Here is a 228,468-nt window from a genome sequence, read left to right on the forward strand (position 1 = left end):
GGTCTGCACTGGCCCCTACCTTCTGACAGACACAAAGCAGAGCTGGTTGTAAAAACTTAATTAAATGAAATATTTTAACAAGAAATTCCTAGAACAGAATGCCCTGCTCGTAAGCAAGCCATCACAGAAATAAAAGCTGACAGAAAGCGTGTGTTCTGTCCAGGAAGAGAAAGTTTCTGCAAGAAACAAGATAGTGCAGAGAGCTGGCCTGTGCTGGACCAGTGGCTGAGCAAGCTTGTTCCTGGAGTCAAAGCCAGGCAGACTCGGGACACAGCCCTGGGGCTGTGACTACTTGGCTCAGGAATGCGTGAACTCCAGACCATAATTCAGGCATTCCACACACTTTTCCTGAGCACCTACTGTGTGCTGGGCAGTGTGCCGGGCTCTGGGTATACAATGCCTTCGGCGTTCACCAGGTGCTCCTGTGAGAGGGCTATTTTGCAAGATGAAGAAATGGGGGCTTAGGGAAGTGATGCAACAGGGTACCACTGAGGCAGAGCTGGGACTGGAACTCAGGTCTGCGAATCTTCAAGTCCAAGCTCTTTACCACCTCACCTACTCTTTACACAACAGCTCAGTTAGCAAAGGTGCTGAAGAGGAAACTCGACTGCATTTGCAGGCTGCTAAATTGTGGCTGGCCCCATGCAAGGCCACCTCTGGGGCTGGAGTGTGCCATTGTACCTTCCTGGGGGAATGCAACCAAATCCTGTCCTCACACTGGAGTGAGAGTGGACAGAGACACTCATTCCCATACTGAGGAAAGGGCCCGCAGATCAGAGTGTGTAGCTTGCATAGTGGACTTCCTGGAGGAGGTGGCACTTGAGAGGACCTTGAATGTTTCTGTAGAGAGTCAGGGGAGGATGTGCCCCTACATAGGAGGGGAAAGGGAGTAAGCCACACCTGAGAGTGGGCAGCAGAGCATGGAGTGATGCGAAGTGGCAGGAGGAGCCTGCACTGGAGGCGAGAGTGGAGCCTGGCTCAGGGACTGACTCTCCAGGGAAATGTTGCCCTCTGCATGTGTCAGTAAGGATGAGGTGACAGAAACATCTCTTGCTCCCTTGCCCATCTCGGGTGAGTGTGAGAGAAATGCATTGCATGCACAAGCCAAGGAACTGCCTTGATTTCTCCTGATTGATTATTTCCCAGGCTAGAAGGGTTTTGGGAACAGCAGAGTCAAATCCTTCCTGCCACCCGGTGCCTTTGTTCCACACCATCTTCCAGTGGCCTCAGTAGGACTTGGCTCAGGGCCAACCTGATTTAAGAAAATTCCATCAAAAAATCCTGACATGCAAAGAAGACTCATTTTAGGTAAAATGGTTCACAGGGTAAGAGGAAACTTTGTTTTACAGGAATATTCTCCATCAGGTTATCTTATATTGTAAATTTCAAATATTCTTTGATTTATTCAAGGAAATGCCCAAACTTTACAGGATATGGTGAGCGCGTAAAGTGAGACAGGGCTGTGTTTTGTTCAGAAATTAGCTTACAAGTGCCTCTTTTTTGCAGCAGAGAAATTATCTTTAAACTCTATCCCCTACACTCCCCCAAGGACTCAGCCCCCTACTGCCCCAGGGAGTCTGGAGAAGGAAAGGGGAGTCTAGGGGCGGGCTAGTCCTATGTTTGGATGACTCTCTGCCTCTGGTATTATTGGGGAGTTGAGGTTGTATGTGCACTCCGTCCCAGCATCATGGCTTTGCCCCATTCACAGAGCTGAGGGGGAGACCCTGCATCCACGGCTTATCTCTGTACCTGTCATAGGAAAGAGTCAGCCCTGCATGGGCAGCCAGACCTGTGAGTGGGGAGGCAGGGTGCCCGGGACGGGGAGGCAGAGGTGGAGGCTAAACCCACTCAATAGAGCATGACAGCAAGCCCTCAGTCAGCCTCATGAAACTGCAGCCCCTTCCATCTCCCATCCAAACCTTTTTCTGAGAGAACAAGCCTAGAAATGCCACTTTAGTGTGTGTGCTTAGCCAGTCAGAGGACGGCAGCACACACCAGTGCTGAGTGAGTTGTCTCAGAGGCATCCATGCAAGGGAATGATTGTTTTCAGCAAACTCAGGGAATCCCCAAGAGGAGGCCCTTCAATTACCCAGCCACTAGGTGAGACATGGAGGAAAACTGACGAGACCTCAGGGGAAGCCCCTTGGAAGGGCCTGGTTGATTTCAGTTTGGCCTGGGGAGTGACACAGGCGAGGACAACTAGATCAAGGCAAGCACGTGGCCTGGGTGTGCTTCAGCAGGGATCGGGGGGTCTTCAAGGACTAAGAGACATTCTTTGCTGGGCCTTGGAGGATTTTTGTATAGAGAATAAAAAGAAACGGTCACAGAGGCGAAAAGCTTAGATGGTATAGAAGGACCCGGGCTCATTCAGTTCATCTGGAGCATGTTATTGTTCTCTGAGTTCCCATTTTACAGATGAAGTAACTGATGAACAGAGAGGTGAAGTGACTGTCCCAGGACCCCATGGCTGGCGAGTGGCACACTTGGAACTCACACCCACGTCTGTCTCCCAAGTGTGCTCTGTGACCTCCTGCCTCTTCTGTCTCCGTGATCCCAGAATCCCTATAAGTCCTCCTCATTTGGGCCCCTCCCAGATTGAACACCATGTCCAGCCTCCTACATCAGTGCCTTGTTTATTTCTCTGCCCTGAATGCTTAGGAGAATGCCTGGCCTAGAGAAGGGGCTTAACAAATAGCTACTGAAGCAATAATTTTGCCTTGAGAAGGAAGATTTCATCTGTCCAAAAATCTCAGGTGAAGAGGAGAAGGAAGCACGAAATCATTTAAGTGCTTCATAAAAGCCATGCACTTAAAGGCTTTACCTTTTTCTCCTTTGTTTTAATTCATTAAATACATAATATAACTAAGTCAATTAGTAGTGCCATAAGCACCTACAAACTCACCCTCCAGCATGAGAATGAGGGCATGAGGGTCACCCACGTTGACCCATGAGTCCTCACCCTCCCTTCCCTGCCTCTCCCCACCAGATCGTAACCTATCCGGAATGTTGAGTTTAGCATTCCCTGGCTTCAAAACTATAATCCTAGAAAACAAAGCATTTTGTTCTTGATTTTAACTATATTAAAAGAGTCTGGCAGCCGGGCTCAGTGGCTCATGCCTGTAATCCCAGCACTTTGGGAGGCTGAGGTGGATGGATCATGAGGTCAGGAGATCAAGACCATCCTGGCCAATGTGGTGAAACCCCATCTCTACTAAAATACAAAAAATTAGCCGGGCGTGGTGGCACATGCCAGTAATCCCAGCTACTCTGGAGGCTGAGGTAGGGGAATCGCTTGAACCTGGGAGGCGGAGGTTGCAGTGAGCCAAGATGGCGCCACTGCACTCCAACCTGGTAACAGAGCAAGACTCCGTCTCAAACAAATAAACAAACAAACAAAAACAAAAATAAAAACAAACACAAACCAAAAAACCCAAAAGAGTCTGGCACTGCATTTCATCTTCCAGGACTTGCATTCTTATTCCCTATTATGTTGTGGTCAGATTCCTCTAAGTAGTTGAGTATAATTGTAATTGTACGTCATTTATTTTGACTTCTGTCAATAGAAAACCATCGATGCATTCATTCGCTGTTTGCCAGGCTCCATGTATGTTAACCTCATTTAATCTTTGTAACAACTCTGTAACATAAGATGGGGCCACTTTCTCCTCCTGCTCAGAGTTGCTTAACCTATTTTTCTCATTGATCTCCATTTTAATGATGAAAACTGAAGGTTAGGAAACTCAAGTGACTTTTCTGAAGTTAAATAACTCATGAATGATGAAGCTTGAATTTGAGAGCGGGGACTTCTTTTGAGAGGAGGGAAGTATTGACTGCCTTGGTTCCCAGCCTCAGCTCAACAGAGCTATGGGGCAGCAGTCGGCCCTCTCTATTGTTCTTTCCAGGATCATCCAACATCCCATGTGATTATAGAAATGTTCTAATGACTCTAGCTCTGATCCCACTTCAAAGGCTTTAGGTCTCCTGGAGCTATACTGAGCTCCATTACTCCAGAAAGACCTTGGCACCAGCCTGGATGAGCCCCACCTGATGAAAAAGCAGAGGAATGGAGAGAGAATTGGTGGAGCTGGGCTATTGGTCCAGCTGTGCTTTCCTTAGGCACTGTTTCTGGGTTAGAATCTAAACTCTGGATGCCTCTGCTCACTGTGGTTTGGTGTTCATGCTGCACAGCTGACAGCCCAAGCCACAGTTTAAAAACAAGGGTGGGGACACAGGTCTTCAGTTCATGAACCAGTCCACCTTCAAGGCCTGAGTCATCCCTCTCACCCCAAGAATGGGCTTTGGTGGTGTCAGTCCAGGGAGTAAAATGGACACAAGTGTCAGTGTTAGCGCCTAGTGCCCTGGCATTGTTGACTTGAAGCACTGCTCAGATCTGGGGAAGGCATGAGCCAGTCTATGTAGCAGAATAAAGGCAGGGCCCTCTCCTTGTGGAAACATGTGCACCTACTCCACCAACTTTTATGAGGCCCTGGAATGTTATTTGTTGGTGACCACCCAACCATCCCACCAACAAATGGAGCACTCTGAAGGGAGTTACAGCTGACCTCTTAATGTGAAACAGCATACAAGGAGATGAGCTAAGAGGTAGGGTCTGTTTCTGCACATTTATCTCTGGTTATTAGACACTTTTAGAGGGAACATCTGTTTGTCCACTCTGGCTCCCATATTGCAGGCCCCATTTGAGGGCCAGCTTGGCCCCTTCTCTGACTGAATTGGGACTAAGTCATAAATTAGATTCAGAAGGGGACCTAGAATAGGGAGTTAGAGGGGGCTTTGCTCAACTCACCAAAAAAGGGGAATTGAGCTATTCAACTGACCGGGCTTCAAGTAAAAAGCAGAAGAAAATGGAGGTAGCTCTGAAGACATCTGGTGGTGCTGAGTCCCATTGGACCCATTTCTTATCAGGTTTATCCTGAGGACAGCACCACTACTCTAGGCGGGACCTGGGAGTCAAACCAAAGCACACAGCTTGATCATGCTTCTGAAGCCCCAGGGACTTGGGCTGGGCTCCATTATTTGATTTCTCCTTTGGTTGAAAACTTTAGATATTTGTTTAATGGGAGGAATATCTGTATTTATAGCAGGACTTTCCACGTCACCTCACAGTATGTTCTTAGCAGATGTACCTGTTGACTTACTCCCAGGACAATAGGGCAATTAACTGTACAAAAGGAAAAACTCTTTGTTTTCTTGTTAAGTTTCTAAAGATACTTATACAAACATAAAATTAATGCAATTATTGGTTAAAATCCTCATTTTTCCCTACTCCTTTGGATATTGTTTCTCTAGCCCACATTTCCAACTGGCCTGCTAGATATCTCTGCTTAGACACATGATTGCAAATGGAAACTCACTATGTGATCCAGTAGTCCCATTCCAGCTGTGATAGTCAATGAGTCCATGTCTTATACTAATAATCTCCCACTCAACACATTCCTCCCATTTCTACTGAGGCTCCATAGTCCTTCAAGTTACACAGGTTCGGAATTTCCTAACTCTGAAGTCTGCTTTACCTATTCTTCCTTGTTCCTATGTTCCTCTCTCTCTCTCCTGCAACCCCTCCAGTTCCCGGCTTCAGTGACTTACCAAGGCAACTCCATTTCTAAGAGCTTTTGCACCCATCCTTTGTGTTTTACTCAATCAGCCACCTGATTCTGTCAATTCTGCCTTCCCAATCTTCTTCTATCCTACCCTCCTCACCATTCCCAACCCTAGGACTTGACTGAGGTGCTCCTCATCTGTTACTTGGACCCTGGCACAACCTCATAGATGTGGTTTGGGTCTGTGTCCCCACCCAAATCTCACGTCAAATTGTAATCCACAATGATGGAGGTGGGGCCTGGTGGGAGGTGACTGGATCATGGGGGCGGATTTCTCCTTTGGTGATGTTCTCGTGATAGTGAGTGAGTTATCATGAGATCTGGTTGTTTAAAAGTGTGTAGCACCTCCCCACACTTCCTCCTGTTCCAGCCATGTAGGTTGTGCCTACTTCCCCTTTAACTTCTGCCATGATTATAACTTTCCTGAGGCCTCCCCAGTCATGCTTTCTGTACTGCCTGAGGAACCATAAGCTGATTAAACCTCTTTTCTTTTTAAATTACCCAGTCTCAGTATTTCTTTATAGCAATGCCAGAACGGACTAATACACTCATATCCAGATTCACCCCATTACAATTCATTATCTATAGGTTGTCATGTTGGTTTTCCGAAATCACAATGCATGTCACCCTTCTGCTCAAAAACTTTTACTGGATGTCCTTCAGCAAAGAGAGTGTCATCTTTTTACTCTGACATTCGAGCCCTCTGCAGTACTATAGATCTGCCTTTCCAGTCCTCTCTCCTTACCTTTCCTGTGCTTTGGCTAAACTAGATAATCCAGTGTCCTTACAACACACCCAACTATCATTCTTTACTCGTCTTCTTCCTAGACCACCCTCTCTCTCATCTGTTTATTAAAGTCAATGTATATTCGAGATCCATTTCAATCTTTTCTATAAAAATCCCCTGATTCACAACTTTCCTCTTTTAAATCCCTCATAGTACTTTGGTTATATCCACCATGAGAAAACACGTTTCACCTTTGACAGATAAATGGGCAGACAGACCTCCAGGAACTGCATCTTATTGATCTCTGTCTCCTCTATAGAGCCACTGCACAGTGCCTTACACATAGAGGTGTTTTATCAATGCACACTGAACCAGACACGTAGCCCTGCCTCCATTCTTTCTTCTTGCCATAACGTCATTTTAATAATCATCTAATGATAATGGCAGCTTTTCTCTACAGGACATTAAAGGTTGCAGAACTCTCATATATGTTATTTCAACTGATTTTCATGAAAAGTCCTGCAAGGCAGGCAGGATAGATATTATCTCCATTTCATAGGTAAGAGAACTGAGGCTTGCAGAGGTGAAATAAGTTGCACTGAGTACAAGCAAATAAAAAATGTAGCTATTAATTGAACCAGAGAAGTATCCAGATATGCAGTAGAAGACCTAAGAAGGGAGCAGGCAAAGTCCAAGTCCCCACAAGGATCCCTTGTTCTTCAAACTTTATTCAGTACAACAAAGACATTCTGAGCTCATCAGGGGCCCTTTGTATGAGGGACACTGGTCAAGGAACTGGGCAGTGGGTACCATGTGACTGCACAATCATTTTGGATTTGTGGCTATTTTTTTTTCTTTTCAGCACTAGATAGATATCAACAAATAAGCACTGGGAATCTTGGACTCCCTCTTTCCCTCCAAATTAAGCCACAATTCCAGGCCTCCTTTCAGTTTGAACACTCACTAAATTTTTGCTGCTTATAGCTCATCAGGGAAACTCTTGCAGAACTATTCCTGGAACTATTCCATGTGGTGCCTTGGGATTTGAGTCTAATTTCCATGTTTCTCTCACTCTCAAAACTGACCCCTCATTTATCCACTCATTTATTCGCTCACCCACCCATCCATCCATCCATCCATCCATCCATTATCCAACAGACTTTCCTTGAGTACCAGATTCATACACTACCGTATTATAGCTCCATAGACTCTTTCTCACTCTTCAGTTCAGTACAGAAGAATATTGTTAAGGCTATGTGTTTCCTTTTCCAGGTAACGCCTGTGCATTTTAACAGTGGGCTTCACCAAGAGAATGTGAAGCTTTATGAAAGAATGGTGGAGGTTGAAGGATTTTTGAATTAAAAAAGGAGGTCTTTTCCAAATAGACCTCATGTAGGATTTGGGAGGTGGTGACCTCCAATTTCTTATTGCCCCCAAGTTACACTCTTCTTTGCTCTTCAGTGTCATGGAAAAGAATGCGCTGTTTTATATCTACCCTTGTCAGTAATATGAGTGCAAGTTTTGTTGCACAGGTTTTTTGCAGCTTTCTCTTTCTAGAGCTCAGCTTGGAGGCTCTGACTGGATATTGCCAGTGTTTAAAATCAGAGTTTGAAGTGAGTGGATGTGGCAGGAGAAACCCTTGGGTTTTTACTACACTTGGGATTGTTGGATATTATATTTGGAAAAATAAGGATGCTTAAGAGCCTAAAGAGCATACATGTATGCTGGGTCACAGAATTGTTAGGAATCTACATCTCCACCCCTCCTCTCCCAATCATACTTTCTTGGCCTTGAATGGATCCTGGCAGAGCTCCAGGGAGACATCTGGGGTCCGTATTGCCATGAAGCCCCTGGGGCTAGGACTCCCTAGCCATTCCTTCTCCACTCCTGGCAGGCTGAGTGAAATAAAGGACTTGTTATTTCATCTCGAGGCCTACCGGAGAGCCTTGCCTTGCAAAGGCAGACAGTCAGTGAGGAAGACTATGTGGCACATGAAGACACCAGAGGTGTTCCTCAGGATCAAAGTATGTACAAGCCTTTGTGAATATTTTTTCCTTCTCACTTGGCAAATACAATTCCTGAGATCAATAACCTCGTCTTTTTAATTTTTTCCTCGTCTTTTTAACTATTTATAAAATATTGAATTATAAAATATGTAATTATAAATACTTTAATTATAAAATATGTAATTATAAATACTTTAATTATAAAATATGTAATTATAAATACTTTATAAAATATGTAATTATAAAATATGTAATTATAAACATTTTAATTATAAAATATGTAATTATAAACATTTTAATTATAAAATATGTAATTATAAACATTTTAATTATAAAATATGTAATTATAAACATTTTAATTATAAAATATGTAATTATAAACATTTTAATTATAAAATATTTAATTATAAACATTTTAATTATAAAATATTTAATTATAAATATTTTAATTATAAAATATTTAATTATAAATATTTTAATTATAAAATATTTAATTATAAATATTTTAATTATAAAATATTTAATTATAAATACTTTAATTATAAAATATTTAATTATAAATATTTTAATTATAAAATATTTAATTATAAATATTTTAATTATAAATATTTTAATTATAAAATATTTAATTATAAAAACACAATTACCTCATCTTTTTAAATATTTTTGCAAAATATTTCCCTCCATAATTTCTCCGTTTCCATTTTTATTCTGTTACTTAAATCACACTATGTGTTCTAGAGGTTTTGCTGTGCCAGAACATTTTATCAATGCCCTCGTTTCACTGTCTTTCAATACAAATGAGCCACATTCAGTGGTATGATACACAATAAAGACTCCATTTATTTGTTCCTCCTCCCCCAAGTTTAGCAAAATAACTCAGATCCTGATTTTCTTTAACTTGCAAAAAATGCCATCCTTCTGAGTTCAGAGACCTTCCGAGCCCTGGTGCCAGCTTTGGTGCAGGTCCAGTTCATATGTGCTTCTGCTTATAGTCTACTGCCTACTGCAAGGCTGGCTCACTGTATGGTTTTATCAATATAGGCAGTTTGAATTTTTTCTGTGCTATGTGAAAGTTCAATTGGAAAAGAAGAATAAATGAAGATTTCTTTTAAAAAATTAGAGGATGATAGTAAGTTCTCCTGGAGCAAGCTTCATGTAGGGGTTCATGACTGTGGTTGATTGCAGCTTTTTCAGTAACTCCGTGATGTATATCAGAAATGTGTGGTAGTTTTGAATGGACAGGTCAATCAATCTTTTGGATTCAGCAATAAATTTTTCATAGTAATCAGAGAGTTGGTCTGAAAAATCTTGCAGTTTATATCTAAACTGCTGGTGGTAATCAGAAATTATTTTCTTCGTCGCAATGGCCTGGCTTTTAATTATTTCCTGAGCAGTGGCAGAAAGCTCTGCAATCTTCTCTTTCCCTTTTCCATCTGGATCGGTAAGGATGCTAAGATATTCCTGAATATTTCTGTGCAGAAATTGCTCAACTTGACTTGAGAGTTGGGAAGTAAAGTTAGAGGCACTGACAATATATTCAGAATGGAAGTCCTTAAGAGCAACTAACAGGTTCTTGATCAGACTGACTATCTTTTCTTCAAGTTCATAATATTTCACTGTCCAGCCAACTATACTTGGATCAAAATATTCTTCACGAAGGGCCATAATGTATTGATGGATCTGCTGTAACTCTTGAGAAGCTTCCTGAAGCTCGTTTTGAATAAATTCATTGAACTTATGAAGATTAAGGCATAGGTTTTCTTTCAACAATTTAAAAACATATGGGATATAATCACTGAAGATTGTGTTGATCTCATCTTGGATATAATTAATAAGATAAGTAAATTTCATCTCTTTCAGCTGTTTAATGTTATCTTCTATTAGTTGGAAAATGAATTGTAAAAGGTCCTGAAGATTACGTAGCACCTCTGTGGTCTTGAGAGACTGAATGGCTTTAAATACCTCTTGGGCTTCTTTTGATAAATCTTTCAACAGTTCCCTATACATCGAGATTACATCTATTAGTTTATGTTTCCTTAACTCGAAAGGAAGTGTAATCACTAGGTCTTGGAAATAGGAAAACAGTATTTCTGAACCATTATGGACTTTCGAATATACCTGGGACAGTACCGTCCCTACCTCCCTTATGAACATAGTGCAAAGTTCCTCCCTAGTGTATATCCCAGGTTTCCCCGGAAACTGGAATCTGGGGAAGTTCAGAAAATCAATGAGTGAGTCAATCAGATGCTTGACTTTCATATGGAATTCTTGAGTAACTCGTACCAAGCCATCAAACACGTTATCCTTGAGTCCCTGGAAACTGGCTTGGCCTTCCTGAGTCAACAGTTCCTGGTACAGATTCTGGGCCTTGTCCTTCCACTCTTGGTAGGTCCCAGTGGTGCCACTGGCTGCTTTCTGGAACCTCACGTCGATATCATCAATTTGCCTAATGGCCCCTTGATAAACCCACTCAGCATTGTTCTGCAGATTTCTTCTCAGCTTTGAAGACACTTCTCTCAGGGTGAGCCCTGTGTGTTCCCAGTGGTACTTGTTGACATAATCATAAAGGACCCCTGTGGCCTTGGGCACGTTGTCTTTCAGAGAGGTTAGCAAGCCAGAAGCTGCCTCTTCTTCCCAATTAACTTTGATCTGAGTTTCCTCATCAGATTCCCGGACCCTCAACTCAGTTTTGAATATGGTGAGTTTTTTATCTGGAGAGGACTAAACAGAGAGAAAAAAAAAAATAACATGTTTTCAATTACTCCAATTACACAATATAGTACACTAAAACTTCATTAGCAGTTAAAAATAAAGATCAGAGAATCTTTCATATACTGAAAGGGATTTATCTTTCATATGTCAGTTCATGTGTTTGTTTTATGGTTAAATAAGTCTACTGTTGTTAATTTCTCTTTATCACATGCCCCAGAAAGGATTTAACAAAAACGCTTGCTGTTTGTCATTTACATTGTGACACTTAAAATTAAAGCCTTCCTAGGACTGAAAACTGGAAGAGGAGTGGGGGGAAGAGAAAGAAGAGGAGAGAGAAGAAGAGTCAGGAAATGACAGATAGGAAAAGAAGAAATAGCAAAAAAGGCAAGTTGGAGCCCACCCTGCAGAGACCCAGAATCCCAACATCAGTACGCATTCTCCAAGCCCATGACAAACTTTTAGTAACAGTCATAGAACCATGTTTGGTCTTCTCCTCTGGTAATGTCACCCTTGATTTGGCCCTGGCAGAGCTTGTAAATGACATGAGAGGAATTTGATGTATCTCATCTAGCAATTCTATTGTGGGGAAGAATTTTAAAGTTTTAAATACTACAGAAACCAGTCCTCTCTGAAAAATATACCCTGCCTATGGCTGAGCTTGCCTATGATTTAGATGATGAGGTATAACCCTCATCTTCCTGGATTTGCCCAGAATTAATAAATAATAGTGCTGATGGGATGTCATGTGTGCATCTAAACATTAAAATCAATCAAGGACTCATTGTAATACTTTCTAGAGAATATTTCCTCAGAGAAGAAGTTGCTTACCGCCTGTCTTTCACCTAGTTTGGGGAATCTCTGAATATTTGGTCCTGAATTAAATGTATCTGCCCCAATTCTCCACTCGCTCTTGGGGGCGTGTCACTCATTAGGTGGTATTTACCTGAGGGCTGTAGTAGAAGTTCCATTTAGAAAAGTCGTCATCTTCATCCATATCCATGCCCACGGTGCCTACGGCTGGGGAGGCTGCTGAGGTGGAGATGCCTTTCTTGTCTTTCTGGTAGCGCAGATGGAGATCGGTGAACGCTGGGCTTTTGATATTGAGGTGCGCTTTTCCTTCCCATTCCCTGAAAGCAGAAAAACAGATGAGCTATCACGAAAGGGGTATGGAGATGAAGAAAATCACAATGAGTTTTCAAAAGGTATAAGGTTTCAATTCAATAAAAGCTCCATACTGAAGTCCTTCATATTTGCCATCTTCTTCATATTCTGCACTGAAGTCACGGTGTGCAAATGTTCCTTTAGTCTTAGAGGCTAACGTACCATCTTCGATTTTGTGTGTTCCCAAAACTGTATAGGAGAGATTTTGTATTTTATTAGATTCATAACAGTAGGACGTTGATGTTTTCATTGTGAAAACTGGGAGAATTCTATCCTAACCAGATATTTCACTTGTGTTTAAAATATGCAATGTACAGCTCACACTTATTTTAAAATAAATAGTTAAAAGACATTGTTAGTCCTAAAATAATTACAGAAAAATCCATTTTCTTTAAAGCTGTTTGTCTTGAATGACACTAGATTTTCTACAGTTTGGTTTTTACGTGTAGGGTATACATGTATCTCTTTTCTTACTTAAAATTTTGTGACATTGAGTAATTGTACATCTACTCACAACTAAATACATAATTATTTACTCATAACTCTCATTGAAAATATACAGTATCTAGGAGAGGAGGCAGGATATTTCTTACCATTTAGTTCATATTCTAGGAACTGTACGGTTGAGCTGCATGTGGAATCCAGGACTGTTTCAACATAATCTGCTTTGTTTTTCAAACTGGCACTCCAAGTGGCATTATACACGGGAGAGTCTACCTCAAAGCGTGCAGTCAGTGCTTGAAAGGAAGGAATGACAATTCCAGCAGGTACAGAGAACTTAATGGAGGGAATCTCAATGGTCTGCTCAGGCACGATGATGGTGGGCAACTCAAAGTCTGCGATCTTGTTGGCTACTGCATTTAGATCCAAAGCAGCAATGCCATCTGAAACACTTTTTGGAAGCGTGAACTGGGACACAGTTAACTGAGATTCAGGCACGGTTATCTCAAAAAAGGGAATCAAGGAGTCTTCTGGTTGAGAATATTTTGTTAACACATCAACTTCAGGGAATTTTACCTCGGGGAGTGTTGGTAGGTTGAGGGCAAATGATGAAGTTCTCAGCTTCTTATAGATTTGTATTTCTCTGAAGTCAAGTTTGCACGATGGAACCTGAAGATCTGTAAATGGGACATGGAACGTAGGCATGACAAGAACTGAATTTAGATCATTTAGTTTCAGCCCAGGAATAATGAATTTATCAGCCAAAACTTTTACAGGGATGGAGAATGAATAGCCATTGGGGTTTTTGGTGTACACAAAGGCAGTTGAAACACGAAGATGCTGTCTCCTACCAATGCTGGTGGTTACATCCAGCTTTAGGAAATCCCATAAGCTCTTGTCATAGACTGGTAGGATGATATTTTTGAGGAACCTTAGGTGTCCTTCTAAGGATCCTGCAATGTCAAGGTGTGCCTTTTCTTGGTCATTGGAAAGCTCGACCTGGCTCTGGAAAGACCCAGAATGAATCCGGACTTCATTTTTCCATCTGATCTTCTGGTTCTTAGTGTTAGCATTCAGGGCCACTTCCTGGCCAAGGTCAGGGAAATCATGGAAGGAACTGGGCTGACTTGCATGGACCTGAACAAGAGCTGACATTTGCCATGGAGAGAGTTCCAGGGTGGCTTTGCTTGTATGTTCTCCGTTGGTGAAAAAGAGGCCCTCTAGCTGTAAGTGGTTTTTCGTACTGTGCTCCCAGAGGGAATATATGCGTTGGAGTGTGGCTTCTCCAGCAAAATTTTCTTTTACTTCAAGGTTCCAGATATCATCAATTTTGGAAGTGCCCTGCAGCTTCACTGAAGACCGTGTGCTCTTGGAATTCAAGTAAGTGTTGGCCTCACTAGCAATAGTTCCTGAATATTCCCGAGAAAGAACCGAACCCTTGACATCTCCTTTGGTAGATGACTCAATGGAAAAGTAAGAGGTGAGGCTTTCCAAGCTAAGCTTGTGGTCAACTGCTCCTTTAGCGGTAGAGTACAGCATTGAAGAATTGAAATCATACTTAAATTCCATGGAGGAAGAGACAGTAGGTTTTGACTTGGTATTTCCATTAAGTTCTTGCTTGAAATTCATTCTCAAAATTGGAATTTGGGCTTTTGTGGTTGTTGCCACTGACACTTCCATATTTTTCGTGGTTAAGCTCACAGTACTGTTATGACTACCCTCCACAAATTTGTTGCTCAGAGACAGAGCTGTGGCTAACTTCAATCCCCTTTTTCTTGTCAATCTTGTGGTGCCCTCTAATTTGTACTGCAGTGCATCAATGACAGATGAAGATGAAGAAAGGAGATGAGCAACAATATCTGACTGGTTAAAAAGTTCAGCATTGGTATTCAGTGTGATGACACTTGATTTAAAGGAGAAATCATAGGTAATATTGCCCATGGCAGGAATAAAAATATGGCTTATGGTACACAATTCCTTGAAATCTGGAAGAGAAAGCTTGAGATTTCTAGGGACATGAAGGACTGGCAGCTCTAATGATGGCAGGATTAATGTGTATGAAGGCACACGGACGTCAGAACCTAGGATGGAGAAACTAGGCATGCTGACTGCTTTTGGGAACACATAGCCGAATGCCGACATCTCTATGGTGAATGGAGACACTTCAACATTGACAACTGGAACAGTGTATCCAGGAATTTGAAAGGTCCTGGGGAGCTCGTCGTGAGATTTTTCAGCTTTGTACTTATCAAACTTAATTTTTGTTTCATTATAGGATTTGGTGACAAAATCTAATGCATTGTTTCTGTTTTTTTCAAAATGCCTGTCAAAGGATTTGATGCTCTGACTGATAAACTCACAAAGCACAGCCAAAGGATTTGTGATGGAATGCCTGTGTTTGTTTTTCTTATACTGAGCTTTTACACTTAAATCAAATGATTGCTTTGTCGTTTTCAAGAATTCCTTCAAGCCTGTTTTTTCCCATAGAGAGAAATCTTTCAGTGGAGGAGTTGTGATTATTGTGTAAGGTAGACGCATTTCAGGAATTGTTAAAGGAATGTTTAAGAAATCCAGATTTGCTTCTCCATTTATTCCTACATGGGCCTCCATAATGTTCTCGTTGTTTCCAGCAGAGAAATTTTGGTTGTACTTATACTGATTGAACCTAGCACTTACTTGCCAACTTGCTTGCTGGGCACTGGGACTCAGAAACAGTGCATAGTTATTCAGGAAGTCTATCTTCCCTGTTAACCTTAATGGAAAACGAACTTTCAAATTCCCTTCATTGTTTGTGGATGCCGTGATCTCAAATGGCTGGGCTGAAAAGAAAAGAGAATTTTTCAAAGTTCCAATAACCTTTCCATTTAAATGAGCATCATGCCTCCCAGTAAACTCTGCCTTCCCTTCTCCAAACAGTGCCATGCCTTTAGCAGTTAGAACACTGTGGCCCACATGCTGGGAATCGACTTGTGATTGAATTTCAAGTTTAGAAAAGTTGAGGGAGCCAGATTCATAAACCAAGTTTTGGTTTACTCTTAGGTGTTTGCTATTGATCTTATTGGACAGTCCAAAGGAAGTGAGGGGTCCTTCTATGGTGAAACTAATTTGTGATTCATGTGTTCCCTCATCTGAGAATCTGGGGCAGGCCCATTTCCATGACCCTTTTCCAGAAGAAGTCCATGCTATGTGGCCAGCTTTCAACAGTGTCTTGATCTCGTTGCGCAGGTCAGCCTGACTAGAGAAGTCCAGTTTGGGGATGTTCAATTTGTGGAAGTATTTAGTGTTGCTATCCAGGGTAAGCTGATTGTTTATCTTGACAATCACTCCATTACTAAGCTCCAGTGTATTTTTTTCTGTGTGTAAACTTGCCACTGTGTTTGATTTTCCCTCAATAGCATTTCCAAAAAACAGCATTTCACTCCCATGCTCCGTTCTCAGGTACTTGCTGGAGAACTTCACTGACTCCTTCAGAGCCAGCGGATTAATCTTAGGGTTTGAGAGTTGTGCATTTGCTTGAAAATCAAAATTGAGAACTTCTAATTTGGACTCTCCTTTGGCAGTGATGGAAGCTGCGATACCTGCTTCGTTTGCTGAGGTGGTTCCATTCCCTATGTCAGCATTTGCATCTAATGTGAAAAGAGGAGATTGGATTTTCAGAATACTGTATAGCTTGCCAAAAGTAGGTACTTCAATTGTGTGTGAGATGTGGGGAAGCTGGAATTCTGGTATGTGAAGGTCAGGAACTTGAAAATCATTAAGGTTGAGAGTTGGGATTATGAATTCTGGAATTGCGATTTCTGGTAAACGGAAGTCTGGCAGGGTGATTCTCGCTAGAGGAATGTCCTCCACCTTCAGATCCCTGAGATATATATCTGGAACGGGCCACTGCAGCTCACTGTTCAGCATCTGGTCAATGGTTCTGATGATCTTTACTTTCATTTCTACAAAGTCAATTGTAAAGGAAGGAATGTGGAAGGTGTTAAGGATGGTAAATTCTGGTGTGGAAAACCTGGATGGGATTTTTATATTTTTTAAGTCTTTGAAGTTTATCTGAACTGATGGAATCCTCAAATCTGTTAGGGGGACTATAAAATCAGGTGTCTGGAAGGTAGCTTTCTGAAGAGCCTGAAGACTGACTTCAAAGGCAGGCATGGTCCCAAGGATGGTCTTGATTTCAGGAACAGTGAACCCTTGCTCTACCAATGCTTTCATACGTTTAGCCCAATCTTGGATAGAATATTGCTCTGCAAAGTCAGTAAGGTTCTTAGCAGCAAGAGTCCACCAATCAGAAATGTAGGTGACAAGTGTGCTATAAACCTGGCCTACCAGAGACAGGTATCGTTGAAGTTCCTGCTGAATGTCCATTTGATACATTCGGTCTCGTGTATCTTCTAGGGTCTCTCGGAATTTGGCCTTCATGTGAGCCAAAGATGCTGAACTTAAAGCCTCCTGTAACCAATTGATGATTAAGGTTATTTTGGTGTCCTGTAGGCTTTCCAGATACACTGCAACTGTGGCCTTGGTTTCCTCTAAAAACAGTTTTAATGCTTCAGCTTTTTGTGGTAGTTCCAGAGCCTGAATTTCACCATTGAGTCTCTGAGTCACCTCACGGATTTTGTCATTGGTTTCATCTACAAACTGGTGGTAATCAAATGACTTTAATTTCTTTATCAACATGTCAAGGAATTTGTTAACATCTTCAATGAATGTTTTAAAAGATAATTCATTAAGCTTCTTGACAGCATCATCAATAAATCCAACCAATTTCTCAAAGTAATCTTTTATCTTAACTTGTTGTAGGACATTGCTTAGCTTCTGAATAGTCTCCTTCAACTTGTATTGGTGGGCCAACTCTACTAATTTATCCATTAAAACCTGGATTTGTTGGTCTACTTCATACCTCTCGATTAACTCATGGACTTTGGCTCTGAAGGCATTGATTTTCTCAGCTACTTCAAAATCCCCAATAAGATTTATAACAAAGTGTTTGACATGCTCAAGAATGTCATTTATTCTTTCAAATGAAATTGTAGTTCCCAATTGATCTAAAAGCACTCTAACATCAATAGCCTCAATGTGTTGTTTTAACTTTCCAGCTAGGTGCTGGATGTCTATATTCTGTATGTGTCTCTTAAGCTGCTGCAGTTTTTCTTGTATCTGGATTCTGATTTGGTACTTAGTATCCACATTTTGAATCCAGGATGCAGTACTACTTCCACTTTTGTTAAAATCAATATTTTCAATAAACAAATGTAGATCATGGATTGTTTTTACTAAATTTACACGGATATGATAGTGCTCATCAAGACTTTTTAATTTTTCAATGATTTCATCAATAATATTAGCAATAGCTATTTTCAAATCATGTAAATCATAACTATCTTTAATATACTGATCAAATTGTATCATATATGTCTGCAGTTGAGATAGTTTTTCATTAAAGTTGATTTTGGCATCATCTAATGCAATTTGTATATCATTTTCTGTAATTCTATACTTTTTTGTGAGAGCAGTCAGTTTCTCCTTGGCATGTGAAACTTGTCTCTCCCAATTGAATGAATTCAGATAATCATTAGCTTGCTGTGGGAGTTTTCCCAGGGCTGCTCTGTATTTTCTTACAAATTGATCAATATTGATGTGCTTCAGGTTTCTCTGTACGTTTTCCAGTACAACTATAATGGTTTGTCGATTCCTCTCAAAATATTCTTGCAAGGTCTCAAAAAATGGGAGGTTAATGGAGTGAACATCTTGGTTTTTATCATACTTTACAAAAGCAACAATTGTAAATTCTTGGGGCTTCTCAACGGCATCTCTCATCTCTAAAGCATCAATGATATTGATGGGCTCACTGAGTAAAAGTGGCACTTTAATTGGGGAGTCTAGTAGAGTTAGGTCAGCCAGAGTTCGTCCAGTAAGCTCCACGCCAATTTTATCTTTAGTGTTGTAAGCATCCAAGTCCTGGCTGTATTCATTGTTGTTAAATTGGGTCTTGAGTTTCCAGGTGCCTGTCTGCTCAGCTGGAGTAAGCAGGGCACTGACTTTGTGTTCAAGAGCTGCACTGATGCTTTTCCTAGACACGAGATGATGACTTGTGGAGCCTTTGTAATCATGAGAGAAAGTAAATGCCAGAGGTTCTGCTTTCAACAGGAATTTGCTATACAGCTGCCCAGTATGTTCTCCCCAGAGAGCGAGTTTCCCATTGCCATTTGTATGTGCATCGATGGTCATGGTAAACGGGGCCATTACAGAACGGAAGACATTGCTGAAATGCAGTGAGTCTGAATTATAGTTTGTGCTCATGTCAATGGCTGAAGCCAGCCCAGCGATGTCTGTGTTGAGCCGATGGCTAAACTCCACACCCTGAACCTTAGCAACAGTGTCTGCTTTATAGCTTGCTGATAAGGCAGCAGAAGAGATGGCATAGATGTGTTTTATTTCATTATTTTGGTAGGCTCCTTTTAGGTTACCAGCCACATGCAGCTTCAGGGGTTCTAGCCGTAGTTTCCCATTGTTGGTGAGATCCAGAGCATTGTATTTCAGGTCACTGTTTAAAGTAGTTACCAGAGAATAGGGCTGTAGCTGTAAATTAACAGTTTGCTTATAAAACTTGTCAGAGCTGTAAATGTTGTCAAGTTTTGAAGAGAAGTCCAGTGATAAGCCTGCAATGTTCAGACTGTTTGTGTGGTCAAATTTCATTTCAGCATATGAGCCCATCATGTCATTTGAGAGCTTAAGTCCTTCTTGACTGACCTTGAAGTTGAAAATGTTTTTGCTGTCGACACCCAGAATCATGGCCTGATAAGCACTTCCCAGTGATAGCTCTGTGAGGGCGGCTTTCCCATCCAGACTGAATTTTGCATTGTGTTCCCTGAAGCGGCCATTTGTTGTTAATTTCATAGATGCCCCAGAGAGGCCAAGCTCTGCATTCAGCTCATTCTCCAGCACCAGGAGACTACACTTCAAGTTGGTCGTTGCACTGGTAGATATTCCATCTTGGCCAATCCTTAGTGTCGCCTTGTGAGCACCACTATTAATTTTGTCAGTGCCTAAGATGTCAGCATTTAACTCAAGACCATGGGAATTTAGTGATCCAGAAAGCAGGCTGAAGAACCTCAATGACTCGTAATCAGCCTGATATTCAGAACGCAGCAGTGCATTTTGCTTAGAGAAGGTCATATCCATCTTGTTAGAAGTGGCAAAGTTCTTATACTTCCCATTGGTGTCAGATTTTAAAGTCAGCTCGTAGTTCTCATACTTTAGGGAAGCAGTATTTTTAATGATGCCACTTTGCAGATCAGAGGTGGAGGTGAGGGAGAGGGTTCCATCTTCATATCTTCCTGTTATCTGGTTGGTGCCTTGGAGGTAGGAGGAGTTAAACCTCAGGTTGGACTCTCCATTGAGCCGGCCAGTGTTAGGATCCCTCTGACAAGACAGGCCATATGTGCCTTTAGCATAGAACGAAGAGACTCTGAACTGCCCATCAATCTTGACTTCTTTGACAAACAAATGCTGTTTCTTTTTGGAGTCCAAATGAACTGAAGCAGACATCTGTGGTCCCCAGGAACTAGATGCATCGAATATTAGTAAACCTTTTGAGACTGGGTTGTTTCCAAGTTTTTCTACATGACTGAATTTGATATTCGAATCTAGAAATTTGTGGCGTAGAGACCCATCACATGATAGTGTGAACGTATTCTTGTGGTCATATGTTGTTTCTCCAGATCCTAACATAAAAATGAAAAGACATTGGTTAAATTAAGCAGTACATTTCCAGAGCAATCTCTATGTTGAAAGTCTTTCAATAATAAAGCCCCATTTTTCTGGGCCAATTGTGCAATAGACTCCTCCATCTGTAATGCAAAGATAAAATCTGATAGCAAAAGGCATTCCTCCAGGAAGCCTTGCCTGACCACCACAGGCTTTGTTTAGGTTCCCTTGTTGAGTGCTTCCACTCTACCTTATACTTATATACTACACTTTATCATAGCACCTCTCACACTGAATTATAATTGCTGGCTTATCTGTCTACTTTCTGTTACTGCCTACTAGAATATTTAATACACGTGATATGTTTAATAAATATTTCTATTTGTTGAATAAAATAAAAGACTTCCAAGTAGCAAGGAAGATTATCTGCTAGAAAGCCAAAGTCCTTTCCTCCCTGGAGGAGGCTCTCCTCTTAGAGCCTGCCATGAACTAGCCCGGTGCACCCTTTACCTGAGCATAGCTCACCTTGCACATTGTAGGAAAGCAGGTCAACCACAGAGTCAGCCTTCATGTGGTAACGAGCCCGAAGGCTGAAATGGTCTGTGCTGGTGTTGCCACCACTGTAGGAGGCGGACCAGTTGTACAAGTTGCTGTAGACATTCGTGGAGAGGTCTAGAACACCCAGGAGAGGCACTTGCAGTTGATACAACTTGGGAATGGTAAAAGTAGGGACTTGGAACTCTCGAGATGGCAGATGGAATCCCACAGACTTGAAGTGGAGGGCTGGTGTCCTAACAGTCTCTAACATCTTTAGATCTCTGGAGGATTTGCCACCAAAAGGCAAAGGAATCTCAATTTTCAAACTGTTCTTGTTCAAGGTATATTTGACCCGGCCATCGCTGAAATGAACAACAAAGATAACATCCCCACAGTCAGACATCAGTCATTCAAAGTTCTCTGCCTCTGACCTTCACAACAATATTGTACTTGCCCCATTCCCAAAGCCACTCTGCACTTTTCTTTGTGCTACTCCTATGCCTGGACCCCTTTGCTTTTACCTCCACCTGTCAAACACTCAAATCCTGACAAAGCTCTTCTAAGGGCCACTCCTTATCATTACCATCCCACCTAAGTCATAGCCAATTTGTCTCATTCTTACAGTTACATAGTCCCTTGCACCTTTCTCAAAGAGCATGTCATAATTTTGCTTATATAATTAATTATTTCTCATTTGTTGATGTCTCCATGGTATCTTCTTGAAAGAAAAGGCTATACCTTACCCAGTTTCTATCTTCTCACTGTACCTAGTCTAGCATTTTGCACATAGGGGATACTTGATACAAATTTGCTAAACTGAATTGAGACAACTTGATTTGTGGAAAGAACATAGGTATGGAAGTCAGTAAGCCTGGGTTAAAGTATTTTCTCAGAATGCTGCCTCCATTTAGTGCTCAATGGCTGTTCTGACTCTCTCTAGCTTAACAGCAAGCCTGTAGTCAATAACGCCTCTAGCCATTCTGAATTCTTCACAGTCAGAGGGAGAATTTGCTTATAACAGGTTGTACTGAATAAAATATCTTAGGGTGAAAGTACCAGAATCCTCTAATGACTTTCTTAGATTCTTCCTGACAGGGTTGGTGTTCTCATGTTTACTAATGCAAAGATGCCACAGTGTTTGTGCTATAGTTATTAATCTCCTTAAAATGCTTAAATTATTTCCTTTAAAAATTTAAAAAAATGTCTAAATCATGCTATGTAAAATCTTTCATTTACTTTGCATGGTTCAAGAAGCCTTGCTGCTTTCTTCTTTTACCTTTTTAAGAAGAGGTTTTCTGGGATGTGGAAGTCTGGCAATCCCATGTTCTGGAGGTTGAACTCCTTCAGGCTATTGAGGTGGTCTTGCAAAGTCTGGGTATAAGGAAGACTCCCAGATGCCTTCTGAAGCCATGAGCTCATTGCCTACAAAATGACAGGAGATTTTTAAGGTAATGGGCTTGGATGAGCCTCAAAGAGCAATGAACATTAGGCAAAAATACCGATTTGACAAGTTAATTATTAAGCTGGACAATGCACTGAAAGTTAAAAATAAATAACAGAAAATTATGAATCTTCGTTGCCAGTCACTGATCACTGTCCATATTTATAAAAGGAATGTCTAACATAGTCAGCCTCCTAGCTGGTGTCCTGAAGCTTCCTTTGATACCACTAGGCAAAGAACTGTTCTACTTAGTAGCATCTCTTTGATATGTATCACATTCAGCTTTGTGTAACTGGGTAACTACACACTTGTGAAAGTTTTTTTTTCTCCCCAAGAATTCCCTGGGGGGAAGGAAGCATGCCTTATACATCTTTGGAAACCTTCCTGCACCTAGCTCAGAGTTGAGGATGTAATTAGCACTTATATCCATGTATTTATTGACTGGCAGACTCATACTTACAACTATTAATTTGGAACCCACGTGCCGGAAAGTCATGTCTGTTTGAGGGACTCTGTGATCCAGGAGTCTATTAGCATACATATGCAAGCTCTTAGGATAATCGGAGAGATCCACAGGGAAATTGGAAGTCATTTTTTTGGTATCTACATTGGTGCCTGTGTTCCATTCAAATTCAATCTTCTCTTCATCTGAAAATACGTAGGAAATAGTTGTGAATGGTACTAGTTCAGCCTGTAACCACAGGTCTCAACACCTGCATTACTTTGGAAGTGCTCACACAGGGGAAGAGACACATACCATAATGCCATGCCACCCTCTTGGAAACTGTGGAGCCATAAGCTGTAGCAGATGAGTCCATTTGGAGAAGCAGTTTGGCAGGCGACCAGTGGGCGAGGATCTCACTTCTGGCTTCTGCTTGCAAACGGGGTATGGAAATAACACCCTTGATTTTTCTTTCTTCCTTTGTGTCACAACTATGGTAAAGAAAATCAGTTGGCACCAATGATTTTGTCCTTTCAATGGAGATATGCAGGATTAAACAGAAGTTCCATTTGTGGTGATCAAAACCAGATACAAGGATGGTTCAGAGAAACAGCCACAGATCAAACTCATCAACTTCTAAAGCCAACATTCAGCACAAATTAAGGACTTTGCAAACAGGTTTAGGAGAAAGAGAAGTTTTTTGAAAACTGTTTGAATCCTGCTCTGCTATTTACTAGCTCTGTGATTTTGACCAAATGATTTAACCCCTCTGAGCTACCATTTCCTTATCCATGAAACAGGAAAACTCACAGTGACCTCGCAGTTTATTGTGAGGACCGAGATAATTTCTTTAAAGCACCCAGCACTGTGCTTGATACATGAATAGTAAGTGCCTGATAAATGGTAGGAAAATCCAACTGGACATGCGCAGAGGGTTAAAATGTTGAGAGCTTGGCCGGGTGCAGTGGCTTACACCTGTAATCCCAGCACTTTGGGAGGCCAAGGCAGGTGGATCACGAGGTCAGGAGATCGAGACCATCCTGGTCAATATGGTGAAACCCTGTCTCTACTAAAAATATAAAAATTAGCTGGGTGTGGTGGCATGCACCTATAGTTCCAGCTCCTTGGGAGGCTTAAGCAGGAGAATCACTTGAACTCGGGAGGCGGAGGTTGCAGTGAGCCGAGATTGTGCCACTGCACTCCAGCCTGGTGACAGAGTGAGACTCCATCTCAAAAAAAAAAAAAATTGTTGAGGGCTCTCTCTGCCACTCTGATTGTAGACTAGGGGAGAACATGGCTTGGTCAGGTATGAAGTGGAAGAGGAATAATGAAAAGAACCACCCAGGCCTGCAGTGCAGGTCAGATGACCCTCGGCCTTCTTTACCTTAGGTGGCCCATGAGGGCGACCTCAGTAATTTTCTTGTTCTGAATGTCCAGGGTGAGTCTGTAAGACGTTTTGCCCTCAGTAGATTCATCATTAACTCTGAGGATTGTTCCGAGGTCAACATCAAAATCCGGAATTTGGACTTCACTGGACAAGGTCATACTCTGCCGATTATATTTGAATGTCATGGTAGCCTCAGTCTGCTTCGCACCTGGACGAGTGTATAAGAGAATCAAGAGATGTGTGGTAAGAAGCTATGTTTTGGGCCGGGTGCGGTGGCTCACACCTGTAATCCCAGCACTTTGGGAGGCCAAGGCGGGCAGATCATGAGGTCAGGAGATCAAGACCATTCTGGCTAACATGGTGAAACCCCGTCTCTACTAAAAATACAAAAAATTAGCCGGGCGCGTTGGTGGGTGCCTGTAGTCCCAGCTACTCAGGAGGCTGAGGCAGGAGAATGGCATGAACCCGGGAGGCGGGGCTTGCAGTGAGCCGAGATGGCACCACTGCACTGCAGCCTGGGCAAAAGAGCGAGACTCCATCTCAAAAAATAAATAAATAAATAAATAAATAAATAAACAAACAAATAAATAAATAAATAAATAAAGAAGCTATGTTTTGGAAGGAAAGAGAGGAAAAGGTAGAGAAACTCCAAGGAATCAATGTGCTTAAACAAAAACACAGTTCAGGATTTTACTGAATTTTTTTTTTCTCATTAAAATTTTTTAATGGGTCTCATTTACTGATAATTTTAAACTCAGTTGTGTTCATGTATGCAAGTCTTTATGGATTGCCTGTTATGAGCCTATTGTGTGCTGGGCACTGCTCTTGGTACTGGGGAATCCTTGCTTTCATGGGGCTTACCTTCTAGTGGGGGAGGTGTACAGGCAATAAACAAGTAACTTGCTCATGTCAGATGGTAATGAATGTTATGAAGAAGAGTAAAACTGGATACAAGGATAAAAGAAAGGGATAGAAGAAGTGTTATTTCATACTTGGTGGTCAGAGAAATTCTCTCTGATAAGGGCACATGTGGGCAGAGACCAGAATGAAAAGAGGTTGGAGCCACGCTGAGTTCTGGGAGGAGCACATTCCAGGCAGAAGGTCAGGAATGCAAAGGCCCTGAAATGGGGAGCACTTAGCTTGTTTGTGGAACAGCAAAGGCTCGCAGCCCTTCTGGGCCAGGAAGACACGACATCTCTATATTACTTTCTACCCAAGATGCCTGTCCTGGTTCCTTGCTGCCCTTGCCCTGGGCTCCATCTCCCCAACTCCCCCTTTCTTTGTAACAAGATTCCCGGGCGTCCTTCAATCCATAGGCTGGTCCATTTTATATCCTTCGTAAAACAATGTTTACCAAACACTATTTCCCCAGCGTGCCCTGCTCCTCCAGTGCTTTCTATCATGGGATTTTCTTCCTAGTTTAATTCTGTGATATGCTATCCCTATATAAAAATTTTTCCAAAGTGAACACCTAAATGTGCCCCATTCCCTAAAACCTGCTCCTCGCTATCCCTATATAATTTTTTTTCCAAAGTGAACACCTAAATTTCTCCCATTCCCTAAAACCTGCTCCTCCAGTAGCCCTTTCCATCTCAATAAATGGAAGTTCCATTTTTCAGTTGCCCGGGCCAAAAACCTTAGGTTTGTCTTCATTCCCCTTTTCCTCTTACACTCAACATCCACTGTATCAGCAAATCTTGTCAGCCTAATCTTCAAAATATGGCCAGAATCCATCCCCTTCTCATATCTCTTCTGCCATTGCCCTGATCCAAAACAACACTGATTCCTGCCTGGATTATTGTGATAACCTACATATTAGTTTCTCTGCCCTTGTCTGCCCATAGTCTTTTCTCAACATAAACATAAATCAAATCATGAGGACTCCCCAATGGCTTTCGTTTAATTCATAGAAAAAGCCAAAGTTCTTACCATGGCCTATGAGATTATCCTTCCTTCACCTCTCCATATCTCTCTGTCCTCATCTTCTACCTCTTTTCTCCCTGGTCTTTCTGCTCCAGCCATACTGTCTTCCTTCCTTTCCTTGAAACATGGTAGTAGTGTGTCAGCCTCAGGGCCTTTGCACTTGCTGGTCCCTCTGCCTGTTAACAGTCTTACCACACGGCTTCTCCTCTTATTTCTGATAGGTCTCCTTATGCTCACTTTACCAGGGAGACTTTCCCTTATTATTCCAAATGCACTGCTTTCCCTGCCCTTCTTCCTCCCTCCTACTCCTAGCCCTCCATAGACCAGTCTACGCTCTGTTTTCCTCCTCAGTACTTATCTGATATTCCAAATATTAACTTGTTTGGTTGTTCACTGTAACTTCCATGAAGGCAGAGACTCCATTGTTCACTGTTCTAGCCCCAGGTCTTAGAATAGGCCTGCCGCTTATTGGGTACTCAGTTAACCCAGGTCTTAGAATAGGCCTGCCGCTTAGTGGGTACTCAGTTAACCTATTTGTTAAATAGGTTAAATTACATGTCTTCTCCTCATGAATTCTGAACCTGAGACTGCGAGCAGAGATGAGGCAGCTGTGTTTTGAATACTCACCTTCTGCTTGAGTTACAAACTTCAGGGTATCCACCAAGGCTCTGTCCTCTCTCTGGAGCTCATAGGTTGCGCTGACAGAATACTGCTCAATCTCTCCTGTAGGCCTCAGTTCCAGCTCTAATCTAAAGACATTACAATGAAGACAGTGCATAATGTTAGAGCTTTCAAGGATGGTGATTATGTTCCCAAAACAATTCAGCCTCAAATGCAACAAAAATATGGTCCTTATTTTAACATTGTCTCTTGCCCTTAACTAAGATGATCTTTTTGATCCCTCAGTCCTACAAGAACCCAAGGCAAGGGCAGACACCAGGATTCCCAAGACTTTGGACAAGCAGAGCAGGAGTTGGCTGGTTGTTTCAGCAAAGCTGAGAACAAGCACTGGAACTTGGGGGCTGAAGACAGGGAGCCACCTAAGTACGGTGAAGGCTTCAAGCACATTGGTGGGCTCCAGGAAGCTCATAGCGATGGGTCTGGAGGCTCAGAAACATGGACACTGAATTAGGAGCAAATTGGGATCTGTGCTGTGATCCCATCCCATGCACAAGGAAGCAAAAGGTGACACCCAATGTGTTGGCCAGAGGACCCTGCTTTAAATACCCAAAGATGGTGCAAACCCAGAAGGCTAGTGACAGGGTCTTACAACACAGAGTATTTTTTCCTGTGCCATGCTAGGTGGCCATGATGTGGAAGGTGAGAAAATGCTGGGTCAGGCACTGAGCATCTCTAACCTGGTGTCCCCGGTCAGCGGATAGTAGGAGGCGGAGTCTGTGGAGCTGGCGTTGGAGTAAGCGCCTGAGGTGCAGTAATTCAGGCCAGGAAAGACTTGCTTGCAAACTGACCAGGACTGCCTGTTCTCAATGAGAGGTGGGATCACCTCCGTTTTGGTGGTAGAGACCAAATGTAATGTGTTGCTGGTGAAGAACAAAAATACCTGAGTTATTGCCAAGTCATGAATCAAAATGGACATCACAAATTCTCAGGGTGCAAATACCCCCTTATCCTCCTGTCTTCCCTCAGTCCACACCTATCTCTAACTATTTAATTTACTGAGAAACAAATAATATTAGAAAGAACATCAACATGACAAGCCATGAGAGTGACTCTGAAGCTTCTGGCTGAGTTCTTTCCATCTGTTACCTGTAATCCCCACAACAGTAGGCTTATGGTTCTCATTTTACAGAAGCAGAGGCTCAGAGATGTTAAATAGCTGATCACTGGGGCTGAACTTCAGTGTGCCCCTTCCTTCCTACAATGCAGGGCAAGAGAAACTGTCTCTTTCATATGAAATCTCCTACTCTCTACCTGCTTCCTTCCACCTGCATTAAGCACGCTCAAGTCTCTTCCCCTGTGCCCCTCCCCTATGCTCCTTTCTTTCTTTTCTTGCTTTCTCATCTTCCTCACCATCAAGAGTTGTCTGCCTTTGCAGTCTCTACTTCCTCCCAATGTGCTCTGACTGCTCACTCCATCTCCTGAAAATGCTTTCATCAATGTCTCTAATGCCCTCCTTGCTCCTACATCCAATGGGCATATTTAGGTTTCATCTTCCTTGACCTCCCAGAAGCCTTCCATAGAGTTGCGCACTCATGACCAGACTAAGACGCTGGAGCCTCTCACATCTGAAGAGATGATGGCACCTTCCTTCCAAGTGTGTACTTAAAAACTTAGTACATGTAAGAAAGTTCAACATTGGCCTGGTTTTTTCTAAGGATGCTTTCTTTGAAATAGCACATTTTCCTCCAAGTATTGTTTCTCCAAGTTGGGGGTGCCACAAGACCAAGCTTTGCTGATGTGCTGGAGTCCTAATGCCAGCTTTCGCCTACCCATGGGGTGATCTCCCCTGTGGCTGCTCTTTGGCTTCTGTGACCTTTTATGGCTTTGGTTCTCCTTCTGCTTCTCTGGTCACTTCTTCTAACTCATTGCTGGTTATTCCCCTTCTTCCTTTATATGTTTGTCTTCTCCATATTTCTGTCCTCATCTCTCATGTCTCACTCTATACCAGTTGCTGTTTAACCACAACAACCTCTGTATACTAATGATTCCCAAATCCATATGTGGAGCCCAAGCCTCTTTACTGGGCTCAGATCCATAGGTCTATTTGACAGCTAGATTTCTAAACTGGTTGTTTCATAGGAGGACATCAAATACAGCACATCCAAAACTGAATTTGTCACTTTCCTTGAAACCAGAAGCTCTCCCACTGTAGTTCTTATTAAAATGAAGGGCGCCTCCTTCCTCTTTTCTTCTTTCTTTTGCCTTGTCCCCATACCCAGTTAATCACCCAGTACTTATGATTCTGCCTCTTAGAAAGTTGTAGAATCTGCTCACTCCTTTCTATACCTGGCTTTTCTCCACTGCAGGCCATTATCAGCTCTTAGCCACATAGGATCGTAAGAGATGTCCAATGGTCTCTTCGTGTCCAGCTGTGCCTCCTTCTCACCCATCTTCCACACTAGAGTCAGAGTATTTCTTCTAAAACATCACCCCTATCTTATTTCTGCTCCCCTTTTCAACTCCTGTGCCTTCAAAAGAGTCCAAACTCCTTAGGATGGCTTTCGCAGCTGGGCATGCTCTCTCCCCTGCCTACCTCTCCCCATCATCTCTGAGCCCCTTACCATTCTGCACTTCTTCCAGTTCCTTGAACCATATTCCTTTACCTTCAGGCCATTACATGCTTTTCCTTTTGCCTGGAACACTCACTCCTTTCTCCTTTGCCTAAATGACTCTGACACAGTCCTCAGTTATCAGGTCAAGTACACTTGCTTCAGAATGCATTCCCTGACTAGCACAGGCTACATGATATAAAATTTCATGGTACTCTAATACTTTCTATAACTTAGCCCTTACTCTATGATTACTGCTTGCTTAATTGTGTGTCTCCCTTATAAAATGTAAGCGTTCAAAGGTCAGGGACCTTGTGTGTCTCACTCAACATACGTGGTATATATTAGGCAATTAAATATACTATTTTTTGTTTTTTGTGAGACAGGATCTTGCTCTGTCTCCCAGGCTGGAGTGCAGTGGTGCAAGCATGGTTCACTGAAGGCTTGAACTCTTGGGCTCAGTTGATCCTCCCATCTCAGCCTTCTGAGTAGCTGGAGCTACAGGCATGTGCCACCACGACTGGCTAATTTTGTTATTTATTTAATTTTTTTTGTAGAGATGGGGTTTTGCCATGTTGCCCAGGCTGGTATCCAAACACCAGGGCTCAAGCGATCCATCCACCTGGGGCTCCCAAAGTGCTAGGATTACAGGCATGAACCACCGTGGCTGGCCAATTAAATATTATTTTTGAATGAACACATGAATGTGTCTAAAATATGAAAACTAAGGCAAATCAATGGTTGAGGGTGCCACTTAAAATGGAACTCTCCAAAAGAGGCTGTATTCCATTATCACGAGGTTAGGAGTTTCATGCTTTACCTACCTAGCTACCTCAAATCAATATGTTCTTAGGTATTTTTTGGGGGGGAAAATATTAATTTTCCAAAGATGATCTCTCCAGAGCTATTGTTTCTTCATTCTCAAAACAAATAGATAACAAAAAATCACAACTTAATAAAAACTAATTAAGCAGTAGGTCTTAATAAGTCTCAAAGCAGAAAGATAAAGGACAGTTTAGTAAAATGTGAAAAGTAGAAGAAAGGTAATTATGTAGTTATGTAGTAAGTCTAGGCTAGAATTAAAATAGGTAACCCGGAATCTTTCCTTTCTACTCCTCTCCTGCTTCCTCAGGACCTGAATGATCTCAATCAACTGTTTAGCCTGGCAAAATTCTGCAGGTACATTCTCTGTTCTCTCTTTCAAACTGGCTAGGCAGACTTGGCTGAAAGAATTACCCTCCACTGAGCAGCTTGACTGGTCTCTTTGGGGAAGGAATGATAAACTTCAGCTTCCCAGCTTTTAGGGCAACATGAGCCTCCAGACCCGACTCGTGGAAGAAGTTGGTGTTCATCTGGACCCCACTCCTAGCGAAGTCCGGAATGATGATGCCCATATTTGTCACAAACTCCACAGACACGGAGGGTTTTGCCACCAGTTCAGCCTGCATCTATAAGTCAGAAAACAACCTATTCAGATTCATTAAATACTTCAGTCCCCTGTCAGTCAGATCAACCACCCTTTCTCACCTCCGGGCAAAGATTTCCTGGATAACTCAGACCTTTGGAAACATTACTGGGATTTGTTTGGAAGAAGGAAAGCGAGTTCTCAGTTCTCTAGAGTTGGAGTATACTACCCAGAACTAGAAAGCACCTGAGTTAACGTGAGGCAAAACCAGATTAAAAAGATGATAGGAATACTCATTTGTTGAGAGAACTGAGTTCTTGTCTTATGGCCATACCACTACTGGAGCTAGTGAGGTAGTGCATTCTGGTGGAAGCTTGAAGTTTTTCATAAAAAAATAATGAGGTGATTACAATGATGAAGCATTTTGTCTTGAAGTGGAAACACATTTTTAAATATGTTTTAACAAGAAATGCACCCTGGAAGAAAGTAATAACCTAAGAAATCAAAAGGCAAACAGAATCTTACGTTGGCTACTTCCAGTTTTACTCCAGCCTTGGCTCCGGGAGCAATGACTCCAGATGAAGATATTTGCAACTGTAATCCAGCTCCAGTGGGGAGTTCAAAGGCATTCTCCATGAAGATGTAGTGAAGAAAAAAGTCATTCTTTGAGCCCTTCCTGATGACCTCTCCAATCTGTAGACCCAACAAGGGAGAGCAAATAAAAGTAAGTCTTTTTAAAGTCGGTTTTGTTAATTACAACCTCCCATACATTGGAGAGTAATTCCTCTTTATCTGGAAAGGAAGGACTAGCATATTTTGATGAGCTGAATAGTTTGATAAATAAAGATCAAACTGATGTTTTTACCGTTTTCAGTGAATCAGGATATAAGAAATTTCACTAGATAGATATCATGTCATTTTCAAGTGGACTCAGAAGGCTCTTAAGAATATTGCTGGGCCTCAGAGCTTTATGGACTTTAAGTATCATATATGCCATGGCTTAATTCTGGTGTTCTGGAGTCTGACTGTAAGTGAAGGTGTACTTGAAATGTATTATATTATGATAAAATCAATTTTTTGAAACCAAAGGCCTATTGAGATGATGTACATATCAATTTGCATTGGGTTTTATTTTTTAAATAATATTTCAATAAAATAGCTTGAGACCTGTTTTCTTAAAGTCAACATTTTTTTAATCAAGCCATAGGAGTACATTTATATATTTCCTTTTATGAATTAATAATAAAAATTATAGCATATTTAGATAGTGAATTATAGTTTGCCAAATACTTTCTTTTATAATCATTGTATCATTTCAATCTTAAAAGGACCTTCAGGTCAGGTGCAGTGGCTCACACCTGTTATTCCAGCACTGTGGGAGGCCCAGGCTGGAGGATCACTTGAGGTCAGGAGTTCGAAACCAGCCTGACATGGTTGTCAACAGGCTTGTCTCTACTAAAGATACACAAATTAGCCGGGCATGCTGGTGCACGTCCACAGTCCCAGCTACTTGGGAGGCTGAGGCAGGAGAATTGCTTGAACCCGGAAGGCAGAGTTGCAGTGAGCCGAGATTGTATCACTGCACTCCAGCCTGGGAGCAAGACTCCATCTCAAAAAATTAAAAAAATAAAAATAAAAATAAAAGGACCTTCAGCAAAGGTAGAGGAAGGTATACCGAACATTGTTTTCCAGATGAATAAATTAATGCTCTTAAAAATACAGCTAACATTATGAATAGCTTAATTTCTAAATGTTAACATTTCCATGTGATCCAAGAGTCATCTTCAGTGAAATTCAAGGCAAACCTCCATCTCTGAAGAAAGTACAAGCATCTTTTCGGGCTTGTGCAGCTGGGATCGTAAGGGAGTCTGGGCGATCTAAAAAAAAACCAACGTCTGGTCTCATGGGCCCCCAGTGGGGCCTGCTGACTTACCATCTGGGGGATCCCCTGCAGAGTGCGGGCACCCATCAGAAGCAGCTTTCCCAGGAGCTGGAGGTCATGGAGACTGGCAAAACCAAGCTCCTCTCCCAAGATGCGGAGGTAGGCTCTGGCTTCCGGGACTTCTTTGGATTTCAAATCTTTAATCAGCTTCTCAACACTGAGCATTATTCCATTTACCATATCCTGAGAGTTTAGTAATAAAATGGCCAGTGAGATGTCAGCAATGTCAAACACCTTTCAGTTCCCAATGTGGGACCTGTCTGATGCAGCCAGGATGGGCCTAAAAAATGCTCCAGGTGAGGAACAGGGAGACACTGAAGTCCAGGCTAATTCCTCTAAGCAGAGATTAAAGAACTAAGGTCTTGTCAGGGATAGTGGCACTCCTAAAGCTATTCTTAATTAAAAAATCTGTAGACATAGTAAGATGTGGTGGGATGAGAGGAGGGGTCCCTATTCTCCAGTATGCCAGGATCCTCAAGATTAGAAGATCCTCTATCCCCCACCCGTTCCCTGCTTAGCCTTCTCTTCTTTGACCAGTGAAGACTACAAGGTGTTTCTTAAGAAAATGTAGCTGTTATATAAATTCACCAGAAGTTTGAAAAACACTTGATCCTAGACAAGTTCTTCTCAGAGAGAAGAAGAATCTCAGAGATGGATGCCCAGGCATTGGGAAAAAAAAAATGTGAAACTGACAGACTCAAAGCAGATCAAAGATCCTCGGCCTCAAGTGGGGGTCAGGAAATTAGAAGATGGAGCTCGTGCTCAACAGTGAGCCTGGAGGGGTAAATTACTGCCTTGCTCTGCAAAGTTGAATGTGCATACAAGTCACATGAGGTCTTGCTAAAATGCGCTTCTGATTCAGTAGATTGTGGGTGAAGCATGAGAAGCTGTATTTCTGACCAGACCACACTTTGGGTAGCAAAAAATTCAAGAATAAGCTCCAGATCATACAACCTATTTCCCTCCTTAAATGGGGGCTCATTGCTAGCTTCAAAGTGGAAGTTTGGTCTCATTTGCTAGTGCACTGATGGGAGTGAGAGCCAAAGACAGCAGTTAATAATAATGAAAATATTAATTTAGAACTCGTAATAGTGTCTGCTTATTGAACAACCAATGCCAGCATCAGGCACTGTGCTTGGCATTTTAGATGCCTTATTTCATTGTCTTTAAATAACCTTGTGAGGTTTGGACTGTTATTAGTAGTCTGGGATACAGACAGAAACAGATACACATAATATCAACCAACTTCCCCAAGTGCGCACAGCTTCAAGACAGGGAAGTTAGAATTAAATCTATGCCCAGAGTTCATACTTTTTTTTTTTTTAAGATACAGTCTCACACTGTCACCCGGGCTGGAGTGTAACGGCGTGATCTCGGCTCACTGCAACCTCCACCTCCCGGGTTCAAGCAATTCTCCTGTCTCAGCCTCCCGAGTAGCTAGGATTACAGGCACCCACTACCATGCCCAGCTAGTTTTTTTGTATTTTTAGTAGAGACGGGGTTTCAGTATGTTGGCCAGGCTGGTCTCAAATTCCTGACCTTGTGATCTGCCCACCTTGGCCTCCCAAAGTGCTGGGATTACAGGCATGAACCACCACACCCAGCCCAGAGTTCATACTCTTGTTATCCTAGAGTACTTATTGTGAGTCTGGTTTCTGGGCACACTGAATTCAGGAGATCTTTAACTGCAGAGGATACTGGCCCTTACCCCAGCAGGTCTGGTTGATAAAAACCATAGTTATCCCTTCAGTTAGATAGTATTTTGAGGACTTCCATGCTTAGAAAAGAATTGTTTTTGCATTGAGACCCAAAGCTTTCCTTAAGAAGATACTTCACAAATACACACCTGCTCATGTTTATCATCTTTGGTATAGCCAAAGTGGTCCACTAAGACCTTAGAGACACCATCAGGAACTTGACCATTAACCCAGTACAAAGCTTTGTTGACACTGTCTGGGAAAAATCCTTGCTTCCCAAAAAGAGCTTCCAATGTTGGCTCAAAGCCTTTTCCTTCCAAGCCAATCTGAGAAAGAAAATCAGACAAGAAAATGGCATCAGGTTTCTTTGTTGTATGCCAGCCTAGTAGTCCCCACTCTTGATGTCCATTTATCTAAACAAGTATTTGAATACCACAGGCCAGGAGCTGACCTTAGCATTTCACAGGAGCTGCTTTATTAAAATCTCACTAGAATCTTGACCTTATTACTTGCTTTTTTCTAGAAGAGGCAGCTAAGGTTCAGATAGGACAAATAATTCAACAAAGGATTCAGAGTTGGGAGTGATTTGAGATTTGAAGCAGATCTGACTAGGCAGCACATATGCTTCCTTGGCTTTGGGACTTAAAGACGAGACATTTGCATTTCAATTTTTTTTTTTTTTTTTTTTTTTGAGATGGAGTCTTGCTCTGTCGCCCAGGCTGGAGCGCAGTGGCGCAATCTCTCGGCTCACTGCAAGCTCAGCCTCCTGGGTTCACGCCATTCTCCTGCCTCATCCTCCCAAGTAGCTGGGACTACAGGTGCCTGCCACCACGCCCGGCTAATTTTTTGTATTTTTAGTAGAGATGGGCTTTCACCGTGTTAGCCAGGATGGTGTCGATATCCTGACCTCATGATCCACCCGCCTCGGCCTCCCAAAGTGCTGGGATTACAGGAGTGAGCCACCTCGCCAGGCCTGCATTTCTATTAATGTTAAGAAGTCATGCTTCAGGTGACCCCTAGCGGGGAGAGAGGAAGGCGGGGAAGGAGGGAAAGAAGAAAGCCTCAGAATCATGGTAGGAAGTGCCTGGTGGTTCTTAGTTTTCCTCTGGGTAGCTCCTGGCTCCCAGGGACTCTCTGTTTATGATGCTGTACAAAATGGGCTAGAGAACCTCAAACTCTTCACACTTACCTCGATGAGGTCAGCTGAAGCAAATCCAAAGGCAGTGAGGGTAGTTTTCAGCATGCTTTCTTTAGGAAGGTAGTTATTTGGATCAAATATAAGATTCCCTTCTATTTTGGCTGAGGCTGGGTCAAGTGATGGAAGAGAAACAGATTTGTAGAGTTGATAGTTCCGAGAGAATTTTCTGAAGTCCATGACAGTTGGAAGTTGAGATTCTTTCAGAGCTTCTTTCACTAACTTTTTCAGACTAGATAAGAAGAAGTATATTTTGAGCTGACACACCATGTTATTATCCTTTGACTCTTGCACCCCAAGTAAATATGGATTTCCAATCACTACCAAAATGTCTTGATTTCATTGACCCTAAGTCTTTGGGTCTAGATCTGCTACACATTTGCACAAGTGTTTGTTTCAGAAGCAAGGGCAGACAGTGGCTATGCCAAAACCTAGGGTTGGAATTCCAGCTCAGGGCCCTCAGTGGTATATGGGGTGAATAGCTCTTACTTACTCTTGGATATCCAATTCTTCTGAGTTCAAGATATTGGCAATATGGGAAGCCACAAAGTTCTTCACTTGCTCATTCTGTTCCCATGGTAGAATTTGGACAATTTTGTTAATATCTGCCTGTGAAGGACTCCTCATCAACATAAGATAGGCAGCCAGTCGCTTATCTCCCGGAGAAGCATCATCAAGGAAAGTCTGAAGAAGAACCTCCTGGTCCTGCAGTCAAAAGAGGAGATGGTTATCACTGTCCTGTGGTCAGAACACAGAACATGCCTGGCAAACACTGGCATTGTCTGCTAGCTCTTTCTTAAGCACAGGTCTAATTTCTCTGTAATCGTTCTTCAAATGCTGGTATTGAATCTTCTTGCCAGTGTTTCCTAGAGCACTATCAAGTAAGGGTTCCCAGAAAAAGCCTGTGGAATGCCTGTTGAATTCAATTCCATTAAAACACATAAATTATGGCCAAGTTGTGATTTGTTTGGAGATCCACCACTAAGTGAAAATCAAGTTGTTTTAACGTAAGTTATTTTAATGTGAGGATAAAGATGAGAAGGGGTAGTAAGAGTTTGGGGCTAATAAATAGGGTAGTTTCCAAAGTTCTGGAGTCTTTGCACCTAAGAGGGGGCCAAGTTGGCTATCCTAGCCTAAGCTTATTGGGGGAAAATTAAGCATGTTTTTCCATGATGAGAGGGATGGTCAATCTGGTAGGTGGACGGTAGGAAGCAAAAACATCTCACGTTCTGCATGTTGACATAGCAGCAAAGTCAAGTATTTCTCTCACGTCACATACTGCTAGGCAGTCAAGTCAATAGGCTTGTTGAAATTTGCAATTAGAAAACAGTAGAGGCCAGGTGCAGTGGCTCACGCCTGTAATCCCAGCACTTTGCAAGGCTGAGGCAGGCGGATCACCTGAGGTCAGGAGCTCAAGACCAGCCTGGCCAACATGGCAAAACTCCATCTCTACTAAAAAATACAAAAATTAGCTGGGTGTAATGGCACATGCCTGTAATCCCAGTTACTCAGGAGGCTGAGGCAGAGAGAATTGCTTGAACCCAGGAGGCAGAAGTTGCAGTGAGCCGAGATCATGCCACTGCACTCCAGCCTGGGCAATAGAGTGAGATTCCATCTCGAAAGAAGGAAGGAAGGAAGGAAAGAAGAAAGGGAGGGAGGGAGGAAGGAAGGAAGGAAGGAAGGAAGGAAAGGAAAGAAACAGCAGAATAAAGTCAGTAGATGAAATCTAGAGTCTCATTCCCCTAGTACCTTCCAAATCCTTGTTAATAAACTTTCACTTTCAGACCTCTTCTTGTGGACTTTACCTTGTCTTTAGGCTCCATTTTCCGCAGAGCCTGGATGGCAGCTTTCTGGATCATCAGTGATGGCTTTGTACTTTGGACACATTTCAGGATTGAAGACTTGAGTTCTGGAGTTAACTGCTCCATGGTTTGGCCCATATTTCCAATGACCTGCATTGAAGAAAAGAAACAAGAACCCATCAGGGTGCAGGAGAGGGAAGTAAAAGGTGTCCAGGAAAAGTGCTTCTGAAATGATGTATGTCATATAAAAGACTGAGATTACCCGCAGAATCAAATAGGTGTAATCTTCATCCCCAGTGCAGTCATCTTGAATCTGTTCCATCAGGTAATTAGCAATGTCCAGCAGCTCCTGGGTCCCTGTAGGGTTTGTCTTATGATAGCTACAGAATAAGAGAAGAGAGTCAGGACTTGGTAACCCCAGTTAGGTTTGTCTTAAAACCCAAACTTGTGAATTAGAAAAAATAATTATAAAATTCATATGGAATCCAAAAAGAGCCTGAATAGCTGAAGCAATTTTAAGCAAAAAGAACATAGCTGGAGGCATCACATTACCTGACTTCAGATTATACAACAAGGCTATAGTAATCTAAACAGCATGGTACTGGCATAAAAATAGACACATAGATCAATGGAACAGAATACTGAACCCAGAAATAAAGTCACATACTTACAGTCAACGGATCTTTGACAAAATTGACAAAAACATACACTAGGGAAAGGACACCCTTTTCAATAAGTGGTGCTGGGAAAGATGGATTGCCATATGCAGAAGAATAAAACTGGACTCCTATCTGTCACCATATAAAAAAATCAACTCAAGATGGATCAAAGACTTAAATATAAGACCTGAGACTATAAAAATGCAAGAAGAAAACCTAGGGAAAACTTCTCTGGACATTGGCCTAGACAAAGAATTCGTGAATAAGACCTCAAAGGCAAAGACAACAAAAACAAAAAATAGACAAATAGAACTTAATTAAAGTAAAAAGTTTCTGCACAGTAAAACAAATAATCAACAGGGTGGTAACCTGCAGAATGGGAGAAAATATTTGCAAACTATTCATCCAATGGGGTACTAATATCCGGAATGTACAAGCAATTCAAACAACTCAACAAAAAAATCCCCCAAATAATCCCATTAAAAAGTAGGCAAAGGACATGAATAGACATTTTTTTCAAAAGAAGACATACAAATGGCAATAGGCATATGAAAAAATGCATAACATTACTAATCATTAGAGAAATGTAAATTAAAACCACAATGAGATAACATCTTACAAGAGTCAGGAGGGCCATTATTCAAAAGACAAAAAATAACAGTTGTTGGTGAGGATACAGAGAAAAGGAAACAGTTAATCACTGTTGATGGGATTGTAAATAAGTACAACCACTATGGAAAACAATACAGAGATTTCTCAAAGAACTAAAAATAGAACTACCAATAAATCCAACAATCCCATTACTGGGTATATACCTAAAGGAAAAGAAATCATTATATCCAAAGGAAACCTGCACCCATATGTTTATCACAGCACTATTCACAATAGCAAAGACATGGAATCAACCTAAGTGTCTATCAATGGACGATTGGATTAAAAATGTGAAATGTATAGGCAATAAAATACTATTCGGCCATAAAAAGAATAAAATCATGTCATTTGCAGCAACATGGATGGAACTGGAGGTCATTGTCTTAAGTGAAACAGGACAGTCACAGAAAGACAAATATTGCGTGTTGTCATTTATAAGTGGGAGTGAAATAATGTGCACACAAGGACATAGTGTGTGGAATGATAGACAATTGAGACTCAGAAGGTGTGGAAGTGGAGGGAGATGGATGGTGAGAAATTACTTAGTGGGTACACTATATGTTGTCTGGGTGATGGATACCCTGAAAGCCCTGACTTAACTACTGCACAATCTATTCATGTAACAAAATTACACTTGTTCCACATAAATTTATATAAAAATGTAAAAAAGAAAAAGCCAAAAAATTTCATCAAAGGAAAAACCTGCTAGCCTGAGCAACATGGTGAAACCCTGTATCTACCAAGAATACAAAAATTAGCCAGGGCATGGTAGCATGCACCTGTGGTCCCAGCTACTCAGGAGGCTGAGGTGGGAGGATCACTTCAGCCCAGGAATTTGAGGCTTCAGTGAGCCGTGACTGCATCACTGCACTCCAGCCTGGGTGACACAGTGAGACCATCTCAAAAAAACAACAACAACAAAAAAAAACAAAACAAACAAACAAAAAAATTCAGAGGAAAAAACTGCTAACTAATATTGAACTGAAGTTAATAATATGCAAGCTGTAATACTTAGGGGAAAGTGTGTTGATGTTTGCAATTTACTTTGAAATGCTTCAGAAAATAAGATGAATTAATGGATGGATGTATATGTGATAAAGCAAATATAATAACACTTAAATAGTAGGAGATAGCTGGTTTTCTAGGGGTTTTCCCTGTGAAATTCTGTCAACTTTGCTATGTTCAAAAACTTTTATAATATAATGTAGAGAAAATATTTTTAAAAATTCAATTTGTGTTTGCTGATTTCTTATTTCAAGTCATTACCCCAAAAATGATCAAGAAAAAACACAAGAGTAAGGAGCAGAGTTTGAAAGTGGAAGGAGGGGTTCAGTTTTAATACAGAGATGCACAGAGGTGCAAGATGTTCCTCTGCTCCTAGGAGGAGAAATACAGTGTGGAAACTCACTTGTTGACCGCGTGGCTCAGCGCATACAAGGTGGCTCGGCTGCGCTGATCCCTCGCCATGTTGAAGATCTCTCGCAGCTGCTGTGCTGAGGGCTCGGGGATCAGGGCCACCAGGTAGGTGACCACATCTATCAGAAGGGGGTTGGCATGCACACGTTTCAGCCACTGGAGGATGTGAGTGGAGCACTGAGGCTGTCCACACTGAACCAAGGCTTGTAAAGTGATGGGGCTGAGAAGAAAGACATGGATAAAGTTATACAGACCACCTTCAGGGCACATAAAATATTGCTCATGGTGTGTCCTCTGCCAGGAGAGCCCTTAATCACCTCATTCACTATTCAAATCTAACTTCAAAACCCAACTTGGAGCTCAGAACCATGATGCTTTCCTTAGGAATATTACCCACAGAAGAAGCCCAATCGAGAAAAGTTCCAAGAGGGGACTGTGGATCTGTAGCAACAAGAAGACTGTTATCACAGTCCTTTGGCCAGCACACAGAATATGCCTGGCCAACATTAGCTGGGTCTCATTCCTGGCCTCAGTCCCTTCTCTCACCTTCATAGCACTTAAAGCCAGTGCCTTGAAGGGTAGAGAAATCATATTATATTTTTCGTCTGAGTTCTCTCTCCACCAGCCTATAAGCTTCTGGAGAGCACCTGCAATAGACCTAGGAATTAAAAGTTACCCATCAAAATGTGGGAACTATTCTCCTTCTGTTTTAACACACAAATACATAGCTGCCTTGAACACAGTATGCGCGTGTGTGTTTCATGGAACTCAGCGCAGCAGCTGATAGTTCTCTATCCAGCAATCATGAACTGATTGACTAATTGATTAACTGGATTGATATCCAAATGGTCCCTGAGATTCTCCATTTGGCCAAGGTTTGAAAGTTCAGTCAGTTACCATCAGTTTTATAAAAAGTTGAGCTGTAACCATTAGATACCTGGACACCTCAATCAGCTGTGGCAAGAGAGATGTGACTGCTTCATCACTGAGGCCTCTCAGCTCAGTAACCAGCTTATTGAAGAGATTAGCTCTCTGGATATTTTGCTCAGAGATGGTTAGTTTTTTCAGTTCCTGGAGAGTCTTCAAAACAGCTTCGGCCTGCTTTGGAGGTGATGTGGATTTGGTGCTCTCAAATGCGAGGCCCATCTTCTTAGTACCTGGAAGATGGAAAGTGTCAAAGGAACTCTAGCTTTCTTCATCTCAACCATATCTTTGTCTACTGGAAGCTGGAAATTGTGGAGTATCAGCACAGGGGAAAAGGGAAAGAAACTATCCTGTATTCAATGCCTGCTAGATCTGGCTCTGCCATAGGTGATTGACTTGTTTTCACTGACTCATCATCCTATCCCTGTGGGGTGGCATTATTGTTCAATTTAATGATAAATTCAGCCCTGCTTCTGAGACCCACAGAGTTTTTGGGCCATGTAAATTGCTCATCCCTGGATCTCAGCTCTGAGTCCCAGAGATGAGACAAAGAGATGAGACCCAGAGATGAGGAAGTGTGACCCAGAGATGAGCAACTTAGGTTTCCCAAGAGCTCTCAGGGTCTAAGAGGTAGAGCTAAAGTGGAATCCAGACTTGTCTGAGTCTATCATCAGGTTACCCTTAGCTTGAAATAATTGGTGAGGAGGTGCTACTGTTGACATGGTTACAACTGGGACCAGGCACATGGGTGCTTATCACCATTTCTTCTAATTGGGTCTACCAGCAGCTTGTGGGGAGGGGAGACACTTTTGTATCCTCTCCACCACCTACTGTGACCTATGCCAGGAAGAGAGGTAAAAGTCATCATGGAAATGTGGTGTAATGAGAATAGTCCTGGCTTAGATTACAACCTGGCACTTATTTTCCCCCCTCTAATATTCTGCGGCCTTGACTACATCAAACTCTAAGCCTCTCTGTGTCACTGTCTCCTCTGTAGAATAGGTATAAAATCACATCTCTACCACCTGACATCACAGGTTGCTATGAGCAAAAAGGACAATGAGGTAATGTACAAGAAGGAATTTGGACAGATATAAATACAATACAATACTGGGTAAGGGTTGGACTTGAGATTGTTAGAGTTCCTTCTACCTCTAAAGACTGACTCCTGAGGTTACTATCTGGCCAGACTCTGAAGGTTCTCTCCCACTTGGTCCACCTCGTCTGGGACAGCTCTGGATCTTATCACAGGATGGGTGATGTCAGTTCTATCAAATATGTCATGTTAAACTTAGGATTCCAGTTTTCTATTTACAAATGCCTAAGTAGCTTTGGGAACTTCTTTTCCTTTATGCCATTGCAACTTGACATCATGAAATGAGTTTGCTTTCTCACTAGAGGTAGCCAGAACACCAGTGTCTGTATCACTTGTTAGTCAGCAGACATTTAACAGGGCTCAGCAAGTGGCTAAGCCATGATAGGCACATCTTGAGTAGATTTTCCAGCAACTATGTGGACAGAAACTCTTACCTTCACCAAAGAAGCGGCTGTTGATCTTTGGTGTGTCTTCAAGTTTCAAAGTCTGTGTCACTTGTGCTACCATCCCATACTTATTCCTGGTAACCAAGGAAGCACACCATGTCACGGATGGCCAGAACATACTATTCTTTCCATGTTGAAGGTTTTCCCTGTCTCTGCATCTACCCAAGTCCTGCCCATCTTTCAAAGCATGGGTAAATCCAGCCATTGTTGGCCCTGAATGAATAACATCCACCTCTTCCTGGTCACGCTAGTTATCCTCCCATCAAAAAGACATGCGTGCCTTATACTCTCCACTAGTCTGGAGTGGCCAGAGGTAGGAACTAGTGCAATGTCTCAAAATTCTTTCGTATCTTCCACAACATAGAGCCAAGAATATGGCAGTTACTCAATATATATTCATTGATTATCAGTTTTCAAAGTGGATTTGGATACACAAGTTTCCAGTCAGTATCCCAAATCTTCCATGAAACCTTTTCTAACCAGGGTACCCTGCAGTGATCCTCAGGTTTTCTGGATCTACAGCCCTTAAAGAATGGGTCTTAGATATCTTTTGTTGGTCTTGGATTGTTTTGCATGCCTAGGACTTTTCTGCCAAATGGCCTGTTCGCTTAAAAAGGGGGACAGGGAGGGGCGGCATTTTATCCCTCTCCATTCCTCCCTCCCAGGCACAGGTTTGCCTGGAACAGAGCACTTGAGAAGTGTTCAGTTCACACTGACCCATTAAATGACAAATCAGGGGTGCATCACATGACCTACTTGTAGGAGAAAGGCAGGAAGAGGTGTTGCTCCTTGCAGATGGCTTCTGCCACATGCTTCCTCTTAGCGTCCAGTGTGTACTGACAGGACTGGCTGCTGCTGATCAGAGTTGACAAGGGGCGGGTCTATGAAAGAGATTGGAGACGAGCATTTTGATCAGTCCCTGTATCTTCTGTTAAAAGCATTTACCTTCAAGGTAGAAGGGAGCAGGAGTCCTGTACCACTAGATAAACTCAGAGAAAGAAGATAACTGGGTACTTGACATTTAGACCAGGGGGTGCAACAAGTCGGCATCCCCAAAGCTGAGTCAAGCTGTAGACTCCTCTTTTTCCACCCTCACTGGACAATGTCTAAACTTTGTATCCTCCACATGCCCATCCCACCACATAGCCCCTCACACACCTGCTCAGTAACTTTTCTTTGCCCAAAAGCCCATTCTTACATGTCTCTTTCATTTACATATTCTTTGCATTTTTTGGGTTCCTGCTCCACATCTTCCATGAAATGTTGCCCGCTGAGCTACATGAATAATTCTTTCTCCTTCCTGGTCAGGCCCAGGACTTCTTGTCTGCACTGTTCAGCTTATCACCTTATTGAGTATACCACGTATACTTTATTGACCTGGCTCCTGCATTAGACTGGAAGCATCCTGAGGGGAAGGTCCATGGTTCATCTGCCACTGTCCCTTCCTTGGTGCTGCCCAGAGTGGGGTTGAGCAAACAGCAGATGCTCAGAAAAGACCCCTAAGCCAGTGCATTATCCTCTTCTGACTGTGGCACTCATGGTCATCAGACTCCCTGTTTTCAACCCTAAGGACAATGACCAGGAACAGCGCCCAGCATGACAGTGATTGCCCAAGTTATTCATGTTCACTGAGACAGGCTGGGGCTCATATCAGGGAAGATGTTGCAGGGGTCAGGCAGGCTCAGGTAATATGGTGCTCCATGGCCCCAGTTAACAGAGAGGAGAGGGTGCTCCAGGCCGGTGGCAGTGGGGCCATGTTTGGTCAGGGTGGTACTGGGGGTGGAAGGACAAGAAGCTGGAGCACTCTAAGTCACTCCACTTCATGGGATGAGGGAGAGGGGGAGAACACAGGTCTTGGGACTTCTTCAAAGGCCAGAGGCTTGGAGCTGGCACAAGGAGTCCTTGTGCAGAAAAGAACAGAAGGTGGTTTTGCTGCCCTACATCCATCCCCGGAACCTTCTCAGAGGTGAGTAGTCATTACTCTCAAGTGATGAGATTAGAGGCAGTTTGGTGCCAGTGACAGAAGGACAGGAGGAAAGACAGAGCTCTGGGCTGGGAGGGAGGAGCCTGACTCAAGCCTTGGCTCAACTGATCCCAGGCCGTGAAGCCTGGGCAGACCTTCCCGTGCCTGCTCAGGGTCCTATCTCTAGTCTGTATAAAAAACAGCCAGGGCAGGCTGTCCTCAAAGGTGCCCACTAGCTCAAAAGTTCTGGAATTGTATTAATAAGAGGATGCTCCTTGCTGTGCACGACAGTGCTGACATGGGACTTACCATGCCTTTGATGAGAGCAAGTGGGCTGATGCCTGTGCGGATGGGCTTGAAGCGATCACACTGCCCCAGGTCTCTTTCAGTGGATATTTCTGTTGCCACATTGCCCTTCCTCGTCTTGACGGTAAAGTGAGTGGAGCAGTTTCCATACACGGTATCCTATGGAGGAAGAAGATGCAACCACATGTATTCAACACGGGCAACATCCTTGGGTACTTGGGAGGGATGGGGTGGGGATCGTGAAAGAAAAAGCAGAAGGAATCTAGCTTTGGGAGGGACTTTCTTTTTCTTCCTATGCAGAGTGTGGTCTTGCTAGTGCCTGGCCAGCCCAAGTTGGGAGAGAGAAAACCAGTTAAAGGTGGGTCTGCAGAAAGGCCTCCGCAGGTTGCATCGGTGTCTTCTCCCATTATGGTGTCGTAGAGAAATTAGAACACACAAAAGTGCTCATGGGACTGAGGTGAAATGAATTCTGTCTCACAGTGAAACCTGAAATTCGTAAAAGAGACCAGCAACAGATCCCATTATTTTTGGTGTTTAAAATACACACAGGATTTACTGTGTACACCATAACCCAGCAAACACAGGTGAAGCATCAAACAAAAGCAGGGGTGGGGTGGCCAGGACTCCTCAATGACTGTTTTAAAATTAGACCCAACCTGATAAGCCTGCTTGGGATGATCTGTCAGTGAGCCTAAGGGGCAGGAGGAACCTCGGGCACCAGTATTTCACGCCAATCCAGGGCTTCCTATGTAACTAGTCATGGAGCTGACTCAGTGATCTGCTTTGTATATGGTAGGACTGGTCTCTAACACATGAAGATGAGTTTCAAGGGCCACTGCTATCAGCTTTCTAAATCCTCACCAGAAACAACACTTGCTTGGCTTCTTCTGTCTCTGGGGGAACCAGGAGGGCAGAAATGATGCCCCTCTTGATGTTCAGGATGTAAGTAGGTTCATCTTTCTCCGGGTAAAGGAAAACCTGCTTCCCTTCTGGAATGGCCAGCTTGAGCTCATACCTGTCCCAGAGAGAGGATGGTCACGGAAATGTCCTTCTCCATTACAACTTGCTGGAAGTAAGCTGGGTGGCACTGAAGTTTCTTTTCTCATATTTTTTTAACCAATTGTTCTTCTGACATCATTTATTTGTAAATATAGAATATAGCTACACATAGACATACATTTTCAAAAAAGTATGCACATATACATAAGTTTTGGTGATTCTTTTTTTTTCTTTTTTTCTTTTTTCTTTTTCTTTTTTTGAAATGGAGTCTCGCTCGGTCGCCCGGGCTGGAGTGCAATGGCGCAACCTCAGCTCACTGCAACCTCCACCTCCTGGGATCAAGTGATTCTCCTGCCTCAGCCTCCGGAGTAGCTAGGACTACTGGCATGTGCCATCACACCCAGCTAATTTTTGTATTTTTAGTAGAGACAGTTTTCACCATGTTGGCCAGGCTGGTCTCAAACTCCTGACCTCAGGTGATTCTCCCTCCTCGGCCTCCCAAAGTGCTGGGACTACAGGCATGAGCCACCAGGTCCAGCTGTGTTTTAACTTTTTTTGCTTGGCTCATCCAGCCCTGCTCTGTTCTCCACCCATATCAGTCTCTTTGCCCATCCTCCCCATACGGACACCCGAGTGGTTGTTCCATTTGTTTCTGCACACTCATACAATCCTCTGTAAACATGGGTGAGTGCAAACAGAGTCATACAAAGATTTTGCCATTGTTTGTTTTATACAAGTGGCATTGTATTATGCATACTTTTATCTTGTTTTTCTCACTTAATTATACTTCACAAAAATCCTTCTGAGTCACTTGGTACAGCTCTAACAGATTTTTTTAAAAGCTGCATGCAGAACATTCCATTCCATGGCTAAATATAATTTATTCACACATTGCCCCATTTGATGGCATTTGCCCTCTCTCTTTCTGGATTTTTTTTAAACCACACAAACAATACCAAAACAAACATCCTTATGTGCCTATCTTCACACATTACTGCTTTTATTTTCATGGGCTAGAGTCCCAAAGACTAAAATATCTGTGTCAAAGGGTATTAAGTATTTTAAATTACAGTAGATATTGCCTGATGGCTCTCGTTTCCACCAGCAGCTCAGGACAGCACACTTTTCCTCACTGGCCTGCCAGCAACAGGTGCTATCACTGTTTTCCAGTTTTGCAGTATGATGGGTAAAAGCAGATAAATATCTTGTTGTTACATTAATTCGCATTTCTTGACTACCAGTGAATTGGAGCTTATTTTCATACACTTGTTGGACAGTCATTCTTTTGTATGGTGTCAGGCCATGGCTGAAGCCCATGCTGACTTTGGTCTTAGGGATTTCCCACTGGGTACTCTCTGAGTTTCTGAGGACCTGGCTGCAGCCACTCTGGTTACATCAGGAGGAAAAGGTGACGGACTTATCTCCCACAGCCTACACTCTCTCAGAAAGTTCCCAACACGAAGAAATGATAAATGTTTGAGATGATGGGTATGCTAATTACTCTGATCTGATCACCATACATTACATGTATCAAAATATCACTATGTTCTCAATAAATATGTATAATTATTGTATGTCAATTTTTAAAAAAGACAGTTAAAGTCATGAAGATGCAAACATGGAAAGCCCTCCTTTTCAAGAACAGGAGTCTCTTCTGTATTTGGAGAAGACCAAGGACCAAAAAATAAACCACTCTTTCCTCCTGCCACCATACCCCTCTCCCTCATATACAGTTAAGTCTTGGAGAAAATAAAGCATAGGAAAGAAAGAAGCCTCACAGCCTATTTTGGCAAGAAAGGACTGGCATCTGAATCTAATGTTTAGCAAAACTGAAAAATGGGCAAGGATGGTGATATGGTTTGGCTCTGCGTCCCCACCCAAATTTCGTCTCGTAGCTCTCATAATTCCCACGTGTTGTGGGAGGGACCCGGGGGGAGGTGATTGAATCATGGGGGCAGGTCTTTCCCGTGCTGTTCTCGTGATTGCAGATGGGTGTCGGGAGATCTGATGGTTCTAAAAACAGGAGTTTCTCTGCACAAGCTCTCTTTGCCAGCCACCATCTACATAAGATGTGACTTGCTGTCCCTCACCTTCCGCCATGATTGTGAGACCTCCCCAGCCACGTGGAACTGTGAGTCCAATAAACCTTTCTTTTGTAAATTGCCCAGTCTCAGGTATGTCTTTATCAGCAGCATGAAAACAGACTAATACAGACAGAGTTTTCTGATGCTACCAAGTTAACAACTCTATCCTGCCTGTATTCATACACACCTAGGACCCTACAAACTGTGATTGAGGATGAGGCAGGGGTGATGTTGAAAATATTTACAATGGGTGCGACATGGGCCCTGACCAGTCAGCAGAGATGCAGCTGCAGTGGCCGATCAGCGTGCAGTGGCTGAATGCCAGCCTAGGAGGGGGAGCCACCGAAGCCTTGGTGCTCCTCTGCCCTGCGGTGAACAGACCCTGCCCCGCCATGTGCCGGCCACAGCAGCCAGTGCCTCTGGGACCCCACACCAAAGACCACCAAGCACTAGTCTTGACTAGTTCTTTAAATAAGAATTCACTTGTTTAAACAAAGCATCTCAGTTTTATAATCTCAAGAAGTTTAAAGCATGAGATTTTTAGAAACACATGAAAATGATAATTAAAGGAACCTAACTAGGGAAGGTTAACTAATGCTTCTCTCTTTTTGATGATTGTGAAAACTCAGTAATTCCCTGATCCACGATGGATACGGAATACAAATACTTACAGTCACATCCGTGCCTGGTGCAAACACACAAGTTCATACCTCAGCGGACACACACACATGCGTGTGCTCATGTACAACATGACTTACCTGGACATGGCTGCAGCAAACTCCTCAGAGTTCTTGGTTTTCTTCAGCAAGGCTTTGCCCTCAGGGTTGAAGCCATACACCTCTTTCAGGGTGCACTGGCTGGTCTTCAGGATGAAGCTGCAGAGCTGGGGAACCTCCAGCTCAACCTGAGAATTCAGGGTAGCAGAGCATTGAGGTTGTCTATCAAGAATGAGAGGTGGCCCCTGAAGCCCAGGGCTTAATCTCTAATCAGAGCACCAAAGGGAATGGTGCTGGGAACACCACTGCCTGCGCCTCAACACCACATGCCTTATCAACATGCCTCCTGGGTTCTCTGTGCACCAACCTAGACTTAGTCCTATTGCTGACGTTTTCCCCCTCCCGGGTAACACATTTCTTAAGTTTGCCCCTAGGCATGGGAAGGAGGATGTCCTTTTATTGGTTCTAAAGTTACTCACTTTAATTATAAAGAGCTGTGGTTAAATAGAAGCGCTGCAGACTAGGAGTGAAAGTGAAGAAGAAAAACAGAAAGCAGGAAGAGGGCCATCCTTCGTTTCCACAGCAAATGTCTCCTTAATGTCACCCAAAAAACTGGTTATATCTATTAGGGCCTATTTAGAGCTTTGCATATAGCTGGAGTTTCAACGGATTCCTACTTATTATCCAGCACTATTCAAATAACTTTATAGAAATGTTGTACATGTGTGCTGTTCAATATGGGAGCCAGTAGCCAGGGTGGCTGTTGAGCAGTTGAAATGCAGCTAATGTGACAACGAATATGAATTTTTAATTTCATTCCATTTAAATAGCCCAATGTGGCTCATGTCTACCATATTGGACAGCACATACAAGAGCTACGGTACTCTCTAAAAAAAGGTGACTGCTCAGCTTGACTTCTCTTCCCCACCCAAACCCCAATAGCAGCCTGTAGATCTGCTCCACATGTATGTAACATGAGTACAACCAGTCTCAATAATAAGCAAAGTTTTATTTTAGAACAAACTGTATGTTTATATTTTTTTCTTCTTTCCATTCATTTTTCAGCAACAGATTCTGTTTGACTTAAATTATAAAAACTGCATTTCACAGTGCGATTCCGAGTTGCCTGCCTCCCATAGCTCACCTACTGGGCCTCTCTCACGCTGAAATCTACAGACCCACACTGCTGCTAATCTAGATCATGGATTCCTATTGCATCTGGGAAGTTAACGGGAAAATACTTCTGACTTGCGAAATTTGGTGGGGGCAGACCACATCTCAGCAATGTGGCTGACTTACAAACAGAGGCAAAGTCCCAGTGCTTTGATCAGATTACAACAGTTCTGGGATGTTCTGCGTTTGCTCAGTACACACCCTCCGGGAAGGTCGCGTGTTGGGCGCCCGCTGGAACAGGGCTGGGGGAAAGCTGTGGGCTCTAGGTCCCTCCTGCCTGCATCCTCCATACCTTGCAGTTGATCCTGGTGGCACTTCTTGAATCAGCAGTCCCAGGGACTCCACTGGAACTCTCAGCCTCATAGTTGTATGTGTACTTCCGGAGGTGCTTGAATCGGGTCGCATCTTCTAACGTGGGGAGAAATACGTCAGCCACATAGCAGAAATAGCTCTCCCAAGGACAGCCAATTCTGGGCAGAGAGGGGCAGTGGCATAGAGAATTAAAAATGGTAATTCAACTCAAATTATTTTTTAATTGACTTTATACTTAATTTTCCTTTATAGATTTGACTTCTCCATTATGTTTTTGCTGAGGCTAATGTTTAAATTGGCTGGCATGTCTTGAATATCTCATCTGAGGCACAGGGAAGGGAGTGACAAGTGTCAAGTAATGGGGCTCAGAAAATCTGCATGAGAGACCCTCTGGCAAATTAAGAGATGACAACATTACGCAAATAGTACTATCTCTAATGCTTTTTTAGCTTGAACACGCCGTAATTCCGTGACTCTAAGACTACCAAATACTTAAGGCAAAGTTCATTAAGCATTAAGCGTAACTAACTTAACAAACTCCTAGAAAAGAATTTCTGGAGGTTTCCACTGTAGTTGAGAGGAATTTTCTGAACAATTGAAGAAAAAGAACATCTGGGTCCTGAGTCCAGCTGCAGTGATGACAGACGGCCACTAGATGGCGGTGCTGCCCCATCAGAAGTCCGCCCCGCGGCTCCAGCACACAGGGTCGCGCTTGGAGGCCAGTTCCTTTAACCCCCAGGGGTCAGGTAAATAGGAAGGGGGTGGAGGTTCGATTTCTTCACAAAGGTTAAAGTCAGTATTTCCTCACCCTCACATGCTTCGAATCAATGACTAGTCACTGATAAACAGGACAGTGATGTTTCTTCAAAGTGTGCACAGGCCAGCGGAGAGACAATCCCTTCCCTCCCCCGCCCCCAGGCTGAACTTTTGGGACAGAACAGAAGGCCAGGTAGAAGAGAGTTGGCATCCCTTGGGTGTGGGCAGAGGCTCAGGGAACTTGCTTCCTGGGGTCAGAGCAAGGCACACCACGATGCCATCTCAGCCCTGTAGAGTGGGAGGCCCTCAGGGACCCGGGTGTAGGAGAGTGCACGGGGCTGGGCGCCCTTCCACGCCCCATGCGCAGATGCCTTACTTGGACAGACCAGGCTGACATTTTCCAGCATTTCCTCTTCTGTAAGACAGGAGAAAGAAATCTGTGAGCTTCCCACGTCTTCCCAGCGGGTGCTAGGGCCCGACAGGGGGACCACCGGCACAGGTTTCACCTTTCAGGAGGGAGGCAGGCTCCGGAGACCCCCTCCTCAGCCCCTCCATCCCGCGCCCCCCATCCTGAGCCTGCAGGGGCCGCCAGCTGGTCCAATCCCCCCACTCGCCCTGGACCCTGTGGCTGCCCTCCCTCTGGCCTAGGCCCAGGCTGCCCCGGCCAACCTCGTGCCGCCGGCTCCCTCCCGCTCCCTCTGCGCCCGCAGAGCGGCCGCGCACTCACCGGCCCTGGCGCCCGCCAGCAGCAGCAGCAGCAGCGCAGGCAGCGCCAGCAGCGCCAGCAGCGCGGGCCTCGGCGGGTCCATCGCCAGCTGCGGTGGGGCGGCTCCTGGGCTGCGGCCTGGCCTCGGCCTCGCGGCCCTGGCTGGCTGGGCGGGCTCCTCAGCGGCAGCAACCGAGAAGGGCACTCAGCCCCGCAGGTCCCGGTGGGAATGCGCGGCCGGCGCCCGCACCCCATTTATAGGAAGCCCAGGCTGCAAGAGCGCCAGGATTGCAAAAGGTCCAAAGGGCGCCTCCCGGGCCTGACCTGTTTGCTTTTCTACACTGGCTTCTCTTTGAGCCTTGAAGAGCCTCGGGGAGGGGGCCCACCTGGGATGCAGCCGCAGCCACCAGGGGCTGGGTCCCAGGTGGGTTCCCTTCCCCAAGCGTCTTCAGTGCTCTGGCGCGGCCCTTCCTGTGTCTCAGTGGGGCCATGGCCAGCGCCTCAGGGTCTGAGAAGCCTGCCCTGACCAGGGGTGCCTTCTTCAGATGACCCACCATGGGGACAAAATCTCTGCTTCTCCTGGACTGAATTGGGAGCCACGAGGAGAACCAGTCCTGAGCGCTGTCTTGGTGGAGACGTGTTCCCATCGGTTACTTCTTTTCCATTTTGGTGGACCTTGGATTTGCACCCACACCCTAATCCTGATCAGAATCTGTGGCTGCGGGGTTCAGCCCGTGCTGGGGGAGGAGAGAGAAGGGGGATGCAGGGAGGTCTGGTGAGTGACCAGTCACTGCCCCTGAGGATGGGTGGCCTGCCTGGTCCCAGCAGGAGTCCAAGTATCTGTCTTCAAGAAACCCCAGCGAGGAGAGGCCTCTGGGGAAGAGCAACCTCCGAGGGCGCACCCCTCTTGTGCAAAGTGTTCTTGGGTTGTTGAGAGGAGGATTTCCTGCACCAGCTTCTAGGTTTCCTCCAGTGGTGGGGAGGCGGACGAGGAAAAGCAGAGTAGTGGACAGGACACGTCATGTTCCTCATAGACATCTGGAACCTTCTCATGCATCGTTTCCTTCTCTTCTAGGCACTGCCCATTTCCCACCGGAAGCTTCAGCCAGCGCTCGCTGCCTCTGCCCAGCTGGAGGGAATCAGCGGTAGTGGAATTTCAGGGACACTCGGTTTACTAACCCAGGATCACTCAGAAGGGGTTATTGATGGGATGGCACTATGATGAGCTGAGTGAATGTCTGAGCCTGGCTGTGTCCCCAAGGCACCTCCACTCTGGTTAGGGAGACAAGCTGTGTACGCAGGAAACCGCTAGTGAGCAATTGTGGTAGGATAGAGGGGGCGACAACCAGGTAGGTATAACTGCTGGGGGACCACCCAGGAAGGCGAGTGGGAGGCGGCCAGGAGCAAGCCGGTAGAGTGCGGATGGGAAGTGGACAGCGCCTGTTGCAGAAGTCAGTGTGTGCTCATTGTTACAACTTGTCAGCTTTGTTTGAATTATGAGATAACCCCAGATGTAACAAGCTACTGGTGAAGACTGATGATTCCAGAAGGATCAATTCTGAAACAGTAACTATGTATAAAGACCCAGTTCCCTCAGAGGAGACTCACAGAAAGACCTTCGCCTGCTTCCTGCACCTGGGCTCCACACCTGTCCTTATTCAGATATTGTCATTAGCCATGAACTCCTATGGGCAGCTAAACTCCCTCCAGTGATCAGTTGCTCATCCACAGCATATTAATGTTATTAAAGATGGATATTACAGAGGTCTCAACTCAAGGCTGGTCATACCTACACCACTGATTTGTGAAAGGTCTGGAAAAAGTAATTGCTCTGAAACCCCATTTCTCTGAACACTTTATTTGAATTATTCTATGTGGACTGACTTTCCACAGGGTTCGCTGCTGCTAGTGTTTGAGGAAATGGTCCTGCTTCCATGCATATTCACATTAAGGAGAGTGAGTAAGAATATTCAGGTATAGAGAAGCCAAAAGGAGGTGTCGAGCTTTAATTTACAAGCACAAGTCCAAGCTTACTCTGTTACGTGCAGATGAAACCAGGGTCCAATGGTCAGCATCCATAGAGAATATATACATATATATATATATTTTTTTTTTTAATTTATTTATTTGAGATGGAGTCTCCCTCTGTCACCCAGGCTGGAGTGTAGTGGTACAATCTCGGCTCACTGCAACCTCTGCCTCCCGGGTTTAAGCGATTCTCCTGCCTTAGCCTCCCAAGTAACTGAGATAACAGGTGAGTGCCACTATGCCCAGCTAATTTTTGTATTTTTAGTAGAGACGGTGTTTCACCATGTTGATCAGGCTGGTCTTGAACTCCTGACCTCATGATCTGCCCGCCTTGGCCTCCCAAAGTGCTGGGAGAATGTAATTTTTATGAAGTAGGAATCAAAAATGAATTTGATGACTTGGAGGCAGGGAAACATTGTGAGATGCTTGGAGGTGGTGAGAGGACTGTCACCATCTCTAAAGGAAGAAACCTAAGACTCAGCTTCCCTCTTTTCCTGATGGTCTTTGGCAAGTCTTCCCTGAACTGGGCCCCAGCCAGCAGTAGTTATCCCCTGACAGGGTCTAGCACAACCCCACAGAGCAAATGTTGAATTGTTGAGCTGACTTGCGTACACTCACGGAAATGCTGTAAAGATTAGTGCATAGATTTTTCTTCAATTACAAAATCCACTTAGATCCTTTGTCAAAGACTACATGGAAATACATTACTTGTGACCAAAGATATCACCCTTCATCCCTTTTCCTTTAGATAGAGACACATTCTGGTGTCACACAGATTAATCTCAGCTAGTGACTGTGACTTATCAGCTCATAAATGCAAAGTCCTGTTGGGTGCACCATCAATCTGGGTAGTCATAGGGCTCTGGGTACCCATTAGAAAGCCACCTGACTAGAGGAATTTCAAGGCGATAGATAATGCTGAATGTCCCAGTTACATTATCTAGAAGCAAAACTATCCATTGTGCCTATCTGCAGCCGACCAGAAGGGTCTTGGCCAAGTTCAGGGAATCATGGAAGCTAATAAAGGACCCCAGCAGACCAATATTCTGAGTTTAGTGCTGTTCACATACTGAAGTAGGTGCTTAGAACATAATTTGCTGAATATGAATGAATGAATCTGCACCATTCAGCTATACCCCATTTTCCAGGATATTTATGCATAGCGACCGTGATGCTTAAATAAATATTTCCAGTGACATAAAGCAAGGAAATACAGTCTATACCAATTATTCCCAGCCATGCTGCTCCAAAATCTCATCTGGCAAATAGGGATCAGTATTGACAACGATTAATTAGCCTATCTCGTTTCTGCCTATGACAGCATTATAATTGCAAATGATGCCCAGAAGCTGGAAAGTAAACTTCAAACATTGTAGATGGAACTGTGCCCAGGGTGGCCTGTTTACCCAGTGACAGCATGCATGTGTGAGCACGTGCACACACACACACACACACACACACACACAAATGAGAACTATCAGGAAAGAAATGGCACATTTAGGTGAATGGTTCAGGAGGAAGATGATAGGGTGAGCCATTGTCAACCAAATGTAGGCATTCCAGATGGATGATTAACCCCTGCGAGAAGCAAAAAGAAACTTTCCTTCTCCATCATTCTGCTACCCAAGAGATAAGGTCAGAATGTTGAGTCGCAGTTCCTCCCGGGAGAGAAGCCAGAAGTCAGCAGGGTTCAATGTGCAGTGAGGAGCTGCGTAAGTGAATTATCACCCTCTTGCCTATGTGGATGTCATCCTTCCACCCACCCAGGGCTGGCTGCAGCCCCACCTACTGCACTGAATCTTTCTCTGGGAACAGCCCAGTTAGACTTCATAGCTTGTGACTCTGATTCCCTGTCATTCAGTTTCTAGGTAGGACAACGATGATGAAAGGCCTTCATACAAACCTGTTGTTGTCCTGAATACATTTTTCTCTTATAGCATTATTTGATTTTTCATGTGTTTACCTGTTGCCTTGCCAATGGGAGAGAGAAGCTGGGAGAGCAAGAACCATGTGTAGTTCACAGATTGGTACCCCTTGTCCTCTCTTCCTCACTGACACCCTTGCTAGGCCAGGCAGATGGTAGTCAAGCAGTAAACACTGTGATTATAATGTAATATGGTCCATGTGAATAGGTTTCTTTCATATGCACACTTCATTTTTACTCTTGAGTGTTGCTGCTTATGTTTACATCTTCATTTAGAATGCACAGTGAACTTGGAGCTGTAGGAGAGAGGAAGGGTCTGGGAACTGGGGCCATGGGACAGTTTCTACGGCTCTGGGTGGCAGTCCCTCATCTGTGTGATGAGAAGACAGGAATGGACGGTCTCTTAGCCCCATTCAGCTCTGACTACTTTGATTCTATGGAAATTTTGGGGCTGAAAAAACAAACACATAAATTATTTTGGGCTCAAACCTCATGGCTATTAGGAGCTGTGGCTGAGGATCCAGAACCATCAAGCAGGAAGGATTTTATGGGAGGCCATCGACCTCTCCAAAGACCTGTGCCCACACTGCCCAAGAAATAGAACCCTTCACTCATTTTACACAGATTTCTAAATCAGATGTGGGCATGCCCTCCTGAGGATGCTGGGGCACAGGGAATTGCAACTCTCCGGAAGTTCTTCCCCACGTCTAGCTTTAGGTTTCATATTTGCCTGACCTTGGGTAAACTTTCTTAGATATAACTTAGCATTTCTTTTGAAAGGCTTTTGGTCAGCTTTTGTCAGCCACTTTTTACTACTTTTAAAAAAAGTTTTCTTTATGTTCTCTCAAGACTAAGGCTCAGAACGTGTTACCTCAGAAAGCTGAGACCAGTGCTGGTGCCGGATAGCTGGATGGATAAACACACCTCACTATTCCCACACCAGCACTACTTCTCTTCATGTATTATGGAGCACCTCCGAGAGCTTCCAGACCAGGAGAAGGGCATAATCAGACGTCACAGCCAATAATGAGCGTACGCAATGTGCCCAGTGTGGGGTCTACACCACAGTTAGACTATAGTGGTACGATGGGGGTCTCGGGGGTCCTGGATGGGTGAGATTGAACTGGCTCTGGAATGGTGGGCAGGATTTGGGTAACTGAAGAGGGAGGCACACTGAAAGTGCAGTGGCAGGAAGCTGGGAACATGTTGGATATGTCTGGCCCCTGTGATGACGCCAGGCTACTGGAGTCTCTGGGGAGAAGGGAGACAGGGGGATGGTCAGTGGGGGATACAGTTTGCCATGCCCAGGCCAGGGACAGAGCTTTCAGGCTAATGAAGCCTTTGACTTAATTTGACACTAAATGTAGTACATATGGCACTGAAACTCTGGATTGTGTAGAAGGCCATGAGAATTGGGCTGAATTCTCCTTGTTCAGAGCTATGAAGGGAAATGTAGCAACAGGTATCTGTAGTCTCAAACATAGACAGGATCTTAGAAACCAAATCGTGACTAATATTCTCATCTTATAGAGAAACTGGGGTCTAGACAGGCTAAGAAGTTTTGTTTTGTTTTGTTTTGTTTTCATGACAAGAGCAGAGGTAAGGCGAGAACTTGGATCTTTAGTTTATAATCTAGGTTATTCATTCTACTCTAATTGCACTAAATCTACATTGGCTACATAAAATTGCTTGGAGATTGCTCTTTGGGCCAGGCATGGTGCCTCGTGCCTGTAATTCCAGCACTTTGGAAGGCCGAGGCGGGTGTGGATAACCTGAGGTCAGGAGTTCAAGACCAGCCTGGCCAACATGGTGAAAACCCATCTCTGCTAAAAATACAAAAATTAGCCAGGCATGGTGGCCTGCACCTGTAATCCCAGCTACTCGGGACATTGAAGCAGGAGAATCGCTTGAACCCAGGAGACGGAGGTTGCAGTGAGCCGAGATTGTGCCATTGCACTCCAGCCTAGGTGACAGAGCCAGACTCCACCTAAAAAAAAAAAAAAAAAAGAAGAATCTTTGAAATCAGTGTATTCTCTTGTGTATTAGTCTGTTTTCACACTGCTGTGAAGAAATACCCGAGACTGGGTAATCTATAAAGGAAAGAGGTTTAATTGATTTACAGTTCCACATGGCTGGGGGAGGCCTCAGGAAACTTGCAATCATGGCATAAGGTTAAGGAGAAGCAAAGACCTGCTTTACATGGCAGCAGGAGAGAGACGAGTGAGGAGCGAAGGGGAAAGAGCCCCTTATAAAACCATCAGATCTCGTGAGAACTCACTCACTGTCACAAGAATAGCATGGGGGAAACCACCCCCATGATCCAATCTCCTCCCACCAGGTCCCTCCCTAAACATGTGGGGATTATGGGGATTACAATTCAAGATGAGATCTGGGAGGGGACACAGCCAAACCATATCATCTTGTAATCTATTCCTTATTGAAAGTGAAAAATTTCATTGATTTTTTTGTGGGTTTGTATTTAGAATAAATATGATTATGTAACTCATTACATAGGATCATAGAGGTTCAGGGCCTAGAAGGGCCATAAGGTTATTGAATCCAACTCTTCTCCATCAATCTGAGAATCCCTGGGCACCCATTAACAGGCTGCCTAACTGGTGGAATTTTATGAAATTAGATCATGTTCTAGGCAGCATGCAGTGAAGAGTTTCTAGAAGGGAAACCTCTCCAGCCTGTCTATCTACAGATGGCCAGATGGAGCCTGCACATGTGGATCAGTGCTTTGTGGTCATATCTCAGGTCTCTGCTATTTCTGTCCCCAATCCGGGGCATAGACTGTCCATCACAGGGAAAGCCAGGAATGGTCAGTACTGAGGTGGAAGTTTTTCTGACACCATCTTTATCTAGATTCTGAAGTAAATACCAAATAACTACCAGAATGGCCTGACACTGTTTTCATCTGTATGTTGTTCCCTCTCTGATAGCATGGAGAGGCCTCAGGCCATTGCCAGAGCCCAGACTGCTTAGGTTACTTGGTCTCCAAAGAAGAAAGTGGGTGGAAATGGGCCATTTAGTATCAGGAATTTCTTGGTTTTCTCTTTTTAGTGGTGCACTTAACTTCTAATAGAGTCATTTAAAAAAAATAATGGCCACCTTTAGGTGTTCTAAGGCCCACCCTGCAGAGGCCACAGATAAGTATATTCACTTATCTGCGAATATGCTAATGGATTCACAACAATCAATTTTAGAATATTTTAATCACCCCCCAAAGAACTCTGGTACCAATCAGCCATCACCCCTTAAGTTCCCTACCTGTCCAGCCCTAGGCAACCACTAAGTTACTTTCTCTCTCTACAGATTTGCCTGTTTTGGACATTTCATATACATGGGGTCAAACAATATGTGGTCTTTTGCAACTGGCATTTTTCACTTCCCATAATATTTTCAAGGTTCATACATGTTGCAGCCTTTTATTCTTTTTTATTACTGACTAATATTCCATTGTATAGATATGCCACATTTTATTTATTCATCAATTGATAGACATTTGTTTTGTTTCTACTTAACAGCTATCAGGAATAATGCTGCTATGAATATCTGCATTCAAGTTTTTATGTACACACATGCTTTCATTTCTCTTAGATGTATATCTAGGAGTGAAATTTCTGGGTAACATGGTAATTCTATGTTTAATCATATGAGGAACTGACAGATTGTTTTCCAAAGTGGCTACACCATTTTACATTCACACCAGCAATATATGAAGGTTCCAATCTCTCCACATCCTTGTCAACACTTGTTATTATCTGTTTTTGTTTTTATTATACCCATCCTAGTGGATGTGAAGTGGTATCTTATTGTGGCTTTTATTGCATTTCTATGATGGCTATTGATGTTGAGCATCTTTTTGTGTTCTTACTGGGAATTTGTATATCTCTTTTGGAGAAATGTCTACTCAAATTCTTTGGATTTTGAATTTTTAAATTGGAGTGCTTGGACTTTTTATTATTAAGTTGTAAGAGTTGTTTTTGCCTTCTGGATTCAGGTTTCTTATCCGACATAGCATTTGCAAATATTTTCTCTTATTCTGTGGGTTGTCTTTCTACTTTTCTTTAAAATGCAAAAGTTTTTAATTTGGATGAATTAATGTTTTTCCTTTGTTGCTTTTCCTTTTGGTGTCATATGCAAGAAACTATTGCCTAAAACATGGTCAAGGAATTTTACTCCTGTGTTTTCTTCTAAGAGGTTTATAGTTTTAGGTCTTATGTCTAAGGCTATGATCCCTTTTGAGTTAATTTTTCATGTATAAAGGAATCCTTTTGCCCCTTGCTGTTAGAAATTTTCAGGTTCTGTGAGCCTGTAAGTGGCCCTGAGTTACCTCTTCTGCCTCCTTGCTAATAGGGCGTGACCTGTTCCCAATGCGGGTGACATCAGCCCTATTGCTCAATGAGCAGAATCAGTCCTTATTAGGGACTGTTCCTCCCTGGGGCTTTTCAAAGAAGTGACCAGAGCTCCAGTCACTGAGAGGACAGGCCCCGAACCCTTGCCTTTTCAGAGAAAAAAATAGAGATATTCTTGGTCTCCGAAGCTGAAATCCCAAGCTTCTTTTAGAGTCTGTAATGTCCTGATAAGCTTTCTTCCCTTTTCATTCAGAAAGAAAGTATTCAGTGGCTAGAGACATAAGGCTTCCTCTGTATCCAAAACAGCTTAACATGTTTTATAAGGAAACATACAAAACTAGCAACAAATACAAGTTTAAAAAAGTGACATCAAGCACCTTGGAATGATTGCTTTTGGTGTGAATGAGAAGAATAAGAGTTGGGAGTGGGGATGCGGAGTAAGGATGGGGAACTAGAAACAAGCCAACAAAATGAGATAGCACCCTTCACAGACCAACAATTACAGTGTGCAGATGTTGAAGATGGTGAATACTTCATCTCTGCTCCTCAGTGGCAGCAGGAAATTGGCCTATCATTGTAAATATATATATTTGTAAACCCTAGTATTTCTCAAGCACCAAAAAACGGACCCATCATTGTGATAGTTAACTTTCATAAATTATCTCATTTTACATTCCAAAAAATCTGCAAAATAGATTTTTTAACCAGCCATCTTACAAATGAGGGAGCCAGGGCTAAGTTTTACATAACTAACCAAATTCTATTGTCTTCATTATATAAGTACAGGTACCTAGAAGAGGCAGTTATGAATATGTAAGATCAAATGACCAACATAAGATTGAGTCTCAGTGACTTTGGTGTAAGCACATGAGTTGCCCTCTATCTGGAGAAATAAGCTACTGTCTTATTAGCAAGATCTGCAGTCACACAACGCTTTATGATTTGTAAAGGGCTTTGGTTTCCATTATTTCTTTTAATCCTGGTAGCTGTGAGTTTTACGTTACACATCACAGGTGAGGCACCTGAACCTCCCTGGGGTTAAAAGACTTTCCAGGATCACCTGGCATATAAATAGCTGAGCTAGAACTCAAACTCAGGTGTTTTGACTTTATATCCCATGCAGCTCATACTACACCGTCCTGAATCTCAATGAGAGGATTAGGAAACCTGAGATTCTTTATGGCATTTGTTAGAGAAATAAGGCAGGAGGGGGTTCTGAGCCTCGGTGGGCTCCCAGGGAGGAGAGGCAACACGAAAATATCACAGCGATTCACTGCCAGAGAAGGAGATGGGAATTAGAGGCATTTCCTAGGGGCTGCCTTTGATAGTATCCAGATTTCTGAAGAAATGCGCTTAGGGAAAAGCATAAACATACGGAAATACCTGTGCTTGCTGCTGTTTGGATGTGTTCTTAATGTAAATGCTGTTTATTACAATTTTTCCCTTCTAAATGTCTTCGTGCATTTTCCCCAAGTAGGTAAACAAGAAGCTGGGCTCAGCCATCTCAGTTGTTTTTTAATACTTATCCTGCACATGTCCAAATTGTGGCTTTACATGGCTGATCCTACCAGATTAACAATCTGGAATGTGAGATCCTGCATCACACTCAGAAAATACCTCTGAAAATGAGTTGGTATGAAATGATGTGTCTGTCGCTCATTTGGAACAGGCCCTGGCACTGGAGTCCCTTGGGGAACACTGGCCAATGGCCTTCTCCACCACTGCTGACCCCTGGGCAAAGCTGGAGGCCAGCTCAGTCATTTAATTTGAACAAATCCAATAGAAAATGGTAAATTGAGGCAATTAATTAAAATCATTCTTTTCCTCTTGACTCTTGCACCTTTTCAGCCTGGACAATTTAGTTGAAAGTGGTGATGGATGCCTGAATTATCCAGATAATTACTTCTTTCTCACTTCATTAATAACATCGCCGTGTCTCCTTGTGAGAAGTCAGATGAGCTATTTGCTCCCTTACTGGTCAGAAAAGTAAGAGCCTTCCTGAAAGGAGGGAGGCGGAAAGGTGGGAGAGTCAGGTGGCACAGGCAGCTTCTGAGCCTGCCTCACTGAGGACCGGCCCCATCCTCAGGGCAGGTCAGCTCTGGTCTTGAGCCTGATTCCCCTCCTGACAACGCTTCCTTCTCACCCCCATCTCTCACTCCCTTTCTCCTCTCTTTCTCTCTCCACAGCTCTCTCTCTCTCTCTCTCTCTCTCTTTCTCTCGCCCCACCACCAAATCTCAGCTGCAATCTCCACCCTCACTAGGAAGGTGGTCTGTCCTATTCTTCCTCCTCTTTCTCACCCTTGCCATCTGTTGTCCCAATACCTCTGAATTCGTTGGTTTTTTGAGTTATTTTATGAACGGGGATGATGGCAGATGTGGAATTCACTACTTTGCTGCCTTAACAAAGTACCACAGACTGGGCGGCATAAACAATAGACATTGATTTCCTCACAGCTCCGGATTCTGGAAGTTCAAGATTAAGGTACTGGCAGAGTTGGTTTCTTTTTTCCCCCTCATTGCTGGATTCGGTTGTTTGTTGTTGTTGTTGTTGTTGTTTTTGTTTTGTTTTGAGACGGTGTCTCACTCACCCAGGCTGGAGTGCAGTGGTGCAATCTCAGCTCACTGCAACCTTTGCCTCCCAGCTTCAAGCAATTCTCCTGCGTCAGCCTCCTGAGTAGCTGGGATTACAGGCAACCGCCATCACACCCAACTAATTTTTGTATTTTTAGTAGAGATGGGGTTTCACCATGTTGGCCACGCTGGTCTCGAACTCCTGAGCTGAGGTGATCCACCCACCTCAGTCTCCCAAAGTGCTGGGATTACAGGCGTGAGCCACCATGCCTGGCCTGGATTCGGGTTTTTAATATTTAAGGTTTTTTGGTATACACATATTCATAAGTTAAACGGGACTATATTTTTTCTATCCTTTTAATTTTACTCTATGTGTTTATAACTCTGATAAGCAGCTTATAGATAAATACTGTTTTAAAATTTAAAATTTTACTTTTTAAATTGACAGAATAATTATGCATATTCATGGAGTACATTTACATGGGATACATATAATGTAATCAGATTAGGGTAATTAGCATATTCATCATCTCAAACATTGATCATTTCCTTGTGTTGGGAACAGTCAATATTCTCCTTCTAGCTATTTGAAGCTATGTAACGTATTATTGTTACCTGTAGTCATCCTAAGGTGCTATAGAACACTTGAACTAAAATCTATCCTGCTGTAATTTTGTATCCTTTAACAAATCTCTCCCTATCCTTCCCGTTCCCCATCATTCCCAGCCTCTAGTATCCTCTGTTCTACTTTTAACTTCTATGAGATTAAAGCTGGTTTCATTTGAGGCCTCTCTCCTTAGCTTATAGATGGCCATCTTCTCCCTGCATCTATACGTGGTCTTCCCTCTGTGCATGTCTGTGTCCTAAGCTCTCCTTATAAGGACAACAGTCATATTAGATTAGGGCTCATCCTAACAACCTCCTCTAATCTCGTTACCTCTCTGAAGATCCTATCTGCAAATATAGTCACATTCTGAGGCATTTGGGGTTAGGGTTTCAACACATGCCTTACTTTGCTCGGGCTGCCTTAACAAAATAGCTTCAACAACAGAAATGTATTTTCTCACAGTTCTGAAGGCTAGAAGGCTGAGATCAGAAGGAGGGCTGTCTCCTTTGCTTTCAGACAGCTGCCTTTTCACTGCATCTTCACATGGAAGGAGGATGAGTGGGGAGAGAGCTCTCTGGCATCTTTTATAAGGGCATTAATTCAATCATGAGGGTCCTACCTTCATAAACTCATCTAAACCTAATCACCTCCCACAGGCCCCATCTCTTCATACCATCACACGGGGGATTAGGGCTTCAATATATGGATTTTGGGGGGCAGAACTGAGCCCCTAATAGCTGAACGGGAACCGCAAACAAAAATAGGTCTACACTTCTGGTATTTCCTGAGAAAGGCTTTTAAAATCTTTGATAAGATTCTGTCAACTGACTAGCTGACCAGGCACAGTAGTCCTAATGGTCTTGAGAGTGCCTCGAATGTGGCCTGCCCAGTGTCTGAGTGCTTCCTGAGATGGGCTTTGGTCATGGTGTGTGCGGCAGTGGAGAAAGGTTGGAGGTTGCCTCTAGGGCACAACACTGGCAGATTTGGTACTGTACTCTGGTGACCACACAACCATGAAATCCTGTGGCATTCATTCCAGGAGTAGGACAAATCCAGAAAACTACTGCCCTAGGACACTCATAAAGCCTTTCAGCAGCAGCAGAATAACCCAGGAAGAAGAACGATAAAGCTTGTTGACTTTTGCTCTTTGGAGGCTATCTTTCTCCTAGCAGAGTAAACGCATCTCTAGGGGATTAAAGGCAGGCTCCAGAGAGCTATCGACTCCCACGCACCTTCAAGCCAGCAATCCTTTTAGCTCAAGAGATAACATAGCCGCTAACCTTGGCCTTCTCAGGAAGGGCAGGTCAGGGCTTTGATGCTGTGAGTGATTTTGTTGGGAAACAAGAGATATAAGGGTGTCCCTTGCAAGAAAGAAACACACTATAAAAAAAACTATAAATTAGAAAAAGATTTATTTACATGAGATATTAGGCTTCTTCAGGAAAGTACTGGAAGAAATATTTTTGGCTATTCATTTATGAGATTTTTAAAGTGACATCATTGACATCAACCAGCCTAAAAAGAAAGACACAATAATAGCATATTTGGGAAAAAATGATATTAAACTAAGACAAAAAAATTATATTGGTGGTCTGAGGAGTGTGATGAACTCAACAGCAGTTTGGCTCCATTATGGTCAGAGCATTTACTGTCTGATTTCAATCTTTTAAATTTGTTGAGGCTTGTTTATGGCACAGAAGATGGTCTGTATTGGTGAACATTCCATGGGCACTTGAGAAAAAGCACGTATTCTGCTGAGTTTGGTGTAGTTTTCTACAAATGGCAATTAGATCTTGTTGGTTGAGGGTGTTGTTGAGTTCCTTTACATCCTTGCTGATTTTGTCTGCTGGTTCCATTAATTGCTGAGAATAGGGTATTGACGTCAGCACCTATAAATGAAGCTGGGGCTCAAAAGCCAAAACCAAACACACTGTGGCCTCCAGCTCTCAATCAATCAATAAATCAGTGACAAAGCATGTATTGGTTAATTTCAGCATCCTTGGCCGTATCCTGGATGGTGAAGGAAAGAGGAGATATGGGCTTAGTTAAGAAAACTTGGTATTTACATCATGTATGAAATAGATATGTATAGGTTCATGCTGATGTGCTGAAACATTTGTAACTTCCCTTTCTAAAGATTTTTTTTTTTTTGAGATGGAGTTTCACTCTTGTTGCCCAGGCTGGAATGCAATGGTGCAATCTTGGCTCACTGCAACCTCTGCCTCCCGGGTTCAAGCGATTCTCCTGCCTCAGCCTTCCGAGTAGCTGGGGTTCCACCACACCTGGCTAATTTTTGTATTTTTAGTAGAGATTGGGTTTCTCCATGTTGATCAGACTGGTCTCAATCTCCTGAGCTCAGGCAATCCACCTGTCTTCGCCTCCCAAAGTGTTGGGATTACAGGCGTGAGCCACCACGCTTGGCCTTTAAAGATTTTTATGTGTTCAGTCAATTCATCCTGTTAGCCAGACTTGGTTCTAGGTAACCATATAGAGCAATAAGAAGAAAGGCAGGCCTTCCACATGCTGGGTGATCTATGGAGCAGCTTACTCTTGTTATAGAACAAGTGGATCCTACACAGACCCAGAAGATACCCACCATTTATGCAGGGCTAGGTACTGATGCTTCCTTTGTTCATGCATCTCTTCTTTTTAAGGATGTGGACTACCAGCGTGGCTAGGAACTCAAGCTCTGAAGCCAGGGGCCTTTTCAGTTCTGCCACTCACTAGCTGTGTCATTTGGGGCATGGTATTTAATTCCTTGGGCTTCTGTTTCCCTATCTGTAAAAAGGAGATCACAATAAATGATACCTACCTGACAGGGTTTTGTATTTATTAAATAAGTTAATACAGATAAGGCACTTGGCACAGTGCTGGTACTTGGTTAATAGTCCATAAGTATTAGTTATTATCATTTGTCTACCAATATATCCTTTCACGTTCAGTTCCCTTTCTTCTATGGGTATGGGTCATTCCAGTGTGCAAACATAACATCCACTTCAGACTCTTCCCCAAGGATACCAAGATGAGTACAAAATGTTTTTCTTTTAGTTTACTTCTAGCAAGACCTATATAAATAGTCAAACTATAAGACCAAATATCACCTTAAGAGAGATAAAGTGGCTGCTGGAGTCATGGGTGGTGGCCAAGTAAGATGAACTGTTTTTACAAAAGACCCCAAACCTCTGAGAGATTTTGCAAATCATTCCTTTGGATGCTTGCAGAATGGTCAATGGACATTTTTGTGCTATTTGTGTTTTACTAAAGATGTCCATGTTATATCTTTTTTTACTAGGTGGAATTTCACATTTTTAGTGGAAATGCCAACTTCTTATTTTATACAAAATTTGCTTTTACTTCTTATTTTGTATCTTTATATCTTCAATGCAGTTTCTGCAGAAACTTTGAAGCTTTCAAATTATTTTTTCAGGTAGGCTATCCTTTCATCTCTTTAACATCTATGTAAAACAAGTAATAATCTTCTCAGTTAATTTATAAAAAATCATCCAAAGCATAACTATGGGATAGCATTTGCAATCCAATCAAAAAAATCCATGCTTTGGCTGAAAGTTGAGTTGCCTTTGAACTTCCTGAATGGTGTAGGGGATGAGCAGGGCTGCCCCGGCCACCAGTATCCAGGACCCCAGCCCCCAGTCAGGGATGGAAAGTAAACCCTCACAATAAAGTCTGTTAGAGAGTTTCTTATGTTAAGGAATTCAGAGCTGGAATTCATCATTTTGTGATTTTTTTATGGTAGGGAAATACTTTCAACGTTTTAGTTTCATTGAAGATGAATACTACATGACAAAATGCCCCTCCCATTCACTAATCCAATCAGTTGTTCCAAACCTTCTCAAGGCTGTGACTCTCCCAGATCTAGCTGTGGCACCCTCACAAGGGAGAAAGGACTTTCAGCCCTTGGGGAAGTCTCTTAGTGTCCTATAATCTTCTTTACCTCATCCCCCAAGTATAGGGGTTTAATTAAGTAGGCCAAGATTCTTTAATTTTTATTCTCCCTCCTCTCACCCTCTGAATTCTACATTAATTATTTTCTGACCATCACAACTCTTTTAAAACCATACTATCATACCATTCAAAAGATGTCCATTACAGGGTCTGATTTCAACTTATACACACGTTCTCAATATATATTTATGGACTGTCAAGGTTTTTGTATGCCAGGTTAAGGATTCTAGATTCCCCATAAAAAGGAAGATTCAGTGAGGAATTTTATATATGGAGAGATGAATCCTGCAGAAACAAAAACACTTAGATGTAGGACAGGGAAAACAGGAACACAGAAAAGAGAGTCCCAAGAAGTAAGAAAAGATACAGAAGAGAGTGGTGGTGCCCATCTTGCCTGCCCCAACCCTCTCTAGGTGGAGATGGCCATTGAAGGCTCAAGTCTAGGCTCTGCCCACCTGGGCTCTGAGCCCATGAGACCAAGGCCCACAGGATCTGCCCATGAGACACCTCTTCCTCACTAATCAGTCAAGCCAGTAGCGGGTCTTCCTGTCCTAAACCTGGTTCCACTGTGCACAGAGAGCCCCTGAGTCCCATGTCCTAAAACATGTGAAGGTTGATTAGACAAATTGGGTCATTCTTGTCATACTGAACCAAATAAGACTCCAGGGGCCAAGGGGAAAAAGCACTTGGGGCACAAAGCACCTGCTCCAAGAATTAAATTTTCTCCAAGCCCGGCTGCTAAAACAGCCTGGTGTAACCCTAAGACCAGTTTTGCCTAGTAGCTGCTAAAACAACCTGCCTCTAAGACTAATTTTACCTACCACTGTCACTCACCAGTCAGAGCTTGCCAGCTCCCAAAAGCTTCTTTAGTGCCAAAGAGTTTTCTTTCAAAACAGTATGTGATATTTCTCTTTCTGATAAAACTCCCAATCCTCTTTTTGTTCTTCAGACCTAGGGAAGACCAGGGAGTCTGCGTGTTTGCCTTGAATTGGAATTCTTGCTTCCCAAATAAAAGGTTTTAAATTTGGAGATTTGTCTCTGTATATTATTTGACTTCAGCAGCTGCAGTCTCTGTGAAAGCAGTGGTGCAGCACAATGGTTCAGAACTGTGGCATCTGAAACTAGCTGGCCTGGGCTTGAGCCCTACTTAGGCACTTATTAGTCATGTGATTTTGAGCAAGTCACTTGACTTTCTTATGCATTAGTTTCCTCACTCTAAAGATGGGAATAAGCGCAGCCCTGCCTTATAAAGTTACTCTTGTGATAATAATTAAATGAATTAACATGGCTTAACAGCATCTGGCAAAAGTAGGTAAGGACTTATACAAACATTAGCTGTGTACATTGTTGTTATTGTTACATTGTAACGTGTGCACAAATCATGGTTTGCAGGACATCTCCACTTACTGGAGCTCCCATGGCTGATGCGCTGCCAAACCCTTGCTAGCTCCTCTTCTGTTGCCCTCTGCTTCAAGCAGGGTGGACTTTCTCTGGAAGTAAAATGCCAGCACCTGTCTATTAGTTTGAACCATATATGACATTGCCATTTTTTGTAGGTCACAAATTATTGAACATTGACAATTTTCTATGGTTTAATCTAAAATAAGTAATGCTCTTGGCATAAACCTGCAAACAAACAACTGCACTTCACACTCTGAATTATGACCTTGACCTCCGTTTTGAGAACCAGCTTTAGTGTCAATTCTTTGAGTCCTAGACTTGCCCATTTTGGGCTTGCTACCTCCTCTGTTAACCCTAGGGCTGAGGAATGATAATAATGATGATAATAATAGGGGATCCTCTATAGCTAAAGGGTATATATGATAGTTGCAAGGGGAACAGAAATCACTCTAACTTAGAATAGTGTGGCTGGTATATTTACCCTCAGATTAGAGTAGTTATAACATAAGGCATAGATGGCCAGATGGTATCCTTTCACCCCATCTGCCTCATAAGGATCCCTAACTTCAAAAGTCTAATGTTAATTAGTAAGTGATAGTTGTCAACTTCTAGTTTAACCTTAGAATATTTATATATCATGGGACAACTTCCTAGGCACACAGTACTGTCACAAAAAGCTGTTATTTCCATACCAACAGAAACGTGGGCGAAGCATATAAACAGACAGTTCCCGGTAAGGGACAGAATTCTTAAATTAGGTGCAGTGGCTCATGCTTATAAACCCAACACCTTGGGAGGCCAAGGCAGGAAGAGTGCTTGAGCCCAGGATTTCAAGACCAACCTGGGTGATAAAAAGTTACAAAAAAAAAAGGGTTTGTTTTGTTTCGTTTTTTTAAAAAAACTGGGCATCGTGGCATGCACCTGTGAGTCCCAGCTCCTGGGGAGACTGAGGGGCTTGAGCCGGGGATGTTGAGGCTGCAATGAGTCATAATCATGCCACTGTACTCCAGCCTGGGTGATAGAACAAGACCCTGCCTCAAAAACAAACAAACAAACAAACGAACAAAAAATCCAGCCATAATTACACTGAGTTACACATGATAAACTTCCTACGAGTTGGAGAGTGATACATCCCTCCAGTGAGATGTGAGGGAAGAGGGGACTGATACTCCTATTGACTCACTTCTCTGGACCCACTTCCTATTGTTTCTCCAGACTTAGTTTCAGGTTTGAAGATAAAGCTTCTTTAAGAGGTCAGTTAGAAAATGCAAGATCATCTTGTGTTTATGTGCCATATGCTCTTTTCATGACTCTCATTCGTCTCATCTCATCTCATCTCATCTCATCTCATCTCATCTCATCTCATCTCTTCTCTTCTCTTCTCTTCTCTTCTCTTCTCTTCTCTTCTCTTCTCTTCTCTTCTCTTCTCATCCCATCCCATCCCATCCCATCCCATCCCATGCCATCCCATCCCATCCCATCCCATCTCATCTCATCTCATCTCATTGGTCCTGTCCTGAGTCCTGTTGAGTCCTCGGTGCTGTGCTAGCCACACAGGAAAGACATACATGACACTATCCTTGCCCTCCAAAAAAGTCAGAAAGGCAAACAGTAAGTAGAAGAAAATGTTAGAATCCTGATGCATCTTCTTTGCTCCTGATTCAGGATTCAGGAGCTTATTTTCCCCCAGTATTTGGGTAAACAGCCAAACAATTGAATCTCACATTCTAGGGTGGAGTGGAGAGACATCACCTTGCCATAATACATCGGCTTTCCTGGGAGTAAAGTCAAGTTGGAATGCTGTCTGTCAGCGGCAGTTCCACTGGATATATCAAACCCTGCATCTCTCCTCTCCTTTTTTTTTTTTTTTTTTGTGGTGAGGATGATGGAGTAAATATCTCCTTGGTACTCTGAGAGCCTGCAGAGAGAGGTGTTTGCATGAGGAGGCAGGAACCTATTCTATTTGGATTGAGAACTTTTTGCAGTCACAAGTGATGAGTGACAGCAAAAAAAAGTTATGAATTATAGTTTATTATTTCCATTACTCTTCCCACCTCTCCCTGGGCTGGGAACTTCTTTCCTGGGCAGAGACAGATACCTTTTACCTGTCTGGCTCTGCTTGTGGTGTTTTAAGAGGGCAGCAAGTTGGCCTCCAAGGGTTTCTTTCCATCCTGTGATTTGTATATTCCTGGATTTGCTGACGTGTTTCAGACAACAGACTAATTGCTCTGCCTGTGTTGTTCTCCCTCCTGCTTTTGAAGGATCTTATTTCACGTGTTGTGCCCTCTCTCTCCTATTTCCAGATTCTGCTTGTTGGCAACATGGTCATTCCAAGCATTGGAATTAGGCTTGGGTGTACATTCTGTTTCAGGTCTCAGTGATTGGGGTGGCAATAGGCGCAAATTGTTTAATTTCTTAGAATCCGTTTTCTCATCTTTAAAAGGTCAATAAGAACCATCTTGTTACTGCACAGATTTTGAAACCAGATCTTTGGTTCCATTTTGGCTGTTTTTGGTTCCATTTTGCTGTTACTTGGCTGTAAGCCCTTGAGATCAGCTTTACTTCTCTGCTCCTCAGTTTTCTCACCTGCAAAGTGGGGGTGATGATACCACTAACTTCATAAGGCTTGTGAGGATTAAGTGAAGAAATAAATGTAAAGTGCTTATAACAATGTCTGTCATACATTAAGTACCCAATAGATATTAAATATCATTATTATCTGTCAGTGTCATTCTGAGGATTAACTAGGAAAACATGCATAAAGTGATTAGAACAGTGCATATAAAGCATGCTATGTTGTTTCCGTATGAATCTTGTCAAATCCCTACTACCTTAAAAATATTTTTTTCATCCTGAATCACTAGCTACTCCTCTCTTTATTCCTCCTGAATTTTCCCACAATGTACTTCTCCAAAATGTAGATCACACACGTTGTCTCCATTTTTCTCACTTCCATTCACTTCTCAGCTCAATGCAATCCAGTATAGGCCCTCTCCATCACTCAAAAACGTGGAAACTGTCCTATTAATGTTGCCAGAGCTCATTGAACAAACCCAGGGGCAGCATCTGAATCTTTATCCTGCTTGACCTGCCTACAGCTTTTGACACTGATGTGCATTGCATACTTCTCGAAGCCCTTCTCTCCACTGGGTTTCATGTCATCACTTTCTGCTAGTCCTCCTGCCGTCTTGCATGCAGGACCTTTGCAGCTTGCTTTACAACTGTTGCTCTCCCTCTTCTTTAAACATCAGTCTTCTCCCGGGCTCTGTCCTTGTTACTCTTTATTTCACCTATTCTGTGGCTTCAACTTCTACCTCTATGCTGAGAGCTCCACATTTATAGCTTCAGCTCAGTTTCCTTCTCTGAGCTCCTCACCTAACAAATATAATGGACAAACCCAACCAATTTGATGTCTTGGAGGCATCTTAAACACAAAGTGTTTAAAACTGAATACATCATCTCACCTACCCTTGACTCTTAATAAGTCTCTTCCCTGTGTTCCTTCCTTGTATTAGTAAATGGTACTGCTGTCCTTCATATGTCCAAGCCGGAAACCTAAGAGTCATCATAGTCTTTTCCCCTTTTTTTTTTTTTTACTACTGCATCCCATCAATCATTAAGGCTAAGAAGTATGCTTTTTAAATATCTCCTCCAACCCTTCTCTACTGCCTCAGATGTGAACATGGCTCTCCTGTGTTATTATAATAGTCTCCTTGCGCTCCAGTTGCAGCTACACAAATCATTGTGTGGTCCCCTGAATATTTCACGCTCGCTCACGGCTCTGAGTCCAGGATGATGCCTATGTCTGCCTGGAATGGTTCCTTCCCATTAGTTTGAAAAACAGAATTAAAATCTTCTCTAGCCTTCCCTGATGTCCCTGGCACATTTAGTTGCTGCTCCGAATGCTACCCATGGGCTTTGAATGTATTTCCAGTGTGGTAATATCTAATTTTACTATAACTGTTCACTTGGCCGTCCATCTATCCGTTACTATGAACATCTTAAAACTGAAGGCAACGCCTTTTCATTTTTGTCATCTTAGTGCCAGGCACACCAAAACCTTTCCACCTGGATGCCCCACAAACATCTCAAATATGACATGCTTGCTGAATGACTGAATGAATGAATTTGTTGAACAAATCTTTTCTATCTTCTGTGTCTTGAGTGTGGGACACAACTATCTTCCTCACTTTCGGTGACAAATATTTCATCACCTCTTGGTTGACAGAGATGTTAACTAACACTAAAACATGTCAGTTCTCATTGGCCATTTATAACTTGTCTTTTTCTCAAGCCCCAGCTACCTATAAGAAGTGATAAATGAAACTTATCCAAGGTAAGTCTGTTGTTCCATAGAAAGAGCATCCTTTGAATTAAAGCACAGCATTGATAGGAGTGCTTCCTGGGTGCACAGTTGGATTTGAACAGGATGTTGATATTTCAGAGTATAGTTTTTACCTGGCATGTATTTTAAAGGATTAATAAAAACAAGTTGGAGAATTATTTGCAGGTCACTTTTTTAAAGTTCTGTATACAAACACAAATACACACACACATATTTCATTTGCAAATCTAAAAACATTTACTGAGCTACAGTACAACCCATCAATCCTACTTCTGGGTATTCATCCAGAAGAACTAAAATCAGGATCTCAAGGAGATATCTGCATTTCTGTGTTCATTGCAGCATTTTCCCCAATACCCAAGATGTAGAAACAGCCTAAATGTTCATTGTCTTGACAGATGAATGCAGGTAAAGAAAATGTGATGTATGCAAACCATGGAATACTATTCAGCTTTAAAAAAAGAACATTTTACAATAGGTGACAACATGGATGAACTTTGAGGACATTAAAACAAGACATGGAAAGATAAATCCAACATGATTCTACTTTTAATGAGGGATATAAAATAGTCAAATTCATAGATTCAGGGTAGGGATGGTGGTTGCCAGGGGCTTGGGGAAAGGAAAAATGGGGAGTTATTAATCAACAGGCACAAAGTCTCAGTAAGGCAAGATGAATCATCTCTAGATATATGCTGTACAACATCATGCCTATCATCAGCAATAATGCATTACACACTTACAATTTGTAAGAAAATAGATTTCATGTTAAGTGTTCTTGCTACAATAAAGTAAAACAAAATACTTACTAAATAACAAAGGAAAAAATTTCACATCTTAGTGCAGTAGATGGTTTTTAGCAATTTCTACTATCTGTTGGGTCACACTTAACATAGAGAATGCTTTTGCATTGTGTCTTGTGAAATTTGTTCTAGCTCTACACTTTATAAAACTTTGTTATACTCTGAGAAAAGGCAGAGAGTCCACTTTTTAATTCTTTTTTATGACTCAGTAATGAGATACAATTTTTATTTTAACGAAATTCTTTGCGATTTAGAAAAATGAAGTAGTTTCAAATTGGAAATCTAAACTCTCTGGTACATGGACCACCAGCTCACTTCTTAAGCAAAAGAACCAATCAGTTAATAACAATGAAACATAAAGCTATGAAGGGTAGAATATATTTATCATTTCTCAGCTATGTGAAAAATGCCACCATGCCAGCTTTCATCATCTTTCCCCTTATCATCTAAATGTATATTTGAAATACAGCATCATAAACTAAATGGATGTTTTTAAGTTGTCATGTTAGACTTTCGCTGGTCATAAAGCTGGCTGATATTATTTTCTATTATCTGAGCAGCCAATCAAGGCTTTTTAAATACAAATCTTATACAACTCTCCAAAATCAATGTTACATAACTAAATGCACCTGGTGTGCTTAACTGTTAATTTTTCCTATCCTTTATTACTCAATGAGTAATGAATCAATTATGATAGAGACAGTTATCAATTTCGAATATTAAAAAGAATAAATAGAGGACAACATACTTTTTCTAAAGCCCAACTTTTTCACTTGTTGTCAGATCACTGAATTTAGTGAATGAATTAATTTTGCTAATGTTAATTATCTGTAAGAAATGTATTACCCTAAATAATCAGGATTAAAACAAGCCCATGGTGTGGCTTTCTTTTTTTTTTAAGTTGAGGTATTATTACACAAAGAAAAAGAAGCAATTCTAAATTATGTATGGAATTAATCTTGGTTGGACTTGGGTAAGCCACAATGGGAAATTAGGCGACAGTTAATCTTCTGATAAATACATCTGGATTTAGACTACACAATTGTTTAGAAGTTATTTGGGAACTTAGAGGACAATTCCTCTAGGTAAATTGTTTCCCCTAAGTTCCCAGCAATGGGGTGATTCTGAGGCTAAAACAAATAAAACCCCCCAAGCCCCCCAAAACTGTCTTACCCACAACAAAAGAGAAGCACAACAGCCCAATAATTTTAAAGAATAAAGCTAGATCTGCTTAGATGCAAATTTTTAAAAATCAGATTGTATAGACACAATATGATCAAATATACAATTAGCAAAGATAAGCCTCTGAACTGCAATAAGCCAACTCAAAAAAAAAAAAAAAAAATACACGACGGCCCAGCCGGAGATAAGAGAGTCAGCCCAGTATTTTCTCTCCATGTTTTTAAGAGCAGCAGTTATGGTGACAGAATCTACCACAGGGTGATCTATGCTCTCCACACCGATGACAGAAGTGACATTCACTGCATTGCACAACAAATTGTTTTCAACTTACTTGTTTTTGGACATGCTGCTGCAGTCGGAGGGAAATTGGAAATCTTGTACACACCTTATAAGGAGTAACATATGACACTGCATTTTTCAGGAAATCAGTTGGACCTCAGATTTGGTCAAAGTACTTCTAGATCCCATTGAAGTGGTGATACTGTGATGCTGAGAATCTGCTCTGAGCACTTGTTTAGTTGATATTGGGGCAGTAAACCATATGGAAGGTAGATTCTGTCACTCTAAAGATTTTCTCCTCCTTTTCATCCAGGGTTATATGACTATTCTTCTTACTACAAGAATGGCAAAATTACAGTGGAGGAAACTAATCATTAAATTTTTTTTTTTTTTTCTTTTTTTTTTTTTTTTTTTTTTTTTTTTTTTTTACCACAGAGCTCTTTGATCATCTGGTAAGAGCTAACGACCTCTTATAGAAATCTACAAATGCCCAGAAAATTTTGCACAGAACTTCAAGAGGTTACTCAGCTACTGAAATCCATCCCTGGACCCCCCGAAACTCCTTAATTAAGATGTTTACTGTGACAACTGGAGGATCAGGTTCATACCTTACTCTTCTCTGTCTGTGACATGACTTTTACCCCTGACCCAGACAGAGCCTTCAATATTGCCCCAGAGACCCACCTTGCCTTACAGTGTCTTGATAGTGGAGCCACACCAAGCTACTCAGGCAAGATGTGTCACTGATAACTCCTCAGTGCAGATATCAAGTTTCTGTAAGAATGTCCTAGTGGCAAAAGTTCACACTAAGCACAGTACATCAAGAATACAAATACAGCAAGTCTGGGGTGACAGATTTTCTACATTGTTCTACTTTCTGCCTCTCCCTCTTCCCTGGTCTATAGTTACCGTGCATAGTGACAGGCCAGACAGACAGACCACACTCCCCACTTGGCTCAGACTCTGTCCTGTACTCTGGCTCTTTCTCTTTTGTTTCTCCATGAGCCAAATTCTTTAGGAATTGCTCTGAATGAACCTCCTGGAAATCTCTAGGATCCCAGCTGTATCTCCCCTTTGTGATGTCTTTGTTACTGAGGAGTAATTAATTGTTACCTGGTGTGACATTTAAATATTCTTAGTATTCTGTCATTGTTTCTGACCATCCTCCTTCTGTAGCTAGGTCCTTGAGAGCAAGATGTCTATGGATATTACCCCTTGGAGCTAAGAAATGGATCAATTGAGATACGTTTCAATACTGGATTGAACTATTAAAGCATTAGGCAGGTAGCAAGGCTGAATCAAAATAGTCTTAGGAACATTGGAATAGGAAGGGCATGCTGTCTCCTCTGCGTTTTTCAAACTTTTTGAAAGTGATGCATTGTAATAAATCTTTTCCCCATTACGATAGAGTATACAAAATATGTGTAATAGAGACAAAAATTATCTGAAACAAAATTTACCCATATTACATGTGCTGCACTCTATTTTCTATTCTGTTCAATTTTATATTAAAAAAACAATAAGAAACACTGTTCACTGCCCATTACATGGATTTCATGACCCACTAATAGGTGGCGACTTGTTTGCAAAACACTGGCTTATCCCATGGGATTGGATTAAACTTGACAAGGAATTCTGCTCTGCCTTGCATTCTTCTCTAAAATCCATAAAAAGGTTTTTTTTTCTATTTATTAATTTACATAATATTCAAAGAGAATCCTTATAACAGTTCTGAACTGGGTTTTATATTAGGTTTCACAGATAACAAGTGGCAAAACTCATCGCCATAACCAGTCTTGGCATTTCAAATCGACGGCTATTTCCATCTTATCATGCTGCAATCTATCATCTGATTTTTCCCTGCCTAGACTCCCCACCTTGGCTGGAAGTACCCAAAAAGCTAGGAATGTACCTTAGCCATGCTAGGTACCCAGGAGGCACTTAATGAATATATGATAAACAGAATGGAATAACACTCTTGGTCAAAAGCCATGTCTTGGCTTGGCATGTTTTGGGACATCTTTGTTCCAAAACCTTATATAATTCTCTCTCTCTCTTTTTTATTATACTTTAAGTTCTAGGGTACATGTGCACAACATGCAGGTTTGTTACATATGTATACATGTACCATGTTGGCTTGCTGCACCCACCAACTCGTCATTTACATTAGGTATTTCTCCCAATGCTATCCCTCCCCCCACCCCCCTACCCCATGGCAGGCCCCGGTTTGTGATGTTCCCCGCCCTGTGTCCATGTGTTCTCATTGTTCAACTCCCACCTATGAGTGAGAACATGTGGCGTTTGGTTTTCTGTCCTTGTGATACTTTGCTTAGAATGATGAAAACCTTATGTAATTCTTAATAATCATACTTTCTTCATACTCTATGCGCCATTCATTAATGGGTTGGCACTGGAAACATTTCCCAAGCTTATAGGGAATTCTTCAATGAACATAGAGGAGCTACTGAGAGCTAAACACTCTTTGGTTCCTGCCTGTGATTGAGTTTTTCCCAGAACTCAAAGAGAGAATTTCAGAAAGGCCAATAAAAGCCCCCAACAGGAGAGTTTTTGTTTTTGCTAGTTTTCCCAAACAGCTGGCTTCCCTAAGGCTGTAATTTGTAAGCCTGGTTTCTACCAGACTCTAAATCCATAATCAATGATAAGCTATCAAGCATATGCCCTAATTTATATTACTTTGGGCCTTTTCTAGCCAAAACCAACATCCCTGGGGAAATACCAAAATACATCTGTCCTAAGGTAGATACCTTATGTCTGGGGAGGTAGGGGGTGGACAGCTAAGACTTGGTATTGAACAGGACTGAGTAATCGTCTAATGAATGAATGAGTGTATGGATAATCAAAGTGCAAATGCCTGCTATACATATGTAGGTATTCAGAATATTTTATATGCATTTATATGAGGCTCTTTTCCCTGATGACCTAGGAAGGGAAAAGACGGCAATAACATAGTCTTGTGGGTACTTGGGGAAGAAAAGTCAGGTGGAGAGAGAGAAACTGAGGGGAGCAAACAGAAGGTAAGGAGAGAAGAATAAAAGAATGAGAGGGAAACATCTGGCCGGAAAAGCAGGAAGGCCAGCAGCTCTGAATGCAGATCACAATCTTTGTTAGTCATCTTTATCTTACTGGTTACTTTGCTACTCAAAGTACACATTTCCTATGGTGGAAACTCCCTTGTTTACTTATTCTTCCTGACCCAGGTTTAAAAGGCCTGCCTAACCATCTCAGTAGGCTTTTCCTAGCTGATATCCTTCTGAGCTGTGGTAGAGAAAGGGGAAGCAGTGCCCTCATGGCTCCTGGATTTACAGTTCCTGAGGAAGAACTGACAAATAGAGGAAGACTTCCCTAATATCAAATGAAGCAGAACCTTCTGGGCAGAAGGAAAACAGGTGATGTTGCAATGACAGGGCTCACCTTTCCACCTCGTGTTTGATGAGGGTTTGAGAAAAGAGCCACATTCTTTCCAAAAGTCAGGTCAGAAGCCTTTCCACACTTTGGTTTCCCAATTCAGCACCCGTAATGTCAAATAAAACGAAGGCCCTTGCCCCAAGTGAAGTCATCAGCAAATATCTCTTTGCTTTCCGGGGGACTGTGTTCTCTCACAACATCTTTTGGAATTATCACTTCATACTGAAACAAGGGTTTGATCTTTTCATGAGATGTATGGTGATGAAATTAAGGCCAGGGGCTCTGGGGACAGAAGAGAAGGCTGGCGCCACTCGTATGCCCTGGAGAAACAGTGAGATGAAGAGCACAGCCTCTAGAGCCAGAGTGTCTGGATCTAAAATTGGCTCTGCCAACAAGCATGTAAGTCACATAGCTTTTATATGTTTCATATGAAAATGGAATAAAAGTCTTATCTATAGGAATAAATAAGTCAATAGAAGTGACGCACTTAAAACAGTGTCTGCGTATAGTAGGCATTCAGTGAGGTGCTGGCTATTACTGGGGTGTGAGAACAGAAACAGTCATTTGCTCAATCCCAAGTTTATTTTGGTACTTTGTTTCTTTCTTGTAATAAGGACCAGTAGTTTCAAGAATCCTAGAACGTTAGAACTGAAAGGAACGTTCATTTTATGGCTATGTAAGGCTCAGAGAGAGTGGAGCCCTCCAAGGTCACGCAGCTACCTGGTGGCAGTTTCAAGACCAAACACCAGGCTTCCCATTTTCTGGACCACTCTCCACTCTACCACCCTCCTTCCTTGGAGGACGATGTCCAGGACCAAGATAATGCTGTTAGGGCAATGATAACAACTGGAACTGTAGTAGCCCCTCCAACGGCTCCCTTGTCACTACAAAGACAATCTTAAGCGGGTTCATTCATTCATTCATTCACTCAGCACTGCTTTTTAAGCTATTCTCAAACAGTACAGAAAAGCGAAACACAGTTCTCATTCTTAAAGAGCTTCTATTGAAATTAGAGCAATAAGATATGAAGATAAAATTATACAATAGTACAATCACTTACATTATACAATATTTATATAATTATATTTTATAAATATAAATATATTTTATATTTATAAATTATACAATAATACAATCATTTATGTTAAGTGTCTAAGTATTAGACAGCTTACATATATTCTATCTAATCAGTTGCTAGTAAAAGAGTTTACATTAAGGTTAATAACATTATGAATTCCTAAAATAAATGAAACCAAGCAAGCAAGGAAAAAGATGTGCAAAGCAGTTTGGAGGTTTAATAAGACAAAAAAAGACACCTGGCTAGAAGGATCAGGAAAGTCTTCATGCAGTAAGAGTAAGTGGCATTAGATGTGGGCCCTGAAACATGAATAGGTAACAGAATTAGAATGTGACCTTTTCCTCTCTCCTCCATGAATAATTACTTTCTAAATATAAATATACGCAAATGTATACATATACTCGTACAAAGAAATGAAATACAATTCTACATAAATTTTCTATGGAATTTCAAAGACAAGTAAAACATAAATGAATCCAAAAGGCAAGAACTTCCAGCACTTCCACCCTATTCTGTGCAAGGCAATTGAAGAATAAGAGGGCTTGTTTTAAGAATTATCATCACATATGAACTTCTAGTTCATCTGTAACAGTGGTTCCCAACCTTTTTGACACCAGGGACTGGTTTTGTGGAAGACAGTTTTTCCACGGATGGGGATCGGGAGTGAGATGGGACTGGGGTGTGGGGGTGATAGTTTCAAGATGAAACTGTTCCACCTTAGATCATCAGGCATTAGATTCTCATAAGGAGTGCACAACCTAGACCCCTAGCATGAACAGTTCACAACAGGGTTCATGCTCCTATGAGAATGTAATCCGCTGCTGGTCTGGCAGGGGGCAGAGTTCAGGCCATAATGCTGGCTTGCCTGCCACTTACCTCCTGCTATGTGGCCTGGAACCTAACAGACCAGAGAGTGGTACTCGTCTGTGGCCTGGGCTTGGGGACCCCTGATCTATAGGATACAAGACAAGTCACTCCTCACAAGGAAGAAGGATGGTCATGATCAGATTTGGAGAGACAAGCTGATAGACTGGATTTCTACTGCCACCATGCCTGTGTATCAGTGGAGGTCTTAAGTAAATTATTGGATAATACTGCAGGAGGACAGTCAGAGCCACTGCAGGACTCCAGGCTAGATAGGGAAGTGGGGGTAAAAATACAGAGAAGGACATTTGTTCTATAATGCAGACTGTTTTCCAAAGCAGCTACACTATCTTACATTCCCATCAGCAATGAAGCAGGGTTCCAGCTTCTCCACATCCACATTATCTGTCTTTTCAATTACGGTCATTCCAGTGAATATGAATTAATATCTCATTGTGGTTTCAATTTGTATTTTCCTGATGGTTAATGATGTCAAGCATCTTTTTGAGTGCTTATAGGCAATTTGTAAATCTTCTTTGAGAAATATCTGTTCGTGTCCTTTGTCCAGTTTTAAACTGGGTTGTCATTTCATCCTTGAGTTGTAATAATTTTTTATTACGGCTACAAGTCCTTTACCAGATATATGATTTGCAAATATTTTCTTCCATCCTTTGGTTTGTCCTCTTACTTTCTTTATCTTATGTTTTGAAGCACAAATGTTTTATAATTTTGATGAAGTCCTATTTATGTCGTTTTTCCTTTTGTCACTTATGCTTTTATTGTCATTTTTAGGAAACCACTAAGAAACCAAGGTTACACAGATTTACTTCTATATTTTTTTCTAAAAGCTTTATAGTTTTAACTTTTACATGAAGGTCTATGATCCATTTTGAGTATTTTTTTTTGGCATGGTGTGAGAAAGTGGTCCAACTTTACTTTAAAAAAATAAACTTTACTTTTTAGAAATTTTAGATTTACAGAAAAAATTGAGAAGATAGTACAAAGATTTCCCATATATGCTACGTTTCCCCTATTAGTGTGGTATATTTGTTACAACTAATGAACCAACAGTGATAAATTATTATTAACTGAAGTCCATAATTTATTCAGATTTTTCTAAGTTTTATATAATCTGCTTTTTTTTTTTTGTTCTGGGATCTCATCATGGATACCACACTACATTTGGTCATCATGTCTCCCTAGGCTTCTTTGGCTGTGACAGTTTCTCTGGCTTTTCTTGCTTTTAATGACCTCAACAGTATTGAGGAGTAGTGGTAGGACATCATAAAGTGTCCTTCTGTTGGGATTTAACTGATGTTTTTATTATGATTAGAGTAGGGATATATGCCTTTAGACTGGGCTAGGGATATGTGTTTTGCAAATATTGTTTCCCAGTCTGTGAATGGTTCTTCATCCTCTTAAAAGGTCTTTTGCAAAGAAGAAACTTTTAATTTTAATGAAGTTCAACCTATCATTTTCTTCTATATTTTCTTTTGGAAGTTTCATAGTTTTGTGTTTTACATTTATGTCTAATCCATATTGAGTTAATTTTTTAAAAATGTTTAAGGTTTATGTCTTGTTTTATTTTATTTTTTTAAGATGAATTCTCTTTCTGCTGCCCAGGCTGGAGTGCAGTGGCATGATCTTGGCTCACTGCAACCTCCATCTCTTGGGTTCAAGAGATTCTCCTGCCTCAGCCTCCCAAGTAGCTGGGATTATAGGCACTCACCACCACCCCTAGCTAATTTTTGTATTTTTAGTAGAGACAGGGTTTCACCATGTTGGCCAGGCTGGTCTTGAACTCCTGATCTCAAGTGATCTGCCCACCTCAGCCTCCCAAACTGCTGAGGTTACAGCATGAGCCACTGCTCGCAGCCTATGTCTTGTTTTACATTTTTACATGTAGACTTCCAATTGTTCCTGCACATTTGTTGAAAGGATGATTCTTTCTCCATGGAATTGCCTTTGCTTCTTTGTCACAGAAGACTTGACTATTTGTGTGGGTTTATTTCTAGGCTCTGTATGCCATTCCAGTGATTTATGTGTCTATTCTTTCTCGAGTACCACACTGTTTTAATTGCTGTAGCATCATAGTAAGTCTTGAAGCTGGGAAATTTCAGTCCTTTGACTTTATTCTTCTTTAATATTGTGTTTGGTATTCAGGGTCTTTTGCTTTTTCGTATAAACTTTAGAGTCAGTTTGTTGGTACCCATAATGTAGCTTGCTGTGATTTTTATTGGGTTAATATTGAATCTATAAATCAATTTATGAAAAACTGACAATATTAAGTCTGCCAATCCATAATTATGGACTATGTCTGCATTCATTTAGATCCTTGATTTTTTTTAATCAGAATGTTGAAGTTTTTTGCATGGTGACCCTATACGTATTTTGTTAGATTTATTTCATTTTTCAGTGTTATTATAAATAGCATTTTATCAGTATATAAAAAAAGCATCAACTTTTGTATATCAGTCATGTAATCTGCAAACTTGATATAATCACTTTTTAGTTCCAGGAAATTGTTTTGGTGATTATTTGGGATCTTCTACATGGATAATCATATCATCTGTGCATGCAGATAGGTTTTTTAGCTAGGACTTCCAGTACAACATTGAGTAGGAATAGTGAGAGACATTCTTGCTGTGTATACAATTTTATGGGAAAAAAATTCAGTTTTTCAGTATGATGTTAACATTTTTTTTTCTTTCTTTTGGTAGCTGTTCTTTTTCAAGTTGAGAAAGTTCATCTTTATTTTTATTTTGTTGAGAGTTTTTATCAAGAATTGCTTTTGGAGTTTGTTAAGTGCTTTTTCTGCATTAATTGGTATCATCATGTTTTTTCTTCCTTAGCTAGCTGAGGTGTTAGGTTATATTCAGTGTTGTGATGGGTTATATTGATTTAATGTTGAATTGGATTTGAATACCTGGAATAAATCCCACTTGGTCATGATTTGTAATTCTTTTTTATACATCATTGAATTTGATTTGTTAATATTTTTAAAGGATTTTTGCTTCTATGTTCATGAGAGATATTGGTCTGTAATTTTCCATTTTGAATATCTTTATATTAGAGCCCTATTGATGGGCTGGTAAAGTCAGGGAGGGAAAACAGTCTACAATTTTATGGTTAAATATCAATGTTTTAGTGTGCCTGGGTCCCTGGCACGAGAACTTCACAAGTGTTTCATAGCTCCCTTCACTTTGATAAGACAGGAAGTGTATAGGGGGCTGGAGGCAGGAAAATATACTTTCCCCAGGTGGGGTAAGGCTCTGGTAAAATCTTTTCCCTGCAAAGTAGGCCTTGGTTATGGTGCATGTTCTAGAGTTATTTCAAAATGGGAACTTTTTCTACCACCTGCTAGAGCCATGAGAGTTTTCTTAGCTCTCACTGTGAAAACCTGGTGGGGTTCCTAGAGGTAAAGCCCATGAACGTGTAGTGCTGCCTTGTATGACTGAGGCCTCCATGGGTTTCTCACTCTCAGGCTAGTCCACACTTAGCGTCCAGCAATTTGTCAAAGTTACCATTTTAATTTTCCTATCAATTTATGGCAATAGTGATTCCTTCTCCAGGTAAGCAGATCTGAGTGACTCTCTGGGTTCGACTACCTGTCCAGATTTTGGAATGACTGCCCTGAAACCTCAGTTCCCTGATGGATCTGAGCAAAGTGATTGACTTTTAGTTTATTCTTTTTTTTCCTCTTATTGTAAGATCGGGAGTGATGACTTCCAAGCTCTTAACATGCAGGGCTGAAACTTAAAGTTCCAACTTCATTCTTTGCATTCGAATATGCAATTGTACCAGCATCGCTTGTTGAAAAGACTCTTCTTTCCCCATTGAATCTTGTGACACTCTTGTCAAAAAATCACTTAACCATAAATGTGAGGGTTTATCTCTGGACTCTCATTTTATCCTGCTGATCTATGTGTCTACTCTTATGCCAATACCACACTGTCTTGATTATGATAGCTTTGTAGTAAGTTTTGAAATCAGGCAGTGTGAGTCCTCCAACTCCATTGTTCTTTTTCAAGATTGACTATTCCGGTTTCTTTGCATTTCTATATGATTTTTAAGATCAGCTTTTAAATTCCTGCAAATAAGCAAATAAAATTTTAAAGTAGATTCCCTGGAATCTCCAGATCAGTTTGGAAAGTTTGGCTATCTTAACAGTATTAAGTCTTAACTCATTCCATTTATTTAGGCTTCTTTAATTTCTTTCAAATATGCTTCAGAGTTTTCAATATACAAATATTATACTCCTTTTGGTAAATTTATTTCTACATATTTTATCCTTTAGTGCTATTAAAAATAACATTTTTTTAATTTCATTTTTAGATTGCTCATTGTTAGTGTCTAGAAATAAAATTGATTTTTATGTATTGACCTCCTATCCTGCAATCCTGCAATCCTGCAAAACGTACTTATTTGGTTTTTAAATTTTTTTTCAGGTTTTTTTTTATGGTTTTGAGTATTTCTTTTAGGGTGATTGCTTAAAGCTTCTCTGGTTCAATAAAAGTGAATTTAAAAATGCCCGCAAGAGTTATCAATTGGATTGATTATTATACTAAAAAAATACTCTAGGTAAAGTTTGGTGATAAGATGAACAGTAGCTAGAATGAGTTATGGAGTTGAGAGGGGATATTTTTGTCATGGGCCCAACTTGAGGGTGTTTATAGGCTGAAGAGAAGAAGCCAGTGGGAAGAAAGAGTTTGATATTAGAGAAAAGAAGGAGACGGTGGATGAAGAAGTGGCAAAGGAGTCAGAAGGGAGTGGGTTAGGTGTAGCTACTGGTTCTGAAATACCTTAAGGTTTACCTTGTCTTCCTAGATATTGGGGAATGAGTCCAGGGTATAGATATGAATGAACATGTGGACTGGAATGTACAATAAAAAAGCTGACAGGAAGCAAGATGCTGGTGGAGAGTATGCTTGATAACTTCAATTTCTCCATGACATAGGAGTCCAGGGGATTTGCTGAAGGGAGAGGTTTTGAGGAGAGTAGTGAGGTTCGGAATAACTATTTAGAAAACAATTTGGAATTTGAGAATTAAAGCCATCTTTTAAATAGAAAGTCTTTCTAATTAAAAATCTCTAAAGGCTTTTAATAGAATTATATTTTTAAAGGATAGAAAATTCTCTAAAGTCTTTTTAATAGAAAGAATTCTATCAAGAAGAATAGAAAATTCTCTAAAGTCTTTTTAATAAAATATTCTCCATATTACTACGGCAACTGAAATCAGACCAGAATGAAGGTGGATGTCTATAAGATCCCTGCTGTGTTTCCATCTTCTGGATGGTTTGCCAAAAAAGTCTAAGAGAAATTTTAGCTAAGCATTATGTAAACTATCCTGTGACCAAGACCCACTTGGCTTTGATCCCCATTACCCCAACCCCTTTCCTGAATTCTTTATTGTCTCTGAAATAGATCAATGAGGAAATGGTTTCTTTCCAAACCTCTGTTGGGGATAATAAACCTGCTACATGCCTGGTAGGATGATCATGCTTCTGCCTTAAGGCTTATATCCTGGAATATATCCTGGAATATATATATATATATATCTCCTGGAATATATCCTCTGATGTAAAAATTAAATCCCAGTTTAAACATAAAATCCTGGAATCTATCCCTTAACATCTGCTCCAACAGAAACTGAAGTCTGAGCTAGTGTTTTTTTCTTCCCCAGAGTTGTGCTTATGCATGTAGAGGTGTTATGGACTGAATGTTTGTGTCTCCCCCAGAAGTCATATATTGAAGACTTAACCCCCCAGTGTGATGATATTTGGATATGGGCCTTTGGGTGGTAAAGTTAGGTGGGGCCATGAGGGTGGGGTGCTCGTGATGGGATTAGTGCCCTTATAAAAAGAGATGTGAGAGAGCTTGTTCTTTCTCCTTCCATGCTTGCAAAAGAGGTCATGTGAACACATAATAAGAAGGTAGCCATCTGCAAGCCAGGAAGAGAGCCCTCACTAGAACTTGACCCTGCCAGCATCTTGATCTTGGACTTTCAGCCTCCAGATTGTGAGAAAATAAATGTCTGTTGTTTGAACCACACAACTCATAATTTTTTACGGCAGCCTGAGCAGATTAAGACATATTTTGGTACTGAGAAGCAGGGTGCTACTGTAACCATAACTAAACATGTGGAAGCAGCTTTGAAACTGGGCAATGGGTAATGGGTAGAGGCCAGAAAAGTTTTTTTTTGTTGTTTGTTTGTTTGATTATTTTTATTTTTGTAGACACAGGGTTTTGCTATGTTGCCCAAGCTAATCTTGAACTCCTGTTCTCAAGCGATCTTCTAGCCTCAGCCTCCTAAAGTGCTGGAATCGCAAGTGTAAGTGATCAAAGCGGCCAAAATACCCCCCTTTTTTATTATACTTTAAGTTCTGGGATACATGTGCAAAACATGCAGATTTGTGACATAGGTATACACGTGCCATGGTGGTTTGCTGCACCCATCAACCCATTATCTACAGTAGGTATTTCCCTAATGCTATCCCTCCCTTATCCCCCAACCCCCTGACAGGCCCAGGTGTGTGATGTTCACCTCCCTGTGTCCGTGTGTTCTCATTGTTCACCTCCCACTTATGAGTGAGAATATGCGGTGTTTGGTTTTCTGTTCCTGTGCTAGTTTGCTAAGAATGATTGTTTCCAGCTTCATCCATGTCCCTGCAAAGGACATGAACTCATCCTTTTTTATGGCTGCATAGTATTCCATGGTGTATATGTGCCACATTTTCTTCATCCAGTCTATCACTGATGGACATTTGGGTTGGTTTCAAGTCTTTGCTATTGTGAACAGTGCTGCAATAAACATACATGTCTTTATAGTAGAATGATTTATAATCCTTTGGGTATATACCCAGCAATGGAATTGCTGGGTCAAAAGGTATTTCTGGTTCTAGATCCTTGAGGAATCGCCACACTGTCATTCATGGCCATACTGCCCAATGTAATTTATAGATTCAATGCTATCCCCATCAAGCTACCATTGATTTTCTTCACAGAATTAGAAAAAACTACTTTAAATTTCATATGGAATCAAAAAAGAGCCAGTATAGCCAAGACAATCCTAAGCAAAAAGAACAAAGCTGGAGGTATCTTGCTACCTGACTTCAAACTATACTGTAGGGCTACAGTAACCAAAACAGCATGGTACTGGTACCAAAACAGATATATAGACCTATGGAAGAGAACAGAGGCCTCAGAAATAATGTCACACATCTACAACCATCTGGTCTTTGACAAACCTGACAAAAACAGGCAATGGGGAAAGGATTCCCTATTTAATAAATGGTGTTGGGAAAACTGGCTATCCATATGCAGAAAACTGAAACTGGACCCCTTCCTTACATCTTAGACAAAAATTAACTCAAGATGGATTAAAGACTTAAATGTAAGACCTAAAGCCATAAAAATTCTACAAGAAAACCTGGGCAATACCATTCAGGACATAGGCATGGGCAAAGACTTCTTGACTAAAACACCAAAAGCAATGGCAACAAAAGCCAAAATTGACAAATGGAATCTAATTAAACTAAAGAGCTTCTGACAGCAAAAGAAACTATCATCAGAATGAACAGGCAACCTACAGAATGGGAGAAAATTTTTGCAATCTATCCATCTGACAAAGGGCTAATATCCAGAATCTACAAAGAGCTTAAACAAATTTACAAGAAAAAAAAAACAACCCCATCAACAAGTGGGTGAAGGATATGAACAGACACTTCTCAAAAAAAGACATTTATGTGGCCAATAAACATGAAAAAAAGCTCATCATCGCTGGTCATTAGAGAAATGCAAATCAAAACCACAATGAGATACCATCTCACACCAATTAGAATGGTGATCATTAAAAAGTCAGGCAACAACAGATGCTGGAGAGGATGTGGAGAAACAGGAATGCTTTTACCCTGTTGGTGGGAGTGTAGATGAGGCCAGAAGAGTTTTGAGTTGCATGCTAGAAATATAAACATTAAGGGTGGTTCTGGCATGGAAATAGGGAACATGTTATTGGAAACTGGAAGAAACGCAATTCTTGTTATAAAGTGGCAAAGTACTTGGCTGAACTACGTTCTGGTGTTTTGTGTGAGGTAAAACTTGTAAGCAATGAAACTGGATATTTAGCTGAGGAGATTGCTAAGCAAAGTGTTTGAAGGAGAAGCCTAGTTTATTCTGACTGCTTATAATAAAATGCAAAAAGAGAAACATGAATTGAAGAATGAATTTTTAAGCAAAACATTTTGGAAAATTCTCAACCTAACATTATTGCAAAGAAGAAGAAAGCTTGTTCTGAAGAGAACACTAAGGGTGTGGCTAAACAACCATTTGAAAAAGATCATGGGTGCAACTCATGGACTTAATCAGCCATCTCAACAGAGGCTGGGAATACAGATTGGATTATGCCATCAGAGATACTGCCAGTTTGAAGTAAAGGAGACAGAAAAGGTAGTAGAGAATGGAGGAAGGCTGTCAGACTTTTTGGATTTTACAGGATGAAACCATAGAGTATTTCGCTTTGAACGTGTGCTACCTTTCAAGAACAGAGAAGGAACCCAAGGATGATTCAGAAGTCCTTAGGACTGCCACTCTCACCATGGTCCGGGCCCAGTGGGACAGGCTGCCTCCACCTCAGTTTCAAAGGGTAGTGCTGTGCCCAGCAGATCATGGATGGGGACTTTCTGAGAATTCAATGGATGGAGCTTCCCCCTACCCTCAGCTGAGGTAATAAGGCTACCCCCACAGAACTGAAGGGGTTGGGCCACCCACAGAGCTGGGGGGTGACAATGCCACTCCAATGCACCTCGAAAGGGCAGAACATCAAAGCAAAGCGGATAATTCTTGAACTTTAAGACCTAATGGAATTTGTCTTGCTAAGTTTGGACTTGCTATCACCCTTTCTTCTTTTGTATTCTCCCTTTTGGAATGGGAATGCCTATCCTATGCCTGCCCCACCATTGTAATTTGGAAGCATGTAATGTGTCTGGTTTCACAGGCTCATCACTAGAAAGGATTTTTTTTTTTGCTTCAGGATGAATTATACCTCAAGTGTTACCCATATTTGATTTAGATACTATTTAGATGAGACTTCAGACTTAAGAACTGATGCTACAATGAGTTAAGACTTTAGGGCTATTGGAATGGAGCGAGTATATATTTTGCATATGAGAAGAAAATGAATTTTTGGAGTCCAGGGGTGGAATGTTACAGGTTCAATGTTTATGCCTCAACCCCTCTGCCATTTATATATTGAGGCCCTAACTCCCAACGTGATGGAATTTGGAAAATGGGGCCTTTGGAAGGTAATTAGGATTAGATGAGGTTGTGTGGGTGGAGCCCTGTAAGAAGAGACATCAGGGAGCTTGCTTGCTGTCTCTCTCTTCCTGCACATATGTATACAAAGAAGAAGTCATGTGAGCACATGGTGTGATGGCGGCCACCTACAAGCCACAAGAGGAGAACTCAGAATGAAACCTACCTTACCAGCACCTTAATCTTGGAGTTCACCCGACTCCATAACTGTGAGAAATAAACTTCTTTCTTTTAAGCCATCTAGTCTATGGTATTTTGTTATGGCATTCTGAGCTAAGACAGGAGTTAATATTTATTAAATACCAACTATGTGCTAGGCACTGTGCCTCATTTAATTTTAAAACAAAACTAGGAAGTAGGTTTTAGTATTTCCAATTTGCCTGTGAAGAAAATAAAGCTCAGCATCACAAAACTAGTAAGTGATGGCAGATATTATCACATTGCCTTCCACTCCAAAGAAGCTGAACTGATTTATTCTCTCACCAACAATCCCCTCCCCACACACTTACCAACCTTGATAACTAACCCCCAATACATAGATATGTTTTATTGTTAGGGTTTGATTTCATTTCTCCCTTTTTCAAGCTAATGATTAAAAATGACTGACAACTTCTGAACTTGGTACAAAATATTGTCTTTGATATAATATGAGCAGGTATACATCTACGTTACTTTTTGAATGGCTATATTTTATATTATTGCATATATGTAAAATCTTGTTGTGACTATTTATTCAACAAACCCCTATGCCCCATAAAACACTTTTAAGTTGTATCAAGTCCTTCTCTGTTAAAGAAAAGCAACAACAATTTTTAAAAGATGCTTCAATAAACAGCCAGTATACCTATCTTTGTGGTTATGTGTAAGTCGATTGGTAGGATATAGTCCCAGGAGTAGAAGTGATGTTCAGAAGACATACAAATTTTTTATCTTACGTAGTCTTCTCTACTAAAAAAATTTATTCTGTGTTTTCTTCTAGTTCTTCTATGATTTCATTTTTTTACATTTATTTCTTGGATTCATCTGAAGTTTATTTTGGCATCAATAGTAGTGAAAGTTTGAACCTTAGTAATTTTTACTAATGCCATTTATTGACAAATCAATTTTCAACATTGATTTGAAATGCTGCTTTTATTGCATAAAAAATCCTTATATATACTGATCATCTTCTGGACTATCAATTCTATTTTGTTGATCTAGTTTTCTAATTTCAAATTATTTAATATCCCCATAGCAGCATGCTAAAATGCAAAGGCCCTAGAATGAGGGTGACTGAGGTCAAATCCTAACTCTCCCATTTATGAAATATGTGACTTTAGCCTAGCCCCTAAAGTGTATTTGTTCTTCAGCTTCCTCATCTCTAAAAAGATAAAATGTCAAACTAGTATTGCCTAATGACTCCTTCCCTAAGCCAAAATCTTGAGATGGACAGAAGAGAGGAAGGGGTTGAAGGAACTCCCCTTAAGAAACCATACTCAGAAAGTCACACATACACACACAAACCCATGAGGATTCATGGGGAAGCAGAAGAGTGCTGGGGACTTATATAGGTAGGAAGTGGTGAATTGGAAAGGGAAGGCATCAGGGGGAACTTTTAGGAAATAACTTGAGAAAAGGAGGTTCTAGTTTTACCCTGTTATTGCCCACATTGTTCTGGGGGAGTTGAGCTCAGAGGTGAGATTAGGGAAACTGAAACTGGTTTGGAACTGAGTGATGTGTTCCTAGTACACTGTAAAATTTGGCTGAAGCTTGCCTTTTGGGTGAATATCAGAGGATACTCAGAGCCCCACAAAATAGCGGTCTCAAAACCCAAAACAAATAATAATGCAACTGAAGGAATATACACTAATGATGAAGCTAGGACTCCCAGGTTCACCCTTTCCCTACTGTTCTCCCAAGGAGGAAGGTAGTAGTACCAGCTTGAGCCTCAGGATAACATCACACACCACAGTACTGAAGGCTGTCATGGACGACAGCCTCCACTAAGACAGGTGAAATATCAAGGTTAGCTGGCAAGTGGCTGAGTTGGTATTTGAACATGGTCTCTGATTACAAAACCCATGTTCTTCCTACGAAGTAATTTTTCTCCATTGGGGGAATTCTTCAATAATGACAACAATGACAATTTTCCTCTTGTCATTCAATATAGAACACTATTGGATCCTAAATTTCTTTTAGTATAATGATTATAATAATAACAATAAAAAACTAAACAGGAGAATCGCTTGAACCTGGGAGGTGGAGGTTGCAGTGAGCCAAGATCTCTCCATTGCACTCCAGCCTGGGCAACAAGAGCAAAACTCCGTCTCAATATAAACGAATAAATAAATAAATACATAAATAAAAATAAAAGTGTTTTTTCAAAGGTACAGAATGTTAAGAGAGGGATATTTAGTTGCTTGACATTTTCTCGTCTTGGCTTTTATTCCTAGAATCTGACAGATTACAAGAGACTTTGAACTGGCTTCAAGGATCTCCTTAGCCTTACTGATCCTAAACTCACCACAAGAGATGTGATTATGACTGTGTCATTCTTTTAATTCAATTCAGAATCCCCAGTGGTTACCCGCTGACTATAGGCCAGATTCCTCATTATGAATGCTATTTTGTGCTCATTATCCAGGAAGGGGTTATAAGATATTAGAAGGATTCTTGAGGCATTGTTCCTTTTAGTGTAAGGTTAAGGGGTTAATTGAACATCGGATAATCTCTGAGGTCCGACTCAAACTAAAGTTTTCAAGTCCCTATACCAATAGGCTTCAAATTATCTCCTAAGCCTCGTCTTCTCTAACTCCTTGATATAAACCTATCTTTATTTTTTATGTACTTATAATTTTTTCCATTAGAAATGGAATCAGTTCAGAATGCATAAAGCTTGATATTTAAGAGCTCAAGATCAATGAAGCCTTTTCCTTCTGCTTCAGTGAATTTATTAATTCAGCTCTTCATGTTCCATAAATTGTCACTGATTTAGTAATTTGATGAAAACATTTATATACAAATATTCCATAAAATATAAAGCCTATAGATACCAAGAAGTTTACTCAGCCATAGATAGAGTCTTAGAATAAAACACTCTGAATACACACAAATGAATAAGATATAAGAATATAATAGAAAAGCACTTATACTGGAGGAGTTTGATGATATATGTCCCTGGAGACAAAATTGTATTAGAATCACCTTCTCTCCATCCTGTTTTATTTCAAAGACCTTTCATATAGTACATTGCTTTTATGTTTAGAGTTTATGCCTAAATTTAACTCCATTATTCTTTTAGTTACTTTACTATTTATTTGTTTAAAAAAAGATTTGAAATGCTGGCGTACAATAAACTATTGCAAAGCTTCACAAAGTTCTAAACTCTCCTGGACTCTTTAGTAACTGAGTTATCCTAGATAGTTGCTTTCTATGTAGCTATTCTTTTTAAGAAGAGCATTTTAAAATAATTTTTGTCATTCCAAAAGAAATTTTTCCATAATGAGGGCATCCTCATCAGAGGATAATGAACATAGTATTTTAGTTATGATTAAGATCATCGCTAATCTTTTCCCTTTCTTCAGCAGCATTTATTGAGCAGATATTGGGTGAAGTTGACTATACAGAGTCTGTATAGGACAGGAGTGCTTTCATTTTCATTCATTCCAAAATAATTTGAAACTTCAATTTTGTTATTTCCTTATCCAATGAATTATTTAGAAGTGACATAAAATATCTAGCTGTCTGGGTTCTTTTTTAAAAAAATTTCTAATTTTAACATATTGTGCTTAGTTAAGTAGTTTATATATACATATTTAAAATTTTGCTGTAATTTCCTTAGTGGCTTCTATAAGAGCATTTTTTTTTGGTACATGTTATCAAGTAAACTGTGTATTCTCAGTTAGGTGTAAGTTCTATGTATATCTATTAGGATAACCTTGTTAATTTTATATTTAAATACTCTATATTTTTATTCATAGTATATCATAGTAGCAGACTGTAACAGACCACTATGATGTGATGTGTATTTGTTAATTTTCTTTTGTGATTTTACTAACTTTTTAGGTATTTCAAAATGATATTGAGGCATTTTAGGTTCATGATCATTATATCTTGCTGGTAAATTATTTGACAATATGAAATGTCCTGTTTTGATACTTTTAATGCTTTGACTTTCAATTCTATTTTGTCTGATACTGATGTTGCTGTTCCCATCCTACTGTTAGTACCTGCCAGGTGTAGGCTTTCAAACTTGGAATCATCATGGTTTTGGCTCTCTCCAGTAAGCAGCACTTAGCCGGAGTCTTAAAAATCCAACCTGATATTTTACCTTTTATGAAACAAATTTACCCCATTCATATTTATTTATTTATTTATTTTGTGAGACAGAGTCTCTCTCTGTTGCCCAGGCTGGAGTGCAGTGGCACGATCTCGGCGCACTGCAGCTTCTGCCTCCTGGGTTCAAGCCATATTTATGGTTATTAAAAATATATATTTAAACCTACTCCTGCCATCTTATTTTGTGTTTTCATTTTAACCTTCCTTTCTTTCTTGTTTTCTTGTTTCCCCTTCCCAGCCTTTTCAGGGATTAATGAAATTTTCTTTGTTCCACTTTTCATGTACTGTTTTGAAAACTATATTCTATCTTTATTCTTCCAGTGGTTATATTAACTTTTTAGTCACAAGTGGTTGAATTTGTATTTTCTAATAGTATCTATAATCACTGTCCATTGTCCCCTTTTGATGAACCTTAGAATGCTTTTTTCCCTAAATTCTTCATCAGCACCTACACTTCTATTTTCCACAACCCATGTTGAAATAACCTGGAATTTTTGGCACAGAGTATTTATTAAATATAGTTTTGCAATTATATTTCATAGAAAAATAGATTTTTGGCTTTCTTTGCTAACCACTGCAGCTCCTCGTGAGGTCCTGGATTCATTTTCTTTGTGTATTCTCTAGTAGTAGTTTCAGCTTTCAGAGAGATTCTGCTGTGTTATTAAAACTCTGAATTGGGGCCCGGCGCGGTGGCTCATGCCTATAATCCCAGCACTCTGGGAGGCCGAGGTGGGTGGATCACGAGGTCAGGAGATCGAGATCATCCTGGCTAACATGGCGAAACCCCGTTTCTACTAAAAATACAAAAAAATTAGCCAGGCGTGGTGGTGGGCGCCTGTAGTCCCAGCTACTGGGGAGGCTGAGGCAGGAGAATGGCGTGAACCCGGGAGGCAGAGCTTGCAGTGAGCCGAGATCGCGCCACTGCACTCCAGCCTGGGCAACTGAGCAAGACTCCATCTCAAAAAAAATAAATAAATAAAAATAAAAAATAAAAAAAAATAAAACTCTGAATCCCTGGATGTTTGAAAAACATCTTATTTCTTCCTCACATATTAATGATATTTTGGCTGACAATAGAAATTTGGATTTGAACTTCTTCTTATTCAGCAAACTGAAGGTATTGCTCCAATGTCTTTTCTTCATCCAATATTATCTATGAAAAATCTATGCCAAATTTGATTAGAATTACTATAAACAATCTTTTTTTCACTCTCTCTGAAATCTTCAATAGTTACTCTTTATACTTATAGCTTTTAACATATTGACTATATCCTTAATGCTCTGAATTCTCATTACATTTGTACAGATGTGGGGCCTTTTGTTTTTGTGATGTGTTTGTTTGTTTAAATCCTGCTCTGTGGTTGGTGAACTGTTTCCATTTGAGGGCTTATATTTTTCTTCACTTATAAGAAATTCCATCCTATTATTTCTTCAGATTTTACTTCCCTTCTATTTTCTTTATTAGCTATTAGCTAGAAGTTATGACTTAACAGAACTCTCTTCCATGTCTTTTAAGTTTTCAACTTTTTTTATCACCTTGTGCTACATTCCTACGTTCTGTCTTCTATATATCAAATTCCCTTTTCAGCTGTTCTCATTTTTCTATTTGCATCTACTGAATTTTTTATTTTAATAATTACATTTTTTAAAATTTCCAGGGTTTGACTTTGGTTTGTTTTATCACAGATAGCTCCTTATTCGTTATTTTGATGCCATACTATATTTGAAGACACTAATTAAGCTTCTTAAGAAAAGTCCTTTTCTTATCATCTATTAAATTTTTCAAAGTTGTAATTCTGTTGGGCTGTTATATATATTTTTTTATGGAGGCTGCATGCTAAATATTGTTGATTCTTGACTGTAGGCTCATCTTGGTGATTTGAATTCCCCGCTAGACTCCTTATGCTTTCACTCCCACAGCCAGCCTTAGGGGAGGTATAGAAACAGCTTTTGAGGTTTGTGCTCCTCACTGTTTTCAGTGAGAATGAGGGAAAGTTGAGATGGGTATTGCTGACCCTGCCCCTCATTCTTAGGCTGGCTCCTATGCAGAGACAGACTTGAACTGGTAGAGAGGTAAAGAGTGGGATGTACATGGCATGACCAGAGTGGATGCCTCAACTCATTTTCTTATGATTTGCCTTAGCTTCCACCTCCTGTCTAGTCCTACCTTCTACCATGTCTAAGCATGGGCACCCTTGGTGATGCTCCCGTCTTCTGTGGCAGGACTTTCTAAAAGTTTCCAGTACAAACTCCAGACTACAATTACTCTCTGCAAACAGCCTGTGTACTTTTAGACTTTCTGGGATTTCTCATCATTTTGATTAGCCAAAAATCTCTTTGAATTTAGAAAACAAGCTATACATTCATATACTTAAAAAATAACTTAAGGCTTAGAGTGGAAGGACAGAAGCTGAGAAAGGAGAGGATATCATCGTGCAATTAGTGTTCCATCTTGAAAGTGAAAGCCTCCATTTATATTTTGTGTTGTTTCCCTTTTGTATTGATATTAGGGATACTAAGCAATTGTCACCTACTTTGCAAATACTTGTTACATGTGCCTTTAAATTTCATTTCAGGTATCTTCAGAGACACAGATGTTTTACATTTTAATGAGGACAAATCTGTTCATTTTTCACTTTAAGATTTCTGGTTGTTGTGTCATGCTCATGAGGCCTTTTTACTCCACAATTTTAAAAGTTTCCTGTATTACCTTCTGAAATTTCATGGTTCACTCTTTCATATTTAGATATTTCATGTTCAGATATAGATCTATGAGGACTTTAGTTTTCGGTTTGAGGTGAGGTTTCGTGTGTTTTCCATTCTCCCTTTTCTATATAGGAGTTTTTATTGCAGCTGTTCTACTGCTCCACTAATTTGTTTTGGGTGGGTAGATGTAGAAGAGCATTTAACATGTTTACTTGATAGTTCATCAAATCATAACAAACCACATCCATATTTGATGTACGGGAATGTGCAGCCCTGAGTTCTTGACTTTTGAGATGAGTTCAGTAACTGCCTGGGGTTTGGGGTCATCTCCCTTTGGGGAAAGATGAGTGTGAAGAAGAGTATGTGAAGATATATAGTAGCCAGAGAAGCTGACTGTGGCAGAGAGCACAAAGTGTCCACCAAAACAATCTTCCAGTTCTCCCTTCGGGCACACAGCTAGAGTCCATCTCCCTGTCTCCTTCAGTTAGGTAGAGCCAGGCGACTAAGTTCTTTTTGGTGCAGTGTCAACAGCCATGCTTGCCACGCCCATAGAAGCCTTCGTATGTACTTCATCCTTTTTGAAGGCTGGATGTAGTTGAAAAGTTTCTAAGAGACGGGGCCAGGAGATGCCAGGGTTCTTAAAGACATGAAAGACTGCATGGGGGACTTGAAAGTTGCCTGCTGAATGTTTTGCCTTGAACTTACACTCAAGTGAGAAATAAGCTTCTGAAAGTATCAGTTTGCTTTAGTTTTTTTTTTTTTTTTTTTTTTTTTTGAGATAGAATCTCGCTCTGTCTCCCAGGCTGGAGTGCAGTGGTGCGATCTGGGCTCACTGCAAGCTCCGCCTCCAGGGTTCACGCCATTCTCCTGCCTCAGCCTCCCGAGGAGCGGGGACTACAGGCGCCCGCCACCAAGCGCGGCTAACTTTTTGTATTTTTGGTATAGACGGGGTTTCACCGTGTTAGCCAGGATAGTCTCGATCTCCTGACCTCGTGATCCGCCCGCCTCGGCCTCCCAAAGTGGTGGGATTACAGGCGTCAGCCACCGCGCCCGGCCCGAGATATGCTTTTTGAGTTAAGAAGATTCCTTTTATTTCTAACTTACCCAGTGGCTTTGTTGTTGTTTTAATCAGAAATGAGTGTTAAATTTTATTGAAGATTTTCACACCTGTTAACTATATCATATAGCTGTTCCCCTTAAATCTTCCTATGTAATAAATTCCAATTATTACATTAATAGAGTCCTTAAAGTAGAACTATATTTAAATATGACCGTAAGATGGTATTCTTTTAATGCAATGCTGGACTTCATTTTGTTTATAATTTTTGTGTATGTTCAAGTGTTTCATTGATTTATAGTTTTCTTTTTTATCCTATCTTTGTCCAGTTTTGTCACTGAGTTTATGCTAGATGCAAACTGAGAAGTTTATCAGCTTTTTCTTTAATCTTTAACAATTTATATATCATGAGTTATCAGGGCCTCATGCCCTTTGAAGGACATGTATATATATATATATATATTTACTATGGTTCTAATTTCCTCTAGTGTTATGGATCTATTCATTCTTTTCATTAAAATTTGTAATATTTGTTATGTCCCCTCTTCTAATTTAATTTTTGTTAAATTTTATTAAATTTTCAGTGGTTATATCAGTTTTTAAATTCCTGCCATGCACTGCTCTTATTGATTACAGTTTCTGAGGGCTCATGTATTGTCAAAGAATGTGAGTTTTGATTTCACAATTTTACCATTTTCTAACTTATTTATTTTTGCTTTTATTTTTATTTCTTTCTTCTGCTTTCCTTGATTTTATTTTGTTTTTCCCTTTCTAATACTTCGAGGGTTGTTAATTTTTTTGTTTAATTAGAAGGCATTTGGGGCTATAAAGTTTTCTATATTTCACAAGTTTTGATTAATAATATCTTGTTCTAATGTTTCCTAAGTAGTCCGTTAATTCATAAAATTCTTCATCAAATGGCTTGTACAATAAGAAACTAAAATAGCATGCTTCATGTCAGTCTCTTACAAGTAGAATATCTTTCCATTTCTCCATGGATTTTTGAAGTATTCCAGGCTATATTTTACTTTCAGTAACTCATATCAGGTGAAAGAGGAAGGAACTGAGCCAACACCACATTCCTCTGGAGTATGTTTGGTATTCTTCAGGTACAATTTTACTCATGAAAGTCTTTTTTAGAATTATAGTCTTACTGCAAACAAAAAGGAACCTGAATCTTTATAGGTGATCTATTTCTTTTTCATTACTAATTGGGAAAATGTACATACTTAACTATGTGTTTATCAATATTAAAACTTTTGAATTCTAAAATTACCAAAAATATGAGAGCTTTAAGTAATAAAAATTGGTACATTTCATCTTTAAATATTTTAATTGCCTTATGTATGAAATAAAGTATCATATTAATTTGACATGGCAATTTCTATTTCATTGTCTTTATTTATTTATAGTGCTGTATAGAAACTTAATATGACCACAGAAAGCCTTTCTATTATCTGCCATAGGGATTTAAAGATATTTTCTTTTGTCTTCTCCAATCATCTCATTTATTAAAACTAAAGTTTCATGTTTTTAGTAGAGTCCTTGAAGTAGAAATATATTTAAATAAGACCATGAAATGGTATCCTTTTAATGCAATGCTGGACTTTGCTTATAATTTTTGTAAGTGTATTAAAATGTTTTATTGGTTTATAGTTTTCTTTTACATCTTATTTTTGTCCAATTTTTGCATTGTGTTTATGCTAGATGCAAACTAGGAAGTTTTCAGCTTTTTCTTTGGTCTTTAACAATTTATATATCATGATTTATTGGGGCCTGGTGCCTTTTTGAGGGATGTATTTTTACTATGGTTCTAATTTCCTCTAATGAATTCATTCCTAAGGAGCCTATTAAATTTTCTCTCTGCTCTACATCACTGCACCAGCAACAATAATTATTAGCTTTGTGAACTTTGGCAAATATCTTAACCTCTCTGTGCTTCAATTTCTTCAAATGTAAAGTAGGGATAACCGCAGTTTCTATCTCACAGGATCTTTCCAAAGTTAAGAGTCTATAACATAAAGTATTTACAATAGTCCTGGGGATAATGTTAGTGCTATATACATTAGCGCTATTATAATATTTTTATCATAATATAGAAGTAATCATAGCTGCCTCCATTGAAAACCTTATGGCTATTTTTTTTCTCATTATTAAATTGTCCTTTATGTGTGAAGGACATTATATAAATTGTCATCATCTTGTCCCAAACCCAGTGATGTGGGTGTTATTACTCTCCATATGAGAAGCTAAGAGATGTGAAACAACTGTCAAATTCACAAGGTAGCAAGTGATAGAAGTGACATTTGAATCCACATTTGTCTGTCACATAAGTCTGTGCTCTTCTCATTATATTACCCAGCCTGATGTCACCCTGTCTACAAAAACCTACTTTCATAACCTCTTTCTGCCATCAGCAAAGCAGAGGTTCATCTTTTTTGGCACACTGAAAAGACTGTGCTTAGAGCAGCAACGTTGTACCACTGTGCCGCAGGATTGAACTGCAGGTCTTTAGTGACATTAATGATTTACTGTTGCTTATCTCAGCTTACCCCAGGTAATTTGTCAATCAATACCTGGCCTTTGGATTTTCTCTATGTCATTTCTCCCTGTTCCCAATTTTAAACATGTATTTAAGATTGTCTAGCTAGAATTTCTCTAGCTCTCTGGGCAGTCCCTTGGCATGAAGGGGTTATGCAATATAAAATGCTCATGAATCAATATTTCACAGGATCCCTGGAGTTCAAGTTGGTACTGGAGGAAAATGGCGATTTTCCAGGGTGAAGCCCAAAGTACTAGTTGCTAGAAAAATGCTTCTGAGGCCTGAAAATAATCAAGGATTTTTGTTGTTGTTTTTGTTTTATTTTTTGTGCCTATCAAAGACCTGTGTATAACCCAGGTCTGCATGTCCATGAAGCAAGCCTTCTTTTTTCACTCCAATCCAGCATGCTCACTACCCCACCTTTCCCCTCTTACAGCAGCCTTGAATCACAAAGTAGTTGTCTATCAGTCTTGATTGTTTTATGTATTTATCCAGTATCCCTAACAAAATGGTAACTCCTGTATCTTTTCTTTTGTATTGGTATCCCGCAGTCCTCTGCCAAGAAAGGACTATGCAGTGACCATTGCTTCCTTTTAAAATTGTGGCAAAATATACATAACATAAAATTTACCCTTTAACTATTTTAAACTATCTAGTTAAGTGGCATTAAGTACATTTACATTATTGTACAGCTACCACCCATCTCTAGAACTTTTCATCCAAACTGAAACTCTCTACTCATTAAACAATTTCTCCCCAGCCCCTGGGAAAACCACCATTCTACTTTCTGTCTCTATGAGTTCAACTACTCTAGGTACCTTATATAGGTGGAATCACACAATCTTTGTCCTTTTGTGTCTGACTTATTTCACTTAGCATAATGTCCTCAAGGTTCATCCATGTTTTAACGTATGTCAGAACTTCATTATTTTTATAGGCTGAAGAATATTCCATTGTGTGTGTGTGTGTGTGTGTGTGTGTGTAAGTGTATATGACTTTTTGCTTATCTGTTTAGTCATTAATGGATATTTGGATCATTTCCACCTGTTGGCTATTGTGAATAATGTTGCTATGAGCACTGGTGTACAAATATCTGTTTGAGTCACCTCTTATTGGGTGTATATCCAGGAGTGGAATCACTGGCGATGTTTAATAACTTTGAGGAACTGCAATACTGCTTTCATAGCTGCTGTCCCATTTTACATTCCCACCAGCAATGCCCGAGTTCCAGTTTCTCCACACTTTCTCAACAATTGTTATTTCACCATGATTCTTCTGACTTAATCCTCATGACAAATTGATAATTATTACTATACCTAGTATTGGTATTGTGCTTCACAATTGACCATTTTGCATATATTATGCTTTTGAATATTTATAATAATCTTTGGTTTAAGTATTACAGCTACATTACAAAAGAATACATTGATATTTAGAGATGCTACATCACTTGTCCAAGAGCACAGAGCTAGTAGGTGGAAAAGTCAAAACCATAACTTTACCAGATTTCCTTTATTATTTGAGAATTAAACAATTCATGTTTTTGAGATTCTCCCTCGAATGTTTCACTCACTCTGCATTATAATAAGGGCAGTTCACGCATTGAGAAAGATTCCTGAAAAGGAGACCTGCTGCTGTCCCATGTCTCCCAAGGTATCAAAGAAAATAAATGACTTAAATAAGTAACAGGAAGGGTTTAGGTTAGATATTAATTGGGTGGTTGGTGTTGGTCAGACATTGGAAAGGATTACCAAAGGACTTTTTGAAATAATGCAAGTCCTGAAGAACGCCATAGAGTTCATCCTAGTACATGTCTGAAGGCAAGGAAGTAATTCAGTGCAACCTTGTTAGTTATTTGAAAGTAGGGGATAAACTGGATGACTTCACATCATTTCTTCAAGTTACCTGATTCTATAACACAGATTCTACCAAATGGCTTTGTACTAGTGAGGTAAATTGTTTTTTGGGGTTAGGGGATGAAGCTTGTTTTCTCAACTCCTTCATCATCGATCTCTGGAGAATGCAGTCCCCAACTCTCAATTCCATTTCATACCCTCAGAGTTCACGAGGTCTTCAGGGGAGGGGACAGAGATGACCTAATTCACCTGGGGGTTCTGAGTTAACCTCACCAGTTAACTTTCTTAAATATTGTTGAGTTGTTTTTCTTCTGCTCTTCTGGGAGATTTGAAGGATTTGCAATTTTGGCCTGAAATTAAATGGGATAATTTCTTTTATTTTTTTTATTTTTTTTGAGATGGAGTCTCACTCTGTCGCCCAGGCTGGAGTGCAGTGGTGCAATCTCAGCTCACCGCAACCTCCACCTCCCGGGTTCAAGCGATTATCCTGCCTCAGCCTCCTGAGTAGCTGGGATTACAGGCGGCGTGCCACCACACCTGGCTAATTTTTGTATTTTTAGTAGAGACGGGGTTTCATCACGTTGGTCAGGCTGGTCTTGAACTCCTGACCTCGTGATCCACCCCCCCCCCCCCCTCCGGCCTCCCAAGGTGCTGGGATTACAAGCGTGAGCCACTGTGCCAGCCTAAACGGGACAATTTCAATGTCCAAATGTTACATGTTGTCAGTGGTGGGTCATAAAGTGGGGACAAGGGAGTTGACTTAACACAAAAAGGGTAGAAGGAAGATATCTGGTGAAGAAATAAAATTCTCTGGGTATTTATGTAGATGCTGCCACCAATGAGCTATCTGCCTTAGAGCAATCTGTAGGGAAATTAGATATCCATGTGACTCTATTCATGCTGGGCAGTCCCTCCTCTCTCCTTCAGAACTGTAATTGTACACCATTCAGTGACCTTGAATGCAAGACCAATTCTGCTGTCTAGAGCTGTTCAATATCCATGCATGTCACTTTCCTCACGACTCAAAAGAAGGAATTAGAGCTTTCCACCTCACAGTTGTTAGAGATTAAAATAACAAAACTTTTTGAAAATTAGTGTGCATTCCAAGCACTCTAAAGACCTTGTCAGGAGAATGTTGAAATTAAGACAAAACTATTCTAGAAATCATTTAAGAAATTGCTAGCTGAGAAACGAAGGCAGTAAACAAAAGTGGCAATCAGTTCATAAGTGATGTGCATCTGAAACTCAAAAAGATAAAAATAAGAAGCAAATTGTTGAAAACACAAAAAAGCAAAAGTATTGCCTCTCACCCACATCTGCTTTATTTTGTTCTCCTTTCTTTGAAGTCCCCTTGTCATAGGCCCTAGCCTCTTACACAGTAAATGACAAGTGAAGAACTGGATTTTGTGGGGCAATCACTGAAGGACTGAAGCGTCACTTTAGTAAATATCCCAGCTTTTCCAACAGGTCAGCAGTGGTGACCTGGAGTAGTGATCACACTGTTCCTGCCTGATGCAGGACATTTAGTCTTTAGAATGATGGAGCACAGAATGCAGAGCTGGGGAGACTACTCAGAGATAATCCCGTCCAACCCGTCATTGTACAGATGATGAAACTGAAGCCAGCAGAGTGCTATTTTTTTTTTCTTTTAAATTTCAGAATTGAAAATTAAGAATGCCATGTAAAGCAAGGTGAAAAAGGCAGGGGTGTACACATCAATCCCAGATCCAGGGAGCCAACATCTTTAAGTAGACTTCTTCAGATGGCCTGTGGGGTACCACAGAGCTTACAGAACAACTTAAGATCACTCCAAACCAGGTAACATTTCAATAAATACATGGATTTAAGGCCAATAGAAGCTGGCTTAGCACCTTGCTGATCCTCATTCTTACCAGAACTCCCGTCTAACCCCAGGTAACTTCACAAGTTGTTAGAAACCATCCTTCAAAGATCTGCCTCTTTCCTTCTGCGTGGCAGCTGGAGACTCCTGCTTGGTCCTAATCAGTGCAGGATCAACAACAGAAATCCGCAAATGTCAGTCATTTTTCTGTTTTCACTACCCAGTTGTTTTCTCTTGAGTTTAACTGCCTGAATTTTAGTGTCTGTGATAAGCACTCAGGGGTAATATCATACACCTCTGGAAGCCCTCTACTGATTGTGGGCTATGATCTGCAAGTGATGAAAGCAGGATTTGGCCAATTAGGAGTACAAGAATTTCTTGGCACTGCCAGAGCTTCACAGAAGATGTGTGCTGTGCACATTCCCATGGAGCTGGCTTGATTTCACAATCTTTCACAGCCTATTGTAATATACCACCCATCTCAAACAAGGTCCCTGTCCAAGTGTGCTTTAATGTTTTATGAAATCAGCTGCAAATGTCAGGATTTAAAAATCCAAAGTTGAAACCCACATTTTATTCTTTTTTATTCTGTAAGATTTAGCATGTCAATTACATCTTTAATCATAAAAGAGCATGACAAACAAAATGTGTTGTGATGGGAGTATGAAAATTTTTTTCTAATACTTTTATATTAGTATTTTATATTTTATATTTATATTAAATGCCCTATGATGAAAGTATATTTGTGAACCAAAAAATATGTATGTATATTAAAGAATCTTGCCAAATATAGTGGGAATTTTTGGGGCTTTGTGATGTTGATGTTGGATCTTCGTCACTCACTCAGCTCAACAATGAAATAAAGCACCAGGGTGTTGGTTGGCTACTTCGATGTTTTATGCGTCTATGAAAAGTCTAAACTTATCATCATTAAAAGTGGACTTGTGGAGTCTGGGGGATGATTTTGATACTAGTTTTATTGTTCAAAACCCCAGAGTTGGAGCTAGAACTCTCAGAGAAGCTTCTCCTTGAGAAGGTAAAAGGGAAGGCAGGGTGCTCTTCCAGTGCAGGTGGGGTGGCCTCAACACTCCCAGGCTTTCTGCTTCTTCAGTGTTTTCCTCAGCGTGACTAACGAAAATGCTCTTTGTTCTTTATTCCAGAGTCAAAGACATCCCTGCCACGCAGCACATAGATTTATAACTCTGGTCAAAGGTTTCGACAAATACAGATTTCTTCAATCCGAAGTCCATCTGTGTGTGTTCCCAGAAATAAAGAACAGTGCATGTCTATCTCCCTCTCTCTAATCCGTAGAGGTAGCAAGGGCAGGAGAATTGAATTCCCAAAAGGACTTCTTATAGCTCTGGTGACAATTACCATCTCAAACAGGCTGGTGCTACCTTGGGGACACATGTGGACTTTATTTTTTGCTCTCTTTTTTCAAACTGAGGTAGTGTCAGCACTGACACAGACAGTCCAGAGAAAAGAAACTGTGTCTGCTGTCATGTTTATTTAGTTGGTATAAGTGGAAAGATCATAACCTGAAGTTTTGATGAAAACACACTTCTTGCTCAGATAATCCATTATGTCATTGATTAGTTCTGCTAAGAGAAAGCGAATGGGTTAAAGAAACAAAAAAGACAACAAGATGTGGGATTAGGTCTGGGGATGTGGAGCATGTAGGGAACATCATAAAATTTCTGATTTCATATCTGGGACCTGGGTACATGATCTGAGACATAAATTTGAATGTTCAACAGCCAAATTATCCTGCCCCCTAGACATAACCTCCCATGATGCAAAGCAACAGGGAAGGTGCATGAATTCTTTCAGGCTCTATGAATGTCCCTGAGCAATCTGTTTCTTTAGCATCTTACATAAACATGGCTGGAATGACAAAAGCTCACCAGGGTGCCTATGGGGAAGGGGTGCAGTTCCAATGCCTGAAGTCTCTGTGACAACACCAAGGGAAAAACATTGGAATGGAAGCCAATATAATGATATTGAACCCGCTCAAGTGAGCAGTTTTGTGGAAGGCATCCATTTTGGAGCTGAGCTCAAATACTACTGGAGCTCAGTATTGTAGAACAGCCTGATTCACCACCAGGTCTGCAGTAGAGTCCAGGTATGGCATTACCCTTTGATTTACCTAATCTGGGAAGAAGCCAATTGGCCTATGGAACACCTGAAAGTAAAACACTGCCCACCAGAGATGAGAAACTTTGCCTGCCTATAAACTCTGATAAGATGCCCTTGATAACTGAAAACCACAGGAATGCCAACAATAAGTCTCAGTTATTGAGAAGTTTGCTGTCCAGTGGGAAAGGCAGGTAATAACAATCCTCAAAAATAATACATTAAGTGCTATACTAAGGGTATATCCAGGGTGCTGTCAGAATGCAGAAGAGGCAGTACCTAATCCAGCCTGACAGTGAGGGTCAGGGAAGGCTGCCACTATATCTAGATTTAAGAAATTCAGAGCACAGTTGACATAGCTTGTCTTAAGGATGACACTTGGCCTTCTAAATAAATCAAACTTTTCCCAGAACCATTTCAAAGGACTTAGCTCTGTGTATCCATCTGCATTCCCAGTGAATGGAAGAAAGGTCAGAAATGAGTTAATGCTCATACACTGGCCTGTGCCACTGTTTTAAATCTATTGTCACTGCTTTGTCTGCTGAATTAGTATTCCTCCCTACCTGATTTTCTTTAACAAGCCAGTTCTTTGTGTCTTCCAATATCCTTCTCTTCATATAATTTCAAAACAGATCTCCGTCTAACCACTTAAATTGTTTAGCTTCATGTGACATGTCTTCTGGAGGCTAACAGCATAATTGCTTTAGATAATTTTTTTTTGTTTACATTATGTAAGATTTTACTTCACTTGACATTTGCTATTTTCCCTTCCCTACCTTCTGTATACTTCAAGGAATTCTGAACTGTCAGTGCTCACACAGCATAAGCCTGGCACTTATTTTCAGTATGATATGTCACTTCATAACAAAAAACCTAGAAACATATTCATTTCCTGTAAAATTATCTGAGTTGAGTGAGTTTAAAGTTGGAGAATGGGCTCTACCTGGGGCTACAGAGAGAGCTCAAGCCCCTAAAAGTGAATGTCATCCTCTCATGCCCTGATGAAGCTGTTTATTTTCCATGACGTAGCACTTTCCATCCAGGACAAGGTCTGACCAGCCTGGCTCACGACAAAATTAGACTGGATATTGGCATCCTCTTATCTTTTTGTCTTTTCTCATTGGTATTGTTCACGTGTCCATTATTCCTCTGGTCTGGAGAGGCTGAAAGAACTCAGGAATTACAAGGATGGACCTTTCAGTTGCAGGCTGTGGACCTATAGTAGGTCCTTTAGAGTGGGATGATTTGTTGTTGAGTAAGGGCCTTGCTCAAGCATTGTCAGCCCAAGCTTGGACACAATGCAGGGTCACTTCGGTTCTCCTGGAAATGAGAATAGTGGTAGCCAGTGGAGAGACTATTTTTGGAATAACATTTCCAAAGGCCATTTCCACTTCAAAAATAAATATTATGCACGAACTGGTATGATTATGTAGATTTTCATGTTGGATCTGTTAATATGATAGATTATACTGACAGATTTTTAAACTGCTTTATTGAGATATAATCCACGTACCCTACAATTCACACAATTAAAGGATACAATTCAGTGGTTTTTAGTACAATCACAGAGTTGTGCAACTGTCACCACAACTTAATTTTAGAACATTTTCATCACCTTCAAAAGAAATGCCATACCCAATAGCCATTACCACCACATCTCCCATTTACGCAAGCCCTAGGCAATCAATAATCTACTTTCTGTCTCTATAGATTTTTCCTCATTCTGGACATTTCACATAAATGGAATTATATAGTATGTAGTGGCTTGTTACTGGCTTCTTTCACTCAGCATACCGTTTTTAAGGTTTGTCTGTGTTGTAGCATGTAAGAGAGGTAGTTCACTGTTTTTTATTGCCAAAAAATTTCCATTGTATAGATATATCACATTTTGTTTATCCATTCATCAGTTGATGGGCATTTGGGTTATTTCCTCTTTTTGGCTATTATGAACATTGATGTACAAGTGTTTTTGTGAACATATATTTTTATGTGTCTTGAATCTATACCTAGGAGTGAAATTGCGGGTCATATGGTAATTGTATATTTAACCAGTTAAGAATTGAGAGAAAACAGGCAACAGTGAGAACTTTTCAGAAGAAAATGTTAAGGACAGTAAAAGGAGATCGTGTTTGGGACTGAAAGGGGCTAACCCTAGCCAGTCTGCATAATCTGGATATCAATGGTGGTAACAAAAAACATTTCCTAGGTAGCCCTTAGAAAACAAAACTGCAAGTAAACTTTCTTTTAGTTATAATGTCCTAAGATATTTTTCTTATCCATACAGGGGGTTAGGTAGATTTTCTATTCTTGTAAATTATTTGTACATGGCAGGTCTCAGAAGCACTTAGGAGGAAATTGTATCAATTTCATTGCCTACAGTCATATCTGAATCTTGTAAAGCTGTGCTGTCCAACATTATGGCCACCAATCATGTGCTGCTTTTAAAATTAAAATAAAATAAAATTTAAAATTCAATTCCAAATCACACTAGCCATACTTCTTTTTTTCTTACTTTTTTTTTCTTTTTTTTTTTGTTTTTTTGAGAGACGGTCTCACTCTGTCATTCAGGCTGGAGTGCAGTGGTGTGATCATGGCTCACTGCAGCCTTGACCTTCAAGTCTCAAGCAATCCTCTGGCCTCAGCCTCCCTAGTAGCTGGGACTACAGGCACACACCACCACGCCCAGAAAAGTGAAAAAAAAATTTTTTTTTGTGACATGGGTTCTCACTACTTTTCCCAGGCTAAACTTGAACCCCTGGATTTAAACAATTCTTCTGTCTTGGCCTTCCAAAGCCTTGGGATTATAGGTGTGAGCCACCATGCCCAGCATTAGCCACATTTCAAGGGCTCAATCACCAGATTTTGTTTATGGCTTTGGTATCAGACAGTACAGACAGAGACTGCTCCCCTTATTGCAGCAAGTTCTATCAGACAGTGTTGTGCTATAGCATGAAAGCAGAGGTTCTCAACTGGTGGTGATTTTTACCTCCCAAAAGAATCTGGCCATGTCTTGAGACATTTTGATTTTTATAACCTAGTATGTCCGGAATTGGTGGGTTCTTGGTCTCGCTGACTTCAAGAGTGAAGCCGCGGAGCCTCGCGGTGAGTGTTACAGTTCTTAAAGGCGGCGTGTCCGGAGTTTGTTCCTTCTGATGTTCAGATGTGTCCAGAGTTTCTTCCTTCCGGTGGGTTCGTGGTCTCACTGACTTCAGGAGTGAAGCTGCAGACCTTCGCGGTGAGTGTTACAGCTCTTAAAAGCGGCGCGTCTGGAGTTGTTCTTTCCTTCCGGTGGGTTCGTGGTCTCACTGGCCTCAGGAGTGAAGCTGCAGACCTTCATGGTGAGTGTTAACAGTTCATAAAGTTGGCGCGTCCGGAGTTGTTCGTTCTTCCCGTCGGGAGTTGTTTGTCCCTCTCTGTGGGTTTGTGGTCTCGCTGGCTTCAGGAGTGAAGCTGCAGACCTTTGCGGTGAGTGTTACAGTTCATAAAGTTGGCGCGTCCGGAGTTGTTCGTTCCTCCCGTTGGGAGTTGTTTGTCCCTCTCTGTGGGTTTGTGGTCTCACTGGCTTCAGGAGTGAAGCTGCAGACCTTCACAGTGAGTGTTACAGCTCATAAAGGCGGCGCGGACCCAAAGGCGAGTAACAGCAAGATGGCTGCCACGGGACCTAGAAAGGGGAGAAGCCATGTTGCCCAACTCCAGAGGTTGGTATAAGAGTTTGAAAGGTATTGTCTGATTTCAGAAGCCTTTTCCTGTAAATGCCAGGTGGCATCTCATACTATCCCTGACTGGTTAGTGTAAAAACGACTTCCCCTAAGAAGGTGCAGAGTCCTCCTTTCTCAGCAGTGAAGAGGTCTAGGCCTTGGTGGTTCTAGGGGAGGGAGGTAACCACTGGGCGGAGGCCAGAGATGTTCCTAAACATTCTGCGAGGCACAGGGCAGCCTCCACCATGATTAGCCATCCAAATCGTCAATAGTGCTGAGATGGGAGAGTTCCCTTGACACCTTTGTAGAACTTGCGACAGGTGTGTGGCTCGTTTACTCCTCCGCCACGCTCAAACCCCTTGCTGGAGGGGGAGCACAAATGTGAGCAGGTGCAGGAGCTGGGGTGAGTGCCTTTGGGTGTCCGCAGGAATGAACCGTGTACTGGCCCGCGGCAGCATCCTCTAAAACCCCGGAGGGGATGTACTACAAACAATGGTCTTTTAGCTTTGCCATCCACGGATGGCTTAAGTGTTAAAACAGCTCAGTGAAGTGTCAGTCTTTTTGGATTCCCACACCCGGTGTATCCCAAATTCTTGTCTGGTGTCCAAGAAGTATCAGGTCACATGAGCAGATTGAAGGGTGGTATATGCACAGGATTTCATTGAGCAATGGGAGTTGCTCTCAGTGTCATGGGGAGCTGGAAATGGGATAGAGTGGAAATATAATCTTCCCCTGGAGTTCAGCATGGGATGGCCAAACTCCTCTCCAACCATAGTCTCTGACGTGCAGACGTTCAGACGCTTCTCTTCTCTCCTCTGCTGCACTGCTCTGCTCCTCTGCCAATGGAGCTTGGGCTTTTTATGGGTACAGGGTTGGGGGTGTGGTGGGCCAGGGTGGTTTTTGAAAAGGCAGAATTCAGGCGTGAAAACAGGGAGTGAAGTTCTCGTTTGGGGCTGCAGGCCCAGGTTTGAGGGCGGAACACTTGCTAGGGACCCCACCCTTTTCTACCTAGTATTTCCCTGCCTCCTGTTTGTATCAGTGCCAAGGTTGAGAAACCCTCTTCTAAAGCAATGATGTCTACATTGAGCCTGATTTTTATCAAAAAATCTAAAGAATCACCTGGCCAGCTTTTAAAAATCCATATGCTTGAGCCCTACCCCGAAGATTTTGATTAAGAAAGAAGAGGATCTCAGGACTTGTGTTGTTCAAAAGCTTTCCAGGTGATTCTTAGGATTGGCCAGATTCAAGAACTATTGTATTAAAGTACACTGAATCTCAACTTTCAGTTTAGAAGAAAACCACCTGGTAAGCATTAGCAGTACTCTCAGAATAGGTTAATGACTCTAAGGCCATTACCTCTTCTGTTTAATTTCTCCAATTACCTCTTTCTCAATTAATGGGGTCATTAAGCACTTAAGACTTGCATTAATTTCCCTCCTCTCTTTTGTAATTCTTTCATTCTGCATAAATCTAGTTTGCAAATGATTACAGCTTGTTAAATATTGTACACTTTCTGTTTACAAACAGAACAAATGACCTAGAAAATGTTTGGCAGCTGTCTTTGTTCATTAGGGTTTAACAGGAAATAGCTGAGTAAACAAGCAGTCTAGCCCTGTAGGTGGCATGGCATGACATATTATAGTCCATTTCTTTGCTACTAAATAACTTAATTCATGCAAGTGAAATTCACTTTAAATGATTTGAAGTTGCTTACTTTAAGGTCAATATAATTCCACTGAACTTAGAAAAGTTTAAATGAATTAATTTTAGGTTTAAGATATTCGTCTGCTTTCCACTTTCCATCATTCTGTAATAAATTACACAAAGGAAATACTCCCTGCTCTCAAGAAACTTGAAAGGTAATACGATGTAGTTGTGGAAATGATGCATAAATACAAGTAACTACAAGAAACATGTCAAACATTCTAAGAAGAGTTATACATTTGAGAGGAAGAGATCTTTTCAGATGAAGATCTAGGAAATTGTTATGGAAGTAGCAGCATCTTACCTCCCCCTACACCCATTCAAAAAATGTTTGCTAGTGCCTACTCCATGCGAGGTCCACTGTATTAGGAGCTAGGGATAAACAGACACAATCCCTCTACTCATGGAACTTACTTTCCTAGAGAGTAGTTAGCCAGTTAATTATTTATTGTGTGCCTACTGTGTGCCAAGCATACAGACAGACAGGCAATTATGATTCAAAGTGATAAGTGCTAAGATACAGGAAGGACATGATAAAATTAATTCTTGGCTGGATTTTTATCACATTGATTCTTTTCTAAGCACAGACATTTCTCTGACCTTATTTGCAAGGACAGGATCATAGGGCATTCATTCACCCTTAGCAACAATTAATCATGATATGGACTTTGATATCTGCCATTTAGTGACATATTGAAATTATCTAGTGGATACTAGTGTTAACTCTGGCCTTCTTCAGGAATCTGTAAAGAATTATAACTAAGAATCTACCAATATAATTCTCAATTTGTTAATACTTCTGATAAAGTTTACTGATAAAACTAAAATGTATTGGCTCTTGTCTATAAATCCAGTACCTATGTCAATTGTGAGATTATTCACATATATGATCACTATACAGAAGTTTATAGTAATGGCTGGCTTTAGTCAACCCTCAAATTATTTCAAATTATGAAACATTTAAAATATACAAAAAGCACAGAAATTTAATATAACAGACACCTACTCACCATAATTCCTAAAAGATAATAATATTTTGCTTTTTTTTGCCTTCAGCTGTGTCTCTGTCTTTTTGCCAGTTTCTTCATAACACAAATGAAATAAAACAATAAAGATACAGCCAAAGTTCCCTTTTGTATCCCTGTCTCCTATTCCTTCAAGTTTTCTTCCTTCCAGAGGAAACCAGTATCTTGAAGTTGGTAAATTGGCATTCTAAATCTCCCATATTAAATTTTTTTCTATACATGTATGAGTATGCATGCATAAATAATATATACTATTGTTTGTTTAACATCTACGCAAATCAATACAATTGTGTGTATCCTTTTGCAACTTGTTATTTTATTTTAAAGCTATGTTTCCCTGATTTTTAGATACACATAGATTCAGTTCATTCATTTTAACCGCAGAACAGCAGGCCATCATATGACTGAGCCACATGACCCTACTGAGAGGGCTTTTCCTCTTTTGTGTTCATAGCATTCACTCAACCTTATCTGTAGTTCAGGTCTCTTTTCCTCATAATATTTTTTGTTTGTCTTTCCTTTTCTTGGTAAGTCTTGCTAGAGATTTGTCCACTTTATTAGTTTTATCAAAGATAAAACTTTCTTTTATTTTTCTATTTCATGAATTCCTGTTGTACTTTTCAATGTTTATTGCTTCCGTCTTTATTTTTTGTCAATTTTATGGAAATATAATTTATATACAATAAAATTCACCAATTTTAAGTGTATAATTCAATGACTTTTGGCAAATGTATACAGTAGTATGATCACCGATACCATCAAGATACAGAACATTTCTAGCAGCTCAGAAAGTTCGCTTATGCCTTTTTGCAGTTAATTCCCTCCTTTCTCTCCCTGAGCCCTGGCAACTACAAATCTGCTTTCTGTTATTATAGCTTTGCTTTTTCTGAGACTTCATATAAACATAAATGAACAGTATTTTGTCTTTTGTGTATGGTTGCTTCAATTAGGATAATGCTTTTGAGTTATATCCATGTTGTTACATGTATCTGTAGTTTGGGTTTTTTTTTTTTTTTAAGTGCTAAGTAGTATTCCATTGTCAAAGTTGACTATTCTGTTCCATGAATCTATTTGTCTCTACATAAATCACTATGTTGATTGTGTGGCTTTTGAGGATGTCTTGAAATATGGTAGGGCAAATCTGAACAATTTCGTTCTTTAAAAAAGGCCGATTGTAGCCGGGCGTGGTGGCTCATGCCTGTAATCCCAGCACTTTGGGAAGCCGAGGGGGATGGATCACGAGGTCAGAAGTTCTAAGACCAGCTTGGCCAAGATGGTGAAACCCTGTCTCTGCTAAAAACTACAAAAATTAGCTGGTGCAGTGGCAGGCACCTGTCATCCCAGCTACTCGGGAGTCGGAGGCAGAAGAATCGCTTGAACCCGGGCAGCCGAGGTTGCAGTGAGAGATCACGCCACTGCACTCCAGCCTGGGTGACAGAGTGAGACTCAGTCTCAAAAAAAAAAGAAAAAAAAAAGTGCCGATTGTGATTTTGATTGGGATTGTGTTAATTCTGCAGATCAATTTTGGGAGAACTGACATCTTAACAGCATTAAGCTATCAGATCCATAGCACTGACTATGTCATCATCTATTTAGGTCTTTAAACATTTCCCTTAGAAACATTTTATAATTTTCAGTGTACAGGTATTGTATATATTTTCTCTAAGTATTTCATTTTTTTTTCTTTCTTTCTTTTCTTGAGATGGAGTCTTGCTCTGTCACCCAGGTTGGAGTGCAGTGGCATGATCTCGGCTCACTGCAACCTCCTCTCCTCAGTTCAAGACATTCTCCTGCCTCAGCCTCCTGAGTAGCTGGGTGAGTGCCACCACGCCAGTTAATTTTTGTATTTTTAGCAGAGATAGGATTTCATCATGTTGGCCAGGCTGGTCTCAAACTCCTGACCACAAACGATCTGACCACCTTGGCCTCCCAAAGTGCTGGAATTACAGGCGTGAGGCACCACGCCTGGCCTGTATTTATGATGATATTATAGATAATTTTTAAAATTTGTGTTTCCAGTTGTTCAATGCTAACATGTATTGTTTGTCCAGTTGTTCGATGCTAACATGTAGAACTGATTTTTAAAATGTTGATTTTGTATCTTATTACCTGCTAAACTTGCTTAAAAATTCTAATAGTTCTGTGAATTCCTTAGGATTTTCTACATACAGGACCAAGTCATCTGTGAATAAAGGCAGCAGTACTTTTCCAATCTAGATGCATTTATTTGTTTTCCTTGATCTATTACACTGGTTAGAACCTTCAGTACAGTGATGAATAAAAGTGGTAAGAGTGAATATTTCTGCCTTGTTTTCTGATCTTATGAGGAAAACATTCAGGCTTTTAAGTGTGATATTAGCTATAGGAGTTTTTAAGTCAAGGTGAAATTCCCTTCTAGGTAGTTCCTAGGTAGTTTGGAGTTTACATCATGAAAGGAAGATGAAGACTGTCAAATGGAGTTTCTGCCTTTATTAAGATGATTATATAACTTTCCTGTTCTTATTTCCTAAATTGATGACATATATTGACAGATTTTTAAATGTTAAGCCAACCTGCATTCCTAAATGTCACATGACATTTTCTTTCTATATTTCTGGACTTGCTAATATTCTGTTAAGGAATTTTATGTTCATGTTTGTGAAGGGTACTGGTTTGTAAGTTTCCTTTCCTTTTACGGCTTTGCCTAGTTTTGGTATCAGGGTAAGGTTTGCCTCATAAAACAAGTTGTGAAGATCTTTCTTTTCTATTTTTTGAAAGATTTTGCAAAGGATTGGTATGATTTCTTACTTAAATGTTTGGTATCATCCACCAGTGCAAACATCCGGGCTTAGAATGTCCTTTGTCCTTCACTCATGTCAGGTGAATGAGTAAGGAACAAAGCCAACCCCACAGTATATAAGTATTCCTTTTTCTCCACAACCTTGCCAGTATCTGTTATTTTTTGACTTTTTAATAATAGCTATTCTGACTGATATGAGATGGTATCTCATTATGGTTTTGATTTGCATTTCTCTAATGATCAATGATGTTAAGCATTTTTCTCACGTGCTTGTTGGCCACATTGTTGTCTTTTTTTTTTTTTTTTGACGGTGTCTCGCTCTGTCGCCCAGGCTGGAGTGCAGTGGTGTGATCTCAGCTCACTGCAAGCTCTGCCTTCCAGTTTCATGCCATTCTCCTGCCTCAGCTGGGACTGCAGGTGCCCGCCACCACGCCTGGCTAATTTTTTGTATTTTTAGTAGAGGCGGGGTTTCACCGTGTTAGCCAGGATGGTTTCGATCTGACCTCGTGATCCGCCTGCCTTGGCCTCCCAAAGTGCTGGGATTACAGGCGTGAGTCACCGCGCCTGGTGGGCCACATGTATGTCTTCTTTTGACAAGCATCTGTTCATGTCCTTTGCCTACTTTTAATGGGGTTGCTTTTTTTTTTTAAATTTGTTTAAGTCCCTTGTAGATGCTAAATATTAGACCTTTGTTGGATGCATAGTTTGCAAAAATTTTCTCCCATTCTGTTGGTTGTCTGTTTACTCAGTTGATGGTTTCTTTGGCTGTGCAGAAGTTCTTTAGTTTAATTAGATCCTATTTGTCAATTTTTGCTTTTGTTGCAATTGCTTTTGGCATCTTTGTCATGAAATCTTTGCCCATGCCTATGTCCTGAATGGTATTGCCTAAGTTGTCTTGCAGGGTTTTTTCAATAAGCCAGATTTTGGGTTCTTTTATTTTTCACTATTGTTTCTTTTCTATTTTATTTATTTTTTGCTTTGATTTTTATTATTTTTCTTTATTCTTATCAATGTTTAATTTACTCTCAAAGTGTTTTAATGTAAAAGTTTATAACATTATTATGAGAGCACTTAATAATATAAATTTCCCTCAAAGCACTACTTTCTATATATTGCATGAATTTTTATACACTGCCTTTTAATTTCCATTTAGTTCAATATATTTTCTATTTCCCTTGTGATTTCTTCTTTTACCCTTAGTTATTTAGAAGTGTATGTTTAATTTTCAAATACTTTGAGTTTCTCTAGATATCTGTTTGTTACTGATTTCTAATTTAACTATTGTGTTCATAGCACATACTTTGTATGACTTGAATTCTTTTACATCTATATGGACTGGTTTTATGGTTAAGAATATGATTTATTTTGGCACATGTTTTGTGTGCAATTATAAAGATTGTTAGGTGGGATTTTTATTAAATGTCGATTTCAAGTTAATTGAAAATATTGGTCAAGTCTTTATACCTTTACTGATTTTCTTTTTACTTGGTCTACATTTAAAATCTTTAACTATAATTGTGAAATTTTCCATTTCTCTTTTCAGTTTTAACACTTTTTTGCTTCAGATGTTTAGGATCTGTTATTATTTGCATATACATAGAAGACTATTATGTCTTCTTAATGAATGAAACTTATATCATTATATATTTACATTGTTTCACTCTGGTAATATTCCTTGCACTGAAATCTGGTTCATTTGATATTACTATGACCACTGAAAGTTTCTTTGGATTGTATGGGCATGGAATTTATTTTTCTCTCATTTTATTTCTAACCTGTCTATGTATTTATATTTAAAGTGGGTTTCTTTTGGACAACATACAATAGATTCTTGCTTTTTAATCCAATCTGACAAACTGTGTCTTTAACTGGACTATTTATACCACTTATATTTAATGTGATTAATATTATTAATATGGTTAGGTTTTTATCTACCATCTGCTATTTGTTTCTTATGTTCTACATCTTTTCCCTCTTCCCCATTTTCTTGCCTTCTTTTGGTTAAGCTGATTTTTTTTATAATTTCATTTTTATCTCCAGTCTTGGATATATATTAGATTTTTCTCTAGGGTTTACAATTACATTATGAACAATTTACAGTTGGACACTTAATCAAAATGTACCACTTTCCATAGAGTGTAAGAATTTTAAAGCAGTATACTTTCATTTTCCTCTTCTATCCTTTGGCTCTTGCTATTGTAAAACTTACCGCTAATACAGTATACATTCAACAAACTTTTGGTTTGGTTTTAAACAATTACTTCTTAAAGGTTTTTTTAATGAGAAAAATATTTAATGGTTATTTTACATATTAATAATTTTCAAATGTCTTCTTTCTTTGTGTATATCCACATTTCCATTTGGCGTCATTTAATTTCTGCCTGAAGAACTACCCTTAGTATTTCTTGTAGTGGGAAAAAATTAAAATTCTTTCTGGATGATGAATTTTCTCAGCATTTGTCTGTCTATGAAAGTCTTTATTTAGCTATCATTTTTGAAAGACAGATATTTTTTGCTTTGTATGGAACTCTTGGTTGCCAGTTTTTTCTTTCAGTGTTTTAAAGATGTCACAGCATTGTCTTAAAGTCTGTCTGGTTTCTGATGAGAAGTTGCTTTCATTCTTTCCTTTGTTCCGCTGTACATGTAACACTCCACCCCCGATTCTGGCTTCTTTTAAGGTTTTATCTTTATCATTGTTTTTCACCAATTTGATTGTGATGTGTCTTGGTGTAATTTTCTTCATGTGTCCTGCTTAGATTTCAATGAGATTTCCGGATCTGAAGTTTTATAGTTTTCATCAAGTTTTTAAAGTTTCAGACATTATTTCTTCAAATGCTTTTGTTTCCTTCATCTTTGACATTGTCCTGCAGCTCACCAATATTCCTTCCTGTTTGTTTTCCCATTGTTTTCACTCTTTCATTTTGGATAGTTTTTCTTGCTATGCCCTCAAAGTAAATTAATCTTTGGTTCTGCAGTGTCTAATATGCTAATTATTTTTAGAATATTTTTCATTTCATATCCTGTATTTTCACTCCTAAAATTCAAGTTGAGTCTTACTTATATCTTCCTTGTGTTCATGTTTTTCTCTGTCTTCTTAAAGTGTGGAGTTGATTTTGCTGTTCTAACATTCTTATTTGTTAAATTTATAATCTCTGCCATTTCTGGGATTGGTTGATTGATTTTTGCCCCCTCTGGCTGTGGGTTGTATTTTCCTGCCTGCTTACCTAACTGGTGATTTGCCATTGGATTCTGGTCACTGATGGTTGCTGGATTTTATCTCTTTAGATATTTTTGGGCTTTATTCTGAGATTCAGTTAAGTTAGTTGAAATGAATTAAATAGTTTTTAAGGCTTGTTTTTAAGTGTTAGGTAAATCCAAAGCAGATTTAGTCTAGGGTTAATTTGCTCCCATTACTGGGGAAATACCTTTTTGAGGATTCTGTTTGATGCTCCCAGTATTAGGAAGTCTTTCTTTCTTGTTGGTTTGAGCATGGACTACGCCTAATGAGAAGTGAGCTGTGAGCATTGTTGCACCTGTTCCTTTCTAATGGTTCTTTCTTTGGTGTTAGGTAACTTCCTTGCATGCTTGTATAGATCTGCACTCATGCAAAGACATAGAGGGGAACCCTACTGCAGATCTCTGGTGCTGTCTGTGTGTATCTCCTGACCTCCTAAAACTTTGAATTCTGTCTTCTCAAGTCAGGAAGGCTGCTGGACTCTGTTTTGTTTTCTCCCTTGCACTGTAGTCTGGAAATTCTCTTCAGGCAGTGACCTGGGGCAATCATAAGGCTTACCTTATTTGTTTCCCTTCTCTTTGGGATTACTGTCCAGCACTGCCTGTTTTTTGATGTCTAAAAACCATTGTTTCATATTTTATCTGCTTTTCAAGTTATTTAAGATGTTAGGATAAATCCCATTCCTATTTGTCTATCACGGTTGAAAGTGAAATTCTCCCTACAATTTTTTTTTTTTTTTCAGTTTTCCTTGTTCTTTATCTGGCTTCTTGAGTTGAAAACTTAACTCATTTAATATAAATGTATGCATTTTTTTAAAAAAGTGTAATTAAAAGCATGTTAAATGTTACGAAGGCTAGGAATTAAGCACTGCATTCACTGTTCCACAATTCTACATGTGTTGGTATGTTGCACTTTCAATTCAGTTTGAAATCGTTTAAAGTTTCCATTGTGACTTCGTTTCATGAGTTACGTTCCATGAGTTACTTAGGGATGTAGTTTTAGTTTCAAAATACTTTAAAAAATCCCTTTTATTATTTCTAATTTGGTAAGTTCAGATAATGTGCTGTGTGAAACTATTTTTTTTCAAATTGTTGAAACTTTCATGAGCAAGTATTTCATTGCTTTTTATATTGTCCCATATATATTTGAAAAGAATGCATATTCTATGTTAGGTGCAGTATTCCATTTATATATCTAATGGACCACATTTTGTCAAACTTACTACAACCATACCAATTATTTTACCATTTAGATGTATCAATTTCTTTTATTTATTTATTTATTTATTTATTTTGAGATGGAGTTTTGCTTTCTGCCCAGGCTGGAATGCAGTGGCACAATCTCAGCTCACTGCGACCTCTGCCTCCCAGGTTCAAGTGATTCTCGTGCCTCAGCCTCCTGAGTAGCTATAATTACAGGCACCCGCCACCACGCCTGGGTAATTTTTGTATTTTTAGTAGAGACAGAGTTTTGTCATGTTGCCCAGGTTGGTTTGAACTCCTGACCTCAGGTGATCTGCCCACCTCGGCCTCCCAAAGTGCTGGGATTATAGGCATGAGTCACCATGCCTGGCCTTTTGGATGTATCAATTTCTGATAAAGGTATGTTAAATTTTTTTTACCATGATCTGATTTGTCAATTTCTTTATGTAGTTTTCAGATTTTGCTTTCTGCTTAGAAGTTTTATTATTATGTTTTTGTGCTATATTAAGTTTCTGGTGCAATATGAGATAATAAACAACTCCAGAATCTCAGTGGCTTCCAAAAAGCATTTATTTCTTGCTGAAAGCTCTGTAGGTCAGCTGGGGTGGCTGTGCTTCAGGCTGCTGGGTAGGGTTAGGTTTATTCCATATTCTGTTAACTCCAGGACCAGTGACTGCTCAGGGCCTTTTCTTCTTAAGAGGGGAATTTATTAGAGAGGAAGCCACACCACAAAAGCATGTTTAAAGCTTCTGGTATATGTTACTTCTGTTTACACTCCATTGGCTGAGATAAATCACATGGTTAAGCTCAACATCATTAGGGCTGGCAAATTAACCCTGTCCCAAGGGTGGCACTGCAAAGTTATATGGTAAAGGGGATGAATATATAATTCTCTTACATGGGGAGAGTAAAGAATTGGAAGCAATAATCTAATAAGCCACCAAAATTATATATTAATAATTTTGATATCTTCTTGGTGTATTAATTTATTCAACAAATATTTTCAGGATAACTACCACGTATAAGGCACTGCCCCAGGTAGATAGGAAATACTAGTGAACAAAAAAGCCAAAGATCCTCCCCTAGGGGAGCTTATATTTTTCCAGGCAAAACACATACTAAAAAAATAAACACAATAAGTAAATTATAATATTATAGGTGCTATGGAACAAAGAAAATGCAAAACAGATGAAGGGTGCTTGGGAACTGCAGGAGCAGAAGACAGGTTGTGGTTTTAATATGGTGGTCAGAGAAAGGACTGTTCCATTATCATCTGTTTTTTTTTTTTTTTCCGGCTGATATTAACATGGCTAAACCCACTTTACCTCCATTAGAATTTGCATGGTGTAGAAGATTAACTTTAAAAACATCTCTAATTCTTTATTCTTCCCTGTATCTACACATTTTGCAAATCACCTGCAGATTTTTACCATTAAGTATAGGAGTTTGTTTCCCTGTTCCTTGAATCTGGGCTGGTCTTGTGATAGAATAGAATTTTCTGGAATGATGATGTGCCAGTTCTGAGCCTGTCCCTCAAAAGGACTGTGTACTTACTCCTGCTGTCTCTTGGAACCTGGCTACTGCCATATGTACAAGCCCACGCTAGCCTGCTGTATGATGAGAGAAATGTGAGGAAGAGCTGAACCAGCTAGCCACACCCCCAAATACATGAGAGAGCAAAGCTAATCCATTGATAACCCATCAGATGACCCCATCTAACCTATAGATTTGGGAATCACATAAATGCTTACTTTTTATGTGGTTGTTTGTTATACAGGATTATTGTGGTAATAGATAATGGATACATATGGTATATACTTTTTATCCCTTCATTTTCAATCTTTGCATATGGTGCTTTCTCAGTGTATATTTTGCAAGTCACATATAGCTGAATTTTAATTTTTTTTTGCCTACAGGGTTTGTAACTTTACATTTTAAATAAACTTAATTATACTTGTCTTTTTTTATAATGCCCAGAGTTAATAATACATAGCTTCATCACATCAAATAAGATAATTCTTGTAAGAGACTTTAACTTCATGCTTATCTGTGCTCCTGTTCCTCTAAAGTATGTTGACATCACCAAGAGTTTTAGTTCTAGATAATGATTCAATTTGTTTAAATAGTGTTCCAGTTTTCTGAGGAATACACAATTATATGTTATTTCACAGATGTGTCACCAGCAATTATTTAAAATTATGCCAATTGCTTAATTCTAAAAGACTCTTTTCCTTCACATTTTAACACTTCTGATATCAGGAGGCATCTCAAAATTAGTGGGTACACTATATAGTTAACCCCATGCTAAATTTATATAGTATTTCTCCTTGATTTATATCATTTTCACATTCCTCTATGTCCTTTGTCTCTGCCTGGTCAAGTCCTCATCCTTAAAGGCTTAATTCATTGTTTCCTCCTCCAGAAAGCTATCCCTAACCTTCTGGTTCCCATCTCTGTGCCTTTAATATCAATCATGTTTTGTTACAAAATCTGTTTGAGCGTCTGCATTCCTCACCAGGGAGAACTTCTTAAGGGAGGTTCCAACTATTGTCCACTTTATATTCCCCTTGGATCTTACGTATTTCTAGAGGCATACATGATTAATATATGTGTGTTAAAAGTATAAATTAAACAACGAATTGAAAGGTAGCTTACAAGAACTGTGAGGGGTCTGAGATTTTACTCTGCTGCAAGCTAACAAGTCAGCTTGCCACAATGTCAGGGATGCTGACAGAAGATAGAAGACCTCCTGAGTTAGAGTCAAAAACGATTACTCACAGCAAAAGCAGTAGCCGGAGTGCAAACTTGGTTGCATTGGTTTCTGGAGCACCAGTTCTGCAGGGCAGCTTAGGTGGTCCTAGACCTATGCTTGCACAAACATGGGTTGTGTCATGGGAGACGAATGTGGAACCTAGAAAATGTACCACTGACAGCAGCTGTGGTCTGAAAGGAGAGCTTACAGCATCTCTCAACATTGCTCACTGGAAATAGCCATGAGAAACGTTCTAGATAAAGAGTGGTCAGGGCCTTCCATCCTTGGCATAACCCACCAAGACATCTAGGCATTTAAGAGGCCCATGGAGTAGTGTTTCTCAATAGTAAAGAAAGCAGTTAGATGCAGATGGTGTTTTTTACTGTTATGATAACAAAACAATAAAAAACAGACATAAGAACATTTGTTACTTCCTCAGGCCACTGAGCATGGGGTTAACAGTTCCTTCCTTGGCCTCCATTGTACCATAATGGAAACTCACAATGAAGACCTTGAACTATCCAGTAAAAGTTAAAACATTTTTTTTTTTGAGACGGAGTCTTGCTCTGTTGCCCAGGCTGGAGTGCAGTGGAGCGATCTCAGCTCACTGCAACCTCCGCCTCCCGGGTTCAAGTTATTCTCCTGCCTCAGCCTCCCGAGTAGCTGGGACTACAGGCATGCACCACCATGCCAAGCTAATTTTTGTACTTTTAGTACAGACGGGGTTTCACCATGTTGGCCAGGATGGTCTTGATCTCTTGACCTCGTGATCTGCCCGTCTCGGCCTCCCAAAATGCTGGGATTACAGGTGTGAGCATTTAAGAAGACAGGATGTGTATAAAATATAATCAGTTTCACAGAAATTCTAGCTGAAATGCTTAAAATAAAAGTTTGGTTTTTAAAGAAGTAAGGTTCAGAAATATAGAATGTTAAGGTATATAGACCTAGTCAATCTTTGATAATGGTAGATAAAAATATTCAAAATTCTTCTTGTGAGATTTAAGGTAATGATACGTGGCCAAAGTTGATGTGTATTCATATTACTAAAAACTTTTTTTTTCACACTGTTGTCAGATGCTTATGTATATCTTTTTGGCTACTCATTGTTATATTTCAAATACATAAAATGTAGATTTTATTCAATTTACATTGATACTTTTAGAAGACTTTGAGAATAGGATGTAAGGGACTTGCTTTTCTGTTTCATCATTAATAATGTGACCCATGACTGGATGACATTAATAAATGATGTTCCATACTAAAGGCAATTCTTGATAAGAGACATTATATTGCTCTAGTACACATGAACCATGAACCAATAATTTCCAATTTCCAAAAGAATTCTTCTCCACAAAGACCACAATGAATTTCAAGTGAGATTTAGGATCTGATTTAAATGAACTTAGAAAAACATTTACTTGTATTTTGTCTTATTTCTCGTTTCCCAACTACTCTCTAAATCATAGAATTCATAGGAAATATTAACTGCTTTTTAATTTCTCCTTGGGAAATTCACCAATTTTATACGTTCTGAACTAGGAATTTAACTAGCTCCTATACATTTACAGAAAGAAATTGACTGCCACATATTTGTGACTATTGTTAGAAAAAGGTGAACACTTTATCCTCGCTACTGAGTTGGGAATATATCTAGATGACATTTATGATTGTTTCCTAAATCAAACAAGATATTTGGGGAAGCTCTACTTGCAAAACATATTAAATGGCAAAGAAGCTTTGGTTAGAAGTGAGGAGGAGGGCTATAAGGAAGAAACAGATAGGAGTAGAAAATAAAAGGGCCAGAATAAATAAAAGAAGTCTATTTTGTAGGCTTGGGGAAGGGAGTGCTGAAGCTAAGGGTGGAGCAATGGCATGCAGAAGAAACTGGGGACTTCCAGGGACAAAGGGGAGGCTGGAGGAGAGGAGTGAGGAGGGGCCGGCGAGGTGGCTCCCGCCTGTAATCCCAACACTTTGGGAGGCTGAGGCAGGAGGATCACCTGAAATCAGGAGTTTGAGACCAGCCTGACCAATATGGTGAAACCTTGTCTCTACTAAAAATACAAAAATTAGCCAGGTGTGGTGGCAGGCACCTGTAATACCAGCTATTGAGAAGGCTGAAACACGAGAGTCTCTTGGACCCGGGAGGCGGAGGTTGTAGTCAGCCTAGATCGCTACACTGCAGTCCAGCCTGGGCAACAAAGAGCAAAACTCTGTCTCAAAAAAAAAAAAAGAAAAAAAAGCAATCAGGACAGGTTTTCTCTAAGAGATATGGCAAGCACATCATAGGACAAGAAGGTAGACAGGAGCTTAGGGGAAGGGGCAGAGCTGGGGGTTTCAGGAAATATTAAGAAAAGGAGCTTGAAGGCAATGAGGGTGGAGCTGGCTGGCTGCTCGACCACCTGGAGGGCTGTGCTGGGGAACCAGAAAGAGCTGTGTGGGAAGGAAAGGGATTGGAGGTTAGGCACAGTGGCTCATCCCTGTAATCCCTGCGCTTTGGGAGGTGGAGGCAGGAGGATCTCTTGAGCCCAGGAGTTTGAAACCAGCCTGGGCAACATAGCTAGATCCCACCTCTAAAAAAATATTAAAAATCAACCAGGTGTGGTGGCATGTGACTGTAGTCCTTGCTACTTGGGAGGCTGAGGTGGGAGGATCACTTGAGCCCGAGGTGGGAGGATCACTTGAGCCCAGGAGGTCAAAGCTACAGTGAGCCATGATCACACACCACTGCACTCCAGCTGACAGAGTGAGCCCCTGTCTGAGAAAAGAAAAAGCTTATCAAAATGTGCAAAACCTTTATAATAAAATCTCCAAAATATTGCTGAGAAATCTAACAAATAAATAAATGACTATTTGGATTTGTTGTTGTCTTCAGATGGAGATGACATTCTTTTACAGCTTTCTTTATTAAAACATAAATAAATAAATAAATAAATAAATAAATAAATAAAGGGAGTGGGATGAAACCTGGGCCTTGGAGAGGGAATAGGATAAGGAAGTCCTAGAGGAGGTTGGGGAAGAGAAGAGCCTGGGTGTGTATGGGAAGCCATAGCCTTCTGCCTGTCTAGGAGGAAGGCCACAAGGCCAGGACACTGTTTCTGGGAGCAGATAAGAGATACAGTGAAAAGGAAGCATGCTTCCTTTTCATGTCCCACTTACAATGGTCTTGTGGACCAGATCTGGTGATATGTATACCACATTTTCAGAAAAATTTCAATAATATCATTTTTATCAGCCTCAGAGCTATCTATTATATGACCAGAATGTGTTCTTGTTGGACATTTATATTGTTTCTAGTTGATGTTTGTATGAGCATGCTGTACTGAATGTCCCTGTAGCTAAGTCTTTGCTCACGATGGCAATAATTCCATAAAGAGAAATTGCTGGGAATGGGAGAGTGAGTGTGGGGAAGGGGAATGCCAGAGCAAAGGACATAAACAATTTTAAGGTTTCAGATAAGTAATTTTCAAATTGCTCCAATTAACATTCTAACACAAGCATATGATGATCTCTGTTTCCCCATGTCCCATTATCACCAAGTATTATTTTAAAAAAAGGTGAGATTTAATTACATCTTAAATAGAAAAGACATCTTTCTTTAAAAAGTGACAGGATGACTGCAGATGTACAGGCATCAAGAGAGATTATCAGTAGGCAAGTTCATGCTGCCTCCCGGTGGCCACATAAAAAACTGACAAGATAGAAAACCAAGTCCAACCAGATAGGGACTATCTAAGCAAGTCATCAATGTTAATTTATTTAGAGCTAAAGTTTTAGAAAGTGAGTGGAAGAAACACAGAATAAATGGACTTGATCTTAGCATATTAGAGGATATGGGAGCAAGAAGAAAAACATTCTTACCACTGACTAGAACATGTGACATGATAGTGCGTGATGCACTCAGAGATGATTTATTAAACTGAGTGATAACAAAAAAAATTAACTTTTCGATGTCAGGCTCTGAGGAAAGATCACTTGCAACTTCCTTGAAGGGGCTATGGGACTATCTATATCTTGAGTATTTCACATCTGTTTCTTCTACAAGACAGTGAAGACAACAAGGTGCAGTCTTCTAAGGTAACTATTGCCCTGAAAAGAATACTCCTAAGAGTAATTATGTATTCTGTGTCTTAGACTATGTTTAGGGAAGAAAGTTTATTTTAACATTGAAATTGTTTCTGTGTGCAAAACACTGTGCTCTCTAGGGACAAAGCAGGAAAGGAAAAGGGAAAAGTTGCGAAGACAAATGACGGTTTTTATACTAAAAGGAGTTATCTTCTGCTGTTTTCCAGAGTTCCATCCTCTTCTCTGTTTATCTGTTTCTGCATGATCTCATCTACTCCCAGGACTGCAAATAGCACTTGCACAGTAATCCACTTGCTTACTGAATCTTTGACTTAGATTCACTGTGGATAAACAATATGCTTAGTATTATTTCCATGAGACTTGATGTTGGAGAAACACACATCAAATAATCATATCAATAGGCATGTATTTATAGATTATGATAAGTAAGGGAAAAAGTTCAGGTTACCATGAGAATGTATAACTTAGTGGTTCTTAAATATTTTTCTCTCATACCCCTAATGCTCTCATACCTGTAATGATTGATAATTAATTTACTGATAATTGGGTACTTGCCTAGATTCTTCAATCTTTTTTTAAAAAATAAAGTACTAAAATTAGAGACTACCTGACTTGAAAAATGATTTTCTACCTAGCCATTAGAATGGTCTACAATCTTAATTCCTGGGAAGCTTAACAAAAGGACTTAAAAAAATTATATGTGTTATTATTTCACCTAGATATGCCTTATTTAACACATATGCTCAGAAAACATACTGTTAATTTTAAGATACTTTTTCAAAACTTTTTTCAATGAGGTATAACATATATATATATAAAGTGCACTCATCTTCAGTGTACAGGTCAATGAAGTGTTTTTGTTTGTTGTTGTTGTTGTTGTTGTTTTTGTGTGTGTGTCTCACAGAAATTTGAATAATATGGAAAAAGACACAATGGCCCTACAAAGGCAGGCTTCACAATGCTACTATTTTAAACAGCTGCTTATTTGTTCAGTGTTTCAGGGGAATTTACACTTCAGGGTAACAGACAGTAATAAATATAGGCGATGAAGACCTTTTTTTTTTTTTTTTGAGATGGAATCTCGCTCTGTCACCCAGGCTGGAGTGCAATGGCGTGATCTCGGCTCACTACAAACTCCACCTCCTGGGTTCAAGCGATTCTTCTGCCTCACCCTCCTGAGTAGCTGGGATTACAAGCGTGTGCCATCACACCCAGCTAATTTTTGTATTTTTGGTAGAGACAGGGTTTCACCACTTTAGCGAGGCTGGTCTTGAACTCCTGACCTCAGGTGATCCGCCCACCTTGGCCTCCCAAAGTGCTGGGATTACAGGCGTAAGCTACCGCACCTGGCTAGGAGACATCTTTATTTATAAATTGGAAACTGGGCAACAGTGAAAGGGAAGGAGAAAAGGGGAACCAACTAGCTGATTCTGACTCGCAGGTGGTTTGGTTCTTAGGCAGCTCAGCCTCAGAAAAAAACACATTTAAAAGATGAGGGTCTGAAAATTGATTCCTTTGGGACTGTTATGCCTGTATACCCCCTTGGGAAGCTTTTGGGCATTTCTAAGTATATAGTACAGTATTCCAGTCATGACTACTCACCCAGACTTAGAAGTCTTCTCAGAGGAAGCAGCCTGTAAGCTGAGAACTGAAGGATGAGTATAAGTTAACTGATGTATAGGTAATGTAAGACCTATATGTTCATGGAGACTTCTTCCAGCAGATTTCAAGTTAAAAAGCATGTAAGTTAGAAAGCAGTATGTGTAGCTTGTCTTTTCACTTTGTTAATGGTTTCCTTTTTGGTGAAGAAGCTTTTTAGCTTTTAGCTTGATGTAATCCAATTTGTAATCCAATTTGCCTATTTTGCTGTGTTTTTGAGGTCTTACCCAAAAAATCTTTGCCCAGATCAGTGTCCTGTAGCATTTCCTCAACATTTTATTCTAGTAGTTCCATAGTTTCCAGTCTTAAATTTAAGTCTTTAATCCATTTTGAGTTGATTTTTGTGTATGGTGAAAGATGGGGATCTAGTTTCATTCTTTTGCATATGGAGATCTAGTTCTCCCAGCACCATTTATTAAAGAGAGTGTCCTTTCCCAGTGTATGTTCTTGGTGACTTTGTCAAAAATGGGATAGCTCTAAGTGTGGAATTTATCTAGGAGGAAATATCTGCAAATCATCCCTCCCACAAGGGATTAACAACCAGAATCTATCAGGAACTAAATAACGAAATGCCAAAAAAAAAAACCCCAAATAATCCAATTAAAGGATGGGCAAAAGACCTGCATAGACATTTTTCAAAAGAAGACATACAAATGGTCAACAGGTATATGAAAAAAAATGTTCAACATCACTAATCATCAGGGAAATGCAATCAAAACAGCCATGAGATATCATCTCACCCCAACTAGAATGACTATTATCCAAAAGACAAAAAATAACAAATCCTGTTGAGGATGCAAAGAAAGGGAACATCAGTACACTCTTGGTGGGAATATAAATTAGAACAGCCACCATGGTAAACAGTATGAAAGTGTCTCAAAAAAACAAAAATAGATCTGATGGATATCTCAATTAACCTGAGAGAATTGTTACACATTGCATACATATATCAAAATATCGTATGTATTCCAAAAATATGTACAACAATGATATATCAATAAAAAATACAAAAAAGAGAAAGGTGTGTGTGTGTGTGTGTTAAAGTGTCCCAAGGTCCCTTGTATTGTTTAAAAAGAGGGTAAAAAGTTAACTTTAGAATTTGCTCCATTAAGTAAGTGTTAAAAATTGTTGAGTGGCCACCAACAATTAGATAGTACCAGAAAAGATAGTACCCGAAGATAGTAGATAGTACCAGTACATAGTACCAGAAAGAATTACCCAAGTGGTAAAGCAGAAAATGGCAGGTGGGGGTAGGGAGTAGGAAGGAGAAATGTATGTAAAGAATAAAATTAAATCAGTTCAAGAGAAAGCATTCCTGGAGAAACCTAGAAAAAGTAGGAAGACAATGCATAAAATAAAATGGTAGAAATCACAAAATATCAGAAATCATAATCAATGTCAATGGACCAAAGGTAAATGCAAGCTTCTAAGACTGACTAAACAAAGAGTAAACAAACAACATTGAGCTACATGTTCTTTATAAAGAGCCACACTAAATCATAAGGACAAGAAAGAAGGTTAGTAAATAAAAGGATATAAAAAGATACACCATGGCAAATACCAACTCAATGAATGTATTTAGCCATGTTAAATAAATGTCAGGTAAAATACCTTAAGGCAAAAAATCTCTTGACATGGAGAAAGTTATTACAAATTGATAAAACGGTCAATTCATCAGAAATAAATTTTAAATCTTTATGTACTTTAAAAAATATATTCAAAGTATAGAAAAGACAAATAGGCAGACTTACAATAAGCTGATAAAAATCACTTTCTGTAACTGATAAAGCTGACAAGCACATCAGTAACGATATAGAACACTTGAACACAATTAACAAACTTGATCTAATGGACATAAATTTTATTATTTTTTTAATTTTATTTTTTTCTCTTTTTTTTTGGACATAAATTTTAAAAATGACTAGGTACTAGGGAAGAAGCAAGTATCAAGAAATTTTAAGTAACTGGTATCATTACAGACCACATTTTCTGGCTACAATGCAATTAATGCAAGTAAGCTACAAATGAGCATCAAAAAGCTAATAACACATTTCCACATATTTGGAAATTAAGAAAAATTATCTTTTACCCAGATGGCAAAAGAAATCTCAATAGGAATTAGGACAATTTTAAACTGAAAGATAAAGAAATTATACCATTAAAAACTTAAGGGATACAACTAAAGTAGTACTTGAAGGGAAATTCATAGCTTAAATATATTTTTCAGAAAATGAGAAAGGTTAAAAATAGAGACAGTAAACATTAAGCTGAAGAAAATGAAGTAATAAAGTCAGAAAAACTAGAAGGAAAGAATACAGATAAAGAAAAAATAAAATGGAGAATAATTACAAGAAAAAACAATACAGATGATAAGACTTGTCAAGAGAAAAAGATATGAATAATTAACATACACAATAAAGGAGGAAATAGTCAAAAGAAAAAGAAAACTGGACTCCATCTGTGAGCATGAAACAACTGATGTGCAAGGCAAGATTTTGCCTCACCTAAAATACCTACCCAGATGACTTAATATAGTTGAGTTTCTAATTTTTCAAAGGACAGTTACTTTCTGTCCTTGTTATATAATGTCATTTAATTGCTGCAGAACACAAAAAAATAGAGTTGTGTGGCTCATTTTATGAGACTAGTAATTTTTCAAATAAAGTGTTTCTTTTAAAATAATTACAAATTTACAGAACAGTTGCAAGAAGAGTAGAAAGAACATGTCCCCTCCCCATTTGAAAGTAAACTGCTGGCATTATGCCCAATAACCCCCGCTACTTTGTCTATTTCCCATAAACAAGGACTTTTCCCTACATAACCCTAACATACCCACTGAGATCAGGAAATTAACATTGTATACATTAATACCATCTAATTCACGGACCCAGTTCAAGATTCTCCAAAATAGAGAAATAGAATTAAATGCAATAACTTAAATATCTGATTAACTGGTGCTCAATAAATAGACATTTCTTTCACTAATTCACTGGGGACTCCTGAGTTTCTATCCTGGTAGTTGCAAGATAGATCTGTCTGCATGAACTCCAACCCTTGCACAGCCAGGAAGTGGGGTGATACCACCCCAATGTGTCACACCCATATGACAAGCTACATCCTCTCCACCACATTAGCCCGTCCAGAGTCTCTCCATGGCCTGGCCCTGAGAGACAAGGCTGTGAGGCTGCCCACCTGGAGCCTAATGCCAGCTTCAAGAACTCCCAGTGGGCACCACCCTTACCAGGCCGCACACAGCTTCCGCCCTCAGGAAGCCAGGGACAGCGCCAGGCGGGACGCTTTGCGCAGCTGCAGGCCTCCCCCGCCGCATTCGGCCTTCAAGCCCGCACATGCTCCCTGGGGCCCCTGCGGGATTACGAGGGGGTGGGAACAGGGCCCGAGTCTCCCGCCATCTTGGGCCCTAGCGGTATTTTTCCAGCTCTGGGAAGAGCGGCCTGACCCGCAGCAGAGATTCTTGGTAAACCCCAGCTCCGTTTATGTATGGTTAGCCTGCTCTAGGTACTATTGGTTTCCATGGTACTTCCCCACTTTTCTCCTCCGACCTACAGGGGCTTTGGCCTCCCAGGGGCGGGCTGCGATCTGAAGTCTGTTGTGGGATCTTCAGCTGCTTCTGTTCTCCCTACCTCTAATGGCGGCGGCGGCTCAGATTCAGCCCTCCCACCCGGGAGCAGCAGCCCTTCCTCGAAAAATGCAGTTATCAGAGATGGGAGCACCCAGCACATGGGGTCAATGATGGCTGATCCTAATGCCAGGCTGTGTGTGAGTGTGAGAGAGACCCTAATGCCAGGGTGTGTATGACACAGTGATCCTAATGCCAGGGTGTGTGAGTGTGAGAGAAACCCTAATGTCAGGGTGTGTGTGTGTGACAGAGTGATCCTAATGCCAGGGTGTGTGTGTGTGTGTGTGTGACAGAGTGATCCTAATGCCAGGGTGTGTGTGTGTGAGAGAAACCCTAATGTCAGGTTGTGTGTGTGTGACAGAGTGATCCTAATGCCAGGGTGTGTGTGTGTGAGAGAAACCCTAATGTCAGGGTGTGTGTGTGTGACAGAGTGATCCTAATGCCAGGGTGTGTGTATGTGTGACAGAGTGATCCTAATGCCAGGGTGCGTGTGTGTGTGTGTGACAGAGTGATCCTAATGCCAGGGTGTGTGTGCGTGTGTGTGTGTGTGACAGGGTGATCCTAATGCCAGGGTATGTGTGTGTGTGACAGAGTGATCCTAATGCCAGGGTGTGTGTGTGTGTGTGTGTGTGACAGAGTGATCCTAATGCCAGAGTGTGTGTGTATGTGAGAAACCCTAATGTCAGGGTGTGTGAGTGTGAGAGAGACCCTGTCAGGTTGTGTGTGAGAGAGACCCTAATGCCAGGGTGTGTGAGCATGACTGAGAGATCCTAATATTGTGTGTGAGTGTGAGAGAAATCCTAATGTCAGGGTGTGTGTGTGAGAGAGACCCTAATGTCAGGGTGTGTGAGTGTGAGAGAGACCCTAATGTCAGGGTGTGTGAGTGTGAGACCCTAATGCCAGGGTGTGTGTTAGAGAAATCCTAATGTCAGGGTGTGTGTGTGAGAGAGAAATCCTAATGTCAGGGTGTGTGTGAATGTGAGAGAAATCTTAATTTTAGGATGTGTGTGTGAGGGAGAGATCCCAATGCCAGGTTGTGTGTGAGAGAAATCCTAGTTCTAGCGTCTGTGTGTGAGAGAGAGCGATCCTAATGCCAGGGTATGTGTGAGAAAGAGATTGTAATGCCATGGTGTGTGTTTGAATTAGATTCTAAGCTAGGGTGTGTGTGAGTGTGCGAGATATAATGCTAGGGTTGTGTTAGGAAGAGATCCGAATGCCAGGGTGTGTGTGTGTGTGTGTGTGAGTGTGAGAGATCCTAATGCCAAGTTGTGTGTGAGTTGTTGCGTGTGTGTGTGTGCGTGAGAGAGAGAGTGAGTTAGTGTAGACCAAAAGACATAAAGAGAGTTAGGGTGTGGAGGTGTTTTTCCGAAGAAATTTATTTTTGATGAGTCACTTAATTGTTGTACCACTTTGGTATACATTCAATTTTTCTAACCTTTTGAAATTAACAAGAAGTATAAGCTCTTTACAGCATGTCAGCTAAAGCAGAGGGTAAAGTGAATTACCTTTTACCCTCTGGAACTCTTTTTCCAGTTCCATCTCCTAATTTATTTGTTTGATACATACCCGTCACACTTTCCTCTATTTGTATATGAACACATATTCATGTATACACGTAAGATATCATTTTAGTACCTTTTTTATATTACTCTGACCTCCTCCCAAATTGTACAGGATTCTTAAGACCTATTCATCAGAGCCAATAGAAATTTTTTATTAGTAATTACAAATATTAAAATAAGTCCTCTGTGAATTATTCTGTTCCTCCATTAATGAACATTCAGGTTGTGCATGTGTGTGTGTATGTGTGTGTGTGTGTGTCTGTGTGTCTTACAGCTTTAGTGAAGTATATCTGAGATATAACAAACTACACATATTTGAAGTGTACAATTTGACATTTGACACATGTATACTCTATGAAACCACTATAAACGACATCGTAAGCATATCCATCACCTTCAAAGGTTTCCTTTGGTCCCACTCGAACCTGCGCTCCCCTTATCCAAGTCAATCACTGATCTTTCTGTTACTATAGATTAAATGGCATTTTCTAGGATGTTATACAAATGGACTCATAAAATGTGTATTCTGCCTCTTTGTGTTTCAGCATAATTACTTTGAGAATCATCCATGTTTTTATGAGTATCAGTGTTTCATTCTTTTTTTTTTTTCTTTGAGACGGAGTTTCCCTCTTGTTGCCCAGGCTGTAGTGCAATAGTGGGACCTCGTCTCGCCGCAATCTCTGCCTCCCGGGTTCAAGCGATTCTCCTTCCTCAGGCTCCCGAGTAGCTGGCATTACAGGCATGCGTCACCACGTCCGGCTAATTTTGTATTTTTAGTAGAGACGGGGTTTCTCTGTGTTGGTCAGGCTGATCTTGAACTCCCGACCTCAGGTGATCCGCCTGCCTTGGCCTCCCAAAGTGCTGGGGTTACAGCATTCCTTTTTATTGTTGGATAGTTTCCATTTTATGCGTTACGACTATTGTATTGTTCCATTGTTTATTGTGTTGACAAACATTTGGGTTGTTTTGTTTTTGGCTCTTACAAGTAAACTTGCTGTGAACAGTCTCCTACAAGTTTTTGTATGGACATATACTTTCATTTATCTTGAGTAAATACTCGGAAGTGGAATGACTGGGTCATGTGGAAGGCATATGGTATATATTTAACTTTTAAAGAAGCTTCCAAACTGTTCTCCAAGTGTTTCTATCGTTTTACAGTTCTTTCTGAAGTCTGTGACCTTTGCAGTTATTCTATACCCTCACCAGTGTTTGGTACGGTTGCCCTTTAATTTCAGCCATTCTAGTGGATGTGAAGTATTATCTTAGTGCGATTTAATTTGCATTTTCTTGATAACAATGATATTAAGCATCTTTTTCAAATGCGAATTTTCCATCAATAAATCTTCTTTGGTAAAGTGGCTGCTAAATCTTTTACCTATTTTTAAATTGGATTTTTTTTTTATTATTGAGTTGTAAAAGTTCTTTATATATTTTAGAGACAGGTTCTAGGCTATATGTTTTGTAAGTATTTTCTCACTCTCTCAGGCTTGCCTTTAGTCTTTTTATTGTGTCTTTGGAGGAGCAAAATATTTTAATTTTGATAAACTTTGATGTATTGATTTTGTCCCTCTTTAGCAGTTTGAATTTTTTGTGTCCTATTTAAGATGTCTTTGCCACGTCAAGGTACCTATGATTTTCTGTTTTTTTCTGAGAAGTTTTATACATTTAGTTCTTATATGTGGGTTTATATTCCATTTAGAATAAATTTTTGCATATGGTCAGTTTTTTTCCCTCTTTTAAGCGTATGGCTATCCAGCTGTTACAGCATCATTTGTCGAATTGCTGGCACCTTGGTTGAAAATCATTTTATCTTTTATTGACTTTATCTAGGTCTTATTTCTGCATTCTGATCTGTTCCAGTGAATTATATTTCCACACCAGTACTACACCAGTACCACAGTGTCTTGAGTGCTGTAACTTTATAATTAGTCTTAAACTCAGGTAAGCATAAGTTCTCAAATTTTAATCTTTTTCAGTTTATTTTTTTATAACCTATTTAGACCGTTCTGTTCCTTTGCATTTCCATAAAAGGTTTAGAATCGCGTTTGAATTTCTACCAAAATGCATCCCAGGATTTTGATTGGGATTATGTCAGTTCTGTAGGTGACTTTGGGGAGAATTGATACCTTAAAATTAATTTACATCATCTTTAATTTCTCTTAGCAGTGTTTTATAGTTTTAATTTTGTAAGTGTTTCAACAAACATCTTTCAGTATGTATTCTTATATTCATAAGGATAGATTACCAAGAGTAATCTTGGTATCAAAAGATGTGAGGACTTCAAGATTAATGGTACTATAAGTTTACATGACAAAAATATTATAAGAATTTATTCTCTTACCTGGAACCTATGAACTTTCATTCTCCACGTATTTGTTTGTTCTGGATATAATCATTCATTTATGTTTTTCCTAATACAGTACATGGAAGAGGAATTTTCATTCTTCTTTCCCCCATACTAGTGATATGGAACATATTTTTATGTTAAGGATGCTTTTTATCTATATTCCATGTTATGGTTTTTTTTTTAAATCTGTCATTTGTCTATTCATATAATTTTTTTTTTTTTTGAGATGGAGTCTCACTCTGTCGCCCAGGCTGGAGTGCAGTGGCGTGATCTCAGCTCACTGCAAACTCTGCCTCCCGGGTTCACGCCATTCTCCTGCCTCAGCCTCCCGAGTAGCTGGTACTACAGGCGCCCGCCACCACGCCTGGCTAATTTTTTGTATTTTTAGTAGAGACAGGGTTTCACCGTGTTAGCCAGGATGGTCTCGATCTCCTGACCTCGCAATCCACCCACCTCAGCCTCCCAAATTGCTGGGATTACAGGCATGAGCCACCATGCCCGGCCTGTATTCTTTTCTGTATAGCAATTTTAGCATATATGTACTTAACTGTGTTCTTCATTCCTTTTATGGTTTTTGGGTTTCTATCTTTCTTAAGATTGTCCACCTTATCCTAAAATATTTCAAATGTTTTTCTAAATTTTCTTCTAACTTTATGGCATTTTGAAAAGAATTTTGTTTCTTTTTTTTTTTTTCTTCACTGTCAGAGAAGAAATGTATGGCCATTTATAGAGAAATTCGAAGTGGAAAAATCAGAAGGAAAAATCACTGTCACTTAATATAATCCATGGGAAAACAAGTGTTTTCTTTAAAAAATGTTATTGTTATTTATTTTTTTTTTGACAGAGTCTTGCTCTGTCTACCAGGCTGGAGTGCAGTGGCAGGATCTTGGCTCACTGCAATCTCTGTTCCCCAGGGTCGAGCCATCCTCCCACCTTAGCCTCCTAAGTAGCTGGGACCAGAGGTGCACGTTACCATGCCCCACTAATTTTTGTATTTATGGCATTGTGTTTCTCTTTCAACAGTTGATGAAATTTGGGTAGTTTTCACTTTTAGTTGTTAGGAATAATGCTACTAAGAATGGTCCTGTCCAAATTTTTGTGTGGATGTGTTTTCAGTTTTCTTTGGTCTATATCTAGTAATGGAATTGCTGTTTTAACTTTCTGAGGAATCACCAAACTTTTTGAAAATGGCTGTACCGTTTTACAGGTGCAGATTGCAGGAGGGTTCTAATTTGTCTACATTCTTGCTAACGCTTGTAATTGTTTGGTTTTTAAAATACAGTCATCCTAGTGTGTCTGAAGTGGCATTTCATTGCAGTTTGTTTTCCTAGTGACTAATGATGTTGACTATCTTTTTATATGCTTATTGGCCTTTTATGTATCTTTTCTGAAGAAATATGTAGTCAAATCCATTGCCTGTTTTTAGATTGCATTGTCTTTCCATTGTTAAGTTTGGGATCTTTACATATATTGTGCATTAAGCCCCTTATCAGATAGGTGATTTGCAGATATTTTCTGCCATTTTCAGGGTTGACTTTTCACTTTTCTGATGGGTCCTTTGGAGTACAAGTTTTTTTTAAACTTTGATGGTCCAATTGATCTGTTTTTTTTATCTTTTGTTACTTGTGCTTTTGGAACCATATTTAAGAAGCCATTGCCTAACACATCTTGATATGTTTTCTGTTCCTTATAGCAATACCTGAAACTGGGTAATATATAAAGAAAAGGAATTTATTTCTTACAGTTATGGAGACTGAGAAGTCCAGGGTCAAGGGGCCACCTCTGGTGAGAGCCACCTTGCTAGTGGGGACTCTGCAGGTCCTGAGGTGGTACAGGGCATCACGTGGACAGGGGGTGAGCATGCTAGTTCAAGTCCTTCCTCTTCTTATAAAACCACCAATCCTACTCCCTGATAACCCGATAACCCATGAATGGATTAATTAATTCATAAGGACAGTACCCTCCTGACCTATTCACCCCTATTAAATGTCCCACATCTCAATGATTAAGTTGCAATGTGAGTTTTGGAGGGGACAAACATTTAAACCATAGTAGTCATGAAGATTTATTTCAAAATTTTTAAGGAATTGACAGCTTTAGTTCTTACCCATAGGTTTTTTATCCATTTTCAGTTGCTTTTTGTGCAGATGCTTCTCAACTTACAATGAGATTAAATCTTGATAAACTCATTGTAAATTGAAAATACTGTAAGCTGAAGATGCATTTAATGCTGGCAACAAAAGAGATGGTCCCTGACTTACCATGATTCAACTTAGGATTTTCAATTTTACAGTAGTGCGGAAGCAATACACATTCACTAGAAACTGTACCTCCTTTTTAAGTTGTGAGGAGCTTTTAGATTTCTATGGGGTTATATCCCCCAAAATTCCTTGTAAAGCTGAAAAATCTGAAGTCGAACCATCGTAAGTCTGAGAACATCTTGTGTATATTGTGTGAGGTCGGGGTCTGACTTCATTCTTTTGCATGTGGGTATCCATTTTTTTTTCAGGACCATTTATTGAAAATATTATTTCCCCGTGAATAAACTTGGCATCTTGTCAATGTTTACCTTTTTCAGTGTGTTAATGTTGACACTGATGGTGCAAAAGCAATGGTGGATAAAACTGCTGGCACCTCGCTGTGAATCAAGGCAATGGCACCAAACTATTGGTAGTCATTGTATTATTTACTACCAAACACTTGCAATAAAAAAGGTGGCAGTTTCACTTTAAAATGTCCTTGATCTAGCAGTAAAAATGAATGATATTAAAGCATGATCCTTGAAAATATGTCTTTTTAATATTCCATGTGGTGAAATGGGAGGTACTCATAAAATCACTTCTGTTGATACTGAACTGTGCAGATCGACTCTAGGAAAAGCATTTGATGTAACTAGTTGAGTTGCAAACCAGTGTAGCAAACTGAGTCAGATTTGGGTACTTTGCACATTGAAGCAAGCTCCTCACTTTAAGGAAAACAACTGACAGTATCTGTCAATGATAAAATCCAAGTTTTAAAGCAAAAATTAGAAAAGTCAGGAAAGTTATGTCTGCCATTTTGAGTTTGATGGTATCCCCAAATTTGATGACTTTTCTGATGAGATTGCTGGTGATACCAATCAGTTTTGTTTGGGGATGTTAGGTAATGTAATATGTCGACATATGGAAGATCTGTACATCTAACCAATATTTTCAAATTAATCCATGTGATATCTTATAAAATCATGCATATTTAAAAATTTCAAAGTACAAGATAGGTAGGCCAGTGGATTTTAAGATAATACAAAAAGTTCCCTTATGATTTTATATTCCACATTGTAAACTAACTTCGAAGAAACTACTACTCATTGAGTTGTTGTGCATATCAAAGAACGTCTTCAGTTATATGAAAAAGCTTTTAACGTTCTCCTTCCTTCTCCAACTACGTATCTGTGTATAGCTAGCTTTTCTTCACATCCTTCACCCAGAATAGCCTATTGCAACACATTGAATGTAGAAGCAGATATGAGAATCCAGCTTAATTTCTATTAAGCAGACATTGAAGAGATTTGTAAAAATTACAAAACCATGTCACTTTTCACTAATTTTTTGGTTTTAAGAAATATAACCATCTCTCATGAAAATATCTGTGTTTTTAGTGGGTTTAGTATTTTTAAATGAATTAAATATATTTTAAATTTCTATTTTTATTTCTAAAATGATAAACGTTGGTAGATATAAGTTACATAAATGAAAACTCTTTGAGATCTTCAGTGATTTATAGGACTATAAATGTGTCCTGAGAACAAAGGTTTGAGAACCACTAGTTTAATATAACTTTTTTGTTGCTTTTGGTAGAGAGGGTAGGGAGGGGCTAGGGACTATTAAGTTTGTGGGAGGTTACAGTTTTAATTAGAGTAGTCAGGGAATGCGTCACCTAGAAGGGGATCTTCTGACCAAAACTTGGAGGAAGTGACGAAGCAAGCTGTGCTCTGACAGCAGTTAAGCCCAAAGCCCAGAGGTGAAAAGATTCACGCAATGTCAAGGGAGGAATTGCAGCTTCAGTGTAATAAGTGATGGGAGTGTAATAGGAAATAAGGTAATAGAAAACACGGGAGGTTTTGGTGGTGGTGGTGGTGGTGATGGTTAGCTCTGTCGGACTTCATAAAGCCATTTTTGATGGCTTTAGTTTTCACTCAGTGAAATTAGAAGCCACTGATTTTTTTTTTCTCTCTTAGCATATTGTATCTTATATTTTAAAAAGATCACTCTGGTTACAATGCTAAGAATATTCACAGGTTGGGATGGGGTGGAGTTAAGGCTAAAAGACTAGTGAGGAAGGTAGTATTACAGATGACAGGGGAAGATAGTTTAGGCCAGGATTGTGGCAGCAGAATTGCAAGTGTCAGATTTTTATATGCTCTGGAGATGAACCCAGTAGAATTTCCTGGTGGATTGTGAGTGGAATGATAGTGGGGTCATGGATGATGAAGATATTTGGCTTGAGAAAATCCTTCATGCAGTAAATTAAATTGATTTTAATGTTGTTTATAGCTTCATTTTTTGCCTATAGTTAACAAAATTAATATATTAAAAAAATTTTATGACCTCTGGGTTTTGTCTTCTAAAAGATGTCTCCCTTAGTAAGATTAGAAAAATATTCTTGTATTTTCTTCTAATTCTTTTAGATAGTTTTAATAAATTAGTTCTTTTATCTACCTGGTATTTATTTTTGCTCTCACTAAAGCAGAGTTTCTCAGATTCAGAACTGTTGACATATTGGGCTGAATAATTCTTTGTTTGTGGAAGAATGTGCTCTGCTGTGCATTATAGGATATTCAGCGGCATCCCTGGCTTCTACCCACTAGATATTGGTAGCACTCACTTCCTACCTCAGTTAAGACAACTAAATGTATTTCCAGATGCCCCCAGATGTTCCCTTGGGGAAAAAATTGCTCCTAGTTGTGAACTTCAGTAAAGAATGTTAAAAAAAATGAAGCCCTGATTCTGAAATATGCATACTCAAATAGTATATCCAGTTTTATTTTCATCACATCAGTGTCATTAACAAGGTGAATCTAGAGACTATTCTGAATATGTGGAAAAGATGGGAGGAGGAAAACCAAAGCACAGATGCTTCAACTTGCAGTCTTTTGGAACATAGTGACCTTGCCAGAATACTGGCCAAAGTTTGAGCAGAATGACCTTAAATTTTGAAAAAGGAAGAATTATTAAGCAGATTCTGTCCCAGAATGGTGCTTTGCTTGTTTGTTTTTGTGGGTTTTTTTCTTTTGTATTTGCATCTTTCATTTTTATTTTGGCTCTTGTCCATGATTATGTACTTTAGTTGAAACAACAGTGTAAAGCAGTGGAAATGAAATAATGTACATAGTGAACTGGACTGATAATCAGAAAACCTAATCAGAAACCTAAATCTCTTTTTAGATTTCAATTTTGATCAATTTCGGTTTCAGTTGATCTTCAGTTCTGTGGTCCGAAAAATGAAGGATCTTATTGTGAAGATCAGTTAAACTAGTGTACTAAAACCTTTAAAAAATTTAAAGCATTATAAGGAGTTATTAATACAAGGAACTATTATTTTACCTGCTTTAAGATTTTTGACAAAATTTATATTTAAAACTTAAAATTGTATCATAGTTCTAGACCTGTACATTGAAATACTGTAGTCACTAACCACATATAGCTATTGAGCATTTGAAATATGGTTAGTCCAAATTGAGATGTATGCTAAGTGTAAAATGTACACCATAGTTTGAAGACTTAGTATTAAAAAGAAATCAAATATCATAATATTATGTTGATTACATGTTGAAATGATAATAGTTTGGATGTATTGAGTTAAAGTAGATTATGAAAGTTAATTTCATTTGTCTCTTTAATTACTTTTAAATGGTGTTACTGGATTACTTTATATATATGGCTCAATTGTGTTTCTAGTGGACTTTACTGGTCTGGACTTGTTTGATGTTAATTTATAGAAGATAAACTCCAATGAGTGCCATTATCTATAATATATATTCTATAGAATCAGGGAATTTTAGTATAGAAAGGGTTTTCTCTATCAATTTTAATAGTATTTGTAGATTATATTTTCCTCAAACCTCAGGGGAACTGTGATGCTGTGTATTTTTTATTTAGATTTAATTCAGGTGTTTGGGAACTTTGGATTTAAATTTGATTTTTTAAAATATAATTTTTATATAAAACATTCAAATATTATATACTAAATTTAAAAGCAGAAAAGAGCACTAGTTAGTGCCATTAGATTAACTCATTGATTATTTAAGTTGTGGCTATCCCATATTTTTGTTTGACTCTGTGTTGGATCATGTATGATTTTGGAAGCAGGTAGACTGTTCCATATTTGTGAGCCTGATTTTCCCGATACTGTGCTATCAAACATCATAATAAGTCAAATTATATGATAAGGCTGCTATCGGCTTGTTTTTAATAGAATAACTTTATTAGTCTCATTTACTGACTTCAAAATTTTATAAATGTATGAAATTGTTAGAACACTAATGAATCCATTTTATAGGTATTTTGATTTTTGCAAAAAAATCTTTTGCATTTTACATTTTAAGATTTCTGCTGCAGAAAAATAGTTTGAAAAATCCTAATTTAATTAAACTTTTCATTTTACAGATTTAGAGTCTGATTCTAAGGAAAAATAGTTTCCCAAATTTCACACAATTAATTGAGTACTGATATCTGAATCCTGTGTATACAGTGTAAGTACTTTCTGTGATATAATAGTCTTCTAAGGATTATCATATTTGAATAAGGGTTGGATCTAGAACATCTTGATTTAAATTATGTCTTTAAAGTAATACATTTGTTCATTGTGTAAAATAATTAGTTTAGTTTTAAATTTTATATATAAATTGTATTTATATATAAATTGTGTATAATTATATTTATACACAATTTATATATATAAATAATTATATTTATATATAAACAATTAGTTTAGTTCTAAATTTTATATATAATATAAAATATATTATGTATTAAATATTATATATTTATATAATATATTTTATATATAAGATATAATAAAAAGATATATACATATTTTTATATATATAAATATCTATAATAAAAAAGATGTGTATATATACACCTGAATTTTCTTTGAATTATTTTCATTTGGTCTTTAGATGCCCAAGGGTAGGAGCTTTGTCCATGACACTGGGAACTTTCTTCATGACCCTATTTAGTAAGCATTGTAGAGGCAGGTGAAAGAGTTTGACTGACATCCACAGGATAGGTTATGTTGTCTACCTGATGAAGAATTTTTTTTCATTGTGGGGCCCTCTGGTGAGTATCACATGGGACCTAAAATTTTCCTATGTGCCAATTTATAGAGGCTCATTCACATACCTCTTCTTCAGACGTTTTTGTAATAAGTCTTCCAGTCTTGTTCCTTCAGCATTCCTAATCATCTTGCAGAAACTATTAGCCATTGCATATTAATATGCATAGGTTATTAACTCAAGCAATTTCTTCTTTAGGCAAAGTAGATGTAATGGTAGGTCTTTCTACTGTGAAGATTTTCTTTCATTTCTTAGTCTGCCACCCTACCCCCATTCCCACCCCCACACCCGGGTTGGGGTGTAATGCCTCAGCAGTCTATTTCTGGATGTTACTGGCATTAAGTGAGAGCCATGTATAAACCAGATGTTTACCCCTTCTGATGTGGAATTCCCCAGGAGTCCATCTGTATTGTTTGAGGGAGAGATAGTGACGTGGAGGAGTAGGTTTTTGATAGTTTGAGTAACCTATTTAAAAAGTTCCTTGTGCCTTTGGGCTTGGTTGTCTTCTATGTACTGTATATACCACCTCTGTTTAATGAAGGAGATCTTCTGGGTACCTCTACTTTTTATACATGAAAAAGGGTGGCATGGTTCCTGAAAGATGTATGTAAATTTTTTCTTTCCCATATGCCCATGTGAATGATCACAGGGCCCTTCAGGTGAATGCCAGGAAGACAGTTTTGGTATAATCCAGTACAGGATTCTTTGAGAGTACCTGGTTGTTTCTTCATGTAAGGAATTAATGGGGCTATAAACTGAGTAAAGTGTGGGAATTGGGTGAAGGCCTGTGACTAAATAATGAAAACATTTAGACTTTGGTGAGACTTTATATTCTGTCCCTACATACTCCTCTTTCATCTTTTTATCTTTTTCCTCTGAGCTTTGGGGTATTTAGTCAAAATTTTCTTCTAATTTATTTTTATTTTAGGTTTTATTTTCCCATTATACTTTGAAATCTATCATGTGTGTATAGTTCATCCTAATATCAGTTGTTATGTTTTCACCTTTTGACCTTTTTGAGAACAGGACTTTGCTATTTCTTTCAGTACATCTATTTCTATGGAGTAGCATTTCCTTGGTTTCTTTTAAGAGGTTCCCTCATTTTGAGGGGGAAGGCATCCAATGTTTTTCTCTTACTCATCCTCATAGAAATAAATTAATGCCTGTCAACTGTTAACTCAGAGTCAAGGAAGAGTTTAGCTGTATTCTGTCACAGTAGATGATGGTTCTTGCCTGAAATTGGGGATTATTTGTATTTCTTGAATATTTGCCTTATTTTTAGAATCCTAAAAATCCACAGATTAGCTATGGTAGAAAATTTTGCCTTGATGCTATAGATTCCTTCCCTTTTCCACTTATTGTGGCCAGTCATGCCAGTGATAAGGTCTGGATATACCTAACCTACTTCAGTGTCTTTCTATGCTTAGCTTCCCTTAGTGGTGTCCAGGTCTCAGCTGATTTCCCTCAATCAAAGATGAATCCCGGGATTGTATAATGATGCCGATAGAGTCCAAATATTGCGAGTTCCGCACAGAGTGGGGAGTGAAAACAGTGTGCCCCTTTTTGGTTCACCATCTGCCCTTCTAGCACTCAACTCTTTGAGTTATAGGTTGTTGGAAAGAGTTTGCATGAAGGAAAGTGGTTGTCTCACAGGAGGAGAAGGAGGTCCCCAGTGAGGCTAATTTAGCTCCTTTCATTACACCACATCTGTCCAATATCCAGCTGGAATTTGTTAAAGTTTCTGGAAAATAAAGGTTGCTCCTCTCTGTTTTCCAGTGATGGTATTCTTCCTATTTAAAAAAAGTTTTTGTAATTATTTCAATGAAAAATTTTAAAAGTATAGAAAGCAGTGAATGTTAGATTTTGTTTATTTCACCAGCGTCTCATTCGATATGTATAATTTTTATCAACATGTTTAAATTTGATAAAATACAGGCATATAATTATTTTTAGTTTTATATTTATATGCCAAACATAAGGCTAATTGCAGTTAACTTTGATAGCTAATGAGTAATTATTATTTGCTTTTTAGAAAATGGATTCTACATCTTTCTTACCAACATTTTTAGATGTGGATCTGACAATATCACATATTAAATGTCTTCCCAAGGATATTCTGGTGAAATTTCAAGGCATAAAGAGTAATGAATGTGAGTTTGACTACCATGTATTGCAGAGAGAAATACAACATACTCCAAAAGTGAAAAATAATGTGGAAATTGATGAATTTTGTTTGGTGGAAGAAAGAGTATCTGGAGAATGGCAGAGAGGAAGAGTCATGGAAAAGAAAAATGAACTCTATACAGTGCTCCTCATAGATCGCGGAGAAGAACTAAGAGTTGCTGGTCCACAGATTGCTTCAGCCTGTGGCAATTTATTTGAGCTACCGCCACGGGTAGTATTTGGTATTTTTGCGAATATACTACCAGTTGGGGAAAAATGGTCCCCTAAAGCTTTGAATTATTTCAAGTCATTAGTAGGAATACAAGTGAAAGGTTATGTGCAAGCTATTTTACCTCTGCAAATGTTTCTTTTTGAAGTGCCAAAAATTATATCTCAGGCTCTCGAGTTACAATTAGGAAGACTTGTTGATGGAGATTCATTTCGTCTTATTGTGGAAATGTTAGAAGAATTCCCTCAACAAATGCCAGATTTATTACAACATAAAAGGCCTGAATTGTCATTAGGTAATAAAGATACTTCACTTGATATTCAGCATGTTCTGGATAAGTTGCAGCCATCTTTGTCAGTAGGAAGTACTGAAAGTGTAAAGGTATCATCTGCATTGAGCCCAAGTAAATTTTATTGTCAGTTAATTAAATGGACTCCAGAGCTAGAAAACTTGACAGCACATATGACTTTGCATTATGATACCGTCTGTCAAGAAACTAGTCCCACGTGTGATAATTTTGGACTGCTTTGTGTTGCCAGAAGGCGAAATGGACAGTGGCATAGAGGAATTCTTCAGCAGCTCTTGCCCCCAAATCAAGTAAAAATTTGGTTTATGGATTATGGCAGTAGCGAGGCTATACCCTCAATTTATGTAAAGAAACTTAAACAGGATTTTATTTTAGTACCATTATTTTCATTTCCATGTTCTCTGACATGTTTGCACAGTCCAGATAGAGATGCAAGAATATTTCAACTGAGTATATTTAAACAGGCCTTATTAGGACAAGTGGTATATGCACACATTGATTGGTTCAATAAGGATGAGTGTTTGTATTATGTGACATTACAAACTCAAGAGTCTACAGTTAATTCTAAGTGTCTACTGAAGACTGTAGGCACACAAGTACTTTGTCCGATGTCTGATTCAAAAATCTCCAATATCTTGAGTGAGACAAGTGTGTCTGATGTAAACAGCTTTGCAGTTGAGAGTTTTATGGGAAATATTGAATGGTCAATAGACTCTCTAAATAAAAAAGGCATTTTAAAAGTAGGTTTTCCCATTAAAACAGTACAAATGGAGATAGAGGCTGCCTACATAGCTTTTATAGCATATGTATTAAACCCATCAAATTTCTGGGTACGCACTAATGACCATCGGAATGAATTTCAAGAAATAATGAAAAACATAAACAAATTTTATGATTTGTGTGAAAACGATGAAATGATTCTAAGAAAACCTGAACCTGGATTATTTTGTTGTGCTAGATATAGCAAGGACAGACGTTTTTACAGAGCTGTCATCACTGAAATTAATGGTTATAAGATTAATGTTTATTTTTTGGATTATGGTAATACTGATTCCATACCATTTTTTGATGTAAAAATTTTGCTTCCAGAATTTTGTGAGTTGCCTGCCTTAGCGATGTGCTGTTCACTTGCACATATATTTCCTGTTGAAGATTTATGGACTAAGGCTGCAATTGATTATTTTAAAAAATTAGTTTTGAACAAAGCAATTTTGCTTCAGGTTATAGCAAAAAAAGATGACAAGTACACTGTAAATATTCAAAGTGTTGAAGCCTCAGAAAATATTGATGTTATCTCTCTTATGTTACAAGCTGGATATGCAGAATATTTTCAAGTAGAACTAGAATATTTTCCAAAATCTGTAAGTGAATATTCAATGCTAAATTCAGAATCTAAAAACAAAGTTAATATTAAAAAAGTCATATCTGCCCTTCTTGAAGGACCTAAATCTAAAAAGTACCATTCAAATAACCTGGTGGAAAATAACTTGTCTTTGCCAAAGTCCCTAGCTGTTAATATCTCAGAATTTAAAAATCCTTTCACCTTGTCTGTGGGACCTGAGTCATCCTGGCCTTATAAAGAATATATTTTTAGACCAGGAACAGTTCTTGAAGTTAAATGTTCCTGTTATTATGGCCCAGGTGACTTTTCATGCCAGCTCCAATGTAAGTCAGAAGACCTAAAATTACTAATGGAGCAAATTCAGAATTACTATAGTATTCATTCTGATCCTTATGAGATTGGGCAGACTGCTTGTGTTGCTAAGTATTCTGGGAAGTGGTGTAGAGCTGCTGTTTTGACTCAAGTATCAAAAGAAGTTGACATAGTGTTTGTTGATTATGGTTACCAAAAAAGGGTTTTAATTGAAGATCTTTGTGCAATTAACCCACGTTTTCTCTTGTTAGAAAGCCAAGCCTTCAGATGTTGTCTTAACCATTTTATTGAGCCTGTTAGTTGTAAATTATTCAGTTGGACAAGAAAAGCATTCAGAGACTTGTGGAATTTTATCTCTTCATCTAGAGGGTTATTGACTTGTATCATCTATGCCTTAGTTATTATACATCCAAACCATTTATATAACTTAGTGGATTTACAGTCCTCATTTACTAGTGCAAAAGAATTTCTTATGAATCGTGGCTCTGCTCAGTATATCACATTATCAGAGACATTCCCATCTTTATTTAGTCTTTACAGTTACTGTTATTCTTCCTTTAATATACAAATTGGAAGTGAAGAAGAAGTATATATATCTCACATATATAGTCCCCAAAAGTTTTATTGCCAGCTTGGCAGAAATAATAAAGATCTAGAGATGATAGAAACAAAAATCACAGAGAGTGTTAACCTCCAAAATTTTCCAAAATATGATTCTAATAAAATGAGAGTGTGCATATCTAAGTATGTAGAGGATGGTCTCTCATACAGAGCTTTAGCAATACCAACAGATTCATCATCTGAGTTTCAAGTCTATTTTGTAGACTTTGGAAATAAGCAATTAGTAGGAGAAAATATGTTGAGGGCCATTTCAGCTCAGTTTCCAGAGTTGTTGTTTACACCTATGCAAGCTATTAAGTGTTTTTTGTCAGATCTTAGGGATGTAGATATTCCAGCAGAAATCAGTAGTTGGTTTAAAGACAATTTCTTGGGAAGATCATTAAAGGCGATAATATTGTCCCAGGAGTCAGATGGACAGCTTGGTATAGAATTGTATGATGGATCTCAATATATAAATGAGAAAATTAAAGTGTTGCTTCATGCTTATGGAAAAAGACATTGTGACCAAGCATGCTGCATGGAAAAGAGTAATAAAATAAATGAGAATAAGAGATTTACTACTTCTTTGAAAGGCAAAACAGGAAACAACTATCGCCATAATGTGATAAATAAACCTAGTCCAGTAACATATTCCGAAAGAAAAATAGACCAATTGATGCATCCCAAAAATATACATGCCAGGTTTTTGAAGCCATCAGTTTGTTATAAAATGGAACCTGTGTCAAAAAACAAAATGAAGACTTCTTTGAATGATGGGCTTAAAGGTATAAAAATTGTCCCTGGAGCTGCACATATTCTTGAGAACAGGCGTGTGGGCCAAAAATCAGTAAAGGTTGTATCACAGTCTTTTATCAGAGCATTAAATCAAACAACCTCACAAAACCCATATGACCTTATTAGGCCACAGATCAAAGACCTTCCTCAACCGCAAATTTATTTGAATGCCAAAGTTAAAGGGTATGTATCTAATATCAGTAATCCAGCGAATTTCCATATTCAGCTTGCTGAGAATGAAAGTGTAATTATCAGACTTGCTGATGCTCTAAATGCAACAGCAAGGAGATTGAGAGAGAGAAAATCAGTTAAACCTCTAGTGGGAGATCTTGTAGTTGCAGAATATTCTGGTGACAATGCCATTTACAGGGCAGTTATTAAGAAAATTTTGCCAGGAAATTCTTTTGAAGTAGAATTTATTGACTATGGTAACTCTGCAATAGTAAACACATCTAAAATTTACGAACTTCAGAGGGAATTTTTAACTGTTCCTCAGCTAGGAATCCATGCTTTTCTTAGTGGAGTAAAATGGAATGAGCCTGATGAAATATGGGATGACAAAACTGTGGATTATTTTACTTCGAAAGTACATAACAAAACAGTTTATTGTGAATTTTTGAAAAAGCATGATCAGAAATGGGAAGTAAATATGATTTGTGATGAAAAATGTGTCATTAATGAACTACTGAAATGGAAAGCATGTTCAAAACTGCAGAAGTCAGCATTGCAGATGCCTCAGGTTCTCTCTCAAAAGGTGAGGCCAGGTGATAATGAAATGAAGAAAGGAAAATCAAATGAGTCTGAAGGTTCTATGAATTCAAACCAACAGCTGTTTAAAATTCCTTTGGAAGAATTCAAACTTGGACAACTTGAAAAAGCTGAAATGCTTAATGTTTCAAAAAGTGGAAGATTTTATGTGAAGTTATCCAAAAATAAAAAAATTTTATCAGATTTAATAGTATTAATTACGAAAGAAGAAAAAAAATCCCCTTTTTTATCAATGGAAAGTATTGAAAAAGGTTTAGAATGCTTGGCAAAATCTAAAAATACCTTGAAATGGCATCGATCAAAAGTAGAAGAAAAGTATGTTGATGATAAAGTACTTGTTTTTTTAGTAGATTGTGGTATCTATGAAATAGTACCTGTATGTAATACCAAGCTGCTTAGTAATGAAATAAGAAACATTCCTAGACAAGCTGTACCTTGTAAATGGATTTGGTTTGAAAATTCTAAGAACATATCATTTGAGTGCTTATTTGCTGATTTGGAAATAAATATTCTTTTCCTGAAATATTTAGATGCTGTTTGGGAAGTAGAAATTTTGGTAGATGACCTGTTACTTTTGGAATACTTAAATTTGAATACAGTTCCTGTTGAAGAAAACAAACTTAGACTTGCAGAAATTGTTTACAACATTGAATCTAAGACTCCTGTATCATCATGCACAATAAAATCATTTACTTGGGTTCAATTCCAAAATGATAGGCAGTATTCTGGTATTGCAACTGCTGTTTCTGATCCATCAGACTTCAGTATTCAGTTAGAAGATTTCTTTGACATAATGAAATACCTTTTTATGTTGCTTTCTGATCTACCAGAGACCTTACAAACATTGCCTCAGGAGTTCATAATTCCCGGTTCTAGTTGTTTGTTCAAATATAAATCGGAAGATCAGTGGAATAGAGTAGAAATTTCTGAAGTCTCACCTCAGTCTTTATGTCTTGTGTTGGTTGACTATGGATTTTCTTTTTATATACGTTATTCAGAAATTATAAATCTTAAAGTTGTTCCTGAGGAACTTTTGAATTTGCCAAGGCTGAGTTATCCATGTATTTTATATGGTATCTTACCTGCTAAAGGAAAACATTGGAGTGAAGAAGCCAAAATCTTTTTTCGAGATTTCCTAAGTAAACCAGACTTAGTTTTTCAGTTTAGGGAATATCATTCTGAAACAAAACTGAAAGTAGATGTCATTCATGAGAAAAACAATTTGGCAGATATATTAGTTGCATCTGGTCTCGCAACTTATTCTAAAGATTCACCTCATCTTGATGCAATTACTGCTACTGAATCTGCTAAAAATCCAATATAAATTACAAAGTAAGCCTATTTTCCCATTGTTAGATCAAAATTGTTACAAAAAACAAAATATAAATTTTACATACACTGAGAAACAAAAGTGTAAACAAATCTACAAAGAGGAAAGATGTCTGTAAGAACCTCTTAAGGAAAATTCGTATTAGTAAAAGATCACATTCTAGAAATTTAACAGTGAGAAAGAAAGTTGGTAGTGGAAAACATTTCCAGAGTACCATTTTGTTTGATACATGTACAACAGCTTCATTTTGGGAACTGCCTGATGGTTTGAAGAACAGCAGTCACGTTGAAGACATTTTTGAAAAACTACCAACTGAAGGAATACAGGAAAATAAGACAATGAACTTGAGAACAGCAGTAAAAACATTGCATGATAATAAAAAAAAACACAGAACACTTAAAAGGTAAACAGACATTTTTATAAAGTAGATTATTTTCTGTAGATTCTTTTTATTTGATTCTTTAAAAGTTTTTCATGTACTAACATCCAAATTGAAAATATGTTGCAGGAAAACTTACTAGAAAATCTGGATAAACGGATGAACTGGAAGTGGCCACTACGATTTTAAAACGTTGCTTCACTATCTTTACATTTTTTGAATGGTGAAGTTTTTAGAATGTAGTGAAAGATTTTAACCACACATGCATGCACACACGCATGACGTTTCACAAATAATTTCAAGGGTTTCATAAAACTCCTAAATGTCTGTAGATCTCATGTTAATAAATCTTGCTATTATTAGTGAGCTTCCTGCGCTTATTTTGAAGAATCATTTTTCTGTTATATATAGTTTTATATCATATGAAATGTCTTTAGGTTTTTTGAGTGTGCTTCTAGCATATTTCTGAACCAGATAAATTTATAAATAAACTGACTAGCATATTTTCTCTTAAGTCTTTTAAATGTCAAACTGATACTAAAATATTGTTAAAATTTTAATATTTTATGCACTACAGTATTGTCTGATTTTGTTTATCCACATTACATTCATTTTCTGTATGGATTAGTTACTGAGGATTTTGTAGGCTGTAAAGAATGTTCCCCGGCAAATGTTTGTTTTGACTTTATAAATAAAATGTATATTATTCCACATTCTGTATTATAACTAATGTCATAACAGGCTATACTCTTTCAGTGAGTGGAAATGTCTTGTTTTTATTGATGTAATGTTAGAAGGTGTTTTATTTGAATTTTACCTAGATGTTTTATAGTGAATTGATAAATGCTTTACAATTGGCCCCCTTTTCTATCTAATTTTTGAATCTTTCCTGATAGCAGTAGTGGTTATGGTAGCGATAGAAACAGCTACCATATTTTGAGTGCTTATTATGCTTCAGGCACTGTCCCAAGAGTCTTATATGTATTATCTCATTTAATGCTCATTACAACTCTACAAAGTATGTTGATATAAAGGTTTAGGAACCTAATAACTAGTATTCCACTTCAAGTTTTAAACCACTTTCAAATAAACCTATTCAGAAGGAGAAAGATAATTCTTAAGCAAAATGTCGCACTTAAACAAAATAAATAAAACCAAAAACAATATTGAAGACTGACTTATATTCATGGAAAAATTGGCTTACCAATAATGAAATAAGGAATTATTTAGACTTACACAGACGGTTATAGGCACAGACAAGAGAATCTTCTTGGGAGGGTACCCATGTAAAACAGCCTGAGGCAGTTCTCCCAAAAAAGAAAAGGAGGAGGAAGAGGCTAATCTAACATATGTCTTTCTCCTTCCAAATGGACCAGTGAGATTGACCTTACTTCTGGAAGGCATAAGTCAGAAGAGCAAAGAGGCTAGGAGTATTATGCTAGGAGAGTGCCCCACCCATGAACCTCCACATGGAAGGAAACATCAGGAGTGGGAAAGAAGCAGTCTCCTCCAAGCTATTATCACCACTTTATGGATGAGTCTCAGGGAAATTAAATATCTTGCCCATGAATTTAAAGTTGCTAAGTAAGGAACTGAGATATTCAACTCAGATTTCTCTGACTGATTTTGTTTGTTATTTATACTGCCTTTTGAAAAGAGTTAGCTTACTTGGGGAAGAGTTTCCTGTAAACTATTGGCACCAAACCATACATTTTGGCTCTTAGGTCCTTTACTATTCCCATACCTGTGTATATGTCTACCTTCTTTTATGTTTTTTTTGGCCATCAAATTCTTTAAGAACCCACTTTGGGTCCCTGCTTCTATCTTATAGCACTCCTAACACACAGTGAATCACTAAGTGAGTTAAAGTAGCTGTTGTAAAAGCAGTTAGAAAACCAAACATTAAATTATACTTCAGAACGTAAATTTGAAGTCATATGTAAGGAAAAAAATCAAGACTTTGTTATGACAAATATAAGAAATATGGTTTCACGGATTAGTAATAAATTTCCATACTTGCTATAATCATAGCCTTAAAACAAAACAAGAAAACGACATTAAAAATAACTGGTTTTTATTGCCTTTACTATCTCAGCTCCTACCACCTCTATTACTCTTCCACTATTATTGCCTGCAGGTACTCTGGGTCTAGAGCAAAGTGATTTTAGTAGTTCCTCTTGGTCTAAGACATCAATATTTGAAAGGGTCTTACGTACTAAAAAAGCATAAAAAAGGGACTCTATTACAGTGGTTCTCAACCTTGGCTTTGCATTGGAATTAACAAAGGAAGCTTTCAAAAAACTCTGACGCCTGGGTCCCTATTAAAAATTAAATATTCTGTTTTAATTGGTCAAGAACTGTGGCTTTACTAATGGGTGTTTAAAGCTCTCCTGGTGATTCTAATGCACAGCTAAGGTTGATAATCACTACTCTAGAGAGGACTGTGGATAACTTCCTGAATTATTTTGTGAGAAAAAATAATTTTAGGCTTTCTGTGTAAAAACTCTTAGAATCTATTCTTCCTGTATTTGAAGTCCAGACTATACCTGATGAGTCACAGTAATTTTGAGCTAAACTTAATTCAGAGTAAATAGTAAAAATATTATCATGTTAGAAATGGCCTAGATGTATATTACGTTTACTTTATCTTGCCCAGGTATTGTTCTAAATGCAGAAGTTGCCACCCTTTACATTTAGAAAATTGGCTTAACTTTCCCATAGTTTCAGCCTATTTTAACATCAGTGTTTAGATATTCAAGGTAATTGTTTTTATCTGTAGACTATTTTCTCCAGAACAAACTTGTTAGTCTTTTTCCAGGGTGTTTTCTCATTTGTTTTTGTTTTTTAAAATCATGTTTGCTTGCCCACATGCTTGTTTTTGCCTGACAGTCCTTGTATAGATTATGAGAACTAGAGAATGTAATAACCCATTCAAAAAAGCACAAGAAATATCTGTTCATTCTTTGCTAATGAGGCAGTGCTTAATGGTAATATGTGCCTATTCTTCTACAGTTGCTTATTTAACTGGAAGTCATCTTTGAAAGAAATCTAGAATGACAGCCCATTTTTAAAGAGGAGTTTTTAATATTTTAAATATGAAGTAACATCTAGACATCCAGAGGAGAATGGCTGATAGACATGTGAAATGTCAGACTGCGTCTTGAGAACACAACACTATTGAGTCATACAGATTTATGACTCGCTTGCATTGGATGGTTATTAAAAATATGGGCACTGAGGCTAACTCCCTGAGTGTGAATATTTGCTTTGTCCCTTATTAGTGATAAAACCATGGGTAAGCTTTTAAACTCTTCTGTGCCTCAGTTTCTTCTTGTGTAAAATGGAGATCATAATAGTAACTACCCCTTTGGGTGGTTGTGAAGATAAATTAAAACATGTAAAGCATTTCAGTGTTGCCTGGTACATAATAAATGCTCACTAACTGTTAGAAATATAATCATCCTGATAAAACTATATTTGTTTTGAAAGTATTTTTGTGAAATCATAAGTTAAAATAATTTTTGGTGCTGCTAAGCAAGAAACTGAACTATATTTAAGGTGAATACACACAGATGTATTTAGTATTAGTATAATGGTTACATTCATCATTAAATTTCTATTCTGAAGATAGGATTTATGAGTAAGAGACGATTTATGAGTAAGAGACAATTATAGTTCCAGATAAAGAATAGAATAGGTTATATATATTTTTTCCATTGTGGACATATATTGCTAAATGAACAAGATGTTTTTAGTTGTCACATAGAATTATATATATATAACATGTTATATAATTATAGTATATGTTATACATATACTATATGTTATATATACTATATGTTATACATATACTATATGTTATACATACTGTATGTATATGTATAACATATATACATATGATGTATAACATAGTATATATATAACTTGTTTACTCTCAGTATTTTTCCTTGTTTACCTTTTATACTGTGACTTAGAAATTGTTAAGTAAAATGAATTGTTAAGTAAAAGTTTATAGTTTATAATAATTTTTAAATGAATAAGTCTTGAGTAACTCTTAATGAGACCCATAATGCTTTGAAGATTATATTACAATATACTCATGATTTTTTGTTTTTCAGTAGAAGAAAATGGAAGCACAGATCACTTATGCATTAGTTTGGTAACAAATGATATATAGGATACCCAGTAATTACTATCTTGGTTTAGACACTGTAGAGCTGGAGTAAAGGTGTTAAGCATAGTACGACAACTTCCAATGTTAAATCATGTTAAATGAATCTAGATTTTTCAGATTTTTTTCCCCAGGAGACCATGTTAGATTGTTAGATTGCTGTAGAAATTTTCTGTGACCTAGGACATGATGCGTTGATTTTAAAAAGATTATTACTTAGTAAATGTGGTTCACCAGTGTGAGATGGCTTGAAAATATTTTATTTGATGAACTCTTCTTCTTTGTATGTGGTTTCAAAGGCAATAAATACCATTTTACCTTCTGATACTTTTCACATGTCTTCCCTGTCCTTTGTTTCAGTTCCTACTTTGTTGAGTTATAATTGCAACTGTGGTTAGTATATAGAGAGTTAGTGCTACCATTTCCCTGGAAAATAGAAGTGCTTGTAAGAGTGGCATTTATTAAAAGGAAATAGAGGAAAAATCAGACATAATCTCTTCTTTCCTTGTGTTTAGCTCATAATATGATAATTTTCTATCATTTTATTTTTAGCAATATTTAATTTTAGTTGGGTTTTATATTTTTGGTTATTAGGTTATTAGCTACTTGGAGATATTTGTGATATTCAAGAACAGTACGTCCAGCAGGGAAGGGGAATCAATATTTTGTCATGCATTTACTATTGAATTGGAATTTATTTTGCAAGTAAATATTAATTGAGCAAGTTCAGGGTATTATTTTGATGCAAAGATAGAACCATAAAATTATACAAGTGCACTGAAGAGTTAGAGTAAGCCAAACAATTCTGAAGAACTTGATATGGGGTGGTTTAAAGAATATTTGCAAAAATTTAGAAAATTCCTAAGCAAGCTAGGGACAATCAAGTGTGTTAATATCTGTATGTCTGTATTGAGCATGTTGATATTGTCATTTCTTTGATGTTGGGAAATAATTTCCAGAAACACTGTAAGTTTGAATTTGGTATCCTGAAAGTTAAAGTTTACTTAAGAGTTGGAAACTTTATGTATGTATTTTTTCAAACAAGTTCATCTCTAGTTTGTGGTTATTTGAGAACAAACAATGTAACATTTACTTTTTGTAACCTAAACTCTCTGAACACTTTTGTGTCATTCCCTCTCCCCTAAGCCCTGCCAGATCTTGAAGATTATTTCCACAATTATGAAGAATATCTCCTTTGGAAAAGAATTCATTTTACACAACAACTTCTTCTTTTTTTTTTTTTGACAAAGTCTTGCTCTGTCACCCAGGCTGGAGTGTAATGGTGCTTGGCTAATTTTGTATTTTTAGGAGAGACGGGGTTTCACCGTGTTGGTCAGGCTGGTCTTGAACTCCTGACCTAAGGTGATTCACCCACCTCGGCCTCCCAAAGTGCTGGGATTACAGGCATGAGCCACTGGGCCGGGGCTCCACATTTTACAGAACTTCTATAGCTGTTGTATCACCGGGGTGCTTTTGTTGTTTAGTCACCATAAAATATGGCAAAGTTAATGATTTTGGTTTATTAAAAAGAAAATTAGTTTGAATGTCAAAGAAAAGGCATTATGATGCCTTTTTTTTTTTGGAGGGGGGCACCAATTTAATCAGGAAGGACCAATCATTTGCCTTTAGTTTTCAGAGTTCCCTTAACTTCAGTTATGTCTTAATGTATAATATTTTATATTTGGAAATGATAAAAATATACAAACTAGAAAATTTATTTGCAGCATTTAAATTATTAAATCCTGCAGAAAAAGATATTTTGACAAGTCTACATTTCAGTTAAAATGTTTTTTTTTTTTTTTGAGATGGTGTCTCACTCTGTCGCCCAGGCTGGAGTGCAGTGGCGTGATCTCGGCTCACTGCAACCTCCTCCTCCTGGTTTCAAGATATTCTCCTGCCTCAGCCTCCCGAGTAGCTGGGACTACAGGCACCCACCACCATGCCCGGCTAATTTTTGTATTTTTAGTAGAGACGGAGTTTCACCATATTGGCCAGGCTGATCTCGAACTCCTGACCTTGTGATCTGCCCGCCTCGGCCTCCCAAAGTGCTGGGATTACAGGCGTGAGCCACACCGTGCCCGGCCATTTCACTTAATTTTAATTGATATTTTTCCTATTTGGACAGAAGACCAATAAAGAAAATAGCTGAAGATATGTTTGAAACTAGGTTGCCTTCTTTTAAGATAGTTTATAATTTAAAACTAGCTTTTTTGTTTTATTTTTTATTTTGAAAGTATTATTTTTCAGCCTGTTATTTTATTATACTGTATAATTATAACTAGATGTGTAGTAATAGTGTAGTTTTATTCAGAGTACTTTCAAATAAAAACAAAAAGTAGTGTTTTTATCTTAGTATTTATATTTTCTTAGGATTAAGTTTTATTTTATAGGTTATAGTCAACATTGGAATAATGCTTTTTTTCTACCCTAAAACATTTGTGTTAATTTAAGTTAGTAAGATCTGTTATTTTATAAATGTTGGCAACAGATTTTTCTTTAAAAATTTGGAGAACAGTAGAACATTTAAGTTACTACATAAAATATTTCAAAGCTTAGGATTGTTAAATCTTTTAAATTTTTTCCTTCCTAATTTTATTCTATATAAAGAATGAGCTTTCAATCTAATGTAAAATGGCTTTCAACTTAGAAAAAAAGTGATTCGTTAGTAAACTGGTTAAGATTATTGATATTTTTAAAAATAACATTCACATATACATTTTCAAGGCTGTATATTGATGTGAAATAAAACACTCAGGTCAAAAACTGTTAAATAAAGACAAATTATTCAGATATTTGTATTTTGGTAGCATAATTATTGTGATTTTAAATCTTCTCCATGAGCGCCTGAGTAGGTTAAATTTCAGAGGCTCTGAACTTTTTTTGTTTTTACTTTTTAAATCTGTGTATCTTAATATCAGCTTAACTTTTTTGATTTTTAGAGGAATATTGAATTCTAATATCACTTTTTAAGCAGTTGTGATATTGTTGCTATTATTTGTGTATATCCAAGGGACCTTTTTTTTGGTTTTGTATATTGATTATTTTGAGTTAAAATTTTTTCCTCAGTAAGTGTATATTCCTAAAGTCTGAAATTATGTATGTGTTTTTGATATTATAATATGAATTTCTTGTGATGAAATACTGAATTCACTTTAAAATTTTTCTTGACCAAAGATAATCATTACACATTTTTTCTGTTCCCAAAACATATGAGTTCTTTTTTGTTCTTTCTTTATTCTTTCACTTTTGTTTATTTTTAATTTTAATTATATGTTCCAGGGTACATGTGCAGGATGTGCACTTTCGTTACATAGGTAAACATGTGCCATGGTGGTTTGCTGCCCCTATCAACCCATTACCTAGGTATTAAGCCCCAGCATGCATTAGCTATTTTTCCCAATGCCCTCCCTTCCCCCACCCCACCCCCCAACAGGACCCCATGTATTTGTTCCCCTCCCTGTGTCCATGTGTTCTCATTGGTCAGCTCCCACGTATAAGTGAGGACATGTAGTGTTTGTTTTTCTGTTCCTGCCTTAGTTTGCTGAGGATAATGGCTTCCAGCTCCATCCATGTCCCTACAAAGGACATGATGTCATTCCTTCTTTATGGCTGCATAGTATTCCATGGTGTATATGTACCACATTTTATTTATCCAGTCTATCATTGATGGGCATTTGGGTTGATTCCATGTCTTTGCTAATGTGAATAGTGCCGCAGTGAACATATGCATGCATGTATCTTTGTAATATAATGATTTATATTCCTTTGGGTATGTGCCCAGTAATGGGATTGCTGGGTCAGGTGGTATTTCTGGTTCTAGATCTTTAAGGAATCGCTGCACTCTCTTCCACAATGGTGGAACTAATTGACATTCCCAGGAACAGTGTAAAAGTGTTCCTATTTATCTGCAAACTCACCAGCATTTGTTGTTTCTTGACTTTTTAATAATCATCATTCTGACTGGTGTGAGACAGTATCTCATTGTGGTTTTGATTTGCATTTCTAATCATTAGTGATGTTGAGCTTTTTTTCATATGTTCGTTGGCTGCATGAATGCCTTTTTTTTTTTTTTTTTGAGACTGAGTCTCGCTGTGTCGCCCAGGCTGGAGTGCTGTGTCGCCCAGGCTGGAGTGCAGTGACGCGATCTCGGCTCACTGCAAGCTCTGCCTCTTGGGTTCACACCGTTCTCCTGCCTCAGCCTCCTGAGTAGCTGGGACTACAGGCACCTGCCACCTCGCCCGGCTAATTTTTTGTATTTTTAGTAGAGACAGGGTTTCACCATGTTAGCCAGGATGGTCTCAGTCTCCTGACCTTGTGATCCACCCGCCTTGGCCTCCCAAAGTGCTGGGATTACAGGCGTGAGCCACTGCGCCCACCTGTGAATGTCTTTTTTTGATTAAGTGTCTGTTCATGTCCTTTTTCCACTTTTTAATGGGGTTGTTTGTTTTTTTCTTGAATATTTAAGTTCCTTATAGATTCTGGCTGTTAGACCTTTGTCAGATAGATAAATTCCAAAAATTTTCTCCAATTCTGTAGGTTGCCTGTTCACTCTGATGATAGTTTCTTTATGTCAGTATCCCTCTGAACACTGATGCAAAAATTCTCAATAAAATACTGGCAAACTGAACACAGCAGCACATCAGAAGGCTTATCCACCATGATCAAATTGGCTTCAATCCTGGGAATCAAGGCTGGTTCAACATACACAAATCAATAAACATAATTCATCACATAACCAGATCTAAAGACAAAAACCACGTGATTATCCCAATAGATGCAGAAAAGGCCTTCAATAAAATTCAGCATCCCTTCATGTTATTAAAAACTCTCAATAAACTAGGTATTGAAGGAACATACCTCAAATTGATAAGAGCCATTTATGACAAGCCCACAGCCAATATACTGAATGGGCAAGAGCTAGAAGCATTCCCCTTGAAAACTGGCAGAAGACGAGGATGCCCTCTCTCATGACTCCTATTCAACATGACATTGGAAGTTCTAGCCAGGGCAATTAGAACAGAGAAAGAAATGAAAGGTATTCAAATAGGAAGAGAGGAAGTCAAATTGTCTTTTTTTGCAGATGACATGATCCTATATCTAGAAAAACCCATTGGCTCAGCCCAAAAGCTTCTTAAGCTGATAAGCAACTTCAGCAAAGTCTGAGGATACAAAATCAATGTGCAAAAGTCGCAAGCATTCCTATAAGGTAAGCAGAGAGCCAAATCATGAATGAACTCCAATTCACAATTGCTACAAAGAGAATAAAATACCTAGGAATACAGCTAACAAGGGAAGTGAAGGACCTCTTCAAAGAGAACTACAAACCACTGCTCAAGGAAATCAGAGAGGACACAAACAAATGGAAAAACAATCCATGCACATGGATAGGAAGAATCAATATCATGAAAATGGCCATACTGCCCAAAGTATGTAGCATTATAGATTAAATGCTATTTCCATTAAACTACCATTGACATTCTTCACAGATTTAGAATAAACTATTTTAAAATTCACATGGAATGAGAAAAGAGTTCTTATAGCCAAGACAATCCTAAGCAAAAAGAACAAAGCTGGAGGCATCACACTACCAGACTTCAAACTATACAAAAAGGCTACAGTAATCAAAACAGCATGGTACTGGTACAAAAATGGACACACAGACCAATGGAAAAAGAATAGAGAACTCAGAAATAAGACTGCGCATCTACAACCATCTGATCTTCGACAAACCTGACAAAAGCAATGAGGAAAAGATTCTTTAGTAAGTGGTACTGGGAGAACTGGCTAGCCATATGCAGAAAATTGAAACTGGACCCCTACCTTACACCTTATACAAAAATTAACTCAAGATGGATTAAAGACTTAAATGTAAAACCTAAAATTATAAAAACCCTAGTAGAAAATCTAGGCAATACCATTCAGGACATAGGCACGGGTAAAGATTTCATGATGAAATCACCAAAAGCAATTGCAACAGAAGCAAAAATTGACATATGGGCTCTAATTAAACTAAAGAGTTTTTGCACAGCAAAAGAAGGTATCCTTTCACCTTTAAAGGAACATTGGATTATTTTCATGCATCCCTTTTAAAAATTTATTTGGTCTGTAGTTTGTATAATAATTATCTCAATCTTTTTCAGAAATCTCCAATATTAAATTTAATTTTTTTCCTATATATAACTTTTAGAATGATTTTTTTCAGTATGGATTTTATAATGGAACTTAAGAATATGTAAGATTAGAATAGTGGTTCCCCTTTGGCTATATAATACATTAACAGTTCAGTGTGAAATCTAGGTAATATCTTCAATTTATTTTCTTTTCTCAATACTATTCATATTGTTTTTCCTTAGCACAGTGTTTATTTCTGTTTTTATGTCTTTACACATACTGATATCTTCTCCTTCCTACCAAATTATCCTCTTTTATAATCTTGTCACATTCTCTTCTAAGGTGCATTCATTCATCAAACATTTCAGAAGTGACCATATTAAATATTGGAGATACAAAAATGAGTAAGTGAAATTCCAGTTCTAAGATATTCCCAGTACAGTGGTGGAAACAAATAATCAGTTATATTAAGGTGTACTTTGATATGTAGCAAAGGTATATAATAGGTGTTCTGGATGGAGGACAGTGTGCCAAACTTCCTAGGATTGAGGAAACAGTTGAAAAGGAGTCTCAAAAATATGACCTGTGAGCCTGACTCTTGAAAGATAAGTGGTACAATTTTCTAGGGAACTTAGGCAAACACCTAAGAAAAGAAATTATAGAAGGTGTAGTACAGCCAAGCAAAGTTGACACATTACAAACACACTACTTTTGTTTGAAAATATTATTTCATCTGTATATTTGAATAATAGTTGCAATAGATACACAATTAGAAATGCAGAGTTATTTTCCCTCAGCATTGGAAAATGTGGTTCCATGCTGTTTTGACTTCCACTTTTGATCCTGAGAAGTCTCCTGTCTGCTTAGCAATAATTCATTTTCCTTATGAGTAGACTTTTCCTTCCTGGTCCTGTACATCTTCACGTTGTATTTGGTGTTTCACACCTAACACATTATTTATTAATGTTGTTAATTATGTTTATCCTGCTTGAGACTCTGAAATTCCTGAATCTAAAGATTGGTCTTTTTGTCCATTCTGGGATATTCTTAGCTGTTATATCTTTGTGGATTCTTGCCTATTATATTTTTCTTTGTACAGCTGTTTTGATACATGTGAATTATTATTATTATTATTATACTATGACTCAACATATTTTCCATATATTAGTCTCTCTGCATTGCATTCTGGGTAATCTCCTTACCCTGTCTCCCAAGTTAACTCTTCAGTAGTATTTAATTTGCAGTTTATTTTGAGTTACTAATTTTAATTATAGTTTTCCACTCTAGAAGTACTATTCCTTTTATTTTCATATTTGCTTGCTCATTTTTATTCTCTTCTGTTCTGTCCCAATTTCAGTGTCTTGTTTTATTTAACATATTAAGAATACTTAGTTTATACATGTATTTTATAATAGCGGTATATACACTCATTGTAGATACATATTTGCAGTTTAATAATTCTGTGAATTATTTTTTAGTTATTATACCTTATTTACCCATATGTTTTATGATTTTATTGTTAACTTGTGTTTCTTGATACTTTAACTGTGGAAATTCTTTAAGACCTGTGTTTAAAGTACTTCCTGCAATTGGAATTTGCAGGTTCTTTTGCCAAGTGCCTTGAGGGCACTTTCAGACCCAACCCCTGGCTTAGAGGTTTTTCTTGTGTTCAGGTAGTATAAATTCGAGCTGCCAATGCTTAAGGTTAGGAAAGCTTCAGAAAGTTTTTTTTTGTTTGTTTGTTTTTGTTTTTTTTTTAGTTTTACTTAAAGTCAAAATGCTGAAACATGTAAATAAGCCATTTTGTCTCGCAGTAGGTTGCTTTTTATTTCAGTCACTGGGATATCACTTTTGGAATCAGGAGTTATGCAAGAGTGTCTGATCAAACTTTTTACCCTGCTTGATTATCATTCAGTTTACTACTTTGCTTGTATTTACATTTGTACTTTTGAAACACAGGTTTAAGCGCTTTGGGTATCAGGAGCTGCATTCTAGCACTTGTTTACCTCTGTGGATTAGGCATTGATTTCTTAGATATGACTAAAATCACAAGTGACAAAACTGGACTTCTCAAAGTTCAAAAGTTTTGTTTCAAAGGACACCATCAAGAAAGTGAAAAGACTACCTACAGAATGGGGAAAATATTTGCAAACTATATAATAATTAACTAGTATCTACAATATATAGTGAACCTTTAGAACTCAACAGTTAAAAAGACAACCCATTTTAAAAATGGGGAAAGGTTTTGTATAGCAGCTTCTCTCAAGAAAATACACAGTAAACCCATGAAAAGGTGCTCACCATCACTAGCAACTACAGAAATGCAAAAACACAACTAAATAGCACTTGATATCCAGTGGATTGGCAAAAAAAAGTTATAGATAACAAGTACTGATGTGGATGCAGAGAAATTGGAACTTTCATACATTGCTAGTGGGATTGTAAAATCATGCATCTACTTTGGAACACAGTTTGATAGTTCCTCAAAATGTTAATTAAGATTGAGTTGATACATGACCCAGCAATTGCATTTCCTGGGTATACACTTAATTTAAAAAATATATCTACACAAAAAATTGTGCACAAAATTTTATGGTAGCATATTCAGAATAGCCAAAAATAGAATCAAATCAAATGTCCCTTAATGGAAGAGTTTATAAACAAAGTTGATATATTCATGCAATGGGATATTATTCAGCAAAAGAAACAAAAATCGGTTCAGGGAGTCTTCAAAAATTCATAGAAAATGCATATTATGAAAAATCTATGCATGGATTTCAAAAAAATTTTTTACACCAAAATAAACTAGTATTAACTTGATATTATATATCTGAACAGGATCTAGTTTGAGGCACTACAAAAGATAAGACATCAGTTTGAAAAGCAGAACAAGATGCATTCTGCTAAAATTGAAGCAAGAGTAAACATCAAATTTGTGATGACGCTTGGGTGGAAGAATGGCAAAATCATTGATCCTTTATGAAAAGTTTATGGGGACAATGCTTTATAGAAATCAGCAGTTTATAAATGGATAACTCTTTTTAAGAAGGAATGAGATGATGTTGAACATGAAAACTGCAGCAGCAGATCTCCACATCAATTTGCAAGGAAAAAGTTACTCTTGTTCATGACTTAATTGAAGAGGACCCATGATTAATGGCACAGATAGTAGCCACAGCTATAGACATTTCGACTGGTTCAACGTACACAATTCTGACTGAAAAATTAAAGTTGGGGTAACTTTCCACTTGATGGGTCCCAAACCCATTGCACACAAATCAGCTGAAGACAAAAGCTGAGCTTTCAATGGAAATTTTAAACAACTGGGCTCAAGATCCTGAAACAGTTATTCGAAGAATTGAAACATGGGTTTACAAGTATGACCCTGTGACAAAACACAATTAAAGCAATGGCTACCAAGAGTGGAAGTGGTCCGGTCAAGGCAAATCGGACCAATCAAGGGCAAAGGTCATGATAACAGATTTTTGGGATCTAAGGGAATTTTATTTTATTTTATTTTCTGGCAGGCCAAAGGATAATGACATCTGCTTACTTACTATGAGAATGTTTTGAGAATGTTAGCCGAAGCTTTAGCAGAAAAATGCCCAGGAGAGCTTTACCAGAGAGTCCTTCTCCACCCTAACAATGCTTCTGCTCATTCCTCTTGTCAAGCAAAAGCAATTCTGAAAGACTTTCAGTGTGCAGTCATTCATCCACCTTACTGTCGTGGTTTGTCTCCTTCTGACTTCTTGTTTTGTAATCTAAAAAAAATCTTTAATGGGCACCCATTTTTCTTCAGTTAATAAATGGATAACTGCATTTGATGCAGTAAAAATGACTGCATTGATGTGGTTAAATTCCAAGCACCCCCAGTTCTTTAGGGATGGACGAAATGTCTGGTATCATTGCTTGCAAAAGTACCTTGAACTGGATGGAGCTTACATCGAGAAGTGAAGTTACATATTTTTATTTGTCATTTTAATCCAATTTTCCCATAAACCTTTTGAAGTCCCTTTGTACATGCTATGCCATGAATGAATCTCTAAAACCTGATGCTAAGTAAAAGAAGCTAGTTACAAAAGGTCACATATTGAATGATTAGATTTAGATGAAATGTTCAAATTAGGCAAATTCTTAGAAAGCAGATTGATTAGTGGTTGCCAATGCCTGTGGGGAGATGAGGATGGGAAGTGACTATTAATGAGTGTGAGGTTTCTCTTTGGGGCAGTGAAAATATTCTCAAGTTAAATAATTTTGGTAGTTTATCAACTTTGTGAATATACTGAAAATCAATGAATTGTGTACTCTTAAAGGGTGAATTTTATGGCAGGTGAATGACAGTAAAGGGGTTATTAAAAATTACATGTATTATACTATGAATTCACCTAAGACTAAAGATGAAAAGAAGAATGTAATGAAAAATTATCTAATAGAGGGATTTTGAAATTAACTAAATGGAATAAGATCTAAAACCTCAAAGAAAACAAACAAACCAAAAGAACAGGCCTGGGAAGGGGAAAATAGCCATTCCTTTGACAGTATCCTCAGCCTTCTATTCATAATATTATTATTAGATGTGTAATAATGTTGATGTGTAACATATTTTTTACATTAACTGTTTAAGAATGTAACAAAGTGGAAAACACAAAAATACACATTTTGAGGGTTTATTTTAGATCGTACACCTGTGTAACCACCAACATAGTTCAGTAATAGAACAGTGCTAAGACTACAGGAGCTCTTTTTCTTTGCCTCAAATATTTATGCCCTCCTCTCCAAATGAACTGCTATTTTGACTTTTGTAGTAATTCCTTTCTTTAAAATTTTTTTTTATCACTGAATCTTACCAACAACAAAAAAATAATGTTGCCTTTTTTTGGGGTAATGCCTGTATATGGAATTTCTGATAGGCATATATATGTGGTCTTTTTTTCACAAATTTTTATATATGTGAAATACATCTATGTTTTTGTGTGTAGCTGTGATTCATTAATTTTCATTTCTGAATAACACTTCATTATAAAGTATTTCTACTTTTGATGACATTTATTTCCAATTTTCATCTATTGCAAATACATATAGGAACTACTGTTTACCATTTTATGACTATATATATGATTTCTGTTGGGTATTGCTGGGTCCCATTGCTAGAACTGCTGGGTCATTGACTGTACAAATTTTGTACCTTGTAGAGTGGATTTCCCAGAAAAAAAAAATTGAGGCAAGATCTTGGATGCAGTTACTTTATTTGGGAGCAGGAAGAAGGCAGCAGGGGAGCACAACACGGGAGGAGGAAAACTAACATGGGGTGCATTATTGAGGTCGTTGTTAGGTGCAATGGGAGCTCAATTTCTAAGGTGTCAGAATGAATACCAGAATTGCCCATCTGAAGGATGGGAGTTGGAGCAGGTTCTGTAGTGTTAGAGAAGGTCCTCAGACAGAAGATGGAAAGACACACTGCTCATGCTTGAGGTGAATTGCCATTACAGCACTAGAAAGTTTCTGGGCTTGTGGGATACCACTGTTATGACAGAAATTAGAGTTACACCGAAGTCATTTGTCAGGGAACTAGTGGCAATTGCTTCAGCCCATTCTTTAAGCTGCTCACATCTGCCTTGCCAATACATTAAGTCCGATCTGTCCTTTAACTCTTCAAGTAGATGACTAATTACAGTCTCCGGAAGGGTTAGTGGAACATAATAGACTCCCCTTGGTTGAAATTGTTTTCAAGTTTTTAATTTATATTCATCATCTCCTGTTTTCTCTACTATTTTCGGTTTCCTGTACCTTTGGCCAGCATTTTGGCTGCTCTGGACCCATTAGGTTGCTACACTTGCCTATTCACTATTGTCATCAGGCATGGAAGTACCAAAAGACATCAGTGAATCCTCTGAGTTCCAGGCATAGTTGTCTCTGGCTTCATATTTAGTAGCAAGTGTAGCTCCCCATGATACTTGAAATAATTCTCCTGTGCCAATATTATGACTAGTTTAGTTGTCTTCTGATTTATCAGCATGAGGTATGAAAGAGATTAGGCAGCAATCATAGTTTCAGGCTTGGAAAAATTGTATTATGTCCCTTGGTGGAATTATCATACCCTTTCCACCCAAGAAACAAGTTCCTATATTCTTGTAGACCCTGAGGTTGTAGGGATGGAAATAATATTTTGAGGATGAGTCACTAAAGAGAGGGTTAGAGGGGCTATTCCTACTTAATACCACTTGGTTTAGGCCCTGTGTGTTCCAGCCATTGGGTACAACACCCCATACGTTGGCCATTGTTTTAGTACTTTGACCCTAGAGTGTTTTTGCTTATCTGGAGGACGCACTGAACCTTTAATAGGTCATTCTACCATTGTGTTAGACTGTGGCAGTTAATGCAATATGTGGTGAGATGAGTAGTTGCCACAGTTGTGCACTTGTTATATCTCTTTTATTTTATTATTTTTTTAGACAGAGTTTCGCTCTTGTTGCCCAGGCTGGAGTGCAATGGTGCGATCTTGACTCACCACAACCTCCGCCTCCTGGATTCAGGTGATTCTCCTGTCTCAGCCTCCTGAGTAGCTGAGATTACAGGCATGCACCACCATGCCTAGCTAATTTTTGTATTTTTAGTAGAGACGAGGTTTCTCCATGTTGGTCAGGCTGGTCTCAAACTCCTGACCTCAGGTGATACACCCGCCTCAGCCTCACAAAGTGCTGGGATTATAGGCGTGAGCCACTGCGCCGGCCTGTTGTATCTCTTTAACATAAAATGGGTCTTTGTATCTGAGGTGATGATGCTATATGAGATCTTTTGTTAGTAACTAAGTTGTAAGTTCTTACATTGTGGGGCTGACAGACTTACTATAAGCCAAGGAAGTTAACCCACATTCAAAAGTAGGTACCAGTTCTGTTAAGGATAGTCATTACTGTCTCCAGCATAGAATGAATTCAGGGTGACATATTTATCACCAAGTTTCTGGTTATTCTTGTTGAGAGATGCTAACACAGTGAGGGTTCATCATGGCTCTCTTCTGCTGACAAAAGTATCTGCAATAGGGGTTGTTACCTATGACTTGGTGAGAAGCAGCCACATACTGCACTCATTGATAATGTCCATCTCTTCCACCATGTTGCTATTCATGGACCATTTGTACACAGACTAATATTATGAGATCTTTGGGGTGTCACTTTTCTGGCTGGAAACCTGTGGCCAGTGGCACCTTTGCCTGAGGTTTGCTCAGGCCCACTGGGCTTGTTTCCATCAGGCTTTGCTCAGCTCATGCTGCCGGCCTGGATCCCATGGCTCCAAGGGAGACTGGAGTCAGATGTGGAGTGGTGACGGATGTGTGAGCAAACATGGGGTCTGGCCACTGCACAGTCAGACACACCAGCCACTGCTGCAGGGCAGGCAACTCTAGGTGCCGGCATGGGTGCCAGCTCTCCGCAAGTCTGCAGCTGGACCAGGCATACTGCAAGCAGCTTCCCCGGCTGGCACTGGGGAATGCAGTGGTACCCAGAAACATGAAGACACGAGGAACCACAGGGCCACAAAGAGGGAGTCATAGCTCTGGCTTGGGAAGCTCCCAGGTCTGGGCTCCCCAAAGGGCCGCAGCTCTTCTCTTCTTTTTTTTTTTTTTTTTTGCCTGCAACATGGCAAAAAGGGGCATGTTTCAGCCCTGTTTGTATTACAGCAGCTCTTTCAGTCTTGCGACTCAGCAGGTCCTGAGTTCTTGTCCTGTGACCAGGAAGAATGAGGTACTCAGAGCAGCGGAGTGTAAGCAAGATGAAGAGGAGCTTTATTGATCAATAGAACATCTCAGGAAAGCCCTGCAGTGGGCAGCTCCTCTCTGTAGCCAGGGTGTCCCAATGAGTGTTCAGCTCCTAGCAGAGTGGGTAGCTCCTCTCTGTAGGCAGGTCATCCCAACAAGTGTTCAGTTCTCGGAAGAGAGAGGATAGCTGCTTTCTGCAGCTGGTTGTCCCAAGTGTTTAGCTATCAGCAGAGAGGGTAGCTCCTCTCTGTAGCTGGTTGTCCTATCATCTGCAGCTGTTGGCAGAGAGTAGGCCCCAGAGTGGGTGGCTCCTCTCTGCAGGCAGGTTGTTCCGTCGTTTGCAGCTCTCAGCAAGGAGGATAGCTACTCTGCAGCTGGTTGTCCCATTGGCTGTCCATCCTCTGCTCTGCTCTGGCTGAGCTCAGGGCTTTTATAGGACTCAGAGGGGAGGAAGTGCGTGCTTATTGGTTCATGGGCAGCCATGGGTGGGCCCAGAAAAGGCACCACAAATCCCTACTCCAGTCCATGGGACTGGCAGCTTGGCCCCCAGCCTTCAGGCCCTCCCTGGCCTGAAGATGGGGCCTTATCAGGGACCTCCTTCCTTCTGCCCAGGAGCCCATCTGCCTACTGCCACTATCCATGGCACTGAGGCTGCTTGTGCCAAGGGGCACCTGCAGGCCAGCGTTGAGCCACCCTCAGCCCCTCCCTCAGCTTTCCCCCTGTGCTTGTTGGCGCCCAAGGTCCAGAGGGGGCCGAGGTGGTAGGAGGCTGGCATGTCAGTGCTTCCCTGAGCATGCCCACACCTGGCCAGGGTATGATAGCATGGGGGCTCAGCTCCAACTTTGCTCTGACATTGCAGTGGGCAGCTGCAGCTGCACCTGGAAGGGTGGGGCTGCTACTTACTTCTTGCTCCCACTGGCTCTGTGGAGTACGCAGCCCCAGCTTCACCCCCTCACAGCCTGGGGTAGAGGTTCCAAGTCCTCGCTGGGCCAGGCCGGTGTCCAGGGCAGGGGCAGCATCTCCACGAGGTCCCCCCATGGCCTCAGTGCTCAAGGGTTCCCAGAGCTCCTCCTGTAAAGGCTCACGGCCCTGCCCAGGGGGGCACCTCTCTATTAGTCTGTTCTCATGCTGCCAATAAGGCATACATACCCAAGAATGGGTAATTTATAAAGGAAAGAGGTTTAATTGACTCAGAGTTTCACATGGCTAGGGACGCCTCACAATCATGGCGGAAGGCGAATGAGGAGCAAAGTCACATCTTACATGGTGGCAGGCAAGAGTGTGTGCAGGGGAACTCCCCTTTATAAAACCATCAGATCTCATGAGACTTAATTCACTATCATGAGAACAGCATGGGAAATACCTGACCCCATGATTCAATTACCTCCCACCAGGTCCCCCCAGTGAAATTGTGGGAATTATGGGAACTGAAATTCAAGATGAGATTTGAGTGGGGATGCAGCCAAACCATATTAGCCTCCTCTAATGGATTGCGGCCTGCCTTGCTGTTTGGAGTGTCAGGCCCAGCAATCACCCAGATGTGGGGTGGACCCCTGGGACATGGCCCCGGGTGGTCCTGGGCAGAGCCTCCCCTGAGGCACAGGAGCCTCACAGGGTGGCTGCGGTGACTGCACCGCTGACTGGGTCCCTGAGGTAGGCACTGCTCCCACTTCCCGTCCTGGGCCCACGAAACAAGGCCCCAGCCCCACCTCCTGCCTGAACCCTCCCCATAGCAGTGGTGGCCAGTGTCCAGAGCATGGGGGCTCTGGACCTGGGGGTGGGTCCTACCTGGCTGCACTAGGGTGGGGGCAGTGCATTTGGCTGCCTTGGGGACGTGGGGCACAGTGGACCCACCACCGCCATTGCTGTTCCCACAGGCACTTCTGCCGCCACCACCACCTCCCGCACCTCCCTGCTGCAGACAGCCCACCACTGCCATCACTGACATGGCTGAGAACAGAGGCTCTATAACACCCACCCAATGGGTGGTCTCGTCACCTGGTTGTCACCTGGTTTTTGAGTATCTTTTCTGTGGTGGATACCTTATGATGAGCATTAGTATGAATCAAAAAAAGATTTACATACTCTGTGGCCATTACCACTGGTCCATTCAAATGCCTCTTCTCCAGATTTTCTTGTCTCTAATCTTGCAGACTTGTTCCTCCTGAGCCCTGACCAACCACTTTAGCCAGTTGCCACTGTCTGTCTGGCAGTCTGAAACCTACCTCAGGTTTCTTTTATTTCCATTCAAAAAGGATGTGGGTTCTGCCCGTAGGAAAAGTTTCTTCTCATTGTTTTTCATGAATGCTTCTGAATTGAGCTATAGTTTAGCAGTAGTTCATATTGGCTGGAGATGACGTTGATTTGACCAATTTATGGAACAGGCTTCCCCTTCCCCTCCCCGCCCTTAAATTGTCTGTCAGGTGATCCTAGGAAATCCTTCCAGGAAGACAAAAGAGAAGTGTGTGATTTTTGAGTGTCTGAATGTCATATCAATTTTAGATTCCTGGGTTAAATCCCACTTAGATGTGCTATATAATCTTGTTAATATCTTGCTGAATTTGGTGCTAATATTTTGTTAAGGAATTTTGCATCTGTATTTATAAGTAATACCGGTATATAGATTTATGGTTTTTAAATCATGTCTTTGTCTGGATTTCGTATCAGGATGCCAATGGGTTGGGAAATGACTGAAAACATTTTTGTAGGGTTGGTATTATTTCTTTCTTCAAAATTTAATCGTATTTACCAGTAAAGTAATCTGAACATGGACTTTTCTTTGTGGGAAAATTGTTAATTACTAATTTAAATTTTATCAAGTTATGTAACTATCACTATAAATAAGTTTCAATACATTTTTATCACTGCATTGTCATTCCTGTGTCACATTACTGTTAATCCCTATGTACTGTCTTGCCTCTACCCTCTGCTACAGGAAAATGCTAATATCTGTCTTTAAAGCTTGCTCTTTTCTGAATATTTTATGTAAGTGGAATCACACAGTATATGGTCTCTTCTGTCTGACTCCTTTCACTAAACAAAATTTTTTTGAGATTCATCCATCTCATAGCATCTGTCAATAGTTCATTCCTTTTTATTGCTGAATAATATTCCATTCAGTAAACATATCACATTTCAGTCATTTCTAAGTTTTGGTTTGTGATTATGATTATGATTATTGCTGCTAGAAACATATGTATGCAAGCCATTAGTAGATACTGTTGGTACAGTAAGAATGAAGAGACTTGGTAGTGAGTAAAGTAAGAGTTTCAGTGAAAAAGTTTGTGATGCATTTTTTTTTCTGCCTAGAAGCAAGCTTCCTTGTTTATTTACTTGGTTTTGGGATACTAAGTCATGTGACTGTATCTGAGTTTCTAGATAGTGGATGTGTCACTGTATATTACTTTGCACTGGTTTATTTATAACATTCTGCTTAATTTGCATTTTGTTCTCTCCTACTTGGTTAAAAACTCAATAAATGTAATGATTCTTTCAGTTTGCCTCCATATTTTATACATAATACATGAGATAAATATATATTGATTAATTGAATTTAAAATTTTATCATCTCTTCAAAGGGCGTATTTCATGAGCTTTTAAAAATAATGTGAAAACACTACGGATATCTTAGTAAATAGGGACTATAGGTTCCCTATTTACTAAGGGATTAATTAACCAATATTCCCTTTATTAATAAGGCTTATAGTCTGACTTTTAAGGAACTGTATTTCTCTTTTGGTAATCTGTACTTCTAATTTGAATTTGAATATTGTACAAGTCAAATATACTAAGAGGTAAAGATTGCAGATAAAAGAGCAAATTTTCCCAGCAGTTAAGAAAATGTTTCTATATTTTTTTGGGGTGGTTTTACTGACATCTAGTGGCATTCAGTCCTATATATTTAAGCTTGCTTTATTTCTACTTGTCTTTCCATGACTATTTTATGTTTTAAAACTTAAGGAAAAAGCCAGTTCAGGTGTCTAACGTGAGGATAGCATTTTTTTGAGGATTCATGATATTATGCATATACCTTGTATATTATTTGACATAAATGGATAAATATGACTATGTCATTCATTCCTAAGTGCAGTTTTTTCCTGTACTTTTTCATTTCCTTTATTTGCTTGGATTTCCTTTCCTCCTCCTTTCCTCATTGATATAATCCCTCCCTTGCCCTGAGGTAGGTCATTATAACACTAGAGATTTTCTCCATGTGCATGTAAATCAATGACTGAGTGATTATACGTCTATAAATACATATATACAAGTTACAAATTTGTGTTATTTGTTCTAGAAAAATAAGATCATACATAATTCTTTGCATTTTGCTTTTCTTAGCTTACCTCTTGAAAATCTTTTTAAGATAGGTAATGTAGTTCTATTTGTTCTTTTAAATGTATGCATACTATTTAAAATTGTGGATGTATTTTAATTTTGTTTTCAGTAACTTTTCTATTGGTGACTACTCATCATTAATTTTTTTTTTTTTTGCCACATTGAGGATACTTACATTACACATCCATGCCTATATATCCTTACATAGAGTAACTTTGACTCTTTGAGATAGCTTTTTATCAGTGAGATTGCTGGGTGAAAGAATGTGTTTAATTTTAATAGATGTTATCATATTGCTTTCAAAAACAGCTGAAATATCTTTGAGCAATGTATGAGAATACCTTCCCCACATCACCATTACTAAAATAGAATTTTTGGTATCTTAATTATAAAATAGTGTCACAAATAAAAGAAATATTTTAATATATTCTTTAGATTTATTTCATTTTTTCTTATAGCATGTGTTAAAATTTCCAAGAAAATGATTAATAGTATTGATTGTGAATACTACTCTAGTTACTGATTTAAATTGAAGTGGATTTAGTTTTAGAATATAGGATATTTGCTCTTGGTTTTTAATACATGTTTTTAAAGTTTATATTTAACTAGTTTCCTTCTAATTTTATTCTACTTAGAGTTTTTGTTATGAAGAGCTGCTGAATAGTATTAAATACCTTTTAAGTACTTACTAATATGATCATGCTATTTCTACCTTTCATTTGTTGATATAATCAATTATGTTGATAGATTTCCTAAATCTGAATTATTCTTACATTTCTGGAGTAAATTCTGCTCAGTTTAGATAAAACTCAGCTGTGATCTCATATGGTCCAGTCTTTTAGTAAATTGTTAAATAAAACATACATAAAAGAGAGTGTTTTTCAACATTTATATCCTTTACATAACTAGTATATATTTGATTTTACTGCTCACATTTGTATGGCTGAACAATACATTTTTAAATTTTATCTTGTTAAACTTATAAAATAGAATCCTATTTAGTTCTTCTGGCTTATTCGGTCATTAGTATGTTTTTGAGGTTCATCCACTTTGATGCATGTAGTTATGTCTCATTAATTTTCATTGCTGTATAATACCTTGCTATATGAATATACCACAATTTAGCCATTGAGCTTGATGGGCGTTTGTGTTGTTTCTGATTTTGGTGTTCTACAAATAATGGCATCATAAAATATTTTTAAAATATGCCTTTAGTACAAATGTACAAGAATGTGTCTAAGATGTATTCAAGAACTCAAGCTAAAGTTTATCTTGAGTTCAGATGGATAGGGTTTGTCCATGTTCAATTTTGTGAGTTACTGCAAGACTACTTTACACGTTTTTGAAATTATAATCACACCAGCAGTTTATGAAAATTGCCGTTTCTCCATATTCTCACTATCATTTAATAATTTTTGAAATTTAAATGTTTACTACTTTGGATGCGAAATGAATCACATAGTTTAAAAACTTTATTTTGAAATAATTTTAAAATTATAGAAGTATCGCAAGAATAAAATGATTCCTCTTATTTACCCAGATTCATTGGTTCACCATATTTGCCTTATTTTTTGAATTTGTACGTGAATGTATGCATGTGTGTGTATTACTGTATGTATATATGTAAAATACATATATATACACACACACACATTTATACATGCACATATATATATATATATATATATATATATATATGCACACACATTTTTTTCCTTATCCATTTGAGAGTAAGTACCTACACTATCTCACAACACTTCAGCATGTATGTCCTGTAAATAATGCTTTCTGCATAATGATGCTACATCAATTGAAATAAAGAAATCAACATTGATAACACTCCTACCATCCAATACCTAGAGCTCATTCACATTTGCATTTGACATGGTGGCTATAGGATCAGGTTTCCTCTACTCACTGTGGTGACTATGTTTCCATTGTAGTTTTTATAAACATTTCTTAGATTACAGATTAGAAGAAACTTTGACTTATTGGGAATTTAGATGCTGCTTTTGAAAATTTTCTATTCCTTTCTTTTGTCCTCTCCCTTCCTATTTGGATTCTTGTCTTTTTTTTTTTTTCTATTGATTCTGGATATTTGCAAATATCCTCTAGATTCATTGGTTTTCTTGAATCTGTGTATTGGTATCATTCATAAGTCTGGAACATTCTTACCACAATATCTTTCAATATTCCTCTGCCCCATTCACTTTTGAAAACTTCATTTAGATGTAAATTAGATGTTCTCATTCTCACTTCTTTAAAACTGTATTCTATATATTTTTTAAATTCTTTGTTTCCTGTGTTCTGTTCTGAATAATTTCTATCAGTCTGTCTTCCTGCTCAGCAATTATTTCTTCAGACTTTAAAACCAAGCTATTTAGTTTTTGCCTACAATCTAAAAAATATTTGACTATTTTATGACCACAAAAGTAATCTAGAGTTTTTTTTTTTTCAAAAAAGCTTTATGGTATTACCTTTTACATTTAGATTTAAAATAGATTTTTTAGTATGCTGTGAGGTAGGGGTAAAGATTCATATTTATGTATATGGATAGTCAGTTGTTCAGTACAACTTATTGAAAAGTTTTTCCCTATTGCATGATAGTAAAATGCAATCAACTGACTGCATGTGTGTTGGTGTGTTACCAGATTCTTTTCCATTGATAAGTTTATCTTTTTTTTTTTTTGCAAATACCAAATTGAATTAACACTCTAGCTTTACAATAGATCTTGAAATAACACTTCAATATACATGTAAGAACATGTTCCAGGGATGGATCTTTATGATAATTTAAAAATATATAGCAATAATGAAATTACTCAGAAAGAGAATGCATATATTTAATTTGACTCAGAAGTGTTATATTGCTTTCCAGAATGACTTTACCAATCTATACTCCTCCCAGCAGTGATCATCCTGTATATGTTCACATTTCCACCAACATTTGGCATTGCTCAGCATTCATTTTATTAGTATTAAAGGTATAACCGTGATATAATATTTTAATATTTATTTCTCTTATTAGCATATTTGAGCATACTTTTTATGCTTGTTAGCCTATACTTATCCTTTTCCCATTTTCCTGTTGGTTTTTTAAATCCTTGTTGTGCAGGAATTCCTTATATATTCTAGATTGGAACTCTCTAATAGACATTTCTGTGATGATGAAAACATTTTATTCTGATATGTCTAGTACAGAACCACTAGCCTCACGTAGCTATTGAGCATAATAGCTACTGAAATGGAGAAATTACTTTTTATTATTTTTCAGCATTTTTAGAATTTATTTTTATTTCTGAGATTTTGATGCACCCATCACCAAAGCAGTGTACACTGTACCCAATGTGTAGTCTTTTATTCTTTATCCCCCTCCCACCCTTTCCCCCCAGTCCCCAAAGTCCCATGTATCATTCTTATGACTTTGTATCCTCATAGCTTAGCTCCCACTTATAAGTAAGAACATAGAATGTGTGGTTTTTCATTCCTGAATTACTTCACTTAGAATAATAGTCTCCAATTCCATTTAGGTTGCTGCAAATGCCATTATTTCATTCCTTTTTATGGCTGAGTAGTATTCCATGGGTACATATGTACTGTATTTTCTTTATCCACTAGTTGGTTGATGGGCATTTGGGCTGGTTCCATGTTTTTGCAATTGCAAATTGTGCTGCTATAAACATGCGTGTGCAAGTATCTTTTTTGTGGTTTTGATTTGCATTTATCTGATAATTAGTGATGTTTAGCATCTTTCCATATGCTTGTTGACCATCTGTATATCTTCTTTTGAGAATTGTCTATTCATGTCTTTAGCCCACTTTTTGATGGGATTATTTGTTCTTTTCTTGCTGATTTGTTTGAGTTCTTTGTAGATCTGGATATTAGTCCTTTGTCAGATGTATAGATTGTGAAGATTTTCTCCTACTCTGTGGATTGTCTGTTAGCTCTGCTGATTATTTCTTTTGTTGTGCAAAAGCTTTTTAGTTTAAGTCCCATCTATTTATCTTTGTTTTAGTTGTATTTGCTTTTGGATTCTTGATCATGAAGTCTTTACCTAAGCCAGTGTCAAGAAGGGATTTTCTGAGGTTATCTTCTAGAATTTTTATGGTTTCAGTTCTTAGATTTAAGTCTTTGATCCATCTTGAGTTGATCTTTGTATAAGGTGAGAGATGAGGATCCAGTTTCATTCTTCCAAATGTAGCTTGCCAGATATCCCAGCACCATTTGTTGAATAGCGTGTCATCTCCTTATCTTATGTTTTTGTTTGCTTTGTTGAAGATCAGTTGGCTGTTAAGTATTTGGCTTTATTTCTAGGTTCTCCATTTTGTTCCATTGGTCTATGCACCTATTTTTATACCAGTACCATGCTGTTTTGGTGACTATGGCATTGTAGTATAGTTTGAAGTTGGGTAATGTGATCCCCTGATTTGTTCTTCTTGCTTAGTCTTGCTTTGGCTATGCAGGTTCTTCTTTGTTTCTATATGAATTTTAGGATTGTTTTTTCTAGTTCTGTGAAGAATGATGGTGGTATTTTGATGGGAATTGCATTGAATTTGTAGATTGCTTTTGGCAGTATGGTCATTTTCACAATATTTATTCTACCAATGCATGAGCGTGGGATGTGTTTCCATTTGTTTGTGTTATCTATGAATAAATTACTTTTTAATTTTACTTAATTTAAATTTAAGTAGCCACATGTAGATATTGACTCATAAGTTATAGAATCAGCTCTAGATATTATTCCTCTATAATTCTGGGGCACTGCAAATATCTTCTTTTTATCAGTGGTGTTCAACATGGTACAGAAAGGGGAAAGGACCTGAATAGACATTTCTTGAAAGAAGACATACAAATAGTTGACAGGCATATAAAAAGGTGATTAGCATCACTAATCATCAGGGAAATCAAATCAAACCACAATAAAATATCATCTCATACCTGCTAGAATGTCTATGATCAAAAAGAAAAAAGGTAACAAGTATTGACAAGGATGTGGAGAAAGGGAGACCCTTGTACACTATTGTATAAATTGGTACACCCATTATAGAAAACTATGTAGAGATTCCTCAAAAAATTAAAAATAGAACTAGCTACATTCATCATTCACTTCTTGGTATATAAACAGAAGAAATGAAAATAGTATATTGAAAGGAGATTTGCACTCCCATGTTTATTTGCACAGTTGCCAAGATATGCAAACAACCTAAATGTCCATTGATAAATGAATAAAGAAAATGTGATATATATATACACACACATACACATGTACATATATACACATATGCAATGGAATTCTAGCCAAGCTTTTATAAAGAAGAAAATCTTACCATGGTGAACCTGGAGGACATCATGCTATGTAAAATAAGCCAGACACAGGCAGAAAAATATTGCATGATCTCCCTTTTATGTATGTCTTATTTCATCTTCTGTTGTTATAACAGTATTATAAATTGACTAATTTATAAAGAAAAGTTTATTTAGCTCATGATTTTGGAGACTGGGAAGTCCACGAGCATGACACAGGCATCTTGTGAGGCTCTCCTTGCTGTGTCATAACATGCCAGAGGGCATTGCATGGAGAGAGGGCAAGAGAATGTGCGTCAGCTCAGGTCTCCTTTTATCTTCTGTTAAAGCCACCGTTTCGTCATCAGGACCCCAGCCTGATAATCTTATCAAATTCTGATTACCTCCCAAAGGCCCCACCATCAATCAGTATATGAATTTGGGTATTAAGTTTCAAATGCATGAAATTTGGGGTCACTCAGAAGTCCATAGTCTCATTCGAGACTTCAGACACAACTCATTCTGAATCAAATTTTCCTCCAGTTGTGAGTCTGTGAAATCAAAATAAATTGTCTACATCCAAAATACAATGGTCAGACAGGCATAGGATAGACATTCACATTCTAAAAGGGAGCAACAGGAAAGAAGAAAGGGTAAATAGGTCCCAAGTAAGTCTTGTTGATCTAAAGGAAGAAACTAAGACAACAAATATAATTTTAAAGAGCTTATTTGAGCCAAGGTGAGGACAGCTGCCTGGGAAACACTTCCAATTTGCCTTGGGATGTACTTCATTCAGCCTTTGTTACAAACAGATTTTTAAAGGAAAAGAGGGGTACAAATAATGGCTTAATACAAGGTTGTTAGGAATTATCATTAGTTTGCAAAATGATATTGGTTAGTGATTAGCTATACATTGTTGAACTATATGGTATGAGTTATGGTGTCCAGCATGACTCTTGTCATCCACAAGGATGGCTAAAGAGTAGAAATGAGAGCTCTCTTGGTGATACCACTTTGCAGACTGGGAAGAGATGGTCCCTGGCATGTGCCGAAGGTGCTCTCTGAAGAGAGGAAGGATCGAATGGGTTTTATGCCTCATAGGGCCTGTATCACACAATAGTATCATAATGTTCATCAAGTTTTGGGGAAAAGCTATACATATTTATGAGGGGAGCTGAGCACATGTGCAATGAGTAAACATATATGTAACATACATCCCATGTTCACTTTGGGATGGATTTTAGCATTAAAATGAGATGGAATTTGGCTGTTCATGTTAAAGGTGAGCCATAGGACACAAAGGAAGTTTGGTTGAAACTGGCTTAAGGTCTGCAGTTATCAGAAAAGAATGTTTGTAGGGCTGGTCCTCTGTCCAATCAGAGTTGTAACAGTCTGGGCTCTAAATCAGAGTTAGGAGTAATCTGATAGCTCCTACAGTTATGGAGTTTCGAGCTGTAGAAATTTAGAAATTTGCCATGCCAGCTGGGTCCTGAACCCTCCATCCATAGGTAGCTTTGTCCTTAACCTTAGGGTCCATCTTCATTGATAAAGGGGCTATTTTTATCTCACATTCTTTGAAGCAGCCCCTACTCCACATTTCCATTTGGCATTGGCCTTGTAGCACTTTGCCCCTGCAACAAGTCTCTATCTGGGCCTCCAGGCTGTCTGTGACATCCTTTGAAATCTAGGTGGAGAAAGCCATGCCCCTACAGCTTTTGCATTCTGTGCATCTGCAGAATTACCACCATGTGGACAATGCCAAGGTTTATGGCTTGTTCTTTCTGGAGTGGCAGGTCAAGTTGCACCTGGGGCCACTTGCGCCACAGCTCAATGACTTAAAAACTGAATTTATAATGAAAAGAGAAGCAGAGTGGAAAGATTTGGAAAACTCTCAGCCTAGCCTTGTAAAGTGAAAAATCATGTTTGGGAGAAGAAACCAAGGACATGGTCCAGCTACCATTTGCTAAGGAACTTAGCACTGATAGAAGGAATCATCAAGACAATGGGAGAAAGGTCGGGAAGGCATATTAAAGATCTTCTAGGCTCCTCCTCCCATATTAGGCCCAGAGCTCCAGAACACAGAATGGTTTTACGGAATGGGATCATGGCCCCCTACAGGGTCTCTACCAGTTTCTGCTTCCTGTGCTTGATATAACACTCCTTGGTCACCCCAGCTGTGGTTTAGGTTTATTTAGCAAACATTCAATGATTTAGGTACTACCCCCACCCCACCCTAGATAGTTCTTAGAATGCAATATTATTTATTTGTTGATATATCTGATTATATATTTATTTCTTGAGGATAGAGATTATCTCATTCACCTTAATCATTAATAGTTAACAAGGGATCAGCACGTAACAAGGGCTCGGCAAATATTTGTTGGTTTAAACATATATCATGCAGCAGGAGCCATATTAGCCACATTATCTATATAATTCTTCTGTCAGCAAACTTTACCCAAGATAAGATCAATTTGACTTGATCTTATGGCCTAGAAAGAAATTATTATACAGTATGCTTATATTCTTATCATATGGAGCCTAACCTTTATCATGTATTAACTGGTAATCTTATTTTATCAGTACCTAAAAGTTTACATTATGAGAGCGATGGCAGCCAGCTAGGGCAACATGTGTTCAAATCTAGAAATGTTGGTCTGAAGATGTATAAAATTCCGTTTCTGGAGTATCTCTTTGCTTGACTGTTTTACATAATTGAAATGTTAATCATGTGATTTAATATTTAGAATAGTTTTCCTAAATATGAAATTAAATTATTAAATCTATTTTATTTTTGAAAAAATGACATTAAGCTTTGTTCTGTAACACATCTGTCTGATCATGTCACCACCTTTATCCTTCCGGCCTTCATCTCTTTACATACCTCCTGGGTATCTTCACCTATTCTCTTCTACCATCCTGCTTATTCTCACATACTGAGCAAATGTTTGTTTCTTGCTAAATTTTTAAAAGTTCATTTATCTTATCACTCTACTAGGGCTACAAGCTTCTGGGCAGTGACTGGACCTTTTCTTTCTCTTCCTTTTTTTTTTCTTGACAGGGTCTTCCTCTGTCATCCAGGCTGGAGTGCAGTGGCACGGGCAAAGCTCACTGTAATCTCAAACTTCTTCGCTCAAGGGATCCTCCCTCCTTAGTCTTCTCAGTAGCTAGGACTACAGGCATGTACCACTACACCCAACTGATTACTTTTTGGAGAGACAAGGTCTCCCTATGTTAGCCAGTGTATTTTCTTCGTATATTATGGTGCTTAGGATATATGGTCAGCATGTAGGAGGAGCTCTGATTACTCAATTAAAAAGTTTACCCACATGTTCTGAATTATTCTGCCTTCAATTTAAGATGTGTTTTACTCTTTCTCGTGGATTATATTGAAGAACACATCCATATTTTTCCATTTACCGATACGATGTGCCAACCAATTGTTTGAGGTGTATAGCTTCATTTCTTACATCTCCCCTGAAGTGTAGACCCGTATATTCTATTGTGTCCTTGACATTTTCACGAGGATGCCTAAAAGGCAATTTAAATGTATGTTTTAAATTTAATTCTTGTCTTCCTCCCCCATACCTGCTCTTTCCCCAGTGTTCTCCACCTTAGTGATTGGCTTCTGGTTCACCTGGTTGTCATGACAAAAACTTTAGCATTATTGTTCATTGCTGTTTTTCTGTCATATCCCACAGGCATTCCTATTGGCGTTCCCTTTAAAACACAGCCCTCTTAACCTTTACCCCCTCCACTCCACCATCAGTTTCTCACCTGGATTACTGCAACAGACTGCTCTTCGGCCTCTCTGCTACTCCCTTTGCCCACCCCCCAGCACACACCAAGTCTGTTCTTCACATAGTCGGAGCCAATGAAAACCCAAATGTGATCATGTCCGAAACTTCCAAGGGCTCTCCTCCACATTTAAATAAAATTCACAGAATCTGTACAGCCTGCAAATCCCTGCACATCTGGCCCTTCACTGTCTTTCTGACCTCATCTCCCACTATTCCCATTACTCACATTCTCTAGCCACACTGTTCCTGTACAGATCTTTAACCACGTTTCTGCCTCAGGTCCTTTGTACACGCCATTGCTGCCCCAACATACTTTTTCTCAGGAATATATACATCTCTCACTTAAGTCTATTGTTTAAACATTGTCTTATTATAGAGGTGAATCCTGACCATTCTTCACAAAGTAACATATTCTCATCTCCGTAACTGTTTCCTTACTCTATTTTACTTCATAACCTTAATGCCAAACTCACATTATAATGCAGATATATTTTTATCTTCCTCCACAAGAATGTAAGTTTTTTAAAGGAAGAAATTTGCTTGTCTTTTTCACTGTAATCCCTGTACTTAGGGAAATTGCTGACATATAATATGTCCTTTTAAAATGCAATTTTTGAGTGTGACCGAATTTCTCTCTGTGCTCAATTTAGAGTACATCTGCTTTCTTATTTGTTGTTCTGCATGAGATTGGGCTCCATTTTTAAGATTGCTGGACTGTATTTTCTAAGGATGTCTTTAATTTGTGCATTATTAAACTTATAACCTTCTGAATTATTAATTTGATTGTGCATTCCTTTTAGGATAATTCATCATATATTTCATCTTTGATAAGTCATTCTTAGGAAGATGGAGTGAAAAATAAAGATATCTTTTAGAATTTAAAAGTAGAAATTTTGGCCACCAGATGGAGACCCAGTACTGACTTTTTGTGATAGGTTGACTATCCGAGAGAAGTAACCTTAAGAATACATGCTTAAACTGAAATGCATTTTTTTTACTCCTCATTTGTATATTTCTAGCAACTTTACTCATTAGAGATATTATTACCTATATCAAGGAAGGTGTGGAGTGGTTAGCAAGTTGTACTAGAGAAGAATCATAGAATATAAAGCAACCAGAGGCGAATGTATTTGAAGATCAGGGTTCTTAGCTGATTCTCTGGTAAAGTAAGGTCAGAAGAGAACAGGCTGTTGAAGAAAGTGAAAATGTGCGGGTAATGCTGAGTGATGGAATGTTAGAGCCAAGGGAAATGTGTTAGAGGGGAAAAGGGCCAGACAGGAAAGAGTTCAGAAGGGAAAAATAACTTGTGATAAAATAGGTGTAACTACAGCGTGCCTTCCTGACACAGCAGAGTAGAGAGACAATAAGAGTCATAAAGTAGATTTCAGAACGTCTTTGGTGGCAAGGATCTTCTAACTGGCCAGGCAGGTTGGATCTGCTTGTTCATTCCCAAATGAATGGGGACATTGGCTGACTTTATCACTCTATCTCTTTTATTTTTGGAATCATTTTTCCACAGTGCCATGTAATGTGGAGACTACATGTACCACATGAGGTACCTAAATATAACAATAAATACATTTCCTCTGGAGTTCTTAGCAAATAGGATTTCTTCATACTTGAAAGAAGAAACACCCCAGAAGGGAGAATTAAATAATTTTTCAATTTTTACTCACTGAGTTTTATTTACCTTACTTTCAGCAGTGGCCACACAAAAAAATCTCTTTATGCCAATGCCAGGAGGAGAAAAATAGTTCATAGCTTACATGCTATTTGACCTAAACATTAGAAGAGAAATTTGCCTTTTGTTTCATCGTCACCTTACGAAGAGGTTGATGATCTCTGCTCTGTTTTTCTTTCACCCCACAAACAGCAATAACCTTTTAATTGCTCTCTCTGCCTCTGCTCTCTTTTCTGTCCAATTTTGGCCCTCTGCAATCCTATGAAGCTAATTTACCTAAAACAAAAATGACCCAGCTGTATTTTTTTTTCCAACTAAAATCTGTCAGAGACTGCATTGAGTGCAGGGTAGAATCCAAACTCGTTAGCATAGCGAATTCTCCTGACCCTGACCCTACCTAGATTCTAGACTTGATGTTCAGCTCAGGTGTAACTTTTGAAGCCTTCCTTAACTCTTCTAGCAAAAGTGATAGAGCCACCTCTTTCGTGTTGTCATGGTTTTGTTTGCACTGTTACAGTAATCCCTTCTTATGTGTAGTTTTGCTTTCCACTGTTTCGGTTACCTGCAGTCAGCTGCAGTCCAAAAACAGGGGAGTCTAGTACAATAAGGTATTCTGAGAGAGTGAGAGAGACCACATTTACGTAACTTTTATTACAGTATATTGTTATAATTATTGTTGTTAATCTCTTACCATGCCTAATTTACAAGTTAAACTTTATCATCGGTATGTATGTGTAGGAAAAAAAAACATAGTACAGGGTCCCACATCCACAACCCAAATCGATGGGTTCAGTCAACTGCAGATAGAAAATGTGACAACAAAAATAACAAAAATATTTTATTGAAATATTTTTTATTTCAATAAAAATAACAAGACAACAATAAAAAATGATACACATAAAACAATATGGCCTCTTGGGCAATGTAAATATAAATTTACATAGCATTTACATTGTATCGGGTCTTATAAGTAAGTTAGAGACAATTTCAAGTATACGGGAGGATATGCATAGGCTATATGCAAATACTACACCATTTTATATCCAGGACTTGAGCATTTGCAGATTTTGGTATTCATGGGGGTGCTAGAGCCAATCCCCCAGATGTACTGAGGGATGACTGTATATTTCTGTTTTGGTATGACCCATGGTTTTATGGAATCCACTGAAGGTCTTGGAACTATCCCCTGAAGATAAGGGGGACTACGGTATTAAATCACTTTTCACCTTATGTTGTATTTAATTTTATTGATTTTGATCTTACATAGGTTTTGAGTTCCTTGAGATCGGGGATCCTATTTCCCAAGGTCTTCAGTGAAAGAATTATTTACTGAGAATTATTGTTACCGAGAGAGCAATTAGCAAATTTTTTTGATGAACCTTTCAATTTTGTTTCTGTAACCTTCCAGTTTTGGTTTTGTAAAAAACTATAGTATCATTTATTTTCTGTCATTGTTTTCTACAGACTTTAGATAACCAATCTGATTTAAAAATTGTTTGCATTTTAATGTTCAAAACCAAAATAGCCTCTTGGGCAAATAGAAAAACAAAGAGGGTATTGTTATTTTAACCTCTTATAATGTAACTCATTCATTGCCTTTATAGTACATCATGAATACAATTTAATAGAATCATTTTCTCTTTTAATAGTTACATACAAATTGAACACCAATAAGGTTAATCAGTAACCATGTAGTATTAATCAACATGAAGAATCAGTTTCAATCTACATACTCCCTCTCAAAACTGCTTACATCAAATGCACCGAAACAACAGTATAGAAATTGACTGAAGTACAGGATAGTGAGTACTAGTAATCCCAATATTGAGGAATACTTTAGGATTCATTTATTTATTTATTTGGCAAACATTTATTCAGCATCTACTATTTGTCAGGCACTGTCCCTGACCTGGAGAATATCTGTAAATAAAAGAGTCAGCTCTCAACTCTCATGGAATTTAACATCTCATTTTGGAGACAGACAGTGAGAAGTAAACAATAAATGAGCAATATGATTTTGGATAATGGTAATTGCTGTTAGGAAAATCAAGCAGAGGAATAATGTATAGAATTGATGAAATGTGAAGAAGCAGTTTTACTTTTTTTTCTCATCTAAAAGATTATGTGAGCAATGATGGTAGTTTAGATTACAGTAGTAGTGGTAAATATGGTAAAAAGTATATGTATATGGGATATATTTTGGAGATGGAGGTATCAAGACTCTGATAGATTGGATGTGAAAGATAAAGAGATTTTTAAAAGGATGATTTAAAGTTTTTTTTTCTTTTGCTTGAAAAAAATCTTTCAGATTTTAGTAAAACAAATTGGATTTTGAAATTCTTGCACTTTTATGCTTAAAACTAAAAGGATATGGGGATGGTTTACTGGACTGGGAGGATGTTCAATAGACATACAGGGTAAAAAGGAGTGGGAGACCCAAAGTATTCATCAGTCCTAAATACTCTTGCTTACTCTTTCAGATCACTTTCTCCCTCTTATCTAAGAAATTCTATACTTTGTGGCATTATCAAATAATTCGATAAATCTTAATATCATCACCCCAACAACCATTGCCATGTAAACCTGGAAATAAACTAAAATGTCTAGTGAGAGGGTGTATTTGTCAGAGTGTGCTAGATATTTTCTGTTTTTCCCTCCAAATTTACTATCCACTCTTTTTCAGCCTTTTCTGTTTCCCAGAGGCTGACTTTATGGATTACATCAATGGGATATCTTATCCTCTGGATTTTGTTTAGGTTTGGCCAATGGGATACATAGACAGGAGATCTATGTGTGGGAAAATAATGAGATTGGCATGTTTATTTGCCTTCCTTCCTCACTACCAACTTACCATGGGCTTGCTGTGTTCCTTTTCTGAGGACCACAGCTCTGACCTGGTGATCCTCTCCTACAGCTACTCTCACTGGGTTTTAGTATCCACTTTGTCCCCTTCCTCCTTAAGGCTTAGGGGATTTCTTGTTGCTAGTCCCTAGGGTACTGCACCATCCCTTGTTGATTCCCTTTAACCCCTTCTATAGACCTTTATTAAAGTGTCTTCAAAGACCCCTAACTATACCATTTGTTTCCTTCTAGGACTTTATTTTTTCATTTGACAGCCACAGAAGCTGACTTTGGCTGAATTAAGCAATGAAGAAATTAACTGCAAAGGTTATTAGGTATCTGATAGAATTATCTGAAATCATGTTGCATAACTTGCCCAATGAGAAAACTGTCACTGTTGCTACTATCCCTATGTAACCCTAGATGCAATTGTTGCTAGTCATTGTTCCCTACCAATACCATTTCTGATTCAGAAATGGAACCTTAAAATCAATAAGAAATGGCTGTTCCTGCCACTAGTGCCAAAAAAAAAAAAAAAAAAAAGGAAGCTTCAGGCAGAACTGGTTTTCTCACATTGCTCTTTTCTGGTTTTCTCACATTGCTCTTTTCTGGTTGGCCAAAAATACGGTATGTCCCTTCTGGTTCTTTGGCTACCCCATATCAATAAACACTCATATTCCATACTCAAACCTTTAAAATATGTAAAATGCTATTTGTTGATGCAATACAACTATCATTTAAAATGAAAATGAATACATGATCACAATATCCTCAAAAGAGACAACCCAAAGTATCCTAAATTAATTCATTTGACTGTAAGTCTGGCCTCTCTGAGTGATATCCATTTCTTTTCTGGTTTTATTGTAATCCTGTTTTGACATTCTATAACTTGTGGACTAAAATGTGAAATTAGCCACTATCAAAACATCCCAGACAAAAATAGTAGTGGAACTGGAGTGGGCAAAGAAATTAGGTATAATTTATAAATACATTTACAAAAAGCAAGGAAGAAAATATGGGGACATGATACAGCTCTTGCTTCTTCAACTAGTTACAAGTCCATAGTTACTATGTTTTCATTCTCTTTCTTATCATGCATTTGTTTCATGGCTTCTTTCCTTTCATCCAGCACCTTAGCTGGTCTTATCTCTTTACATGATAGGGGATGCAAACCTTTGTTTCTGGGGGATTTGAGCCTTTGTAGTCTTGCCTGGATGGCATCATCCTACTCTTCTGTAGCCCCAGGTAGGGTAGTGCCAGGAGGCCCTCCAGGGGATCTTGAGTTATATTCATTCTCTTCCCTGTCCCAGTTGTGAAAAAGCATTCCTATTTTTCATTGAAAATTAGGAGCAATCACTCCAGCCAACAACATTACAACCCTTCCCTGCATTTTCTAAAGAATTTATTCATCCAGTGGTATTAGGAGTCATAAATAGCCAGGTAGCAGGCTGTTTTGTTTTGAGTTTTTATTTGGACTGACTCTTGCACCCCTGAATGAAAGCATTCTCTTGGGTAATGAGAACATCTAAAATAGAAGAGCCCAGAATAGTAATGAGACACAAACATTTTGCAATTAAGTCATTAGTTGTAAAAGTTAGATGTGATTTCCACCATTTGGTTCCTGGAACTGTTTATTCTGGCTATGGAAAATATGGGACATACATGGATCGCTGGTTCAGAGTATATTCTTCATCTATTAGGACTGCATCACAAGGTATTTAAGTTATTGTCTTTTGGAGACTATGAGAAGTGCATCTTCAACTAATTCACCATTTTTAATGGAGAGTTGCATTTGGGTAATGAGGTACCTGTTAAGACCAATGAATTCCATAAACAGTAAAAATTATTCTTCCTTATTTTACTTTCAAATTAGTTGTTTGTTAAAAGCAACGTATGTGATATTGTGACACTCAATGACACATTCAGTAAGTACTCAGATGATAGTTTATGGCAGAAGAGTGGCTAAAAGGGAAAGTAAATCCAAATCCAGAGAAAATGTCTGTTTTGTAAGGACAAATTACTGGCCTTCCGTGATGGGAAAATTCAATGAAATTAACTGCTACTGGGTAGCTGATTGGCCCTTTGGGATTGGTATCCTCTTGGAAGTTCACTGTCAGTTTCTATTGCTTGAAAGTTTGTTTCTCTGCAATGAGATAATCCCAGGTGAGCTGAAATATGTATTGACGAAACATTGCAAACCTCCACCCTTGCCACCGTGGCCATTTTGTTAATAAATTTATTAAGCAAGTACTGGGTAATCTGGGAAAGGAAATTGACTGACATTCACAGGCCGCATTATCTTTTCTTTCATTTTTGTAGGGAGCCTCTTGTGTAGAGGTGGCATGCTCTACATATGAGACATAAATATTTTCACGTTTTTGGCCCTTTCTGAGAGGTCTATCCCTGTGCCTCTTTCTCCATACCCTTCATGTCTAATCCTCTAGTCATCTTACTTCAAAGATTCTGTTAATCCATATGGGCATTTTAAACTTCTCACTGGTTGGATTTTACATCCCCATTGTTCTGTGCAAGGCCACTTGAATTGCATAATAATGCTCCAGCAATCTGTCCTTCCTCAGTCAGCTGGCCACAAGGAGCTCTCCCTAGGACCAGAAGCGTGGGTTGAGAGGGAGGTGGCAGTGCAGCATACAATGAACGTTGCGTCCAGAATCCAAAGAAGTCCCCTGGACGTTAGACTTGTTTCTTGGCAGTGGAGATGACAGGCATGGCTATTTTCCTTTTGCTTTGTAGGGAATATTCTAACATACCTTAGGTCACTGGAGCCCCAGAATCTTTAATAAGGTTTCAGGTCCCTGTATTTTCATGGATTATTTCGAGTGCTTGACCACACACGTGACTTAGCAAAGTATCAAGTTTACTTTATACTTCCTAGTTCCCAGATTCCATCAGTATGACTCTGTTAATATAATGCACTAGCATCATGTTCTGCAAAATGGGAAACAGTAAAAGTCCAAGTAGACTAGATTGTTTTACCAGCCCTGAGAGGTGGTTTACCCTGAGGCAAAATAATGAAAGTTAACTTCTGCTACTGCTGAGTGAGAACAAGCTGCGTTGAGTATTGTTTCTTTAGTGGTCAGTAGAAAAAGAATTTCCAGATCACAAGCTGCATGTCAGGTGCTAGGAGTTGGTTTGCTTTACTTTAGTGAAGAGGCCACCACAACTGGACTGGAGGCTTCAATTGACATAATCACTTGATAAAGTTTTCCTTCTCTAAGACCTGTCTTGGAGTTAAGTAGGAAAGTGTTAGGAATTTGTACCTCAGTGGCCTCCAAGAATTTGGTGGTGGCACTAATTTTTATAATTCTCCAAAGATATCTGGTGTTCCTTTAAATGTACTATTTAGATGAAAAGATGGCATTCCAGAAGGTTCCACTTGGCCATTCCTACCATAACAGACATTACATTAAAGAGTTAATGTCAGCTGGGCGTGGTGGCGCATGCCTGTAATCCCAGCTACTCGGGAGGCTGAGGCAGGAGAATTGCTTGATTCTGGGAGGCGGAAGTTGCAGTGATCCGAGATTGTGCCATTGCACTCCAGCCTGGGCAACAAGAGTGAAACTCCACCTCAAGAAAAAAAAAAAAAAGAGTTAACATCAGCATTCAGCATTTTCTGTTTCTTAGTTTGTCTAGTCCAACTATATGCTAAGGACCTGGGAAAAGGACCGTAGGATGCGTCCATTATCATACTGAGCTGTCTGCAAGACTGATTTGTATCTGAACTCCATTTATCTGTGACTAGTTTACAATAGTAACTTTCTGGATTCCTAGGGTTTAACATTTACTTAATGTGCAACAGTTGCCTAAAGATCTAGGCATTTCCCTACCCCTAATGGCCTCAGGTGCCCTTGGGGAAAATTAGGAAGAGGAGTTATGGAATGTACTACAGGTAGCTAACCTCCCTTTCATTTAAGAAGCTCTGGGTCTGTGAACTAACTCAGACCTAAGTATTATGTGAAAGGCTGTGTCTCTATTTTGGTGACTCACGTCAGGCCTGTTTAACAGATCCAGAGGTTTTTGAGTTATACAAATCATATAGAACTTCCGAAGGCTGCCTATTTCTCTCAGGCCTCTCATCAATTATTTAATACCAAAAGTCACTACTACTCAGAACATCCTGGCTACCACTCAACAATAATTATGCCCTCTTTTCTTTTTGGTGGTGAAGTTCAGCCCCTAGGCTGATACCGTCCTGAGATCTAATCATTCCAATAGAATCATCATCCTTGTGTCTCTTGTGGCCACCACCACCAGCATCCTGCTCTACAGAGAACAGACACTATGACACTTTTCACAGATGCTGGTACCCGCCTCAACCAAGGTATTTCTAAATTACTTAATTAGAGAATGTCTTCTAGGTTTTCTTGGGAGACAAAGGAGGATGAGTGAGTGAGCCATTCATGATAAATGAACTTCAGCCTTACTATCTCCCCAAATTGCTGGATACCTTTCAATGCATTATACCAAGGATTTCCTGACAGACCCTTCGACTTCATTTAATGTAGTGACATTGAGAAGAAGGTCGTCACCAAGTAAACAAAAAATTAAAACCATTTGCAGCTGCTCAAGCCAATACATCAAATTCGGAATCCTTGGTAAGTAAACTCATATTGATAAATGATTCTCAAAATTGTTAGTCCGCTCTTGGCCTTGTGCCCTTAGAGTCAATTCCCAGACATCCTCTCCAATTTTTTTAATGTTAAAATAATCACCCTTGCGGTTCTTTTCACGATTAGGTTTTTTCTGTCGGGTTGAATTTTGTAACTGGCTCTCTATGGAATGCCACACTTTGATTCTGGTTATAGGTCCAGTGACAATCCGAAGGGGTTTGAGAGGAATTGTCTCTTCCTTAAAAAATAGCTGCTTTAGAAAAAGTCTTGAAAGACCTTGCTCTTCAAGCAAATTAAAAACAGCCCTATAAATCAGGAGGGAATGGGCTGCTTTTGGCAAGGGCTCCTCAGAAGACATAGATACTGGAGTAATTTAGGTTATTTCAAACCTCCTATACGTTTCCATTCTAATGTTTGGGGGCATAATATTTCCCAATTATTGTTCTGCCTTTCACATAAAAAACTTGATGAAGCTATAAAGTCGATACTTCCTGATTAAGATAAGGAAGCAGCAAGAAAAAAATTATTTTTAGCTACTTTGGCCTTGTTATAGCTGTGAATAACTTTTTATCCCACTGTTAAAGAAATTCTGTGCTTTTAAATCTTTGCCTTGAGGTGAGAGTTTAGGACTTTGACCTTGTCTTCATTTAAGCTCTCCAGTAGAGTAAGTAGCAGGCAGTTTCTTACAAAACTCCAATTCCTCGTGCTCTTCACGTTCTTCATGCCTTTCTATGGCCGTGGTCACTAGATCCCTCAAGGCATTGCCTCCAATGCATTGCCTCCAATGGTTCCTTCATCCCAGTGACCACAGGGGTTTTATATATATATATATATATATATATATATATATATATATATATATATATATATATATGCTCAGCCTCCCAAAGTGCTGGGCTTACAGGCATGAGCCACTGCGCCTGGCCCACAGGGGTAATTTAATTAGCAGTTTCATCGCTGAGCGCCTTCAGGTAGTAGGTACTAGATTTCTTTTTTTGGCAGATGCATCAGCACCAGTCAGTAGTGAATTCTATGGAGTTCTGAAAAAATGACGTTAGCACAGAAATATTAGGATGCATAGAGAATCAGAAAAAAAAAAATCTAATCCATGTTCCACCTGTAACCTGATGAGGAAACCATCATTCGCTACTGTTGTCCTGTGGTGCTTCAGAAGAAACTAATGCCACCCATGCTGCATCTGCAAAGTCATTTGTACTGAGAACTTCAGTGATCAAATAGGGTGAAGTCTTCCCCCCACTGCTATTGCAGTTGAAGCCCAGACACCTCTGCCACCACCCACACATGGATTGCAGGTAAGGAGGAACTTCCACACAGAGCCCATTACCTCATGTTGCTGATATCTGATTCCAAGTTTTGTACAGGCACATTTTAGACTAAGCCACCTGCCTGAATGCTAAGGAGACTGCATTTTGTGTTCTGACTTTTATGCTGGGAAAGTGAATTCTTGAGATGAGAATTTTCCAAATATAGAAAGGCTGTTCATTCAAAAGATGTGGGGTAGTCATGGCCGTCAGGAATATTTACAGAGGACATTGGATGATTTTTTTTTCTTTTTTACTTATTTTACTTTTGGTTCATATGCAATAAATATTAAATGAATGTTTTATGTAACTATATTTTGTTTTTAGTGAAAGGAAAATTATCCTAAACTATTACAATGTAATTTTATTAATGTTGACTATCTTAATGGATAATGTATATTTTTAATATGTAACTGAACATTAACGTAGAGATAAGATGATTATAGTCTAATTATTAATAAATTGAATTAGTTTATTCTAAAAATATTTACTTATCCAAAATTAAAATGTGTATTTTAAGAGACTATTTTTTACTTTTTAGTTTGATGATTAAACTGCAACTTAAATTATTTAAAATTATTTGTTTCTCCCACATTTATATAGTTTTAGTTTTTACAACTGTTTTGTTTTCTTGTTTCCTGTTGGATTCTTTCATATTGAAATATACAGATGTTCCTCTTACGTTACACTTCTGTTTTTTTCTTTGCTCCATTTTTTCTTCATCTTTCTTTTCTTCACTTAATCTCCCAGTTGGCTGAAATGAGTTTTCCCAGTGTTCTGTCACTCCAGCTCTGATCTTCTCTCTCTACACTCAGGCCATTGGTAACATCATCCATTCTCACTTCTCCGAGCTTGGCTGCTGTGGATCCTGATCTGAACATCTAGCTTAAATCGTACCAGCATCAAAGCACCATATTTCCAATGGACATAGTATTTTCCTTGATGTCTTTCAAACTGCAGATTTTATTCTGCTTTGTGCCATGTTTTCTAATTTAATTAATCCTATTCCTGTCCTCTCAGGTACCCAGGTTCAGAAAAGAGTATCGTGCTTTCCTGCTGCCTTGCAGTGTGCCTCCTAGCCAGTCATTGAGTCGTCTTGGGTCTACTTGTTCAAGTTGCTGTCAAGTCATCTGTAACTTTTGGCTTTTCCCCCATGCCACCTCCTTCATATGGCTAAGTCCTATTCATTCTCCTTCAAGTCTCACCTTGGAAGTTACTTCTTTCTGGAAACCTCCCCCAACACCTGCAAACGTTAAAGATGAACCAGAGACTTTAGGTTGGGGGGAGTGGGGGTAGGGTAGAGGCTACAAATAGATGAAAAACACTTTTAAATAGAGGATACCCAGAGTATGAATAGATGAAAAACACTTGTAAATAGAGGGTACCCAGAGTGCTGGGAAAATGGGTGGGAAGGGTGTATTAGTTTGTTCTCGCATTGCTATAAAGAACTGCTTGAGACTGGGCAATTTATAAAGAAAAGAGATTTAATTGACTCACAGTTCTGCAGGTTGTACAGGACGCCTGGCTGTGGAGGCCTCAGGAAATTTACAATCATGGTGGATGGTGAAGGGGAAGCAGGCCCGTCTTACATGGCAGGGGAAGTACGAAAAGAGTGAAGGGGAAGGTGCTACACACTTTTAAACAACCAGATCTTGTGAGAACTCACTCACTATCATGAGAACAGCAAGTGGGATGTCAACTCCCATGATCCAGTTACTTCTCACCAGGTCCCTCCTCCAGAACTGGGGATTACAATTTGACATGAGATTTGGGTGGGGACACAAATCCGAACCACATCAGAGGGTGTGGAGGATTCCACACTGGATAGCCAAATGGACAGCCTCACTTTCTGAGTGCCACTCCTTCTTTAGACTTTGTGAGATTGTAAAGGAATAAACATTTATTTTATTTATTTATTTTTATTTTTTATTTTTATTATTATTATACTTTAAGTTTTAGGGTACATGTGCACAATGTGCAGGTTAGTTACATATGTATACATGTGCCATGCTGGTGTGCTGCACCCATTAACTCGTCATTTAGCATTAGGTATATCTCCTAATGCTATCCCTCCCCCCTCCCCCCACCCCACAACAGTCCCCAGAGTGTGATGTTCCCCTTCCTGTGTCCATGTGTTCTCATTGTTCAATTCCCATCTATGAGTGAGAACATGCGGTGTTTGGTTTTTTGTCCTTGCGATAGTTTACTGAGAATGATGATTTCCAATTTCATCCATGTCCCTACAAAGGACATGAACTCATCATTTTTTTTTTTTTTTTTTTTTTTTTTTGAGACGGAGTCTCGCTCTGTCGCCCAGGCCGGACTGCAGACTGCAGTGGCGCAATCTCGGCTCACTGCAAGCTCCGCTTCCCGGGTTCACGCCATTCTCCTGCCTCAGCCTCCCGAGTAGCTGGGACTACAGGCACCCGCCACCGTGCCCGGCTAATTTTTCGTATTTTTAGTAGAGACGGGGTTTCACGAACTCATCATTTTTTATGGCTGCATAGTATTCCATGGTGTATATGTGCCACATTTTCTTAATCCAGTCTATCATTGTTGGACATTTGGGTTGGTTCCAAGTCTTTGCTATTGTGAATAGTGCCGCAATAAACATACGTGTGCATGTGTCTTTATAGCAGCATGATTTATAGTCCTTTGGGTATATACCCAGTAATGGGATGGCTGGGTCAAATGGTATTTCTAGTTCTAGATCCCTGAGGAATCGCCACACTGACTTCCACAATGGTTGAACTAGTTTACAGTCCCACCAACAGTGTAAAAGTGTTCCTATTTCTCCACATCCTCTCCAGCACCTGTTGTTTCCTGACTTTTTAATGATCGCCATTCTAACTGGTGTGAGATGGTATCTCATTGTGGTTTTGATTTGCCTTTCTCTGATGGCCAGTGATGGTGAGCATTTTTTCATGTGTTTTTTGTCTGCATAAATGTCTTCTTTTGAGAAGTGTCTGTTCATGTCCTTCGCCCACTTTTTGATGGGGTTGTTTGTTTTTTTCTTGTAAATTTGTTTGAATTCATTGTAGATTCTGGATATTAGCCCTTTGTCAGATGAGTAGGTTGCGAAAATTTTCTCCCATTTTGTAGGTTGCCTGTTCACTCTGATGGTAGTTTCTTTTGCTGTGCACACGCTCTTTAGTTTAATTAGATCCCATTTGTCAGTTTTGGCTTTTGTTGCCATTGCTTTTGGTCTTTTAGACATGAAGTCCTTGCCCATGCCTATGTCCTGAATGGTAATGCCTAGGTTTTCTTCTAGGGTTTTTATGGTTTTAGGTCTAACACTTAAGTCTTTAATCCATCTTGAATTAATTTTTGTATAAGGTGTAAGGAAGGGATCCAGTTTCAGCTTTGTACATATGGCTAGCCAGTTTTCCCAGCACCATTTATTAAATAGGGAATCCTTTCCCCATTTCTTGTTTTTGTCAGGTTTGTCAAAGATCAGATAGTTGTAGATATGCGGCATTCTTTCTGAGGGCTCTGTTCTGTTCCATTGATCTACATCTCTGTTTTGGTACCAGTACCATGCTGTTTTGGTTACTGTAGCCTTGTAGTATAGTTTGAAGTCAGGTAGCGTGATGCCTCCAGCTTTGTTCTTTTGGCTTAGGATTGACTTGGCGATGCAGGCTCTTTTTTGGTTCCATATGAACTTTGAGGTAGTTTTTTCCAATTCTGTGAAGAAAGGCATTGGTAGCTTGATGGGGATGGCATTGAATCTGTAAATTACCTTGGGCAGTATGGCCATTTTTGCAATATTGATTCTTCCTACCCATGAGCATGGAATGTTCTTCCATTTGTTTGTATCCTCTTTTATTTCATTGAGCAGTGGTTTGTAGTTCTCCTTGAAGAGGTCCTTCACGTCCCTTGTAAGTTGGATTCCTAAGTATTTTATTCTCTTTGAAGCAATTGTGAATGGGAGTTCACTCATGATTTAGCTCTCTGTTTGTCTGTTATTGGTATATAAGAATGCTTGTGATTTTTGTACATTGATTTTGTATCCTGAGACTTTGCTGAAGTTACTTATCAGCTTAAGCAGATTTTGGGCTGAGACAATGGGGTTTTCTAGATATACAATCATGTCATCTGCAAACAGGGACAATTTGACTTCCTCTTTTCCTAATTGAATACCCTTTATTTCCTTCTGCCTAATTGCCCTGGCCAGAACTTCCACCACTATGTTGAATAGGAGTGGTGAGAGAGGGCATCCCTGTCTTGTGCCAGTTTTCAAAGGGAATGCTTCCAGTTTTTGCCCATTCAGTATGATATTGGCTGTGGGTTTGTCATAGATAGCTCTCATTATTTTGAGATACATCCCATCAATACCTAATTTATTGAGAGTTTTTAGCATGAAGCATTGTCGAATTTTGTCAAAGGCCTTTTCTGCATCTATTGAGATAATCATGTGGTTTTTGTCTTTGGTTCTGTTTATATGCTGGATTACATTTATTGATTTGTGTATATTGAACCAGTCTTGCATCCCAGGGATGAAGCCCACTTGATCATGGTGGATAAGCTTTTTGATGTGCTGCTGGATTCGGTTTGCCAGTATGTTATTGAGGATTTTTGCATCAGTGTTCATCAAGGATATTGTTCTAAAATTCTCTTTTTTGGTTGTATCTCTGCCCGGCTTTGGTATCAGGATGATGCTGGCCTCATAAAATGAGTTAGGGAGGATTCTCTCTTTTTCTATTGATTGGAATAGTTTCAGAAGGAATGGTACCAGTTCCTCCTTGTACCTCTGGTAGAATCCGACTGTGAATCCGTCTGGTCCTGGACTCTTTTGGTTGGTAAGCTATTGATTATTGCCACAATTTCAGATCCTGTTATTGGTCTATTCAGAGATTCAACTTCTTCCTGGTTTAGTCTTGGGAGGGTATATGTGTCGAGGAATTTATCCACTTCTAGATTTTCTAGTTTATTTGCGTAGAGGTGTTTGTAGTATTCTCTGATGGTAGTTTGTATTTCTGTGGGATCGGTGGTGATATCCCCTTTATCATTTTTTATTGCGTCTATTTGATTCTTCTCTCTCTTTTTCTTTATTAGTCTTGCTAGCAGTCTATCAATTTTGTCGATCCTTTCAAAAAACCATCTCCTGGATTCATTAGTTTTTTGAAGGGTTTTTTGTGTCTCTATTTCCTTCAGTTCTGCTCTGATTTTAGTTATTTCTTGCCTTCTGCTAGCTTTTGAATGTGTTTGCTCTTGCTTTTCTAGTTCTTTTAATTGTGATGTTAGGGTGTCAATTTTGGATCTTTCCTGCTTTCTCCTGTGGGCGTTTAGTGCTATAAATTTCCCTCTACACACTGCTTTGAATGTGTCCCAGAGATTCTGGTATGTTGTGTGTTTGTTCTCGTTGGTTTCAAAGAACATCTTTAAACAAGCCAAGTGGGAGTGCTTTGATGACAACCATTTAAGAATTATTGGATTAGATAAAATCTGAGGGTTCTTCTAGGTAATTTTTTATTATTAGAATGATCATAAAAATAAGTAAAATTATTTACTTGAGTTGATAGGCAATTCACTGTTGATTTAGTGTATTCTGGACATCTTTCCAATCAATAGATGAGATGGGAGAGTATGCTTTAAGAGCATAGATAAATGGCTTGCTGTGAGACTGAAGAAAGGCCAACTCCTCCAAACCCTGAATCTAACACAATCTTTGGTACACTTCTGAACTTTGTTTCCCTGACTGTATTTTCTTCTGCCACACATACTATCTTATGTTAATTATTGTAAACTTTTGTTTTTGGTAATGACTGGAAGTGTAAATCTTATCTCCCCTTTTTGTAGAAGATTTTAATGCTCATTCTTAACTGTTTATGCTTCTAAATTAAATTTTAAATCTGATTCAGGTTCAAAAATTGGACTCCTAATTGGCATTTCATTAATTTAAAAAATTTATATGGGATAGTTTTCATCTTCCCTCTCTTTTGCGGCCCTCAGATAGAGAGACCTGAATTTATAATACTTCTCAGTTCATAGCATGTTGTTATTATCAATTCACGCTCTACCTTCTTTGTTTTTTTCCCTCTGTTTTATTTCATGTTTTCTTTTCCTTCCTTTGTTCCTAGTGCTGCCACTTCCATTGCCTCCTCTTGATAGACATTTATCCTGATATCATGTTTGACATATGTCCTCAAATACATATGTATTTCCTTTCCTCTCCTCTCCTCTTCTCTCCCCCCTCCCCTCCCCTCCCCTCCCCTCCCTTCCCCTCCCCTCCCCTCCCCTCTCCTCTCCTCTCCTCTCCTTTCCCTCTCTTTCCCTCTCTTTCCTTCTCTTTCTCTTTCTTTCTCCTTCTGTCTTCTTTCAATGGAATCTTATTCTGTCACCAGGCTGCCGTGCAGTGGCGCGATCTCGGCTCACTGCAACCTCCGCCTCCTGGGTTCAAGCGATTCTCCTGCCTCAGCCCCCCGAGTAGCTGGGATTACAGGCACACGCCACGACACCCAGCTAATTTTTGTATTTTTAATAGAGATGGGGTTTCACCATGTTGGCCAGAATGGTCTCGGTCTCTTGACCTCGTGATCTGCCTGCCTCGGCCTCTCAAAGTGCTGGGATTACAGGTGTGAGACACTGTGTAGAGGAAGAGCTGATTTTAGAAGGGGAGATTTGGACACAGAGGAAGAACCATGGGAAGATGCAGGGAGCCATCCTCAAATCAAAGAAAGAGGCCTCAAAAGAAACCAACTCTGCCAACACTTTGATCTTGGATTTTTAGCTTCCAGAATTGTGAGAAAATAAAATTCTGTTGTTTAAGCCACCTTGCCTGTGGTATTTTGTTATGGCAGCGCTTGCAAACTAATGCAGTGCTCTCTCTCTCTCTCTCTCTCTCTCTCTCTCTCTCTCTCTCTATATATATATATATATATATATATATATATATATATATATATATATATATATATATATTTGAGTTGAATTGTCTTTGGGGATATTGCTCTGTTGCTGTTTCTAAAGTAGCTCTTTATGTAGTAAAAATATTTACTTTCTCTGTCTCATGTTGAAAGTCGTTTTCCTAGTTTCGCTTTTTCTATTTAGCTTTGTTTACATTTGATTACCTTTTAACTTTGTTTACAATGAGGTTTTAAAGTTAGAAATTTTTAAATATCAGTGCAGTCAAATCAATCATTTCTTAATATACATGGAGTTGTTTCTGAGATTTTTATTGTGTTCATTTCCAATATATGTTTATTTTGGTACTAGTATCATACTTTTTAATTATTATAAATTTTTAGTATGTTTTGACATCTGTTTCTATTATGTTTTTCTTTATAGATGCTGTGTTTTCAAATTTGCGTAAGAATACTAAATTGATATTTAATAATGTCTTGCTTTTGCTGTAAATGTGCTTCATAAATGTGTGTTTGCTTTAATTCTTTTAGATTGGTCAGTTTCTTTCAAACTAAAAAATTCTCTCCTATGGCTGCTTTTTTCTTTTAATTCCCTATTGTTATTTTGTTATTGATAGTTGTGTTTGGGGTGGAAGAACTGTATATTGATCCAATATTGAATTTATATAATTTCTCTTAAGAGAGAAAGAAAAGTACAATTAGTTTAAATTTTACTTAGCTAGATTAGGGGACTAACTGCTTTTAAAGATATAGAGCAAGAGTAGGCAGCAGCCTCTTGGCAATAATCTCACCCATATAATAATAATGGACATCTTTTTAGAGGTTTGTTTTTATTTTATTTTTTAATGTAACCAAATAGGTAGATACTCTCAGACTAGTGTGAGGCAAGCCTAGCAGGCCTGCAGGAACCTGAGAATGGGTGCCTCCTTAAATTTTGCACCCTAGGAGCTTCTCTTGCCCACTTTGGGCTTTTCTAAGGGTGGGCCAGGAATGAGTATCACGGCCCATTCTTCTGTATGTGGAACAGGTGTCTCTCCCTGGAGCTGCGTGCAGAATCTGCAGTGACAGTTGTTTCATGGTGCACTCTCTTCTGTAGCCTCTGCCACCCTAAGTTTCACGAATTGTTATTGGGGGTTCTACTTGGGGTGTCAGTACCACTCACTTACTTCCAAGTTAGGAATTTGAAAGGGGAGTTAAATATATTTGATCATTTTAAGATCTTCAAGGCTATTTACTTTGGTATTTTCTTCCAATCTTTTCTCAATCTATATATTTCATACATAGTTGAAATCAAAAATCTATACAATTTAATTTTCTGCCTTTTTCACCTAAAGGCATATCAGAAAAATTCCCTAGCTTTTGATAAACACATTTTTAATGGCCATTCAATATTTCATTGAAAAGATATATATCTCCAGGTAATCACAGGGATGAGAAAAAAAGTTTTGCTTTGCCATTTGACGTCTGATTGTTACTGTGTAAGAGATCTTATAAGCTTATTGGCAATTCAGTTTGCTATAAATATGTATCTGCTCTATGTAATACTGGGTATTTCTTAACCCTGGTGGTTGCGGAGGGGAGATAGGTAAGGAGTTTGGATTATAAATTGTAATGTGAAATATAAAATATGTTTTTGGAACACTGAGGAAGAAATAGTTTGGCCTTGGTATTTTGGGGTATGGCTTCACTGATGAATGCATTTGAAATGGCCCTGAAGGCTTAGTAGAGTTTTCAGAGTGAGGAAGAAAAGGGCATTCAAAGTAGGAAAAAACAGCATGAATAAAGGCATGGCATAGAAAAAGCATGGAATTCAACATTGAATTGTTTATCTGTGCTTATGACAATCCACTGTTAAGTCCAGACTATCTCCTAGCAAATACTTTAACCGTATCCTTTTATGGACCTTTATAGCTGCTGATAAAAAAATCGAGTCAATTATGTTTTATGTCCATGTATTTCCTCTTCTCTGCTTTCTTTGTTGGCAGCTGTGAAAAATAAAATGAGAGGCAATGAGTTTGATATGTGTCTTTTGTTCTTCTTTTGTGTTCTGAGTTTAATTAGTTTTATAAGAAAATGTTTTGGGAAAGGGCAGTAGACACAGAAAGATAGGAACCAGAGAAAATGTCTGCATGGTTTTGTGTGGAGATGAGTGGATAGTTTTTCACAAAATAATTGTGGTATTCAAAGCCAGTGTGAAAACTGAAATATAAAATAGAAAACCACTTTTTGTCTTTCTACCCTTGCTTGTACACATTTCTCTTAACATCGAGAAAATTCAAGAACTGCTGAGAGTGTAGAATTTTGAGAACAAAGGATTTCTATCATATATATTGTGAGCTATAAGTGGGCATTTTATATGTATTTTAATGTTATCGGAATATATTTTAGGGGTAAAAACCACCAGCTCTGGAAACCAGAAGGCCTTTTTTTTTTTTTTTTTTATCAAATTAGTAAAAGGGCAGTGAGATTTGTTAAGGCCAGAGATGTAATGATTAGATAATATGTCAAGTCTGTGGAGAGCACTAATTGCAGCAAGAGATTAAAGTCTCTGTTGAAATCACTTAAAGCTCTGAAGATTTGTTCAAGTAAATCAGAACAATGCCCCATGTCACAAGCACTATCAGCGCCCGAGGAATGAACATCATGTGCTACTGCTTTCTCCCTCTTTTCATGATTGTCCTCAGGACAGTGTGGCTGTAGTTATCATACTGAGGAAGATTAAGAGCTTTGCAGCTCTAATAGCAAACCTACAATTACCCAATGGGGGAAGACATAGTAGATTAAGTGTAACAAAAGGGAGATCTGCATCAACTTAATTTATCCAAGCCACCAACCTATTGAAGCTACTTAGTAAAATAATTCTGAACTTTACTCAAGATAAAACTTCATGGCAGTCATCTTTTAATTTGAAAATTAGTAAATTAGCATTTCTGGGATAACTGTGATGTGATTTAAATATAAAAGTAGTTCAATGTAATCTCCCCCTTCCTTCTTCCCTTTCTTCAGATTTAAGAAGAGAGATTCCCTCTAGGGTTAGATGTAAGTGTATTGGCTCTTAGATGAATCCAGTCACTTCCTGGTAGGCAGAATGACTAAGAATACATTCCCTACACTCAGAAAGATATGAAGCTGTTGAAAATCACACTCTGAAATTAAGGTGCTGGTAATACAAATGAGAGGTGTCTTCTGATTTTGAGCTTTGTAAATTCAGAGGATATTGTGACAGGATTTAGGATCAGAGGTGTGGAACAGCAGCCAACTTGAGAAATATAGGGAGAAACATATATTTTTTAAATTTGGATACACACTATATAAAACTTTTATTCTAAGGACTTATTTCGGTTTAAAGACTTTTTTGAATTTGTAAATGCAACTATATGCTATGTTAAAACATGGCTTACCAAATCATTTTTACTGTGTATGGAGATATTAAATCCTATAAGAAAAAACCATGTTTTTATTCCTAATTCGGGGAAATATTTTATAAACTTCTTTTACAAATATTTAAAATCCAATTTTTTTTCACAGTTTTTACCTATTATCATTCTTTATAAAATAAGCCCTAGAACTTAAAAAATAATTGAAATAAAAATCTTGAGTATGGAGATGGGGTGGGGATTATTTTTATTGCTCCCAATTTTGCTCCTAAAAAATTTGTTTTCTCCTTGGAATTTTCTCACTTTGGTACTGTCACCATGCTGGTTAAACGATCTGTCCCTAGGGCCACATCAAGACTTTAGAGGATCTTAATGGCAGAAGATCACTGATTAAAAAACAAAACAAAACAAAACAAAAAAGAATTCACAGGCCCTAAACACTAAAAAAATTTTTTTGCAGGAGTGATTATGCATGGAGGGTTTTATGTCATTATTAAAAATATGAAAGAGTGAGAGAGTAAAGGTGACTATTTTTATTCTCCTAATGATGACTAGTTCAATGCATTACATACATATGTATTTATATATGTAACACATAAAATTCATTTAAGCATATTTTAATGCCCTTACTTGCATGTGCTTAATCCAAGACTAGCTCCTCTTTAGAATTTAGGCACAGGATTTTTTTTTTTTTTTTCACACAACTCCTTCTGCCTAAAACTTTCTCAGAGACATTACAGCCAACATCATACTGACAGCTTTCAGGCTAGAATCAGCTCACAGATTAACATGTATAATGTATATATATACACACACACACACACATATATATATGTAAATATCAGTTCAATATCATGTGTTCATGAGGATAACCAGTGTTTTAAAATTATATAACTAGTATAAGAGCAATCCAGTAGGAATATACACATGGGATGATGCTGGAGAGAGAGAGAGAGAAAAAAAAACTTCATTCTGTTATGTCTCTGCTTTGGAAACTTGAGGATTTTCCTTGAATTGTCCACCTTGTTTCCTTGCACTAAATTACTACTAGTAAGCAAAACTTGTTACCCGTGTGAATAGACTACACTCGTCTCAAATATCATAATTCCAAAAAAGATCTTGTTCTCATAGCATTTCCCTGAGGGACTCAGAACGGATTCATTCTACAGATATTTTGGTGTGTTGGCTGGATGCAAATCATTTCATAAATATTTATGCAAGATCTGCGTTTGGAACACAAATGAATAATATCATTCCTGACCTCAAGGAGTTTATTTCTGATAGGGGAGATGAGGAAATTACAGTTATCTGTAATAAAAGGTGGGCTGGAGTAAGTTCTGTATTAATGTTTGTTTAATATTTAAGGAGTGGGCAGAGTAGGATTTAGTGTCATAAGTGTATTTTAGTTTTAGCTCAGACCAACAAAGACTTTTTTGTTTTCATTCTTGTACTCTATAGCCATGACGGTAAATTTATTTCCAGAAAGAACACTGTCAATTTGCCATTAAGAAACAAAGAAATTTGATGAAAAGTTTGAATTCTTCTGTGTACTTTGCCATATAGGAAGTTATCTTGCTCTTCCCACTCAAATAATGAGAGCAAACAAATAAAGGAAAACACCTGCTTATTTCACCTCTAGTTGTGTTTTCTTTCACCCTGGCCCCCAAAGGCCAGATTTAGGCAACAGCTGTGCACCATGTGTGCCCAGAATCTGGAGAAATATGGGCCATGGATCTGCAGAGCACACTCTCCTTCTTTTTATTTTTTTCATGGAATAGTCATGACTGAGTTTAGTGTATTTTTCCACTTTAATGTTTATTTTAAGAGTATGCACAATGAGGGGTAATACACACATATAATTAAAATTATCCTCCAAAGCATAATGGATATACTATCACATCTCATCTCTTAATATTTGGCAGCCACAAAGATACGTGAAGAGTTGCCCTCCCTGAGGTGGCCTACTTTTTCAGGGGAGGGGAAGAGGTCTAGCTGTTTTCCCAGTAATTAATCTGCAGATTTTAACTAGGGAATCGTATGCAATGGAGTCCTTTGAGATTGTATTGGGAAATATGGAAACTTCATCTTTGCAATCAGGACATTGCTGAGCTACACAGAGCAATGTAGGGGAGATGGGGAGGGGGTCAAGATGAATAGTCATTTGTTCTGGAGTACTTTAGATTGTGTGTGCTGGAACTGGCATTTAGGTTTTCCTCATAAAGGATTTCAAAATGTTATCAGCTTTGCCACTACGAATCTCCTTGTTTCATGTGGAGATATGGAGCCAACTAGTCAATTTAATGTGCAGTAAAAGAGAAACATAACCTTTCAGAAGATTCTGTGGTGACTTCATCCTTATTTGCAATTCTGCCTGGTTGCTGGAGGCTCCCGGTAGTATTCAGGTGCTTGGGTAGAGTGCTGGGCCACAATACTTTTGCTAGGTTCTAAACATGACTGTATTTATTTTATTTTAAATGTGCTTTATTTTAAGACAACCTAATTATTTTTTAAACAATGCATCCACACCAAAATAAATTAAGGTATAAATAAATGAGAGCTCAAGATAGCATCAGTCCAATTCCTTGAAGTCCTGGTTTTGTGTGGATGTAAAAAAGCAGCAGCCAGTTACAATGACAAGTGATACAATAAAAGTAAATGGTTAAATTGATTAACATTGTCCCTATTAAAATCACCTTTAAATAAATTCGTATATGGGATCATATCCTCATGGTAGTCTAGCAGACCCAGTATGCCATATGGACTCATATTTTCACCAAGAAAGAACTGACAGTTTTTAAAATTAGTGAAAATATGCTTGATTTGTTTTTTACAGTAGCACCGTAAAAGGGATTTTTTTTTCTCTTTGGTTTCTGTTATTCTTGCCTTTGATTGATAAATATGTAGTCTTTGAGGTCCTTTTTGTAAAGTTTGTTTTTGAGCTTGTTTCTTTAAATAATTGCTCGTGACTGTATCACACTGGCAATTACCGCAACATCTGTTACTTTTCTTTCTGGACTTTCAGCAGAAGCAGCTTGACCAATGGGCGAGACATCAGTGTTGCCCTCTGTCCTGCTCTTCCCTGCCCAGCAGGGACAGCCTATTAATGATCTCCTGGATCTGGTGATGAATTTTGGAGAATATCTCCATAAATGATCATAGGTTGGTGAAGGGAGACAATCGGGCACAAACTCTGTAGATATTTTCCTTGGCATAAATTATGTAAAAATAAAAGATGTAATAGATGTGAAACCTACTGGCTCTATTAATCAGACATTTTTAAGTGTCAAAATAGAGTAAATGGGTTTGAATTTTGATGAGACTATGGCCTACTAAATTAAATGTGGTAATGAAGATTTATAACAAAAGTGGAAGTATTTCGGTAGAGGTTTCTAGTTGACTTACACATAAATCATTGATACAACCCCTTCCATTTCTTCCCTGCCTGTAAAATTCCCCAAGACATGCATTGTTCAGGAAAGTTTATAAACTGCTAATGGCAGCGGAAAAATTGGAATATCCTGAGTTGCTACATTGCCTCTGTTTGTGGTTTGGAAGATTTCTTGTCCTTGATGGGACAGAATTAGTAACAATGTGATTTAGGGAATCCTGTGCCAATGATGTTATTACCTGTACCTTTCCCCGTTTACAAACAAAATTGGGCTCCAACAAAATGATTTTGACCACATTTACTATTGTTATTTCTATATTGTCATGTTGATGCTTTCAAATATCAACATATTTGTTCACAAAATAGAAATTTTGATATCATTTTTTCCTTTTGCACAGCCCTTTTCTCGTTGCTGATATGTCCCTATTCTCAGAAGGCTAAGGGCAGGTCTGAGCAACATCTCTGTGTTTTTTGCTGAAGGAATGTCTTTTGATAAACAGGTTTATCTATAATCTTTCCTTTGTTAAATGTAGTGATCAGCCTCTTTAGCAGGATACACTTTTATCTTTGTGGGGAAATGAACAAGCTGAGCATCCTCAGATTCTCTTGAAAAGCAAATAGTTATAAAAAGTAAACGATATTGAACATTTCAACATTTCCTTTTGGATTCATGGAGTTTTATGACTAATATGAAAATTGAGGTTTAATCTTTACCATTCGAGTGTTTGATTTTATTTATCTTGGTTTATTTTTCCTTATTGGAAGAGTGGGCTGGGTTGGGGGAAAATAAAAATGTCCACTTGTAAGAAGAGATCCTAATAAAGAATGTTGCCGGCACTGATACTCAGCTTAGAGGTTTCAACAATGCAGCTTATTTCAGCTGTACATTTAGTTACTATGTGGTAGCTCTCTCCCCGAGAAAAGAAGCATCTTGTAAAATCTGTGTTATTTTGTCAGACTACAGAGAGCAAAAGTTTATGGTATGGCTAGAGATGGAAAAAAAGTTCTGCTAGACTTATCAGTGCTAATTGTGGATATTTTTGACAGTTTTCCTGAAAGCTGCTAGCTTCTGTTAAGGAATTTTAGAGTTAAAAATAATTCAGGCTTATTGTTTAAATAATTGGAAAATAGATTGATTTTTTTTCCTATGGCTTAACTAATAACAATAAAAATATTAGAGGCCCCTGTTATACAACTTGAGAAACAAAGCATTACCAATACCTTTGAAAGCCTTTGTGTGCCCCACCCTAATTACATCTGCTGTCTTTATCTAAGGAAGCCAAAGTCCTGATTTCAGTGATCGTCATTTCAATGCTTTTCTATATAGTTTTACCACATTTGTGTTCAATGCTAACAAAATGATGTTTAAATTTTGTGTTTTTCAGTTTTTATATAAATGACTTTTTTCATTGAGTACTATATTGTAGCAGTTCAGCCATTGTGATGGATGTAGCTGTACTTAATGCATTTCCTAATATTGATCATTTGTGTCTTCTCTGTTTTTCTTTATCAGCTTGCCTAAAGGGTTATCAATTTCATTGATCTTTTCAAACAATTAGCTTTCAGTTTCTTTCATTTTCTCCATTGTTTTAACTTGGAACATCTTTTTTTCGTATGAACATATAAAGCTATATATCTTCTTCTAAATCCTGCCTATCTGTATAAGCATATTTTGATACCCTGAGTTTTTATTATGCTTAAGCATTTTCTACTTTTCCTTGTGATTTCCTATTTTATCCCTTGATTATGTAGAAATATATTTTTAATTTCCACATATTTTGATTTTTTCAGATATCTTTCTGTTATTTATAGCTTGATTCTTTTGTGACCATAAAACACAAATTTGACAATTCCAGTCTTTTACATTTGTTAAGATTTGTTTTATACCGGAGAAAATGTTCTGTTTTGGTCAGGGTTCCATGTGCACCTAAAGAGAACATGTATTCTGCTATTACTGGGGGGAGTGCTGTATAAATGTCAGCTAGGTTAAGTACGTTTTAGAGTCTTTCAGGTCTCCTCTGTCCTTACTGATGTTTTATTCCTGTCTTTATTGATTATTAGAGAGAACTATTGAAGTGTTCAATTATAGTTGTGATTTTCTGTATTTTTTTCATTCTGTCATTTTTTTTTTTTTTTTTGCTTTATGTGTTTCAAAGCTCTACTCTTAGGTACAAACACATTAAGTGTTGTTTTATCCTCTTAGTGCATCATATCCTTTAATGTAATGTAATATCTCCCTTAAACCTGTTAGTATTTCTTGGTATGAGCTTTACTTTGTCTTTCAGATGTGATTCCTGCTTTCTTTTGATTAACATTTACTGGTATATTTTTTTAATCATATTTTTAAACATTCCATGTTTTTATAAAGTTGATTTCTGGTAGATAAAATATAGTGTGTTTTTTCAATTCAGTCTTACAATCTCTGTTTTTTAAATTGAGTTGCTTAAACCATCTATATTTAATGTTTCTTTTTAATATGGTAGGATTTAAAATTTGCCATTTGTGAATTATTTTTCATTTATGCCATCTCTTCTTTCTTTTTTCCTCTTTTTCTACTTTCTTTTGGATTAATCCAGTATTCATTATAAATCTAATTTATCTCCATTATTGGCTTATTAATTGTATCTCTGTGTTTACTTTTCTCATAGTTGTGCTAGAATTCTCAATATATATTTGTCACACCGCATTTGTTTTTTCATAATCCTACTTCACAAAGTATTTTTATTAGAAAGAGATGCTTGGATTATATCAAATATCTTTTAGGTATAAATTAAGATGATTACATTCTGTGCTTTTTGTAGAGAAAATAAATTAATTGCATAGATGTCATAAAGCTGAGCTCTATGATACTATATGCATCCTTTTGTAAGTTGCTTCTTACGTTCAACATTTTGTTTTTGAGATTTAATCACATTGACACACAAAGATTTATTCGTTTTAGTCACTTTATAGTATTCATCATACGAATAAACCATAGTTTATGTATTTATTTCTCTACTTCTGGTAGTTCTCACTTCTTTTGGCTATTATAGTCAGTGCTGCAATAAATATTTTCTGTATTTCTCTCCTAATACATTGTTGATTAGAAGTGCAAATAGTGGGCAGCTTCATTCTATAAATGCCAACTATATCATGTTGGTTAATTGTGTTGTTCAAGTCTTCTATATCCTATTGATAACCTTTCTACAATCCTAAACATTTATGCACCTTAATAAGATAACTTCATAATGAATGAAGCAAATAACCTCAGTAACCTCTAAAGGAGAAAGAAAAAATCCACAATTATAATAGGAGATTTCAGGATCTCAATATTAATAATTGATAGAACATGTAGATAGAAAACTAGTAAGGATATAGAAGACTCAAAGAATACAATCAGCCAACTTAAGCTAGTTGACATTTACAGAAAACTCCATCCAACAGCTGCAGGATATATATTCTTCTCAAGTGCACATGGGACATTAACCAAAACAGACTATATTTTGGGCCATAGATCAAGCCTCCTCATATTTACTAGAATTCAAATCATACTGTTTGTTTTCTTACTATAATGAAATTAAAACTAGCAGTCAATAATGTAACTAATACTTAAAAATGAAACAATACACTGCTAAGCTATCCATGGATCAAAAATAAAGTTACATGGAAAATACAAAAATATTTTTACTTAAATAAAAACAAAAGTGCAACAAATCAAAATTTATGAGATACAGCTAATGTAGTTCTTAAAGAGAAGTCTATACCATTAAATATTTATATCAGAAAGAGTATTGGTCTCAAACCAATGATTTAAGCTTCTACTGTAAAAAAACAAAAAGAGCAAACATAACCTAGGGCAAGTAGGAGCAAGGAAATAATACAGAAACAGAAATAAATGAAGACGGAATCAGGAAAACAATGAATAAAATCAACAAAAAAGAAGCTGATCGTTGGAAAGAGCAATATAAATGACTGATCGAGGTCGACTTATCAAGAAAAAAAAGTAGAAGTTTTTTACTTATATCAGGAGTAAAATAAATAGGAATACCAGTATAGAGCTTTCAGATATTAAAAGGACAGTAAGGGAATATTATTACAAATTTCATGCCAATAAGTTTTACAACTTTGATGAAATTGAAAATTTCCTTGAGAGATGCAAACTACAAAACCACCTTTGAGAAGAAATAGATCATATGAATATATTATTTGTTAAATTAAATAAACTTATAATTGAAAACATTCTAATGGTGTGGAAACTCTATGCCCAGACAATTTTATTGGCAAATTATACTAAACACTTGAGGCCGAAATATCAGTTCTAGGCTGGGCATGGTGGCTCATGCCTGTTATCCCAGCACTTTGGGAGGCTGAAGAGGGTGCATCACTTGTGTTCAGGAGTTTGAGACCAGCCTGGACAACGTGTTGAAAACCCGTCTCTACTAAAAATGCAAAAATTAGCCAGGCATGGTGGCATATGCCTATAGTCCAAGCTACTCTGGAATCTTAGGTGGGAGGGTTGCTTGAACCCACAGGCAGAGGTTGCAGTGAGCCAAGATCACACCACTGCACTCCAGCCTGGGCAAAGAACATGACCCTATCTTAAAGAAAAAAAAAAAAAAGAAAAAGAAAGAAAGACCAGTTCTACACAAACTCCTCCACAGAAAAAAAGAAGAGGAGAGAACACTTCCCAAGTTATTTTTTAGAGGCCAGCATTACCTTGATAGTAAAACCAGAAAAAGGACTTATAAGATAATGAAACTATAGACCAATATTCCTCATGTATATGCTCTGAAATTATCAAAATGTGTACTGTCATGTTAGCAAGTATCTGCTGTCATTCTAACAAACTATGTACTGTCATCCTAGCAAGGACTTGGGGATGCAAATTTAAACAAGAGAATTTTTAGCATCCAACATGTTAAATTTGTTTTGCTCTATTTAAAGCCTGTCTCAGATTTTGACATTTGGACTTTCAATTAAAGTCTGACCTTTTGTTGAGTTTGAGTTGATTAACCTTTTGCAGTAGATAACTTTCCTTTAAATAGTGCCAAGAGATCCTCTGAGGAAAGAATTCAATGAATACTTATTTATAGTCATAATATTATAACTCATCAATTTTTATACTTTAAATCAGATTGAAGTATTAACTATCAAGGAAAATTAAACTTGCTTTAAATATTTTTTTTCTTTAACAAAAAGAGTAAGGGTTAAACCTTGTGTTGCATATAGAGAAGTTGGAATTCTGAGATATTTGTCTGAGAAAATGTAAGGTGTCAACTCCTTTTGTTGGGGCTTCAGTGTAATTAAATGTCTAAACACTCTTAGTTTATAGTAAGAGTTATGCTGGATCATGCAAACATATTCTGGTTTTAGACCTGACACTAAAGTCTGAAGTGTCAATGACTTTTCAGTTTTGACCATAGTTAGAATGATCTTAGTTATCCCTCTAACCAATAAAATGCCTGTGACCAACTCCTTCAGTTGTCCAGGACTTAGGGAGCTCTCAGGATGTGATACTTTCAATGCTTAATCTGGGAAAGACCTGGGTAAACTATGATAACTTGGTCACCCATGTCATTCTAAGTTTTTCTTTTTTTTAATCTTTTTTTCATGTTCCTTGTAATGATTAACACATTCTCTTCTGTGTGATTGATTAAAAAAGACAATTCTTATTTGAATCATTGAGCATATAGCTCTACCCTCAAGATTGTTCAAATGCAGTAGAGATTATTTTCATATTGCTGGTGGTATGCCTTTTAATTGCTAAAAAATCTCCAGGGACCATTTGCACATGTTTGTAGACACCACTATAATCATGTAGTTGCCCTGGTCTAAATATACCATGTTTCATAGTTTCTGGGTAGGAGATACATGAAGATATTCATTATTGAAATATTACTAACCCTTATTTTTCATTTCTGGCATAAAATGATACCAACAGAATTTCTAGCAATCAAAAAATAAATATAGGGGTCTTTATTCATTTAATATATCAATAATAACTTCATTTCACCCTGTGCTGGAACACTGGATGATATATAGGGACTAAATTATCTATAAAAAATGGCTCTGGCCCAGAATCTTACTAAAGATAGAAGGTGTTTCTTTTGCTTTGCCTTCTATAGAATATGTCTTTTTGGTATTCTTCTTAGGGTTTTTGTTTCTTCTAGTCCTTTAGTCCAGTTATAGGTGGAGCAATAGGAACGTGTCTGAAGGGGGAGAGATGGAATGAGAAAGCATGAGTAAACACCGAAGACTTGAGACTAAAAGGAAAATAGTGATTCAATCCAAAGGTTGAACTGAGACTTAAGGAAGATAGCTGTTGACTGCTGCCCTGCTTCCATTTCTAGGCAAGCCCAAACTTCCTGAGTGTTATGGGATGAATAAGGCAAACAGTCTTAACAGCTCAAGAGCTGGCCTACTCCTACAGGCACCATGAGAGTGAGCTTCTATAATATCTTTCTTTAGCTCATGGCTCCTTTCCTATATATAGGAATATAACAAGTTTTATTTTAAGTAAGAAAACATGGATATAAAACATAATTGCTTATTATCTCCATTAACCTGACCAGACTCAACAGGAGAATCAAGAGACCATTAATACCTCAAATCTTCTCAAGGGCCAAGTTAACCCTTTTATGTGTAATTTAAAATGTTCTGTTTTATAGTCTTGCTTTTTTGCTATACCACCCCTTCCAATCATACCTGAACTTTCTAAGTTGGATTTAACTAAATCAAATGTAACTCCACCCCCTAATCATTTATGTTATATGCATATGGTTTTTCTCATTATAATGCCATTTAAAAATTTATTTCATTTTCAACTGACACATAATAATTGTACACATTTATGGGGTACAGTATGATGTTTTGATACATATATGCATTGTGTAATGATGAAATCAGAGTATTTAGCTTATCCATCACCTCAAACATTATCATTTCTTTGTGGTGTGAACATTTAAACTCTTCTCTTCTAGTTATTCTAAAATAGATCATACAATATAATTAACTATAGTTACCTTATAATGCCATTTTTTTTTCATAAGGCAAAAAGTTCTGTTGCTAGGATAAATTGAAGTAGAATATGCACATTTCTCCTTTGACAGATTTTTCTTTGACAGGTTCCTATGTTGATATTGCCTTCCTTTCCTTCTGTGGTCTAATGAGGGCAAACCAGACCCTCTTTATTGGTAGTATCCACTGCTTCTAAGGTACTTTAGAGACAATAGTAAAATTATAAAGCATGATCTCTACCTTCAATAAACTTAAACATCTCTGTGCATGGCTTCAAGAATAACATTCACAGAAGAGTAAGATCCAATTAAATAGCAAACAGTATAATCTTATTTTTAAGTCTCATTTAACATTAATAGAAGCTCAGTGAATATTTTCAAATAAATATGGGTTTGGGATGGATGGATAGATTTAGGTGATGTGGAGGTAAGGAAAAGAAATGTTCAGCATGCAAATAATTCTGGAAGCAAAAGCAAATACGATCTGTGTTGTTGGAAGGGGGACTTACTGAATTATTTCCATGAACAACAGCAGATGGGAAGAAGTGGGGATATAAGAATGTTCATTGGCAATGGTGGGGCAGGGTGGTGAGATAAGCACTACTTATGAAACGCCCGGAACATCAAGAGCAGAATTTTGTATTCCATGTAATAGATAACAAGGAGTAGCTATAGAATTTTTGAGTAAGGCAGCATCAAATGTAAAATAATACTTTGTTGTTAATTGGTGAGTATTTTGCAAATAATTTTTTTACAATTTAATATGTTTGGTTTGTTTTATTACAAAAGTAAAATATTTTAGTTATGAAATTCAGGCAGTAGAAACATGTAAGTCTTCTTTTCTGCTTTTCTACTCACATACCTGAGTGAGATGCAATAATTTGTATATTTTCCCCAATTTTTCTATGCTTCTATATAAACATATAGGTTCATAACATATATGCTGTATTATTCCATTCTCCTGCTGCTATAAGGACATACTGGAGCCTGCCTAATTTACAAAGTAAAGACGTTTAATTGGCTCACAGTTCCACAGGTCTGGGGAGATCTCAAAAAACTTACAATCATGGCAGAAGGGAAAGCAAACATGTCCTTCTTCATATGGCGGCAGGAAGAAAAAGAATGAGTGCCCAGCTAAGGGGAAAGCCCCTTATACAACCATCAGATCTTGTGAGAACTAATTCAGTATCATGAGAGCAGGATGGGGGAAACCACTGCCATGATTCGATTATCTCCATCTGGTCCCTCCCATGACACATGGGGATTATGGGAACTACAACTCAAGATGAGATTTAGGTGGGAACACAGCCAAACCATATCATCTGCATACAGAGTTTAAGCAAGATTGGGATCATAATATTTTTGAGAGAATTTAAGGTAATATTTCAATTTCATCTTTCGCTAGAAACTCTGTTACTAGGATCAGCAGTGAAAGAGAAGTTACATTGTAGTACCTTTGGAAAGAATGGTTCTTGTGAATAGCATCTCTTTAAGATGTTTGAATAGGTAATAAAGACATGTGACAGGGAAACATTTCACTGGCTGCACTATTAAGCAGTCATATTTATTATGGAGGAAAGGAAAAGTTATCAGGACTGTATGGTAGAAATGAAATGAATTAATTAAGTAAATTAAGGCAAAATATTTAAATTAATCAGACCTCATGGAAAAAGAACAAATTAAAGAGACTGTTAACATTTTCATCACCTGAAGAGTATAAAGAAGTAACGATACTAGTGTGGCGTGGCCAAATGAGATAGAAGAAAAAATCATCAAAATCAAATTGTGCAACAAAGAATGAGATCACTAGGGGAAGAATTTGCATTAAGTGAAAAGGAGTTAAACTGGGCTTATCTGCTTAGAAATGCTGTGGCTACAGTAGCTCTTTTATGTTTTCTGTTTACCTTTGTGGTTGGTGTAAAAACTCTCAGAATCTAAAATTTCATCCTAGTTGCAAGCTAATAAGTTAGCCTGTTACTGTTTCATAGATGTTAGCAAAAGATACATGATTCCTGGGTCAGAGACAAACAACTTTATTTCTCATGGTACACCAGTCAGCATGAGCATAAGCGTGTTTGTCATGTTTCTCCTTGTCCCCAGGTTATTCAGAGGCAACATGGAGAGTCCAAGATGGATGCTATGCATACGGTGGATTTTTATTTCAGCCAGGAATGGCCACATAATTAGTGAGAGTCAGTGCAAAATAAAATGCGGTGCTCATTATTCAAAAACCAGTGTGATTAAAGGCATTAGAATATAACACTTTCCAGAACAGTGGAAACAGTGCACAAAGCCAATGCAACAGTTTAATGTTTTTTTTTTTGGTTTAACATTTTTATTTTATTTATTTATTTATTTATTTTTAGTTTATTTTATTATTATTATACTTTAAGTTTTAGGGTACATGTGCACAATGTGCAGGTTAGTTACATATGTATACATGTGCCGTGCTGGTGTGCTGCACCCATTAACTCGTCATTTAGCATTAGGTATATCTCCTAATGCGATCCCTGCCCCCTCTCCCCACCCCACAACAGTCCCTGGTGGGTGATGTTCCCCTTCCTGTGTCCATGTGTTCTCATTGTTCAATTCCCACCTATGAGTGAGAACATGCAGTGTTTGGTTTTTTGTCCTTGCGATAGTTTACTGAGAATGACGATTTCCAATTTCATCCATGTCCCTACAAAGGACATGAACTCATCATTTTTTATGGCTGCATAGTATTCCATGGTGTATATGTGCCACATTTTCTTAATCCAGTCTATCATTGTTGGACATTTGGGTTGGTTCCAAGTCTTTGCTATTGTGAATAGTGCCGCAATAAACATACGTGTGCATGTGTCTTTATAGCAGCATGATTTATAGTCCTTTGGGTATATACCCAGTAATGGGATGGCTGAGTCAAATGGTATTTCTAGTTCTAGATCCCTGAGGAATCGCCACACTGACTTCCACAATGGTTGAACTAGTTTACAGTCCCACCAACAGTGTAAAAGTGTTCCTATTTCTCCACATCCTCTCCAGCACCTGTTGTTTCCTGACTTTTTAATGATTGCCATTCTAACTGGTGTGAGATGGTATCTCATTGTGGTTTTGATTTGCCTTTCTCTGATGGCCAGTGATGATGAGCATTTTTTCATGTGTTTTTTTGATGCATAAATGTCTTCTTTTGAGAAGTGTCTGTTCATGTCCTTTGCCCACTTTTTGATGGGGTTGTTTGTTTTTTTCTTGTAAATTTGTTTGAGTTCATTGAGGATTCTGGATATTAGTCCTTTGTCAGATGAGTAGGTTGCGAAAATTTTCTCCCATTTTGTAGGTTGCCTGTTCACTCTGATGGTAGTTTCTTTTGCTGTGCAGAAGCTCTTTAGTTTAATTAGATCCCATTTGTCAATTTTGGCTTTTGTTGCCATTGCTTTTGGTGTTTTAGACATGAAGTCCTTGCCCATGCCTATGTCCTGAATGGTAATGCCTAGGTTTTCTTCTAGGGTTTTTATGGTTTTAGGTCTAATGTTTAGGTCTTTAATCCATCTTGAATTAATTTTTGTATAAGGTGTAAGGAAGGGATCCAGTTTCAGCTTTCTACATATGGCTAGCCAGTTTTCCCAGCACCATTTATTAAATAGGGAATCCTTTCCCCATTGCTTGTTTTTCTTAGGTTTGTCAAAGATCAGATAGTTGTAGATATGTGGCATTATTTCTGAGGGCTCTGTTCTGTTCCATTGATCTATATCTCTGTTTTGGTACCAGTACCATGCTGTGTTGGTTACTGTAGCCTTGTAGTATAGTTTGAAGTCAGGTAGCGTGATGCCTCCAGCTTTGTTCTTTTGGCTTAGGATTGACTTGGCAATGTGGGCTCTTTTTTGGTTCCATATGAACTTTAAAGTAGTTTTTTCCAGTTCTGTGAAGAATGTCATTGGTAGCTTGATGGGGATGGCATTGAATCTATAAATTACCTTGGGCAGTATGGCCATTTTCACGATATTGATTCTTCCTACCCATGAGCATGGAATGTTCTTCCATTTGTTTGTATCCTCTTTTATTTCCTTGAGCAGTGGTTTGTAGTTCTCCTTGAAGAGGTCCTTCACGTCCCTTGTAAGTTGGATTCCTAAGTATTTTATTCTCTTTGAAGCAATTGTGAATGGGAGTTCACTCATGATTTGGCTCTCTGTTTGTCTGTTATTGGTATATAAGAATGCTTGTGATTTTTGTACATTGATTTTGTATCCTGAGACTTTGCTGAAGTTGCTTATCAGCTTAAGCAGATTTTGGGCTGAGACAATGGGGTTTTCTAGATATACAATCATGTCATCTGCAAACAGGGACAATTTGACTTCCTCTTTTCCTAATTGAATACCCTTTATTTCCTTTTCCTACCTAATTGCCCTGGCCAGAACTTCCACCACTATGTTGAATAGGAGTGGTGAGAGAGGGCATCCCTGTCTTGTGCCAGTTTTCAAAGGGAATGCTTCCAGTTTTTGCCCATTCAGTATGACATTGGCTGTGGGTTTGTCATAGATAGCTCTTATTATTTTGAGATATGTCCCATCAATACCTAATTTATTGGGAGTTTTTAGCATGAAGGGTTGTTGAATTTTTCCAAAGGCCTTTTCTGCATCTATTGAGATAATCATGTGGTTTTTGTCTTTGGTTCTGTTTATATGCTGGATTACATTTATTGATTTGTGTATATTGAACCAGCCTTGCATCCCAGGGATGACGCCCATTTGATCATGGTGGATAAGCTTTTTGATGTGCTGCTGGATTCGATTTGCCAGTATGTTATTGAGGATTTTTGCATCAGTGTTCATCAAGGATATTGGTCTAAAATTCTCTTTTTTGATTGTGTCTCTGCCCGGCTTTGGTATCAGGATGATGCTGGCCTCATAAAATGAGTTAGGGAGGATTCCCTCTTTTTCTACTGATTGGAATAGTTTCAGAAGCAATGGTACCAGTTCCTCCTTGTACCTCTGGTAGAATTCGGCTGTGAATCCATCTGGTCCTGGACTCTTTTTGGTTGGTAAGCTATTGATTATTGCCACAATTTCAGATCCTGTTATTGGTCTATTCAGAGATTCAACTTCTTCCTGGTTTAGTCTTGGGAGGGTATATGTGTCGAGGAATTTATCCATTTCTTCTAGATTTTCTAGTTTATTTGCGTAGAGGTGTTTGTAGTATTCTCTGATGGTAGTTTGTATTTCTGTGGGATCGGTGGTGATATCCCCTTTATCATTTTTTATTGCATCTATTTGATTCTTCTCTCTTTTTTTCTTCATTAATCTTGCTAGCAGTCTATTAATTTTGTTGATCCTTTCGAAAAACCATCTCCTGGATTCATTAATTTTTTGAAGGGTTTTTTGTGTCTCTATTTCCTTCAGTTCTGCTCTGATTTTAGTTATTTCTTGCCTTCTGCTAGCTGTTGAATGTGTTTGCTCTTGCTTTTCTAGTTCTTTTAATTGTGATGTTAGGGTGTCAATTTTGGATCTTTCCTGTTTTCTCTTGTGGACATTTAGTGCTATAAATTTCCCTCTGTACACTGCTTTGAATGTGTCCCAGAGATTCTGGTATGTTGTGTCTTTGTTCTCATTGGTTTCAAAGAACATCTTTATTTCTGCCTTCATTTCGTTATGTACCCAGTAGACATTCAGGAGCAGGTTGTTCCGTTTCCATATAGTTGAGTGGTTTTGAGTGAGTTTCTTAATCCTGAGTTCTAGTTTGACTGCACTGTGGTCTGAGAGACAGTTTGTTATAATATCTGTTCTTTTACATTTGCTGAGGAGAGCTTTACTTCCAACTATGTGGTCAATTTTGGAATAGATGTGTTGTGGTGCTGAAAAAAATGTATATTCTGTTGATTTGGGGTGGAGAGTTCTGTAGATGTCTACTAGGTCCGCTTGGTGCAGAGCTGAGTTCAATTCCTGGGTATCCTTGTTAACTTTCTGTCTCGTTGATCTGTCTAATGTTGACAGTGGGGTGTAAAAGTCTGCCGTTATTATTGTATGGGAGTCTAAGTCTCTTTGTAGGTCTCTAAGGACTTGCTTTATGAATCTGGGTGCTCCTGTATTGGGTGCATATATATTTAGAATAGTTAGCTCTTCATGTTGAATTGATCCCTTTACCATTATGTAATGGCTTTCTTTGTCTCTTTTTATCTTTGTTTGTTTAAAGTCTGTTTTATCAGAGACTAGGATTGCAACCCCTGCCTTTTTTTGTTTTCCATTGGCTTGGTAGATCTTCCTCCATCCTTTTATTTTGAGCCTATTTGTGTCTCTGCATGTGAGATGGGTTTCCTGAATGCAGCACACTGATGGGTCTTGACTCTTTATCCAATTTGCCAGTCTGTGTCTTTTAATTGGAGCATTTAGTCCATTTACATTTCAAGTTAATATTGTTATATGTGAATTTGATCCTGTCATTATGATGTTAGCTGGTTATTTTGCTCGTTAGTTGATGCAGTTTCTTCCTGGTCTCAATGGTCTTTACATTTTGGCATGATTTTGCAGTGGCTGGTACCAGTTGTTCCTTTCCATGTTTAGTGCTTCCTTCAGGAGCTGTTTTAGGGCCGGCCTGGTGGTGACAAAATCTCTCAGCATTTGTTTGTCTGTAAAGTATTTTATTTCTCCTTCATTTATGAAGCTTAGTTTGGCTGGATATGAAATTCTGGGTTGAAAATTCTTTTCTTTAAGAATGTTGAATATTGGCCCCCACTCTCTTCTGGCTTGTAGAGTTTCTGCCGAGAGATCCGCTGATAGTCTGATGGGCTTCCCTTTGTGGGTAACCCGACCTTTCTCTCTGGCTGCCCTTAACACTTTTTCCTTCATTTCAACTTTGGTGAATCTGACAATTATGTGTCTTGGAGTTGCTCTTCTCGAGGAGTATCTTTGTGGCGTTCTCTGTATTTCCTGAATCTGAATGTTGGCCTGCCTTGCTAGATTGGGGAAGTTCTCCTGGATAATATCCTGCAGAGTGTTTTCCAACTTGGTTCCATTCTCCCCATCACTTTCAGGTACACCAATCAGACGTAGATTTGGTCTTTTCACATAGTCCCATATTTCTTGGAGGCTTTGTTCGTTTCTTTTTATTCTTTTTTCTCTTAACTTCTCTTCTCACTTCATTTCATTCATTTCGTCTTCCATCCCTGATACCCTTTCTTCCAGTTGATTGCATTGGCTCCTGAGGCTTCTGCATTCTTCACGTAGTTCTCAAGCCTTGGCTTTCAGCTCCATCAGCTCCTTTAAGCACTTCTCTGTATTGGTTATTCTAGTTATACATTCGTCTAAATTTTTTTCAAAGTTTTTATCTTCTTTGCCTTTGGTTTGAATTTCCTCCTTTAGCTCAGAGTAGTTTGATCGTCTGAAGCCTTCTTCTCTCAACTCGTCAAAGTCATTCTCCATCCAGCTTTGTTCCGTTGCTGGTGAGGAACTGCGTTCCTTTGGAGGAGGAGAGGCGCTCTGCTTTTTAGAGTTTCCAGTTTTTCTGCTCTGTTTTTTTCCCCATCTTTGTGGTTTTATCTACTTTTGGTCTTTGTTGATGGTGATGTACAGATGGGTTTTTGGTGTGGATGATCTTTCTGTTTGTTAGTTTTCCTTCTAACAGACAGGACCCTCAGCTGCAGGTCTGTTGGAGTTTGCTAGAGGTCCACTCCAGACACTGTTTGCCTGGGTATCAGCAGTGGTGGCTGCAGAACAGTGGATTTTCGTGAACCGCGAATGCTGCCGTCTGATCGTTCCTCTGGAAGTTTTGTCTCAGAGGAGTACCCGGCCGTTTGAGGTGTCAGTCTGCCCCTACTGGGGGGTGCCTCCCAGTTAGGCTGCTCGGGGGTCAGGGGTCAGGGTCCCACTTGAGGAGGCAGTCTGTCCGTTCTCAGATCTCCAGCTACATGCTGGGAGAACCACTGCTCTCTTCAAAGCTGTCAGACAGAGACATTTAAGTCTGCAGAGGTTACTGCTGTCTTTTTGTTTGTCTGTGCCCTGCCCCCAGAGGTGGAGCCCACAGAGGCAGGCAGGCCTCCTTGAGCTGTGGTGGGCTCCACCCAGTTGGAGCTTCCCGGCTGCTTTGTTTACCTAAGCGAGCCTGGGCAATTGCGGGCGCCCCTCCCCCAGCCTCACTGCCACCTTGCAGTTTGATCTCAGACTGCTGTGCTAGCAATCAGTGAGACTCCGTGGGCATAGGACCCTCCGAGCCAGGTGTGGGATATAATCTCCTGGTGTGCCGTTTTTTGAGCCCATCAGAAAAGCGCAGTATTATGGTGGGAGTGACCGGATTTTCCAGGTGCCGTCTGTCGCCCTTTTCTTTGACTAGGAAAGGGAACTCCCTGACCCCGTGCACTTCCCGAGTGAGGCAATGCCTCGCCCTGCTTCGGCTCATGCACGGTGCGCTGCACCCACTGTCCTGCACCCACTGTCTGGCGCTCCCTAGTGAGATGAACCCGGTACCTCAGATGGAAATGCAGAAATCACCCGTCTTCTGCGTCGCTCACGCTGGGAGCTGTAGACTGGAGCTGTTCCTATTCGGCCATCTTGGCTGCCCTCCACCCAACAATTTTATTTTATGTCTTGATATCCATGTATTCTATTAAGTTCTCTAGTGTTGTCTTATTGATGAGTAATGAAGGACTAAAATGAAAAGAAACTGTGAGGCCAGGTGTGGTGGCTCATGCCTGTAATCCCAGCACTTTGGGAGGCTGAGGCGGGTAGATCACCTGAGGTCAGGAGTTCAAAGACCAGCCTGTCCAACATGGTGAAACCTCCTCTCTACTAAAAATACAAAAGTTAGCCGGGCATGGTGGCAGGTGCCTGTAATCCCAGCTACTCGGGAGGCTGAGACAGGAGAATCGCTTGGACCTGGGAGGCGGAGGTTTCAGTGAGCCAAGATCGCACCACTGCACTCTAGCCTTGACAACAAAGAGTGAAACTCCATTTCAAAAATAAAAAAGAAGAGAAAAAGAAAAGAAACTGTGGTTTGCTATATCTTCCCCTCTCCTTCTATGCCATCGTTTTGAATGTTAAATGGCAGGAAGGAAGGAAGGAAATACAAAGGAAGTAACATGAGTACGAAAGGATATGATTAGGTTCCTTGGTTGCTTCTGTTTTTTAGAATGCCATTTCCTTTTTGTATATTCTAAGCAAGTTCTGGTCCAATGGAAAGGGTGGGATCATCGGCTTCAGAGCCCTTGCTTATTCAGTCATAGATGTGACACACTTACCTTGTACTTGCTTTGAATCTCACTGAAATCCCAGAATTCTATGTTGGTTAGGTATTGCAAATATACCTAACATTTGAATGGGGCCCCAAGGAATGGTGGACGTGCATGTTGTACACCTCTTCTCTGCTCATTTGTGTGGTCCATTGTCTCTTTGTACTTCACTTACAAAATACAAGTTCAGAGATAAAATCATTAAGAATGTTAAGATGACACAAGAAGAGTATTAAGCCAAGTGCAGGGCTCTCTTCAATGTGAGTCCCTGTGAGACCACACAGATTGCATGCCCTTGAGGCTGGCCTTGATTAGGGCTGAGGAACACTAATCTTGGAGAATTCACCACTTGTATAACAAACAATAAGCAAGCTCTTTATTTTAAAAGGAGACATTACCTCATTCTTAAAGATTGTTTGCTGCAAATGTAACCCTGAAAAATGGCCTGGGTAGAGAGCTGTCAGTATATTGCATGGTTGGCATAACCAGTAAGAATTTGCAGAGATCCCAAGTCCCATTTCAGATTGCCTTTCTCAACAAAATCATGAGGGCAAATATTTTTCTGTGTGTCAAAAGCGTTGAATTGAAATTTTTCTGCTTGGAAATTCTGTGGTTACTGTAGACCTTTTGTGTCTCCAGCTCATCTTGTGTGTGGTTGGTATAAACAATAACTAAATTTTATGCATACATATTGACTTGTCTGTCCCATTTGTCTGCTGTTTGGATGGAAACTTTAGGAGGTCTGGAGGATAAGGTATCTTGCCTTGGTGAAAGGAAAGATTCCGGCACATATGTGTGTCCCCTTACGGACAATGTGAATGAATATTGGCAACTAGTACTCATCTTATTTCACAGCTTTATTTATACACTGAATTCTGGGTTCTGAAGGGGCAGATATGTATTGATGAGTTGTTTATTGAATACATTTTTATTCAGTTTTAAAAAATTTTGCCAGGCACTGTGCTAAGGTCTGGGGATATAATGGTCATCTAGATAGGCATGCATTCTAGTGGGTGAGGCAGTTAAGTAATAGAGAAATAAATAAACAAAAGCATGTTGTCAATTCTGTGAAGGAAATTTCAAAGGTGCTATGCTAGAAAATAATTGGATAGGAGGAACTCACTTTGGAGAGACGGCCAGGGTAGTTCTCTCTGAAGAGATAGTGTATCTAACATAAAAAGCCAAGGGAAGGGCATTCCAGACAAGGGGAACTGCAGGTACAATGATTGTGATTAAGAAGGAACTTATTCTGTTCTAAGAATTGTTAAATAGTCAATGTAGCTAAAACATGGTAAATGAAGAAGAGAGAAGAGGAAAGATTGAAGAAAGAGAGAGTCTCCACAAAAACCTCCCTAAGAAAGGAGAATGCTCATACACTGTTGGCAGGAGTGTAAATTAGTACAGCCACCATGGAAAACATTATGGACAATCCTCAAAAAACTGAAAATAGAACTACCACGTGATCCAGAAATTCCACTGCGGGTATATATCCAAAAGAAAGGAAATCAATATATCAAGCAGATATCTGCCGTCTCATGTTTATTGCAGCCCTTTTGCCAAGATACAAAATCAACCCAAGTGTCTGTCAAGAGATGAATGAGTAAAGAAAACGTGGTATACATAAACAGTGAAATATTATGCAACCACAAAAAAGAACAAAATCCTGTCATTTGCAGCAACATGGATTGAACTGAAAATCATTATGTTAAATGAAATAAGCCAGGCACAGAAAGGCAAATATTACGTATTCTTATATTTGGAAGCTAGAAAAAAGTGGATTTCATGGAGACAGAGTAGGTTGGTATTTACCAGAGTCTGAGAAGTGTAAGAGGAAAGAGGGGTAAAGAGAGGGTGATTAAGTAGCATACAAATGCAGTTAGAAGTCATAAGACCTAGTGTTTGATAGTATAGTAGAGTGACTGTAGTTAACAATAATGTATTGCATATTTCAAAATAGCTAGAAGAGAAGAATTAAAATGCCCCCAACATAAAGGAAAGATAAATGCTTGAGGCAATGGAAAGACCAGTAATCCTGATTTGATAATTAAACATTATATATGTATCAAAAATATCACATGTACCACAAAATATGTATAACTATTAATCATTAACTAAAAAATCTACTCTGTGTTATAACCCCCCCTCTCAAAAACAAACAACTTTTTATGGGTCTTATTACAGGGTTACCCTTTGTGGTGGCTTTATGGTGTCCCTCTGTCTCTTTCTCCCTCCTTCTCTCCCTCCCTGTCTCTCCTAGATTTCATTGGGTGTGACAGTGGCTTAGGCTCAGCTCTGTCTTTAAGAATCATCCCAGTGTAGTAAAGGATATGAAATCACTGAGGCTCTCACCACAGAGTGTATGCTGTATCTGTAAACTAAATAGAATCATTAACTCTGAATTGGAGGGGCTGGCATTCAGGAGGCTTCCTGGAGGTTTTTGTTCATTGGAAACATGCACCAGAACACTGCTATAAAGCTTTGGCATGTGTGTCAGCCTAACTGAAAACTTTCTGTAGGTTTAAAGTGAGAAGAAGAGAGTCTCTTATTGCATATTGTCAACATGGATAGAGATATAGAAAAGCAGATGCCAAGAAAATATTTTCTTGGTCAAGATAGCCAAGTATTATAAGATAAATGGGAGGACAGTGATATGACCATACTAGAAAGGATATTATTTTGTATGATATAAAATATCACATTTCTTTTAAGAAGCATAATCTAGATAATTTTTCTAATCATTTTATAATATGTTTCTGTCATGTCCTCCTCTGATCCCATTTTCCATCTTATAAATGCTCCCTTTCTTTAGGATCGCTTATCCTGTCTTGTGTTGACCTAATTTTGTGGCTAATTGCCACATGGAACCTAAAATGCTGCTGCTGTCTGGGTCTGAAGTGCTGTCAGTTACACATCATATTTTATGTAAAAATCTACAATGAAGACTAGCAATTATTTCAAGTAAAATCATTGGCTTTTCACTAAAATGTGGGGTATAGATAAAATCTAGGACAACCTCAATGGCTAATAGAGGTGAGGAAGGGATTTTGAGAAAAAAGGAACAACTTCCTCAACATTGCCTTAATATTGCTAGAGGTATTTATGGTCTTTCGTGTGTGTGAGAGACTCAGGTTCTTTGGATCAATAGTTGTGTGTGTGAGAGACTCAGGTTCTTTGGATCAATAGTTGGTGGAGGTCCCTTCTCCTGAAAATGCATCCCAGCTTAGAACAGGTTCATTTTTCATATCCTTACACAGTAGGCTCTGATATAACCTTTTAAGGGCGTGACTGAGTGTGAAAATGCTTTTCCTCACCCATGAGTTTATAAATCTTACCCAGCAGTAGTATAAAATGAAAAAAATCTGAAAACTTTAAAAATCCCTGATGGAAGAGCATACTTATGATTTGAATGTTTTATATTTCTTAAGACTTATATTGTGGACCAAAATATGGTAGATGTTCTGGGTGCATTTGAAAAATACATGTATTCTGCTGTTGTAAGTTGGAGTGTTCCATAAATGTTAATCAGGTCAAGTTGCTTCATTGTGTTGTTCAAGTCTTCTATATCCTTCGTGATTTTGTATCCACTTGGTCTGTCAGTTTTTCAAAGAGCATATAGAAATCTCCAGTTGTAATTGTGAATGTGTCTATTTCTCTTTGCAGTGCTATCAGTTTTTGTATCATGTATTTTGAAGCTGTATTATTAGGTGCAGAAATATGTCAGATGATTATGTCCTTTTGATAAGTTGATCCATTTATAATTATGGATTTATTTTCTAATGGCTGTTAATTGTCTTTTCTTTGAATAATACTTTGTCTGAATATAGCCATTCTAGTTTTCTTTTGGTTAGTGTTATCATGGTGTATAGTTTTTTAGTCTTTTTCTCTTAAACTATGTGTGTCTTTATATTTAAAATGAAGTTTTGTAGGCGGCATGTAGTTGGGTATTGCTATTGTATCCAATCTGACAGTCTCTGGATTTTAAATTGTGTTATCAGACCATTTATATTTACATTTAATGTGGTTGTTGATATAGATAGGTTCACACCTATCATTTTGTTATTTTCTATCTGTTTATTCTTCATTCCTCATTTTCTTTTTTTTTCCTGCCTTCTTTTTGGATTAATTCATCCTATTCTATCTCCTTTGGTGGCTTATGAGCTATAACTCTTAGCTTTGTTAATTTAGTGGTTACTTTAAGGCTTATAGTTACATATTTAACTTTTACTTTCAAGTGATATTATACCACCTCACATATAGTGTGTTTGGGGTTGTATGCTTCTGTTTCTTTGACACATTTGTTTTCGGATGTTTTACTTATAAATATGTTATAAACTCAATCTCGTATATTTATCCGTGTAGTTACCGTTTCCAGCGTTCTTTCTTCCTTTGTTTAAAGCCGTTTCCACCTTTTATCCTTTTTCTTCTGCCTGAAGAAAGTGCCTGATTTTCCTGCCTTCTTCCTTTAACATTTCTTGTGGTGTGGGTTTACTGATGATGATTTTTCTGCTTTTATATGCTTGAAAAATTCCTTATTTCACCTTCATATTTAAAGTATACTTTGGCTAGATATAAAAAAATAGATTGACAGATTTTTTTTCCAGTATCTAAACATTGTGCTCCACTCTCTATTCACTGCAATGTTTCCGACAAGAAATCTGCTGTCACCATGATTGTTGCTCCCCTCTGCTTAGCATGCTCCCCTCTGCTCTCCCTCCCACTTCCCTCCCTCCAGCTGTTTTGATGATTTCCTTTTTATCACTGCTTTTGGGCCATTTGATAATAGTGTATCATGGTGTAGTTTTCTTCATATTTCGTATGTTTTTGTGGTTAGTTGGAATTATCGGATCTGTGAGTTTATAGTTTTCACTAAATTTAGAAACTTTCCATTATTTCTTCACGTACATTTTTTCTGTTCCTATCACCCACTCACTGACTTTGAGGTTAAGGTAAGCAATGATTTAGGTGGAAATCTACCATTACTTTGTCTGGCCCGTTAGTTCTGACCTAGAACCCCACCCATACTTTTGTAAATTAAAATGTTTCTTTTTTTCCACTGAGAAATCATTTGTCAATATTACCAATTTCCAGTGCTCTTGCAGCTGCCTTTCTCATTCTGAGATTTCTTGTGCATTTTGGTAAGCAAATCAAGGGTACGGAATTCAGTGCTACCATCTGCCTTACATTTTAACTCTTTGGTCTTAACTTAGAAGAACATTTTTATAATTTTTCCTGTGCTCTGATGTTGTTTCATTTAAACCTGGAATGACGCAGTTGTTACTTTTGAATCTTAATGACCTGTGTGATGTGGAGCTAAATTTAGAAGGCTGGA

The 228,468-nt window shown here is 38.8% G+C and overlaps 2 protein-coding genes and 2 long non-coding RNA genes across 8 annotated transcripts, besides 73 other annotated features; 2 read left to right on the forward strand and 2 right to left on the reverse strand.

Moving 5' to 3' along the window:
* Positions 8,142-9,093: an insulator, noted in NCBI's record as "3' MAR (+43104 to +44079); Xba I/BamH I fragment". NCBI's record gives its function as "may contribute to locus-independent transgene expression in cell culture (PMID:7799927); two copies in any orientation on a fly transgene can establish chromosome insulation (PMID:9528807, PMID:15542833)" and the evidence as "EXISTENCE:reporter gene assay evidence [ECO:0000049][PMID:7799927]" and "EXISTENCE:transgenic organism evidence [ECO:0001131][PMID:9528807, PMID:15542833]".
* Positions 8,142-9,582: a biological region, named in NCBI's record as "APOB 3' scaffold/matrix attachment region".
* Positions 8,374-9,012: a matrix attachment site, noted in NCBI's record as "3' MAR; Dra I/Rsa I fragment". NCBI's record gives the evidence for it as "EXISTENCE:fractionation evidence [ECO:0000100][PMID:2592370]".
* Positions 8,422-9,022: a DNaseI hypersensitive site, noted in NCBI's record as "DH1; the nucleotide coordinates are approximate for this feature". NCBI's record gives the evidence for it as "EXISTENCE:in vivo cleavage assay evidence [ECO:0001075][PMID:2168168]".
* Positions 8,437-8,450: a repeat region, noted in NCBI's record as "14 nt direct repeat flanking AT-rich hypervariable region (HVR)". NCBI's record gives the evidence for it as "COORDINATES:sequence alignment evidence [ECO:0000200][PMID:3786150, PMID:2885324]".
* Positions 8,457-8,470: a repeat region, noted in NCBI's record as "14 nt direct repeat flanking AT-rich hypervariable region (HVR)". NCBI's record gives the evidence for it as "COORDINATES:sequence alignment evidence [ECO:0000200][PMID:3786150, PMID:2885324]".
* Positions 8,480-8,984: a repeat region, noted in NCBI's record as "AT-rich hypervariable region (HVR); approximately 34 copies of 15 nt consensus repeat length". NCBI's record gives the evidence for it as "COORDINATES:sequence alignment evidence [ECO:0000200][PMID:3786150, PMID:2885324]".
* Positions 8,998-9,011: a repeat region, noted in NCBI's record as "14 nt direct repeat flanking AT-rich hypervariable region (HVR)". NCBI's record gives the evidence for it as "COORDINATES:sequence alignment evidence [ECO:0000200][PMID:3786150, PMID:2885324]".
* On the reverse strand, positions 9,170-51,814 carry APOB (apolipoprotein B). Its single transcript, NM_000384.3, has 29 exons — positions 51,605-51,814; positions 51,254-51,292; positions 50,102-50,217; positions 48,679-48,824; positions 45,699-45,852; positions 44,841-44,996; positions 43,325-43,449; positions 42,557-42,642; positions 41,040-41,259; positions 40,095-40,322; positions 37,639-37,756; positions 37,380-37,526; positions 36,068-36,279; positions 35,569-35,806; positions 34,529-34,705; positions 32,674-32,865; positions 31,266-31,433; positions 30,572-30,783; positions 27,464-27,646; positions 26,733-26,854; positions 24,180-24,390; positions 23,111-23,286; positions 22,814-23,001; positions 22,189-22,334; positions 20,901-21,274; positions 12,821-20,392; positions 12,302-12,416; positions 12,010-12,193; positions 9,170-11,075 (listed from the first exon to the last, which is right to left on the reverse strand). The coding sequence occupies exons 1-29, from the start codon at positions 51,684-51,686 to the stop codon at positions 9,471-9,473; spliced, it is 13,692 nt and encodes a 4,563-aa protein (NP_000375.3). The 5' UTR covers positions 51,687-51,814; the 3' UTR covers positions 9,170-9,470.
* Positions 9,182-9,582: a DNaseI hypersensitive site, noted in NCBI's record as "DH2; the nucleotide coordinates are approximate for this feature". NCBI's record gives the evidence for it as "EXISTENCE:in vivo cleavage assay evidence [ECO:0001075][PMID:2168168]".
* Positions 48,829-50,753: an enhancer, noted in NCBI's record as "PvuII/EcoRI fragment (+1064 to 2977)". NCBI's record gives the evidence for it as "EXISTENCE:reporter gene assay evidence [ECO:0000049][PMID:1527004]".
* Positions 48,829-57,082: a biological region, named in NCBI's record as "APOB 5' regulatory region". NCBI's record gives its function as "regulatory_interactions: APOB | APOB-ICR".
* Positions 48,881-49,781: a regulatory region, noted in NCBI's record as "micrococcal_nuclease_hypersensitive_site; MH VI, VII, VIII, IX, X; region with decreased nucleosome phasing; the nucleotide coordinates are approximate for this feature". NCBI's record gives the evidence for it as "EXISTENCE:in vivo cleavage assay evidence [ECO:0001075][PMID:1527004]".
* Positions 49,431-49,450: a silencer, noted in NCBI's record as "BSIF-3". NCBI's record gives the evidence for it as "EXISTENCE:reporter gene assay evidence [ECO:0000049][PMID:8557677]".
* Positions 49,431-49,450: a protein binding site, noted in NCBI's record as "BSIF-3". NCBI's record gives the evidence for it as "EXISTENCE:protein binding evidence [ECO:0000024][PMID:8557677]".
* Positions 49,686-51,079: a DNaseI hypersensitive site, noted in NCBI's record as "DH I, II, II', III', III, IV, IV' and V; coincides with micrococcal nuclease hypersensitive sites MH I, II, III, IV and V; the nucleotide coordinates are approximate for this feature". NCBI's record gives the evidence for it as "EXISTENCE:in vivo cleavage assay evidence [ECO:0001075][PMID:1527004]".
* Positions 49,787-50,269: an enhancer, noted in NCBI's record as "StyI/HaeIII fragment (+1542 to +2021)". NCBI's record gives the evidence for it as "EXISTENCE:reporter gene assay evidence [ECO:0000049][PMID:1527004]".
* Positions 49,832-49,855: a silencer, noted in NCBI's record as "BSIF-1". NCBI's record gives the evidence for it as "EXISTENCE:reporter gene assay evidence [ECO:0000049][PMID:8557677]".
* Positions 49,832-49,855: a protein binding site, noted in NCBI's record as "BSIF-1". NCBI's record gives the evidence for it as "EXISTENCE:protein binding evidence [ECO:0000024][PMID:8557677]".
* Positions 49,851-50,008: an enhancer, noted in NCBI's record as "core enhancer (+1803 to +1958), including DNase I footprint regions A, B, and C". NCBI's record gives the evidence for it as "EXISTENCE:reporter gene assay evidence [ECO:0000049][PMID:1527004]".
* Positions 50,748-51,196: an enhancer, noted in NCBI's record as "SmaI/PvuII 443 bp fragment (+621 to +1064)". NCBI's record gives its function as "enhancer in liver" and the evidence as "EXISTENCE:reporter gene assay evidence [ECO:0000049][PMID:2019605]" and "EXISTENCE:transgenic organism evidence [ECO:0001131][PMID:8139530]".
* Positions 50,874-51,007: an enhancer, noted in NCBI's record as "core enhancer (+806 to +940); inferred from constructs Xba 7/1 and Xba 3/8". NCBI's record gives the evidence for it as "EXISTENCE:reporter gene assay evidence [ECO:0000049][PMID:2019605]".
* Positions 50,891-50,944: a protein binding site, noted in NCBI's record as "TaqI probe fragment (+871 to +921)". NCBI's record gives the evidence for it as "EXISTENCE:protein binding evidence [ECO:0000024][PMID:1545795]".
* Positions 50,941-50,975: a protein binding site, noted in NCBI's record as "PAL 35 oligo probe (+839 to +871)". NCBI's record gives the evidence for it as "EXISTENCE:protein binding evidence [ECO:0000024][PMID:2019605, PMID:1545795]".
* Positions 51,191-51,472: an enhancer, noted in NCBI's record as "PvuII/SmaI 275 bp fragment (+346 to +621)". NCBI's record gives the evidence for it as "EXISTENCE:reporter gene assay evidence [ECO:0000049][PMID:2019605]".
* Positions 51,690-52,715: a promoter, noted in NCBI's record as "PvuII 1 kb fragment; contains multiple negative and positive regulatory regions". NCBI's record gives the evidence for it as "EXISTENCE:reporter gene assay evidence [ECO:0000049][PMID:3336367, PMID:3165376, PMID:2501159]".
* Positions 51,693-51,819: a transcriptional cis regulatory region, noted in NCBI's record as "+4 to +122". NCBI's record gives the evidence for it as "EXISTENCE:reporter gene assay evidence [ECO:0000049][PMID:2501159]".
* Positions 51,767-51,777: a transcriptional cis regulatory region, noted in NCBI's record as "+43 to +53". NCBI's record gives its function as "positive regulator of transcription" and the evidence as "EXISTENCE:reporter gene assay evidence [ECO:0000049][PMID:7575618]".
* Positions 51,775-51,805: a protein binding site, noted in NCBI's record as "BRF-3 site; probe sequence". NCBI's record gives the evidence for it as "EXISTENCE:protein binding evidence [ECO:0000024][PMID:10469141]".
* Positions 51,780-51,800: a transcriptional cis regulatory region, noted in NCBI's record as "+20 to +40". NCBI's record gives its function as "negative regulator of transcription" and the evidence as "EXISTENCE:reporter gene assay evidence [ECO:0000049][PMID:7575618]".
* Positions 51,784-52,813: a DNaseI hypersensitive site, noted in NCBI's record as "DH 1, 2, 3' and 3; coincides with micrococcal nuclease hypersensitive sites MH 2, 3, 4 and 5; the nucleotide coordinates are approximate for this feature". NCBI's record gives the evidence for it as "EXISTENCE:in vivo cleavage assay evidence [ECO:0001075][PMID:3336367]".
* Positions 51,843-51,887: a response element, noted in NCBI's record as "QRE (quercetin response element)". NCBI's record gives its function as "responds to quercetin and antagonizes activation of transcription by C/EBP" and the evidence as "EXISTENCE:reporter gene assay evidence [ECO:0000049][PMID:25875015]".
* Positions 51,846-51,866: a protein binding site, noted in NCBI's record as "element V region (-52 to -33)". NCBI's record gives the evidence for it as "EXISTENCE:protein binding evidence [ECO:0000024][PMID:1733959]".
* Positions 51,866-51,885: a protein binding site, noted in NCBI's record as "element IV region (-72 to -52)". NCBI's record gives its function as "positive regulation of transcription" and the evidence as "EXISTENCE:protein binding evidence [ECO:0000024][PMID:1733959, PMID:2161847]".
* Positions 51,873-51,898: a protein binding site, noted in NCBI's record as "oligo BL (-85 to -59); AF-1 site; methylation sensitive". NCBI's record gives its function as "positive regulation of transcription" and the evidence as "EXISTENCE:protein binding evidence [ECO:0000024][PMID:1639815, PMID:8344962]".
* Positions 51,875-51,899: a protein binding site, noted in NCBI's record as "BA1 element III region (-86 to -62); methylation sensitive". NCBI's record gives its function as "negative regulation of transcription" and the evidence as "EXISTENCE:protein binding evidence [ECO:0000024][PMID:1639815]".
* Positions 51,901-51,924: a protein binding site, noted in NCBI's record as "-111wt probe (-111 to -88); includes TGT3 and TGT4 sites and overlaps element II region". NCBI's record gives its function as "positive regulation of transcription" and the evidence as "EXISTENCE:protein binding evidence [ECO:0000024][PMID:8441395]".
* Positions 51,911-51,931: a protein binding site, noted in NCBI's record as "element I region (-118 to -98)". NCBI's record gives the evidence for it as "EXISTENCE:protein binding evidence [ECO:0000024][PMID:1733959]".
* Positions 51,926-51,954: a protein binding site, noted in NCBI's record as "-139/111 probe (-139 to -111)". NCBI's record gives its function as "positive regulation of transcription" and the evidence as "EXISTENCE:protein binding evidence [ECO:0000024][PMID:8557677]".
* Positions 52,240-52,264: a silencer, noted in NCBI's record as "aBUSS (apoB upstream suppressor site) (-449 to -425)". NCBI's record gives the evidence for it as "EXISTENCE:reporter gene assay evidence [ECO:0000049][PMID:2039496]".
* Positions 52,710-54,336: a matrix attachment site, noted in NCBI's record as "5' proximal MAR in HepG2 cells; EcoRV/PvuII fragment". NCBI's record gives its function as "associates with the nuclear matrix" and the evidence as "EXISTENCE:fractionation evidence [ECO:0000100][PMID:2592370]".
* Positions 53,610-53,946: a silencer, noted in NCBI's record as "reducer, StyI/HindIII fragment (-2130 to -1802)". NCBI's record gives the evidence for it as "EXISTENCE:reporter gene assay evidence [ECO:0000049][PMID:1660893, PMID:1939218]".
* Positions 53,610-55,032: a silencer, noted in NCBI's record as "reducer; SphI/HindIII fragment (-3211 to -1802)". NCBI's record gives the evidence for it as "EXISTENCE:reporter gene assay evidence [ECO:0000049][PMID:1660893, PMID:1939218]".
* Positions 54,285-54,556: a silencer, noted in NCBI's record as "reducer, XbaI/MboI fragment (-2738 to -2470)". NCBI's record gives the evidence for it as "EXISTENCE:reporter gene assay evidence [ECO:0000049][PMID:1660893, PMID:1939218]".
* Positions 54,551-54,885: a silencer, noted in NCBI's record as "reducer, MboI/XbaI fragment (-3067 to -2734)". NCBI's record gives the evidence for it as "EXISTENCE:reporter gene assay evidence [ECO:0000049][PMID:1660893, PMID:1939218, PMID:8441395]".
* Positions 54,596-54,618: a silencer, noted in NCBI's record as "Red (-2801 to -2778)". NCBI's record gives the evidence for it as "EXISTENCE:reporter gene assay evidence [ECO:0000049][PMID:8441395]".
* Positions 54,596-54,618: a protein binding site, noted in NCBI's record as "Red (-2801 to -2778)". NCBI's record gives its function as "antagonizes transcriptional activation by forkhead box A" and the evidence as "EXISTENCE:protein binding evidence [ECO:0000024][PMID:8441395]".
* Positions 54,890-55,426: an enhancer, noted in NCBI's record as "OCT4-NANOG hESC enhancer chr2:21270021-21270557 (GRCh37/hg19 assembly coordinates)". NCBI's record gives its function as "activates a minimal SCP1, AML or CMV promoter by ChIP-STARR-seq in primed H9 embryonic stem cells {active_cell/tissue: H9 hESC(primed)}" and the evidence as "EXISTENCE:reporter gene assay evidence [ECO:0000049][PMID:30033119]".
* Positions 56,056-57,082: an insulator, noted in NCBI's record as "5' MAR (-5262 to -4235)". NCBI's record gives its function as "may contribute to locus-independent transgene expression in cell culture (PMID:7799927) but did not function as an insulator in whole animal transgenic models (e.g. PMID:9528807)" and the evidence as "EXISTENCE:reporter gene assay evidence [ECO:0000049][PMID:7799927]" and "EXISTENCE:transgenic organism evidence [ECO:0001131][PMID:9528807]".
* Positions 56,179-57,082: a matrix attachment site, noted in NCBI's record as "5' distal MAR; XbaI/SphI fragment". NCBI's record gives its function as "associates with the nuclear matrix" and the evidence as "EXISTENCE:fractionation evidence [ECO:0000100][PMID:2592370]".
* Positions 64,118-64,412: a silencer, noted in NCBI's record as "tiled region #5245; K562 Repressive DNase matched - State 9:DNaseU". NCBI's record gives its function as "represses a minimal TATA promoter and a strong SV40 promoter by Sharpr-MPRA in K562 cells {active_cell/tissue: K562}" and the evidence as "EXISTENCE:reporter gene assay evidence [ECO:0000049][PMID:27701403]".
* Positions 75,690-76,478: an enhancer, noted in NCBI's record as "OCT4-NANOG hESC enhancer chr2:21290821-21291609 (GRCh37/hg19 assembly coordinates)". NCBI's record gives its function as "activates a minimal SCP1, AML or CMV promoter by ChIP-STARR-seq in primed H9 embryonic stem cells {active_cell/tissue: H9 hESC(primed)}" and the evidence as "EXISTENCE:reporter gene assay evidence [ECO:0000049][PMID:30033119]".
* LOC124905593 (uncharacterized) lies at positions 78,295-105,331 on the forward strand. 2 transcript variants are annotated; one of them, XR_007088660.1, is made up of 3 exons: positions 78,295-78,872; positions 103,862-104,020; positions 105,203-105,331. It is a non-coding gene; the product is annotated as an uncharacterized LOC124905593 (long non-coding RNA). The 2 variants fall into 2 exon arrangements; XR_007088659.1 differs by lacking the exon at positions 105,203-105,331 and adding an exon at positions 104,117-104,205.
* Positions 101,844-104,183, reverse strand: LOC124908055 (uncharacterized). Its single transcript, XR_007088661.1, has 2 exons — positions 104,095-104,183; positions 101,844-102,552 (listed from the first exon to the last, which is right to left on the reverse strand). It is a non-coding gene; the product is annotated as an uncharacterized LOC124908055 (long non-coding RNA).
* Positions 102,326-102,496: a silencer, noted in NCBI's record as "165 bp SspI/HindIII fragment". NCBI's record gives its function as "reduces reporter transgene expression in CaCo-2 cells" and the evidence as "EXISTENCE:reporter gene assay evidence [ECO:0000049][PMID:11389586]".
* Positions 102,326-105,066: an enhancer, noted in NCBI's record as "2.7 IE; HindIII fragment". NCBI's record gives its function as "enhancer in intestine" and the evidence as "EXISTENCE:reporter gene assay evidence [ECO:0000049][PMID:11389586]" and "EXISTENCE:transgenic organism evidence [ECO:0001131][PMID:11389586]".
* Positions 102,326-109,525: a biological region, named in NCBI's record as "APOB intestinal control region". NCBI's record gives its function as "regulatory_interactions: APOB | LOC106560211".
* Positions 102,491-102,851: an enhancer, noted in NCBI's record as "356 IE; StyI/SspI fragment". NCBI's record gives its function as "enhancer in CaCo-2 cells but not whole animal transgenic organisms" and the evidence as "EXISTENCE:reporter gene assay evidence [ECO:0000049][PMID:11389586]".
* Positions 102,846-103,885: an enhancer, noted in NCBI's record as "1031 IE; StyI/StyI fragment". NCBI's record gives its function as "enhancer in intestine in whole animal transgenic organisms" and the evidence as "EXISTENCE:transgenic organism evidence [ECO:0001131][PMID:11389586]".
* Positions 102,846-103,885: a DNaseI hypersensitive site, noted in NCBI's record as "DH3 and DH4; Sty I/Sty I fragment; the nucleotide coordinates are approximate for this feature". NCBI's record gives the evidence for it as "EXISTENCE:in vivo cleavage assay evidence [ECO:0001075][PMID:11389586]".
* Positions 104,841-105,841: a DNaseI hypersensitive site, noted in NCBI's record as "DH1 and DH2; the nucleotide coordinates are approximate for this feature". NCBI's record gives the evidence for it as "EXISTENCE:in vivo cleavage assay evidence [ECO:0001075][PMID:10859308, PMID:11389586]".
* Positions 105,061-105,381: an enhancer, noted in NCBI's record as "315 IE; EcoRI/HindIII fragment". NCBI's record gives its function as "enhancer in intestine" and the evidence as "EXISTENCE:reporter gene assay evidence [ECO:0000049][PMID:10859308]" and "EXISTENCE:transgenic organism evidence [ECO:0001131][PMID:10859308, PMID:11389586]".
* Positions 105,148-105,171: a protein binding site, noted in NCBI's record as "Site 4; C/EBP alpha and C/EBP beta may compete for binding". NCBI's record gives the evidence for it as "EXISTENCE:protein binding evidence [ECO:0000024][PMID:10859308, PMID:11244563]".
* Positions 105,176-105,197: a protein binding site, noted in NCBI's record as "Site 3". NCBI's record gives the evidence for it as "EXISTENCE:protein binding evidence [ECO:0000024][PMID:10859308, PMID:11244563]".
* Positions 105,262-105,287: a protein binding site, noted in NCBI's record as "Site 2; C/EBP alpha and C/EBP beta may compete for binding". NCBI's record gives the evidence for it as "EXISTENCE:protein binding evidence [ECO:0000024][PMID:10859308, PMID:11244563]".
* Positions 105,305-105,324: a protein binding site, noted in NCBI's record as "Site 1". NCBI's record gives the evidence for it as "EXISTENCE:protein binding evidence [ECO:0000024][PMID:10859308, PMID:11244563]".
* Positions 105,376-105,866: an enhancer, noted in NCBI's record as "485 IE; EcoRI fragment". NCBI's record gives the evidence for it as "EXISTENCE:reporter gene assay evidence [ECO:0000049][PMID:11389586]".
* Positions 105,376-106,974: an enhancer blocking element, noted in NCBI's record as "1.8 kb EcoRI fragment". NCBI's record gives the evidence for it as "EXISTENCE:reporter gene assay evidence [ECO:0000049][PMID:11389587]".
* Positions 105,376-106,974: an enhancer, noted in NCBI's record as "1.8 IE; EcoRI fragment". NCBI's record gives its function as "enhancer in intestine" and the evidence as "EXISTENCE:transgenic organism evidence [ECO:0001131][PMID:11389586]".
* Positions 105,376-106,974: an insulator, noted in NCBI's record as "1.8 kb EcoRI fragment". NCBI's record gives its function as "insulator in fly transgenic reporter model" and the evidence as "EXISTENCE:transgenic organism evidence [ECO:0001131][PMID:11389587]".
* Positions 105,558-105,581: a protein binding site, noted in NCBI's record as "485 HNF-4/ARP-1 oligonucleotide". NCBI's record gives the evidence for it as "EXISTENCE:protein binding evidence [ECO:0000024][PMID:11389586]".
* Positions 105,801-105,832: an enhancer blocking element, noted in NCBI's record as "CTCF site". NCBI's record gives the evidence for it as "EXISTENCE:reporter gene assay evidence [ECO:0000049][PMID:11389587]".
* Positions 105,801-105,832: a protein binding site, noted in NCBI's record as "CTCF site". NCBI's record gives the evidence for it as "EXISTENCE:protein binding evidence [ECO:0000024][PMID:11389587]".
* Positions 108,202-109,525: a matrix attachment site, noted in NCBI's record as "HpaI/NdeI fragment for 5' MAR". NCBI's record gives its function as "associates with the nuclear matrix" and the evidence as "EXISTENCE:fractionation evidence [ECO:0000100][PMID:11389587]".
* TDRD15 (tudor domain containing 15) lies at positions 131,673-155,066 on the forward strand. Of its 4 annotated transcripts, none has more exons than XR_939798.3 (5): positions 131,709-131,787; positions 135,342-135,452; positions 142,503-142,588; positions 145,206-151,422; positions 154,411-155,066. XR_939798.3 is itself a non-coding variant. In XM_011533212.2 (4 exons), exon 4 carries the CDS (start codon positions 145,209-145,211, stop codon positions 151,011-151,013), a length of 5,805 nt encoding a protein of 1,934 aa, XP_011531514.1. In that variant the 5' UTR covers positions 131,673-131,828; positions 135,342-135,452; positions 142,503-142,588; positions 145,206-145,208; the 3' UTR covers positions 151,014-152,109. The 4 variants fall into 4 exon arrangements, 2 of the variants coding, with proteins under 2 accessions (XP_011531514.1, NP_001293066.1); XR_001738578.2 differs by lacking the exon at positions 154,411-155,066 and adding an exon at positions 151,528-152,109; XM_011533212.2 differs by lacking the exon at positions 154,411-155,066 and having other exon boundaries at positions 131,673-131,828; positions 145,206-152,109.
* Positions 163,518-163,812: a silencer, noted in NCBI's record as "tiled region #2464; K562 Repressive non-DNase unmatched - State 24:Quies". NCBI's record gives its function as "represses a minimal TATA promoter and a strong SV40 promoter by Sharpr-MPRA in K562 cells {active_cell/tissue: K562}" and the evidence as "EXISTENCE:reporter gene assay evidence [ECO:0000049][PMID:27701403]".
* Positions 221,617-222,117: an enhancer, noted in NCBI's record as "H3K4me1 hESC enhancer chr2:21436748-21437248 (GRCh37/hg19 assembly coordinates)". NCBI's record gives its function as "activates a minimal SCP1, AML or CMV promoter by ChIP-STARR-seq in naive H9 embryonic stem cells {active_cell/tissue: H9 hESC(naive)}" and the evidence as "EXISTENCE:reporter gene assay evidence [ECO:0000049][PMID:30033119]".

Source organism: Homo sapiens, chromosome 2 (genome assembly GCF_000001405.40).
Source record: "Homo sapiens chromosome 2, GRCh38.p14 Primary Assembly".
Taxonomy (NCBI): Eukaryota; Metazoa; Chordata; class Mammalia; order Primates; family Hominidae; genus Homo; species Homo sapiens.

What these genes read in the sequence shown, in the direction of transcription:
- TDRD15 (XM_011533212.2), top strand. Translation starts at nt 145,209, where the DNA reads ATGGATTCTACATCTTTCTTACCAACATTTTTAGATGTGGATCTGACA.
- APOB (NM_000384.3), bottom strand. Translation starts at nt 51,686, where the DNA reads ATGGACCCGCCGAGGCCCGCGCTGCTGGCGCTGCTGGCGCTGCCTGCG. An exon ending in TGGGTTCCAAATTAATAGTT is followed by an intron (nt 22,335 to 22,813) that starts GTAAGTATGAGT and finishes GTCATTTTGTAG; the next exon opens with GCAATGAGCTCATGGCTTCA. An exon ending in GAAAACCTCTTCTTAAAAAG is followed by an intron (nt 21,275 to 22,188) that starts GTAAAAGAAGAA and finishes TGTTCATTTCAG; the next exon opens with CGATGGCCGGGTCAAATATA.